Here is a 221,729-nt window from a genome sequence, read left to right on the forward strand (position 1 = left end):
CTCGCAAATCTGCAGGAACAGGTGTTGAAGAACCCTGGCATTGGAATTCGGGCTTTGTTCGTGGAGTTGCTAACTGTAGTCAAGCCCTGGATAACAAGGGTAGCCAATGGTAGGCCGTATGTATGGCAGCAGGATTCGGCCCCTTGCCACACCTCTGGGAAAAGTCAAAAATGGTTGTCTGAAAATTTCTACGACTTCACCAGTCCAAATGTTTGGCCTCCAAACTCCCCAGACCTTAACCCCATGGATTATTTTGTATGGGGCGCAGTTGAAAAAGACACCAATCGCACTTCCAGTAATACAAAAGCCCAGTTAATGGATAAAATTAAAACAGTTTTTGCGGCCCTTCCCAGGGAGACTGTAGCATCAGCTTGTTCGAGGTTCCGAAGCAGAATTGAAGCTGTGATCGATGCTAATGGTGGTTAATTTGAGTAAATCTTGTTGATAGTATTGTAATTAACTCTGCCTGTAATGTTTTTTTGTCAATTCATTAAATTTAATAGATACAAAGAAGATTTTCTTTTTCCTTACGAAACTGTCAAATTTATCCCGAACACCCTGTATATGTATACCAATGTTGTATTGTGTTATTAAAACAAGTTATTATGAAAATGTTGACTTTTATTTTCAATAAACTAAAAAAATGCTTACTTTGAGGGCCTCATAATGATGTTGCGCCTCAGACCTCCAAAAGTATAAATGCGGCCCTGGTATTTGTATAGCATTTGTATATCATTACGTATTTTACGTATATTACCTGATTACGTATATCATTTCGCATGATGTACTTACGTAATATATATACAGTATATAGTGCTGCCATAAATACTATTACAACATCTGCACACACCATTCTGGCTGCCCATAAAATTGTGCATGTCCAGTTCTGTTAGTGGCATTGTGCAGTGCACAGTCAACATGTGTTTATCAGTGCTGTAAATGATTTACTAATTGATTAAAGATTTATGCACTGTTCAAGTTGTAACAGTATTTATGGCTAGACTATGTATATATAGTTATAATAGCTCATACTTTAGTAAGCATTTAGATTGTAACAATAACATACCCAAGCTAGACCTGATCTTACTTCATACAATATACACTTGGTATATCATATCTGGAGACTGGTCTCCTACTCTTCTTTCCCTCTACTCTCTTACTTCTTACTCCTTTCCCTGCAGTGCTATTAGAGCAACTTGAGGGCAAGGGGGTGTTGAATTCAGGTCAAGAATTCAAAAAGCAGTTGAATTCAGGTCAAGGAGTGGTGGTTGACACTTGACAAAAACTTAACCATCGAAACCGAATGAACTCTAACCAACCTAAAGATACATGCCAGCTCAACTGTCGCCTGGTCAAACAAGGGTCGCGCCCACTATTAGGGAACCAAGATAGCGAAGGTGAAAAATATGCTATTGGAACAAAATATCACCTAATAGACAGGAAAAACATAACAAGCATATGAACATGGAATGTAAGAACTCTTCACTAGGAAGGAGCATTGGAAATACTACTGCATGAATTAGACAACTACCGATGGGAAGTGATTGGACTCTGCAAAACCAGATGGGCTGGAAAAGGAGAACTCCACCATGGACAGTACAAAATCTTAACTTCAGGCAGGGAGGACAACAAACATCAAGGAGTAGCACTTATATTAAAACCAAAGGCTCAAAACTCTCTATTGTCCTACAATCCTATCTCACCTAGGATAATTAAAGCAAGATTCAAAACATCAATCGGATCACTAACTATTATTCAAGTATACTCATCAACTTCGACATCATCAGAAGAAGGCATTGAGGAGTTCTATATAGATTTGTAAAAAGCAGTACAGTAGACATCAAGTCAAGATCTCCTAACCGTAATGGGGGGGGGGGGGGAATTAAACGCAAAAGTAGGCAAAGATTGGGATACCTGGCCAAGAATAATAATCGGAAAGTTCGGGTATGGAGAAAGCAATGAACGTGGCGAAAGACTGCTAAACTTCTGCTCAAATAATAGACTAATGATAACCAACACTCTCTTTAAACATCCAAAACCCCAAAGAAAATGGACATGGATATCACCAGACAGACAAACCAAGAATATGATAGACTATATTATTGTAAACCAAAGATGGAAATCAAGTATCCTAAATTGCAGATCCTTCTCTGCAGATTGTGGATCAGACCATAAGCTAGTATTAGCAAACCTAAGAATAAAGTTAAAATCTGGAAGTACTTTTAGAGTCAAAAGGAGACTGAATGTAAAAAAACTACAAGACAACAATATTCTAAGAAAATATTAACTAGAACTAGATAAAAACATGAACTACCAAAACAGAATATAAACATCGAAGAACATTGGTGCAAATTATAGGAAATAATATTAAATTCGGCAGAAAAAACAATTGGATCTCGAATGAAGTGATAAGGTTAGGCGATCAAAGGAAAAGCAACTAAACAGAACTATAACAGAAATGAATATAATAGATTAACCAGAGAAATTAGAAAACTAGTTAAAAGAGACAAGAATAACTGGTTAGAAGAAAAATCAAAATGGCAAAAAAGCTATCAAAAGAAAATAACCTTCATGGATTATATAAACAAATAGACCAAATTAGTAAGACATGGACAACAAAAATTATGATTAAAAACAAAGAGGGACAACTAATTGAAAATAAAACAAAAAGAATGGCCAGATGGGAAGAATACTTCAAAGATTTATATAATAAAAACAGCTCCCAGGTTATTACGATTCCAGCCACTGAAATGTAAGAGGAAACAAATATCTTTACCAAAGAAATAATAGCACACAGCATAGAAAAACTCAAAACTAGGAAAGCACCTGGCATTGATCAAATACATGCAGAATTCTTAAAAGAAGGAAAGGAACAACTTTTGGAACAATTAAAAACATTATTATAAAGGATCTACAAAAACGAAGCAGTGCCTACTAATTGGAGCAAATCAGTCATAACTCCTATATACAAAAAAAGGAGATAAAACAGAATGCAATAATTACAGAGGCATTAGCCTCCTCAGTATTCCAAGGTTTTTACGAAACTACTCCAAAAACAAATTAAGCCATATATAGACACTGGAGTACAACCAAAGTTGCTACATAAATTTCATAGACTTTCGTTAGGCATTTGATTCAATCCATAGAAGAGAACTATGGAAAACTATGGAAGAATTTGGAATTCCCAACAAAACCATAAGAATAATAAAGAATCTGTATGAGAAATCTGAAAGTGCAGTACGAATGGAGGACACCTTAACCAACTGGTTCCACACAGAGCGGAGTAAGACAGGGGTGCAATGTCACCAGACCTGTTCAATCTTACACTGGAAGAAGCAACCAATAAGGCCTTAAACAACAAAGACTCCAGAATCAAAATATATGGGAAAAATGTGACAAATTTAAAATTTACAGAAGACACTGCATTACTTGCAAGGACAGAAGAAAATCTACAGTGAATTCCTGATAAAATAAAGGAGTGTATAAAATCTGGATTAAACATAAATATAGACAAAACGAAAATTATGCAAATAGGAAAAAGAAGCACCAATCTGAAAATTTAAATTGATAGTAAGAATCTAGATCAGGTAGAAAACTTCACCTACCTTGGAGGAGTTATTGAGTACAATAGTGAAATTATAAAAGATATAAACAGACAAATCAGCCAAGCATCCCAAACTTTTGGACGACTTAATAAAATATGGAAGGCAAGAGACATCAAACAAGTAACAAAAATAAGAATCTATGAAACAATCGTCCTCCCAATACTCCTCTATGGAAGTGAATGCTGGAATCTCAAAAAGGCTGAAGAGAAAAAATTATTAGTTACTGAAATGGTTTGGCTAAGAAGATTACTTGGAGTATCTCTGCTGGATCGACTAAGAAACGAAGACATAAGGAAACGACTAAAACAAGAAATAACAATGATAGACAAAATCCAAGAAAGAAGATTGCGATGGTTTGGCCATGTGACCAGAATGGGAACAGAAAGACTACCATCTAAAGCCCTGAATACAACAATGGAAGGTAAAAGATCCAAAGGGTGGCCCAGAATTAGATGGATAGACAAAATAAAAGAGGACCTGAAAACCAAATCACAACAAGCGCCACCAAACTGGACAGAATTGTTCGGACTCTCCTGGGACAGATGGAAGTGGAAAGAGTTCATTCGGCCTCATCATCATCCACATAGATGATGGAAGAGAGAAGAAGTAATAACATTCCACTGTTATGCATCATCTATATGGATCAAAGTAACAAAAAAAAAAAATCTAATATTAAACTTGGAGTTATTAAACTCAATGTTTTTCTTATGCAAATAATGTCATACCCCTTAATAAATTCAGTATAAATGCAATACAAGTCTTTAGGACTTAACTAAACTGAATAACTGATACAACAATTGCAATTAAAAAGATAAACACTATGAAAATAGGCAAGATGACTGTAAACATCTCCTGCATTCTCAATGGAAAACATGGAGAATATGTAAAACATTTTGACTGTAACCAAATTAGCTAAAACACTCAATGATGTATGGAAGGCAGTAATCAAAGACTAGAAAAAAACTACAGATATCAGAGGTCTGAGAAAAATTAAGCGGAATGAACAAATGACAATAATAGAATAATTATATTAAAATGAAGATATTAGAAAACAACCTAACATTGTTAGCATTCAAGAATGTACAAAGAGCAACCTATGTAGAATGGGAAAGACAGTTATCGTACAAATGGTAATTTGTACCATGATACAAATTACCACTTGAATTTTACTTATTCTATAATGAAAGTAAGAAAACCCATATAATTCATGGCTGTTTATCTGAGTATCAGGTGAAAACTACTTATACTAAATTTTCTTTAAAATGGCACTGTTGCTATGGGTCTTACACCAATAGTTTTTACTAATTGTTTATAATGGGTGAATTCACTAACAGTGTTTAGTGAGAACTGCATGAACAAAATTTATTTTTATTGGTTATTTATGTTTTAAGTAATAAATATCTCTTTAATATATATATTAGTTTATTTTATAATTAGAAGAAACACAGGTATAAACCACAGTGAAAATTATTTAATTGTAAATATTTCATCCTAAGTATCTTAGGACATCATCAGTACAGTATTTAAACAAAATTAGGAATAACATACAGTTAGGGCGCATGATTACAATAGAATCTCATGAAAACGTGCATAACGTGTCAAAGTAGTACAAAAAAAAAAAAAAAAAAAAAAAAAAACATTAATTATTTAACACAATTTTGTATGATAATTTCCCATACTTTAGGAATAGTAAGAACGTCGTTGCGGTTTAGGTTTGGTCTGTGTAGTAGGGCTTCAGAACTTTCTTTGTATAAACGTTCATGTTTAAATAAAGATCTATGTAAAAGTTTAGCCTTTCCCAATGGATCCTATGGTTTGGATTTTCAATTCCGTGTTGAGAGAGGCCAGATTTCTGCGGTTTAAGAAGACGAATGTGGTCTTGATGTTCCGCGATGCGTTTTTGAACAGACCTACCTGTCTGTCCAAAGTAAGATAATTTGCATGAGCATGGAATCTCATAAACACCAGGTAACATCAAGGGTGAGAATTTGTCCTTAGGAGAAGGTAATAAGTTGTAAATTTGGTTGATAGGTTTGTAAGTAGTGGCAAAATTGTATTTCTTCATAATTTTAGAAAGACGTTCTGAGATGCCTTTAACGTAAGGTATGGGAATCCTATGCACTTCTTCCTGTCTGGTTTGATGTATGCAGAAGTGACTGATGATTTTTTGAGTTGTTTTGGGATTATATCCATTTAGGATGGCTGTATTTTTGATAACTTCTAATTCTTGGTTTAAAGATTCATCAAGTTACTTCACCTGGAAAGGTCAAATTTACAAGCAAGAGGAAGGAACAGCAATGGGATCTCCTTTATCACCAAACCTAGCAATTTGTTTCTAGAACACCTTGAGGAAAAAATATTCACTTTTGAACCCAAACCAAAAATTTGGCTAAGATATGTCGATGACGTATTTGCAGTCTGGAATCATCCCAAACCTGAATTACAACTGTTTCTAGATAAAATTAACCTTCTTCATCATCGCATCAACTTTACGTTAGAAAAAGAATCTCCACAGGGTATCTCTTTTTTGGATTTACACATCCAAAGAAAAGAAGACGGTTCCATCACCACTTCCGTCTTTCGCAAGCCTACATTCTCAGGTCGCTACATTTACAATTCTTCTGCTCATCATCCATCTCAGAAATCTGGCATTATTAAATCACTAGTTTCCAGAGCACACAAATTCTGCTCCTCTGTAGAATCTTTAAACCAGGAATTAGAAGTTATCAAATATACAGCCATCCTAAATGGATATAATCCCAAAACAACTCAAAAAATCATCAGTCACTTCTGCATACATCAAACCAGACAGGAAGAAGTGCATAGGATTCCCATACCTTACGTTAAAGGCATCTCAGAACGTCTTTCTAAAATTATGAAGAAATGCAATTTTGCCACTACTTACAAACCTATCAACCAAATTTACAACTTATTACCTTCTCCTAAGGACAAATTCTCACCCTTGATGTTACCTGGTGTTTATGAGATTCCATGCTCATGCAAATTATCTTACTTTGGACAGACAGGTAGGTCTGTTCAGAAACGCATCTCGGAACATCAAGACCACATTCGTCTTCTTAAACCGCAGAAATCTGGCCTCTCTCAACACGGAATTGAAAATCCAAACCATAGGATCCATTGGGAAAAGGCTGAACTTTTACATAGATCTTTATTTAAACATGAACGTTTATACAAAGAGAGTTCTGAAGCCCTACTACACAGACCAAACCTAAACCGCAACGACGTTCTTACTATTCCTAAAGTATGGGAAATTATCATACAAAATTGTGTTAAATAATTAATGTTTTTTTTTTTTTTTTTGTACTACTTTAACACGTTATGCATGTTTTCATGAGATTCTATTGTAATCATGTGCCCTAACTGTATGTTATTCCTAATTTTGTTTAAATACTGTACTGATGATGTCCTAAGATACTTAGGATGAAATATTTACAATTAAATAATTTTCACTGTGGTTTATACGTGTTTCTTCTAATTATGAACACACCACAGGTTTCGTTATTTAAAAAAGTTTATTTTATTTTTTTGCATGAAGTATGTAAGATTGCATGAATTTTTTTTTTTTTGCATGAAGTGGGATATATGCTCTAAAAGGATTCACAAATTCTATACCATTGCTAACTCACCCCATTTAAAATTTCCACCTAGCATGCAAAATTGCTGAAATTACTGAATGTTAATCTGAATGTAATACCACAAATAATGAATATGGAATTTATTTTATATATTATGCCAAGTGGCTATGGTCAAATTACTGCAGATCTGGTTAGCTGAGAAGATAGCACCTCTTCTCTCCAACCAGTAGGCTATGGGTAAGAATGCTACAGAGCAAAATATAATAGAATAGGATGACCACAGAATCCCTCTGTTTGAATGTTGTCAAACCACCTCCTTATTGGAGGCCTGAAGTGGCTTGAAAAAAGTTCCATGTTTGGTCTTTAGTGTAAGGTTTAGGATTATCTAAGCACATCCTACAATGCTCTTGGCCTACTTTATAGTATTAAACATAGTGATAGATTTACAAACTTTTGTGCAGAGATTCACAGATAAAAAAGATGATTACTTCTATCTCTATAGTCTAGTGTATCTATCATTGCATATGTTCTCTGACTTTTCACACTAATGAGTTACAGGCTGTATTAGTGATAACAAACTGATTACTTTCTAACTCCATACCTGAACCTTCACCGCTCAGTTGGTATAGACAAACCCTTTGGTTGAAAATACCCAGGTTCAAATTCCATCTACAATGTGAGGAACCTTTATTAGATCTTTACAATCAAATGGTAAGTTAGCCAATCTCATATGGAGGTAGAGAGTTTTTTCCCTTCTGAAAACTTGGGTTTCTCATCCCTCAGAACAAGCAAATTGATCCAATGACCACAGTACTACAGACATAAAATACTTATCCCTCGAGGGATGCAGCAAAGTAATTGCAAGCCAGCTGCATTAAATTTGTCTAGAGCTGCTAGCAGAGAACTTAAACTGTTGTGGATGAGAAATGGATGGCTGGATTTCGAATTTCACGTTTAAGAATGTTTTGGTTAAGTTTCCTTTCTAGTAGTTCAGTTAGTGCACGCAAGCAAGCACACACACGCGCGCACGCGCACACACACACACACACACACACACACACACACACACACACACACACACACACACACAGCCACTAATTAATACTTTTAGCAAATAAAATTTGCTATCTGTAACCTAATCATTCTTATAAGTGAATAAGAGTTTACCTATGAATGTTTATTTCTGTACAGAAATAAAGAGGGCCACAATAAAAAATAATTATAGCGTCTGTGAACAGAACAGTTTGTCCTGGAAATGAGGGCATAAAACATAATGCAGTCTGAGAAAAAGTTTATTACTTCTATTTTTCTAATTGCTAACTAGCCGACTGAATGCATAGCATATCTGCTCTCCAACAACAGGTCACGGGTATGAATTCAAATGAGGGCATGAATGCTTGTGAATATCTTGAGTTGGGAGATAAATTTCATCACCCAGTGTGAAACCTATATCTTGCAGGTCCACAGTAGAGTTCTTAGAAGTAGTCTACCCACAATACTAATATTCTACAGGTATACAATCTTTTGTGGGTGAGATTTGTATTAAAACCCAGTCATCTAGAGATAATCATTCTTAGAGAACAGCCTTATTTATATATCTTTATTAAGTTGAATATGTTAATATATATATGGCATATGAGAGATGTAGGCTCATTTCTCATAAGCTTGTACTGCTACATTGTTTATTATTGCATTATATGTAAGATTATGGTATGCAATACATTTGCAGAAGGAGAATTAATCAACTAAATAATATGCTTTTTTAATGAGCTAGCAAATTATGTAGTTAACACAAACTACAAACTGAGATCTAACATACATTATAAAAAATAAAAAAAAAATAATGCAGACCTGAGAGAACTTAAGTCCAGATTATGTAAAACAGATTATAATATATAGATACTAAATTAGAAAATAATGTGTACTTTGAATCTATAATATGAAGATAAATGGTGATATTAATAATTTAAGTTATAATAAGATAAGATAACATATACCAATACTCCATCAAGAAATCTGTGATCTTAGTATCAGCACAAAAAAAAAAAAAAAAAAAATAATAAATAATAATAATAAAAACAACTATCAAAGTTGAATTTAATAAGTCAAAAATATATGGTAGTTGTTACTAACAAGTACAAAATAACATTTCATGTAACGAAATGCCGTATTTTTATATTTGGCACTTGTTATGGGATGTCCTTTATTTAATTCTGGCTATAAAAGTGGGAAAATGTGTAGGCTTTTTGTATTCAAATTGTGATACTGAGAGAATACATGAATAATTACAACATGAATCAGTAATAAACAGCAAAACAAATGTTTTATATTTGCTATTTATACTGTTCATTATAAACAAGATATATAATAAATAGCAATTAAGAAGAAAGATGCTGAAATGAAGGGAAAGCTATAAATTAAACTAATAAAAACATATCTGGATTTTATTCAGTGAGTGCAACATCTATTTTCCAAGTATCATTTTTTAAAGATGTTACAATTACTATTTTATTATTATTTTTTTTTTACACCCAAGCTTTTACATTCATTTATATGAAATTGATAATTACACCTGTATTTATCTGATTATATTAGGTGGATTCATAATTGCAGCTACTTCTGATAAAAACAGTTAAACTTAACCTGTATTCTTTATCCAAACTTGATAGGTAAATTAATGTAAATTCAGGAAGAAGTTTTTGAATTTCTGGGGAAAATAAACAAGAATATGATATCTGGATGCATGTGCTCTCTCTCTCTCACACACATACATACCCACACACAGGAAAGGAAGGTAAAGTCTAATAAATTAATCTTCACAGATTCTTAACATGTGTACAATTTATTTAACTGGAGGTTTTATAACAACTGACAGAACTGATGTTCTAATGTCACCAGAAGAATAACTGAATAACTCCTTTATAGTTGTGAACATTGAATATAAAACTTGAAATCAAGTTACTAAAAAAAGGTTACTGTCACTAGCAAATAAGAAACTTTGTATAATCTTCATAAATTTGCAAATGGCAGTAAACTTTTAATAAACAAATATTTACTGAAAATTCTATTCATAAATGTAAGATACATAAACACTCAAACTACTAATATTAGATATTTTAAGAAGATACAAAAGAAAGAGAATATTACAAATAAGGTGAAAAGGTAATGTACAATAATACAGTACTTACATTATTATTAAGTGGCATCATTGCTTTACAGGCAGTAATTTACAATTTTGTGTTCAAGGCAGCATATATGCACCCAAAACACATTCCTGGCATACTGACAACAGATTTAAAACAATTTATTTAATAAATTTACAAATAATGAAAATTTGTCAGTTCAGGATGTTGATGATATGATTATATAAAACAGTGATAAATTTATACATGAAACGGATGATGATGATTAACAGTTCATGATATACAGGTTTTGGCAAGTTTACACATTTACTCATTCACACCTGTTTTGCACAAACCCCTCAAATATTGGGATTACTTTAGCATATTATCACAAACTACTCGAGGCAATGCACAGCTGAAAGCTGGGATGCTAAAATGAATCCCTGTTTAGCCTGCATGGTTTTATTAGAATGTCTCTTGTCATCGAGGTATTTGCAAGACTGTTTTGCAAAGAGGTAAAATTATGGTAATTTCTAGAAGCAGATATATCATTCCACAGAAGCCACTTCCTCTCTCCTTGGTTCAAATCTAGAATTACAATTATCATTGTGAGTGTCAAGTAATCTGGAGGAATCAATGGAATGACGTGCACATGTTACTACATCCATAGATAGATTTCGTGGGCTTTTCTCAATTGTATTAAGACTAGTCAAATTATCCACCCTCACAGATGATTGAAGTTCTGGTGCTATTATTCTTGCTGGCCCCCTGTCTTTTGGAGTATTTATTGAAGACATAGTACCATTTATAAAATCCTTAGTACATTCACCCTGTATTATATTCATGTTATTTTTATCACTTGATGATGGAAGACAGTTTTTTTCTGGACATAATGGATAGAGTACATTGTTCCCATGAAAACTGTGATTATCAGTGTCACTTTGGTGTATACAGTCTTGGTAACCTGATTCTAATAATGAATCTGTTTTTGAAGTATTAGTATGGGGACTGGATGATGGTGTGCGTTTCTTGCCTTCACCAAATATGAGAGAATGCATGCTTGGACTTGAAGAGCGATCCCGATGGGTTGGCGGATTTTCTTGTTCATCAAGAAATCTGTCCATATAATCCCTATAACATAAAAAGCAGCTTAACACTTAAAATGCATAAAAATGTTAAATTAAGACACCAGAAAATTTAATTATAACATTTGGATTCATAATTTACAGAAATCAATGTTCTTTTTTTATTATTACCAGAACAAAAATTATAACATCAATTTACAATCAAGCAATAAAAAAATTGAATTTCAAAGAAACTGGACTTAACATTTTATTACTTTTGCAATAATTCATATAATCTTAATATCCACCATTAATTTGTTACTGGTTTATTTTAAAATATGGTTACAAATGTGAGCTTTTTTTTTTTTAATTTCAAGTGATTAACCTAAATTTATACAAATGAAAAATGAAAAAAAGTTCATTTTTAAAAAAAAATCTTCATTGCTGCACAAACAGAATGTTAATGTGTGCACTTTTCTTGTCTTTAATATATACATAGGAGAATTTATACTTGAGCTTAAAGAGCCAAATGAACAGAAGTGAGATTCAAGAAAATTACAGCTGCTGAGGGTAAGACTAAGGCATGTGTGTGTGTGTGTGTGTGTGTGTGAGAGAGAGAGAGAGAGAGAGAGAGAGAATGGTAATGATAAAAGAATGCTAAATGTAGTTTCTTGGGTCACAAACCTAAATAGGACACCCATTAAAAGAAGTATGGAATCCATGAACCCTAGGGGATATTCTTAAGGGTCAAAGCTGTATAACTGAGAGGAGACCTCCACATAGCCTTTAAAAGAATGCAGAGAACTGACCAGGGCTTCTGACCAAATGTCCAATCCTCACCTTCTCGTGGTGCACCCTGTTGGGTATCTACCCGGATACTGAACGAACAAGGATCAGCTGGCAATTTGCGATTTAGCCGACCAAATTGTATTCTTATTGGCTTAAACCAAAACACAAAATGATAGTACAACATGACAAAATTTTATGCCGGCTAGGGCGTCGCCCGGTTAAACAACGCCCCAGTTGTTTTTGCCAGGGAACCAGGAAGAATAGCGAAAAGACAGCTACTGGAACAAATCTGAAAACACACCCCAACTCAAAATCACCAGAATTAAAGATCGGTACTATCAACTTAAGAAGCCTGAATGGCAAAGAAATGGAGCTAGCTGAGGAATTAGATAAGTACCAGATTGACATAATAGGGGTGACTGAAACGAAAAAGACAAAAACTGGTGGGATCTTTCTGAGCAATAAATACAAAATGTTATATTCAGGCAATGACAATCAAGGAAAAGAAGGAGTACCATAGTATTCAACACTAAATACGAGGCTTTTAAATACAATTCTTGAATGGCAAGCAGTCTCAAGTAGAGTGATATGGACAAATATCAGAATTGGAAACTGGACAATGAGACTTATTTGTGCCTATGATCCCACAGAAAGCTCTAAGGTAGAAGTGAAGAATTTTTTGCGGAGGCTCTAGAGAAGGCTACTGACACAATGAAAAAGGAAAAGTTGGTCCTTGTTGGTGATCTAAATAGCAGAGTAGGAAGTGATTGTCAGACAAACAAAAATATTTTGGAAAAATTTGGAGAAAAGAGCAAAGCTAATAATAATGGCAAATACCTGTTGGATTTCTGCTCAGGCCATGGACTGGTTATTACTAACACCATGTTCCAACATAAAAATGTGCACAAATTCACATGGAGAGAAGAGGCAAGGAATAAGAAAAGTCTCATTGACTATGTTATTGTTGATAGTGATGTGTTCTCCCTGATGCAGGACACCAGAGTGTACAGAGGATTTGAAATTGGGAGTGATCACTATTTAGTCTTGAGCAGGATAAACTTTAATGTAATGTTGAAAAGAAGAACATGTAAGAAAGTTTTAAAGCGAATAAAAGTTGAGCAGCTCTCAGATGTGAATTGCAGGCTAAAATACACAAAGATTATTGAAGAAAAAATGAAAGAGTTTGAGAACAGGAATCAAACCGTGGAGATTCAGTGGTAAACTCTGAAGAAAACATTGATTAATTCTGCCAGAGAGGCATGTGGTGAGGTTGTCTGTAAGGATAAAACAATCGGAACTCCCTGGTGGACACAGGAAGTTAAAGAGACAAATGCAAGAATGCTAAACACTGTGTAAAACTAGCTAAACAAAAGTCATGGGAGGACTTTGGGAAGAATATAGAAAATAAATATCAAGAAGGTGGCAAAATATTCTGGAGGTTGTTGAAGAAGCTTAGGAATGGAGGAAAGTGTGCTGTAAAAGGAGTTAGAGATGATAAAGATGACATGAAAACAGTAGAAAAAGATATCCTTGAAGTATGGAGTAATTACTTTGAAAAACTGCTAAATGAAACAAGCGGTGATGACAGCACAGTGGTAAAAAACACCAACCAGGCAAGCAGCCAGGAATACATATCCATACTTGAAGTAGAAAAAGCCATCAAAGGCTTGAAATGTGGAAAGGCAGCAAGAGTAGATGATATTCGACCAGAAATGCTTAAGTATGGTGGTATAAAAGTCTTACAGTGGCTGCGCTGCATAGTTCAGAAAGCGTGGACAGAGGGATGAATTCCCGATGATTGGAGTAGAGCTCTAATAATACCCATACATACAAAGGGAAATCAAACTGAATGTGAGAATTACAGAAGTATTTCCCTACTGAGTGTTCCTGATAAGATTTATGCTAGTATACTTGAGAAACAGTTGAGAAGAATTGTGAAAGAAAAACTTGGTGAAGAACAAGCTGGATTCAGGCCAAATAAAGGCTGTCAGAATCAGATCTTCACTTTACGACAAATAGTCGAGAAATCATGGGAATATAACAAAGATCTGTACTTAAGTTTTGTTGATCTGGAAAACACATATGATAAGGTGCCAAGAGAGAGAAGCTATTGAACACTACAGTTATATGGTGTCAATAGGCCATTATATCAAGCAATACTTAGTCCTTATTTGAGTTGTAAACCAGCAAATTGAAGGAAGTACAAGAAGATGGTTTAATGTTAAACCTGGTGTGAGACAAGAATGTACATTATCCCCTCTGTTATTCATTATCTATATGGATAATATTATGAAGGAACGTGGTATTAAACCTGATATCAAAATTGAAGATGTTAATGTCAGCTCTTTGTTTTATACAGATGATGTTATACTTCTAAATAAATTTGCTACAAGTCTGCAGGATTCCCTGACTAAATTGAATAACTGTTGAAATAGATATGGTATGAAGGTCAGCAATAAAAAGACAAACACAATGAAAATAGGCAGAATCGCAGGTTCTCCATTCACAACTGCATTGTGAATGGAGAACCTGTGGAACAAGTAAAACATTTCAGCTACTTAGGCAAGATGTTTAGTGAAGATGGCAAATTAAATATGGAAATAGACAACAGAATCAACAAAGCTGGTATGGTAGGAAGTCAACTGAATAAATTCATATGGAATAAGAAAGAAATTAGTCAGAACACTAAATTAGTTGTATACAAGACAGTGTTCAAACCAGTTTTAACTTATGGATCTGAGAGCTGGGTCAGAAGTCAAGCACTTAACCAAAGACTAGAGACTTCAGATATGAGAGTCCTGAGAAAGATTAGAGGCATGAACAGGTTGCACCAATGCCAATATCATATTATAAACAAGGATATTAGGAAAGAACTTGATATTTTCAGCATCCAGGAATGTGTTAGCAGAGGTAATCTCAGGTGGTATGGTCACTTAAACAGAATGGGCAAGGAAAGATTAGCAAAACAAGTTTTCTCCGCCAATTTGGCAGGAAAACGATCCAGAGGAAGACCAAGATATAGATGGATTGATACGGTACAAATGTCTTAGACGATAGAAATATAAGATCTGATAATGTTGGAGTCCTGACAAGTAACAGACTGATTTGTTGGAAAATTGTAGATGGAAAGTTAGTAATGATGTAAATTTTTCATGTAGTACTATCAACACTCCTTGTACACCCCTTGAGGGTACCTGGAAGAAATTTGATGATGATGATGACATACCAATGTCAGCATCATAAGAAATATACGTATTTTTTGATTATCAGAAATAGTAAGTTTTTGAAATGGTCAATTTGACTTGGTTCATAAAGAAAAATATAGTCATAGACAGAATGCATGATGGTATAGTGTATCTTTGGGAGGATATATATATATATATAAATATATGTTAAAGATACCAAGAAATATACTTGGTTTTAATCCTTTTCCCAAGTAAGCAAAACAAAGTTTTGCACGTCAAATATATATTCATGTCTGAGTTACTTGTATATAGATAGAAGCTAATGACTTCATATCACTTGCCTTAGTATGTATCCCACAATCAACAGCAGATCCCCTTTCAGGCATGTATAATGCAATGCATAATGGGAAGGCCACTACCCAGAACAGTTTCAACCTTTATTGAGGTCTCTTCAGTGGGAGCCAGACCCGGGAGAGATACCAAGGTTGAAGTAATGCAGAAATCATATATATCTCATATACAAGTAGACAAAAGTTGCTTGATCTTCTTAATAAAAATCTCTGGATGAGAGAACGCTGTAGAAAGTTTTTTTTATCTTGGGTGTAATATACATTAAAGATACCAAGAAATTTTATATACACTCGGGTCTCTTTTTATGCGATATGCCCACAGATATGAGACCTGTCAAGAGAAGGAGAACCCATTTCGATAATAGGGTAATCCAGCATTTCCCAAACTTTTTCTACAACAGAAACACTTCACGAATCCTGAAATTTTCATGGAACACCTTGGTTATTTTGTAATGCATTCATTAACAATTAATTGTTAATTTAGCTGATTTTTTATTATTAATTAATAATTTATCTTTAATCATTAATTAATAATTAATTAAATTTGCCCAATGGAGGAAAAAAAGCACCAAAGAAATTTCTTTTCTTGGGAAATGAAAATTGCAATTTTAGATTGCTTAGCAAAAGGAAAGGGATCTACGGTGATTGGCAAACATCTCAATTTAGGCGAATCTACTATAAGAGCAATTAAAAAGAATGAAGTCGCAATAAGAAAATCTGTCATTTCTAAGCGTCAAATTATCATCGTACTCAAGAAATGCTTTATTAGAAAACACAGAATGAGCGCTTGTAATTTGGATTGAAGAATTAACTCAAAGAAGAATTCCTATAAGTGGTTATTTAATTAAACAAAAAGCGCTTCGGTTTTTATGAAGAAATGAAGCAATTGGAGCCATCTACTTCCGCTTCCCAGGCTGATAAAGAATTTTGGGCTAGCAAAGGATGGTAAACTGGGTTTTTAAAAAGGAATGCGCTTCATAACGTGAAGATTACAGGCAAGGTTGCAGCAGCAGATGAAGAAGCAGCCAAAAATTTTCAAGAGAAGTTAGTCAAAATTATTGAAGATGGTGGATATTTTCCCGATCAAGTGTTTAATGCTGAAGAAACAGGATTGTTTTGGAAGAAAATGCCTAGTCAAATTTACATTGCAAAGTCTGAGGAAAAAGCAAGTGGGTTTAAAGCAAACAAAGATCGAGTAATGTTGTTACTTTGTAGCAATGCATCAGGAGACCAAATGTTGATACTCCTCCTAGTAAATCAATTTCTAAGACCACGTGTTCTAAAAGGCAAAGATCCAAAACAGCTGCCTGTACATTGGATGGCTAATACAAAGGCCTGGGTAACAACTGCTGTATTTACTGAATGGTTCAATAATTGCTTTGTACGAGAAGGGGAAACATACATGAAGCAAAAAGCTCTCGATTTTAAAGTTTTATTAATTGTTGACAATGCACCAAGTCATCCGCATTTAGAACATCCAAATGTGCAGGTAGTGTTTTTTCCACCCAATACAACAAGCATTATTCAGCCATTAGATCAAGGCATAATTGCTACTTTTACACACTTTTAAATTTATATTGGATAAACTAGAAAATGAATCATTAACAGTAACTGACGTTTGGAAAATTTTTTCTATTTTGGACTGCTTAAATCATTTTGCATCTGCTATCGCTGAAATAAGACCACAAATTTTAAATGCTTGCTGGAAAGCAGCTTGGCCTGGATGTATTGCAAACAGTGCAACCATGCAAACATCTACATTATCAGATGAAATCATTACATTGGCACATGAAATTGGAGGAGAAGGTTTTGATACATTTAACCAGAATGATGTAGCCGAATTGCTTGTGGATAATGCCTTAAGTGACGATGATATTATTGGATATCGATTAACTTTAGATATCGTCGAAGATCCATAAAACAATAGTGAAGCGGAAGAAAAACCTGTCCCCCCTCACTGCAAATATAATTCGAGAAGGTCTTGAACTGTGCAATAAATTGGAAAAACATTTTCTTGTTAATGACACAAATTCTGAACGAGCCTTTAAATTCCAACGTGAGCTGAAGAAATGTATGTCTGGATATCGCAAGCTGTATAAAAATTAGTGAAATCATCAACACCAAGTTTAATCACTGATTACATTGTCAGAAGAAAAAAAATCAGCACAGAACGAGGGTGAAGCTAATTCTGTTTGTGAAGAACCATTGCCTTTACCATACAGATCTGATGTGCTGACTATTGACTATCTCTTCTGGTGATGAAAGTGATTTTGCACTAGTTTGCAAACATTGCCGAATATTGTCTAATAGTGATGATAATTCTGATGATAACGTGTAAAAAAAAAATGTTACATTTTCAATAAAATTAAATGAATAAAGCTTTAAAACAAACTTAGGCATTCTTATTTTCCTGTCCTGAATTTTCATAAACTTTTTTTATGCGATTTTAGATTTATTTTAATTCACTGCTTCGGTTTTATGCAGTTTTAGAAAATTATGGAATGTATTCCTGATTTTTCAACGTAAGTTTAAGTGTGATTTTTTGCCTTTTTTGTGCGATTTTTTTATATATGTTGTTTTCTGTGGAACGTATCTACTGCATAAAAAGAGACTGGACTGTACTTGGTTTTAATCATTTTCCCAAGTAAGCAAAACAAAGTTTTGCATGTGAATATATATTCACGTTTGAGCTACTTGTATATAGATAGAGGCTAATGACTTCATATCACTTGCCTTAGTATGTATCCCATAATGCAAAGCACACATCGCCTTTGAGGTGTGTATAATGCAATGCGCATGCACATGCACACACACACACACACACAGAGAGAGAGAGAGAGCAAGAGGGATGGTGGTATTGCTGATGATAAAAGAAATCCAGCAGGATAGTTGAGGAAGACAGTGCATTTACGGCTGGTGTAAGACACACACTGGCCAACAGACCAAAATACCGTTGGCTTTTGCTATAGAATAGGGCACAAAAGAAAATGTAGATGGCATGCATCAGTTAATAACTTGATGAGCATAGCATGAGTAATTGTTATGGGAAGGCCTTCAAATATGGAGTCACAGACTGAAGGAGGAAAAGAACACATAGATGGAAGGCACAAAGGAAAATGTAGATAGCATACATCTGCTAATTAACTTGATGAGCATAGCATGAATAATTATTATGGGGAGCTTCAAATATGGGGGCACAGACTGAAAGAAAAGAAGAACACATAGGTGGAAGGAAATGGAATTTATTCAGCTACGTTTTTTTTTATATTCACTCACACCTATGAAACAACATATCAATGTCATGTGTGAGCAAGTGGTTAAAAAGAAAGAAGGAACCCACTGACATGTCTTTTGATCAACTGGAGGTTCATCATCATCAAATTCCTGATATATACCCTCAAGAATAGTGCTACATGAAAAATTTATATCATTACTAACTTCCTATCTACAATTTTCCTCCAAATCAGTCTGTAACCTGTCAAGACTCCAACATTACCAGATCTTATATTTCTATCTTCTAAGGCACTTTTTACTATATCAATCCACCTATATCTTAGTCTTCCTCGGGGTCTTTTTCCTGCCAACCTGGCAGAGAACACTTATTTTGCTAATCTTTCCTCTTCCATTCTCTTTAAGTAACTATACCAGCTGAGATTAGCTCTGCTAACACATTCTGGGACGCTGACGGTGGCAAGTTCTTTCCTAATAACCTAGATTTTTTTATAAGATATTGGCATTGACGCCATCTGTTCATGCCCCTAATCTTTCTCAGGACTCTCATATCTGAAGTCTCTAGTCTTTGGTTAAGTGCTTGACTTCTGACCCAGCTCTCAGATCCATAAGTTAAAACTGGTATGAACACTGTCTTGTATACAGCTAATTTAGTGTTTTTGCTAATTTCTCTCTTATTCCATATAAATTTATTTAGTTGACTGCCTACCATACTAGTTTTGTTGATTCTGATGTCTATTTCCATACTTAATTTACCATCTTCACTAAAAATCATGCCTAAGTAGCTGAAGTGTTTTACTTGTTCTATAGGTTCTCCATTCACAATGCAGTTGATATTTTCAATGTTTTTTACCTATTTTCATGGTCTTTGTCTTTTTAATGCTGACCGTCATACCATATCTACTACAACAGTTACTCAATTTAATCAGGGAATCTTGCAGACTTGTAGCGGATTTATTTAGAAGTATAACATCATCCACAAAAAGCAAAGAGCTGAGATTAACATCTCCAATTTTGATATCATGTTTAATACCACTTTCCTTCATAATGAGATTCATATAGATAATGAATAACAGATTAGAAAACGTACATCCTTGTCTGAGACCAGATTTAACATTGAACCATCTTCCTGTACTTCCTTCAATTCTAACTGCTGACTTACAACTCAAATAAAAACTAAGTATTGCTTGATATAATGTCCCATTAATACCATATAACTGTAAATTTTGAATACCTTCTTTCTTGGCACCTTTTCATCTGCCTTTTCCAGATCTACAAAACTTAAATACAGATCCTTGTTATATTCCCAAGATTTTTCAACTATCTGTCGTAAAGTGAAAATCTGATCCTAACAACCTCTATTTGGCATGAATCCAGCTTGTTCTTCACCAAGCTTCTCTTCCACAATCCTTCTCAACTGTTTCTCAAGTATACTTGCATATATCTTACCAGGAACACTCCGTAGAGAAATACCTCTGTAATTCTCACAATCAGTTTTATTTCCCTTTTTATATATGGGTACTATGAGAGCTCTACTCCAATCATCTGGAATTTGTTCCTCTGTCCAGGACTTCTCAACTATGTAGTTGAGAAGTCCTGCACTAAAAGACTTCTATAACCTCCATACTCGAACATTTCTGGTCGAGTATCATCTACTCCTGCTGCCTTTCCACTTTTCAGGCTTTTGATGGCTTTTTCTACTTCAAGTAAGGATACAAATTCATGACTACATGCTTGGTCAGTGTTTTTTGCCACTGTGCTGTCATCACTGCTTGTCCATTTAGTAATTTTTTGAAGTAATTACTCCAAGGTTATCTTTTTCTCCTGTTTTCATGTCACTTTTATTATCTTTAATTCCTTTTACAACACTCTTTCCACCATTTCTAAGCTGCTTCAACAACCACCAGAATATCTTGCCACTTTCTTGATATTTATTTTCTATGTTCTTACCAAAGTCCTCCCCATGACTATTGTTTAGCTGTGTTTAGCTTTCTTAGATTTGTCTCTGTATTCTCTAAGAGAACAAGCTGACTTATTTGGGAACTTTTGATATGCTTTCTTCTTTTCTTTCACTGCCTCTTTAACTTCCTGTGTCCACCATGGAGTTCTGATTTTTCTATCCTTGAAGACAACCTCATCACATGCCTCTCTGGCTGAATAAATCAGTGTTTTCTTCAGGGCTTGCCACTGAATCTCCAAGGTTTGGTTCCTGTTCTCAAGCTCTTTCATTTTTTCTTTAATCATGTTAGTCTACAGTTCACATCTTAGAGCTGCTCAACTTTTATTCACTATAAAATTTTCTTACATGTTATTCTTTTCAACACGAAATTCAATTTTATCCTGCTCAAGACTAAATAGTGATCACTTCCAATTTCAAATCCTTTGTACGCTCTGGTGTCCTGCACCAGGGAGAAAATATCACTATCAACATGGTCAATGAGACTTTTCTTATTCATTGCCTCTTCTCTCCATGTGAATTTCATATTTTTATGTTGGAACATTGTGTTAGTAATAACCAGTCCATGCTCTGAGCAGAAATCCAACAGGTAGTTGCCATTATTATTAGCTTTGCTTTTTTCTCCAAACTTTCCCGAAATATTTTTGTATGTGTGACAATCATTTCCTACTCTACTATTTAGATCCCCAACAGGGACCAGTTTTCCTTTTTCATTGTGTCAGTTGCTTTCTCTAGAGCCTCAAAAAATTCCTTCACTTCTACCTTAGTAAAAATTTCTGTGGGACCATACGACAAGTAAGTCTCGTATTTGCCCACATCACTCTACTTGAGACTGCCTGCCATTCAAGAAGATTAGTCTCATATTTAGTGTTGAATACTATGGCTACTCCTTCTTTTCCTTGATTGTCATTGTCTGAATATAACTTTTGTATTTATTGCTCAGAAAGAACTCACCAGTTTTTATCTTTTTTGTTTCAGTCACCCCTATTATGTCGATCTGGTACTTATCCAATTCCTCAGCTAGCTCCATTTCTTTGCCATTCAGGCTTCTTATGTTGATAGTACTGATCTTGAACTATTGTGATATGAGTTGGGGTGGGTTTTATGATTTGTTCCAGTGGTTGACTTTTTGCTGTTTGCCCTGGTTCCCTGGCGAAAACAACAGGGGCCTTATTTAACAGGGCGATGCCCCAGCTGGCATAAAATTCTGTCATGTTGTACTATCATTTTTTATTTTGGTTTAAGCCAATAAGAATATAATTTGGTCGGCTAAATCCCAAATTGCCAGCCCATCCTCATTCGTTCAGTATCTAGGTAGATACCCAACAGGGTGCACCACGAGAAATTAAGGATTGGACATTAGGTCAGAAGCTCTGATCGGTTCTCTGCATTCCTTTTAAAGGCTATGTGGAGGTCTCCTCTCAGTTATATAGCTTTGACTCTTAAGCACCCCCCCCCCCTCAACTTTAGGTTGCAGTATACAAATGGTAGAAAAATACTGTTTAAAAGAAGCGAGAAAGATGAAGAGGAGGATGAGAAGTTTGTTCAGAGTTTGAAACTGAATGGTGAAATGAGAGTTGCTCATGTGTTTACAAGCTTAAGGGGAAAGTGAAGGAATTGTAGCAACCAGTTCAGTAGAACAGTGCCATGAAAATACCTATAGAAAACAGAGAGAGAGAGAGAGAGAGAGAGAGAGAGAGAGAGAGAGAGAGAGAGAGAGAGAGAGAGAGAGAGAGAGATCATCTATGTGCCTGGAGAAAGTTTCTCTCTCTGTGTGTGTGTGTGTTCTGTGAGAGAGAGAGCATCCCAAAAGTCAGAAAAATATTCTAAGGTAGGCAAATTTGGAATTTATAGTTTTAGAAATAGTGAAGGTCAAGATGTACCATCCTGAACAGAAAAGGACACTTAAGTTCACTGGAGAATGAAAAGGCTGTGAGTGTTATGTGATGTGTTTATGCCAGGAATGGCTAGAGATAAAAGTTGGTACAGAATAATACCGTGATCGTACTATGAGAATAGAGTTCTCATAGTATCTGTCTATCAACACACACACACACACACCACACACACACACACGCAGTACATACATGCATGCATGCATGCATGCATGCATAAAGGAAATAAACCTGAATGTAAGAATCACAGAGAATTTTCTAAAACTAATGTGAGCATACCTGAGAAAAGGTTAAAAAAAACTGTAGAAATGGAACGTGAAGAACATGAACTGAAGTGCGCTCAAGCCAACTTAGGGACTGTAAGGATTAGATTTTCATTTCAACATATTCACACCAAGCATAACACAAATTGTATCATTCAGTATTTCCCTATGGGGATGGGATGTGACAAACTGTGTGTATCTTTGAGGCATGAGATGAATTGTTACATATGCTTTGCAGCAAAACCAAAGTTATGTTACAAGAGAAAACACTTTATTTAAGTTTTGTGGATCTGGAATAGGTACAAGGCACCAAGAGAAAAACTCTTCCAAACACTACAATTACATAGTGCAAGTGGAACATTATACAGAAAAATTACAAGCTTTATGCAAATAATGTTATACTCTTAAATAATCTTATACAACTCTACAGGATCCTTTAACTAAACTGAATAATTACTATAACAAATTTGGCATGAATATCAGCAATAAAAAGACAAAATTAAAACAGGCAGCAATATTGAAAACATCAGTTACATACTAAATGGAAAACCTATGAAACAAGTAAAACATTTCAGCTATTTAGGCAAAATTGTTACCTGCTTTTGGTTTGTCTTTTTATTGCTGATTTTCATGCCAAATTTGTAAGAGTTGTTATTCAATTGAGTGAATGAATAGGCAACAAAATAAACAAAGCTGGTATGGTGGAGAATCAAATGAATAAATTTTTATATGGAATAACAAAGAAATTAGTCAAAACACCAAACTGGTTGTATACAAGACAATGTTCAAAATTTTAACTTATGGATACAAGAGCTGGGTTACAAATAAAAGCTGGTCAAAGCTACAGAGCACTAGTCTTTGACAATTCTGAGAAAAATTAGGGGAGCAAACAGATGGCAGAATCATATTTAAAATGAAGGTCTCAGAAAGGAACTTACTGTTAGATTTCAAGAATATGTAAAGCTGGAGTCCTTACATGTAAGACTAATTTTGAACAAATATGTTGATGAGAAGTTAATAATAATGTAAACTTAATCATGTGGTGCTATCACAGTATCTTGTATATTCCTTGAGGACACGTCAGCAATGTGATGAGAATGATGATGTCCTGTTGAATAAAACTGGTGAATTGATAATTTTATGTTAGAACCAAAGCCCTTTGGTTGGAAAGACCTAGGTTCAAACCCTTATAAAGAACCATTATTAGGGCTTTTCAAGTAAAGATGAATTAGCAGGTTTTATATGAAGGTAGTGGGGTTCTTCCTCTCAGAAACTCAGGTGTTTCATCCTACACAACAGGCAAACCAGCCAGCCAGAAGAACAAATGTAATTTACAGACACAGCAAACAATGCAGCCAGCATTAAATGACCTATCATAATAAGGTTTATAAGAAGCCAAGTTACTTGGTATGACAGTCCAATGAGCTTAACATAATTTTTGTAATAAGTCAGTGACTCACTACAGTATCTAAATTAAGTGTCACTACTATGACCCTTAATAAATGAACTTCGAAAACAATATAAAACTAAAAATCTACACAAAAAAAAAAAAACTGTTCATATTCAAATTTTGTTAACAAGTGGACTCTCCAAGGTCAAAATAACTGGGTACAGCAGGCACACAGATTTAATTTTTTTTTCCAAGAGATTTTTTTAAAGAAAATCATTTTGTATGCTGCCAATTTGGAACACAGCATACCATCCCAGTGTACCTAGTTAGGAGTTAAATAATGAATTTAAAATATTTTATAAACAAAATTAAATTAAGCACATCGAGAAAAATAAACATACGTTGTCCCAGGATGCAATGCATATTTCTTTTTCTCTAGACGATTTTTACTAGCAAACACATCATGCCTCTCAGTTTTTTTCCAGAGATAATAAAACTGTACTAATTCTCCAACAGATCGTGTGCGTACCTATAAAGAGCAGAGTCAAACTAAAATAGCTAAAGAATTCTGGCTAATTTATTTATTTTTTTTATTAAATCAAACAATTAGTGTCACTCCAAACAAAAATTTCAGTAATCTATATTAAAATTTTTTTTAAACTTAAATAATGGATTTAATCTGTAATTATGTAACTGTTATGTCACATAACTTTCATATCGCATGAAACTACTGATTCTCCCCCCCCATGTTTATTTCATCAACTTTCATGCACCAGTGCTATCTGTTATTCAGCACGCCTTCAAATTCTGACCGTCGAATGGTATGTCAAGCATTTTCATTAGTATATTTAGGTTGTCATGAATTACATGTAATTCACAAGAAACACCCAGAACAGAAAACAAAACTAACAAGGAGAAACTTAAAAATCATTGGAAGCAAAATGAACATTTCTAACTTTCTTGACTCAGTAACAAGATCCTATCAGTTCTCTCATGCCACTAAGGTTATGAGTTAAAAATATCTATGCCTTGATTTGGTACTACTATAACTCTATATTTTGTATTATAGAGAAGTTAATAATGTTAATGTTGTGTTTCTGTATATCCAGAGGATGTCAATGAAGTACTGATGAAATAAGTCAGAAAAATAAATATAACTGATTAACTTTCATTTACTACTTAAAATAAGAAAAGCCAATAATAAGAGATAGTTGATAGAAGTTTTTTTCACTTGGCTATGCTACCAATTATATATTTGGTTTAATCCTTTATCCAAGCATAAGCAAACAAAGTTTGTACCTGAAATATTTTCTGAACTGGGACAACTCGTGGTGAGTATCACCACCTTTGGGTCAGGCTCCTACTGACGAGACCTCAATAAAGGTCGAAACCGGTCTTGGTAGTGACCCTTCCCTTAATGCATAGCGTTATACATGTCCACAAGGAGATGTGCTTTGCATTATGGGATACTAAGGCAAGTGATCAGAACTTATACCACCTTTACCACGAATTGCCCCAGTCCTGAAAATACTTCAGGTGCAAACTTCGTTTGCTTACAAGTGGATAAAGGATTAAACCAAATATATAATTGGCCAATAATAAGAGGATTTACATAACGTGGTATAGTAAAATTTATGTGATTCCCAGGTCTAGATACTATAATTAACTCTCAATAAAGCAAACACCATTACAGTAAACTCACTCACTATGATAAACTACAAAAAACGTCCTAGCCAAAGCTCCATAGCATCAATACTATTAGGAAATTCATATTCAAATACAGCCTACAGCAAATCCTCCACTACAAGAAACTATGACTTTTGTTTTTATGGGTTTACAACAGCAGGAGTGATGAGACTATATCTGGCCAGTGTCTAGGCTAAGGATAGCCACCATCATCAACATTTTGTTGATGATAGTTCTATAGTACTGTCATATCGTGTACGATACACTATGTGCATGTGCAGAGTAAAATTTACAGCATGTGTGAGTACGCATGCACACACACACACAATCCAATGCTCTATATTACACAGTGATCAGGTAGTAGTGTGAAGACTAAGAAAGAACTACTGCAATTGCATGCCAAGCAAATCCATCACCACATCAAAAGTCTTCTGTAGTCTGCATTAACAAAGTCAAAATCAAGGTGCAAATGATGACTGTATTTTTTGCAGTGCTATCAGAGTGAATTGAATAAAATTGTCTAGTGATAACATTAACTACAGTAAATGAGAAACCTGGTGTTAATGAACACTGTGAGATGTGAATTAAATAACTTACTCTGTTAAGTGTGTAATTCTGTCATTTCTTAATGTCAGCACTTGTATATGAAATATGGAAAGTTGTATCCTACCTCCCACCACCTGAATTATATCAAAATGTTTCATTCATTATCCTACTTTATTCTATTCCGTCTGTGCATTTTATATACATTTAACTCAGTAAGCATCTTTTTAATTACCTCAGATTTAACTCAGTAAGCATCTTTTTAATTACCTCTTTTAATTATTTACTTTTAAATGTAAATATTTTAGCATTTATTAATAATAACCAATTTACAGACTACCTAAATTCAGCTGGCAGGTCCAGTCATTATCAGATGGTGTCATTTGGATCATAAGCTTTTTGATGAAAGAGTATGATCCAAATATTAAAAAAAGAAAGGAAGGCTTAGAACCAAATAATGTAGCAGTTAATTAGCAAATATAAGTGGAATATGCTGGAGTTGCAAGTAAGTGATCAACTTAATCAATATGTGCTGGCTGTCTGCATAGAAATACCATCATCATCATCATGAAATTCCTGATATGTACTCACAGGGAGTGTGCACAGGATATTATGATACTACTACTACTACTACTACATAAAAGCATTACACCATTACTAACTTCCAATCAATAATTTTTTTCCAAATTAATATGTTATCTGTCAAGACTCCAACATTATCAAATCTTATATTTCTTTTTCTAAGGATCTTTTTTACTGTATCAATCCACCTACATCTTGGTCTTCCTCTGAGTCTTTTTCCTGCCAACCTGGCAAAGAACACTTGTTTTGCTAATCTTTCCTCTCCCATTCTGTTTAAGTGACCATACTATCTGAGATTAGCCCTGCTAACACATTCCTGAATACTAACAACAGTAAATTCTTTCCTAATATCCTCATTTTAAATATGAGACTGTCACTGATGAGAATCTGTTCACTCCACTAATCTTTTCAGAGCTTTCATATCTATGGTTTCCAGTCTTTGATCAATTGTTTTATTTTATTTAATTATATTTTTAAATAAACATAATTAAATAAATAGGTTAAAATTGGTTTGAACACTATCTTGTATACAGCTACTTCAGCATTTTGACTAATTTGTTTCTTATTCCATATAAATTTATTCAGCTAACTTCTTACCATACCAGCTTTACTAATTCTGTCATTTATTTCCATATTTAATTTGTCATCTTCATTAAAACTTGTGGCTAAATAGTTAAAACGTTTTACCTGTTCTATTGGTTCACCAATCGCAATGCAATTGATATTTTCAATGCTTCTCCTTTTTTGATTGACTTTGTCTTGTTATTGCTGACCTTCATACCAAATCTATTACAAAAGTTATTCAATTTAGTCAGGGAATCTTGCAGACTTGTACTGGATTTATTTATAAGTATAACATCATCCTCATAAAGTAAAGAGCTGAGATTAACATCTCCAATTTTGATATCAGGTTTAATACCACTTTCCTCCATAATGTGATCCATATAGATAATGAATAACAGCAGGGATAACGTGCACTCTTGTCTCACAAATGATTGAACATCAAACCATCTTCCTGTAATTCCTTTAATTCTAACAGCTGACTTACAACTCAAATATAGACTAAGTATTGCTTGATATAATGTCACATTCACACCATATAACCAGGGTGGCAGAAATCCACTCACCTACTTGCAATTGGCAAGTTATCAGAGATAAGAGGCAAGTGGAATTTCAGTTTCGTTTTGAATGTATTCAAAAACATATAATTTTCTTTGCCTAATTTACATATTTTATTTATTTTTTATTTTATTTCCAGCTCTCTGGAAATAAAACTTCTGTATCTAAAATCTTCAATTCTGGAAATAAAACTTCTGTATTTGAAATCTTCAATTACTCCCTTTTAAAAAAATCACAAAAACTTTAAATTTTAGTTGCCGGTTTTTCTCTAAAAAGTCATAATGTAAACCAGTCATCTTCACTTTCTTCTCTTTTTATCTCCTTTAAGGTTCATAACTTTATTTTTTCTTTCTATATGAAATATTAAAAAAAAAAAAAAGGTCATTTAAAACTCAAATTGCCATATCTTTTTGCTCCAAAAGCTGTCCTGTCATCATTGCCATAACATAACTGACAACTGAATTTTTTTTTTTTTTCACCTATATGAAAGACTAAATATCCACTATAAAGTTCCACTCCTTCCACTCATTTATTTCAAAGATACTTTTGGCTTTCATTTCAGTCATCAAGTGAGAAAAATGAGTTGCCATTATGTGTTATCATTACTGAGCTTTAATCTTGAATCTTAAAACTTGCACACTTCAAGGAAAACAAGTTTTTCATATCATGAATATATTTAATTTAAATTAGAGACATAATTTCCAATAAATAAATTTTATAATCAAATCAATGCATTCATTTAGTTCAACATTGACCTTTCACGTAATTATTGTTTTCGAATAATTTATATAAATTCACCCTTCATTATGAACAATAAATGAAAGAAAACACAAACTGAGTTGTGATGTATGCTTTAAACTCATATTAAAGGAAAGGATATTTCTGCATAATTATGTAGCAAGAATTGAAGAATGTATTACTTTGTTCTGCCATAATAACATTTAGTTTTTTAAAATATCAGCTACAACAATAAAAGGTACGTTGGTTGAGTAAAATTATTTTGTGGTTAGTAGCTTTAAGTTGTATTTCTGGAGCCCTGCATATATAACTAGCACTTCAAACAGCTTTAATCTTGGCATCTTGCCATATGCCTTTTCTAGATCTATAAAGTTTAAATACAGATCCTTGTTATATTCCCATGATTTCTCAACTGTTTGTCAAACTTATAGACAAGCCTCTATTTGGCATGAACCCAATTGTTCTTTAACAACCTTCCCTTCTACAATTTTTCATAGCCGTTTCTCAAGTATACTTGCATAAATCTTACCATGAAAATAGTCAGTAGAGAAATGCCTCTGTAATTCAGACATTCAGTTTGAATGCATCTTTCATCTCATTGTCATCAGCAAATTTTCTTCCTCGAAGGTCTTTCTTCAGTTTCTAGAAGAGGTAGCAGTCACTTGGTGATAAATCTGGGCTGTAGGGTGAGTACTCAATCTCCTGGAAGCCACAATCCTTCACAACAATAGTCGTATGGACTGGGGTATTGTCGTGAAGCAAGCAAACACCATAACTCAGCATTCCTCGTCTCTTCTCCTTTATGCTGTTATGCAGATTGTGTAGGAGTGAAGCATAATATTCTGCATTCAAGGTGGTATTCCTTTCCTTGAAGTCAATCAAGAGAATTCCCTGGCAATCCCAAAAGATTGTTGCCATGATCTTCTTGGTGGACTGAGTGACCTTGGCTTTTATCAGTGGTGCTTCACCTGGTTTGCAACACTCCATGGATCCCTTTTAGAAAGAAGATCACAATAAAGGATTGGTTTCATCTTCAGTATTTATTTATCTGGATGGAGTTTCCCCTCTTTTTCTCCCTCGTCCCTATTGGGGCGAGTTGAGCCCCCTCATGGGGGGTTAAGTATTTATGGCTGTAAATCTGTGTGTGTTCACGGGGCCGGTTTGCCTGCTTGCAGGATGAAAAACGCCAGATAAACTGACGAAAAAACCCTACTGCCCGCACCCAAGACCGGCTAACTTGGCTATGGCTGAGGAAGATCCTCAAATTCCTCACGTCTTCAACAGGAATCGAACCTGGGACACTCCTTCCCCAGTCATATGGTTGCGAAGTGCACAGCCACTAGGCTAACCATGCAGACTTCATCTCGAGTGACAATGGATTCCAGAACTTCTCTCTGATTCCCTTGGCAAAGCTCTGAAAACTTGTGAGAATAGGTCACATGATGCTCCTTCTGAATTAAAGAGAGAAGTCGGGGCACCCACTTGCACTGACCTTTGTCATGTGAAGCGTCTTGTGAATTATGCAAAAGACAGTTGTTAAAGTCCCAACTGTGCTGAGATTTCTTTGCACTTCAGCCGTCTGTCATTGAGCAGTTCCTCCTCAATAAGACAGACATTTTCCTCAGTCATCACTTCCACAGGCCGACCATCATGAGGATCACCTTCGATGCTCTGTTGCCAGGTGAAATTGTTTAGCATATTCCTTCACTTGGAATATGAAGGAGAAGTCTTATAAACACCATCCAATCGCTGTTTGATAGCACTTGGAGAAAGCCACTGTTTGGTGAAAAACTTGATCAAAGCACAGTACTCAATTTTTAACATTACAGCCATTTAGCATGCCATGTGTTAGTCAAATAAGTGCCTTCAACTGAATGATGCAGGTAGAGAGTTGAAACTGGTACACTAACCTCCCATTAAGTGGTGCTATCTGTCACACATGGCATTTTAAAATTGCTGTGAATTTTGTATGTCAGGCCGGAAACTTTTGGAGCCTACCTCATAGATGGGTACTATGAGAGTTCTACTCCGATCATCCAGAATTCAATCATCTGACCATGCCTTCTGAATTATGCTGTGCAGCAAGTGTAAAACACTTATACCTCCATTGAGCATTTCCTTTTTGTTCTATCCTTTTTGTTACGTAGAGCTTCTTCTCTCCAAGGCTCTCTGGACCACATACAACCTGTCTTCCTGTTTAGTTGCCCATGTCTCACTTCATAGGTAAACACTGAAATAATTCATGTATTAAAGAGCTTTCTTTTTAGCCATACAGGTAAATAACAGATAATCTTTATACAGTCAAAATGCTTTGTTTCCTTATGTGATTCTTCTACTTTCTTATATTTATCACACTTTTCCTTAAAACTAATTGACCAAGGTGAATATAGTCCTCCAGAATTTCTATTGTTCTCTGATAAAAGAACCAAAAATAAAGACAATCAGGAAATGCTAAATGACCTTGACAGAGAATGCAGGAAAAAAAGTGTTAAAGATTAATATAACTAAAACCAAACTGTTAATTTTAGTTCAATCTGATCTGAATTTGTCACCAGTTGGGTTTTAGTTATTGGGTGACAGAGGATCTCCTTGCCTCAACTTCTCTCCCAACATAAAATTCCTTACCCTGATGTTCTAACTGTATACTGGCTGCTGAGTTTTCATATACAATTTTTAATAATACGATATACTTTGCTAGGATGGCTTACTGTTTTTGGCTGTTTCTGACTGATATAGAGAATCAACGTCTTTTTAAAATCTACAAACCCTAAATATATACAGGAATATTATATTCATTTGCTTTTTCTATTCTTCTTCTTCTTAAGTAGCTTCTCCAATTTGGAGGTTAGCAATCCTGGTATGCCAGAGTGTCCAATCCTCTATCATTCTTTTGATCTCATAATAGCTCGTTACCCATTCATTTCTTTACATCATCAACCCAAGAAGTTCTTGGTCTACTAGGAGCTCTTTTCTATCTAATTTTCCTTCCAGTATTTTCAGAGATGTTTCCCTGTTAATCCTCTTAATATGTGTCCTGCCATCTTGCACCTCCTCTTTATAAGATCTTCCATGAATGCTCTTTGGGTTCCCATTAACTTCAATACTTCTTCATTAGATTTTTTCTTGTTCCAAGAAATCTTCAATGCTCTCCTACAGCACCACATCTCAAAGTCCTGAAATTTCTTGATTATGGATTTTGTATATGTCGATATCTCACATCCATAATTCAATGTGGACCATACAGAAGATTTTATTATTCTTATTTTAGTCTATTTATTTATTCCAATAGGTCATTAGTAATTTATTAATTCAGAATGCTTGTTTTGCCTCAGCTATTCTTGATTTTATTTCCATAACTGTTGTTCCATCTTCTGGAATCATTATGAATCCTGTTGATACTCTAAAATTTGTGTTTTGTTGTTTTTTCGCTTATTATCATATACTTAGTTTTATCTGTATTTAATACTAAGCCATAATTCTGACTTTTTTTTTTATTAGTATTCCAATCATATTTGGTAACTGATTTTGCTATGAACACCATATCATCAGCAAATCTAATATTATTAATTCTAATGCCATTACTTTCCTTTTCTATTATTTGGTTAATAGTGTAGATATGAGCTATTGAAGAGAAACATGATCTGAATCCTGCTTGTCCATATGGCTGTGAATTATCCAAAAACCTTGTGATCCTATTTAATATAATGGATAAAAACATTTCGTACAATTGTGATAGCAAACTGGTGAATAGACAAGGGTAGGACAGCAATTTGGGACTTAACTAATCAGTAACTATTCTATTTTGCCTGAAGCTACACATACATTATGACTGTGCAACATAATCAGATATAATGCCAACTGAAATATTGCCAGAATAACATCCCTGCTGTTTATATCAATGACCAAGGACAAACAGCAAAAGTCACCTACTGGAAAAGCCTCAATTCTGTTGAGGTTGTTCCAGTAGGTGTTTCTTAGACAGAAACACTATGATAACATAACCAGTATTGTACTAAAAAAGGCTAAAATAAGTTAATAATAGGTATAAGATGTAACTAATATAAGATCCTTGTAAATAATAAGATGATTTATTTGGGTATCATGAACTAGTAAAAAAGAAGAGGGAGCTAGCTACAGCATTCAGCATTAAACACAAAGATACATTTCTTGAAGGTTAATTTCAAGTACAGTGATTTAGGAAAATTTCAAAATGGAAAAGTGAATTGTGAGAGTTATTGTATCTATTGTTCCAACAAAGCTACAATAGATACCAACAGGGAAGAAACAGAATTTTTTAAGCCAGAGAGGGGAGACTGCTTGTGTAAAAAAAAAAAAAAAAGTTCTTGTTGGAGTCCTAAACAGCAGAGCAGGAAATGACTACAGACATACTGAAATGGTGCAAGAAAATTTTGGGGAAAAAAAAAGGGCAGAACCAACAAGAATAAATATTTGCTGGACTTCTGTTCAGAGCATGGACTAGTCATTATTATGTTCTAACACAAAACTATGCATAAGTTCAGAAGAGAACATGCAAAAAAAAAAAAAAGCATGCTTTTGCTGACATCTTTGGCCCGAGATACAAGAGTGTACGAGGAATTTGAAATTAGAAGTAGAAACAACCTAGTATTGAGCAGAATAAAAATCAGTTTTGTATTAAAAAGAAAAATGTATACAAAAATTTCAGAAAGAATCAATGCTGAACAATTCTCAGATGATTTGTAGCCTTAACTATACAAAAAAAGTGACAGCTTGAAACCAAGAAACAAACCTTTGGGGGTGAGTTGAAAAATCTGAACAACTTGCTTTCTTTAACTTAATGTTCAGAAACTTTCTATATGGTTTTTTCTTAAAAAAAAAAAAAAAAAGAAATCACATAAAAAGTTTCTGAACAGGTATGTATTTTTCTCTACGTATTTTTTACACTCTATACAATATATTTTTCTTAACGTACATTAGAGCTCTTATAGGAAAATGTAGGAAAGCTGTGTTATGTGTAAAAGTAGCTAAACAAAAGTCAAGAAGATAAAATATTTTGAACATGACTAAAAATATTTAGAAATAAAGAAGAGAGTACAAGAAAGGAATCAGATGTGACAAAGGTGATATGCCAAATTTAAGGATATTTAAGATATCTGAAGTAATCTGCTGATATTACTAGCTGAGAGGATAGTGTATCTAGTCTCAAATCAATAGCTACTGCAGGCACAGCTGTCATGATCATCAGCCAATAAATGTGTACCCTCAAGGAGTATATAGGATATTATGAGGGTACTACATGAAATGGTTACATCGCTACTACTAACTTCCTATCAATAATTTCCTTTAAAATTACTCTGTTACCTGTCAGGAGTCCAATATACAGATTTTAAATTTTAATTTTCTAAGCACTTCTTATTGATCAAACGGCAAGGACTCTTTGAAGGTATAATCTGTATACCATCTTTGAACCAGCTCGCAAGTTGTCGTCTTTCTTACTGCCTATCAAAGATACATTATCACCTCTATCCTTGCTTGGTGTTTATCAAATACCCTGTTCTTATCATCTTTGCTACCTCGACAGATTGGTCATTCTGCTATGAATAGAATCCAAGAACATCAAGATTATATAAGACTTCTGGAATCAGAAGGTTCAGGTCTTCCTTCTCATGCCATTGACACTAGACACATAGTTCACTAGAACCAAACCAAGATGCTGCACTACAGCAGGTTCAAATTTGATCATCTATTTTTTGAATTGTGTGAAAGTATTGCTTGATATAATGCCCCATTGACACCACATAATTGTAGAGTATTGAATAGCTTCTCTCTTCGCACCTTGTCATATGCCTTTTCCAAATCGACAAAACTTAAATAGAGATCTCTGTTATATTCCCATGCTTTCTCGACTATTTGTCGTAAAGTGAAGATCTGATCCTGACAGCCTCTATTTGGCCTGAATCCAGCTTGTTCTTCACCAAGCTTTCCTTCCACAATTCTTCTCAACCGTTTCTCAAGTATACTTGCATAGATCTTGCCAGGAACACTCAGTAGGGAAATAGCTTTCCAATATATCTCTATTGGAGAGCTCTACTCCAATCATCAGGAATTCGTAATTCATCCCTCTGTCCAGGCTTTCTGAACTATGCAGAGCAGCCACTGTAAGACTCTTATACCACCATACTTCAGCATTTCTGGTCGAATATCATCTACTCCTGCTACCTTTCCACATTTCAAGCCTTTGATGGCTTTTTCTATTTCAAGTATGGATATGTATTCCTGACTGCATGCCTGGTCAGTGTTTTTTACCACTGTGCTGTCGTCACTGCTTGTTTCATTTAGCAGTTTTTCAAAGTAATTACTCCATACTTCAAGGATATCTTTTTCTCCCATTTTCATGTCACCTTTATCATCTCTAACTCCTTTTACAGCACTCTTTCCTCCATTCCTAAGCTTCATCAACAACCTCCAGAATATTTTGCCACCTTCTTGATATTTATTTTCTATATTCTTGCCAAAGTCCACCATGACGTTTGTTTAGCTAGTTTTACACGGTGTTTAGCATTCTTGCATTTGTCTCTGTATTCTCTAAGAGCACAAGCTTACTTATTTGACAGGAACTTTTGATATGCTTTCTTCTTTTCCTTCACTGGCTCTTTAACTTCCTGTGTCCACCAGGGAGTTCTGATTTTTTTATCCTTGCAGACAACCTCACCACATGCCTCTCTGGCAGAATCAATCAATGTTTTCTTCAGAGTTTGCCACTGAATCTCCAAGGTTTGATTCCTGTTCTCAAACTCTTTCATTTTTTCTTCAATAATCTTTGTGTATTTTAGTCTACAGTTCACATCTGAGAGCTGCTCAACTTTTATTTGCTTTAAAACTTTCTTACATGTTATTCTTTTCAATATGAAACTCAATTTTATCCTGCTCAAGACTATATAGTGATCACTTCCAATTTCAAATCCTCTGTACACTCTGGTGTCCTGCACCAGGGAGAACACATCACTATCAACAATAACATAGTCAATGAGACTTTTCTTATTCCTTGCCTCTTCTCTTCATGTGAATTTGTGCACATTTTTATGTTGGAACATGGTGCTAGTAATAACCAGTCCATGTCCTGAGCAGAAATCCAACAGGTATTTGCCATTATTATTAGCTTTGCTCTTTTCTCCAAATTTTCCCAAAATATTTTTGTGTCTCACAATCATTTCCTACTCTGCTATTTAGATCCCCAACAAGGACCAACTTTTCCTTTTTCATTGTGTCAGTTGCTTTTTCTAAAGCATTAAAAAATTTCTCCACTTCTACCTTAGTAGAACCTTCTGTGGGACCATAGGCACAAATAAGTCTCATTGTCCAGTTCCCCATTCTTATATTTGCCCACATTACTCTACTTGAGACTGACTGCCATTCAAGAAGATTAGCCTCGTATTTAGTGTTGAATACTATGGTACTCCTTCTTTTCCTTGATTGTCATTGCCTGAATATAACATTTTGTATTTATTGCTCAGAAAGATCTCACCAGTTTTTGTCTTTTTTGTTTCAGTCACCCCTATTATGTCGATCTGGTACTTATCTAATTCCTCAGATAGCTCCATTTCTTTGCCATTCAGGCTTCTTACGTTGATAGTACCGATCTTTAACTCTGGTGATGTTGAGTTGGGATTTGTTTTCAGATTTGTTCCAGTAGCTGACTTTTCGCTGTTCGCCCTGGTTCCCTGGCGAAAACAACGGGGGCGTTGTTTAATCGAGCGACGCCCCAGCCGGCATGAAATTTTGTCATGTCGTACCATCATTTTTTATTTTGGTTTAACAAATAAGAATACAATTTGGTCAGCTAAATCCCAAATTGCCAGTCCATCCTCGTTCATTCAGTATCCAAGTAGATACCCAACAGGGTGCACCACGAGAAGGTGAGGATTGGACATTAGGTCAGAAGCCCTGGTCGGTTCTCCGCATTCCTTTAAAGGCTGTGTGGAGGTCTCATCTCAGTTATACAGCTTTGACTCTTAAACACCCCCGGCCATTTAATTGGCCATTACATCACTAATGTAATGGCCAATTAAAGACAAAAATAGATAACAAGACAAGCAAAGCTGGTATGGTGGGAAATGAAATGAATAAATTTATATGGAATAAGAGAGAAAGCCATCCCAAACAAATTAGCAGTAAAAAAACAGTATTTAAACTGTATTTCACCAATACAGCTGATCAGAGACTAGAGACTCCAGATATGAGAGATCTCAGGAAAATTAGGAGAATGAACAGATGGAATTAAAAAAAGAAGATATCAGAAAAGAACTCGATATAAGCAGATATAATATGGTATGGTATAGTATGCTCACTTAAACCAAGCAGAAAAGGTTAGCAAAACAGATGTTTTATATCCAAATGACAATTAAAAGACTCAGAGGAAGACCAGATCTAAGTGGAATGATGCAGTCATAGGCACCTTAGGTGAATGAAATGTATAATCTGACAATACTGGAGACCCAGAAAATAACCAATTACTTGGGATGAAAATTATTGATGGGGTGCTTAAGGGTCAAAGTTGTATCAGTATAACTGAGAGAAGACCCCCACATAGTCTATAAAGGAATGAGAAGAACCCGCTAGGGCTTCTGACCTAATGTCCAATCCTCACCTTTTTGTGGTGCACCCTGTTAGCTATCTACCTGGATATTGAACAAACGAGGACGGGCTGGCAATTTGGGATTTAGCTGACCAAATTGTATTCTTATTGGCTTAAACCACAAATAAAATGATGGTACAACAAGACAGAATTTCATGCTGGCTTGGGCGTCGCCTGGTAAAACAAGGCCTCGTTGTTTTCACCAGGGAACTAGGTGAAAACAACGGGACCTTGGTGAAAATAACAGAGAAAAGTCAGCTACTAGAACAAATCCTAAAACACACCTCAACTCAACATCACCAGAGTTCAGAATTGGATAAGTACCAGATAGACATACTAGGGGTGAATGAAACAAAAAAGACAAAAACTGGTAAGATCTTTCTGAGCAATAAATACAAAATGTTATATTCAGGAAATGACAATCAAGGAAAAGAAGGAGTAGCCATAGTATTCAACACAAAATACGAGGCTAATCTTGAATGGCAGGCAATATCAAGGAAAGTGATGCGGGCAAATATCATAATGGGAGAACGGAACAATAAGACTTATTTGTGCCTATGGTCCCACAGAAGGTTCTAAGGTAGAAGTGGAGGAATTTTTTGAGGCTTTTAGAGAAACAACTGACATAATGAAAAAAGAAAAGTTGGTCCTTGTGGGGAATCAAAATAGAAGAGTACGGAAATGTCAGAGATATAGAAATATTTTGGGAAACTTTGGAGAAAAGAGCACAGCTAATAATAATGGCAAATACTTATTGGATTTCTGCTCAGAACATGGACTGGTTATTACTAACACAATGTTCCAACATACAGATGTGTATAAATTCACATGGAGAGAAGAGACAAGGAATAAGAAAAGTCTCATTGACTAATTATTGTTGATAGTGATGTTTTCTCACTGGTGCAGGACAGGATTTGAAATTGGACGTGATCACCATTTAGTCTTCAGCAGGATAAAATTGAATTTCATATTCAAAAGAATAACATCTAAGAAAGTTTTAAAGCGAATAAAAGTTGAACAGCTCTCAGATGTGAACTGTAGACTAAAATACAAATATTACTCAAGAAAAAATAAAAGAGCTTGAGAACAGGAACCAAACCTTGGAGATTCAATGGCAAGCCCTGAAGAAAACACTGATTTATTCAGCCAGAGAGGCATGTGGTGAAGTAGTCTGCAAGGATAGACAAATCAGAACGCCATGGTGGACAGACACAGGAAGTTAAACAGTCAGTGAAGGAAACGAAGGAAGCATATCAAAAGTTCCTGGCAAATAAGTCAGCTTGTGCTCTTAGGATACAGAGACAAATGTAAGAAAGCTAAACACTAGTTTTACACTAACTAAACAAGTCATGAGAATACTTTGGTAAGAACATAGAAAATAAATATCAAGAAGCGGCAAAATATTCTGAAGGCTATTTGAAAAAGCTCAGAAATGAATGAAAGAGTGCTATAAAAGGAATTAGAGATGATAAAGGTGACATGAAAACGGGAGAAAAAAAAGATATCCTTGATGTATGGAGTAATTACTTTGAAAAGATTTCAAAATGAAACAATCAGTGACAGCACCATGATAAAAAATAATCAAAAGGCATGCAATCAGGAATACATATTCATACTTGAAGTAGAAAAAGCCATCAAAAGCTTGAAATATGGAAAGGCAGCTGGAGTAGATGATATTTGACCAGAAATGATCAAGTACGGAGGTAAAAAAATCTTAGTGGCTGCATTGCATAGTTCAGAAGGGCTGGAGAGAGGGACGAATTCCAGATGATTGGAGTAGAGCTCTCATAGTACCATATATAAAAAGGGAAATAAAACTGAATGTGAAAATTATAGAGGTATTTCCCTACTGAGTGTTTCTGGTAAGATTTATGCACGTATACTTGAGAAATGGTTGAGAAGGATTGTGGGAGGGAAGCTTGTTGAAGAACAAGCTGGATTCAGGATTTGATTTTCCCTTTACAAAAAATAGTTGAGAAATTGTGAGGATATAACAAAGATCTGTATTTAAGTTTTGTAGACCTGTAAAAGGCATATGACAAGGTGCCAAGAGAGATGCTATTCAAAACACTACAGTTATATGCTCTCAATGAGGCATTATATCAAGCAATACTTAGTCTTTATTTGAGTTGTAAGTCAGTAGTTAGAATTGAAGAAAGCACAGGAAGATGGTTTAATGCAAAATCTAGTGTCAGACAAGGATGTACATTATCCCCTCTGTTATTCATTACTATATGGATCACATTATGAAGGAAAGTGGTATTAAACCTGATATCAAAATTGGAGATGTTAATCTCAGCTCTTTACTTTATGAGGATGATTTTATACTTCTAAATAAATCTGGTACAAGTCTGCAAGATTCCCTGACTAAATTGAATAACTGTTGTAATAAATTTGGTATGAAAATCAGCAATAACAAGACAAACACAATGAAAATATGCAGAAGCATTGAAAATATCAACTGCATTGTGAATGGAGAACATATAAAACATTTCAGCCACTTAGACACAATTTTTAGTGAAGATGATAATTAAATATGGAAATAGACAACAGAATCAACAAAGTCAGTATGGGGGGAAGTCAACAGAATAAATTTATATGGAATAAGAGAGAAATTAGTCAAAGAACTAAATTAGTTGCATACAAGACAGTGTTCAAACCAACTTTAACTTATGGATCTGAGAGCTGGGTTAGAAATAAAACACTTAGAATAGAGACTATGGATATGAGAGTCCTCAGAAAGATTACAGGCATGAAAAGATGGCATCAATGGCAATATCATATTAAAAACGAGGATATTAGGAAAAGAATGGAACTTGACATTGTTAGCATTCAGAAATGTGTTAGCAGAATGGGAGAAGTAAGATTAGCAAAACAAGTGTTCTGTGCCAGGTTGGCAGGAAAAAGAACCAGAGGATGACCAAGATATAGATGGATTGATACAGTAAAAAGTGCCTTAGAAGACAGAAATATAAGATCTTGGTTAATTGTTGGAGTTTGACAGATAACAGATTGATTTGGAGAAAAAAAAATTTAAATGGGAATTTTAGTTAGTAATGATGTAAGTTCTTCATGTAGTACTATCAAAATATCCTGTACACCCCTTGAGGGTACATAACAGGAGGTTGATGATGATGAAAATTATTGATAGGAAGCTAGTGTATTAAGGTAATCTGAATTATGTAATACAGTGATAAAATTCTGTAACTCCCTTAAAAGGTAAAAAATATCAGGAAATGTTAATTATGCTTATAAAGAGAAATCACTGTTTTAAGAATTTTTTTTAGTCTTAAAATGATTGTTATTCTTCAAAACTCAATATCATACCTTATTTTGTTGTATCATATGGAAATCCTTGCCGTAAGTTCGTAGTCCATTTTCAAAGCTCCGACATTCATCTTCAGACCAGAGACTCATGGTATCTAATGGAGTATGACCAAAAGATATGATTTAATGCCTATATGTAACTTAATCCTGATGGAATTTGATTACATAATAAGAAGCTATGGTTAGTCTACCAAGTAGCAAAAAAAAAATTTCAAAATGTTTCAAAATCTGTAAGCAACGTACATGTGTTTCCTACAGTATAACATATGAAAATATGTAATCTTCCAAGAAATCTATGTATCTGAAAAGAATAACTGATAAAAAGTACAAAAATGTATGCATAAGAATGTTATTAAGTTACATCATTCTTATAATTATGTAAACATTATTATAATAACGGTTAAGGACTTTTATCTTCTAATATTTTAAAGTAATAACAAATCTTAACTTTATGGGATTAAAAAAAAAAAATTAAAAAGCCTGCTACCGCACATCAGTATCTAGCTGATGCTAATCTCTCTGAAACAGAATAAAATTTTCAGAGGTATGCAAAGAGATTCTGAGAGATACTAACAAAATTTCCATATATGCATCTGTGTTTTGAAAATCTACTATTAAAAATTTACCCAATCTGTTCAAGTATAAGTAATTAAAAGTATTTCAAATTTTAGATTTTATCATCATCATCATCATCAAATTCCTGACATGTACCCTCAAGGGGTGTACAGGATATAATAGTACTACATGAAAAATTTATATCATTACTAACTTCCTATCTACAATTTTCCTCCAAATTAGTCTGTTACTTGTCAAGACTCCAACATTATCAGATCTTATATTTCTATCGTCTAAGGCACTTTGTACTGTATCAATCCACCTATATCTTGGTCTTCCTCTGGGTCGTTTTCCTGCCAACCTGACAGAGAACACTTGTTTTGCTAATCTTTCGTCTCCCATTCTGTTTAAGTGAAAATACCACCTCAGATTAGCTATACTAACGCATTCCTGGATGCTGACAATGTCAAGTTCTTTCCTAATATCCTTATTTTTAATATGATATTGCCATCGATGCCATCTGTTCATGCCTCTAATCTTTCTCAGGACTCTCATATCTGCGGTTTCTAGTCTTTGGTCAAGTGTTTTACTTCTGACCCAGTTCTCAGATCTATAAGTTAAAACTGGTTGGAACACTGTCTTGTATACAGCTAATTTAGTGTTCTGACTAATTTCTCTTATTCCATATGAATTTATTCAACTGACTTCCTACCATACCAGCTTTGTTGATTTTGCTGTCTATTTCCATATTTAATTTACCATCTTCAGTAAAAATCGCGCCTAAGTAGCTGAAATGTTTTACTTGTTCCACAGGTTCTCCGTTCACAACACAGTTGACATTTTCAATGATTCTGCCTATTTTCATTGTCTTTGTCTTTTTATTGCTGACCTTAATACCATATCTATTACAACAGTTATTCAATTTAGTCAGGGAATCTTCAAAACTTGTAGCGGATTTATTTAGAAGTATAACATCGTCCGCATAAAGCAAACAACTGACATTAACATCTCCAATTCTGATATCATGTTTAATACCACTTTCCTTCATAATGTGATCCATATAGTAATGAATAACAGAGGGGATAATGTACATCCTTGTCTCACACTAGATTTAACATTAAACCATCTTCCTGTACTTCCTTCAATTTAACTGCTGACTTACAACTCAAATAAAGACTAAGTATTGCTTAATATAATGCCCCATTGATACCATATAATTGTAGCGTATTGAATAGCTTCTCTCTTGGCACCTTGTCATATGCCTTTTACAGATCGACAAAACTTAAATACAGATCTTTGTTATATTCCCATGCTTTCTCAACTGTTTGTCATAAAGTGAAGATCTGATCCTGACAGCATCTATTTGGCCTGAATCCAGCTTGTTCTTCACCAACTTTTCTCGACAATTCTTCTCAACCGTTTCTCAAGTATATTTGCATATATCTTACCAGGAACACCCAGTAGGGAAATACCTCTGTAATTCTCACATTCAGTTTTATTTCCCTTTTTATATATGGGTACTATGCGAGCTCTACTCCAATCATCGAGAATTCGTCCCTCTGTCCAGGCATTCTGAACTATGCAGTGCAGCCACTGTAAGACTTTTATACCATTAGCATTTCTGGTCGAATATCATCTACTCCTGTTGCTTTCTACATTTCAAGCCTTTGATGGCTTTTTCTACTTCAAGTATGGATATGTATTCCTGACTGTATGTCTGTTGAGTATTTCTTACCACTGTGCTCTCATTGCTTGTTTCATTTAGCAATTTTTCGAAGTAATTACTCCATACTTCAAGGATATCTTTTTTTTCTCCTGTTTTCATGTCACCTTTATCATCTCTAACTCCTTTTACAGCATTCTTTCCTCCATTTCTAAGCTTCTTCAACAACCTCCACAATATTTAATTTTTTAAATATTGTGGAGGTTGTTGAAGAAGCTTAGAAATGGAGGAAAGATATTTATTTATTTTACTTTGATATTTATTTTCTATGTTCTTGCAAAAGTCCTCCCATGACTTTTGTTTAGCTAGTTTTACACAGTGTTTCGCTTCCTTACATTTGGTTCTGTATTCTCTAAGAGCAAAAGCTGACTTATTTGCCAGGAACTTTTGATATGCTTTCTTCTTTTCCTTCACTGCCTCTTTAACTTTCAGTGTCCACCATGGAGTTCTGAGTTTTCTATCCTTGCAGACAACCTCACCACATGCCTTTCTGGATGAATCAATCAGGGTTTTCTTCAAGGCTTGCCACTGAATCTCCAAGGTTTGGTTCCTGTTCTCAAACTCTTTCATTTTTTCTTCAATAATCTTTGTGTATTTTAGTCTACAGTTCACATCCGAGAGCTGTTCAACTTTTATTTGCTTTAAGACTTTCTTACATGTTATTCTTTTCAATATGAAATTCAATTTTATCCTGCTCAAGACTAAATAGTGATTGCTTCCAATTTGAAATCCTCTGTACACTCTGGTGTCCTGCATCAGGGAGAAAACATCACTATCAACAATAACATAGTCAATGAGACTTTTCTTATTCCCTGCCTCTTCTCTCCATGTGAATTTGTGCACATTTTTATGTTGGAACATGGTGTTAGTAATAACCAGTCCATGTCCTGAGCAGAAATCCAACAAGTATTTGCCATTATTATTAGCTTTGCTCTTTTCTCCAAATTTTCCCCAAATATTTTTGTATGTCTGACAATCATTTCCTACTCTGCTATTTAGATCCTCAATAAGGACCAACTTTTCCTTTTTCATTGTGTCAGTTGCTTTTTCTAAAGCATCAAAAAATTCCTCCACGTCTACCTTAGTAGAATTTTCTGTGGGAACATAGGCACAAATAAGTGTCATTGTCCAATTCCCCATTTTGATATTTGCCCACATCACTCTACTTGAGACTGACTGCCATTCAAGAAGATTTAGCCTCGTATTTTGTGTTGAATACTATGGCTACTCCTTCTTTTCCTTGATTGTCATTTCCTGAATATAACATTTTGTATTTATTGCTCAGAAAGATCTCAGCAGTTTTTGTCTTTTTTGTTTTAGTCACTCTATTATGTCGATCTGGTACTTATCTAATTCTTCAGCTAGCTGTATTTCTTTGCCATTCAGGCTTCTTATGTCGATAGTACCGTTCTTTAACTCTGGTGATGTTGAGTTGGGGTGTGCTTTCAGATTTGTTCCAGTAGCTGACTTTTCGATGTTCGCCTTGGTTCCCTGGCGAAAAGAACGGGGGCCTTGTTTAACCGGGCGATGCCCCAGCCGGCATGAAATTTTGTCATGTTGTACCATCATTTTCTATATTGGTTTAAGTCAATGAGAATACAATTTGGTCGGCTAAATCCCAAGTTGCCAGCCCATTCTTGTTCGCTCAGTATCCAGGTAGATACCCAAAAGGGTGCACCACGAGAAGGTGAGGATTGGACATTAGGTCAGAAGCCCTGGTTGGTTCTCCGCATTCCTTTAAAGACTATGTGGAGATCTCCTCTCAGTTATACAGCTTTGACCCTTAAGCACCCCTTTATTATTATTATTATTATCATTATTATTATTATTATCAATATTTGACCTCTGTGGAGTCAGAGACTCACCGTGGAAGGTGAGTCTCTGACTCCACTATTGTACAATGCTCATACAACCATATCTTAAACTGATTCAATGTGCCCACATCCACAACATACTCAGACAATGCATTCCACTCATCAACCACTCTCCATGCAAAGAACCTGCTTCTCACTCCTTTGCTCACACCCTCCTTATACAGTTTCCAGCAATGACCTCTTGTTCTACTCCTCTCTCCCATTCTATGAAAAATCTCTTCCATGTCTATCTGATAACAACCCCTGGCTAGCTTATATCTCAATCATATCTCCCCTCCTCTTTCTCCCATTCACGAGGCTCTGCAACTTACATTCTCTCAATCTGTCCTCGTACTCCACATTCCAAAGACCATTGACTACCTTTGTGAATCTTCTCTGTACCCTTTCCAACATATCCTCATCACCATGAAAACCTGGTGACCAAATCTGTGCAGAATAATCCATATGAGGCCTGATCAAGCCCTTATACAATGGAATCTTAACCTTTCTATTCTGCATGTCAGGGTTCTCCGCATCATTGCTATTATTCGATGTGATGTCTTCACAACTTGTGCAATGTGGCCCCTGAATTTCAAGTCCTTGTTCACTATGACTCCTAGATCTCTATCTCCTCTACTTCTGTTAAAGTTTCCCCACCATGCATATACTTTGCATCCCATCGTTGCTTACCAAATCTCAAAATCTTACACTTGGCAACATTGAACTGTCAGTTCCACTTACTTGCCCATTCATGCAATCTATTCAAGTCCTCTTGTAAGGCATTAACATCAGCCCGACTGTGTATTGCTCTCCCCAGTTTTGCATAATCCGCAAATAGCTGGATAATACTAGTTAAACCCAACCCAATATCATTAACATACAAATTGAACAACAATGGCCCTAAAACTCACCCCTGCGGCACACCACTGGTGACCTTTCTCTTTTGAGATACTGCAACCCCATTTATAACTTTCTGATGCCTATCTGACAGCCAGTCACTGATCCAACACGGAAGTCTGTTATCCAATCCCATCTGTTTCAATTTATTTAAGAGCTTGTCAAGTGGCAGTCTATCAAACGCCTTTGCAAAATCCAAGTACACCACTGTATATGCATCTCTTCTGTCCAAGGTATTTGTCACCTTGTTATAGTACATAAGTAAGTTTGTGAAACATGATCTCCCCTTAGCAAACCCATGCTGATAACCACAGAGAATACTGCTGTTATCAACCCATTTCTGTATCCTACTTCTCACCAATCTCTCCAGGATCTTCACTACAACTTCAGATATATAGACCGGCCTATAATTTAAAGCTACAGCCTTATCACTGCCTTTATGCAGTGGAACAATTTTACCCTCCTTCCACTCCCTTGGAACCAGGGGAGGTTCCAAGGGAGTGGAAACAGGCATTCCAATGCTACTGCCAGTTCCCTGTAACATTCCCTTAAGATGTGTGGTAATATGTCATCAAATCCTATCGCCTTATTAACATCAAGGTTATTTATTTCCTCAAATATCTCCTGCTCACTCACAATTAAGCTATTCTCTCCTATGTCCTCTACACTTAAGTTCCTCATGATTCCACCCTGATCAGGATAAAACACACTTATAAATTGATCACTGAATAGCTCAACAATGTCTTCTGCAGCAGTTACCATTCTACCACTTTCATTCCCTTAATTTCATCTTCCCATGATCATTCTTCCTTCTACTTGCCACATATCTAAAAAGCTCTCTAGGGTTTTTCTTAGCCTGATTTGCCAATTTCTGCTCATACTCTACTTTTGTTTTCCTTACTAACTGAGTCACTCTCCTGGCTTGTTATTTAAATTCTTCATGTGACTGATTACCATTATTCATCTTGTACTTCCTCCAAAGTACTTTCTTTTTCCAGATTTCACGCTTAAGCTCTACATTCATCCATTTTACACCTACCTTATTCAGCCTTTTTGGCCTTTGGGATACATTCGTACATTGATGGTGTTGTGCACTCGTATTTCTTTGTAAGTTCCCATGCAACATTTATTTCCTTACTGCTCAACTCCTTGTTCCATGTTATAGATTGAAGTTGTCTCCTAAGCTTGTCATAATCACCAGCCTTATAATTCCACATATATCCTTCCTGCGCAAAAGCCTACATATGACTAGCCACAACACAGGTGATTACTTCATGATCACTTTCACCAACTGGAGGAAAATGTGAAACCCCTCTAACAATTACATCCTCTGATGAAATGATCAGATCTAGAACTCTTGATCCTCATGTGCCTTCTTTTACGTGCTGCCTGATAAAGTTATCTCTCAAGAACTTGAGAAATTCACTTTCCTTATTCCCAAATGCTATCTCTTCATTCCAATCTATACCACCATAATTAAAATCACCCATAATAATTACCCTTCCTTTGTTCACTAATCCAAGTTTTATACATTTCTTCATCACCACCTTCCACATTCCCAGGCCTATAGCAACATCCAACTACATATGTCTTCCTCTCAACCTCCACGTTACACCACACTGCTTCATAACCATTGCCACTATTTCCTCCTTCATGTCTACCTTATGTGGACTTAATTCCCCTGCTATCATCCGCAGCACTCCCCCTCCCTTCCTGCTCTTTCTATCCTCACGAAAAATACTGTACTACCCTTCCATTTCTATTCCCGTTACGATATCATCTTCATCCATGTTTCACTTATTCCAATGATTTAGGGGTGAATAAACTCAATCACTGAAACCATTTAATCCCCTTTATTTCTGATAATTCTGGCACTTGTAAACAAACACAAAAGTTCATTTTTAGGTCTATAGCCAGTCCTATCCAAGCCATATGTTGATTGTGATTTCCTCACTACACCTGCCAAATCACCTTTATCACTGCTTTTCAAATATACCTGCTCAGTCTCCACTTCTCCACCCACATTGAAATATATTCTACACACATTCACTCTCTCTATGCAAGATTTTTAAAGTCTCCTATCATAAATCCAAACTTCCAACTGCAAATAGCTTTTTTTTTTGTGGAGATATATGAAGGGTGATGTAAAGTCTGTGCTATCTCAATAATATAGATCTGTGATGACTGTTAATGAGAGCCATTAACCTTCTCCACAAATAGTAAGAAGGAAATGACAACATTAACAAATTCTACATCACATAATACTGTTAATACTGTTTCCTCTACTAAGAATACTAGGCAAACAGATTTGGGAATCCATAAGCATCAACATATTCCTTGCTAAGAGTCCAGTGTATTCCTGCCTGTTGATATTAGCAGACTCAAAAACTTTAAAATAAAATGAGACACCATTTTGTAGTTAAATGATAAGGCATTTCTATTTCTGTTAAACCTAGAGAAACATGAACAGCAGCTGCCCAATATTCTTCTGCAGTAAAACTGCACACTCATCAGACTTGTTATTCCTGGTCATCTTACAATCCATCTATCACCAGTTCTGCAAACAGCCTTCCCTGTAAAGTATTCCCCCAAAGGCTACAACTTTCAAATCTTGAAGAAGCATATTAACAGATTACTCTACTCATGACCCCTGGTCCACATACAGAATTTATTTGCTATAGGCTATATAGCTCCTCATGTGCGGGAGTGATATAAAAAAAATTGCAACTTTCAAAACTACAAAAAAAAAAAAACCCTGGTTGTAATTCAGCATTATTGTATATAAGTACTGAACCTCTTTATACCTCTGCTATGTACTGCATATTGATGACAACATATGGATTGATGTTAATTAATCAGTAACAAGTGTAATACTAGCACCAACTAAAATAATACCAAATTTATTATTTTATTTAGTAATATGAATGCAGATATGACAAACCTGCTGGATGAAGTGGTTGCATTCTTCTCCTGCGAAGTGCTTCTTCTACATTATGACCACACTGAAGTAAAAGATATAATGCCTGAAAGAAATAGTGTAGATTTAATAAGTCATAAAAATAAATGACAGACTGGCAAACTTAAACTTTTAAAAAGTTTTTGGTTCTAACATTTCCATAATCCCACTATATTGATTTTGAAAGTTTTCATTTTGTGTATGTGTGGGGGGGGGGGGGAGATTTTTCAAAAAATCAGTTAATTTTACATAATTTATAAGATGAATTTTACAAAAATTCATCATATAATTTTTGGCAGTAAATCATCTTCAAATATTCTTGATGAAACCTTTTCTCCTTATTGTTTGCTACCAGTTTTGTAATACCTAACTCTATGTTAAGCATGGTGATGACAATATTGTAATACTGATCCTAGTTATTTCATAAAATTCAAAAATGCCATCATTAAGTTCAATCCAGATTCATTTTCCCCACATTTTTCATTATTCTTTTGTTCTTCCAAAGTCAATTCCTTATGAAGCACCTAGAAAAAATCTGTTCTTTAAGTTTTTTTGTTGTTGCAAAAAACTTTTAGAACAGTTTTTTCTTTTATAAGCATCATATGTTGATGCTTATAAAAGAAATTTTTAAAATATTTAGCATACAGATTCTTGCAGCAATCTTAAGCTTAGTCTAAGGATTTTACAAACTGCATCATCAGATCTGGTTTTATATGAAGTGGAGGTAACAGGAAGAACACTTTTTCAGATTAACCAAACTTTCACAGTGAATGTTGCTGGAACTTAGTACTCTTAATAATTAGTACTTCTGAACCATCCAATGTTGATTTATATGCACTGTTGTTCCATTCACTCTCTCTCTCTCTCTCTCTCTCTCACACACACACACACACACACAAACCAACAAAAAACATAGAAACTTTGTATAATCCAGCTGCTGATTCAGACAAATATAGGTTTTTTAAGGCCTTCACAAACATCTAATCATGTTTATCATACTTGACCATATTCAACAGAAGTTAGAGTTTTGTAAATTTGCCGGCAAAGGTTGGTCGATTGGTAGAGCCTCTGCTACTAATGGCTCAGTTAAGTAAGTTTGAGTGCGGTTAGTAGTTGAAAGGGGCCCCATCGTTCGATGCTGTTGGCACACTCTCTCTCGATGACTCTTTGGACTGCCTGGAGGTGTCAAATAATAATAATAATAATTTTCTTCAAGTGAAATGAATGAACAAGGAAATATATGTGTAAAATGTGAAGGAGAGTATTAATTCCACCTATTAATAATGCTCTGTTTTTCCTTATCTTGTGAATTAAATGGCCCATGATACCATTATTTTAAGACTTCCATCCTGATCTATATAAATCAAGAAATTAAGACATATATTGTGGGGATTTCTGAATTGCTACTCAATTGTTGTTCCATCGTCATGATATAAATGAAGATGGAACATTAGGTCAGAAGCCCTGGTCATAAGAACATAAGCCATATACTACAGAGATTTCTGAATTGTTGCTCAAAGGGATGGCAATTATAATGTCAGAAGAGATCAAGTAGAGTAGGGAAAAAATGAATGGGACATGTTATTTCTTATCAAGGAAGACTTAGACCATTAGGAGTGCTTAAGGGTCAAAGCTGTATAACTGAGAGAAGCCATATAGCTTTTAAAAGAATGCAGAGAACCGACCAGGGCTTCTGACCTAATGTCCAATCCTCACCTTCTCATGGTGCACCCAGTTGGGTATCAACCTGGATATTGAATGAACCAGGATGGGCTGGCAATTCGGGATTTAGCCAACAAATTGTATTCTAATTGGCTTAAACCAAAATACAAAATAATGGTATAACATGACAAAATTTCATGCCGGCTGGGGCGTCGCCTGGTTAAACAAGGCCCCCGTTGTTTTCACCAGGGAACCAGAAAGAACAGCGAAAGTCAGCTACTGGAACAAATCTGAAAACACACCCCAACTCAACATCACCAGAATTAAAGATCGGTACTATCAACATAAGAAGCCTGAATGACAAAGAAATGGAGCTAGCTGAGGTATTAGATAAGTACCAGATCGACATAAATAGGGGTGACTGAAACAAAAAAGACAAAAACTGGTGAGATCTTTCTGAGCAATAAATACAAAATGTTATATTCAGGCAATGACAATCAAGGAAAAGGAGAAGTTGCCATAATATTCAACATTAAATACAAGGCTAATCTTCTTGAATGACAGGCAGTCCAAAGTAGAGTGATGTGGACAAATATCAGAATGGGGAACTCGACAATGAGACTTATTTGTGCCTATAGTTCTACTAAGGTAGAAGTGAAGGAATTTTTTGAGGCTTTAGAGAAAGCAACTGACACAATGAAAAAGGAAAAGTTGGTCCTTGTTGGGGATCTAAATAGCAGAGTAGGAAATGATTGTCAGATAAACAAAAATATTTTGGGAAAATTTGGAGAAAAGAACAAAGCTAATAATAATGGCAAATACCTGTTGGATTTCTGCTCAGGACATGGACTGGTTATTACTAACACCATGTTCTAACATAAAAATGTGCACAAATTCACATGGAGAGAAGAGGCAAGGAATAAGAAAAGTCTCATTGACTATGTTATTGTCGATAGTGATGTTTTCTCCCTGGTGAAATTGGAAGTGATCACTATTTAGTCTTGAGCAGGATAAAACTGAATTTCATACTGACAAGAATAACATGTAAGAAAGTTTTAAAGTGAATAAAAGTTGAGCAGCTCTCAGATGTGTACTGTAGACTAAAATACACAAAGATTATTGAAGAAAAATATGAAAGAGTTTGAGAACAGGAACCAAACCTTGGAGATTCAGTGGCAAGCCTTGAAGAAAACCCTGATTGATTCAGCCAAAGAGGCATGTAGTGAGGTTGTCTGCAAAGATAGAAAAATCAGAACTCCATGGTGCACACAGGAAGTTAAAGAGGCAGTGAAAGGAAAAGAAGAAAGCATATCAAAAGTTCCTGGCAAATAAGTCGTCAACTTGTGCTCTTAGAGAATACTGAGACAAATGTAAGAAAGCGAAACACTGTGTAAAACTAGCTAAACAAAAGTCATGCGAGGACTTTGGCAAGACCATGTAAGAAAGGTAAACACTAGTTTTACACTAACTAAGCAAGTCATGGGAATACTTTGGTAAGAACATAGAAAATAAATATCAAGAAGGTGGCTGAAAAAGTTTAGAGATGGAGGAAAGAGTGCTGTAAAAGAAGTCAGAGATGATAAAGGTGACATGAAAACAGGAGAAAAAGATATCCTGGGAGTATGGAGTAATTACTTCGAAAAATTGCTAAATGAAACAAGTAGTTGGAGTCTTGACGTGTAACAACTGATTTGGAGGAAAATTGTAGATAGGAAGTTGGTAATGATGTAAACTTTTCATGTAGTACTATCATATCCTGTACACCATTTGAGGGTAATGGCAGGAATTTGATGATGATGATGATGAAAAAAGATACACTTAGATTATTAGAATGATGATACATTGAATTCTGTTTCATAGTCCTGGAAAGGAGTATGTTATCACAGTAGAGGAAGTAGTGATAATAATAATATTATTATTTATGGGAGTAAATTAATGAAATTAATTAATGAAAAACAAAGTATTGTAGGATTATGACCAGGGCAGCTAATAATGCAATGGATAGTAAATTTTTGTGATAGTCATGTGAGCTTACTAGAGAAGATAGGATTTCAGATTCATAATATTATCAGAGGAATTAATAATAGACCATATTAATTACAGTCTCTATGTGATAGTGATCTTTTGTCTTTGGCAGGCATAAGACCACAGAGAATCAGAGAGTATCAGGGATGAAATTTTCAGAAAATTAACTTTAGGTGTATGGTTAAAGAATTAGTGCATATTAAATGTAAGATACAAGCTAAGGACAGCAAATAGATTTGATAAATCAGCTACTGGACACTACAACAAAATGGGCAACAATGAAGAGCATCTTGGAGTCAATATTTGAGTTTATTCCAAGAAGTAAATTTCATACTACAAGGAGGAGGGGGAGTATGAAAGTAATGTCTCCTATTTTTTTTTTTTACTTTAGACAGTCGATTTATCAGATCTATACTTAGCTTGCCTTTACCATGTATTTCTTTGAGAACTTGATCATTTGTCTAGCTACACTTTAGATTTACGGGGAACTGTTATGAAAGCAATGAGATCGGGCATTGTGTCATAGAGTAAAAAGACCTGAGTGTCTGACTGTGCTCATGCCAACAGCATCATCTCCATACACCTTTTTCAGATGAGTATGAATTTCCATCAGACTCACACCTTGCACAATAAGGAATTCATTTACTACTCTGCTTTGTACATGCAGTCCCACCACAGTGAATAGTGCTGTAATTGATTACATGAGCACAGCACTGCATGTACAAAGCAGAGTAGTAAATGAATTCCTTATTGTGCAAGGTGCGAATCTGATGGAAATTCATGCTCATCTGAAAAAGGTGTATGGAGATGACGCTGCTGGCATGAGCACAGTCTACTCTATGACACAATGCTCGATCTCATTGCTTTCATAACAGTTCCCCGTAAATCTAAAGTGTAGCTAGATAAATGATCAAGTTCTCAAAGAAATACATGGTAAAGGCAAGCTAAGTATAGATCTGATAAATCGACTATGAAGTATGAAGGATATAAGTAAAAATTAGTGTTAACTAAATTGTTAATTAAATACTACAAAGCAAACTTAGAATTACAGTTAACCAGGAAGGATGAGATTAACCAAAAAGAAAAAAATATATATATAGATATGTAACTAGGAGTTAAGGATAACAGAAATAAATTAAGCATAACCAGTTCCTCAGGACCAATTCTGAATCAAGCTGTGGTTGTTACAGAAGAATTCAATATGTATTTTGCAAGTGTATATATAAACACTGGTCAGTTAGAAGAAGAAATACTGCTCATGAGGAAAGATTTACTTGAAGAAACTGTGAACATCTTTAATGATTGGGTAATTTGCTCCACAGAACTTGCACCACCAAACTGGCCACTATCGTTCTTCTGCTTTTTTATAATCATGAAAGAGCATGAGCAGTCAATGGCCAACATTTGTACCCAGTTTGACTCTAAACATATTAAACCAACTTCTCATAATCTTCTTCCATTTCATCTACCTTTCTATCAATGGAAGAGTCTTCCCCCATACTGTTTTTCCCCAATGAATATTATTATTCTTATTATGGGCGACTCTATGGAGTCCTTAGACTCATCGAAGGAGACGCCCTAGGCATCATAACGAGCACTATTCAACATTTGCTCATTATCTATCATACTCTATCATACTTTGCTTTGAACTCATTCACAGTCAAGACACCCGCAACAGACTGGCAACCTATTCTACTCAATCACCACTCTCCTAGCATAAAATCTAGCTTGCTAGCTACACTCTTGCTCGGTTTCCAAGGATGGCCTCTAGTTCTCCTATCACCAGACCTGTTCTGAAAAATTATTCTCTCTCTATTAATTTTGTAAAAATCCTTCAGTAATTTGTATGTCTCAATCATATCACCCCTTTTCTGCCTGTCAACCAATTTCTGTAATCCACAAACTTAAACCTGTTCTCATAAGGTTCATTCCATAGGTCACTCACCTCTGAATCCTCTCCACCTCTTCCTCATTGCCAAGAAACTCAGGTGACCAGATCTGTATTGCAGTAGTGAAGATGGCCTCTTATCAAGGCTTAATAAAGAGGAATAATAACCTGCTTGTCTCTGCCCATCAAAGTATTCTTCAGTAACCAAGTAATCCTATGAGCTGCTTTAGCTACTTTTGTCATGCCCTCTAAACTAACTTCCTATCCACTAACACTCCCAAATCTCTGACTTCGTCAATTTCGTGGAGTACAATTCCATCAATGTGGTATACAGCTGGTAATCTTTTCACCCATTCTCCTTTGTCCAGACTCTCAGTCAATTCAAATAATCCCGCAAAATTTTAACATCATCTGTATTAACTATTGCTCTACCCAATTTTACATCATTGGCAAACAACTAAACAGTTCCTCTCAGATCTTTTCCTATATTATTAATGCACAAATTAAATAGTAGCAGTCCAAGAAAAGAGCCCTGTGGCATGCCACTAGTCACAGGCCTTCTTCTGGACACTACTCTCGAGTAAACTACACTCTGATATCTCTCCATCAACCACCCTCTTATCCACCTCACCACCCTACATCCATCCTCATGTGCTGCAGTTTACTGATTAGAATTCCACGTGGTACCCAGTCAAAGGCTTTTGCAAAATCCAGCAGTATCACTGTAAACTTTATCCAACTCAGCTGTCACTGTATTATAAAATGTAAGTTACTGAGGTATTATAAAATGTATTATAAAATGTAAGTTACCCATTCTTCATAAAACCATGCTGCCCCCCCCCTCCCCCATACAGTATCCTATTTTGGTCTGTCCATGCCTGTATTTGCTCTTGACCAACTTCTCCAGTATCTTGACAACAACTTCTGATATGCTGATCAGTCAATAATTTGCTACATCAGTCCTTTATGCAACGGATCTATTTTCCCCTCTTTTGACTCTTTTGCGACTAACCCATAGCCAAGACTTAGATTAAACGTGGTCCAAGGCACTGAAAATTCCCTAGCACCTTCACATAAAACTTGAGCTGGTATACCATCTAATTCCATAGCTGTATTCACATCAAGTTTCATAATATGTTATGCACCTCCATTTCATTTATCTCAGTACCCATAAGAGTCTTTGCCTCTCTGGTTACTCTTACCACTCACCTTCAATATCTCCACTCATAGATGATATACTCTTGCAAAGTGTTCACTTAGTAATTCGACTACTATTTTGACTGATTCTGTTACCTCCCTACCATCAGCATTCATTAAAATCATTCTGTCAATGACATATCAATAATCATTCTTCCTTTTATGTGAAACATATTGAAAGAACAGTTTGGGATTATCTTTGGCCTGCACTGCTAATTTCCTTTTATACTCTGCTTTTGCCTTTCTTCTTACTGCACTGGTTAACCCTTCTGGCCTGTGCTTGCAGGCACATGAGTACTGCTCATGTGCCAGCTGGCCACCTTTCTCCTAAATTCTCTCCACAATTGTTTCTTTTTTTTTGTATATCCACTTTAATGATGATATTCATCCATTTAACTCCCACATATAACCCATAGCTTTTTAAGAAACTTGTTAGTAGATTCCTTCTTTCTCTTTAACCACTTACCTTCACATGCCACTGTTGTATCATGGGTCTTCTGACCTCTCATGTGTGTGTGTGTGTGTGTGTGTGTGTGTGTCAATATATAAAAAAAAATTGATAAAGTAAGAAATGTGGATGATATATATCTATATACATACAGGGTGTTCGGGATAAATTTGACAGTTTCGTAAGGAAAAAGAAAATCTTCTTTGTATCTATTAAATTTAATGAATTGACAAAAAAACATTACAGGCAGAGTTAATTACAATACTATCAACAAGATTTACTCAAAATAACCACCATTAGCATCGATCACAGCTTCAATTCTGCTTCGGAACCTCGAACAAGCTGATGCTACAGTCTCCCTGGGAAGGGCCGCAAAAACTGTTTTAATTTTATCCATTAACTGGGCTTTTGTATTACTGGAAGTGCGATTGGTGTCTTTTTCAACTGCGCCCCATACAAAATAATCCATGGGGTTAAGGTCTGGGGAGTTTGGAGGCCAAACATTTGGACTGGTGAAGTCGTAGAAATTTTCAGACAACCATTTTTGACTTTTCCCAGAGGTGTGGCAAGGGGCCGAATCCTGCTGCCATACATACGGCCTACCATTGGCTACCCTTGTTATCCAGGGCTTGACTACAGTTAGCAACTCCACGAACAAAGCCCGAATTCCAATGCCAGGGTTCTTCAACACCTGTTCCTGCAGATTTGCGAGGAATTCTGCTGTACGAACGCAATCAGATCGTCTGCTAGGGATCTTTCTTCTTGCTACATCCTCGTAGTCACCATTGCAAGTCTCTAGTTCATGCCTGATTGTTTTTACTGTATTCAGGGAGCATTGGGCAGCAGTCGTAATATCCTTATTTTGATGGCGGGCACGAATCATCATGATACAAGTTATTCTCTTCCATGATTCAGGTGGGTTCCAGCTATCCATCCTTTCTGACATCTTGTATATGAATGAAGAAGGGTCCAAACTTTTAAATGAAGAGAAGTGTGTGTTAATACATGTAACTTACGGAAAAATATAATTAATTATAAATATGTCAAATTTATCCCGAACACCCTGTATAAACAGATATATGTCAGGTGATTAATACACTTTTGACCATCTTCAGTGTAAATGCTCAGACTGGGAAATGGTACCACCATCTGCATGGATATTCAAAAATAACTCATCACAAATTAAATAAATAAATAAATAAAAAGAGAGAGAAAATTATAGACTTGTTAGGTTGTAATCAAAAATTTAATTAGGAATCATATATATATATATATATATATATTCTTGACTATGATCACTAAATGAGCAAGGACACGGCATGGCACCATTTGTGACAAGCAGGCTTAATTTTTATGAGGAGGTCATGAAGAAAACAGTCAGGATCATCAAAGTAATTTCTGTGATATGATCTTTCTGGATTTGGGAAAGCCTCTAATAGCATCCCACGTAAGAACTTGATGATTAAAATGCACCAAGTAAGTACTGAAGAATACCTAGTGATGTGAGTAAGGAATCTAATTTAACAAAAATAACAGGAAAGTGTTTAGAGAGGTTTTCTAAGAGTCAGAAACAGCATACCCCTCCCACGGTTTGTAGTCAGGGGTCTTATATAATATATGACTGGCTTTACTGGAGGGCATAAAAGAGAGCAAATCTGGAATAAATATTCAAAGTTTTATTTTTTACTTTTAGAGTAGAAATTACATGGAATGACCTTCAGCAATAGTCGAAGCAGAAGGTAATGTTAAGAAAGAATCTGACGATTTAGTTCAAGGAGTTCTGAATAAATATACTTTATTTAGAGAATTTTCAAATGATGGTTTTCCAAAAGAAAAAAAATAATAATTTTTTTTTTTTTTGCTTAGAAACTGCATAGGTACTAATTTTTTTTTTAATGTAATAATAACATTTTTATTTATCATTTATCATCATACAGAGTATTTACATATATACAATAAAGCATACTATTACATTTTCTGTTCAGTACAAAATGTAGAGTGCAGTGATTTTTTTTTAATATAAATGTACATAATTTTTTTTTTCAATATCAATATCATAGCTTATTATTATATAGCCTATTTACATATACACAATTTCTTTTCGTTCTTTTTTTTTAATATCAGTATCTTCTTTATTGTTATACACCTTACTGACTGTTTTGTTACATAATCTGCAGTCTTTGATTATGAGGATTACGTTTAGATGAGGGAGGTGAATTAATCCCACCTACTTCGAAGCTTGGGTTAGCTTTTAAGAAGAGAGTGGGATTAGCCTTCACTATTTATGTTGTTGTTACTGTTTGTGTTACGGATGTAGGCATTGGATGCTGGTGATTTGTGATGTGTATATTGGTGTTAATGGTATATTAACTTTATTTGTATATTTTCCAGAGTTGGTGTTTAAATGTTCTGTAGTTATCTATGTGTTTTAAATTTCTTGGTAGGTTGTTGAGTTGCGTGGGTATCTGAAGGGTGTAGGGCGTAGGGATGTAGAGAGTTGTTGCAGGTCATGTTATACGATACGTGTCTCTGTTGTTTCGATAGGTGATGTTGAAGTAATTCCTTGTTAATATTATGTAGTGTTTCAGGTTTTTAATGCTCAGGATTCTGTGTGTCACCATGTGCTGGTCAGATATTGGTTGTTGAGTATAAGGTGTCCAAATCACTGTTGACACAATTTTCCTACCGTATCTGAGTAGGGATTACCATGAGATAGGAGTTTTACTATAATAATAAGAATAACAATAACAAAAATACGCATATGTCATAGTATGTTACATCATTCCAACTAGTTTCTGACTTATAATTTCTGACAAGGTGATTTATTGAAAACAAGTTTCAATAAATGAAATTCATCTATCAAGAGTCCTAGAATAACTTACAGATGGACAAAATAAACAGAATAAGTCTTTGCAGATTTTAAGAAATGCACTTATAAAGGGTGTGTGTGTGTGTGAGAGAGAGAGAGAGAGCTTAAAACAGAATGACAACACATGTAATTGACAAAATAATACAGTCATTTGCACAAATTGAAAAATGAAAGATTAGCAAAACAAATGCTTAAATCAAAAATAAAAAATTAAATTTAAAAAAAAAAAAAAACTTAGAGGGAGATCAAGGTATACAAGCGAGATCAAAAGGTAAGGGTAAGGGTTAAATAGATCAGACCCGAAAAGGGACAGATCACTCTGGAGGAAAGTTGTTGATCAGAAACTAGTTATGAAACATTGTGTTAGACATAGTTTTTTTTTTCTTTTTCAGAGGGTATTCAAAAAACTACACACATTTCTATGTTCTCTGATATACATATATGGTGCAAGTTCTTAGTAGATTTTCTTGAGTACAGGATTAAAAACCTGAGTTTCTGGATGAAGAACCCCCCCCCCCACACACACACCTCCCTCCTTGTCTATGCCAGAGTTCATCTAATTCGGGCATCACTTGAAGAAAAGCTTAGGAAAAGTTCCTACAGTCAATGACTAGATTCAAATTTAGAATGATCTTTTGACTGTACATGTCCATAAGTATACGTGCTTTGCATTATGGGATACCAAAGCAAGTGAAGTGAAGTCATTAGCTTCTATATATACGAGCTGCCCAGTCCTGAAGTTACTTCAGGTGCAAACTTTGTTTGCTTACACTAGGATAAAGGATTAAACCAAGTATAAAATTTCTTGGTATCTTTCATTTATTTTATCAGTTTTGATACCACTATCAACATCATAATCAAATCAACAAGTTTCCTTCAAATTAATTTGCTATTTGTCAGAACTTCAATACTGTCAGTTCATATATTTTAGTCATCTAAGGCATTTCTAACTGCATCAAATCACAAAGATATCAGGCTTCCTCCAGGGATTTTTTCCTGGTCCTAGTATCAAACAACAAATCTGTTAATTTTCTTTAACTGACTATGCTACCTAAGATCAGCAATTAGCTATGCTCACACATTCTTGAATGTTAAAAATGTGAAGTTGCTGCTTAATATCTTCACAGTTTTAGTATGATGCTGCCACTGACACCATCTGTTACCCCCCCCCCCCCATTTTTCTAAAATCTCGCATATATGCTGTGTGGTCTTTGATCAGTAGCTTTATTTCTAACCTATCTCTTAGTAAGGGAATACTGTGAGTAGACATATAAATACAAAATTAATGATGGAAAATCTCACGTAAAAAGATTTTTTTAATAGTGTAATTTTCGCCTGTGTGTCACAGGCATCTTCAGTACATGTTAAGCTCAAATTAAACAATAACTGACAATTCCAAAAAGTGCCACCTAAGTAGCTAGTGTAAGATAACTAAAAAGGTCAATAAAATTTCCTAACAAAAAAAAAAAAATAAAAAAACCATATATACAATAAAAAGTTAGGAAAGATTAGCTGATTTGTAAAGTACTATTTCCCATAAAGAAGATAGACATAAAAACCATCAGATCTGCTTAAGTTAGGAGAGTGGAGTAAAGTTTCACATGTTTCTTTATAAAGCCGTTCTATGAGGAACTGACTTTTGTGAGGGGCTCTTGTCTTTTTCCAATCAACTCTATGTCTGGTTAAGATGGCATGTTCTGCAAGTCCAGACTGTTCAGCTTTAAGGTACTGAATATAAGACTGGTGTTTTTCTAGTCGAATAGAGGCAGATCTTCCTGTTTGTCCGAAATAAGATAATCCACAAGAGCAATTAATCTGGTAGACACCTGGATAATTAAGATGTGGAAGCTTGTCCTTAGGAGAAGTGAGAAAATGTTTCTGACCGGTCGAAAGGCAACAAAAATATTCAGTGGTTTTAAAACTTTTGCTATACATTCACTAATGCCGTGTACATAAGGGATAGGAATGCACATTATTTCTTCTGCATTTGAAGAGGAAGACATTAAAACTTCTCAAAGCTCTTTTGATGAAAGAATTCTTGTATCCATTAGATAGAAAGGAAGAAGTAATATATTGCAGTTCTTTCTGTAAGAAATCGTCTGAAGATCAAAAGAGCTTTGAGTAGTTTTAATATGTCTTCCTCTTCAAATACAGAAGAAATAACGCTCATTCCTATTCCTTATGTACACGGCATTAGTGAACGTATAGCAAAAGTTTTAAAACCACTGAATATTTTTGTTGCCTTTCGACCGGTCAGAAAAATTTCCACCTTTCTCACTTCTCCTAAGGACAAGTTTCCACATCTTAATTATCCAGGTGTCTACCAGATTCCTTGCTCTTGTGGATTATCTTATTTCAGACAAACAGGAAGATCTGCCTCTATTCAACTAGAAGAACACCAGTCTTATATTCAGTACCTTAAAGCTGAACAGTCTGGACTTGCAGAACATGCCATCTTAACCAGACATAGAGTTGATTGGAAAAATACAAGAGTCCTTCACAAAAGTTGGTTCCTCATAGAATGGCTTTATAAAGAAACATGTGAAACTTGACTCCATTCTCCTAACTTAAACAGATCTGATGGTTTACTTCTATCCCCTTTATGGGAAATAGTACTTGACAAATCAGCTAAATCTTTCCTAACTTTTTATTGTATATATGTTACCGCTAAAGTGCGAAAACCGTTAATGTGCACATTACCTAGCTAATCTGCAGATTAACTGATTTGCTCCGTTAACGTGCGGAATCAAGAGTTTTCCGCATTTTACCTAGGTAATGTGCACATTAACGGCTTCCGTATCGTTAAAGTTCAAAAGTTTGTTTCTCTCATTTCCTTTCCCTACTCCTTCCCCCCTCTCCCTCCACTTTTAGTTTGGTTTTTTAATAAGTAGACATAATTTTATCATATGTATTTTTTCTTAATTGTAATAATATTTTAAACCGTTTGATTCCTTGTATTATATTAATTGATTGATGATTGATTCTATCAACTAATTTGTTGATTGTTTGATTGTATTAACTTGATTCTTTAGATATCAAAAAATAAAAAAATAACATTATCTTAATTTAAACATACAGAAACGTTGTTGTTGTTCCAGCAAAGATCTTATTTTCACTTTAACGAGTGCCTAGTAGGTAATGTGCAGATTACCTAGGTAATTTGAGAAATGAAACAATTTTCCGCACATTAACGAATCACCGTAGTTAATCTGCACAATACCTAGATAATCTGCAGAATAACTGATTTCTGCACTTTAGCGGTAACATATACACCTAAACCTCTTTTTATGCGAATTTTTTTTACGCGAATTGGGATATCAAAAATAATTTTTTTTACGCGATTTTTATTCACTTTTACGCGACCAACCTAAAGTCTAAGTTAGAAAAAAATCCGTGATTCAAGAAAATTCTGAGAATTTTGTAGAATTGCATTCTCGTTTCAATTAAGAAAATTCTGAGATTTTTTTTTTTTTTTGCATTCTCGTTTCAATTAAGAAAATTCTAAATTCTTACGAATTTCATTTATTGGGAATTCCCCGAATTACATAACTGACTGTGCATAAAAAAGCAGTTCTTAGCAGTTTGAATTTGGTATTTGAGTAGACAACACAGTTACTGCATTTTTTAAGTGAAATCAAAATAAAAATCACGTTATAAAATTAATAATTTTGCCAAGAAATAATAAATGGTAAGCTATATGTAGTTTTCAAACTTTAATTTCATTAACCGAAGATTTTAATCCAGCCCTCACATGATGTTGCCGATAAAAAAAAAAAAAAAAAAAAAAAAAAAAAAAAAAAAAAAAAGGAAAGCCGTTTCCTTGGATATAAAAATTCAAATTTTAGATCGTCTTCAAACTGGGGAAGGTGTGACGGCTGTGGGTAAGCATTTTGGAGTCCATGAATTTGTCATGCAATGCAGTGGATTTAACCACTGGAAGAGCTGCAAAAAAAGAAACAACTATGGAGGGAATTTAAAGAAATGGGTGACCTGCAGGCACACGAACGGTATAAAGTACAGGCCAGAAGGGTAACGAGTGTGGTAAAAACAGCAAAAGCCGATTATGAAAGGAAACTAGCTATGCAAGCAAAAGAGAATCCCAAACAGTTCTTTCAATATGCTGCAAGCAAGAAAAAAACTGTACATGGCAAAATGATTTTAAGGAATGACGATGGTAAAGAGTTCACTGAACCAGTCGATATAGTGGAGTTACTGAGCGCGCACTTTGCAAAAGTATATCATCCAGGTGGTGACGTTGAAAAAATGAAGGAACCATTAGTTTATATGGGAATTGTGATGAATGAAGTGGAGGTGAATAGTCTATTACAGAACCTTAATGTGAATACATCTGTGGGATTGGATGGTATACCGGCACGGGTCTTGCATGAAGCGGCTAATGAATTATCAGTGCCCTTGACCATGTTGTTTAATCTGAGTCTCAGGTCTGGCTTAGTCCCGAAGGCATGGAAAGAGGGGAAAATAGTTTCACTGCATAAATGAGGATCCAAGACTATGGTTGCAAATTACCGACCGATCAGCATATCAGGAGTCGTTGTCAAGGTCTTGGAGAAAGTAGTCAAGGGAAAAATACAGGAATGGATTGATGAAAATGAGATACTGTACAGAGGACAGCATGGCTTTGTGAAGGGTAGATCATGCCTCAGTAACTTGCTCAAGTTTTATAACAAGGTGACGGCTGAACTGGATAAGGGAAATGGGTTTACAGTGATACTGCTGGACCTGGCAAAGGCGTTTGACAGGATACCACATGGAATTCTAATCCGTAAACTACAACATATGGGAATGGATATAGGGTTGGTGAGATGGATAGCTGGGTGGTTGATGGAGAGATATCAAAGAGTAGTTTATTCAGGAGTAGAGTCCAAAAAACGGCCTGTGACTAGTAGTGTGCCACAGGGTTCTGTTCTTGGAACACTGCTGTTTAATCTGTTCATTAACGATATAGGGAAGGGTCTAAGTGGGACAGTTCATTTGTTCGCTGATGATGCAAAGTTGGGTAGGGCGATAGTGAATGCAGAAGATGTCAAAGTCTTGCAAGATGACTTAGATAGATTGGAGTTCTGGACTAAGGAGAATGGATGTCAATTTAATGTGACAAAATGTAAGGTTATGCATTTCGGAGTGAAAAGATTAGCAGCAGTATACCACATTGGTGGAACTGTACTCCAAGAGATTGATGAGGCCAGGGACTTGGGAGTGTTGGTGGATAGGGAGATGAAGTTTAGGGGGCACATTGCGAAAGTAGCTAAATCAGCTCATCAACTCACTTGGTTGTTGAAAAATACGTTGACGAGCAGAGAAAAACAAGTTATTGTACCTCTGTACCGAGCCTTGATAAGACCTCATCTCGATTACTGTGCCCAGATTTGGTCACCTCGGTTCCTTCTTGATGGGGAGGAGGTTGAGAGGATCCAGATGCGAGTGACTAAGATGATAGCAGGTCTATGGAATGAACCATATGAGAAGATTTGTGGGTTGCAGAAACTAGTTGATAGGCGGAAAAGGGGAGACATGATTGAGACATTCAAATTGCTAAAAGGATTCTATAGGATTAATTCAGATGATATTTTTGAGCTCAGGACTGATGGTGGGAGAACTAGGGGACACCCATGGAAGCTGGGCAAGAGCGTGGTTAGCAGGGGTGTTAGAGCTGGGTTCTTTACTTTTAGAGTGGTAAATGAGTGGAATAAGCTGCCAGAGTCTGTTGTGGGTGCTATGACAGTGAGCGAGTTCAAGGCAAGGTATGATAGATACTGTGAGAATGTTGAACAGCTGCGTGAACATGATGTTTAGGGCCTCCCTCGATGAGTCTAAGGACTCCTGGAGTAGCCCGTGGTAATAATAATAATAATAATAATAATAATAATGAATCAACTGTCAGATCTATAAAGAAAAATGAAGAGACTATTAGAATTGCGGTATGTTCTGGTACAAAATCGAATGTGAAATTATCATCATACACAAGAAATGTTGTTCTAGAAAAGGCCAAAAAAAGCTTTAGTGATGTGGAATGTACAAAAAAGAATGCCAGTTGACGGAAATTCCATCAAGCAATAAGTATTGAGATTTTATGAACAGATTAAAAAACTGCAGCCAGATACTTCATCTCAAATGAGGAAAAAATATGAATTTCATGCAAGCAATGGTTGGCTGGCTAAGTTTATTAAAAGACATGCTCTTCATAATATAAAAATTAAAGGTGAAATGGCTTCTGCTGATGAAACAGCTGCTAAAGCATTTCCACAAAAAAATGCTAAAATAATTGAAGATGGAGGTTACACTCGTGAACAAGTTTGAAATATGGATGAAACCGGCCTTTTCTGAAAAAAAAATGCCAAACAGAACTTACGTATCAAAAATGCAAAAAACTGTTGGTGGGTTCAAAGCAGCAAAGGATCGCATAACACTCCTATTTTGTTCGAATGCTTTAGGAGATCAGATGTTAAAACCACTGCTCATAAATCGATCATTAAGACCATGGCCAATGAAAGGCATAGATTTTCAAAAATTGCCAGTTCATTGGATGGCCAACAAAAAAGCTTGGATGACCATTGATATTTTCACTGAGTGGTTCCACAAACATTTTGTGCCAGAGGTTAGACGCTATTTGAACGACAAGGGTCTTGAATTTAAAGTGCTTTTGATTCTTGATAATGCACCCGGTCATCCTGCCATAGAAAACCCAAATGTGCAATTTTTTTTCTGCCGCCCAATACCACATCATTGCTACAACCTTTAGATCAGGGTATAATTGCAAATTTTAAAACATATTATGTCAGACAAACATTTCAGTAAATTTTGAGCAAGTTAAATGATGATGAAACACTATCAGTTATGGATGTGTGGAAAAAATTTTCAATTATGGATTGTATTGATCAGGTTCGATTATCATCATCTGAATTGAGACCAGAAACTATGAATGCATGCTGGAAAGCTATTTGGCCCGCATGTGTTAAAGAGAATGCTCCTGTTCCCTTCAATGATACTGCAGAATTCCCCAATATAATAAGTTTGGCATGTGAAATTGGTGGAGAAGGATTTGATGATCTTACTTCGGCAGATATCGAAGAATTGTTAATTGATAAACCTCTTAGCGAAGACGAAATAGTGCAGATTGTTTCTGAAACTCCTGAAAGCGAAGAAGTTAATGATAATGATCAAGATAATCCTACTTTTACTGCTGATATTATTAAAGGAGGTCTTAAACTGGCCAGTAATTTAGGCAATTATTTTGCCCGACATGATGATCCAAATGAAGAATGTGCTGGGAAGTTTTCACGTGAGCTTAAGTTGTTAATGTCTTCATACAGAGAATTATATCGCAACTTATCTAAAGCATTAACACAGCGATTAATAACTGAGTTCATGCCTAAAACAATGAAACAACCAGTGGTACTTTTGTTCAAGACATGACAAGAAGAATTCCACAAGTTGAGGTGGAAGTCGATGACGATAATACCATATCTAGTAGTTCTAGTGATATTACAGTCTCACAAAAACGAAAGCTTTTGCGTTTATTGTCAGAAACTGATAGCGAATAACATAATTTTTTCATAGAATAGTTAGCAAACAATTGAAATATGTTTTTTTAAAGTTATTAAAATTCTTTATATGTATGTGTGTTCTCCATGAAATGTAAATAAAAATCTTATGATCCTAACGAATTTAATGTTTGTTTTTTTCATTATTTTGCTTATATTTCAGGTTTGGAACCAATCTTCACTTTTTCTATGGCGTCAGTAGTTCTTTTTAGGTGAATTTTATTTACGCGTAATTTTTAGGAATGTATCTATCGCGTAAAAAGAGGTTTAGGTGTATAGTTTTTTTGTTAGGAAATTTTATTGACCTTTTTAGTTATCTTACACTAGCTACTTAGGTGGTGCTTTTTGGAATTGTCAGTTATTGTTTAATTTGAGCTTAACATGTACTGATGATGCCTGTGACACAAAGGCGAAAATTATACTATTAAAAAAATCTTTTTACATGAGATTTTCCGTCATTAATTTTGTATTTCTAACCTAAATCTCAGATCCATAAATTAAAACTGGTTAATTTTTGTCTTGTTCAACTAGCTCACCACCATATCAGCTCTGATTTCTCTATTGTGTATTTCTATTATATTTAATTTGCCAATTTTACTAAAACCTGTGCCAAAATATCTGAAATATTTTATTATTCTATAGGTACTCCACTGAGAATGCAGGTGATGTTTGCTATGTTCCAGTCTAATTTCAAAGTTTTTGCTTTTTTATTACTGATTTTCATAGCAAATTTGCAGTTATTCAGTCTAGTCAAAATATCTTGAAGACCTGCACTAGATTTATTTAGGAGTATGACATCATCAACCTAAAGTAAACTGATAAGTTGAATATTTCAAATTCTGATATCAGATTCCTGAATTATGCAATGCAGACAGACAATGTAAAATGTTCATACCTACATATTTGAGCATTCCTGGTCAAAAACCATTTACCTAAATACCTTTTCATATTTTGAGTTTTTGAAGGCCTTTTCGGCCTCATGTATTGTTAAGTAATCCTGGATGTATCCTCTTGAATATTTTCTATCTTTCATCATCATCATCATCATCATGCATATTAAGGATTTAGGTCTAGCATGGCCTGTTACGGCCATGCTATGCCGTTGAATCGTTTAAGAGGATGTCCTGGTTTTCTTTTTCCTAATGGCTTGTACCTTAAGGCTTGTTTTGGTAATCTTTCTGTTTTCATTCTTTGAACGTGTTCCATTCATTTATGTTTATATTTTTTAATTTCTTCTATTACTGGTTCTTGGTTTAATTCTTTCATAATTTCTTCGTTTCTTTTGTGATCAAATAGGGTATACTTTGCAGTTTTTCTCATAAACTTCATTTCTGCTATTATTAATCTTTGTTTGTCTTTTTGTTTTATTGTCCAGATTTCGCTTCCATACATTAAGACTGGTAGGGCTAATGTACTGTATACTTTTAGTCTGGTTTGTTTTTGAACTAGATTTGGTTTAAATATATAGTTATTTACACTGTTAGTTTTAAATATTTTGCAATTTTTAAGTTTATATCTTTTTCATTTTCATATGTGATCATATATCCCAGGTAGTTTTCTATCTTTCAAAATAATTATCCCAAACATCTAGGATACCTTAATTTCAGTTTTCATGTCATCTTTATCATCTGTGTTTCTTTTTATATCATCACCATCATCATCATCAAATTCCTGCATTGTACCCACCCCTCAAGGGATGTACAGGATATGATAGTACTACATGAAAAATTTACATCATTACTAACTTCCTATCTACAATTTTCCTCCAAACCAGTCTGTTACTTGTCAAGACTCCAACATTATCAGATCTTATATTTCTATCGTCTAAGGCACTTTGTACCATATCAATCCATATATATCTTGGTCCTCTGGGTCATTTTCCTGACCACCTGGCAGAGAAAACTTGTTTTGCTAATCTTTCCTTACCCATTCTATTTACCATACCACCTGAAATTAGCTCTGCTAACGCATTCCTGGATGCTAACAATGTCAAGTTCTTTCCTAATATCCTCGTTTATAATGTGATATTGGCATCGTGCAACCTTGTTCATGCCTCTAATCTTTCTCAGGACTCTCATATCTGAAGTCTCTAGTCTTTGGTTAAGTGCTTGACTTCTGACCCAGCTCTCAGATCCATAAGTTAAAACTGGTATGAACACTGTCTTGTATACAGCTACTTTAGTGTTCTGACTAATTTCTCTCTTATTCCATATGAATTTATTCAATTGACTTCCTACCATACCAGCTTTGTTGATTCTGTTATCTATTTCCATATATTTAATTTACCATCCTCACTAAAAATCGTGCCTAAGTACCTGAAATGTTTTACTTGTTCCACAGGTTCTCCATTCACAATGCAGCTGACATTTTAACGATTCTGCCTATTTTCATTGTCTTTCTCTTTTTATTGCTGACTTCATGCCATATCTATTACAACAGTTAATCAATTTAGTCAGGGAATCTTGGAGACTTGTTGGCAGATTTATTTAGAAGTATAACATCATCTGCATAAAGCAGAGGTGACATTAACATCTCCAATTTTGATAACAGGTTTAACAACATGATCCATATAGATAATGAATAACAGAGGGGATAATGTACAATCTTATCTCACACCAGATTTAACATTAAACCATCTTCCTGTACTTCCTTCAGTTCTAACTGCTGACTTACAACTCAAATAAAGACTAAGTATTGCTTGATATAATGCCCCATTGACACCATATAACTGCAGCGTATTGAATAGCTACTCTCTTGGCACCTTGTCATATGCCTTTTTCAGATACACAAAACTTAAATACAGATCTTTGTTATATTCCCATGATTTCTCGACTATTTGTAGTAAAGTAAAGATCTGATCATGACAGTCTTTATTTGGCCTGAATCCAGCTTGTTCTTCACCAAGCTTTTCTTCCACAATTCTTCTCAACTATTTCTCAAGTATACTAGCATAAATCTTACAAGGAACACTCAGTAGGGAAATTCCTCTGTAATTCTCACATTCAGTTTTATTTCCCTTTTTATATATGGGTACTATGAGAGCTCTACTCCAACAAGCCTTTGATGGCTTTTTCTACTTCAAGTATGGATATGTATTCCTGACTGTATGTCTGTTGAGTGTTTTTTACCATTGTGCTATCACTGCTTGTTTCATTTAGCAATTTTTCGAATGAATTACTCCATACTTCAAGGATATCTTTATCTAAAGTTTTCATGTCATCTTTATCATCTCAAATTCCTTTTAATACTCTTTCCCCCATTTCTGAGCTTCTTCAACAACCTCCAGAACATTTTGCCACCTTCTTGATATTTATTTTCTATGTTCTTGCCAAAGTCCTCCCATGACGTTGTTTAGCTAGTTTTACACAGCATTTAGTTTTCTTACATTTGTCTCTGTATTCTCTAAGAGCACAAGCTGACTTATTTGCCAGGAATTTTTGATATGCTTTCTTCTTTTCCTTCACTGCCTCTTTTACTTCCTGTGTCCACCATGGAGTTCTGATTTTTCTATCCTTGCAGACAACCTTACCACATGCCTCTTTGGGTGAATCAATCAGGGTTTTCTTCAATGTTTGCCACTGAATCTCGAAGGTTTGATTCCTGTTCTCAAACTGTTTCATTTTTTCTTCAATAATCTTTGTGTATATTTTTTTTATATACATAGCAGTAATCAGGTTTCTAAAAGCCAAGTTACTTATATGGCTATGACAGGCCATTTGAACATAAAAAGGAAGATGTGATTGTTTTTACAGTACTCCTACCTCTATTTCAAAGCATTTTCAATAGCTTCCAAAACATTTTGTCCTATTTGTGTTATTTCTCTTCTATAAAAGTGTTCCCATGACTTTGTTTTCCTACTTATAGCTTATCATAACATACATTTTTCTCTGTCTCTCAGGGCACATGCTGACTCATTGTGAGGATCTTTCAATACACTTATCCAACAATGCCTGTTTAAAATTCTTGAGTTCACCATGAGTTTTCTATCCCTGAACACATCCTCATCACATGCATGTCTTCTTGGCTGAATCAATCAATGTTTTCTTCAGAGTCTGCCACTGAGTCTCCAAGTCTGGTTAAAACTCTTTCGTTTTTTTTTTTCTTGAATAATATATGAGTCCCCAGTTTACCTCTGAAATCTGCTCAACTTTGATTCTTTTAAGAATATATTCTTCTTTTCATCTATATTCATTTTTATCCTACTCAAAATTAAATGGTTATCACTTCCTATTTCAAATCCGCTGTATACTGTGGTATTCTGAATAAGTGTGAAGATTCCACAATAAGACTCTTTTTATTTCTTGTGTCTTTTCTCCATGTGAATTTGTGCATACCTTTACATTGGAACATGATGTCTGTAATGAGTAGTTCTTATCCTCAACAGATATCTAGGAGGTATTTCTATATGACTGGTATTCGTTTCCTATGATGCTGTTTAGATCTCACAAGAACCAGCTTTTCCCTAATCTTTATGTCAGCTGCATTCTCTAATGACTCAAAACATTACTCCAATTTATATATCTCACTCTTAAACGCCTTGTTTTTATGTCTGCCCACATCGCTCTACTTGAAATTACTTGCCATTCATGCAGATTATCTTCATATCCATCCAGCTTCCATTTTCATGTTAGGCTCAATGGCCTGTTACAGCCAAGTAACTTGGCTCTTGGAGACCAGATGCTATTTATGATAGGGTGAGTAATCATATCTGCATTGTCTGTCTGTCTGTAAATTGTGGGTATTTTTCTGGCCAGTTTCCTGTTTTGCAGGATGATAAAAAATTGGCTATGAAAACAGTTAACTCACCTTTCACTGGAGCTGATAAGTAACAGAATAATTTGGAAGGTAAGCCAAAATTTAAATATCCTTAAAAAAAAAAAAAAAAAAAAAAAAAAAAAAAAAAAAAAAAAAGCGCCAGAGAAAGAAAACCATTGAAAACATAGTTTTCGATGATTTTGATGTAGACATTATAAGAAGAACTATTCACGAATTTTACATGGTCGAGAAAAGAGTGCCAACTGTTCGCCATCGCAACATAACTGGGGATATTGATATGTCGAAAACTATTGATATGAGATTAGTAATAATGTGTACTTAATCATGTAGTACTGTCATAATATCCTGTACATTCCATCAGGATACATATCAGGAAATTGCCAATTTAAACTAGACATTTGACCAGGATATGTTTCACTTAAAATGTCTTTATTCTTAACATATTCTTAAGCTGCATAAATTTAAAGAAAATACTGTCTTCCAATCCTACAAATTTTATATGATGATTTATCCCTTTGGTTGTTTCCGACCTAGGTGACTTTGTAGGCTTGCCCACAAAGTTTTCTTGGTGAGATTTTTTATTTACAGGGTAGTTCCTCATTGCTCTCCCCCCCCCCAATTTTATCTGGGCACAGGACTGGCATATGGCTGGGACGTATTCATGACTGTAATCCATGTGTGTTCATGGGAATTGTTTGCATGTTCTAGGGGATGGAAAACCTGAGTTTCCAGATGAAAAAACTCCTACCTCCATATGAGACTGGTTAACTCACTCTTCAATGATTAAGGTTCTTTTCTTTGCATCCTAGACAGGATTCAAACCCAGGTCTTTCCAACCAAAGGACATTGTTGATACCGACTAAGCTATGGAAGCTATAATATATTCATGTTTAATGTTGAATATTATTATAGCTACTCCTTCCTTACCTGCACTTTCTTGTAGTTGTTATTTAGAAGACTAATCTTTTTTTGTCTCTTTTGTTTCAGTAACACAAATTAAATTGATGTGGTATTTTTCTAATTCTTCAGTGATTAATGTAATGGAAATGCTGACATTGCATTTCAGCAATGAAATATCAAAATGGAAATCAGTAATTAATAAATAAAAATGGAAATAACTATATAGCTAATTAATAAAATTAATAAAAAATAAATTAAAAGGAGAAATCACTAATTAATTTAACTCATTTACAGACCTGTTCATCATCCCTGATATGACTTCCTACTGGAATAGCATTTATACCTTGAGCACAACCAGAATGTGGGTGTTGTGCTTGTCTTAAGTATTCTTCAACTATGAAGAGAGAGAGAGAATATACATATAACATATATCTTACAAAATTTCTTAACATTACAGTACTCAATTTTTAGATGACTTTCAGTTTTATAACTAAATTCAGCTATAATAACTAAAAACTTTATAAATGGAACTATAAAGCTTATGAAAATTGACTGAATTTGTCTTGATACCATATATTTTAATCAGAGGATAATCAGAGCCAAGGTCCTGCACTCTTATGAATGATTATTACTGAAGTAATAATGTGTGTGTGTGTGTGTGTGTGTGTGTGTGTGTGTGTGTGTGTGTGTGTGTGTGTGTGTGTGTGTGTGTGTGTGTGTGTGCACATGCACACGTGTGTTGTTTACTGTAATACTCATGAAGAAAAGCAGCAATCATCTGAAATGGCTAATCAAGAAAAGAATACCTTGAAGATTCTAAACTCATTCGGCACTAATATTACTTCAAGTCATGCAATCAAGTTGTAAAATGATTGCTGGTCTAAATAGATGGAAGAAGGGTTGATCACATCTCTGTTCTTCAACCAACAGGGTGTAGTATGAATCCCAATGTCACATGCTTAATGAATGATGAATAAAAGAATATTTTGAAGGAATGTTCTTAGCTCATCTAGAACTGGAAAAAAAAAAATCTTTCGATGAAACTGGACCTCATATTAGTGAACTATTTAAAGACATGCAAACATGTCTTTACTTGATGACCTGACTGACCAAGCAGATAACTTCTCTATTCTTCAAACAGTGGGCTGTAGGATTGAATCCCAGTATTATTGTGGGATCAAACACTGTGATTCCCATATGGATTGTTTATGAATGTCATCATGTGGTAGATGATTTTCAGTGACTGGCATAAAATCAACATTTTGCTTACTGGAGGCCTGATTGGTTTAGCTTAGAGAAGTAGATAAGGTGAAAAATAAAAAGCTAAATAAGTAAATAACAATGTACGTACAAGAAAATAAATTGTAAAAAATGGTGAACAACGTAGCATACACATATAAAAGACATTTGTGATCAGATGCATTAATTATTTGAAAAAATTTCAAAACTCCATGCAATTTGTCTGAGTCTGACAAGATATGCCTTAATTTCAGTCTTAATCCCAAGCAATTTATCTGCTAGAGCTTCCTACCACAATGATTGATGCTGACTAATTAGCTTCACTTTTATTAACTGTCTGTAGTCTGTATATGGAGAAACAGCATACAAGACAATCTAGCAGATGCATCTGCTATCTCATTTTAAATTATTCCAGTGGGGGCAGGAATTCAGCATGACTGAATATAAAAATTAAGGGTATTCAACTGATATAATATTGTAGAACATCACTGAGCACTAGATTTAGACTGCACATAAGAGAAGTGATATCCTATAAAGAATTCTGTGAGTATATAAATCACACATTTTTGATAGCTGTTTTCTTTTATGTAGAAGTGCAAGCTGTATAGTAATCAGCTCAGCAGTAGAGTTACTGCATTCAAGTGGAATCTAACAATGGTCAGAAAAACAGTGGCAGATCCAACAAACAACTCAGATTTCAAACCATCAGCATGGATAGGAAATCAGACTACTCCATTCTGTATGCATTAAATAGTTATAGGAATATTGATGGAGTAAGCAACTTCTTTACCTAGCACAGTAAAAAGCTGCATCATGGAGAAATCTCCCATGGGAGAAGGCTATCATTCAGTGCAGTGATGTCTACATTCATGGTGAGAGCTTGTACAATCTCTTTGACACGTATACAAAGGTAAAATGGCAATCATCTGACATGTGTAATATTGAACTTTCCAATGTAGGGTGCTGAGGCAAAGACCTTATCTTAGGGTGCAGATATTCAACCAAAATTGCTCAAATATGAAGATATAAATTGTGAAAGAGAAACTTGAAAAAGAACAGGCTAGGTCAGGCAAATAGAGGTTCTCAGGTCAGATTTTCACTTTAAGACAAATAGCTGAGAAATCATGGGAATATGACAAGGATCTGTGTTTAAATTTGTGGATCTCAAAAAGGCATGTGACTAGTTCAGTACCAAGAGGGAAAAAAACTGTTCAAACCACTACAAGTGCATGATGCAAAACATTATACAGAGCAATGCATAGTTTATATTCAAGTTGTAAGTCAGCAGTTAGAACTTAAGGAGATAAGAAGAGGGTTTGATGTAATTAAAGTGTAAGACAGGAATGAATATCTCCACTGTTACTGATCATCTATATGGATCAAATTATGAAAGAAAATGGCATTAAACCTAATATCAGCTGAAGACGTTAATCTCAGCTCTTTGCTTTATGCTGATGATGTTACACTCTTAAATAAGCCCAGTACAAGTCTTCAGGATTCATTAAATGAAATTCACTTTCACTTTCACTATGCGTTATTCCCACTTCCTATGCAGGTAACTGCTGTAAAAAATTTGGCATGAAAATGAAAGATAAAAAGAAAGAATATGAAAATAGGCAGGAACACTGAAGAGAGCTGCATCCTAAATGGGAAACCTATAGGCCAAGTAAAATCAACCATTTAAGTACAATTCTTAAGATGGAAAATTAAACAAGGAAATAGACAAAAGAATAAGTAATGCTGGTTATGGTGGGAGTCAACTGAATAAATTTATATGGAATAAAAAAAGAAATTGTCCAAACACATAGAAATATACACAACAGTGTCTGAAACAATTTTAATTTATGGATCTCATAATTAGGTTAGAAATAAAACACTTAATGAATGATTAGGACTGACCAAAGATATGAGAGCTCTAATAAAAATTATTGTAGTTAATAGATTGCATCAGTGGCAGAGTTATATGATAATTGAAAATATTAGGCAGGAACTTGATGTTATTAATATATAAACATACCTTCTTGATCTGTCAGTTTTGTAGGATCCCAAAGCAACCGGTCTTCATTTTCATAGGCTATAAAGTAAGTTAAAAAGAAATTAAATTATAATTAAGTACATCATAATAATTATGATAAACACAAAGATTTAATGTAAGACTTTTTTTTTTTTTTGCAACATACAGAATGTGACATGTTATCGTGAAAAAATATGGTAAAATAATATCAGCAATTAACAATTTGAATAATAAATAAGATAAAGCTTTTTTCCCATTAAAAAAAGTAATAAAATACATGTATTTTCCCTATTGAGCATTCCAGGCAAGATTTATGTAGGCATACTTCAGAAGAGAAACTAAGAAAAACAACTATGGAAGAGAAACTCAGAACAAACTGGGTTCAACCCAAATATAGGTTGTCAGGATTTTTCACTTAAACGCAATAGTTATGATATCATGGGAATATTATTATTATTATTATTATTATTATTATTATTATTATTATGTGACATCTCCAGGGAGTCCAAAGACTCATCGAGAGAGAGTGTGCCAACAGCATCGAACAATTGATCCCTTCCAACTACTAACTGCGTTCAAACTTGCTTAACTTTATGCATGAGCCATTAGTAGCAGAGGCTCTACCAATCGACCAACCTTTGCTGACTAGAGGAATGATATGTATTTAAGTTCTGTAGATCTGGAAAAGGCATAGCAGAAAAGTGTCAGGGTGAAAAAATGTTCAACACTTTACAATTATACAGTGTAAATAGGGCATTATATCAAGAAATACATAGTCTATATCTAAATTGTAAATCAACAGCTAGAATTGCATGATACAGGATAATGGTCTGATGTGTAATCAGTATAAGACAATGGTGCATGTTATTTTTACTATTTTTCATGTACATGGATTGCATTATAAAGGAAAATGGTATGAGTCCTAATATCAAAACTGAAAATGCCAACCTCAACTCTACTTTATGCAGATAATGCTATACTCAAATAAATTCAATACCAGTCAGCAAATTCAGTGACTAAAGATTTAGTGTTTGATGAAATATTGCCTAAGAAGACTGAAATGTAAGACCTAAGAAATAACAGAGTAACTCAGAAGAAAATTGTTGAAAGGATGCTAGAAATAATGTAAACTGAACTATCTAGTACTATTATAATATTGTATACATCCATTGAGGATGTATACAATATTAAGAAATAATGATAATTTTGTTGTAACTATTTTTGTTCAAAAATTTCTAGAACTTGATTTTCCAATTCAGTACTGTCCTGATAATGCTAGCTTAAGCTAATAAAATGTTGGCATGTATATATTTAGTTTTATCAATTAAAATTAAGTACAGTAAACCCTCGATTTAACGGACAAAATTTCCGGTCCGTATGTCACGTGAAAATTAACACCCTGTTAATTTTAAAATGCTTTTAACCAAGATTTCCTTATAATTAAATTAACAGGTTATTTTTTGTTATTAATTTCCTGTTATTTCTAACAAATTTTTGGCGAATAGGCCATCATATGTTGGAAAAACACTGACGTAAATGAGCATCTGCTCATAAAACATGTTCAGCGAATGATCAGGATGTGATCACACCAAACGCACTGTAATTGGTTCTTTTGTCACGTGGCGTGACTTTCTGCAGCAGTTTTATTACACACATTTTCGTAATTTTAGGCAGTTAATTATAAAAAACAGCAGAATTCAAAAGTTCAAAAAAAAAAACTTCATAGTTTTTTCAAAGCAGAATTACCTAAACCAAGTGCCTCAACATTGAACATTAACTTCACACTAACTTATCTAGACGGGTGAAAATTGTGCATAAAATAATTTTTTTGTTATTACAGTGCTAATATTGATAAAACTGCAATATAATGTTACAGATATATTTATTTTAAAAAATTCGCGATTTAACAGACACCCCTTAGCTTCTATTAATCAAATCGAGGGTTAATGTATTGTAAGTTTTCCTTATATTTTCTTAGAAACTTCAACATGAATACAGGCATACACCAGTCACACGACATGTTAGGGGTTACAGGCCACCATTGTATAGTGAATCACTTTAAAAAAACAAAACAAAAACATGTAGATGCCTATAATAGTTTAATAATGTTTCAGCAGTCATATATGTGTGCAGATATGCAAACAAAAATATTCAATTTTTAAAAATGAAAAAGTTATTCTGAATAGCTTGGCTTAAGGGAACATACCAATCAGTTTGGTCATCAATCTACACTGTTAAAAGTGTTTCCATTTTGCCAATAAGATTGTCACATTTATGGATAACTACAGTATTAACTAGTGTATCACTTTTCACTGCACTAAGAACTTTATCTTTGTTTTAAACAACTGTACCAACAGTAATGCAAGATATTGAGAATTTATTTTTCGCTTGGTTAGACTATAATAAGTTTAGTTTAATCCTTTATCCAAGTGTGAGCAAACAAAGTTTGCGCCTGAAAGTATCTTCAGGACTGGGATAAGGTAGTGCAACATCAGGCAACTCGTTGCAAAGGTGGAGAAAGCTCTAAGCTCTCATCACTCCTATCTCGGTATCTCCCATAATGCAAAGCACATCTCCTTGCGGATATGTGTAATGCTATGCATTAAGGCAAGGGCCACTACCCATACCGGTTTCGACCTTTATTGAGGTCTCGTCAGTGGGAGCCAGGCCCAGTAGTGGAGATAAAAAGGCAGAAGCAATGAGAGGTCATCCTAACCTATAGGAGTTGCCAAAGTGTGTCCAACCTTATTAATAAATTACTCTGGATTCAGAGAAAGACGATCACACTTGGATAAAGGATTAAACTAAACTTATTATAGTCTAACCAAGTGAAAAATAAACTCTCGACATCTTTCTCTGAATCCGGAGTAATTTATTAATAAGGTTGCACACCCTTTGGCAATTCCTATAGGTTAGGATGACCTCTCATTGCTTCTGCCTTTGTATCTCCACTACTGGGCCTGGCTCCCACTGACGAGACCTCAATAAAGGTCGAAACCGGTATGGGTAGTGGCCCTTGCCTTAATGCATAGCATTACACATATCCGCAAGGAGATGTGCTTTGCATTATGGGAGATACTGAGATAGGAGTGATGAGAGCTTAGATCTTTCTCCACCTTTGCAACGAGTAGCCGGGTGTTGCACTACCTAACCCCAGTCCTGAAGATACTTTCAGGTGCAAACTTTGTTTGCTCACACTTGGATAAAGGATTAAACTAAACTTATTATAATGCAAGATAAGTTTAGCCCATGGCCTATCTCAGTGTTTGATACACCATTGTCAATAAATTTAATAATTTCAATCTTAGTATGGAATGTATTTATAATTTATAATTTTTGTAACTTTATTTCATTATATTTCTTTTCAGAATTTTATTGCAAATATTTTCTTTTCTAGATACAGAATTTTTTTCTTATTTTACTGTTTTGTTTTTAATTACTAGTAACCAGTTTATGCATCTTAGTTTGAATTTTACCTGCGTTATCAACAACAATAAAATAAAATAATAGCTATAAACAGTTTATAATCACAGCAAAATGCCAAAACACAAAGAAAATGATGGGAGCAACAATGTCATAAACAAATAACAAAAACTGAGGTTGATTCACGAGAGCATCATGTCACTGTCATATGAGTAAATGCAATATCACCATAAAGCAAAGCATCGTAAGGCAGGGTATTACTGTACTACTGACAACTATGAAAATGTAGACGTGAAAATATTTTTAACATTAACTAGCAAATTTGTTTTCTGAGACATGTAATTTATTTAATTTTTTTATTTCACAAATAATCTAGCTGTTTAGGTTTAGCACTGCAGAATGCTGATATTCTTTTGAAATTTATAATTTTCAAAACTTTATTTCATTATATTTCTTTCAGAATTTTATCCTAAATACTTTCTTTTCTAGATACAGAATGTTTTTCTTATTTTACTGTGGTTTGTTTTTATTTAATTACTAGTAATAAAACTGATTTCATTTTTTACCCTGAATGTGCCTCACTTTTGTGTCTGCACACAAAATCATTCATGGGATTGTAAATAAAAGTATTATCTGTGTATTTTCTTTGTCTCTTGCTCAATCTCTTCATTAACTTATTATAATAATAATATCACAGATCCGAATCTGCATTATTAACTAAAAAGTTAATGAATCACTCAGGCATACTACTACTGTATATAATGACAACCAGGGAGAACAAATGGCTGAGACATAAAAGAGACAAACAAATAGGGTATCTTCTATTTAGTGATATTAGATAATTTAACCTTATAATTTTAATTTTTTAGTGGAGGCCAACTTTGAATAAATGAATAAATAAAAAGGAAAGGATTTTTATATTATACATAAACATTTCCTAAATGTATAATGAAATTGCATTATTTTTTGTAACTCAGAAATTTCTTTACTAATGTTACACAAGAAAAATCTTTGTATGGCTATGGTCTATTATAAAATGGGAATTTTAAAATTATCTTTATATTTCAAGGAAATGGAAAAGGAACTGATACTGCAGAGAAGATATGAAAGAAGAAATAAATACTTCTTTCTTAAGAACAGTAGCACACACACACACACTATCTTTTTGCTTTCAAAGAAAAATGGGTATGAGCAAATTAGATTTCTATGCTTACTGTTTAGACTAGAAGAAACTGTGATTTATAAGTTTCAAGTTTGTGTATTCTCATCAAATCCTGTATCTTGAAGAGAAGAAATCTTGTATGATGTTTATGTTCTTTAATTTTGTGTGTTAAGCTTGTGTGTTCCTTTTCTCTTTAGGAGATAAGTTTTTATTTATAATACAAAGTTACATAATGCTTGCAAAACATAAATATTGCACACACACACTGTTAAAGCAATACTATGAATTTATATTGATTAATTAATAAATTAGTAAATTTATATTAACTGTTTTTAAATAAAGATATTCTTTTTGAATTTTTTTAAATCTCTCGCCCGATCTATTAAGCTAATTTATTACAATAATATCCTGGATCTGAATCTGTGACATTAACTAAAAAGTTAATGAATCACTCAGGCATACCACTCTGGTATATAATGACAACCAAGGAGAGACACAGGATATATCACTGGAATGAACAAAGACATGTTAGCCAGCCACATCCATGATTTGTATGATAATAAACATCATAACAATACAAATCAAGAGTGCTACAAAACACTGACTGCATCTGGATTTTAACAATCATTTTAAAATATGATGCTGGTTAGTATAATTTTTATTTTTATTTTTATTTTTTGAGGTATAGCTATTTTTCATTAAATTTTACTGTTAAACATCTAAAAAGTTGGTAATTAAAAAAAATCGTGATTGTTATTAACAACTTTATAGTTTCAACAATTCTATGCTCTGATTTTAATAATTAAATATATGAAGTGAATTTAATTAAGAGAAAACAAATTTAACATTTCTATTAATTTAAAAAAAATTAGCAAAGCATTTTAATATCTATAAAATGTATAACGAAGCTTACCAGGTGCATCATCATATTTACAGAGTCCTTCAGGAATAACTGCTTGAAAATCTGATCCAACTTGTATGGTCTAAAACAAATAAAAGAAAAGAACAAATTAGACTTTAAAAAAAAATGGAAAGTAGTACAATGTAATTTAATAAGATATTAAATTTCATTATGTTTCATAATATATAATCGACAAGGATTCCGACAATTTTCTAGGAATGTTGCACCATAAAATCTTATCAGTCATAAGAGAGAGAGAGAGAAATACTCTTTTATTTCCAATATTCTGACTGTAACATAGATGGCATCTTCTGAGAATTAATAATATAGTATAAAACAGAAAGAAAAATGACATAATGATGCATGTGATGATGATTCTGAAAATAAGGAACACAATCACAGCACTGACTGCCTATCAGTTATCAACTTTATTAAAGTAATAAGTAGAAAATTTAAAAACAGTTTGTTTAAATTTTTGTTAATAATCTTCATAATATGTTCATTTTAAAAGACAGCTATAGTTTACAGATGTAAAACATTCTATTTGCTGATGCAATGATGATACATTTAAAAATAGCCCAAAGGATTTCACCATCCAAATGGCCACATAAAATATATCAAAATATATATCACATATCATTCATAAAATATATCAAAAATATACCCTTCATAACCATATTATTTCTAGAATATTCAAAGGTTATAGTGACTTTAATGGACACTTTGCATTTGCGTAATTAAGGACGTATATACATGCCAACACTGGTATGGTGTTTAATGTAGATAATAAGACAGTTTTGCTGTAAATTCTTTGATTATTAGGCTCTGTTTATACAGACTGAATACAAAAACAAATTACTAAGGAGATCCACTGCCTTTTAGACAAGTCCATGTAAAGAACAGTTTTAGCAGTTTCAGTAACAAAGAAAATACTTCCAGCAGATAGGTTGCTGTTTAAATGAATGAAAGTTCTTTTATAATAGAATACTTGCTTCTCTAATTAGGTCAATATATGCTGGGATACATGAAGTGTAAACAAATTCCATTGAGAAATGGCTTTTGTTTACACTTCTCACCTTTGTTGTCCTACCCCACTTCACCAATTTGTGAAGAGTGTGGTAAGGAGAAGCAAATAATATTAGCAGGGCATGGCACTGTTTTCTCAGAGTGAACATGTAAGGGACATGCTTTTTTTTTGCTAAGGTTTACATAATTAAACTGATGTCATTTTGCCGGCCTGGTTGGATGGGTGGTTAGTGTATCCGCTCTCTGGCCAAAAGGCTGTGGGTTCGAATCCTGCCGTTGTGATTGTCTATGAAAATACCAGTGGTGGGTGGTAGATGGCGCTGATGTAGTTTCAGTTAGTTGTAGTTGGTGGGTGGAGTGGTGGAGACAGAGAGCTGTTGAGTAGGTACCCTCTCCTGATGAGTCTGGACTCCCTGGAGGTATCAGGTAATAATAATAATAATAATAATAATATTTTATTCACCCATTAGGAACAATGATCTGTCATGGCATATTGAATGAACAAAGATGGGCTGGCAATTTGGGACCTAGCAGACCAAACAGTTCAACAAAGCACTTCTCCAATTTTTGTAAGGGGGGGGGGGGTTTCTTTCCTTTAACACAAGGCCATTAATATCTTACTTTTACTATCACATCTTCTATACATCTCACATTCATTTATTCACTGGCTAGGTTCCTGATTTTCAGGGCAAAAATCCTGAATTTCCATCAGGCGAGAACTTACTATCTTCATTTAAAATCAGCTAGCTCATCTTCAATTGAAAAATCCTTACTTTCTAATATTCTAAACGAAATTAAAATCTAGGTATTTTCAACATGGATTGCTTAAAAGGTCAAAGCAAAATAACTGGAAGGAAATCTCCACATAGCCTTCAAGGAATGTGGAGAAACTGACAAGGGCTTCTGATCCAATGTCCACTATTCTTGTGATGTGCCCATTATTAAGCATCCATCTGGATACTGAATGAACCAAGATGGGCTAGCAGTTTGGAACTTAGCAGACCAAACAATTTAACAAGGCTCTTCTGCAGTTTTTGTAATGAACCAGAGCAAAAATTTATCAGTTAGTGAAACAAAGTCTACCTTAGTAGAACTGAAGATGTGCACCATTACCAAAAGAAGTATCAAAGGAAAAGAAGTGAAACCAGAAATAAAAGAGAAGTACCATGTGGATATAATTGATGTTACCAAGAGACAAAGACTAAAATAATAAGATATATTATATATGAGTAACAGGGATCAGAGAAAGAAAGAAATAGTTACAGTATTCAATACTAAACACACAGATAAATTTCAGGAATGGGGAAAAATGGAAAAGTCTATTGTAAGACTTATTTGTGCCACAAAAGATCCTAATACTACTAAGGAAGCAGTAGAGTTTTTTTCTAGTCATTCAAGAGGGAAGGCAGCATAAAAGAAGAAGGGAAAAACTTAAGAAATGTTTTAGGAAAATTTGAAAGAAAGAGTACCTGCTAGGTTTCTGATTAGGACATGGACTAGTCATTACTAATACCATATTCCACATAAAAATATGCCCAGATTATTCATATGGAGAGAACTAAGAAATAAGAAGTCTCACTGAATATGTTATTATTATTATTGATAGATTATATCTTCACTGTAGTTACAGGACAGAAGAGTATATGTAAGGGATTTGAAACAGTTTTGAACAGAATAAAAATGAATACCATATTGAAAAGAAAAATATACACAAAATTTAAAAAAATAATCAAAATTGAATAGATTTCAGAAGTGAGTAAACTATATACAAATATACTCAAATACCATCAGACTCAAATATACAAACATTATTGGAGAAAAAATTAAAGAGTTTGAAAATCTCATTCATTTTCAAGGGAAAGAAAAGATGCTGTGAAAGGAAGACATTTGTTAGGAGATAAAAATTAGAACTTCATAATAGACTCAAAGATAAACATAAATTGTACAGAAAGTTAGTAGGTACCCAGATAAAATATCAGAGTACCTGCTATTTTATTTTATTTATAAAAGCTAAGCTATGTATAAAAGTATTTATATAGAAGTCATGAAAAGACTTTAGTAAGATACAAAAGATAGATATCTTGAAAGTGGCAAAATGTTCTGAAGGCTATTGAAGAATAAAAAATAAAACAACATGAAATAAAAAAGGCCTGGAAACTGGAGAAAGGAGTATAAAAGGAATTAGAGATTAAAAAGACATAAAAAATGAAGACAAAGATATTCCAGATGTTTGGAGTAATCAACTTCTTGAAAGATAGTTAAATGAGGCAATCTGTGATACAACAAAAGTAGATGATATTCAACCATAAATGTTCAAATACACTCTACTTCTCATTTCACGAACTTGTAGGGAGCAAAGAAATAGTGAATAGCTAGCTAAAGCGAATTTCGTATAGAACAGCGTAGAAGATTTAGCTTTTAGTTTATTTATTAAATCTAGTCATTAATTGCACCAATTATAAAAACAGGATGCAAGTGGTATCAGATTTCTATACTGAAATCTAAGCACACAAGTGATATCCTAGATATATGTATGATGCTATGATAATTCTCTACTATTTTTAAAATTCAATCTTAACTTCTTCAATAATTAAGTAAATTGAGTCTACATATATAAAAATAAAAAAGTTTAATAATACTAACATACATTAAAAGAAATACATAACACTTTGAACTTTAACCACAGTTTCTCGTCTTAAAGTCTAAAAAAAGAAAAATAATTCAAGATTCCCAACTTATTTCCTCTTCCTATACAAATATTGAAATACTTGAAATTACTTGACCTCCAAGGAAATAATAATCAAACACTTAAAAATCAATTTGCTTTATTTATTCTCCAAAACAGCCGTTAAATTGTTACTGTTTATTAGGGAGTTTTAATATCCAATAAATACTTCTCCTCCTATATGAGAAACTTCAATTATCAAGTGCCAAAGTTCCTTTAATATGTTTATAATGGGCAGTGTCTGCATGTATAGAAACTGCTAGTGGGAACTAGTATTGCCAACCTGGTTGGCTGAGCAGTTAGCCTGTCTGCTCTCCAGCCAAAAGGCTGCAGGTTTGAACCCCACCATAGGCATGGATGTTTTTGATTGTCTGTGAAAATACTAGTGGTGGTTGTGTGTGTGGGGGGGGGTAGACAGCATTGGTATTGATGATGATGGTAGTTGCAGTTCGTTGTAGTTGGCGGAGACGAACTGAGATGGCGGAGTTGTAGAGTAGGTGTCCTCCCTTGATGAGTTTTTGGACTGCTTGGAGGTGTCACGTAATAATAATAATGTATGCTGCTTTTGCATAAGGCAGTCTCATTTCACAGCTTATATGGCATGTTAGCTGCAACTTTTTTTTTTTGGTAGAATTTTATTTGTAAAATTAGCATTTGTGAAATGTCTTAATAATATCAAAAATCTGAAATGCAACACACACACACACACTTTATTTACTTTAGAAAATTTGCTTTACATAAATTGTGTGCTTCTGTACCCAATGATTGCATTATAATATAAACAGCTGTTATATGTATTTTTTGCAATGAAAATTTGAAAGAGGATGTTAGGACAAATGTGCTTAGAATTAGATACTATGTTTAATGCTACAATAATTCTGTTTTGCTTGCATGCATGTCTGTGGGAGGTGATGTGTTTTTCATTATGAAGTGAAGAAACTCATGCATATGAGGAGGAAATACTAGAGCTGTTGCAAAAACTGAATAAGAATTCTGCAATAGGAACTGATGGGATATCAGCATAGATGCTAAAAGAGTGTTCAGCTTAAATGGCTATTCCTTTGACCAGGCTATATAATTTTAGTCTTAGAACAGGGAAAATTCCACAGGAGTGGAAAGAATGTATGGTAATCCTAATGCACAAGGATGGTGCAAAGACCTATGTATTCTATTGACAAATCAGTATCTCAGGAGTGGTGGTGAAGATTTTGGAAGTTTTTTAGTTCACATATTCAGAAATGAGTTGATAAAGAATGTCTACTTTGCAATGAACAGTCTGAGTTTACTAAGGGAAGGTCATGTTTCAGGAACTTGCTCACATTCTATAATAATGTTACCGCTGAGTTAGATAAGGGGAATGGATACACCATAATACTTTTGGATTTTGTTAAGACTTTGGACAAAATACAGCATGGAAGACTGTTGCATAAATAGTAAATTATGGGATTGGATTATAAACTACTGGCATGGATAAGAGGATGACTGATTGACAGATATCAAAAACTGGTATATGGGAGATCTGAACCTGCAAGGTAGCCAATAGTGTGCCTCAAGGATCAATCCTTGGTCCATTGTTATTCAATCTGTATGTTAATGACATTGGGAAGGATTTGATATGTGACATACAGCTATTTGTTGATGATGCAAAGATAGGTAGGGTAATCAGGAGTGCTGCTTAATGCAGTACTTGCAGAATAATTTGAATAGGCTGGAAATGTGGGCATGGGAAAATGGATGTCAGTTCAATGTCAGTAAATGTAAAGTTGTGCATTTGCCATGATTAGATATCCAATGCCATATTTTATTGGTGGGATTATGCTAGAAGAAACCGATCAGGCTAGGAATCTTGGAATGTTAGTAGATAGCAAGTTGAAGTTCAGAGGCTACATAGCAAAGATTGCAAATACAACTCAAAAGATAATTGCAATGCTGAAATGAACTTTAACATGTAAAGATAAGGATGTCACTTTGCCTCTTTACAAAGCCTTGATAAGACCTCACTTGGACTATTGTGTGCAAGTCAGGTCTCCTGGTTTCTATGGTGATTCTGATACAGTGAAGAGAGTGTGGACAAAGGAGAGTGTCAAAAATGATATCAAGATTCCCTTTCCTTTAGTGTTACATGCTTCGACCAATGTTTTGATCGTATTAAGGTCATCATCTGGAGTATATACAGATATATATATATAGAGAGAGAGAGAGAGAGAGACAAGCTATATTACATTTCACAAAGTATGCTAGAGAGACAATGATTTGATCAATGGTTATTCCACTGGCCTGACCTCTAGTGAAAATAAAATAACTACATCAAAGCTATATTATATTTAAGACATCAGAAAAACATTCTTTTATACAGATAGTTTTATTACAGTAAAAATTATGTCCTAAGTTAGCATGACAATTGTTATATTAGATTTGAGATCCTGGATTACCTATGGTCCTATTTATAATTAACTTTTAAGGAGAAAGGTTAAGTAGGTAGAATATGTGCCTTACATATTCTTAGGATTTTTAGACCATCATTACTGTATAGATTAGGGTGGTTGATAAGAATTTCACAGCCCTCCTTAAATTTATGTTCATGTTTTGGTGTGATGTAAACAACAGGTGCTTTTCCAGTCAATTCTATGTAAAGTGTTCAGGGCATGATCAGAAAGGCCAGCTTTACCATAGTTATTATATTTAATGTGTTGTTTATGTTCCTTTTTTTCTGATAGGAATTGTGCATCCTGTTTCCCCTATAAAGGGCAAATTACAGGCACAATGAATATGATATACTCCAGGGTGAGCCAGTGGAGGGAGTGGATCCTTGGATGAGTTGAGTAAGTTCTTTAATTCTGCATGCAGTTTAAAGGTGGCTTTAAGGTTGTATTTCTGCAATATTCTGTTTAATTTATCTGATAACCCTTTAATGCATGGAATGGTTACAGTTTTATTGTAGTCTAGTTTATTTATGCTTTTAAGTGAGCTCCTGTGAAGAATTTTGTTGATAGTATTTTGGCTGTAGCCATTTTTTAGAAAGGTTGCTGATAACTTTTAATTCATCTTCAAGTGCTTGTTCATTGGAGCAAATCTTCAAAGTCTTGTTTTTTAGAGTATTAATGACACTTAGTTTTTGTGTTGGGTTGGTAGGAGTTTATGTGTATATATTGACTAGTATGTGTTGGTTGATTGATCATCTTTTTCCAGTGTGATGTCTTTGATTTTGTTTACAAAGTGTTGTGTGTTTTAATATAGGAGGTGAAATAACCTACCAACTCCTTGAGTGTCAACGTTCGTTTCTTGGCTAGGTGATAACTGAGGCTGTCTATACCTTTCAACTATTGGCCAGAGCAGTATGTCCTGTTTGGGAATCTTTGGTAAACCATAAATTCTCAGGGAATGAGAATAGTGCAGAAGTAATTTTTTTAATGTATCTTCAGGCCAAGTAGTGACTGATTTAAGTAGCTTTTCCGTTTTCTTTTTTATTCAATTGGTTGGGTCATAGTTAACAAGCTGATAGGTGCTGTTGTCCGAGGATTCATTTTTTCCAAATATGTTGTTCGATTTAAAATCACTGTGGCACTGTCTTTATCGGCTCTAGTAATTACAATGTTTGGCTTTAATTTTAGTGGTTTCACCATTGTCAATTCAGATTTCGTTAGGTTGCTAGTTATTGTTTTCATACAATTTAATAAAATGTTCGAGGTTTCCAAACGTATTTTATCTGCTATGGTGGTTGGGAGAAATCTCAAGCTTCTTTCAATATATAAATAAACATTTTAAATTTAAATTTCCTTAAATTATTTAGTAAAAAATTTTAAAAAATTTAAATTTAAATAGAATTTTTCATTTTATGGAGGGTGGGGAAAGGATGCAAGGGCATCTTTGGAAATTGAGAATGAATGTTGTCAAGAAGGGGATGAAATCTAGATTTTTCTCTCATAGAGTGGTGCATGATTGGAATGGATTGCCACTGAATGTTTTGTAAGTGGAGTGAATGAATTCAAAAACAGGTATGACAGCTGTTGCAAATAGTATGGCTTTCCTCAATGAGTTCCTGACTGCTTGGAGGTCTCTCTAGGCAGTCAGAAAATAATAATAATAGTTGCATGACACAATCTATATTTTAATTCAATTATTCTCAATAAATGCAGATTAAATAACAAATTCTGGAATTACAAAGTAATGTCAATAATTAGGAAAAGAATTTATAGAATTATATACATAATTTTTATGTGCCACAAAGCTCTCAGCTAACATTTACTATAATATCAAAACACTAAAAATTTGACAAAAGCTTAAGAACATGACCATGAGATCAAACCTTTAATCTCCATAAATATCACTTATCAACCTTTTAAGAGAATTAAAATTATCTCTATATTTTTATAATTAAAATTATAATTAAAGGTAATCAATATTACCTTTCTCCAATCATCATCAGGGGAATAATCATCATCTGTTCCAGTATCTGATGACTCACTAACCTGCGACACAGCTATTAAATGAAATATTCCTTAGTTCCAATTATATAATATTCTTTTCATTTATAAAGTTTTAGAGAGTAAAAAATTGTTATATAAATATTTGTAAAATATATAAGTTTATAAAGTTATAGTTTAAGAAGCAATTATTTAACCTTTTAAGACTTAGTACTATCAAAACAGTACAAACTTCTTATTTCACTATTAAAATAATGGATTTTTAATTCACCATTTATCCTACTGGAATCTGTTAGAACCTATGATTTCTAATTTAATCTCATTCAGGAATCAATAAAATTATCAAAAAAAAGAAAAAAGAAAAGAAAAAAAAGTGATTTTGTAGTTATTACCCAAACCAAAATCAAACAGTTAAGCAAAACAGAAATCTAAATATCAGCTGTCACTAATACATTATAACCAAAGCACACAAATGTATACCTGCTGGCTCTCTACTAAATAAATTCCTTTTCACTCAGCTAATAATGGCCTGCACTTAAAAAAATTTTATACAGATGCATTAGTCAAGCAAATATCTCAATAGTCTGAGGTCTGTCTGGGTGGAGTTCCATGGAAGCTCAATATATCAATAATTGGGCATTCAACCCCCAGACCTGATCAATTTATAAGCTTTTGTTAATACTACACTAATATTTACCATGTGTAACTACACCAATGTTGAAGCAAATATGTTGACTCATATACTGTATTAGTGTATTTATCAGTGTAGATATGATCATTTTCATACAAGTTTTCAGTTCCATATCTTTTAGTTTAGTACAGTACAGTACATTATTGTCTTGAGCCACATTCATAGGGAAAAAAAGGGGGAAAAAAAGATCAAAGAATTTCTCCCCTGCCATTATAAACAAATGTTGAGGTTCAATATTCCCTCTAATTTTTGACTGCTCATGTGTGCATGAAAAACATTTTGTGGGCATATTTTTCTGGTCTCGGACTTTTTTGTGTGCACTAATGTAATACTTGTTATATTAATGTTGCCCTTTTTTTTTTTTAATCTAACTATAACCTGTAAAATAGCAGGGAAAAATTAATTTGCTTAAATCTGTATTAGTTAGAAAGATCCATTACCATTTGCATGGGTTCAAGCAACTGTATTATCTACACAGCAGACAATCTAAATAAATACTCCTCTGCAACTTGCTGATGACAGCATTAGTTTGCTCACATGGCATAGGCTAAAAGTAACTAATTTGCATATTAAGTTGGAAGGGATTAATGTAATATTGGAGTGAATGCACTGAAGAAATTACTAAATAAAGTAAAAGCAGGTTTTCTGAAATTCTGAATGAAACAAAGGGCCATTTGATGCAGTGAAAAACTGAGGAAACAATAAAAAAAAAAAAAAAAAAAAAAAAAAAAAAAAAAAAAAAAGGGGGGGGGGTAAATGTTTTTCTGAATCGTCTTCTTCCTAACATGGATTTTAGGCCGAGTAGCCTGTTCCGGTCTCGTGACATCTTTTTCTCGGTCTTCTGATTCTTCTTTTTCCACTTATTTCACATTTGTATAATATTTTCAGTAGCTGCTGTGGTCCATTCGATTTAAATGTTCTATCAGTTTTTGTTTATACTGTCTTACGTAGTAATTAATTCATTTTATATTCAGGGATTGTAAAATTTCTTCATTTGTTTTATGGTCCCACTTGGTATATCCAGCTGTTTTTCTAAGAAATTTCATTTCTGCTGTTTGAATTCATTTTTCATCATTCCTTTTTATGGTCCATGTTTTGCTTCCATATAGTAGGTTGGTTTTTACAAGACATTATATAATCTAATTCTAGTGTGATTTATTCTTGTAGATAGACTTATACGTTGGCGATACATAACTGTTAATTTTAAGGAACGATAACGTATACTATTATATTAATTAAATAACTTTAATTAATATTTCGGTAATGTTACATTACCATCTTCAGGAAACATAAAAATTAATGAAATGTGCATGCAGGCACTAATACTGAACAAATATGGCTGAAGACAACAACTGAAGTCAGTCCTAAAGGGTGCCACCTAATAGGCCAAATTGGGTATTAACTTGGCTGTTCGGCTGATGTTCTAAGAATGCAAGCCTCCCATATTTCGGGCAGTCTCATGCATCCAAATTTATTGAGGTTTGGGGAGTTTCTTAATGCTGAGGCTGATTCTAAGAATAATCTCTCATATTTAAATTTGCTGCGGTGTAGTAAGGAGGCTTTCTTCCAAAGATGGTAATGTAACATTACCGAAATATAGGAAGTATTAATTCAAGTTATTTAATTAATATAATAGTATATGTTGTCTTTCCTTAAAATTAACAATCTAGTGTGTATTTGTACCAGGGATGGCTTAAATATATTATTTATTATGACATTTACTTTGTCAAAGTTTAATATTTTAGTATCTATGTCTTTTTCTTCTTTGTATGATAAATCACATCCCACGTATTTGAAAGTATTTACTTCTTCTAATATTTTATTAGAACAATTATTATATCACTATTTTACTTCTTATCAGGTTTTCTTTCTCCTTTGAATGCCATTATTTTTGGTTTTTCTTTAGATATTGTCATATTATATTGTTATGAGATATAATTTAATGATCTTTGTTTCTGATGTAGCTAATACTATTTGATCATCTGCAAAAAATAGTGTATCTATCTTCATTTGTGAGGTTATTTGTATACCAAATGGTTATACTGTTTCCAGATTATATATATATAATTTCATTTATATATATATATATATATATATATATATATATATATATATATATATATATATATATATATATATATACACCCTCTGTCCAAAAAGAAACCGAACTTTTCAAAAATAGAAAAAAATAGTGTGCCATCTGTTATATCTTTTTGTTATCAAAAGCGGCAACCTTCATTAGTGTTGTGTCAACTGTTTATGACATTTGTTTCATTAGAAGCCGAGTTATAATGCCAAGGGTGACAGTGTGTTTTGACGAACAGTTGAAAAATGAGTTTCAAACAGAGAGCTGCAATTGACTTTTGTGTTAAACTTGGTAAATGTTTTACCGAAACGCATCAAATGCTTCAAAAAGCATACAGTGATGTATTTATCACTGTATGCTTTTTTCCTCTTCTGGTGGTGGTCTCCTCTCAGCATTCTGGTGCTTTATATCATACTGAAGTTTATGAGTGGTTTAAGCGATTTCAAAGTGGTCGTGAGACGCTTGAGGATGACAAAAAACCATCCAAAAATTGGACTAAGCAAAGTTAACATCCAAAAAGTGCGCGATTTTATCAAAGAAATCCTTAAATCGTCCGTGAGATTGATTGAAGATGAATTGGGGATTCCAAAATCAACTGTGCACAACATTTTGACCGAGAGTTTGGGCCTTCATAAATTGAATTCGCTATTTGTTCCCCACAAGTTGACAGACAACCAAAAAATGTGTTGGATTGAATACTGCAAGGACCTCGTTAAAACCACTCATAAGGACTAGGACTCAAACTTCCTTGAAACGACTGTTACTGGTAATGAAACTGGTGTTTTGAGTATGAGCCCAAAACAAAGTGCCAGAATGCTGAGCAGAGACCACCAGAAGAGGAGCAGCTAAAAAAAAGTCACTTGGAGAAGTCAAAAGTAAAGCCAATGCTGATTTGTTTCTATGATTCCAAGGGCATTATCCACAAAGAATTCGTTCCGCCTGGCCAAATGATGAATGGTGAGTTTTATCTTGAAGTTTTGAAGCGATTGATAGCGAGAATTATTAGCGTATGGTATGAGTATCGTGATGTAGGCAGCTGGTCACTTTTGCACGATAATGCACCATCTCATCGTTCGAACATTGTGAGACAGTTTTTGAGCAAAAATCAAGTGTGTGTTGGATCACTCATAGTATTCACTTGATTTAGCACCCTGTGACTTCTTTCACTTCCCCAACTTCATTTGCTGATGAAAGGAAAGCGATACGACACCACTGAAAATGTTCAAGTGGCAGTAACCACAACCCTCAACAGTATCACAAAAACCGATATAAAAAACTCATTTAACGAATTAACTGACCATGCCAAACACTGTATCAAAGCTGAGGGAGAGTATATTGATTGAAATAAATTATTTGAATAATTATAATTGGCCTGTTTTATTTTCTATCAAAGTTCGGTTTCTTTTTGGAAAGAGAATATATATTGAAAAGAAGAGGTGAGAGGGTACATCCTTGCCATACTCCTCTTGATATATCTTTCCATTCTGAGATGTATTCTAATTTAACTATTTTATTTCCTGTATATATTTCTTGAATGGATTGTAAAACTTGGTTTGGTATATTTAAATCGGTTAATATTAGAAACAATTTTTGACTACTAATTTTATCAAAGGCTTTTTCATAATCAATAAACGCCATGTGTGTTTCTTTTAGAAATTCTCTTCTCTTTTCTATTAATAATTTTAGAGTAAAAATTGGATCTATGCAGGATCGGCCTTTTCAGAAACTGTTTTGTTCTTCTAGTAATTTTGTCGTCTACAATACTGTTTAGCTTCTCTTTTAATATTCCTGCATATATTTTATATCCTGTATTTAGCAGACTAATTCCCCTATAGTTATTGCAATCGTCATTATTTCCTTTTTTATAGATTACATTTATTTATAGATTATAGATTTGGAAAAAAGCACTGGTTATCCAGTGCTTTTGCAATTGCACTATTTCTGCTTCTATTGTTTTGAAATTTAGCCATTTCTGGTAACTGTACTTTTTTGTTTTTATTATATTTTCTATTTCATTGTTCAAGTTTCATAGTCCTCTTTTTCTAATCTTGGTGCTTTACTCCTAAGCTTTCTGAAAGTTTATTTTTCACTTGGTTAGACTATAATAAATTTAGTTTAATTCTTTATCCAAGTGTGAGAACAACAAAGTTTGAGCCTGAAAATATCTTCAGGACTGAGGTAAGGTAGTACAAGTAAGGCAACTTGTAGCAAAGGTGGACCAAGCTATCATCACTCCTATCTCAGTATCTCCCATAATGCAAAACACATCTCCTTGCAGATATATATAATGTTATGCATTAAGGAAAGGGCCACTACCCAAACACTGAATAAATATGGCAGTACTACTTTACCCCAGTCCTGAAAATATTTTCAGGCGCCAACTTTGTTTGCTCACACTTGGATAAAGGATTAAACTAAATTTATTATATCCTAAGCTTTCTGTTGCTGCAATATCAAAAATGCACATACTGAAAAACAAACCACACCTTCATGTGTGGTTTCTGTTTTTAAGTTTGTGCATTTTTGATATTGTTGTCTAACATGTGGATCCTGTAATTAAGAAATTTTGTAACTTGGTTGATAAGAATTTTCAATTTTATGTAATTTTAGCCACGTTGGTTTAAATTAAATTTTTGCTTATACCAAATAATGATCAGAGTTTAATCCAAAGCCTCAATATGCTCTTATGTCAAAAATTCATCATCGTCATCAAATTCCTGCAATATACCCTCAAGGGATGTACAGGATAAGATAGTACTACATGAAAAATTTATTTACATCATTACTAACTTCCTATCTACAATTTTCCTCCAAATCAGTCTGTTACTTGTCAAGACTCCAACATTATCAGATCTTATATTTCTATCATCTAATGCACTTTGTACCATATCAATCCACCTATATCTTGGTCTTCCTCTGGGTCGTTTTCCTGCCAACCTAGCAGAGAACACTTGTTTTGCTAATCTTTCCTTGCCCATTCTGTTTAAGTGACCATATCAACCGAGATTAGCTCTGCAAACGCATTCCTGCACGTCAAGTTTTTCCTAATATCCTCGTTTTTAATATGACATTGCAACTGATGCCATCTGTTTGTGCCCATTATCTTTCTCGGGATTCTCATATCTGCTATCTGCAGTCTCTAGACTTTGCCAAGGGCATTTTTCAAGTGTTTTACTTCTGACCCAGCTCTCAGATCCATAAGTTAAAACTGGTTTGAACACTGTCCTGTACACAGCTAATTTAGTGTTCCAACTAATTTCTCTATTATTCCATATGAATTTATTCAATTGGCTTCCTACCATACCAGCTTTGTTGATTCTGTTGTCCTTATTTCCATATTTAATTTACCATCTTCACTAAAAATTGTGATTAAGTAGCTGAAATGTTTCATTTGTCCCACAGGTTCAATATTCACATGCAGCTGACATTTTCAAAGATTCTGACTATTGTCTTTGTCTTGTTAATGCTGACCATCATACCATATCTATTACAACAATTATTCAATTTAGTCAGGGAATCTTGCAGACTTGTAGCAGATTTATTTAGAAGTAAAATCATCCGCATAAAGTAAAGAGCTGAGATTACATCTCCAATTTTGATATCTAATACCACTTTCCTTCATAATGTGATCCATATAGATAAAGAATAACAGAGGGGATAATGTACATCCTTGTCTCACACCAGATTTAACATTAAACCATCTTCCTGTACTTCCTTCAGTTCTAACTGTTGACTTACAAATCAAATAAAGACCAAGTATTGCTTGATATAATGCCCCATTACACCATATAACTGTAGCATTTTGAATAGCTTCTCTTTTGGCACCTTATCATATGCCTTTTCCACATCTACAAAACTTAAATACAAATCTTTGTTATATTCCCATGATTTCTCAACTATTTGTCATAAAGTGAAGATATGATCCTGACAGCCTCTATTTGGCGTGAATCCAGTTTGTTCTTCACCAAGCTTTTCTTCCACAATTCTTTATAACTGTTTCTCAAGTATACTTGCATAAATCTTACCAAGAACACTCAGTAGAGAAATACCTCTATAATTCTCACATTTAGTTTTATTTCCCTTTTTATATATGGGTACTATGAGAGCTCTCTACTCCAATCATCAGGAATATCATCAGGAATAATCATCAGGAACAATCATAGTTCAGATAGCCTGGACATCGTCCCTCTGTCCAGGCTTTCTGAACTATGCAGTGCAGCCACTGTAAGACTTTTAACCTCCATACTTCAGCATTTTTGGTCGAATATCATCTACTCCTGCTGCCTTTCCACATTTCAAGCCTTTGATGGCTTTTTCTACTTCAAGTATGGATATATATTCCTGACTGTATGCCTGGTCAGTGTTTTTTCACTGTGCTGTCATCACTGCTTGTTTCATTTAGCAGTTTTTCAAAGTAATTACTCCATACTTCAAGGATATCTTTTTCTTCCATTTTCATGTCACCTTTTTCATCTCTAACTCCTTTTACAGCACTCTTTCCTCCATTACTAAGCTTCTTCAACAACCTCCAGAATATCTTGCCACCTTCTTGACATTTATTTTCTATGTTCTTACCAAAGTCTTCCCATGACTTATGTTTAGCTAGTTTTACACAGTGTTTAGCCTTCTTACATTTGCATCTGAATTCTCTAAGAGCACAAGCTGACTTATTTGCCAGGAACTTTTGATATGCTTTCTTCTTTTCCTTCACTGCCTCTTTAACTTTCTGTGTCCACCATGGAGTTCTGATTTTTCTATCCTTACAGACGACCTCACCACATGCCTTTCTGGCTGAATCAGTCATGGTTTTCTTCAAGGCTGGCCATTGAATCTCCAAGGGTTGGTTCTTGTTCTCAAACTCTTTAATTTTTTCTTCAATAATCTTTGTGTATTTTAATCTACAGTTCACATTATCACAAATTATAAATTAACAGAGTTCATGTCTAAAATTAACTCTGCTAATTTAAAATTTGCGATAATGTAGTCAATTACTGATTTGCATCCTCTGGCTGACTAAGTATATTTATGTATTTCATTGCGTTTAAACACTGACTTCATCATTTTCATATTATTGTAAATGACAAAATCTTGCGGTCTGTGACCATTTTGATAATGTGTATCTTCGCGAAATTTACCTATGTTTGTTTTGTATTTTTTGTTTGCTATTCTGGCATTTTAATCTCCTGCTAGTAGTAAATAGTTTTGTTTGTTTCATCTATGGTATTCTGTAATTGTTTATAAAATATATTACTGTCTTCTTGGAAGTCTTTTTCCACTTGGTTAGATTATAATAAATTTAGTTTAATCCTTTACCCAAGTGTAAGTAAACATAGTTTGTGCCTGAAGTATCTTCAGGACTGAGGCAACTTGTGGTAAAGGTGGACTAAGCTCTCCCTTAATGCATAGCATTATACATATCCACAAGGAGATGTGCTTTGCATTATGGGAGATATTAAGACAAGTAGCAATGAGAGCTTGGTTCACCTTTACCACGAGTTGCCACAGTCCTGAAGATACTTCAGGTGCAAACTTTGTTTGCTTACACTTGGGTAAAGGATTAAACTAAATTTATTATAGTCTAACCAAGTGGAAAAAAACTTCCAACATCTTGCTCTAAATCCAGAGTAATTTAATAATAAGGTGAGACACATTTTGGCAACTCGTATAGGTAAATATGACTTCTCCATTGTTTCCAACTTAGTATCACCACCTCTGGGTCTGGCTCCCACTGATGAGACCTCAATAAAGGTCGAAGCTGGTCTGGGTAGCGGCCCTTCCCTTAATGCATAGCATTATACATGTCTGTAAGGAGATGTGCTTTGCATTATGGGAGATACTGAGACAAGTAGTGATGAGAGCTTGGTCGACCTTTATAATGAGTTGCCTCAAGTCTGGAAGATACCTCAGGCGCAAACTTTGTTTGCCTACACTTGGGTAAATTATTAAACTAAATTTATTACTGTCTTTTCTTTTCCCTCTTCTGGTGCATATGCACCAATTATTGTCCTGAGTCTAATTTCTATTAGTCTTTCGTTCAAATAGTTATAATATACAATATTGTTCTAACTGTTTTTTTTAAATCAATCTAAGGAAATTATACATTTGAGGGAAATAAAAAATATAAATAAATAAATAAAAAATTTGTAATACTTCTTTAACTTTAATATCTACTATTAATCAAATTGTGCACATTACATTATTTGGTATACAAAATAAGCAAATTAGCACTTTGCATAGTCTTGAAACTCTGGGTTTCAAGACTACACAAGGTGATAAATAAGTAAACACACACACACACACACACACACACACACACAAAATTAATAAAAAAAATCCTTAGCCCACCCATGGTACTAATGCACTATAGGTTTTCAAACCTTTCATGGGTGGGAACTACATTTAAAAAAAAATGAATAAAACTGACAATTAAAACTGAATCTCCTCTTCTGATTTTTTTTTATTCATGTACTAAAAATTCTCACATATTACAGGTGAGCAGATGACAGCTTTTTTTTTTCATGCCTGCAAATGACAGTTAAAAGCAACTAAAGAAATTTGTATTTTAAAAGCAGCATACAGAATTTTTTCTTGAAAAAAAAAAAAAAATGTCAGTCCATAAATTAACACATACAGGATGATTACAATTACAAGCAGGAATCACTTAAGAATCAAAGCCAAATAACAGAGAGGAGACCTCTACATCACCTTTTAAGGAATGCAGAGAAATGATTTGGGCTTCTCACCTAATGTACAGTCCTCACCTTCATGTGGCATGTCCCATAAGTAGGCATCCACCGGATACTGAACAAACGAGGATAGGCTGATAATTTGGGACTTAGCTGACCAAATTTTACCCTCTATTGGCTTAAATTACAAATACACATGATGGAACAACATGATGGGATTTCATGCCAACTGTGGTGTCACCTGGTTAAACAAAGCCTCTGTGTTTTCATCAGAGAACCAGGGCAAACAGTGAAAAGACAGCTACTGGAACAGGCTCTGATTCAACATCTAGTAGAAGATAAATAAACCCAATGTCAGAAGAACTGAAGTCAAGAACCGAAATTGGAAGAACTGGAAAAATACAAAGTGGACATAAGAGGCATTACTGAGACAAAGAAGACAAAAACAGGTGAGAGCTTACTAAATAATAAGTATATGATGTCAGATTCCGGCAATAAGATCAAGGAAAGGATAGAGTGATATCATTCAATACCAAACATGAAGATAAACTTCTTGACTGGAAAGCAGTTTTAAGTGGAATTATGTAGGTAAACTTCAAAATGGGGAACTCAACAATCAAACTGATTTGTGCCTATAATGCAATAGAAGGTTCTACCAAGGATAATAAAATTAGTTTAATCCTTTATCCAAGTGTGAGCAAACAAAGTTTGCACCTGAAAGTATCTTCAGGACTGGGGTAAGGTGGTACAACACCAGGGAAACTCCTTGCAAAGGTAGAGCAAGCTACCAACACTCCTATCTCAGTATCTCCATAATGCAAAACACATTTCCTTGCAGATATGTCTAATGTTATGCATTAAGGGAAGGGCCACTACCCAGACTAGTTTCAACCTTTATTGAGGTCTCAATAACTTGGATAAAGGATTAAACTAAATTTATTATACTCTAACCAAGTGAAAAATAAACTTTCAACATCTTTCTCTAAATCCAGAGTAATTTATTAAAAAAAGGGTGGCACACCATTTAGCAACTCCTATAGGCTGAGATGACCTGCTAATGCTTCTGCCTGGTATCTCCACTTGAACCTGGCTCCCACTGAAGAGACCTCAATAAAGGTTGAAACTAGTCTGGGTAGTGGCCCTTCCCTTAATGCATAACATTAGACATATCCGCAAGGAAATGTGTTTTGCATTATGGAGATACTGAGATAGGAGTGTTGGTAGCTTGCACCACCTTTGCAAGGAGTTGCCCTGGTGTTGTACCACCTTACCCCAGTCCTGAAGATACTTTCAGGTGCAAACTTTGTTTGCTCACACTTGGATAAAGGATTAAACTAAATTTATTATACTCTAACCAAGTGAAAAATAAACTTTAAACGTTCTACCAAGGAAGAAATAAGGGAATTTTTTGAGTTGAGAAAGCAGCTGACACAATGATTTTTCATCGTGTCAGTTGGTCCTTGTTAGAGAGCTATGGCAAAATATTCTGGAGGCTACTGAAAATGATTACCAGACATATAGAAATGTTTTGAGAAAATTTAGAGAAAAGAGTAAGGCTAATAATAATGGAAAGTGCCTACTGGATTTCTGTTCAGCACATGACTAGTTATTACTAATATCATGTTCCACCATAAAAATGTGTGCACAAATTCACATGGAGAGAAAATGCAAGAAATAAGAAAAGTCTCGTTCACTATGTTATAGTTGATAGCAGAGTTTTCCCACTGGTTCAGAACACAAGAGTATACAGAAGATTTGAAATAGAAGCGATCACTATTTAGTTTTCAGGATAAAATTAAATTTCACCTTTGAAAGTTTTGAGTAGCTTTCAAAGGTGAACTGTAGACTGGAACAAACATCGTTCAAGAAAAAATAAAAGAATTCAAAAACAATGACTGATTCAGCCAGAGAGATATTTGGTTCTCAGGAAGTTAAAGAGGCAGTAAAGGAAAAGAAGAAAGCATATTGAAAGTGCCTGGCAAATAAGTCAGTTTGTTGTGTTCTTAGAGAATACAGAGAAAAATCTAAGAAAGTGAAGCACTGTGTCAAACTATCTAAACAAAAGTCATGGGAAGACTGGTAAGAACACAGAAAATAAATATCAGAAAAGTGGCAAAATATTCTGGATGCTGAAAGAGTACTGTAAAAGGAAGCAGAGATAATAATGGTAATGTGAAAACTGAAGATAAAGATATTCTAAATGTCTGGAGTAATTATTTTGAAAGATTGCTAAATTGAAACAAGCAGTATCAGCACAGTGGTAGAAAATTTCCAAAAGAAATGCAGTCCGGAATACATACTTGAAGTAGAAAAAAAAGTCATAAAAAAATGAAACGTGGAAAGCAGCTGGAATAAATGAAATTAGACCAGAAATGCCCAAATATGGAGGTATAAAAGTTTCATAGTGGCTGCAGAGCATAATAATTCGGATGCCATGGTCAGAGGGTTGAATTCTAGATGACTGGAGTAGAGCATTCATAGCACCCATTTATAAAAAAGGGAAATAAAATTGAATGTGAGAATTATAGAGGTTTTTCTCTACTAAGATTACTACTGTAAGATTTATGCAAGTATACTTGAGAAACAGCTATGAAAAATTGTGGAAGGGGAGCTTGGTGAAGAACAAGCTGGATTCAACCAAACAGAGGTTTATCAGGATCAGATTTTCATTTTGAGACAAATAATTGAGAAATCTTGGGAATATAACAAGGATTTGTACTATCATATCCTGTACACTCCTTGAGGGTATATAATCAGGAATTTGATGATGATGATGATTGTATTTAAGTTTGGCACATTTGGAAAAGGCATATGACAGGGTGCCAAGAGGAAAGCTCTTCAAAATGCTAGAGTTATATGATGTAAATGAGACATTATATTGAGCAATTCATAGTCTGTTTAAGCTCAGTGGTTAGAATTGAAGGAGGTACAGGCAGATGGTTTCAGGTAAAATCAGGTCTGTGACAAGAGTGCACATTTTCTTCACTGTTATTCATTATCTGCATGGATCACATTATGAAGGAAAGTGGGATCAAAGCTGATAACAAAATTGGTGATGCTAAACTTTTTCTACTTTATCCAAATAATGTTATAGTTCTGAATAAATCCAGTACAAGTCTACAAGATTTCCTGATTAAATTGAATACTGTTGTAACAAATTTGGTAAGAAAATCAGCAATAAAAAGTAAAAGATAATGAAAATAGGCAGAAACATTGAAAACATCGACTGTGTCCTGAATGATGAACCTATAGAACAAGTAAAAGCCATTTTAGGCAGAATTTTTAGTAAAGATGGTAAATTAAATATAGAAACAGACAACAGATTTAGTAATGCTGGTATGGTAGGAAGTCAGCAGAATAAATTAAAATTTATATTATAGAATAAGAAAGAAATTAGTCAAAACATTAAATTAACTGTATACAAGATAGTGTTTAAACCAATTTTAACTTATGGATCTGAGATAGAAATAAAACACTTGATCATAGACTGCAATCGTCTGATCTGAGAGCTCTGAGAAAGATTAATGGAGTAAACTGCTGGCATCAATGGCAGTATCACATGAAAATTGAGGATATTAGGAAAGAACTTGCCATTATTAGCATTCAGGAATGTGTTAGTAGAACTAAGGTGTATGGTCACTTAAACAGAATGGGAGAGAGAGATGAAAGATTAGCAAAACAAGTGTTCTTTGCCTGAATGGCAGGAAAAATACCCAGAGGAAGAAGACCAAGATGTAAACAGAGTGATACAGTAAAAAGTGCTTTAAAAGACAGAAATATAAGATCTGATAACCTGATAATCTTGATAGATAACAGATTAATTTGAAGGAAATTGTTGATCAGAAGTAATGGTGTAACTTTTTCATACTAGTACTATCATAATTATCCTGTACACTCCCTGAGATTACATATCAGGAATTTGATGACAACAATTATGATGATTATAATTACAAGCAATAGCATATAATGAATTCAAACGAATAACAGTTTTTTTTATTAATTCTTTATATCATTTCCATATCAAAAAGATTATAAAATCTGTAATACATTTAAATAAAAAATGATGAACTTTGTCTTCTCTGCATCCTCAGGATGAGGCATAAAGAAGAGAAGAGAAATCCACTGCCTATTTTTATTATATAAGTCATTATATTTATTTTATTATTTATTATTAGAGTCATTATATGATGTCTTGGTCCTTAAATAATACAAGTCAATGGACAGCTGAATATGGAACTGTACAACTGAATTAAAGTGAGTAAGATGGTGAGGCAATGAGCATCTGAACTAAATGGGTGCAGCATATCCTGACTCAAGAATTGGGTATTGTTAAAAGTGCCCATAAGTGGGTTGCTACATTTCTTGACACCAGAACAAAAGCATATTCAATGTCAAATTTTGAATTAGTTGGAACATTTTACAAAGAATCCATCTGCTTTTCTGAGGTGATTTGTGACTACTGATGAGACCTAGATCCACAACCATAAACCAAAGATGAAATAACAATCAAAACAAAGGAAACATCCCGAATCTCCACATTTGAAGAAGGCAAAGGTAGTTCCATCAGAAAGCCATGGCATTAGTCTTCTGGGATTCCAAAGGGATAATTATCTCCCAAAGAGCCAAACTATAAACAGAGAATATTAAGCTAGTCTTCTACAATTACACAAAAAAATTTAGGAGAAAGAAGCCAATAATTACCAAGAAAAAAGGTGTTTTCACTACAAAAGTGCACTAGCTCACACATCCACAATCACAGTGGCCAAAATTTACAAACTTGAAATGCAAAGATGGCATAGCCGTGTTGCAGTTCCATTAGTCTCAGAAGAAATTATGTTGAAAAAGAAAAATGAATTCAAACTAATCCATAGTTTGTATCTAAGCCAGGCCACAAACTTTTCAAACATTCCCTTCATAGCTATGATTTCTCTGAGAATACAGAGCATTTGTTTTAATTATTTAATGGTATTCACTCACAAGATCAGAAGAACAAAATAAATATGATAATTCATTAAGGTGTTCATATTTTGCTGGATTTCAAAGCAGCTATCTCAGTATACAAAATCCTTATTACAGAACACAAGATATGAAAAGCTTTAAACTATTTTAACTCCAGTCTTAGAGAACACAAAGATAGGATATTAGTTTTTGTCTATTACATGCTTTTCAGGTAATGCCTTATATTATGCCCAAATCTATAACAAATGCAAAATTTTCATGATGATAAAATTAAACATTTTTAAAAATAAATGTTGTGACTGGTTCCTTACATCTTAATAATGGCCTTGTGCCTTGCTGGCTATCTTCAACTATTGGAGACTCCTCTCGTTCATCATTCTGCTGAGATAATATATGTTTGTCAACAGGTTCATTTATTTGTATGGTATTATTGATTCTTGATGGCTGTTTTACTACATTACAGCCTGGTTCAGCAGCACCATAACCATACATTGCTAATAACTCTTCAATTGGTATTTCTCCCTCCTGAATAAAAAATAAATGAAACATACAATTAAAAGTATATACAAGTATATATCTCTAAATATTACACTCATATATATGCAAATGTTTAATATATACATTGGATCCTCGACCTACGTCGTCCTCGACATGCGTCATTTCGACTTTACGGCGGTAATCCCATAAATAATTAAAAAAATAAATTTCGACTTGAAGCAGCGATGTAAAATTCAAACATCGCAAGCGAACTTGTTTGTGAGCGCAGCAGAAGAATACGCCATTATGCGCCGTTTGTTTGGGAGAGATGGCATCTCTTGGGTCCCAGCATACACTCTTTGGGTACCGCATGCTTTGTTTACATCCAGTCTCACTTTTGTGTTTGTGTTTTTTTGTGATTTTTTACCCTTCAATATGGCTCCCAAACGTAAGGCAGATTCTTACGATGGCAGTGTGTTGAAGAAAAGGAAAGCCATTACATTAGAAGTGAAATTAGACGTTATTAAAAGGGCAAAAAAGGGAGAAATACCAATGAACATCAGCCGTGCATTGAACTTAAGTTGTACCACAGTCGGGACTATTATCAAGGATAAAGTTCGCATCCTTGAACACATGAAAGGATTGGCACCCATGAAATCGATGATTACGAAAAAATGTAGTAGGCTCATGATTGAGATGGAAAGGATTCTTGTTATTTGGCTGGAAGACAAGCATCAACGCTGTATCCCAATTAGCCTCATGTTAATTCAAGAAAAGGCGAAAAGATTGTTTTATGTTTGTTTTTTTATTACAGTTTCATTTTTGTCATTTTTCTGTACTATACAGTAATTATGTTCTCCCTTTCATTTTCCTATGGCCTAGTTCTGTTTCTTGATATATACGTATGACTTTAGGGTGTTTTAGGTTAGGTAAGTAATGCAGGCTATGGTAATTCCGACTTGCATCAAAAATCGCCTTACGTCAGTCTGTAGGAATGGATCTCTGACATAACTCAAGGACCCCCTGTATATATAAACATTAAAAAGGCTCATTGAATTTTGAAAAATAAATATAAAATCTAAAATAGCAAATCAAATCAGCTAACACCTTTTATTCTCTTATAGGGAGTAGGTGAAGTCTTTTTTAACCCTATCTAGTTTTTAAGGACTGAGTGGGCAGTTCAATCTCCACTGGCAGCCAATCAGACATAGCTGACCCAAGACTATCACTTTTTTTTTTTATTCGTGTGGGGCTCCCCCATTCCTTGACCACCTGCTTAGGACTGGTTGAGCCCTAAAAATGACTTATCTCCCAGGAAGCACTTTAGGATAGCTGAATGTAATCATACTTCCATGCAATGCAGCAGAAGGATTAAGTACTATATTCCTATAACTGTAGCCTGTGTGTTTAGGGGGGCCAGTTTGCCTGCTTGTGGGATGAAAAACCGCAGAACCCTGGGGCGGGGGCGGGGGGGGGACCAGTTGTCCATGCCCAAGACCCGCTAACTTGGCTATAGCTGAGAAAGATCCTTAAGCTCCTCACATCATCGATAGGAATTGAACCTAGGACACTCCTCCTAGAGGCACATGGTTGCAAAGCGCATAGCCACTAGGCTAACCATGCAGACCAAGACTATCACTAAATTATAAGCAGCAAGCAATGAAGAGACTGGCAAACAAGTGCTGTCATCTCTTGATACCTAACTCTAACATGATATGTTCTTATCTGAAATAGTGTGGGTTCTAGGGTCGATTTTCTTGAGTTTCCACGATGAAAAACCCCGCTTACCCATTCCACAGATTGACTAACTTGGGAACCGGTCAAAGAAAGGCTATTGTTAAAGAGTTTTGAAATTGTAGTTTTCAGAATGAAAAAATACTGCCAAGACCTATTTTCTATGAGTTTTCTTTTGAAAAATTCATGTTTTTTATTTTATTTTATTTTTTTTTGAGATCACTACTTATGACTATAGAAATGTCGCTATTAAAGACTGCAATAATGCATGGAATTCTCACTACCTTCATTTGTGTGGCATAGTGAAAAGCAGTTATTTTTCACTGAAACTGACTAAATATACATTTTAAAATGAGAGCTCTAACTGGTCAGACATTTCAGATATTTACAATGATTTTTTCCTCTCTGTTTAAGGAAAAAAATAACTTGAATATTTTTATATTTTCCAGAAATAGTAGAATATAACATATGTACTTTTTATCCCAGAGGGTATCGGTTACTAGACTTGAGCTTAACCTATCCTTAGGTGGTCTAGCACAGAGGATGCAAGGGGTACTTCCACTGAATTATACAGGCATTTAAAATAGCAATAAATAAATATATCATGATTATTGTTGCTAAATGGGCATCTTGATGGGGTACAGTCCAAAGATTATATCATGATAAGTCTCCTTAATTCACAAAGCAAGTTTCATAACCTCTCAAACTCATTCATTGAAGAAGCATTGATCATGACAGATGATACTTCTTCAGTGAAAAACTTCAGGAAAAAAATAACTTGAATATTTTTATATTTTCCAGAAATAGTAGAATATACCTTTACTGACCATACTTTTGCTAAGCTTCTAGGAATGACACCTTTTTCTCTTTCCATATGCCATATACTGAAAAATCTTCCCTGCATCTATAACTATAATATCCCCTTTCCTCTAGTAAGCATGTTTCTATTGTATTTCCTTTCCTTTCATCTGGTAAGAAGCTTTGCTCATAATCAGCATTCGGCTAGCCTAATATTGTCGTGGTTACACACATTTGGAGCCTTTCCACTGTCTCATCAACTCAAAAAGACAGGAACCCCCCATCTGAGCACAATAGTCCAAGTATGGTCATATCAAGGCTTTATAAAGAAAAAATAATTTCTTTGTTGCTATAAGTTAGTTTTTCCCCCTCCACAGTACAGTTATCTGCAGTGGTGTCCTCACCACCTTAGCAATGTGACCCTTGAACTTCAACTCTCTGTTCCACACATCTAGATTAGCTTCCTCAACTATTTATAGTGAAATTTCCATTAATATAATATTCAGTCTAATATGTCTATTTAATCCAAAATGCATACTTTTTTATATGGCATTTAAACCAATACTCATCATGTTTGCTTGTGTTTATCAGCATGTTCAAGTCATTCTAATGAGATTCCATATCTTATTAGAAGATCCAGAAGTATTTATCATGCTTCCTCTGACTGGTATCAACAGCATGCTCATTCATGCACAGACCATCCCCAATAACAGATGAACAACACTGTTCCAGGGATAGAACCCTGGTACACCACAAGTAGTTTTAAACTCTCAAATGCTTCCACTTATATAACTTTTGATAAATCTCCATCTTATTCCAACTTCATATTCCAACTATGTTTCTGATGTTCTATCAAATGCTTTTGTAAAATTCAATAATATCATGGCATATCCTTAGTCAAACTCAACTGTCACTTACTCATAAAATGTCAGTAAGCTTACACAAGGCTCCACTTACAAAAAGTATGTTTTCCTCAAACAGTCATAGCCCATCCACCCATTGATGAATATGGATCCTAAGCAACATTTCCAGCCATTAATCATCACTCTAGAGATATAAGTGGTCTGCAATTTGCTACATTTTGTGCTAACACCAGCTTGGTACAATACGTCAACAGCTGTCTTTCATTAAGAAAACTTGTAAGGACCACAGGAATAGTATGTTATAGTGAATTGTTTTCAACAGTAAATTTTCTTTAGAATAACAATGTATCTATGACATGCATCGGACTCTTCAGTAGTTTGCTATAGTGAATGAGTTTGTTATAACAATGTTTGCAACAGTGAAAATCAACTGCATCTTGCTTTCCCATCACTTCCTAGAGACCACACAAACATTAAACGTTCAGAGGAACAACCAGGTCAACAGCGCAACACTAATTCTCTAGCAGATGCACAAGCATGCTGATAGACAAGATGAAAGGAGTTGGGTGCTTGTGATTAACTCATATGGTGCTCAAGGTATAAATAATGCTAATAATATGTATTATTCATCTTTTATTTTTCTTCCTTTCTCTGTATATGCCTATTGGTCTGTTCCAGTCTCACATTATAAGGGTCTTCCTCTATTTCCTCTTCCTTTCTGGTTTATAGTTTAGTAATCTTTTTGGTAGTCTATTCTGATGATATTCTATTCACGTGCTGATCCATTTGTTTCTATTATTATCTATTGTTTACAAAGCTGGTTCTTGCTGTAATCATAGTCATATTTTTTTAAAATCTAGTTGTGTAACTTGCTGTCCTTAACATAATTTCATTTCTGCTAATATTATTAATATTATTCTTTGCTTGTCTATTTTTCATTAGCTATGTTTTATTTTACTTCTGTATAGCAGGTTTAGCTAATTTTAAGTTTTGGATCTGTTTCTTTTATGTAGTTTATAATACAGCCAAGTTAATTAAAATTATTAACTTGATCGATTTGTTTGTTTTGCATCTTATTTATTTTTAAGTTGCTAATATTTTGCTTGATTTTAAACAGTAGCAAAACTTATTTTTTATTTTTATCATAATTTTTTAATGTGAATCTCACCCACAAAAGGCTGTTAGCCTATAGTACAACATTAGTACCAAGAATGGGCTAAGGGTTAATTAATTAAGAAACACTGTTTATTGGAGATAGTTTGATTATGATCTGAAAATATACTTCTAGTCTTTAATAACAGGTTTTATACCAAATGAAGAAATTGGTTTAAACCCAAGCATTCATAAAACATCCATACCCACAGCCTGTTGGTTGAAGAACACATATGCTAACAAGATTGGTATTCTGTATATTTGTTACAGAGTATTCAATCAGGTAGTTGCAGAAACAATTGAAATTGTTACCCTTTAGAACCAGATGAAAGGAAGTAATTCAGAGTAGTTAAAGGTAGTTTTAAAATGAATGTCTCTCATATCTTTGCTAAATTACTGCAGAAATAACTCTGGTTAGGGGAAGTGCTTCATAGCTCCATGCTGGTTCTGAAAACAATCTCAAAGACTTGTAGTGACATCCATGCAGCATGGTGATTACCTTCCATTAATCCTACGTGACTGGGTATCCAAAGCATGGTGTGCCAATCCTGACTTGCCACAATGATGACAGCAAATACAGTTTTCAATTAGCAATCCATTTTTGTCCAAAATGGATTACTAGTTAAAGCCTGATATTTGTATGCTTGAATAACTGTTCATTGGACTGCCAGTATAGAGACTACATATTTGGTAACAAGAACTAGTTTTATTAAAATAATAACACCCAACTAATTTCATGTCATTGGACTTACTTAGTCTCATATGGGGTTAATAATAAAGATTTATTGTTACATAGACCATATATTTATAACGTACTTAAGCTCTTACAAATTGCCTACCAGTTTCGCTAGTAACTGACCAGCTTTCTCAAGGCTTGCATAGTACAAAAAGGAGGTAAATGCAAAAAAAGGTTTCAAAATACAAAGAACCGTTAGTACCTGTTAGGTAGCTAGGGTGACACGTTCACGTGACATAACTACTCAGCATCATGAACATGTGTTACATGCAAACGATATGATTATTTGCGTACTGTAGCTCTGTTGAACTGAGGGAGTTAATTAGATTTTTCCAGATATCTTTCAGAATGGCCCCTTGATTTCTGTTTAGGTTACTTCCCGTACGTAGTACAACTGCCGCTTCTTTAAATACTCGATGTCTGTAATCCTCGTCTACATAGGGCATGGAGCTGTTATCCCAGTCTATAGTGTGGTTCGAAGTTGAAAAGTGATGTGCCAATCCTGAGGTGATCGTTCTGTTGTGATTAACATCGCCTACATGTTCTTTCTGTCTTATTTCCAGGCTTCTTGAAGTCTGTCCAATGTAGGAAAGACCGCACGTGCATGGAATATTATACACACCTGGATATTTATAAAATGGCACACTGTCTTTAGGAGATCTTAGGACTTGTCTTATGCTATTTGTTGGTTTAAATACAACCCTGATGTTATGTGTCTTTAACAATCTTGCAATTTTTGTGGAAGTTGAACCTATAAAGGGGATGACTGCTGTTGAGATTTGCTGGGCGACTGTTCTTTCTTGTTGGTTATCTTTGTATAGAAATTTCTTGATGATGGGTCTAGGATAACCATTTTGTGATAGAGTTGTAGCTATTTGAGACAGTTCTGTTTGAACTTCTTCCTCGTCAGAGATAAATTTTCTAGCTCGATTTCTTAGCATGTGGATGATGCTGTGTTTCTGTGACCTATGATGGTTAGAAGAGTAATGTAGATATCTTCCAGTGTCCGTTGGTTTTTTGTAAATCGACAGTTTGATACTGTTTCCTTATCTTTTTACTAGTAAGTCCAAGAAGTGTAGCTGTTCGTTATTTTCTACTTCTAGAGTAAATTTTATTTTATTGTGGAGTGCATTGATTCTGTTAACAAACATATGTAGGCTTTCTAAGTTGTCTTTCCATATGATGAAGATGTCATCCACATATCTCCACCATATAGAAGGTTTCTGGTGAATATTTCATCTTCAAATTTCTCCATGAAAAGGTCTGCACATGGTGGCGACAGAGGGCTGCCCATGGCTAGGCCTTCTAATTGTTTGTATATCTTGCTGTTAACTTTGAAAAAATTTGATTGTAGGCAATGCTCGAACATCTTTGTGATATCTGCAGGAAAGAGATCTTTGATAATGTTCATTACTTCTTCTATTGGCACATTCGTGAACAAGGACTCTACATCTAGGCTGGCCATTATGTCCGTTTGTGTAATTTTTATATTTTTTAGTTTGTCCACAAAGTGTTGAGAATTTTTTAAGTAGGACTCTGTTTGTCTAATTTTTCCTTTAAGTAAATTCGCTAGGTGCTTAGCCAATAGGTACGTTGGGGAGGACCTGCCATCCACAATCGGACGAAGTGGCACTTCTTCTTTATGCACTTTAGGCGCCCCATACAGTCTAGGAGTGATGGGTTGTGAGGATTTAAGTTTTCGTTTTAGTTCTTCAGGCCAAGTATTCATGTTACGGATCAGGAAGTTTGTCTCATTGTGGTTCTTCATTGTAGGATCTCTGGTGAGGATTTTGTACGTGGAACTGTCAGATAGTAAGTTGTTTAACTTCTTAATGTAGTATTTTCAGTTAAGGATAACGGTGGCATTCCCCTTGTCTGCTTTCATAATTATTATTTCTTTGTTCTTCCTTAAGTCCCCAATAGCTTTCCTATCATATGGAATGGTATTCAGTTGTGTTTGTTTTGCTGTTGCTAGGATGATAGTGCTTTTGAATCTAATGTCATTGGCTACACCTTGTGGTAGTGGGTAGAGACTTTTTTCAATTCCACACATAAAGTCCATTTTTGGGATGTAATTAGGAGTGATAGAAAAGTTAAAACCTTTTTTTAGAATCTCCAATTCATGTTTCGAAAGACAGTAATTCAACAGGTTGAAGATCACTTTGTTAACTGGGAGGCCATTGTGTGTCTGGTATTTTTTCTTGTGAATACATTAGACTAAAAAATCTTAGTCATTAGATTAAAACATATATTCAATTAAGCCAAAGCACATAAGATTTATAAACAAATATAGAAAGCTCTGTTGAAAGAAAGAATTTGCAGCAACAAGATTAGAACATTCAAAATTTAATCATGATACATTCTCCTTGCACTGGAAGTAGCAATGTTGTTGTTAGCAGAATTATAGATCATTACAGACAGACTGACATCCAACAAGTCATATCATTTTTCAATATAAAACATAATAATAATAATTTAAATAAGAATTTTAACTACCCTACAACATGAAAAAGAAAAACTTACAAGATATCTAAGACCACATGAAGGTCATACATAATCAATCTCTCTTCCCACTTTATCTCATATAGAAAAGAAACTTTTATCTAAAAGGTTTCAACTTCACTTTAACTCCCAGTAATATTCCAACAGTAGACATCATAGTAAACACAGAAAAGGGATTATGCCAACTTCCAGGAAATGAATGTCTCTCATATCTTTGCTAAATTACAAGACATCTAAGACCTGCACTGATATGATTTGAATTCAAACTGCTTGGCTGCTGCTTAGAGCTAAATGACTACCTAAAAATATCCACAAATCAGAATTAAGAGCTCTTAATGACCCATGACAATGCAAAAAACATCATAATGATCAGAGCAGACAAAAGCAATGCAACAATAGTCATGAACTCAGAAAATGAACAGCCTACTAAAAGATAACAGCACCTATACAGAATAGGATCCCACATAGCATACACACAACAAAATCAATGACCTTATTAAAAAAGGTTAGTGAACCAGCCAGAAAAATTGAAGAAATGCTTAACATCAATATAACCTGTAGTCTCAAGAATTTTTGGAGTTCCGAAAATTCATAAACCAGAAGTTCCCCTTATGTCTCATCATGGATCTCGAAAATCTCCCACTTCCAACTTATCAAAATATCTTTCTATTCTGTAATTCTAAACATAGGAAAAACAGAATTACATGAAGAATGGTTTATAATTTGTTGAGAGGTCAACCTTCAGATATCCTGGCAAGTTTAGATGTTAGCAATTCATCAATGTCCCTAGGGATGACATGCTAGATAGTCTAACTGACACAGGCTATTCGGTCTAAACAGACTGGCCTCCAATAAACAGTTCATTATACCAAATGATGAAATTCATTTACCATCTAAACATTCATCCATATTCACAGCCTGTTGGATGTAGAACACATATGCTAACCAAAAATTCTTCAAAAAAATTATTTTTCAGGAATTTTTTCCTGATGAACAGCCTAACTCAGTTAGGCTATTTCGGTCATGATATGAAAAACATATCCTTCAACTTCAAGGATAAATATTGGGAACAGACACAAGGCCTTTCTATAGGTTCCCTCTATTGCCAAGTCCTAGTAATCTATTTATAGAAAACATTAAGAAGGTTACTGAAAAATATCATAACCTCAAAACATGGCTGCAATATGTTGACAGCATATTCATCAATTGGTTGGGAATGAGTGAAGAATTAGAGCATTTCAAAATTTATCTTAAACAACTCACACCCAAACATAAAATTCACTCTAGAACTTGAGAACCACAGAAAATTATCCTTCTCTTCCAGAAATTATCCTAGAAGTATCTGGGGAAAAAAAAAAAACTTCTCAGTATACAGAAAACCAACCAACAGTGAGAGATTCCCACATGGTGCTTCACATCAGCATTCATTACAGAAGATACAGTCCGTGCGGTTAGCCTAGTAGCTTTGCGCTTTGCAACCATATGCCTGGGGAAGGAGTGTCCTAGGTTCAATTCTGTTGACGAGGTGAGGAGCTCAAGGATCTTCCTCAGCCGTAGCCAAGTTAGTTGGTCTTGGGCGTGGACAGCAGGGTTTTTTCTGGGGGTTTTCATCCCGCAAACAGGCAAACCAGCCGCGTGAACACACACGGATTACAGTCAGGAAAACTGACCCAGCCTTAGGCCTGATTCGTCAGCTATGCCAGTCCCGAGCCCGGATAAAATTTGTGGGGACTAAGATGTGCCATACCTTCCCGTAAAAGGGACTCATGGCTATTGTATCTCCATATGAAACTAACTAACTAACAGAAGATACACATGATAAAAACATTAAGAAATAGCGTCTACGTCTCCAGTACCACAAACACGCACGCACGCACGCGCGCACACACACACACACACACACACACACACACACACACACACACACACACACACACACACACACACACACACACACACACACATTACCTTTAACATACTCTCACCCTTAATGGGTGCAAACTCAGGATGATTAACAAAATCTTAGACACAAATCCTACAATTCCTTCAAACAAGCAAGAGCTTAGAAATACAATCACAATACCTACAACAAGAATGAGACAGACTAAATCATGGCAATGTTATGTAATTATGAATGCTGAAGTGCTTCTATTCCAATGTACAAGATTTCTAGATTTTTGCATCCACTGAAGTCCTCATATCTACCTATGAAAAAAAAATAACCTGAAATATATAAAATTCACTGCTCTTGTAACATGTACTATGTAGACTGGACATCAGAGAAATCTATTTAACAGAACATGAAGAGGAGAGGCAATGTGATAGAAACATACTACAGGGGAAATGTTGCAGCTCATGACAAGTGGGAAGGAAGAACTTGGGGTCATTCCTGGAAGCTGAGTAAGTGCAGTGAGGAAGTATGTGAAGTCCAGGTTCTTTTCATGATGTGTAGTGAGTGAATGGAATAAGCTGCCAGTGAACATTATGAGTGCATATTTGGTGAATGTTTTTAAGAGACAATGTGTGTGTGTGTGTGTGTGAGAGGTACCAAAAAATTAACTTTCCAGGGCTCCTCGACAAGTCCCTGACTCCTGGAGGGAGAGGCTGAAAAGTTCTGATAAACACCCAGAACAAAAATGATATTAAATCAACTGATATAACCAACCACAAGAAAGAAACATCTTAAAACTCTTTAACCCCCATGTTTCATCAAATTGTAATAATTTGTTTTTTCTTTTAGAATATATAAGACATATCAGACAAGTCAATTCCTTCATGGTTTTATTATCACAACTTTACAGCACACCCTTGTATAATAATATATCATGTAAACAAACAATTACAGAGGACTTGCTTCGATACATATGCCATATAATTTGAAATATATTTATGAATAGCTGATGTTTGCATTGAATTCATACAAATCAAATTCAACCTCTCATAGACATTTCTAAAAAAAAAATGCTTATTTCTTTTATATCTGATAATAGTTAAGAATAAAGATTATCAAAGAGATTATAAACACAGGATTTTTTTTTTTTTAGTGTGTATTTAGGATTCTGAATTATTTATTATGAATTATGAACCTGCATTTTAACTAAAAAAAATATTGGATAACTTTATAAACTGGAACAAGTTTTATTTTTTTCCTAAACCACTTGGAAGAAATTGTTTTTGCACATGGCAGAAATACATGCACATATATAAGTTTGGTGAGCAATCTGTGCTTCTACATCCTTATCCGATTCCATCTATGTATACTAGAAATGAAAATTTTAAATTTCTATATTCAGTTCCAAAATAATTCTATTCTGAAATGTTTTCTCTAATTATTATTATCATTACACCCTCAATGGAGTTGGCAGACTCATCATGGGAAATTCATTCTACTGACAACATATTTATCATACTGAATCTTAAAATCTTTAATACTCCCTGTGTATCAACATATTCCGGTAATGTGTTCCATTCACTCACAATTCTCCATGTAAAAAATTTACTTCTCGCATTCCTCTTCACCATACTCTTACATAACTTCCAGGGATGGCCTCTGGTTCTTCCCCTCTTGCCTTCTACTTTTTTTATAATCCCCTCTAGATTAATCTGATAAAATCCTCTCACTAACTTAAATGTCTCTATTATACCACCTTGTTTTCTCCTATCCACCAAACTCTGTAATCCACATTCCTTCAACTGCTCTCTATACCTAACATTCCAGAATACTGATATTGTCTTTAGTCACTCATTTTGGATCCTCTCCAATGTTTCCACATCACAATGAAAACCAGGTGAACATATATGTATATGTGATCTGACCAGTACTTGATACAGTGGCACAACCACCTCCTTATCCCTACATGCTAATGTACTTTTGATCATAGCAGCACTATGATGTGCAGTCTTTGCAACAATATGCCCTCTAAACTTCTCAACCATTAATCTCAAATCTTATCCGCTTCTTGCCTACTATATTGATGGCCATCAATATAGTATGCAGCATTATATTTCTCCACTCCCAAATGCAACACCTTACACTTATTAAAACTACAACCCCACTCCTTTGTCCAAGTCAAGTCTATTTAGATCTTCCTGAAGGAAATTAACATTAGCAGTGCTACTTATAATTCTCCCTAACTTCCTCATCAGCAAACAACTCCCCAGTCAGTCCATATGATATATCATTTACAAACAAGTTAAAAAGCAGAAGCCCAGAAACAGAACCCTGAAGCATGCCACTGGGTTATCCTCTTTTTTGAAACACTGCTCCATAATACATAACTTCCTAATATCATTCAGAGAGAGAGAGGCAATCTCCAATCCATCCAATCATTATACTATACATTCCAAACCGCTGTATCCAACTTATCATGTGGTAATCTATCAAATGCTTTTGCAAAATCCAAGAATATCGCTGTATGTGATTCTCCCTTAACTCATTACTTTATCACAAAATGCAAGTAAATTGCTAAAATAAGACTCACCTTTTACAAATCCATGCTGACCATCATAAAAAATACTATGTCCATCAGCCCAATCCTGTATTCTATTCTTAATCAATTACTCCAATATTTGAAATTTTGTATGCCAATATATCTATTCTTTGCACGAAAAACCATGCTAAAATACGATGGCTATTTTAGCATGGTTTCAGAAGAGTCATGAAAGAATTCTGAATATTCCAAACAACTTGCAAATGAAACTCATTTGCATTAAGCTAATATCAATTAAATTTGAGTTAACTGATATTAACTAATTCAAGTTTCAAAAATTAAAAATCTGAAATTCAAATGAGGTGGAAATATTTCAACTTATGCAAGATGTTTTAAAGTTAAATCAAACAAAAATTTTATAAAAAAATTCCATCATCTGGAATCAAGATAGCATCACCGGCTAAATTAAACTCTGTGTGCAATATATTTTTTTGCCAATGTGAAATTGTGAACATTTAATAGCAACTCAAAATGATATCTCCCTTTCTGTACTTTGAGGAAATTAAGGATATAAAATTAGCATAATTATGGTGGTACAATGGATAAAATATTACTACAGTGTTACTACAGTTGAAATAATTATCTCAAAAATTGTTAAACATGGCCAGCACCAAACAATAGTTTTGACACCTGTTATGTAGAGGTAGTGATTACAGCGCATAATTCAGAAGTCATGGGCAGAATATCTAATTCCAAATGAAGGGGGCAGAGATCTTAATGTGAAAATTACAGAGGAATTCCTCTTAGTGTCCAAGGCAAAATTTATGCAATCATATACATCATCATCAAATTCCTGCCATGTACCCTCAAAGGAGTGTACAGGATATGATAGTACTACATGAAAAATTTACATCATTACTAACTTCCTATCTACAATTTTCCTCCAGATCAGTCTGTTACTTCAAGACTCCAATATTATCAGATATTATATTTCTGTCGTCTAAGGCACTTTTGTACCATATCAATCCACCTATATCTTAGTCTTCCTCTGGGTCGTTTTCCTGCCAACCTGGCAGAGAACACTTGTTTAGCTAATCTTTCGTCTCCCATTCTGTTTAAATGACCATACCACCTGAGATTAGCTCTGCTAACGCATTCCTGAATGCTGACAATGTCAAGTTCTTTCCTAATATCCTCGTTTTTAATCTGATATTGCCATCGATGCCATCTGTTCATACCTCTAATCCTTCTCAGGATTCTCATATCTGCGGTCTCTAGTCTTTGGTCAAGTGTTTTACTTCTGACCCAGCTCTAAGATCCATAAGTTAAAACTGGTTTGAACACTGTTTTGTATAGAGCTAATTTAGTGTCACGACTAATTTCTCTTTTATTCCATATGAATTTATTCAATTGACTTCCTACCATACCAACTTTGTTGATTCTGCTGTCTATTTCCATATTTAATTTACCATCTTCAGTAAAAATCGCGCCTAAGTAGCTGAAATGTTTTACTTGCTCCACAGGTTCCCCATTCACAACACAGTTGACATTGTCAACAATTCTATCAATTTTCATTGTCTTTGTTTTTTTATTGCTGACCTTCATTCCATATCTATTACAACAGTTATTGAATTTAGTCAGGGAATCTTGCAGACTTGTAGCAGATTTATTGATAAGTATAACATCGTCCGCATAAAGCAAAGAGCTGAAATTAACATCTCCAATTTTGATATCTAATACCACTTTCCTTCATAATGTGATCTATATAGATAATGAATAACAGAGGGGATAATGTACATCCTTGTCTCACACCAGATTTAACATTAAACCATCTTCCTGTACTTCCTTCAATTCTAACTGCTGACTTACAAATCAAATAAAGACCAAGTATTGCTTGATATAATGACCAATTGACATCATATAACTGTAGCATTTTGAATAGATTCTCTTTTGGCACCTTGTCATATGCCTTTTCACATCTACAAAACTTAAATACAAATCTTTGTTATATTCCCATGATTTCTCAACTATTTGTCGTAAAGTGAAGATATGATCCTGACAGCCTCTATTTGGCCTGAATCCAGTTTGTTCTTCACCAAGCTTTTCTTCCACAATTCTTCATAACTGTTTCTCAAGTATACGTGCATAAATCTTACCAAGAACACTCAGTAGAGAAATACCTCTATAATTCTCACATTTAGTTTTATTTCCCTTTTTATATATGGGTACTATGAGAGCTCTCTACTCCAATCATCAGGAATATCATCAGGAATAATCATCAGGAACAATCATAGTTCAGATAGCCTGGACATCGTCCCTCTGTCCAGGCTTTCTGAACTATGCAGTGCAGCCACTGTAAGACTTTTAACCTCCATACTTCAGCATTTTTGGTCGAATATCATCTACTCCTGCTGCCTTTCCAGCCTTTGATGGCTTTTTCTACTTCAAGTATGGATATGTATTCCTGACTGTATGCCTCTTGAGTGTTTTTTACCACTGTGCTATCAATGCTTGTTTCATTTAGAATTACTCCATATTTCAAGGATATCTTTTTCTCCTGTTCCATGTCATCTTTATCATCTCTAACTCCTTTTACAGCACTCTTTCCTACATTTCTAAGCTTCTTCAACAACCTCCAGAATATTTTGCCGCTTTCTTGTTATTTATTTTCTATGTTCTTACCAAAGTCCTCCCATGACTTTTGTTTAGCTAGTTTTACACAGTGTTTTGCTTTCTTACATTTGTCTCTGTATTCTCTAAGGACACAAGCTGACTTATTTGCCAGGAAAAGAAGAAATCATTATATGATTTCTTCTTTTCCTTCACTGCCTCTTTAAATTCCTGTGTCCACCATGGAGTTCTGATTTTTCTATTCTTGCAGACAACCTCACCAAATGCCTCTCTGGCTGAATCAATCAATGTTTTCTTCAAGGCTTGCCACTGAATCTCCAAGGTTTGGTTCCTGTTCTCAAACTCTCATTTTTTCTTCAATAATATTTGTGTATTTTAGTCTACAGTTCACATCTGAGAGCTGCTCAACTTTTATTCGCTTTAAAACTTTCTTACATGTTATTCTTTTCAATAGGAAATTCAATTTCATCCTGCTCAAGACTAAATAGTGATCACTTCCAATTTCAAATCCTCATAGAGATCTCACCAGTTTTTGTCTTTTTTGTTTCAGTCACCCCTATTATGACGATCTGGTATTTATCTAATTCCTCAGCTAGCTTCATTTCTTTGCCATTCAGGCTTCTTATGTTGATAATACCAATCTTTAAATTCTGGTAATGTTGAGTTGGGTTTTTTTTTCAGATTTGTTCCAGTAGTTGACTTTTCGCTGTTCACCCTGGTGAAAACAATGGGGGCCTTGTTTAACCAGGCAACGCCCCAGCTGGCATGAAATTTTGTCATGTTGTACCATCATTTTGTATTTTGGTTTAAGCCAATAAGAATATAATTTGGTCGGCTAAATCCCAAATTGCCAGCTCATCTTCGTTCATTCAGTATCCAGGTAGATACCCAACAGGGTGCACCACGAGAAGGTGAGGATTGGACATTAGGTCAAAAGCCCTGGTCGGTTCTCCGCATTCCTTTAAAGGCTATCTCCTCTCAGTTATACAGCTTTGACCCTTAAGCACCCCACAATCATATACATAGAAATTAATAAATGTCATCAAAGATATAATTCATGCAAAAAAAAAAAAAAGAAAGAAAAAAAGTTCAAAATAGGAATTGTAAAGATTATGTTTTACTTCATTTACTTAAAGAAAATGGCCATAAAATCGAGTTTAAATTATGATGATCTTATAAATGGCATGTGTTAAGATATCAAGGTAAAAACACTTAAATATGCTGTATTTGGAACTACACATAATGTGAAATACAGCTTATATTTAATTTAAAGTCTGTAGTCAGAATTAAAGATATAAAAGAAAGCCTATGATATTAATGTACTGGGGAACTGTACATTATCTTCTGATATTTATTATCTATACAGACAACAGACATGATGACAAAATTTGGCATTAATTTTGTTTATCTTGTTGAAGTAGAGAATATTACTCAGTTTCTTTACTCTATATGGGTGATAAAAATGTTTTATAGAAATTTGATATAAATTTAATCTTCAAGAATGATTAACCAAATTAAATACCTTACCATAAAATATTTTGTATGAAAATCAACAATAAACAAGATGAAAACAGAAATTATCAACTGAATACCCCACAGTGGAGTGAAAGCCAAGCAATGTATTTTAGCTACTTAAATAATTTTTAAATAAACAAAACATGAACACAGAATTAACAGGAAGGATAAGCAAGACTGGTGTGATAAGGGAACCTTGTCAAATATAGTTATATAAGCCAAGTGAGATCTCAGCCCAAACACTGCATAAGCACTATCCAAAGCAATTTTAATGTCTTGATCAAAGGACTAATTTAGACATCTTTTCAACAAAGACCAGATTACACACAATTTTCATGACAAAGACTGATATGAGAGTGCTAAGGAAAATTAGGGCAGAAAACAGCCATCAGTGGCAAAACTATATTAAAAATAAAGCATTGGTGTGAGTTGTTTTGGACTACACCCAAAGCAATTATGGCTATGAGACCAATATAATATGTCTGTTAATTGCATATGTTCTAATTCTTCTGGTCAGTCTGCCTATTTTGCAAAGTGATCCAATTTTTCAAGAGAAGAAAATCCAGCCATCTCCACATGAAACAGAATTAAATGAGAGTTAGCTCACCTTCAGCTGAGAGGCCTCAAACAGGACTCAAATGCAGGTATTTATATTTCCAACCAAACAGCATTGTCAATATACCAATTAACTTAAAAATGGAGACACCCAAAGAACTCCAAATTATTAATATGAAAAAATGCATAAGCAGAACTAACTTAATGTTGATAGTCATACAGTATAAAGGGAGATGAAAGATTAGCAGAAATCCCCAAAACAAGACCAAAACTAATGGGTTAATAAAGATGAACTGCTGAGAAAACATATTTTTAAACTGATCACATCAGAAAACCTAACAAATAACAGAGCAATTTGGAAACTGCTGTTGATCAAAAACAAGTATTTAAATGTTGTGTATGGTTACCATAATATCTTGCATATTCCTTGTAAGTATCTTCCAGGAAAAGACTAAGATATGAAGAACCTTTTATAAGAATTTTCACTGAAAGCGAGATACCAATTTTGTATGAAGATAGCAGGGTTCCCTCCTCTGTAAACTTTCAAGTCAGTACACATAACATACTGGTCTATAGCTTTCTCAACATATTCCAACCAATCTCAGGAAATGGTGACTGAAATTAATATTAATGTTTCCTTTGCATGAAGTAGTCCTCCAGTCTCAAATCTATAGAAAACAGTGAAAGTATATATAAGGTTCAGTTCTTAAATAGTCGTTTAAAGCATGACAAGCCATTCATCAGACATACAGACTGTTGAAAATAAGGCTACCATAAAAATATATGCTACTACAAGATAGCTGATATAAAATACATGGGAAGGTGGTTAGTTTAAATTCAAAATTTGATAACGTAAAAACTGAAAATGATTTACATTTTCTTGGTTATTCGAATAAGCTTAATAATAACTATTAGAAATTAATATGTAGCCATGTAAGTTACTTCAGAGGGTTCTAAATGAAAAGTGCACTTCTTCTTTTTTTTTTTTTTTGCTCATCATCATCATCATCATCATCATCAAATTCATGATATATATACCCTCAAGGGGTGTACAGGATATAATAGTACTATGTGACAAATTGCATCATCACTAACTTCCTATCTACAATTTTCCTCCAAATCAGTCTGTTATCTGTCAAGACTACAACATTATCAGATCTTATATTTCTATCTTCTATGGCACTTTTTACTATATCAATCCACATATATCTTGGTCTTCCTCTGGATCTTTTTTCTACCAACCTGGAAGAAAACACTTGTTTTGATAATCTTACCTCTCCCATTCTGTTTAAGTGACCATACCGCCTGAGATTAGCTCTGCTAACACATTCCTGGATGCTGACAATGTCAAGTTCTTTCCTAATATCCTCATTTTTAATATGATATTGCCATTGATGCCATTATTTTTTTAAGGACTTTCATATCTGCAGTCTCTAGTCTTTGGGCAAGTGCTTTACTTCTGACCCAGCTCTCAGATCGATAAGTTAAAATTGGCTTGAATATACTGTCTTGTATATAGCTAATTTAGTGTTTTGGCTAATTTCTCTCTTATTCCATATAAATTTATTCAATCGACTTCCTAAAATACCAGCTTTGTTGATTCTGTTGTCTATTTCCATATTTAATTTACCATCTTCACTAAAAATTGTGCCTAAGTAGCTGAAATGTTCTATAGGTTCTCCATTTCCATTCACAATGCAGTTGATATTTTCAATGTTTCTGCCTATTTTCATTGTCTTTGTCATTTTAATGCTTATCTTAATACCATATCTATTAAAACAGTTATTCACTTTAGTCAGGGAATCTTGCAAACTTGTAGCAGACTTATTTAGAAGTATAACATCTGCATAAAGCAAAGAGCTGAGATTAACATCTCCAATTTTGATATCAGGTTTAATATAACTTTCCTTCATAATGTGATCCATATAGATAATCAGAGGGAATAATGTACATCCTTGTCTGACACCAGATTTAACATTAAATCACCTTCCTGTACCTCCTTCAATTCTCACTGCTCACTTACAACTCAAATAAAGACTAAGTATTGCTTGATATAATGCTCATTGACACTATATAACTGTAGCGTTTTAAACAGCTTCTCTCTTGGCACCTTGTCATATGCCTTTTCCAGATCTACAAAACTTAAATACAGATCTTTGTTATATTCCCATGATTTCTCAACTATTTGTTGTAAAGTGAAAATCTGATCCTGACAGCATCTATTTTTTGGCCTGAATCCAGCTTGATCTTCACCAAGCTTCTCTTCCACAATTCTTCTCAACTGTTTCTCAAGTACTTGCATAAATCTTACCAGGAACACTCAGTAGAGAAATACCTCTGTAATTCTCAGATTCAGTTTTATTTCCCTTTTTATATATGGGTACTATGAGAGCTCTACTCCAATCATCTGGAATTCATCCCTCTGTCCAGGCCTTCTGAACTATGCAGTGCAGCCACTATAAAACTTACACCTCCATACTTGAGCATTTCCCATCGAATATCATCTACTCCTGCTGCCTTTCCAAAGTTCAGGCTTTTGATGACTTTTTCTACTTCAAGTATGGATATGTATTCCTGTCTGCATGCCTGGTCAGTGTTTTTTTTACAACCGTGCTGTCATCACTGCTCGTTTCATTTAGCAATTTTTCGATGTCTTCAAGGATATCTTTTCCTCCTGTTTTCATGTCACCCTTATCTCTAATTCCTTTTACAACACTCTTTCCTCCATTTCTGAGATTCTTCAACAACCTCCAGAATATCTTGCCATCTTCTTCATATTTATTTTCTATGTTCTTACCAAAATCCTCCCATGACTTTTGTTTAGCGTTTTACACAGCGTTTAACTTTCTTACATTTATCTTTGTATTCTCTAAGAGCACAAGCTGACTTATTGGCTAAGAACTTTTGATATGATTTCTTCTTTTCTTTCACTGCCTCTTTAACTTCCTGTGTCCACCATGGAGTTCTGATCACTCTATCCTTGCAGATAACCTCACCACATGCCTCTCTGGCTAATCAATAATTGTTTTCTTCAATGCTTGCCACTGAATCTCCAAGGTTTGGTTCCTGTTCTCAAACTCTTTCATTTTTCTTTAATAGTATTTGTGTATTTTAGCCTATAGTTCACATCTGAGAGCTGCTCAACTTTTATTCGCTTTAAAACTTTTTTACATGTTCTTCTTTTCAATTTTGAGCAGGTTTCAATTTTATCCTGCTCAAGACTAAATGGTAATCACTTCCAATTTCAAATCCTCTGGGGAGAAAACATCACTATCAACAATAACATAGTCAATGAGACTTTTCTTATTCCTTGCCTCTTCTCTCCATGTGAATTTGTGCACATTTTTATGTTGGAACATGGTGTTAGTAAAAATCAGTCCATGTTCTGAGTAGAAATCCAACAGGTATTTGCCATTATTATTAGCTTTGCTGTTTTCTCCAAATTTTCCCAAAACATTTTTGTATGTCTGACAATAATTTCCTACTATGCTATTTAGATCCCCAACAAGGACCAACTTTTCTTATTACATTGTGTATGTTGCTTTTTTTAAAGCCTCAAAAAATTCCTCCACTTCTTTCTTTTGTGGGACCATAAGCACAAATAAGTCTAACTGTCCAGTTCCCCATTCTCATATTTGCCCACAGTGATACTTGAGACTGCCTACCATTCAAGAAGATTGACTTCGTATTTAGTGTTAAATACTATGGCTACTCCTTCTTTTTGTTGATTGACATTGCCTGAATATAACATTTTGTATTTATTGCTCAGAAATATCTCACCAGTTTTTGTCTTTTTTGTTTCAGTCACCTCTGTTATGTCGATCTGGTACTTATCCAATTCCTTAGCTAGCTCCATTTCTTTGCCATTTAAACTTCTTATGTTGATAGTACCAATCTTGAACTCTGGTGATGCTGAGTTGGGGTGGGTTTTAGGATTTGTTCCAGTAGCTGACTTTTCGCTGTTTGCCCTTGTTCCCTGGCGAAAACAACAAGGGCCTTGTTTAACTGGCCAATGCCGCAGTGGGCATAAAATGATGGTACAACGTGACATTTTGTCATGTTGTACCATCATTTTATGTTTTGGTTTAAGCCAATAAGAATACAATTTGGTCGGCTAAATCCCAAATTGTCAGCCCATCCTCATTTGTTCAGTATCCAGGTAGATACCTAACAGGGTGCACCATGAGAAGGTGAGGATTGGACATTAGGTCAAAAGCCCTGATTGGTTCTCTACATTTCTTTAAAAGCTATGTGGAGGACTCCTTATGTTATGTATTTATTTATTCAAAATCAGTCATCACTAAAAAAAAAAAATTGCTTTATAAATAAAATGCATAGTCATTTTAAAAAATACCAAAATAAAGCAACACAAATACCATTCTGTAATTAAATTCTTTGCATACTTATGTGCATACAACTTAAAAGGTTAGTTTAATGAAGTTCACCTGCAAAAATAAAAATGAAGAAAAAGTCTTGAGGACATAGTATCCATGAATTTACCAAGTAGAATATTTAGTCTGCACATCTACAATAGTAAAATGAAAGAATGAAACAAATGACAAAGATAATATCCTTATAGCAGATAAAATTAAATACGGCTAACTCCACTACAGCAAACTTGCAGGGAAGGAAACAAAGAAACAGTTCATGAAAGAGCAAGCTTTGTTACAGTGAATTTTCTTTAGAATAAAATAATGTTATGGGATTTTACCAATACTTTTCAATAGTCTGTTGGAGTGAGTTTACTATAATAGTGTTTGCTATGGTGAGAGCTAACTGTATATCATTAAATAGTAAAGATAAATAATTCAATATAGATTTCAAATAGGTAATATTTTACCCTCTGAAGATCATCAAGTTCATTTGATACACTTTCTGCACTTTCTAATGCTTCTTCTTCTTCAAGGGTGTGCTCATCATCAAAATCATTCACCAACATTTCTGCAGTAGGGTCAAAATCTTGATCACTATCTGTATAAAGAAGATAAAAACAATAAAGACACTAACTGTTCTGGTAAAGATTTAAAAAAAAAAAAAAAAATGTCATCCTTCAGTTTTATTTTATAGAAGTGCATATTTTCTGTACATAGTATGCCTTGGGAATGTCTGTATCATAGGACAAACAAAGAATGACAAATTTTATATGCATATTTATTATTGAAAATCATTTTCAGCTGTTGTCATTGAGAAGTGGTTTCACTAAGGATCTGTATTAGGACTATTATCAGGTAGGGTTATTTCTCATAGCAAGATTTTTGTTGTTTCCACAATTCATGCTGGAGAAATGACCGTAATATATGCAGGCAACAAATAAGAATTAATTATACTACCCTTGTGCTATTTCTACTTCACAAACAATTCTGCTTATCTTTTATTTCTCATACTACTTTAAATTAGCTCTGCATACAAACCTCTTGAATATTAATTAAGTCAAACTGTCACTTCTAATATCTTCATTTTTAATATTATTATTACAGTAATCTCCATGAAATCAACAGACTCATCATGAAAGTCCACTCAACACATATCTATCATACTGAACTTTGAAATTATTTACACTCCCTGCATTCACAATGCACACTTTGGCAATGTGAACATTGTGAACAACAACTCTCCATGTAAAAAATCTTCTCCTCAAACCAATCTTCACTATGTCTTTATACAATTACCAAGGATATCCTCTCATTCTTTCCATCTCAACATCCACTCTTTTTATAATTCCTTCTCTATTAATCTGGTAGAATCTCTTAACCAACTTGAAGGTTGCTATCACATCTCCTCTATTCCTCCTATCCACCAACTCTGTAATCCAGATTTCCTCAACTGCTCTGCATAATCAACACTCCATAGTCCCGATATTACTTTGGTCATTAGTCTTTGGACTCTCTCTCTCTCTACCACCTCTTTATTATTATTACACCTCCAGGGAGTCCAAACACTCATCTAGGGAGGGCACCTGCTCTACAATTGTCACCACTGACCGCAACTACACCAATGCCATCTACAGCCAACCACCACTATTTCCAAAGACAATCGCAAACATCCATGCCCACTGTGGGATTCGAACCCGCAGCCCTTTGGCTGAAGAGCAGATACGTTAACCACTCGGACAGCCAGGCTGGCAATTTTCTTTGGACTCTCTTTAGTGTTTCCATATTACAATGAAAACTAGGCAATCAAATTTGAGTACAATAGTCCATGTGTGGTCTGACCAATGCCTTATATAAAGGCACCACCACCACCTCTTTATCCTTACATGTCGATGTACTTTTTTATCATAGCAGCAATAATGTGTAGTCTTTGCAACACTTGCAATGTGCCCAACTTGAGTCCACTGTCCACCATCCCTCCAAGATTCCAAATCTCATCAGATAGGTTTGCAATTAACACAATCTTCACATATTTCTATTTTTCTTGAAATCATTCATAGCCATACTCTTTGATCAATTTCTAATTGAACTCTCAGATCTCTCTAATAAAACTGAACTTTTTTTCCCAAACTGAACTTTGTGAAAGCCAATTTACTTTGCTGTAACAGACCACTGCATGACAACCGAATGAAAGATCATGAGATAGTAATACTCCTTGATAATGTTGGAGTCTTGACAGATAACAGAATGATTTGGAGGAAAATTGTAGATAGGAATTAATTAAATTAAGGAGATATTAGATCCCACATTGTTTTTTAAGTAGATAGGAAGTTAGTAATGATGAAAATTTTCCATGTAGTACTATTATATCCTGTACATCTCTTTTTACTTACCTACTGCATTTCTATACCTAAACAAGATGAATATTTCATCTCTCAATGTGCAAAATTTGGTTACATTGAGAGATGAAATATTCATCTTTCAGTTATAAATGAATTTTTCCACCTCATATAATGGATTTTCTATAAATCTCAATTGTCAAAACAATATGCAAGAGAATTCTAAAATTAGCACATATATTTAAAAAAGATTTTCCCAAATTCAAAAGCATAGTTTATGTTAGTTTTGATTATAAAATCTATTTGAAACTTAAAAATTCCCGTTCTTCAAAAATGAATAGAAGTTACTGCTTAAATCTAATACACATATTATCTAACACACATATCGTAAATTACTGTATTCGAAAATCATAAAAAAGATTTTCCCAAATTCAAAAGCATAGTTTATGTTAGTTTTGATTATAAAATCTATTTGAAAGTTAAAAACTCCTGTTCTTCAAAAATGAATAGAAGTTACTGCTTAAATCTAATACAGTGATTTACATATTTGGATCATTATTACCAGTTTGTACTACAAATGATCATCTTTCCAGTTGGTTACCTGATAACTGACTGACAGCTAGCAAATCTTGAAAAAAAATTTCAGTTTATTAGATCTACAAAACCTAAGTTGTTAGCCAAATCATAATTCAATTCACAGAAACATGGCTTGGAAGAAGTAATCCTACAAAATATTGGAATGGATTGATGGACTACTTTTGAACATTTGGAATGCTGCTTTACCTTCAAGTCAGTCTAAAAGTGAAAATACAGATGATTACCACAAAGAGCACAACTCTCACAATGAGAATTAACTGAGAATTAAGCACATGACTATCTTTAGATAATTTCAGTTCGTTTTTGTTCAGTTAGAAAAATATTGGTGTTTAAATACGTAGTTATTATTTTATTCTTTGTTCCACTTGGTTTTTCTTCTACTCATTGATATGACTGCTATTAAATGACTATGAAAATTTAAATATGGAAATAAATTTAGTTTAGTCTGAATCATTTCATGGACTTCGACATAACAAAAGTTTTGACCTAAAAGACATTGTTTTTATGGTTTCAAAGTATATAGCAATGCTACATACAGCTGTCTGCTACATAAATCTGTTATATATATCTTGCTTGCTGCAGTGCTATTAAATCTAATTTTACTAGCAATGAACTTGGCTGTTATTAAACTCACATGCTGTTAGGAAAACTAATCTGCTTTTCTGAAATAAATTATATTCTTGTTTAATCCTTTATCCATGTATAAGCTAACATGTGAAAGTTTACATATGACATACCTTCACTACTAGGCTACTTGTATATACTACTTGTAATTCTGACAAGGAAAAAGAATTTCCTTGTCAGAATTAGGTTTTCTGCAGAAAAGATTTACAAAACTATATTAGAAAAGATGAAGAAAAACTCTCTAAGATTAGGGTAGGACCTTTATATATGTGCGTGTGTGTGTGTGTGTGTGTGTGTCTATATATATATATATATATATATATATATATAGACATCATTCTTTGCCTATGTAATTTATTCACATTTTATAAGGTGGCAGCAGAATTGGATAAAGGAAATGGCTACATTATGATACTGCTGGACTTGGCATTTGATCAGAATGCCACATGGAAAATTATTATATAAGTAGGATCAAATGGGAATGGATATGAGGTTGGTGCCATGGATAAGGATAAGGTGGCTGATAGACATAAGAGGTGAAGTGGAACCAAAGCAAATGAGGGTGACTAGTGAAATGCCCCAGGGCTCTGTACTAGAACCACTACTCTTTAATTGTACATTAATGATATAGCAGAAGATTTGGGAGGGGGGGGGGGGGGGGAGATATTCAGTTGTTTGCTGATGATGCAAAACTGAGGAGGGCAGTAGTTTATAAAGATGATATAGATATCGTTAACTTAAATAAATTGGCAGTGTGGGCAGAGTATAATGGTTATCAATTTAATGTTGTAAAATGTAAGGAAATGCACTTTGGGATGAAAGGGTTACACACTTCATATCATATTATGCTGCTATAGACCAGGAGATGGAAAAGGTAATAGAGATAGTATGCATCGGCAAATAGGATCAATGAGTGGAGGTCAGGTAATTATTATGTAATTATTGATACATAATAATAAAGATATCCCTACATCTTGTTCTTTGGCAACCTTTGTTTCTTTTGGTGTCCATTCAGTACTTAATCATGTAGCCAGCCTGGCTGGCCGAGTGGTTAGCATATCCGCTCCCCAACCAAAAGGCTGCAGGTTCGAATCCTGCCATAGGCAGGAATGTTTGTGATTGTCTGCGGAAATACTAGGTGGTGGTCGGCGGTAGATGGCGTTGGTGGAGTTGAGGTCAGTTGGTGGATTGAGTGGAGACAGAGTTGTAAAGCATGTACGAGGGCTGTTCAATAAGTAATAAGACTAATTTTACTGTCGCGAAACCACTCATCACAATATTAATTTCTGTGGAATAAAAAAATGTTGCTGTCTGTATTAACAAAAGAGGTTGATAGATAGCGTATATGGGCTGATGTGCCAGAGTGTCACGTGACTAAACGCAAGCTTGTTTCGGCATGCCTACGAGCCGCGACCAGTCATCGAAATGGAAGCGTCCTGGGAATAGCGTTATGCAATTAAATTTTGTGTGTGTTTGCAAAAATCGGCATCAGACACTTTTAACATGATACGCGAAGCTTTCCACGATGAAGCAATGTTGAGGGCAAGTGTTTTTCGCTGGCATAAATCTTTTAAGGAAGGAAGGCAAAATGTGGAAGATCTTGAACGTGAGGGAAGACCTTCAACGTTCATCGCAGAGACAATGATCAACACAGCAGCGATTATCATCAAGGAGGATCGCAGAATTACAGTACGCCAGCTGCATGTTGTCCTGAATATTTCTGTGGGAAGTGTTCACTCAATCATGGCTGAATATTTGGGACTGAAACGTGTTTGCGCTCGATGGATTCCCAAACTCTTGACACCGGAGCAAATGCAGCATCGAGTGGATGTGTGCACAGAATGGAAAGAAAGATTGGAACAAGAAGGCGACAACTTCTTAAAACGCATCATTACAGCGGTGAAGCTTCATTGTATCACTATGACCTTATAATGAACCAACAAAGCAGTGAATGGAAGCATCTGTCTTCGCCTACCCCCAAGAAAGCAAAAACTGTAAAATCAGCTGGTAAAGTTATGACCATAATGTTTTTTTGATTATGACGGCATTGTTTACAAACACGCTGTAGAACCCGGGAATACAGTAAACGGCTCATACTATGCGGATGTTTTACGGACAATGGTACAGCACGTCAAAAGGAAGCATCCATTGCTGAAGAATGGCTTCTTATTGCACCACGATAATGCAAGGCCACATATTGCTGGTTGTGCAGTGGACGTTTTGCAGAAGAACAACATAGATATCCTACCACACCCTCCATACAGTCCTGATCTCGCACCTTGCGATTTCTGGCTGTTTCCTCAGCTCAAGAAACCACTAAGAGGCCACCATTTCGAAAGCAACAAAGCATGTGTAAAAGCTGTGGAGGCGTGCGTGTGTGTCCTAAAGAGCCTTGGAGAGAAGAAAAACACTGAAATAATGTACATATTAAATAGCTTTTTTTTTTTAAGCATACAAGCAAATCACCAAACAGATAACCTTTTAGTTTCCTTGTGCAATTCTTCTACTTTCTTTATTTTCTTTTTCTTTATCTAATTTCTTTATCTTGTTTTTCCTTAAAACTAATTAACTGATCTGGATAAATACTGTCCTCTGCAATTTCAATTTTTAGTTCAATTTGATCTGAATTTGTCATCAGTTTTGTTTTAGTTATATTAATCTTTAAGCCTTTTTTACCTGATTTCTTTATCTATGAGTAATCTTGTTACGAGTCAGTTTATATACCTATTGATGTATAGTTCACTGTATGTAGAGGTCATTTAGTAGATCGGTCAAAATATGTGTATACAGATTAATCAGACTGAAAATCAGATTAAAAATTAATCAGATTGGTCAAAATGTGTGTACAGGAAAATCAATATAGAGTCCTCGCTAACAACATATTATCAGAGCCATTCAACATCTCCACGGGTTTAAAACAAAGAGACGCGATATCGTCTATACTCTTCAACATAGCTTTAGAAAAAATAATTTGAGAAACAATGAAAAGTACTGTATCATGCTCTGCATCATTCCAGACTATATTCATATTATAGGAGAAAGTGCAGATGATATAACTGAAACGTTTGTAAACCTTAAAACCTCTACCGAAAACATAGGTCTCGATATTAACCAAAATAAAACAGAATATTTAAAAGTATCTAGAGATAATGATCTCAATACGCCATCAGCTATTCAATTTGCTGACATGATATTGAAAAACTCAATACAATTTAAATATCTAGGCTCTATAATAACTAAAAACAATAACATCCAAACAGAAATAAAGATGAGAATCCAAGCAGGTAATAAATCATATTTCTCATTTCAGCACCTCCTCTCATCTAAAAATCTGTCATATGAATCTAAAATAAATACCAACAGAATGCTAATTAGGCCAGTCGTATTATATGGTGCAGATACATGGAATATAACAAAAACTGATGAAGATCAATTACAATGCTTCGAAAACAAAATCTTAAGAAAAATATTTGGTCCGGTGACAAATGAATGGAGAAGGCGAATAAATAAGAACTGTATGAACTTTATAAGAAGCCACTAATAATAAATGAAATCAGAGCTGGTCACACGAGATGGTTAGGTCACCTGGAAAGAATGGAGGATAACAGGCTAGTGAGGAGAACCTTTTCACATCACCCAAATGGAAGATGTCCTAGAGGAAGACCCTGCAGAAGATGGATGGACAACATCGAAATGGAGTGCAAAACTGGAAAGAGTTGGTTAAGGATAGGAAAAAATGGAGAACTGTGGTGCTTGCAGCTAAGAACCTTAAGGGTTCGTGAAGCTTGAGAAGAAAAAGAAGAGGTCATTTAGCATTTCCAGAGCTGCTTCTTTATTTTTTGCTAAAAGAACAATGTCATCTGCAAAATATAAGTGATGGAGATTTTTCCATTGATGTTAATTAAGTAGTTTTCCCAAAGACATTCTTAAAGACCTCTTAATTATTAGTTAAAGCTTAATATTAAAAATACAGCAAATTCTTTTCAAGAATAAGGAAGGTATAAAAGTAAACCTATTAAAAAACATTATAAGGTCAGTCATATATAAAACTTTAATATCATTATGAGGAAAAACAACTTACCTGCACTGGATTCACTGGCACTTGGCTAAAAAAATAAAAGAGGGAAGGCAAGTCAGGAGAACAAAAATAATAATAAAGATTATGCAATGACATTTAATTTTTATGAGAATGAATAAAATATGTCTGTAATAAATAATGATGGAACATTATTTATTACAGACATTTCTCTAAAAGAAACTTTCTCTAAAAAAAAGGATTATTTATTACAGACATATTTCATTTGAAAATAATCTATTTCATTTAAAATATTCTATGAAAATTAAGATTTTCATAGAATATTTTATGAATAATGCCTTTTATAAATAATGGTTAACTGAATCTTATGTTAATCTCATTCTATAGTAATGTAATATTTATTTATCAAATCATTATGTAGTATTAAAATATTCTTAAAATTCTTAAAAATTACAGATAGTTGATTAATGAAACGTTAGTCAGAATCACTCACAGTGCAGCATTTCTAGTAATCATAAAAATAAGTGGCATGGAGAGTACAAGAATTTGGAGAAGGAAGAATTTCTTGGTAGAAACTTGTTTTAATTTTAAAATAATTATGAAAAATATACATATGTATCTCAAAATATAGCAATTTATAAAGAATCAAAAATAGTTTGGAGATTTTGCATCAGACTGTGTAACAAAGTGAATTCTAAATGAGAACTCATAAATAAAAACAAATATGATAATCAACTGAAAGAATCATTAAAAAAACAAAAAAATGTTTTTGCACCCTCTCATCTCCTGATCATATGTCTATTTTCCTAACATGCACATGCCCTATGAGCCATCAGCCTCAGTACTATATTATAACATTAAATAGTACAGAGGGAAGCACTTACTGTTGTTATTAAGATCCCAAATTATAGGATATTGATTATAATGAAATACTTCATTTTATAGTCCACCTATACAAATACCTCAGATGCAATCATGAGGAACAGTCCACTGATACTGTCATTAATTAATGAATTATGTATTCTGAGCTCTGCTATTTATTAACAATCACAGCCATAACAGTTATAAACTTAGCATGTTAATTAGCATCATCAGTGAACTAAGTATTACATTATGAGGAGAACCTGCTCCACACAAAATATGGAAAATTTTCAAGCCGGCCATGTTGACTAGGGCAGATGATTTTCAACACTTGTGAAACTACCACACTGCTTAAGGCCTAAAGTCACTTGAAATTATCATGATATAGGATATCTCCAAGGAGTCAAAAGACTCATTGCAGCATATTCACACAATACTTATCATACCCCTCATTAGATTCATTCGTCTACACTCACAACTTTTGGCAATCTAAACCACTCATTCACCACTCTCAAAGCAAAAAATCTAGTCCACACATCCTTACTAACCACACTCTTACACGACTCCAAGAGATGACACTTTATTCTCTCCCCACTCATCATGCACTGAAATTTTTTTGTGTGTGTCAATCCCTTGGGCAACTTGTGTCTTTCATGTTCCCTCTCATGTTCCATAGACTTGCTTGGTCTGTGGAATGTTCAAATCCTCTTCTTGCCAATTTATTAAATCATCCTGTGGATATCTCCATCACCTTTATAAACTATTGTCCTCTCTGTCTATTTTTGCATCATTGTGTACAGTGGTGAGCTATGGAAATTTTAACAAAGGGCTCGCATTGTCAAGCAAAAAAAAAAAAAAAAAAAGCCTAATGATAATTCCTGTAGGATATCAATCATTAATGCTAGATCTTTTAAAAATTCCAAATAAAAAGCCCTTATATTTATCGTTAGATGCAAAATGCTTGCATAACACTGGGTAATTTCTCCACAAAGCAAGAGCCGTTCATAAAGCAAGCTGCCCATCGTGGTCCAAACACACGGCCAATCTTTAAAATTTCGATACCAGGGTCTTTTGCAATCGTATTTAATTCTCGTTGATTTTTTGGTGATTGTTGATAAAAAGCACATAATTTATCCATAAATATTTCAAAATGATTTATTTCTTTAATGTTTTTTATCAAATCATCTAATGCTAAGTGTAAATGATGAGCGCAATGCCAAATCACAACGTTGGGAAATTTTTGTAGAAGTTTGATTGCAACACCTGATTTGTTTCCTAACGTTACACTAGCTCCATCAGAACAAAATGCAATGAAATGATTTTTTATATAGTTATCAGAAAATCCATATGAATTTAAAGTAGCAATTATAGTAGCATGTATACATTCCAAGGTGGTATTTTCTAGTTCTACAAGATTATTAAACAAGAACAAGGGGCTCGCAAATTTGAGAAAAATTTAACAAAGGGCTCGCACGAGTCCCTTATAACTCACCACTGATTGTATATCTATGAATTCAGCTCTCGAGACAATGGTTAACTGTATTGTATTAATGTTCCACAGGCTTACAACTTTTTTGTGGAGAGAATTGTAATAAAAAAATTGATGTAATTAGAAACCTAATTGTAATATATTACATAATTACATGGTAATTGTAATATATATATTACAATCAGGTATCTAATTACGTTAGTTATATAAGGCACAAGAAAATATTGCAAAAAGGAGAGAAAAACATTTATTTATACATATTACATCTCATTAAAATAAAAAAGGTATGTATTCAAACACCCGAATGTTCAACAACTTTATTCACAATATTAAAAAAGTCTGAAAATCACTCAAACTTTAGAAATGCACGTGTGAAATTAATAATAATCACTAAACAGAAACAAATAAATATGAAATTATATATTGAATATTGTGGTAATTCAATAATTCACAGCTAACATTCACTTATTGTAAATGTATCAACATTCATTTCCAGGTGAACTATTTTGGGCAGTTTAGTTAGAATGTCACATACGTATAATCAAATAATGTTGTTGTTTTTTTTCTAAAAAAATAAATAAATCCCAAACTTGCCAATTTCTCTAATTCAAACTACAGAAGGTTATCAACAGTTGATAGATATGGATACATTCTCATATGTAACGTAGAGTGACAGATTTTTATATACTGATTCCATACTGGGTAGTATAGAAATTAGCTACTGTGAGATTTTTTTAATTATTCTAGTTATACATCTACAGAAATAAACATTCAGAAGTATATTCTAGAAGAAAAGTTAGAACATAAAAAAAATTTTAAAAATCATCATCCATTCCTTTATGTATTAAATGGGAAATGATGAATTTTTATATTTTGTTTCAGCACTAAGAAACTGGATATTACTGGACTGTTCAGTTATTCCAAAAAATAAAAAAAAAATAAATAATAATAATAATAAAAATAAATTATGTGTCTGTGAAGGGGAAAGCATAATGAGTAATTGAATTTCTTGGAATCTGTTCTCCATCTCTCCAAAACGTTTTTCTTGGATAGCTAAATATAGTATAATTTAAAAAATGCCATATTTTTCATGCTAGTTAAACAGATATAAACATATGTAAAGAAAACGCATGTTATGGTTCATAGATTTTGAGAAAACAGGAGAGATACAATTAAGGCTAGAAGACAGTGGTATCTAGGGCATTTGAGTTTTTTCTGACCTCTTGATGCTAAAGAATTAAGAACACCCAATATACTTTGTTGTTCTTAATATATATATATATATACTTTATTGTTCTTAATATATATATATATACTTTATTGTTCTTAATATATATATATATATATATATATATATATATATATATATATATATATATATATATATATATATATATATATATATATATGTTCAATAATTTTAATAACTTAATCCCTGAGATAATTAAGAATAAAAGTTTAATACGGGCACAACTAGTTTCGTTGGTAAGCCAACTTCCTCAGGTGTCAAAGTACAAAGATATATACAAAAAAAAACCGACAGAAACGTTACACACCACAACAACAGAGCTATCAAAAAAAAACTACAGCTGAGTTCAAACTGGAGTACGCGCTTCAGTTCTAGCTACATTTATACGCGTGTGTGACCTCGCGAGAACACCAACACTAAACAGCAGGGCTATGTGAATCTGGCAAATTGTAGCTAAGGTTGTTATTCATGTGGGCAGAATAACTTAATCTCAGGGATTAAGTCATTAAAATTATTGAACATGTTCATAAACCGAGTCAATCTGTATACAAATAAATAAACATATATATATATATATATATACACACGAGGGTGGTCTGAAAAGTTCTCGGTCTCGACCATAGATGACAACACTATTGACAAGATTTTTTTTTTTCTAAGTTGGTACATCTGTCATAAGCATCCATGTAAAATTATAAGTCATTCTATCAAGTAGTTTGTTTTATACAGCTGTCTGAAGCAAAAGTGTTGTCTGCATCCCTTGAAATGCATAAAATTGAGTATCGTGCGGTTATAAAATTCTTTGTAAAAGGTTTAATGCCAAAAGAAATTCATTCAAAGTTCATAAAAGTTTATGGACACTCTTCTCCTTCATTTTCGACATTTAAGAAATGGCCTGCCGAGTTTAAACATGGCCACACCAGCCTTGAAGGTGATCCACGTGAAGGACATTCAAAAAGCGTAATAACGCCAGAAATCATTGATCGAGTGCACGATATGGTGTTGGATGACCAGCGAGTCAAAGTGCGTGAAATTGCTGAGACTATAGGCATTTCAAACAAATGTGTAGGATATATTTTGCATGAAGAATTGCAGATGAAAAAGCTTTGCGCAAGAAGGGTGCCATGCTTGCTCACAGCAAATAAAAAATGGACTTGCATGAAAATCTCTGAACAGTGCTTGGAGTGTTTTAACAAGAATAAAACTGATTTTGTGCATTGATTTATCACTATGGATGAGACTTGGATTCATCATTACACACTAGAATCCAAACAGCAGTCAAAACAGTGGACAGAAGCTGGCTGTTCAGCGCCAAAGAAGAACAAAGTCTGTTCCATCAGCAGGAAAGGTCATGGCATCGGTGTTTGGGATGCTAAAGAAATTATGTTTATTATCTTGAAAAGGATAAAACAATAACCGGGGAATATTATTCTGATCTTTTAATCAGACTAGACAAAAAAATTTGTGAGAAAAGACCTGCTTTGCAGAAGAAAAAAATCATCTTTCATTAGGACAATGCACCTACCTACAAAGGTGTTTTAGGAATGGGAAAATTAAGGGATCTGTACTATAAATTGTTGGAACATTCACCCTATTCCCCAGATTTGGCTCCCTCTGACTTCTATCTGTACCCCAAAACTAAAACTCTTCCTCGCTGGTCAACGTTTTTGTTTGAATCAAATATGATTGCAGCTGTAGAGGGGTATTTTACAGATCTTACTGAGAACCACTACAGGAATAGAATAATGGCACTGGAATAAATGTATTAATCTTAAGGGAGATTATGTTGAAAAATAAAAATAATTTTGAAATTATAAATTCGTTTTTTCATTGTTAGGCTAAGAACTTTTCAGACCACCCTAGTATGTGTGTGTGTGTGTGTGTGTGTGTGTGTGTGTGTGTGTGTGTGTGTGTGTGTGTGTGTGTGTGTGTGTGTGTGTGTGTGTATATATATATATATATATATATACACACACACACACACACACACACACTATATATTGTGACTAGTATTGACTCGGCTTGTAGACATATTATTATTATTATTATTCCTGATACCTCCAAGGAGTCTGAAGACTCATCGCGGGAGGACATCTTCAAGTGTCTCTACACCTTACCTCTACTACGAATCAACGCCATCTACCGCCCACCTCCAACACCACTATCAATATTTAAAAATTAATAATTATACTGACTAAGAACACCGAGAAAGGTAAGAAAACTTTAGTTTAACATGACTAGTTTCGTCGGAATGCCGACTTCTTCAGGTGTGTAAATAATAACAAAAAACTGAAAAAATAGCAAGGTAAAAAACATGGTCTTCTCAAATTAACAAAATAGGAATGGCAACAGTCATATTTGAACTGGTGTCTATATGGCAGGACTAGCGTGAGTTGTGAGTGGCAACTGATTCGAGAGCGGCAGAACTCAATCACTGCGCTGTGGGCATCTAGAGGAGCTACAAACCTTCCTAGATCATTTAAACAATCAACACCAGAACATCAAATTCACGTCCGAACTAGAGATGAACAGTGTCCTCGCTTTTTTTGGACTTGAAGATCACTAGAATGCCTGATTGTCTTAAATTTTTGATTTTTCAAAAAACTACTCACACAGATAGTTGCATGCCTCTTCTCATCACTTCCCTCCACAGAAGTTTGGTATTATTTCCACTCTAGTCCATTGAGCAAGATCTCTTATTTCAGTAGAAAAAAACCTTCAACCAGAACTCAACCATCTGAAAAGCACATTCTTACTTAAACAACGGCTATTCTTCTCTAAGCATCACTAAACATCTACATCCACGTATCCAACCTCGACAAGAAGATAACTCCAATCCTATTACTCACATCCGATTGCCGTTCATAAGCTCTCTATCTCCAAAACTGGCCAAAATAATGAAGAAATTCAACATTAAAACCTACTTCACCACTCTACCAAAGCTTCGTTTTTTTTGAGTCAACTCAAACCAAAACACAACCAGCTTCAGTTTCCAGGAGTTTATAAAGTCGTCTGCAACTGTGGTAAACCTTATTATGGACAGATTGATAAGTCTATTTCACTACATCTTGAGGAACACCAGCGTGACATCTCTTACAAAAGAACCCATGCAAGCGCACTCTCCAGTCATGTTCTTTTCTCCGCTAACTCTAATCTAGAAGAGCTTCAACACCAGATAGACTGGAATCTTACTCCAATATCTATAAATGTGGTGATGAACTTGAGAGATATATCGTAGAATCAAAAGAGATAGTTCTGGACCCATCACACATAAACAACAATTTAAGCTACAGTTTGCCTGATACCCACAGTGCAGTGATTGAGTTCTGGTGCTCTCGAATCAGTTGTGGCAACTGATTCGAGAATCTCACAACTCACGCTAGTCCTGCCATGCAGACACCAGTTCAAATATGACTGTTGCCATTCCTATTTTGTTAATTTGAGAAGTCCATGTTTTTTACCTTGTTATTTTTCCAGTTTTTTTGTTATTATTTATACACCTGAAGAAGTCGTCGTTCCGACAAAAATGTCGTGTTATATTAAAGTTTTTTTTACCTTTCACGGTGTTCTTAGTCGGTATAATTATTAATTTTTAAATATATACTATATATATACATATATTAGGGTTACCAAGTAATTTTATAAGCTTGGTTATTTAACTCCTAATCCCAAGTAAGCAAACAGTTAAGTTTGCACCTGAAACATAGTCAAGTCTAAAGATGGTACAACACCAGGGAAACTCATTGTAAAGGTGGATAAAGCTCTGATCACTATTCTTAGTATTTCCCATATGTAAAGCACATCTCACTAGAGGATGTATACTGCAATACATTATGGGTGGGGTCACTACTCAGACTGGTTTAAACCTTTGAGGTCTCCTCAGTGAGTAGCTAGACCCTAAATACCAAGGTTTTAGTAATACAGAGCCTTATCAACTTTACCTATACAAGTTGCTACAAGGTGTTTTTATTTTTAATAAGAATCTCTGGAGGAAATAGATGTAATTAATTTTTTAACTTGGGGATACTGTATATTAGGGTTACCAAGTAATTTTATAAGCTTGGTTATTTATATATATATATATATATATATATATATATATATAAATAACTGTTGAATGGTAATGTTAAAACTAGGAATTATGTATTTAATTCTCCACTACATAATATAACTATCAAAAATAGAATGCATAATTTAAAACATTATTCAAAAACAACATAATTACTATTGCTGAGATTTCTTACTTTATTACTTTTTCAGATACTCAGTTTTTTGTGGTTTCATTTAACAAAGAAAATTCAGTTCTCTAACATGACATCATTTCAAATAAAGTCTCTAGATTTAAAAATGCAGATCTTACAATTTATTTTTTTTTTTAACCTAGGTGATTTCCACATACAAGATTAAAGAACTGGCAAAGATTTTCTTGGAAGTAAGTTCTCAAACTAAAAGAAGTCTGCCCACCCTTCTTTATCGGGAAAAAAAAATCATTCTAAGACAAAGATCTTATTGATACTGCAATCACATTTATACAAGTTTTTCCTGTTTTTTATCCAGATGAATCACCATATCATATAAAATATGATCAGATGATCTGATCCTCTCTACACATTTTTATCCCCACAAAGAATCCCTCACTCTCTTCTCTTCATTACTGGATATTAATTTTTCTGTATCATATCTTTCTCTTTAAACTTATTACTCATATACATGCAATTCATGTCTTTAGATTACTGATTCATGCATAATCCATTCCACCTTCAGTAATTTAATGCACATCTAATTATTGAAACACTCCCATTGTATATCCTGAAAACAACTGATTCCTCACCCTCTACATTTGGTGGCAATGGAAAATACTGGACTATGGGTAGGCTAAGATTAGATAATCCAGAAACCGTGCTTCAGATGCTAAACATAGAACATTTTTAAGCTGCTTCATGCCTCCAATAGGCAAGATGGTGGTTTCCACAGGGTAATGAGAAGTTTATTTACCACATGAAGACATTCACAAAACATCCATGCCCATGGTTGGATTTGAACCCACAGCCTGCTGGTTGGAGAGAGAGAGAGAGAGAGAGAGAGCAGATATACTGACCACTATGCCAACCAGTCTTATGGTAAAATTTTATAATGACTGTATGGCCTCAAATGGTGAACAGACGTTTCACCTTGTAAAATAAACAGAAACTAGTAGAAAGCACTGAAAGTGTGTGATTTCTTTTGTCTCTTTCTTTCAGCTAATGCCTATGCTGTTCCTATATAGGGAGTAGGCAGGGCCGTTTACCCTATCTAACTTTTGGAGACTGAGTGAGCAGTTCAATCTCCACTGGTAGCCAATCAGAGAGATAGCTGGCCCAAGGCTATCACTGATTCATCAGTACGCAATGAAGAAGAAAGCAGCAAGCTAGTGCCGCCATCTCGTGGTTCCTAACCCTAACACTCGTATTTAATGTCTGAAAATAGTGTGGGTTCTATGGTCGATTTTCTTGATTTTTCTCCCGAAAACCCGAGTTTCCAGGAGAAAAAACCCGCTCGCCCGTGCTAGAGATCGACTAACTCGGGAACCGGCTGAAAAAAGGCTTAGAAAAATTTCCTCTAGTCGGCGACTAGATTTGAACCACCAAATCCTTTCTTCGTGCGGTCAAGCGCTGTAGAGTGCAAATACCACTTCTACTGAGCTACACAGGCTCTTCTTGTCTCTTTCTCCTATTTCTAATTAGCATTTAACAACTGAAATGAAGACGTAACTATGAATGCCCATACATATTTTTAAAAAAAAGTTGTTCTTATCAATAAAATTCCTTATAAAGAGGGCTAATTATAAACTGGTTAATTTCTGGTTTGTAAACCAAAACTGTTTATTATCCTCTCTCCATTGTTTTTCTCGTGTTCCCAATTTCTAATCCATTATTTTAAAAAAAAAAAATTTTCACAAAGTCAGAGGACTGAAATCAAGCTATATAGATACAATTGTAGTTCTTTGTAGAAAATAGATCCAATTTTTTTTTTTTTTTGTCATTTTTGTCTAATGGATTATAAAACTGGCATTAAAAGTAAATAGGAAAAAAAATGATAATTCAACTTTAACTACATAAAAAATTATTTTGGAAGAACAAGAAGCCATTAAATGGAAATTATATGAATATGGTGAAAAAGGTGAATTACAAGTAGAATGGAAAGTGATGGAATGCATTGTCAGAGGATGCTGTGAATAAAGAATGCATGAATGAGTTTAACATATAATGTGACAAATATGACATGGTGAATGGATGCACTGATGGAAGACATTGTGAATGAGAAAAGTTTAAGATAAAATATGACAGGAAAAAAATTTTAAACTATTATAATTTACAACTGAATTAAAATATGTGGTCGAATGGAATTTATAGTCATGAGTTTATTAGTCCCGGATGTCTGTTAATGTAATAATAATCTAAAGCTTTTATTATTATTATAACAAACCACCACAGAATCAAAAGATTCACTGTGCGAGGTCTCAATCAGCAAGATATATCTATCATATTAAACCTTAAACTCATTCACAAAACATTCCCCTCACCTATCACTCTGCATGTAGAAAATGTACTCCTCATTCCCCTCCTTCCCACACCTTCACAGATGGTCTCTCCTTCTCACCTTCCACTCACGTATAATCCCCTCTGTATTCATCTGGTAAAAATCTCAACTCTCACTTAAATATCTCTATGATATCAACTCTTTTCTGCCAATCCACTAAACTCTGCAATTTACAATCTATCAATCTCTTCATAAACCAACATTCCAGAGTCCAAATGTTTGCCTTAGTTACTTGTTTCTGGACCCATTTGCGTTTCTATATCACAATGGAAACCAGGTGACCAATGAACAGAATAATCAATATGTGATCTGACCAATGCTTGTATATTATCATATTTAAACTGTATACTATATCATATTTCAACTGTGGACTATCTGCATATTCTGCAAAGTCCTTATAAGCCATCAATCTTAAAGGAATATTTTGAACATGTAGAACTTTTTCAAACACTGACTAATTTGCTTCCCTCCCCTTTTTTTTTTCAAATATCTTTTTAAATGTTATTAATATAACAAAAATTTAGAGAAGTAGATTATATCTGCATAATTTGCATAGTTTTATTTTTCTTCCCAAAGTAAGAAAAAAAAACATTAATTCCTAATAATAAAGATTTTTATTCATAATTCTTACTATAATATGAGGCCAACAGTTCAAATAATTCCTAAAAAAGGTTTAGTAAGCAAACACCACCTGTCCATGAAAAACAAGAACTACTGGAAAAGAGTTTTAGTTATACAACTAACCACTGATGATTGCAATTTTGCTTTCTTGTGTTACTTAATCATCTTCTTATAACACATATAACCCTTAACTTTAATTACTGGAAAACTTTATGCCATGATCCATGAAAACACTATGGCAATAATATAGGAATGCCTATAATATAAGTAATAACATACATATATATATATATATAATATATATGTGTATTTTCCCTCAACTTTGTGGGGCAGTATATGCTACAAACCAGAGATGATTATGAGCAAGTTGGTTTCCCATTAGGAATATATATATATACTAGTGGGGATCCCCCCCCCCCGAGTTCCGGACTGGTAGGCCGGTTCTCCTTGAATTCTGATGACTCGAATTTTGAAGACTTGAAAGGGGGTTCGAAAGATTTCAAATACAAGTCTTTGTACTGCTAACCTTAAATATAAACTGTGTGCGCGTGCATATATATGTGTGTGTTCTTTTTTGTTAAAATATATATTATTAAAATCTGAACCTGACTTGCACTTAATAGTGAGAATTTTAAATTTAATTGGAAGTAAAAGAAAGAATAAATATGAAGCTAGCTTTTTTTTATCCCCTTTTTTTAATAATAAAATATTCCTAATTCATCATCACAGTTTTGATTTGGATAAGGCAGTACTCTCCCCCACCTCCAGCTAAAACATTTTAAAGTGTATATAAGTTACTTAAAGAATATAAACTAGTATACAATTACTGAAGAGAATCATTCACATAAAAAGCATTTCATGACAATATATTTTCTTATCATCCATCACTGATGTCTCAGCATTCTAATCCAATGATAATCAAAACCTGCTATTTATAATTTGCTGCAAATGTCACAAAATTTGTAAATTAAACTAGTTCATTGTGAAATATTGCTAGCACATTTGGAATTTTTAATATACAAGTTTGGAATCTTTACCATTTTAGTAAATATTCTAAACGGTCAAATGTCATCAAAATCAGTCAAGAGAGAGACTTGATGCATACCAGAGATGGATAAAATTTTTCATTATATGTACTATAATAATAAAAAATAAATGATGATGAGAGTGAGAAGAACAAAGCTCGAAAAGAAATATTTACATATGGTTAATTTTTTTGTGTGATTAGAAGGGAAAAAAAAAAAACTTCCCAAGACTTCTATGTGACTATTAGAAGTAAAGTGCTTTAAGATTACAGGAGCCTGGTGTATGATGGAAGATGAATTACCATTGTGTGCTTACTATGTATTATTCTTTGCAGCACATAAGTCCCAAATAATGTTCCTATTCCAGTTTGCTTCTCTTCAGGCTGAATGCATCACCCAATTACTTGTTATTGATTATGAACCATAAAACAAATTTTAGATTCCTAGAAACAAATAAATGGAAAAACATCTCTTGAAAAATACAAGAATGCTCAAAATGTATCGAATCAGGATTATAAAGACAACATATTGTGTATTACTTTACTACATACAAATCTCCATGGAATTGAAAGACTCACTGTGGGTGGTTCACACTAACGTTATTTAAACAATATTGATCGTACATCTTAATCAGTCAGAGCACTCAACCACCTCTGACAATCTATTCCAGTCATTCAGCACTCTATGCAAAAAATATAGTCTTCATGTTTTTACTAACTATACTTATATACAACTTTCGAGGGTGATCCCCTTGTTTCTCCTTACTAGTCAAGTATTGAAAATATTTCTTCTCTAATAATTTTGTAAAATTTCTTTAGTGACTTATTTTTGTCACATCCCCTCTTTTCCACCTGTCAACTAAATTTTGCATCTCCCACACACCATCAATCTATCCTTGAGCATTTCGCAGCCCTGTTTGTAAGATAAAACTACTTACTGAGTTATTAAACAAAAACTATTGTCTAATTTTAATTATTAATATTTCTATTAATGTTTCAAAGCATTTCTCAAGGAAGATTAAAATTAAAGCTCTGCTCTAGAGACCAAATATAATACTTTTCAAACTACTGCAATAATAATATAATTAATTCAAGCCTCCATACAACAATGCTCTTTGGTTGAAGAGGCCTGGGTGTGAATCCTAACTAGGATGAAAGAACCTTTTAACAAAAGATGAGTTATTCAGGGGGTAGGAGTCAGTTTCTTCCTGGAAACTCAGATAATGCTAGAATAATACAATTAACAGACCTAATACACGGACCTTGCAGCCTTAGTTGCTTCAGCCATAATGCAAAACTCTATAATCAATACAAAATCTTACATTACTACTACTGTATCCCTCCATAGTCTCAACACACATTACTAGAGGTCTACTTCCTTCAATAAATCCCTTAGATCTTTCTCCTCGAAATCAATTCACTCTAACTGCATACCATTATCCACGTAATCCACTCCCTTACTTATCATTCTTCATGCAAAGATGGCCATTTTTGTTATTATTACCTGACACCTCCAGGAGTCAAAGACTCATCAAGGGAGAGCACCTACTCTAGAACTCTCCGTCTCCACCAACTACAATGAACCACATCTATACGAATGCCATCTACTGCACACCACCACCACTGGTATTTTCACAGACAATCAAGAATATCCATGCCCATGGTGGGATTCAAACATGCAGCCTTTTGTCTGAAGAGCAGATACACTAACCATTCGGCCAACCAGGCCGGCCTTTTCTTCTTCTCTTTTCTTCCTTTCTCCTCCACTCTGTGAATAACCTGTATATCTATATCTATATGGTAAAACTTCTCTAACTCATGGTTACGTCTTAACAGCACAGCATATGACAACCACATAAAGCGGAAACTCATCCCCAGATATGTCCTAATATTTTTTCTTCCTGTCCACTGAATTTTATAAATCACATTCACCCATTATAGCTAAATTCAACTCCTAATATTGATATCATTTTGGTTATTCATCTATAGGCAACGTCTGATATTTACTAATCCCTTCCTCCCCCCCCAAAAAAAACAAATATATATATATATATATATATATATATATATGCAAATGTTAATATAGATCACTGCTTTGCAGAACACCCAGACTTCATAGATCTTGCTTCAAATCTCATCTCACTGGCGCTTTATCTGCACTTTTGTGGTTGTTAGATAAAGCAATGACAAGGTATCATGGCAATCAAGATTTTTCTTCCTGCAAACCAGCCTAAGAGAGCACTACTGAATGATAAAATCCAAATGTGACTGTCAATTCTAAGTGACTCACCAGAAACATTATTACCAGTTCTCATTCCTGTCACTGCTATAAACACTATGTAAGTTTTCAAATATTGCCCTGATGAACATAGTAAATTCCTGACCACTTCAAAGAACCAGATATATTTCCATTAAAAAATATTCTCTAAAGTTAGCAGCATAAAGAGAGTTTGGGAAATTTAACATTCACTAATGAGGAGTCTTTTGACTCCATGGAAGTCTATTGATAATTAAAATAAATTAAATCAGGGAAGGAAACACCTATAATATTAAATTAAATATGAATTAGTGAGAAGAAATCTGCAATTAAAAAGCATGAAAATTAATTCCCATATATTTCAGGAAGTTTTTTTTTTTTTAATGCGACTCCCACCACAGATGGGTGTAAATCTACAGTAAATCAGTATGAGCAGGGTTTTTGTATTTTGATTTTTAACCATCTAGAAACTTGCACTAGAGACCAAACATGGAACTTGCAGCCTATTCAGACCTCCAAATAAGCAGGATGGTTGTCTTAACATAGGTTATGAAATTTTCTCCCACAAACATCCTTGCCTGTAGTATATATATATATATAGGTTTGGGTATAATTATTTTTAAAAAATGCAACGAGAAAGTATATGGAAACTAATCTCATGCTTTCTAATCGTATTATTTTACGATTACGCATGTTTTATTGATGTTCCTTTCTCTGGGTCGAATAAAAATAAATAATATCCAGGATTTGGGATGTATGCAGTTTTTGTTAAAATCATGTGTAAGCACGTTATGACCGCTGAGGTGCATCAATTCATCCTACTGCTGGATTACACTGCTCTTAAGAAAATTTCTCAAAATCCTTAACACTTAACGTGAACATTAAGGACCACAGTTCCTATAGTTAGAACTATCCTGCATTCAAAATAATAATAAAAATCACGTGTCGTGTATTTTTGAATTTATCAGATGATGAAAGTATATAATTTTCAAAGGGGAGAAAAGGCGAAAATGAAAGTAATAACAAGACACTTAATGAAAACATTCAATACAAGTTCCAAAAATATTTTATTCACTGAAGTGGAGCCTAAACTCCTGTTATAAAATCAGATTGGTAATCAATTTCAGGGTCTCAGAATAACTCTAAGAAAAAATAATTTTTAGAACATATAAACACAAATTTTAAATTCAACATATACTAAATGTCAAGTGACATTCAAGGACACCGAATACGAAACGAAATACACTATTCACATACTCCGCAGTAATATACAATATCGTTTTAGGCTTAGCAGAACAACGAAATTATTCATAATAGTCCTTCAACGCAGTATTCTTGCAAAACCTTTATATTCAGATTTTGACAGAAAAAAAATCTGTTGCTCTACTACGATCCTAAAAGCTGGTACTTGCTCTACAAATAACGAGTAAGAAAATAAAATTATACCAGCCTCTGCGAATATAAATGTATGTAAAACCTACCTCGGCCATATTTAAGGGGTGAAATACTTTGGTTTCCGTTGTAGGGAGCTAAAATATTAAAAACTCTTATGAGAAAAATCTAAAATCAGCCATTTAATAGCCCACAAATACATGTTACTGGGTGTATGCACAGAAAAAAAACCCATGCCAAAGAAAGATAGCTTTGATTTTTGTTTAATGATGATCGTAATGTTTAGAAATTGCATAAAATATTTAATTACACACAGTGAAATTTAAAATTCACATATATAATATCTTTCTTCTTAGCAAAAGAGCTAGAGAGGCACTGTTAGGTCACAAACCAGTAAATGAACGAATCATAGTAGCAAGAATTCAAGCAAAACCATTTAATATATCAATAGTCCAGATATATGTACCGACATCTCGCAGCCTACATGAAGATAATGACTTATTCTGCGAAGATCTGACAGATAGAATAGAAACATTACCAAAGCAAGATGTACTAATTATTGAAAGAGTTTGCAATACCAAAGTCGGAATAGATAATGATGGTTGGGAAAGTGTCATGGAAAAATATGGTTTTGGAGAAAAAATGAAACGAGGGGAAAAAATGTTAGAATTTGCAATGGACGATGAGATGGTGATCTGTAACACAAGACTCTGGCAAAAGCAGTGTAGAAAATGGACGTGACGATCAAATGATGAGAAACCAAGAACATGGTCGATATGATTACGACTAAAAGAAGATGGATAACATTAGTACAGCAATGTCGAACTTTTCAAGGAGCGGATATAGACTCGGATCATAGTTTAGTGATTGCAAACATCAGGATGAAATTAAAAAGAAAATATAAACCCATTCATCAGAAACGAAGAGACACAGCAAGAAATAAGTGAAGCACAAATAGGAAGAAGGTATAGAACAGTGTTAGAAGAGAAACTTAATAGTGTGGACAAAGAATAAAATTCAAATCTAAGAGTAAAAGGAGTAATGAAGGCGATAAAATATGCAGTTTAAGAAACAGTACCAGAAGAGGAAAAGATCAAGAAGTGGATTAGACAAGAAACACTGAAGTTAGTACAGGAGAAGAGAATGTTGAAGATAAGATGGGAATATCAGAACAAATAGAGGAGCGATATAGAAGAAAGTGTAATGAGATGAAAAAAGCAGTTGGAATGGATAAGATGAAATGGTTAGAAGCCCAATGCAATAATATAGAACCGCACTATGAAAAGCATAAAACTAGGAAGGTGTACAAAATGATCAGAACCATTAATAGCAGGTGGCAACCAAAACAAACCAAAATTAAAGATGAAAAAGGCAAAATATTGACGAAAAAAAATAAAATTGTACAGCGGTGTACAAGATACTATAGTGAGTTATATGAAGAAAAATTAGATTTAGATAGCGACCTGGTAACGAGTATGAGGTAAACATGTTAAGAGGAGAGGTAGAAAAAGCAATAGGGCGGGTAAAATTCAACAAACGTCCTGGTAATGATAACATCACTGGAGAAATGATTAAATATGGTGGCGAAAGTATGGTTACAGAAATACACCAACTATGTAATATGGCATGGAAAGAAGGAAAATGCCAGAGGAGTGGGTGAAATCAATATTAGTAACTTTATACAAAAAATGAAATAAGCTAGAATGTAAAAATTATAGAGCAATTCCTTTGACGAGTCACCTTGGTAAGATGACGATATTGACAGGAAGATTGCGAACACAATTGGAAGCATACCTTGCAGACGAGCAAGCAGAATTTAGGAAAGACAGAACTACAATTCAACAGATTATGACAATACGGTTAATAGCAGAGAAAGCTAGGAGGAAAAAAAAAAACATATATACTTGCTTTGTTAATTTTTCAGAAAGCATTTGACAGTATCGACCAGAAAGTGACATTAGCAGTTCCATAGGATTCCAGCACTGATAGAATCCTATGGAATTGATAGAAAATTAATAGTTATATTAAAAGATGTTTATAAGAATGCAGTTGCAGCAGTTAGAATAGGTGATGATTTGGGAAAATGGTTTAGAACAAGCAGAGGTACTAGGCAGGGAGACTCAATATCAGCAAACATTTTGATCGCACATTTAGAAAGCGCAATGGATAAAATGAAGGAAGATGCAAAAGGATTATCAATACATGGCATGAAAATTAACAATCTGAGATTTGCAGATGATACTGTTATTATTGAAGAAGACAAAAGAGAACTACAAAAACATTAAAACTGTTAAAAGACGAAGGGAAAAATTTAGGACTTAGATAAGAAAATCACAATGGTATTTGGTGAGAAAAACATCAAACAAAAGATACAAGTGGATGGAATTGATATAGAAAATGTAAAATAATTAACATATTTGGAAAGTAAAATGACATATGATTTGGAGTGTAAAAAAGAAATAAAGATCAGGATTGCAAAGGGAAGAACAAATCTGAAGGCCATGGATAACATCTGGAAAAGTCGTGATCAGCCTGCAAACAAAACTAAGAGTGCTGGAAACATCATCTTTAGTGGTGTACTCTATGGATCTGAAACATGAGTAATAAATAAGGAATAAAAAAAATAATTTTGGCATTTGAAAGAACTTGTTACAGGAAGCTTCTAAATAGGATGGGTACAGAAAATCACAAATGAAGAGCTCTAATGGAAGATACCCACAGAGAATCTAATGAAGAAGATTATAAAATGGAAGTTGCAATTATTTGGACACATCTGCAGAATTCGTGAGAACCGGAAGATAAAGACATTATTGTTTGATATTATGCACCAGAAGAGGTAGGCCATACAGAGAATTGATAGACGACATAAATGACTGGTGTGGAATGGATGTTCAGAAACTGCTACAAAGAAAGGCGAAAGAAGATAGTGAAGTAGGCATCGGACACCAACGGGCAGTGAGCTCATGGTTTGTGATGATGATGATATAATATCACGATTATCATTCCTATTTGGAGATATATATATATACCACAAAAAAAGAGTCTGACTTCATGAGTACTTTTTGAATTTAACTGAGAGTTTCCCGCTCTTATCGTTCACTAAGTATTATGATGGATGGCACACTATCTGTTCAGAATTTCCTATCTTTTTAAAGTACTTTCATCCATAGTCTTGCTTTTATATATACATAATATTATATACAAAACACAGAGGATGAACATTTCATCTACCCAGTTCTCTGCAACAATTTTAATCGCATAATATTACCCCTCTCCAGAACTGCGACCTCCATTATTTGAAGGGGAATAAAGCATCAATAGGTTGCTTCTTTTTCCTTAACTACTTCTTCACATGTAACAACGTGTGCTAGAACTTCTCCCAACATCTCTTCTTTTGAATATATGCAACATGCAGATTCATGACATCTTCCTTACTTTTTCTCCATGATTTTGGTGTAGTATGTAACCATATTTATTATGACGAATTCTTCTCGGCTGAGAGTAACAGGTAATGAATATTACATCCGTAAAAGTGTGTATTCACTGGATGAAGAAATGAACGACCAAAGATAGGACACCGTGCGTTTTTGTATGAAACAAAAACGCACGGTGTCCTATTTCTTTCATATTTCTAAATATTTCTTTCAGTTGGGAAATATGAAAAATACCAATATCCGTGTGTCCTGTTTTTCATAGCAAATTCATCGGTATTGCAATAAGTGAATTCGCGAATGGTGTTGAAAATATAGAATAACAAATAAAAATTTCGAATGCACTTTAAGTTTCTAACTTAAAGGGTATAAATTTAAAGTACATATCTTTGTAAAACACTTTATCATTGCCAAATATACACTATCAGGCTGTTTACTGGAGAATAACATGCATAATTATACTATGCCTCGTTCCTACAGCAATAGGCTGATCAAATTTCCTTGAGACAAAAACGGGACATTGAATGGCAAAAACTGGATGTGAATTATGTAGTATTCTGTATTCATGAAAACGTAAGAGAAAAATACAGACAAAAATAAAGATACGAAATGTTTTATTACATAAACATATTAAGCTTACCATTATTCTTCAGTCACAAAACCCATAATAAAAATTTATGTAGACGTAGAGGGGCGGGGACTATCATCCACAACGATCGTACCATGAAAATTTCTCCGATGAAGTGATCTGAGGCAGCAAATTTCGGTCTTTAAACGTTGACTTTATCATAAAACTTCTCACACTCCAGGACATAATTTTGTCTTACAACTAGCATGGACTTCATTGACGCAACGCTTAATCTAGATTTGTCCATTGATCACATACTGTTCATGTCAGAAAATATTCTCTCAACAGGTGCTGTACCTCCTGGAAAACAAAGAATAACTTCTACAATATTACAAAAGTCTTGAAAGCCTAGGCGGTTTTCGCTCATTTCAGAATAAAATCTGTCCCCATCTATCAGATACAGGAATGATTTCTTTATTCCATCTATGCAACTGCCCCATAATTATATGTAAGGCAGTTTTATGAGGATTCACTGATTGAATACATCAGTTTTTTCTGATGTATTCAATACAGGACAGCCTGATGGAGGAACTCATCACATACACAGTAAGTGATGAGTTCCTCCTTCAGGCTGTCCTGTATTTTTTTTCCATTCAGGTGTTTTCCTTAGTAGCACATACTATAACTTCTCAGTCTTTCATAAACTGCACTTCCACTTGTTGACATATTCTAAGCTGATTTTGTAGAAATTCTCAACTACCTCAAAAACTCTCATTAATTTCTCTTGAATCTACTAACATTTTCAGTTGTTTTTTTGACTTTAGTAGTTACTAACACTTCACTTTTTCTGGACTTTAAATTGTGTACAAGATCTTTAACATTCGTGGCTATTCCTGTAGCTGAAATATTTTTCGATTAAGCTAATGTATGTTCGGAACGTAGACACTTGATGTCTTGCAAATGACAACAATTTCAAACAGAGATCTTCAGACAATTTTCGCAACATATAAGCGTGCATTTTTCTTGAGAAAGAAAATAAGAACGAAGCCTATCAAACATGGTTAAAATTCTGTCAATGGTGGACCCAAGAACAAAAATCTTGTATTTCTATGTTCTAACAATTTAGCATAATTGGTTCCTGCCAAGTCACAAACGTTTTTCAGTTCTTCAACTCTGACAGTGTATATATTGAGGTATCTGTATACTTTTACTGTAAAACGTTCAACATAAATTGGTAAACAGTCGACAGCACACTGGTGACAATTGTGTATAATGTGTGCCCCACAACCAATACTGATGATCTGCTTCTTCAGTACAGTTTCAAGCTTTTGCCTCACATTATTTTTGCCAAGTCTTTTGCAACCACCAAAATTAGTGTTCATGCTATCTGCACAAAAAGCAACATTTTTTTATAAGGCAAATTTGTTGCTTAATTCCTTCAATATAACACAGTGTAGGTCTGAAATTTTTCACCAGGTTTTTTTTTATTATTATTATTTCGGGCGACTCCAGGAGTCCTTAGACTCATCGAGGGAGGCCCTAAACTTCATGTCCACACAACTATGCGATTACATTCTCACAGTATCTATCATACCTTGCCTTGAACTCGTTCACCGTCATAGCACCCACAACAGACTCTGGCAGCTTATTCCACTCATTTACCACTCTAAAAGTAAAGAACCCAGCTCTAACACCCCTGCTAACCACACTCTTGCCCAGCTTCCATAGGTGTCCCCTAGTTCTCCCACCACCGGTCCTGATCTCAAAAATATCCTCTGAATTAATCCTATAGAATCCCTTTAGCAATTTGAATGTCTCAATCATATCTCCCCTTTTCTGCCTATCAACTAGTTTCTGTAACCCACAAATCTTCAACCTGTTCTCATAAGGTTGATTCCATAGACCTGCTATCATCTTGGTCACTCCCCTCTGGATCCTCTCCACCTACTCTGCATCAAGAAGAAACCTAGGTGACCAAATCTGGGCACAGTAGTCGAATGAGGTCTTATCAAGGCTCGGTACAGAGGTTAAAGTAACTTGCTTGGCTCTGCTCGTCAAGGTATTTTTCAACAACCAAGTGAGTTGATGAACTGATTTAGCTGCTTTTGCAATGTTCCCCCTAAACTTCATCTCCCTATCCACCAACACTCCCAAGTCCCTGGCCTCATCAATCTCTTGGAGTACAGTTCCACCAATGTGGTATACTGCTGCTAATCTTTTCACCCCATAATGCATAACCTTACATTTTGTCACATTAAATTGACATCCATTCTCCTTAGCCCAGAACTCCAATCTATCTAAGTCATCCTGCAAGACTTTGACATCTTCTGCATTCACTATTGCCCTACCCAACTTTGCATCATCAGCGAACAAATGAATTGTTCCACTTAGATCCTTCCCTATATCGTTAATGAACAGATTAAACAGCAGTGGTCCAAGAACAGAACCCTGCGGCACACCACTAGTCACAGGCCGTCTTTTGGACTCTACTCCTGAATAAACTACTCTTTGATATCTCTCCATCAACCACCCAGCTATCCATCTCACCAACGCTATATCCATTCCCATGTGTTGTAGTTTACGGATTAGTATTCCATGTGGTATCCTGTCAAATGCCTTTGCCAGGTCCAGCAGTATTACTGTAAACCCATTTCCCTTATCCAGTTCAGCCGTCACCTTGTTATAAAACTTCAGCAAGTTACTGAAGCATGATCTACCCTTCACAAAGCCATGCTGTCCCCTGTACAGTATCTCATTTTCTTCAATCCATTCCTGTATTTTTTCCTTGACTACTTTCTCCAAGACCTTGACAACGACTCCTGGTATGCTGATCGGTCGGTAATTTGCAACCGTAGCCTTGGATCCTCCTTTATGCAGTGAAACTATTTTCCCCTCTTTCCACACCTTCGGGACTAAACCAGACCTGAGACTCAGATTAAACAACATCGTCAAAGGCACTGATAATTCCTTAGCCGCTTCACGCAAGACCCGTGCCGATATACCATCCAATCCCACAGATGTGTTCACATTAAGGTTCTGTAATAGACTAGTCACCTCCACTTCATTCATCACTATTCCCGTATAAACTAATGGTTCCTTCATTTTTTCAATGTCACCACCTGGATGATATGCTTTTGCAAAGTGCGCGCTTAGTAACTCCACTATATCGACTGATTCAGTGACCTCCTTACCATCGTCATTCCTTAAAATCATTTTGCCATGTACAGTTTTTTTCTTGCTTGCAGCATATTGAAAGAACTGTTTGGGATTCTCTTTTGCTTGCATAGCTAGTTTCCTTTCATAATTCGCTTTTGCTTTTTTTACCACACTCGTTACCTTTCTGGCCTGCACTTTATACTGTTCGTGTGCCTGCAGGTCACCCCTTTCTTTAAATTCCCTCCACAGTTGTTTCTTTTTTTGCAGCTCAAGCTTAATGGTGTTATTCATCCATTTAACCCCTACTTGTTTTACTATTCGGACCCTAGGTATACAATCAGCCATAACCTACTGCAAATGCTCCTTGACGACCTCCCATGCTCTATCAACATCCAGCGCTTGCAGTTGTACATGCCATGGCACTGATCCAAGCAATCTCCTAAGCTTGTCATACTTGCCAGCATGGTAATTCCACATATACCCTGTCTTAATCGAAAATTCCACACCTTTAGCCACCTCCCACCACCTTATGATCACTCTCACCAATAGGTGGCAACATGGTCATATTCATTACAGTCAAATTCTGAGATGCTATTACTATGTCAAGCACTCTCACACCCCTAGTATTTTCAATTACATGCTGTCTCAGATAGTTATCCCTTAATAATTGAATAAAATTCATTTCCTTCCTCACACGTGTCCTCTTCTCATTCCAATCAATGTTACCATAGCTGAAATCCCCCATAATAATTACCCTCCTTCCACCCATTTCATCAATTTCTTTATGCATACTATCTCCACCATCTATTCCATCACCTGGTCTATAGCAGCACCCAACTGTATATTTTATTCTGCCAGTCTCAATCTCACACCAAATAGCATCAAATGAGCTCCTTTCACTAGCCTGCGATACAACTTCAATTCTCCTTGGCTGCAGTTCATCAGCTATCATCAATAATACCCTTCTCCCCATTTTATTCTCTCTGTCTCTCCTAAACCCACTATAACCTACACATTCTATCCCACTAACTATATCATCTTCCGTCAGCCATGTTTCACTAATGCCAATAACCTGTGGCCAGGAAGAGCCAATCAAGGCCAAAAATTCTTCCTTCTTGTTGTTAATACTCCTGGCATTAGTATACATGAAATGCAGTGATCCCTTAGTCCCACCCCTATATTGATGCGTTATTCTAAATGACCCATTCCCATTTTTTGTCCTTAGTGCTGGCTCGGGTATGTTATATACATTCTTACACGCATCTGTCTCACTGATGTCTGCATATTCATTCCCCCCCCCCCCTTCTTGGTAGTTCTAGTTTCCCTGGTTTTGCACATCCATTTTCACTTCATCCAGCAACACTCTTTCCAGTCTCCGCACACCAAGTCCATTCAAATGCAGGCCATCATCTTGTATAAGTCCTTTCGCCCTTCAAACTTATTCCACACGTCCACGAATTCCACACCACACCGTCTGCATAACCTGCGCATATTGTCATTTGCGATTATGGCCCTCCTTCTAAACTCCTCTCTGTCATACCGCGGCAACAGACTAACCATTCTATCTCTATCACTCTTTTCTTTCGCTACCTTTAGCAATACTTTCAAGTCCTCTCTCATAAAAAATTTATCACCTTTCAATTCATTCGTACCCGCCACAATTATTAATTCTTTCACCCTCTGTTTTTACACTCTAATACTCTCACTTACATCCTTAAATTTCGCACCCGGTGGTAAGTACGATTTAGTTACACTCCCATATATCACCCCTCTTAATAACGAGTCACCATACAACACTCTTTCCTTCATTTCAGAAACTCTCCAATTCTTACGCTGTTTATTTACGTTAGTCGAATCACTCTGGAAAGAGTTTTGCAGGCACTCTAATTGCCGCTGCGCATTTTGTATCACTGCGCGCAACCTAGCGATTTCACTTCCAACAAATAATTCCTCATTATTTTTATCATTTAAACCATTTTCTCTCTCTGTATGGTTGCTTTCACTCTTTCTTAGATCACCGCTCTCATTGCCATCTTGTACATCGCAATTCCCTATCAAGCCACTATTTTCACTCACATTCTGGCAATTCTGGCTTTCTTCAACCATAACTATCTTACAACCTGACACATACTTCAACTCCTCACTTTGCTTACACTTTCTGCACATTCTTATTTCACATTCAGGTAAGGAAATAAAGTCTATAAATTTGTCAAAAATTACCGCACAATGATTGGGAAAAGTTTGATGTATTTTTGATTGATACATCTAAACTGAATGTAATGCTTTTTTTTATCATAACCATTGATATTTTTAAATTCCAATATTTCCTTCAAAACTCCTCTGTTACCAACTTTGTACTAAAATTACAGAAGGCATATATATATATATATATGTGTGTGTGTGTGTGTGTGCAATGCTTTTTTGTTTTATTTAAATCGTCTATTACTTCGCCTAGTGTGTGAAATGTTTGTGAGCTAATTGCTCGCCCTGGGCGGGCTTAGAGGTTAAATGTCAGATTTTGTATTTGAAGCAGTCTGGCATCGTAATTTGTAGCTTCTTGAACCAGTTCATTGAGGTGTGCAGATGCTTTTTTGAAGAACTCTGTTGCTATAGTTTGCAGAAAAATGTATATGTAGGGGATATCTGTGTCTCGATGGAGCTGCACAGTTCTAATGAACCATGAGGTGTTTATGATCATACGAAGGTACTTAATCTGTACTCGTTGTAATTTGAGAATGTTAGTATCAGTGGTATGACTCCATGCTGGAGAAGCATAAGTGAATATAGGGTGGACCATCAGTTTTTAGATAAGCAGTTTGATTCTGGTGTTTAGTTTACTGTTCCTGTTGATTAGAGGATAGAGTTCACAAATGGCTTTTGATGCATTTTCACAGTGAGCCTTGATATGAGAGTTGAAAGTTAGCCTTCTGTCTAGTAGTACACCAAGGTATTTGACTTCTGTTTTCCAGGGGATTTTTGTGTTGAATAGGAGGATGTCCTCTTTGGGAAGCATCGGTCTTGTGGTGAATAATATGGCTATGTTCTTCTGGGGGTTTACTTGTAGTCTCCATTTGGAGAACCCCCTCTCAATCTGTAGTATGTTTTCTTGTAGTTTTTTGATGACTGTGTGTGGTTTTAGAGATCTGGTTAACACTGCTGTATCATCTCTGTAGAGGGCCGGGATGGATGACAATGGATTGTGTGGGATATCAATGTATAGAAAAACAGAAAACAGAATCGGAGCTAGTAATGATCCTTGTGGGACTCCATCCGTGAGACGTTTCTGGGCTGATACTGCGCCTTTGATCTTGATTTGCATATGCCTATCGGAAAGGTATGATTTGATTAGTTGTACCATTTTCATTGGTATTCCAGCTGAGATCATTTTATGTAGCAGTCCAAAATGCCAGATTTTATCAAATGCACTGGCTATGTCAATTTTATTCTTTATTTATTCCTTACTCTTTATTTATTAAATGGCTTTATTCCCTTATAGGGAGTAAGCGAGGCTTTTATACCCTATTTAGCTTTTGGAGACTGAGTGGGGCAGTTCAATCTCCACCAGTAACCGATCGGAGATAGCTGGCTCATGTCTATCACTAATTATAGCAGCCACCGATGAAGAGGTTGGCAAACAAGTGCTGCCATCTCTTGTTACCTAACAAGATATGTTACTGTCTGAAATAATGTGGGTACTACGGTCGATTTTCTTCAGTTATAGGTTATGAATAATAATTTATGATTTTTCGATATTAAATTATATTTATAGTTTTTATTAAAAACGAAACAAAACTGGCATTTTTAATAAAATGACAGGACGGCCAGGCAATATGAAAAAAAATGGTACTGGTACCGTCCCACTCAAAACGGTACGTATGGTCAGCCTGTAGAGCATTTTATTTTTCTTATTCCTACCCCCTCTTTTACCTTGTGGTGTCGAAGATTTTCTATTCACTTAACCGCGATACTAGCTTGAGGATAAGGTGATTAGCCCTATGCCTGTAGAAGCAGGTGTTCAAGGATGAAAATCTTCATTTTCCGGGTGAAGAAAACCCAACCCCGTATGAGACCAGCTAACTCACCTTTAGTCAAAAGAGAATAGATAAAGGTTCCTCACGTCTTCGACGGGAATCGAACCCAGTTTTTTCCGACCAAATGGCTTCATCTATCTCACTGAGTTACGAAGGCTTCTGGGGGCCCTGCCTAATTGTTTGGGTCATTAAATTGGTCCTAATTTTTCGAGGCCCCAGCTAGAACCTTGTGCACTTGTGGATATGTATGATCCCACATAATCCTTCTGAATTCATACTGAAGATGCCCTTGATGCCCAGGCAGAAATTTTATGAAATTATAATTGTAATGTAAATTTTCCGTTGTATATAATTTTTATTTATTTATATATACATTTTTCGTTAATGCCTTTATTCTTGTAGGGAGTTAGGGATAAGACGAAGCCGTTTTATCTCTAATTCTGGGAAACTGAGGGGATGGGATAGTTCAGTCCATCAGACTCCAAAATTTAGATTAGGGCTAAAGCAGCCTCATCTACTATATGAAGGGAATAAAATCTGTCATCGGATTTTTTAAATATTTATTTTTAAGTATACTTTCTTTCAAATAGTTGACATAGTTTTAATTTAATTTTTAGTAACCAATCAACAATATATTATCTGTAGTAGTAATGTAATTAATCAAAAAAAAAAAATTAGCTAACGCCTTTTTATTCCCGTATACGGGAGTAGGCGAGGCCATTTAGCCCTATCTAACTTTTGGAGACTGAGTGGGCAGTTCAATCTCCACTGGTACCAATCGGAGATAGATGGCCCAAGGCTATCACTAATTAAGCGGTACTCAGTGAAGAGAGACGGCTCAAATGTGCCGCCATCTCGTGGTCCCTAACTTTAACACAATATATTTAATGTCTGAAAATAATGTGGGTTCTACGGTCGATTTTCTTGAGTTTACGGGACGAAAAACCCGAGTTTCCGGGAGGAAAAACCCGCTTGCCTGTGCCAGAGATCGACTAACTCGGGAACCGGTCGAAAAAAGGCTTAGCAAAATTTCCTCTAGTCGGCGACTAGATTTGAACCACCAAACCCTTTCTTCATGCGGTCAAGCGCTGTAGAGTGCAAACGCCACTTCTACTGAGCTACGTAATGCAATTAAGGTTAAAAAAATTCCTGAGTGAGTTAAAATTTAAAAAAAAATCAGATTCCTTATGATTCATATCTTAGAGTTTTCATTCTTTCTTATTGCTGAACAAAAGTTCAATATGGAATCTACCGGCATCGTGAATTAACAGCGCATGCGCCTTGATCATTTATCGTCCCATCAGACCTTTGCTGGTTTTTTGTTAGTAAAACTTGAATAATAAGTGAAGTGTTCACTTTATCTCAGACGCCGTACATTAAAATCACGTATGCTGGATTAAAAATCATATTTATCCAAACTAACTGCAGATAATCTTCAAAAGATTGGTTTGCTGTTATAAGAAAACCATAACTAACTGAAGGTGAGTTACCAGTCTCATACGATATTAATGAGATTTCTGACTTCGGAAATTTGAGTTTTTCGTCCTGCAACCAGACAAATCGGTCAGTATAACACACGCATTTTACAGACAAAATATATTACAACCAATAGTAACATACTAATTTCATAACATGGGACCGAATGCATGTGAACATTCTGACAATATTATGATGCCCATGATAAATCATAGATTTTTATTATATGACAATCACCCACGAAAGGTTGTAAAGCCACAGTAAACGGATAAGAATTTTTTTAATTCTATTAATTCGATATTTCTTTGTATTTTATTCCAGAACCTCTGCTCTGGAATAAAATACAAATAAAATACAGAAAAAGATATTGATCATGGCATGCAGTGAACGACACCTGACAGGAAGTCGGAAATCTAACCATATAGGACAGAAGAGAGAGAGACAATAAGTTGGAAAGTTCTTGAGAAGGCCTCAGTGTCAGACATGATCAATGGCATTTCTGTAAATCTCCTCATGGTGTGCCCAAAGGTGAATAAATTAGATCAGGGAGGAGATTTGCTGCAGAAGAAAAATGGAAGAATTCATATTGATAATCGCTAATTGTCGGATGGTTTCAGTTCTTGCAGAAATTGAATATTTATAATCTTCTCCATCACTTTTAACAGTATTGATATGTAGGATGTGTAGACAGTATGATGATTTCTTTGATGGCAGATGATCGATTTTTAGAGACAAGCTGGATAAATGCTTCGCTGCTGTAGAGTAGATGCCAAATAAGACAACTTATGCAGGCAATACAGAATGGGTTTTAATTCTTGAGCACAAGTCTTGAGCAAAACTGGAGGGATACGATCTGGAGCAGGAACCATATTAATATCAAGATAAATAAGAATTTCTCTCTCTCTCTCTCTCTAATGTCATGCTAGCGAATGATCAAAGGAAGCATGCTGTTAGCAGCTTATAGTATTGTAGGAGGTGATCTGACTCGAACGTCTATACTGACGTTCGGAGATTTGTTGCCAAGTGTTCTGCCTTGTCTTTGAGTTTTACCATGGAGATATCAAGATGAGATGAAGAGAAGTGGAAATAAGAAATAGCAGAAGTAAATCCAACAACCTTAGCTAGGAACCACAAGACATGACTGCAGTTTGGGAAGCAAGATTGCATTTGGCTTTTACGAAGTATGAACCACATATTGTAACGGCGAGCTGTAGCTTCTCTGCAGTCAAATGGGAAAGACGCCCACAAGACATTTGGTTTGAAATGCACGTTCGATTCTAATCTGATGTGCAGTATCGATGTTATTAATTTTTAAAGATATTCCAATAGAAGATTTAAAGAAATCTTGTTTCTTCCGCATGAAATCTGAAACTTATTTCTTCAAATTGGTGGGAGAACATACAGTTGACAGGCACGTGATTTTATTTTCTGAAATTGGGTTGAGTGTATTGTATAATGGCGATTTCCACCTCGATGATTTCTGCAATGTCATGATTTAATTAATAAAAATAACCATAATAAATAAATTAATTAATCTTCTAACGCCTTTTAATTTCCCAAAGAGAGTAGGTGAGTCTGGTTTAGCCCTTACTAACATTTGAACGATGACAGACAATATCACACAACTCAAAAAAGACAATCTACCTGCGATCAACAAAAACTATCGACATAAAGTCAACAACAAACTATGTATTTTCCACCTGTAACAAAACAAGAACAGAAAGAAGCACTCTTACAACTAAAACTAAAATCACTCCAGGAATAGACAAAATAAGACACACAGACATTTTACCACACTTTGAACAAATAAAAATCCAATACGGTTAAGACTCGTGAACATAATATTCGACACTGGCATTATTCCACAACAACCAAAACCTGCAATAATTACTCCAATTTACAAATTGGAGTAATTTACAAATTGGTAAAATTTACAATTCCAATTTACAAATTGGTAAAAGAAACGATACTCCAGACTAATAGTTACCCTATCAGTCATTTCAAAAATTCTAGAAAATATAACACACACACACACACACACACACACACACACACACACACACACACACACACACACACACACACACACACACACACACACACACACACACACACACACACACACACACACACACACACACACACACACACACACACACACACACACACACACACACACACACACACACACCAGACTACAGAACAATTTACAGAAGTACAACACCATCTCAAAAAACCAATACGGCTCTCAGAAAACAAAAAGCACCATCACAATATTAGAAGACATCGCTGACGCAGTAAACAAAGCTCTCGACAAAAACAAGTACACCGTCCTTATACTGCTTGACTTAATTGACACACTTGAACATAACATAACATACTACTCACCAAACTATGCTCAAAAGGTATAAGAAGAACACTGCATACATGGTTCAGGAACTACCTCTCACACAGAACACAAGTAACAAAAATAGGTACATATCACAGCCGGGGTATACATATAAAACACGATGTCCCTCAAAGCACCATATTATCACCCACTCTGTTCAACATATACATTAACGATGTTCATAACATGGTCATAAGGAGTCAAATATTTCAGTACACAGATGACACCGCACTACTAGCAATCCACACAGCAACAGGACTCTCTCCAAAGCACAACAAGACCTAAATGAAATCACAGCATACTTCTACCAAAACGCAATTGTAATCAACGGCACCAGAACACAGATATTGACAATACACAACCCAAAAATCATGAGCCCCGCACCACTATCGATACACTGTCACACATACCGCTGCATTAACAACAAAAAACCTGCCAATGTCCCGAAGTCAAACCGATAACACATGCAAAATACCTTGGTTCCTACATAGATTTCCATCTTTAATGGACAAAACATATAGAATACCTACATACCAAACTCCGGATCATCGCAGCAAAACTCTTCCAAGTTTAAGACATTATTCCACCCAACATAAAAAAACTCCTATATCACGGTATCTGCGAATCCCTACTCAGATACACTATAACAGTCTATGCAAACACATCAAACAACCATCTAGCAAAATTAGACACATTACACAGGAAGATTGTGTCAACAGTGATTTGGACACCTCATACGCAACAACCAATATCTGACCATCACATGGCGATACACAGAATCCTGAGCATTAAAAGTCTGAAGCACTACATAACATTAATAAGGAATTACATCAAGATCACCTATCGAAACAACAGAGACACATATCGTATAACACAACCTACAACAACTCTTTACATCCCTACACCCTTCAACAACTTATACGGTTCTTTTGTGAGATCACATCAGATACTCACGCTACTCAACAACCTACCAATTAATTTAAAACACATAGACAACTACAGATCATTAAAACACGAATTCTGAAAAATATACCAATAAAGTTAATATACCATTAACACTAATATACATCACAAATCACCAGCATCCAATGCCTACATCCCGTACATAAACAGTAACAACAACATGAATAGTCAAGGCTAATCCAACTCTCTTCATAAAAGCTAACCCAAGCTTCGAAGTAGGTGGGATTAATCTGCCTCAATCATCTACACGTAATCCTCATAATCAAAGACTACAAATTATATTACAAAACAGTCAGTACGGTGTATAATAATAATGAAGATACAGATATTAAAAAAAGTATATGAATTGGTATCCAAATAGAGCCTGTGTAGCTCAGTGGATGTGGCGTTTGCACACCACAGTTTTTGGCCGCACGAAGGAAGACCTGGTTTCGAGTCTAGTCGTCGACTAGAGGAAATTTTTCTAAGCCTTTTTTCGATTCTCGAGTTAGTCGATCTCTGGCATGTGCAAGCGGGTTTTTTCTCCCAGAAACTCGGGCTTTTCGTCTCTTAAACTCAAGGAAATCGACCGTAGCTCCCACATTATTTCAGAGATTAAATACGAGTGTTAGGGTTAGGGACCACGAGATGGCGACACCTGTAGAGCGGTCTCTCTTCACTGCGTACCGCTTAATTAGTGATAGCCTTCGGTCAGCTATCTCTGATTGGATACCAGTGGAGATTGAACTGCCTACTCAGTCTCCAAAAAGTTAGATAGGTCTAAAAACGGCCTCACCTACTCCCTGTATCCCTGTATATACGGAAATAAAAAGGCGTTAGCTGATTTTTTAAAAAAAGTTTTTAGAAAAAAAAATACTGAAAAGAAATGATGTGCCTTAAACAGTGTATAGTATAATGTACAGATCATCAAGTGTAATATGCACTAATTGTAAATATGTAAATACTCTTTACGATGAAAATGGAAAAATTGTTATTTTATACATAATGTGTAAGCGTGCAAAACAAATGTCTGTAATAATCATATGTATGTAATTTATTTGAGATATTATCATATTACTATTAATATCCATTATTCGAAAATCCGTGCAATTTTCATTGTTAATATTCGAAGAACACGTGTTGTAAATATATATGCAAAAAAGTATGATTATCAAAATTTTAGTTGAAATGAAATGTAGAAAATGAATCACATACAGTATGCAACACTCAGTGTTGAATTTTGTAAAAATTACAAGCGGGAATGTCATTAAAGACGATTATTGTAATTGTGTAAAAAAGATTTCAGAAATCAATGTAATTTTTTCAATCTTTAAATTTTGCAATTTCTGTAATTTATAATGTAATTATTATATGTATGCAAACAAAACGAAGTGTTAAAAATTATTATTATTAGTAGTAGTAGTAGTAGTATTACGGGTAACAAGGAGTCCTTAGACTCATCGAAGGAGGCCCTGAACATCACATGAAGAACAATTATTTGGCATTCGCACAATATCTATCTGACTGTGCTTTGAACTCACACACTCATGGCACCCACAACAGACTCTGGCAGCTTATTCCACTCATTCACTTTGGCGTGATGAGATTTACAGTAGCATATTATATTAGTGGAGTTATGCTATTAGAAACTCATGAGGCTAGGGATCTTGGCGTAATGGTAGATAGTAATTTGATGTTCAAAGGTCATATAGCAAACGTTGCAAATACAACTCAGGAGTTAATTGCGATGTTGAAGCGAACTTTCAGTAAGGATAAGAAAGTAATTTTGCCTCTTTATAAGGCCTTGATAAGGCCACACCTGGATTATTGTGCACGGATTTGGTGTCTCAGGTTCCAATGAGATAAAGAAACTGTGGAAAGCTTATAAAGAAGAGTTACAAAGATTATACCAGGATTATGACATATTGTAAGTGTGTGGATTACACATTCTGGTTAACAGGAGAAAGAGGGATGATATGATAGAGTTCTATAAACTTTTGAATGATTGTTATAGGACATGGTCTGATGAAATTATTCGTTGTATAGATGGTGGGGAGAGAACACGGGGGGGGGCGTCCATGGAAGTTAAATTTGTTCACAATCAAGAAAGGGGTAAGAGCTAGGTTTTTCTCTCACAGAGCAGTGAGTGAGTGGAATAGTATGATTTTAGGGGCAGTGAGTGCATCTAGTGTGAATGAATTTAAAGAAAGTTATGACAGCTGGTTTGAATGATTTATAGCTTCCCTCGATTAGTAACTGACCTCCCTGGTGGTCTCAAATGATGGTCGTAATGATGATAATGATAATAATAATAATAATTTTTATTATTACTATTATTATCAAAATCCGCACTTCTAAAATCCAGGAGTGTGGATCCTAAAATCACGACAAATATTTGGAGTTAGTAAAAATGTTTTTCTGGCTGCTGCTGTGAAATCATGGAAAACAACTTTAATAGTGAATAATGAACGACTCGCAGATATTAGCATTAAATGTACTGGAATTTTTCAAGGTGATTCCTTGTCGCCATTGCTCTTCAACCTTTCTTTGATACCTTTGTCTATGGTTCTGACGAAAACAAAACTTGGATGCGAAATTCCTAAACGTAATATTAAAATTTCCCATCTGTTGTATATGGATGACTTGAAGTTATAATTGGACCAGCAAATAAACTCTTTACTGAACACAGTTCGTATTCTCAGTCAGGACATCAAAATGGAATTTGGTTTAGATAAATGTGCAATTTTCTCTATTAAACGAGGAAACATTAATGACACTAGAAATTTTAATTTTGATTAAGAGAAATATATAAAACCAATTTCACTTCAAGAACACTATAAATACCTAGGAATATTAGATGCCAGTGATATTCTCCACTCGAAAGTTAAACAACAGAAAGCATCACAATCCACCAAAAGAGTCAGAAATATTCTTAAAACAAAACTAAATGGATTAAACACAATTAGAGCAATGAATTCTTGGGCTATACCAGTGATCCGATACACAGCTGGCATAATAGATTGGATAAAAAAAGGCCTGGACAAACTAAACCGCAAAACTAGAAAACTAATGTCTATGCATCATGCATTACATCCACGAAGTGATGTTGACCGGTTGTACCTACCGAGGAGAATAGGTGGACGGGGTCTGCTGCAAGTAAGACAGACTGTAGAAGAAGAAGAAATTAGTTTAAGAAGTTACATCAACAATAGCTCTGAGCCAATGTTTCAAGCAATTACACAAGAGGGCCTTCTTAAAGCAACAGGAAACAAATCCGATTACAAAAAGGAACAACAAAATAACCGATATGTGCGTTGGAAAAATAAACCCTTGCATAAAAAAATAAACCCTTGCATATGACCAATTTCTTCGAGATACTGAGGACAAAATTGACGTGATCAAGACGTGGCAATGGCTACAATACGGATACATTAAACTTAAAAAAAAAGAAGGATTTATTCTAGCTGCTCAAGAACAGGCATTACAAACTGATGCAATCAAAGCAAAAATTTTGAACATCAATAATAACAGCAAATGCAGATTATGCGATTAGAAAGATGAGACAGTAGAACATCTAATCAGTGCCTGCAGCAAGATAGCTCCAACTGACTGTAAATACCGTTATGGTCAAGTGGCCAAAATAATTCATTGGCATGTGTGAAAAAAATATGGCTTTCCTACTTTTGTTGGAAACTTTTCTGGGACTTTCGAATAGAAACCTGTTTGGCATTTGGAATACAATAGTTCTGACATCACAATTAGCGAACGTCGACAGGTTTGGATTATTGATATCGCAGTAACCAGTGATAGCAACATTAACAACAAAGAAGTGGAAAAAATTAATAAATATCGAGATCTGGCAATCGAAGTTGACAGGCTGTGGCTTAAACACACTAAAGTTATCCCAGTAGTTATCGGTGACCTTCGTGCAACTTCAAAAAAGCTATCCAAATATTTACAGCAATTAAACATCAACGAAGTCACTCCATATGACCTACAAAAAAAAAAAAAACAGTATTATTTGGAACAGTCCATATTTAACGAAGCTATCTGACGGACTATTCTTAGATTTTTGGGTAGAATCAGTATTGTTCTGTATCACCAGTCTAATTGTCGTTTAAATGATATCTTGTTTTGTCTGTGTATCAGTTATGTGAATAAAAAAACTAAAATAAATAATAATAATAATGATGACAACAACAACAACAAATCAGCTAACGCCTTTTATTCCCTTATAAAGAGTAGGAGAGGGCGTTTTGGCCTTGTCTAACGTTTAGAGTGGACAGTTCAAGCTCCACCGGTAGCCAGTCAGAGACAGCTGGCCCAAACCTCTCTCCCATTACAAGCGGCAACCAATGATGAGACTAGTAAACAAGTGTTCCATTCTCGTCGTCCATAATCCTAGCATGATACTGTCAGAAATAGGGTGAGTTCTACGGTCAATTTTCTTGAGTTTACGGGAAGAAAAACCCTAGTTTTTGGGAGGAAAAAAAACTTTTGCTTACCCATACCATAGATCGAATGCCTCGGAAACTGGCTGAAGAAATGCTTAGAAAAAGTTCCTCTAGTAGGCGACCAAACATGAACGTTAATCTTCAGGCAGCCTAATGCAGAGGATGAAAACTTTACTTCCACTGAGCTACTTTATTTTATTTTTATTTTTATTTTATTTTATTTTATTTTTATTTTTTATATATTTTTAGATTTACTTTTATTTTATTATATAAAAAATATAAATAAAAAACCATCTAACGCCTTTTATTTCCTTTTAGAGAGTGGCCGAGGCCTTTCAATCCTATCTACTTTTTGGAGACAGAGTGACCAATCAGAGATAGCTGATCCAAGATTATCCCTAATTGTAAACGGCAACTGATGACGAGACTGGAAAACCAATGCTGCCATCTCTTAGTACCTAACCCTAACACGGTATAGTTTTGTCTGAAATAATATAGGTTGTATGGTTAATTTTCTTGAGTTCAGGACGAAAAACCCGAGTTTCTTGGAAGAAAAGAAACTGCTTGCCTATGCCAGAAATCGATTAATTCGATAACCAGTCGAAGAAAGGCTTAGAATAAGTTTCTCCAGTCGGCGACTAGACTTGAACTTGAGGCTATCTTCGAGCGGCTTTGCATGCTAGATGCAGGCATCACTTCTACTCAGCCACACGGGCCTTATTTCTTAAAAATAAATAAATAATAAGTAACAATAAGCTAATACATTTTATTCCCTTATAGGAAGTATGCAAGGCCTTTAAACTCTATCTAGCTTTAGGAGACTGAGTGGGCAGTTCTATCTCCACCGGTAGCCAATCAGAGAAAGCTGGTCCACGTCTGTTACTGATTATAGGCGGCCACCTACGAAGAGACCAGCAAACAAGTGCTGCCATCTCTTGGTACCTAACCCAAACAGGATACGTTACTGTCTGAAATAATGTGGGTTCTATCGTCGCTTTTATTGAGTTTACAGGACAAAAAATCCTAGTTTTCGGGAGTAAAAAGCTTCTTGCTCATGCCAGAGATCGATTAATTTGGGAACCGGTGGAAGAAAGGTTCAAAAAAAAGTTCCTCCGGTTAGCGACTAGACTTGAATTATAAATCTAACTTCATGCGGTCTAACTGGGTTGCTTAATGGCCAAAGACAAATAACTGGAAGGAAACCTTCCAGTTATTTAGTAGGTTTCCAAATAACTTCACCTTTAAGGAATGCAGAGAACCGATTAAGACTTCTGTCCTACTGTGAAATCCTTACCTTCAGGCCCGGCTGGTGGCGTGTGCGAAGTGTGCAATATACACAGAAAGAAAAGGCGCTTAAAAGATATCAAAAAATATGAGATAAGAGTTTAAACGAACAACGAATGGCACATATAATTATGAATGTACGTCGTCTTCCGTTCGGGCCCATTCAGATCTTCCAGGAAACGAACAAATAAATTCGAAATTGTATCCTGGACCCGATTATATCACTGTAATTTTTTATTAAAATTTACGAAAAAATGCCTAAAATAGTTCTTTATTTTTTGATGTATCATAAATCAACTTATGATTAATTGTTAAGTTCCGTATCGTAATTTTAATCGGATCGGATGCATGTGGTTCGGCCCTAAAAGTCGACTTAATACTGATAACTCATTCTTCTCGACATTCGAGCCTGTTATATTAGCGGGCTGTTAGGGCTGCGTCAGCGACACAAAACAATCGGCGAACTCTCGAGTCCAATGCGAAACATTCTTATAAAATTCTCTTATCTATTTTTGTTGAATCTTCAAAATTAATTTATTTATTAATGCAAAATTAATGTAAAGAATATTTGAATAAATCTCTTAACTTTATATTACTTTTTTATTTATTTTGAAAAATTATATAATTTGGAAAAATTTGTATAAGCAGGACTAATCCGTAGGTAACATTATACTGTAAAGCGGTTTTCATTTGTTTTTCATTTCTTGTTCGTTTTATTCAAACTTTATTAAAAAAAAAAAAAAAACTTTTTGGAAAGGCGCCGAACATTAATCGCCCACACGAGAAAAATACTATGCGCCGGTCCTGCTTACCTTCATATGGTGCATCCAGTTAGCTGGTATCCCTTTAATAAAGAATGAAGAAGGATAAGTCAGAAATCTGGATCTTAGCTGACCAAATTAAACTCTCTGTTGGTATGAACTAGAAAGAAACATGACAAGATTTCATGCTAGCTGGGCCATGACCTGGTTAAAGAAGGCCCCTGCTGTTTTGATCAGGAAACTAGGATAAACAGTGAAAATTCAGCTACTGGAACAAACAGGCAGCTTAACATCTAGAAGAAGATTAAACCCAACGTTTAATGTTCATCTAGATGTTGAGTAAAAGAAGAACTGAAGATAGCAATCATCAATATTAATGGCAAGAAAAAATCGAACTTGCAGAAGAATTTGAAACGTTCCACCTGGACATAATTTGCATCACAGAAACAAAGAAGAAAAGGTGAGATCTTTCTAACTAATAAGTATAGGATGTTATTTTTAGGCAATAATGATTAAGGAAAGGAAGGAGTAGCAATAGCATTCAACACCAAACATGAAGATAACCTTCTTGATTGGAAAGCAGTTTCGAGTAGAGTCATGTGGGCAAACTTCAAAATGAATATGGACAATGAAACTTATTTGTACCTATGGTCTCATGCAAGGTTCTTCCAAGGAAGAAGTGGAGAAATTTTTTGTCATTAGAACAAAGAGCTGACATAAAGAAAATAAGGAAAACGGTCCTTGTTGGAGATCTAAACAGCAGAGTAGGATGTGATTTCCACCAGATATACAGGGACATATTTGGAAAAATCTGAAGAGAAAGGTAGGGCCAATAATATTGCTATCTGCTGGAATTCTCAAGATACTGACTAGGTATGACCGAAATTACAATATAAAGATGTTCGCTTGGAAGGAAGTCACAATAAATACAAAAGTCGTATTGCCTATGTCATTGTTGATAGTTCATCCTAGTTCAGGCCACAAGAGCGTACAGAGGATTTGAAATTGGAAGTGATCATGTTATCTTACTTAGTTTTAAGTAGGAAATGAATATCACATGGAAAGAACATTCTGTAGGAAATTTTAATAAGAATTCAAATTGAGTAGCTTTTAAGTATAAACTGTAGACCTTGCTGAAAAAATGTTACTCAAGAAAAAATTAACAATTGGAAAACAAGGTCCAAACCTTTGAATCTCAGTGGCATGCTCTACAGAAACATTAGCTGATTCAGCTATGGAAACATTTAGTGAAGTAGTCTGCAAGAATAGAAAAAATAAGCGCACCATGGTGGACACAAGGAAGTTAAATTAAAGAAGCAGTCCTGGAAAGGAAGAAAACGTAATGAAAGTTCCTAACAAATAAGGCCTCCGACTTATTTGCTAGGAACACAGAATGCAGAGGAAAATGAAACAGAGTTAAAGTATGGGTAAGAGTAGGGCAACAAAAGTCATGGGAAGACTGGTAGGAATATGGAAAGTAAATATCAGGAGGTGGCAACATGTTCTAGAGGCAATTGAAAAAAATTGAGCAAAGATGAAGATGAACTCTATCATTTCTGATCAAAGAAATCAGAAATGATAGAGATGACCCAAATTAGAGTAATTACATTGAAAAACTGTTAGACCAAAGAAGCAGTGACAGAACAGTAATAGAAATTTTTCAAGAGAAATGCAAACAGGTGAGCGCTTGTGTAACTCAGTGTAAGTGACGTGTAGTCGCTGGCTAGAGGAACTTTTACTAAGCTTTTTTCGACCGGTCTCTCGCACTGACAAGCAGGTTTTTCGTCTGTTAAACTAAAACAAAATCGACGACCCTAGATCCCACACTTATTTTCAGACACTAAAACATACTGTTAGGTTTAGCGACCACGAGATGGTGGCACTTGTCAGCCGCATATCTTCATTGGCGCCACGTATAATTAGTGATAGTCTTGGGCCAGCTCTAGTTGATTGGCTGCTGGTGGAGATTGAACTGTTCCTTCAGTCTCCAAAAGTTAGATAGGACTAAAACGGCCTCGCCCACTACCTATAGGGAATAAAAGGTGTTAGCTGATTTGTTTGTGCAAATAGGACAATACATGAGGTAGAAAAAGTCATCAAAACTTGAAATATGGAAAAGCACTGGAATAGATGACATTCCAAAAAAAATGATCAAATATAGAGGTATAAATGTCTTCCAGTGGCCATAATACATAATTTAGGGGAGAGGGCCGATCTGTAGGTCAAATTCAAGAAGATTAGTTTATAATTCTTACAGTTCCAATCTGAATATAGACGATACCAGCTGAATATGGGAATTAGAGAGGAATATCTCTACAAAGTGTTCCTGGTAAAATTTATGCAAGCAAAATTAAAAAGAGGATGAGAAAAATTGTCGAAGAAAAACATGAAATAGAGATAAAAAGCTTGGTTCAGCCCAAATAAAGATTGGCAACATCAGATTTCTCACTTGACAAGAAATAGTTGAGAAATCATGAAAATATGACAAGGATCTGTACTTAAGTTTTGTAGATCCGTAAATGACATATGACAAGGTGCCTTGGAAAAACTTTCCAAAGACTAGAATTATATGGTGCAAACAGAATATTACACAGAGCAATCGTTATTAAGTTATAAGTTAGAGTAATCAAGTATAGCCACTGCAAAACATTTATTCCTTGATGTATGATGTAAAAATCAAGGGTAAGAGAAGATGTACATTCTCTCCACTCTTATTCATCATCTATACGGATTGCATTACGAAAGAAAGAATGTGGCAGTAAACCAGATATTAGAATCGGAGATATCGAACTCGTTGCTTTATGCAGAAGATGTACCCCTAAACACATCCACAACAAGTCTCCTAGAATCTCTAACTAAACTGATTTGGCATGCAAATCAGCAATAAAAAGATTAAAATCTTTTTATTGCTAAAAATATATCTATTGCTAAATTTCGATATTTTATTGCTAAAATTTCGATATTTTATTTCGATATTCTGTCCATTTCGATATTTTATTGCTAAAATATCGAAATGGACAGAAACAGAAAACTTCAACTATATTCTCAATGGAGAACAAAAATATTTCGGCTATTTAAACACAGTTTTCGTGGCGATGACAAATACCATTTGGAAGTAGACAACAGGTCAAATAAAGCTGTTATGGTGCAAACTGACAACAACTGACAACATTACTGACATAACGGGTGAAGCAAAAGTTTTTCATATTCCCGGCTATCTTGGGAGAAGCTGTGAGTTGAGAAAGTTTATGAGCTAATTGCTCGCCCTGAGTGGGCTAGGAGATTAATCCTCAGTGTTGGGGGTTTAGGATGGCTTTAGGTCTTTTGTGCTTAGAATAGTCCATTGCGTCATAATCAGCAGCCAGTTGGATCAGTCTGTTAGGGTGCTCAGTTGCTTTTGAGAAGAATTTGATTACTATAGTCTGCATGAAAGTATAAATATAGGGGAGATTTGTGTCCCGATGTAGCTGGACAGTTCGAATGAACCATGGGGCGCCCAGGATCATTCTGAGACATTTGTTCTGGATGCGTTGTAATTTGATAATATTCGAGTTTGAAGTATGACTCCAGGCCGGTGAAGCGTAGGTGAGTATTGGACGAACCATCAGTTTGTATATGAGAAGTTTGATTCTGGTGCTCAGCTTACTGTTTCTGTTTATTAGCGTGTAGAGCTGGGCTATGGCTTTTGATGTGTTGGCACAAAGATTGCTGATATGTGAACCGAAGGTCAGTTTTCTGTCTACTATTACCAAGATATTTGATCTCCGTTTTCCACTGAATTTTACTGTCGAAAAGTAGAATATCTTCTTTAGGAAGCAGTAATCTTCTTGAAAATAGGACGGCTACGCTCTTCAGGGAATTCACTAGAGTCGCCGTTTGGCGAAATATTGTTCAATTTGCAGTAGGTTTTCTTGATGGCTAGGTGAGGCTTTAAAGATCTGGCCAATATCGCTGTGTCATCAGCGTAAAGAGCTTTAATTGAAGATAATGGGTTGTGTGGTATATCATATAAGTATAAGGAGAATAGGATTGGTGCTAGTAAGGACCCTTGTGGAACTCCAGCCAAGATGTGTTTTTGTGTCAAGTCTACTCCACACAGCCTTACTTGCATGCGCCTATAGTAGAGGTATGCCTTTATAAGTTGAATGATTCCGATTGGTACACCAGATGATATTAGTTTGTATAGCAAACCATAATTCCAAACCTTGTCAAATGCACTGGCTAAGTCAAGGAAAACAGCTCCAGTGCATTGACGCCAGTTAAAACCTGTGATGATATGTTCTACTAATCTGTGTATTTGTTGCGTGGTGCTATGTAACTGTCGGAAGCCAAACTGCTCCTCAAGCAGGATATTTAATCGGAGTACTGAATCTTGAAACCTAGTAAGAATTACCTTCTCGGCGATTTTGCCAAGATTAGAGATGAGAATTACAGACTGATTGGTCTGTAATTTTGAGGCAAACTGGGATATTTTCCAGGTTTATGAATTGGTATTATGTACGCCAGTTTCCAGTAGGAAGGGAAATATTTGTAGTGAAGGATGGAGTTGATTATATTTGTTAGATGAACAATAGCTTTACGTGGTAGAAGTTTTATAACTTTGCTGGAGATACCATCGGGTCCAGGAGCCTTTTTATTCTTGAATTTCTGAATAATAGCATATATTTCAGCAGGTGAGGTGGGTGCAATTTGAGTGGAATGTGTGAGAGCTGAATTGAGCGAATATCTGACGTTACGGTGGATCTTGTATATATGACTAATATCGAGGTTTGCATTGTTTTACATTGCAGGTTTGCATTGTTTTACAAGATGATTTGTTATTGCTTCAGCTTTATCAGCATCAATGTGGATGACACCTGAATCTGTTTGAAGAGGGGGGGAAGAGGTTTACTTCTGTTTTTAATCTTTCGGATAAGATTCCATATGGAGTGGTTATCAGTAGAGATGGAGGTTAGTTTTTCTTCCCAGAGTTGAGTTCTATGTGCTGCGAGGGCATCTCTCACTGCAGAGTTGAACCTGTTCAAGATCTGTTTGTCTTGCGGCGCCCTGGAGTTGTGGTATCTTTTTCTAGCCTTATTTTTTTCTCTAATCAGATTCATGATATCTTCAGGCAAGTGGTTGGATTTGCAGGAAGTTGCAGGGGTAGTAACTGCTGCACAGGCTGCTGTTATGGTGGCAAGCCAGTGGAATACATTTATATGGAATAAGAGAAAAATTAGCCAAAATGTCAAACTAGCAGCATTAAGGACGCTGCTTGAACCAGTTTTAAGTTATCAGAGACTAGAAACCACAGATATGAGAATTCTTAGAAAAACTAGAGGACTGACAAGATGGTATCAAAGGCAGAATCATATTAAAAACGTAAAAATTATGAAGGAACTTCAAACTGTTTACATTCAGGAAAGTGTGAGGTAAGATGTCACTTAAACAGAATGGGAGAAGTTAATATTGTAATGCTAAAAGTAATAGACTAATTTGGAGGAAAATTGTTCATAGGAGACTGAACATAGTAACCTGAACAACCTTTGAGGGTACAAGAAATTGGCGATGATGATGGTGAGGTTGATATTTTTCTCAAAAGATTAGTCAAGTGCTACATTGTTTCGCAATGATTCATCCAGATTACAATTATTAATGTTGTAATTTGCATAACTGAGGCAATTGATGCAAATATATAATTCATGTGTTATTAACAATCATCACAGAATTGATTCAGTTAGTAAATACTCATACTAATAGTATATAGTAATAATTTACAGGTGTTACATGCTGGAGTTTACAAAATAAAATTTTATGTATTTTTGACGAATATACATTTTTTTAAACAAAATTTATTATCATGTAGAGGATTTGCATGCTTACGATTTAAGCATTGCAATTTCTGATCAGTTCAGTTCAAAAAATTCAATGCAAGTGCTAAGTGATTCATTATTTTCATAACTAAATATAGTATGAATTTTACTAAAAACAACAACAACAGTAACTTCATGTAGAAAAAAGAAGCAAGCAAAGACATTTTGAGTGGGTGTAATCGCACCGACTTTGCATCTGGGGATAATGTTTACATGCAGAGAGTGGGATTAATATACACTTTGTGGTTATGATTTATGTAGTGTGTGTGTTGATGTGATTTTAGCGTTCGCATTTTAGCGTTTATGTGTTTTAAAATTGTTGACAGCTTAGTAAGTAGCGAGATCTTTCATACATGCACTATATGAGTTGTAGTGGCTAATTAGGAAACAGTTCTAGAGTCGTATTATGCGATATGTGTATCTGTTTTTACGATAACTGTTACTGAAGTAATTGTTTAGTAATTATACGCAGTGTTTCAGTTTTTGATGCTCTGGTCATGAGGGGTTTGGTTATTGGTTAATGTATATTAAGCCTCCAAAGTGCCGAGGAAGCATTTCTTCTGTGTAAATTTTCTAATTTGGCTAGTTGGCTATTTGCAATGTTTGCGTAAACTGTTAAATCATATACGAGTACAAATCCGATGATATCTTAATTCTTTTATGTTCGTTGGAATCACGTCTTTTGCTTGGAGGAGCTCTGCAGCAGTGATGTGGAGTTTGGTATGCAAGTATACCATATATTATGACTATTTAAGGTGGCAGGCTATGTAAAGGCAAAAATATTTATCATATATTACTGTTATGATCTAAAATCATAACCGTAAGGAAGTCGCAGATGTGTTTGTTGTTGTTGTTGTTGTTGTTGTTGTTGATGATGATGATGATGCTGTGCTGTTATTAATGCAGTGTATAAAGAACTTTGTAACACGAATGGTAAAAGGGTACATGAACTTCTGTTTATTATAACTGAATGTTGACATTTCGTTTAGTTTTTGTTCTGAATTGTTAGTAATGTATCGTTTGTGTATTCGTATACCTGCCTTCATGTGGCCAAATTATAAAAGTCATCAATGTGTATGTTAAACAGAATACGTGATAATACAGTGCCTTCAGGAATTCTGTTTGAGAGACAATTCCTGAACCAGCTATAAAGTGTTTCCCTTATTCCAACTGAGTACAATTTGGTCAGCAGTATGCAATGGTCAAGTGTGTCAAAAGGGTTGGTATAAATCAGGAAGTGCTGTATAAGGTTAGCGAATTGATTTATAGTGAGAGATTTGTTTATGTTAGTAATATCTTCTAATAATACAACAGTACATTTTATACTGTTAATAATAATAATACAACTTAATTAATACAGTTATGAACAAATTTATTAACAAGTTATTAACAAATTTATTAACAAGTTATTAACAAATTAACAAATTAATACAAAATTAATACAATTTCTAATAATACATCAGTACATTTTGTACTCCCCCCCTCCAAAAATCAGTTGCTGTTTTCAACCCCTTTCACCCTTTCCCACCTCATATAAATATATAAAAAACGCTCCGGCCCATCCCTTATAATATATATGTATATATATGTTATTCAAAAAAAAAAAAAAACCGGATTTTTTCCATTTGTTATTTCAATTCTCCCACTTGCCAACCCCCCCCCCCCCCCACACACACACAGTAGTTTGGACAACGCGAAAGAAGAAGAGCCACAACACCCAGAAAAAGGTACGTGCAAATTTCTTGTCCTCTATGCAACATATACTTATTGATAAAATACATCTACAATACCCTAAGAATCCGTGAGAAAAGAGCCAGTGGCATTTAAACTGGGGCACTCCTAAACAGAAGCAGGCAAATAGCCGTAAATATAATAGTACATATTGTTTTCTAGAAACCGTACTGGTTTCTTGAGATGATATATTTCTGTAAATAGTTTTGAAGTCTTGTAGAGTACTTTTTTAAGAATTTTGGAGATGATTAATAGGTTACCAATGACTTATAGTTTAGCCCTGTGCCAACAGTTAGGTGCAAAACGACCTACCAGTCGAAAAAAAGTTCCTTTAGATTTTAGAGGAACCTTTTTCGACCGGTTCTCGAGTTATGCAATCTCTGGCACTGCAAGAGAGAGGTCTCTCCATAAAACCTGAGTTTTTAATCCCGGAGCTCAACTGTAGTATCTACTGTAGAATCCACACTCTGATAATAACATATCGGGTCAGGGGTAGGGAATACGAGATAGCTGTAGATGTATGCAGTACTTTCTTCACTAGACGCGTTTAAAAATCATTGGTAGTTTGGGCCAGCTATCTGATTGGATAAGGATGCAGGATGACTGTACTCAGTCTCCAAAATATTCACACAGGGCTAAAAAACCTCGCTTACTCCATCTGAAGAATAAAATACGTTAGTAGTTTTTTTCAGGTGGGTGGTCATCGTCCAAGCTATCAGTGAATCTTAGCTTTTCGGGAGAGAGAGAGAGAGAGAGAGAGAAAATATGACAGACAACTGCCACCATCGATCGCATAACCCTAAGCCTTAACACTCGTATTACAGTTTGTAATAGCGTGATTTCTATGGTACATTTTTGTGCTGTGGGATTAAAAATTTGGAGTTCACGAAATTTTAATACCCCAAAGAGTGACTAATTCGGAAACTGGTTTTTCTAAGAAAGGCTTAGAAAAAGTTCCGCTAGTCTGCGACTAGAACCAAATTATCATAGTCTTTCTTCCGGCGGCGTCGAGCTCACTTTTGCAGCAATCAATATGAAAGTGAGACTCCACAGCTCAGTCCGTTTCGACATAACCCTTTGGTTGGAAAAACCGCGGTTTGAATCTCGTTTATGATGCGAGGAACAATTATCACGACTTTTCAATTAAAGGTGAGTTATCTAGTCTCACACAAAGGAGGTATTTGTTGTTTCTACCGGAAACTTGGGTATTCATCCTTCAAATCAAGCAACGAAGTCAAGTCAAGCAAATGACCAGTGAAACATACACTGCCCTGCTAGAAGTATCCGGACACCACTTGTCTTTCAGGAATTCTTACATGATGGATGCAGTCAATAACATTTTGGGCGACTCTTTGCAGCAAATATCGCTGCAACATGTGGAAGGCTGTCTACAAGTTCTGACACTGTTCTCGTGGGATACGTTGCCATTCAGCCTTCAAACGCTTCAACAATTGATGGTGGCAGTCTTGCACAGGCTTATGCAGCGCTCCACAATACCCTACATCAGCTCAATCGGGTTCAAATTGGTACTCTGGGAAGGCCAAGGCAACAGGTTAATGCCAACCTCTGTGAACCACTTTTGTGTTGTATGGGCAGCATGGCATGGCGCATTGTCCTGCTGGAAGAAACAATCGGTTACATTCCCATAGAATCCGCCATCGCTCCAGAAAAGGCCAGCAAACTCCTGATACCTAGAGACATTGAGTCTCGTGTCCATACCACATATGCACCCCACATCTGAAAAACAGAGGCTAATACATTATATTTAGGGGGTGTCCGTATAGTTTTGGCAGGGCAGTGTATATCTACAGACAAAATAATTACCCTGAAAGGGATTTAGCAGAGGAATGGCAAGGCGGCTGCATTGAATTGTTTCAATGCAGCCGCCTTGAACTCACTCCGAATTGATAATTGATAACCTTCTTTATGAACCTTAGGAAAACTGTATATTTGCTGGACAATGATATAGTGATTATTTCAAATGTAATTTCTCCATTCATCAATCTGTCACTACAAGAAATTCTTCAATTCTTAGGGGTCTATTTCCCTGAGGATATTGTTATTTAAATTCCCATAAACGCAGGCCATTTCAAGCAAAAAATAAGTTTTACTAGCAAAACTGAAGGAACTCTATGGGTATTCGTATTTCACCAGCTTTGGCTGGTGGGATAGAACTGGTTTAAGGAACATCTGGAAAGTCAACTTTTTGTTGACTTTCCAGATGTTCCAAATACACTATTGTTGTTCACTATTGAAGGTTAATCGAACAAGTCCCTTTAATAATCCCAATTTGTACACGCAATATTCAAAAGACTTTTTTATTAGTCGATAAATTTTAACGCGGAACAACAACAAAGAGCTGTTTCACGTTGAACAAACAGTTATAAATAAAACAAATAAAAAAAAAATATTTTATACAAGAATGCAAAATCGTATGACTGTGTCAGGGACAAAATATTTTGTCTCTGAAAAGGATTTAACTCAAAGTGAACAAAGGTGCTTATAACTTTGTTCTTGGTGAACAAAATGAAATGTAATATTTAGGATCTGTGATGTGAAATGTGTTGTTTAAGCCAAACGATAAAAGTTATGCATTATGGATAATGATAACAAAATAAAGGATCTCCAAAACATATAAAGCATGAATGGTTCTGGGTTCAGAGGATTGTTTTAAGTGTATTTCACTCACGAGAGTTGTAAATTTAAGGTACACTGAGGCAGCTAAAATCCAAATATTCAGAAAACTGTTTCAAGCAGCTTTTGTGATAATATAGAGTGTAGTATTTTATATGCAGTATCTTGTTTTCATGAATGAATAATCGTAGAAAAATGATGGAGTGAGAACAATGTAGTTTCACTGCAATGTAAATGTGTTATGCCGTGGAACTATTACAAATGAAAAAAAAAACATTACACTTGTATCTCGCTAATCCGAACCTCTTTAGTTCGAACCCACAGTAATCCGAACTGCGGTTTGAAAGAAAGAAAAAAATTATTACGTATTATTATTATTTTGTGCACTATTATTTTTATTTAATAATTATTATTTTAACTATTATTATTTATTTTATTATTATTACAGTACAGTATTTCTTTCATACTATCGATAGTACGATGATATTGTAAGCCTATTTTAATTTATTGTGTGTGTTCACGTTTGCTTTTTTATACTGTACAGTAAGTATTGTATTGTCGGCATGAATCACAGAATTTGAAATCAAAAAAAGCAGAAATTATAAATATGACGCTACAGAATGAATTAGAAGATGATGATGACGATAAAGAACTCGAAGAAAAAAAAAGAAAGAAAGAGCTAAAGAATAATCTCATAATGCTATTAACATGATGTCTTCCATACTAACACATGTTCATACACACCCACCTTTCCTATTGTCGGCTTAAATAAAAATTAAATTAAATTCAGATAAAAAATGAAATGCCGATTATCCATAATCAGCATTAGTGTAGATATCTAGTATATCATCCATATTGAGAGGATAGTAAGAATAGCGAGAAGATAGTAAGAATATCGTGAGGATGATTAGATAGTAAAAGAGAGTAAAAAGATAGTAAAAGAAAATAAAAAGATAGTAAAAGAGAGTAAAAAGATAGTAAAAGAAAATAAAAAGATAGTAAAAGAGAGTAAAAAGATAGTAAAAGAAAATAAAAAGATAGTAAAAGAGAGTAAAAAGATAGTAAAAGAAAATAAAAAGATAGTAAAAGAGAGTAAAAAGATAGTGAAAGAGAGGATAGTAAATCCATGTCGAGAGGATAGTGAGTCTCCGTTTTCTCTTCTGGATTTCTGTGTTGTGTGCAATAAAATAATCTGAACTATTTTTCATGATGAGCAAACACTTTCAAGATCTTTTCTATTTATTGTTTTTTTTTTTAAATTATTTCTTGATTTCTCTATCGAGCTGTTCGTTGAACTCTGGAACTGTCATGTTCTTTCCAGAGAATGAACTATCGGAGAAATATAATTTCGAAGGTAAAAGTGAAAAGGTTTTCTTTGATGAACTCTGAAAGGAAGTATTGGTCTCCTCCTTCTAAACGTTCATTTATAATTTAGTGAATCCACGAAGATTATTGCAATAAATGCTTTTCACATATGTCAAGAGGATATAGAGATTTTCTTTCTTTTTTTAAAATGGATGGAAGTTACATCAAAAAATTAGATATTTGAAAGTTCTTGTTTTTCATATTAGCTGGATAGCTTATTTAAAAGAGTTAATAAAATCCAAATGTATGCACTTCAGTGAATGTAATACGGAGGCACTCTGTATCCAAGTCCCTAAACAAGAACACATTTTTCTAATTGGAGTCACTGTGACCTTGAATTTCTCCTATCATAAACATATTACACCTAGGGGTTAGAATGAGAAGTATTCCTACACGACTTTATAATTATTATATCAAGTTTAAGACGAAATGACAAATGAATATCAAGTCATCTGTCTTGGGTTTTATTGCTGTTCACACTTGTTCATTTTTTTTTGTCTTACTTCAAAATTGGACTTGTTTCGTCACCACACTGTTATCATTGATTCGACTAGAAAGAGAATCCCTGAAAATTAACTTTGCTGTATTTTTTCCCTCATTATAATTATTACGCATGTGCACTAATTACTCTGCTAAACATTTTCCACAGAGGACTATGACCGAAATTATCCAATTGGATTCGCATATAAATTTTTACCACTGTTGTCATAACCTTTCGAGTTATTGTTATGGAATTAAAAAAAAAATAGATGGTAGCGTGAGTTATGCGATGCTATATTAGTGGTTCGAATAAATAAAATAAAAACAGAAAGAATGAAAGGTTGTAAGTTTAATCCATTGGGGGCATATTAGTCAAGTACCGATTTTAACATTTTCGTTTCTGGAAGTGATCCGAAGGACTCGCGTTCAGGCCTAGTAATCCTGAACATTTTTATGATAAGTCTCGAGTGTTTATAAATATATCAACGTTCTTAGTAAGCAACTATTAAACTTCGCCTTTATATTTGTCCCGGAAGAGTGTGTTGTTTCCTAATATGCATGTCAAAGAACATATTAATTATAAAATGGCTTCGTAATTGTTTAATTAACAGTAATAAACAAATATGCGTTGATGAATATTAATAATTACCTATATTTCAATACAATAAGCACTTGATTTATATCATATAATTTTATAATGCGAGCATATTATTACTTACTCGAGACTCGAACTTTTCTCTTGGTCTACTGGTTGTAATACTCTTAGTGACGAACCAAATGAATGCATTGTAAAACATTATACGATAACACTCAGAAATAGGTCAAAAAAGAGTTCATATTTCGACAATTTTGCTTATATTATATCATGATTCCCATACATCTACATCCCATACATTCTACGTATTCTCATTTTTACAAACGCATTTCATTATCAACAGGAAGTTGCTAGAAATATTTCGACATTTATTCTTATTGTTTCCGTTTCTCGCATATGTCCCAATGTTACAAGCAGTGAAGTCATTCATCCAAAAAAAATGGATATTTTTGGACGAATTCCATTTGTGATAGAGAAATGAAGCGATGAGGAAATACGATTTGCGTAATCAAGTAATAATCCTAACTAGAGTGACAGCGTTATTCCACGTGATATAGTGATGACCGGAAATGTTGAAAGATTCGTCCTAGTAATTGTATTGTGAGTTTGATGTGTGTATGCTAGTTAGGTCGACACTCTATAATAACACGTCTCTATTTCAGTTAGGAAAATCAATTTATTTTATAAAATATTTAAACATTTTAAATGTACACCTTAACTTTTTCTTTAAATTTCCAGTGTTAAATAAAATTGTTTTAAAATAATTCATGTCCTTTTTTTAGCATCTATTTATTACGAGTGTTATAAATGTAGTATTAAAACGAATATGATCTTCATTCTCTTCTGTAACAGAACGTACTCCATGAATATAAGTGATCATACCTTGTTTGGAGATCCCTGAGGTTTGACATTTTACATATTAACTGCTCCACAGCTAATTCAACATCAAATATGGTAGCCGATATCATACGCCATCTTATTATATAACTCACATCGCGGATGGCGTTGTCTCTGTGGTTGTTGTTGTGCAGTTAGTGTACAAAATGACAGACCCCAGTGACCTCCAAAAAGGTATGATCACTGCAGTGCAGCTTGCAGGAGCTACCGTAACCAAAATGGAAGAAATCATAGATGTATCATGAGCCACAGTATTGAAGATTATGACAAGGTATGGTAACGCACAAGGCGTTGTCTCCAATCAATTCTCCAATGTTCGATGACATTTTCCGCCTGCAACATCACTAGCGCAGTTGGAACATATTCTGCAGGAAGAATGGTCCAAAATTCCATTAGCTTACGTACATGACTTGTATCGGTCTATTCCACGTCGAATTCATTGTATTCTAGCAGCCCGAGGTAGGCCTACAGTTTATTAATAAAAATTCTCCAAAAATGTGTAGGTGTTTCCATTATTTTGATTATCTCCTGTACTTATTGTAAAGAATGATGAAGAAGCATTATATTTTTGCAGTGCGCATGTCAGGGTATCTATCTGCGCAATTAGAGAAAGAGCTATCCTTTAATAGTGCAATAGTTCAATACTGTAAGCAGGACCGGCGGAAGCAGGAATGCGATGCATGCGGGAGCCGCTACGATGGGGGCGCCGCTGCCAGGGAACGGTTCATAAGTTAATTTTTAAGAAACAAAATTTTTATCATAAAAACAAAAAATTCTTAGAATGATCAATATTAAAATAAATGAGGCCGTATACACTGAATAAAAATTTTAAAAAAAAATGTATATTGCCGCCTCTTTGATCAGCCGGCTGTTTACAATTTTGCAGCTAGAGCAGGCTAAATGCTTGCCTGCAGATGCGTACTACTGAGATGCGTACCAGTCATATGGTACGCATCTCAGTAGGCTACTGATAGTAGCGCAGTGCGGGCTATTATTTCGTCTCTGTGTCGTGTTGTGTAATAATTTCTTGTGGGTATAAAATAGAAATGGAATCAAAAATTTTAAAAAAAGTTATCCGGTGCACAAAATCATAAGCGTCACGCTGCGAAAGAAGCAGATATTAAGAAACAAACTGGGGCTCTTAATAAATTTGTTAAAATATTAAAATATTCTGATGCAGATTGTAACCCACTCGATACATCAGAAATCAGAGTTGAAGAACCGTGCACATCATCCAGTTTGCATGAAGGTACTATTGCAACTATTGAACAAGATAATTGAACATGATTTAAGTGAAAAATAGTTAGGATTTAGTCAACTACAACAAGATTTAGTTGTAGTTGACCACGAAACTAACACATTGTTACTCTCTGTGAATTTAGAAGATCCAGGTGAATGGGGAAATATTGATGAAAAATTACGAGTTGTTTTAATTGAAATGGGGCCTGTTCAAAATAAAAATATAATATATCCCAGAGATACATATGGTCGTAAATTTGGCGACACGTATTATAATAGAAAAATGGAAAACGGGAGCTCGTGCCAAGAACATGGCTCATTTATTCCGAAACTTTAAATTCTGTTTTTTTGCTTTTGTTGCAAACTTGTCGCACCTACTGAATCAACTGAATCACCCACTCAGTCTTGTAGAAGGTTATAACGATTGGAGAAATGTAAGTACAACTTTACATAGACATGAGACTAGTTTAACTCACATGAAAAATTTCTTAAAATGGAAGGAACTTGATAAAAATTTAAAAAAACAAAACTACTATTGATTTCCAGACTCAAAGCATGTATGAAATGGAAATTGTTTTAGAACGCTTGATTGAAATTATAAAATTCCTTGGTAGCCAAACTTTAGCTTTTCGCGGATCATCTGATAAATTATATGAAAGAAATAACGGCAATTTTTTAAAATTAGTCGAACTGTTTGGAAAGTTTGATCCCGTTATGGAAAATCATGTTGAAATGGCCCTACAAAGAAACAATAGGGTACACTATTTGAGTAAAGACAGTCAAAATGAAATATTGAAAACTTTAAGCAACGCAATCAGGGATACAATTTTATTATCAATTCTGAAATCTAAATATTATTCCATAATTTTAGACTGCACACCTGATGCAAATAAAACAGAACAAATGACCATTATTATTCGCTTTGTTTCCTGTGACAATGGAATTGTCAACATCAGGGAAAAACCTTTTAGGTTTTGCAGATATATCAGATTCGAACGGATGGTTTATGTGCAACAATAATGGAACAACTGGAAAAATGGAACATTCCCATTGAAGACATGCGAGGTCAAGGGCAAATATGGGCTCCAAAATTTGCTTTTGAACAAAAATCCTCTAGCTTTTTACGTGCCATGTGCTGCTCATACTCTAAATTTAATCATTAATGATGCAGCTAAAGTGAATGCAGATGCAATTAGTTTCTTTGCAATTATTCAAGAAATATACAATTCTTTTAATTCTCTTACAAACGTTGGGCAATCCTTTTAAAGTTCGTAAAAAAAAATTAACATTGAAACAGCCATCAGAAACGCGATGGGATAGTAAAATTAATGCAATCCTCCCTCTCCGATATCAGTTAGGAGAAATTTATGATGCACTTTTTGAAATTTTAAATAATGAAAATTTTAATAAAGAAACTCAACATGAAGCACAAACATTATGTGCTAAAATAAAGAACTACAAATTCATTTGCTCTCTTATAACTTGGTATGATTTACTTAACAGAATAAACCCTGTGAGTAAAATGCTTCAAGACAAAAATATGAACATTACACTTGCTTTAGAATCTATCGAAAACTTAAAAATATTCTTACAAGAGTATCGATCAGATACAAATTTTAAAGAAGTTCTAAAAACGGCAAAATAACTGAGTGAAGAGGTGGATGGAGAACAAGAATTTAAAACTGGTAGGGAAGTTCGACGACGAAAGAAGACACGATAATTTGACTACGAGCATCATGACGAAACGCCACAATCACCAGAAGATAAATTTAGAGTGAATGTGTTTTATACACTTCTAGACGTTGCAATGTGTTCGTTAATAGAACGTTTTGAACAACTAAAAGATATGATTGATAATTTCGATTTCTTGTATAGATTACTACAAATTAATAACGAAGATTTACGAAACATTTGTGACGATTTAGAGATTTTCTTGAAGGACTGCGACAATAAAAACGTAAATGCAATAGAACTATATGAAGTTATGTGCTTTCCGGGATATTTTCAGATGGATAATTTAAATATTCAAAAGCCCTTTCGATATTCTTAATTTTATTGTGTCCAATAATTTATCTTTCTCTAACTTTTCAATTGCTTTAAGAATACTATTAACCTTACCTGTTAGTGTAGCGAGCGGTGAACGTTCCTTTTCCAAGTTGAAATTGATTAAAACCTACTTAAGAACAAGTATGTCCCAGAAAAGGCTTGTTAGGTTGACGTTAATAGCTATTGAAAATGATATATGTGCGGAATTAAACGTTAAGACCGTTATTTCTAATTTTGTGAATATGAAATCAAAAACCTTGAAATTTTAATAAAAAAATATTCAAGTATATTTATGTAATTTAATTTATTTTCTGTTATTCTGTAAAGATATTATTTTTTGAATACTTATATTAAATGTTCTAATTATTTCTGAATTCTTTTATTTTTTTTTCTCATCTATCTTGAGTTTCTTTTAATTTCCTAAGCGCCTCCGTAGCGCAATTGGAAGAACGACGGTATATTGCGCCGTTCGATTGGAATAGGCCTAAGTTCGAGTTCGATTCTCGTCGCGACGGGAGGAATCTTTATCTGGACGATTTCAATCGAAGGTGAGTTAGCCGATCTCATACGGAGGTAGCAGGGTTTTTTCTCCCGGAAACTCGGGTTTTTCATCCTGCATACAGACAAATCGGCCATTCAGAACACACGCAATTTACAGACAAAAAATACTAGTTGTTGTGGTGGTGGAGGTGGGTGGTAGATGGCGTTGATGGAGATGATTCGTAGTAGAGGTTCGGTGTAGTGGTTGAGACAGTTGTAAGTGTTCTCCCGCGATGAGTCTTCGGACTCCTTGGAGGTGTCAGGAATAATAATAATAATAGTTTCCACTTATAAAAATTATTTTATATATATAATACTTTAGTAACTTGTAAATTTAACTTTAATTAAAATTCGTTTTAATTTTGTTAGCGATTCGGGTCGGTGAGAAGGCTATAATCCCTGTATCATTATATTCAATGATTAAAGTGAAGTGGCTTTATCAAAATTTGCTTTAACTTATAAGAATTTTTTTAATATTCGGGTTTTTAACGATTATCCGGCCTAGTCAACAACACTCCCGGTTCGTTACATTTAGCGAACCAACGTGTGGCTGTTCTGTCAAAATTTATTTAAGAAATTTCAAATAATTTAAATTTTTATTATCGTAAAAGAACCCCACACTCCCGGATCGTTACAGGGGCGCTTAGATAGAAATTGCATGCGGTCGTCAAAGCCCCTAGCGCCGGCTCTGACTGTAAGCGAGTGTACGTTTTTAAACTAATTAGTGAATATAGTCTAATTTTGTATTTAATATATTATTCAAAAATGACCCTTTTATAGTAGCAAAAATTCAAACTTTATTAAAGAAACGCAAGTTATGCAACCTAAAACGAGCAAACATCTCGTAAGCAACAAGCATGTTAACAACGGTTCTCACCAGATGTCAGCATTTTCACTACAAAAATGTAATGCTCATTGACAAGAAAGCAATCCTATATTGCGAACACTAATTAACTACATCTCCATGGAGAAGCGATATCAGCTATAAAATCAATTTATTCCTCGCTATTATTAACGCAGTATTTTCTAGCTGACAAACATTTGCGCATGACTGAAAGCATAGGTGCCGCTAGCTATTTTTAAAATACAAATCAAAACTAATCTAAAAATGAGTGCAGCCATAAAAGTGTTCATTGAATCTAGTCCATTGGCTTCTACATTATTTGGATTATATTAAACTTTCACTAGAAACGAAGATCTACAAGTGAAAAATATGAAATAATGTTGAGCGATATAAAAATATTCGGAATAAATATTTGTTTGTTCTGTTTAAAAGATGTGAATTCATAGCAGCAACGCTTTCGTTAAAAAGATTAAGTAGTTCAAGTGTCAGTAGAAAAAAAAAAGCTGCATTGGAATCGGACAGCAGTCATCCGAATTATAAATAATATATCCTCCTAAAGTTATTTGGAGACGGATGTGCGTACCACACATAAACATACACCCACAAAGTGGGTTGTGTAAATACGATCACAGGGAAGGAATACCAACTATATGCTGATATTTCCAGAACCCTTTGAGAGTCACCTGATCTGATTTAGAAAGAAAATTCTTTCTTAATGGTGTTCGCGCATACACTTACACACGGAAAGATTTAAAGTCTTTATCCGAAAGTGGTTTCCATTTTTTCCCTAAAATCATGGAGACTTCGTCTTCGGTTGCTTCGTAAGAGCGAGACGATCTCTGTAGCCATCTGTAGAAGTCATCATCCCAATCTGGATTCTTTGGCCAGTCGCACCTTTTGATGACGGCATTTTTTCTTATGATTAAGCGGTGAATGTTCGGGGCGTAATGGGCTAGCAGAAGAACTGTTGAGGTGGAGATTCGTTCCCGCACTACTAAAGTTTGGAGATTCGGACATGAGCGGCAAATGAGGACCTGAAAGAGAAAATTTATAGAATACAATAGAGTGAAAGCATATTTATTTAATGTACTACATAAAGTGCTCACTGATAATGAAATACACAAATGAATATGAAGCTGAACAAGAATCGGACATTTAAATCAGTGAATATAAAAACCAGCGCCTTGAGTATTTCCAAACCAGTAATTTTTGGCAAAATCTTTAATATACAAGAAATAATTCAAAATGACTACGAGCTTAGGGACTTTCTCTCCTCCAACATTATTCGAGTTTTGAAAATAAATAAGTAAAAATAAAACAACTGTACACGAAATGTAGCCTTCTAGACAGAGAAATATTTTCTGGACTATGTAAGGAAAACAGACACCTTAATTATGAAGTGCTGTTTTTGGTTTATTCGTTTTCAATATTGTTAAAGAACGCTTCTCATAATGGGTGGATTCTGGTGAAAGTTTCCCCTTTGGATTCTCAGTGTTAGTATAAATCAGAAATATTTTAATACCACAGTTAAGCAAATAAAGTACGAAATTTTATGTATAATGAAGAAAAGAACAACTGAGAGTGTTAAAGTTATGTACATATACAGTATGTATACATTATGAAGAATACAAGACCCACTTTTGCATGATGTTAAAGGATTATTGACATATTTTACAAACCTATACAGTTTCAGATTCCCAAGAATTTCACTGGAGACACACATTGACCAATGCACATCAACAGCAGTCAACACAGATAAATGACAACGAAAGCAAATAATATAACTCTTCCTGTATGCACTGAACGCAGTTAAACTTCGCAGATAAATACTATTAATAGCAACACTAAAATGACATGAGAGAGAGAGAGAGAGAGAGAGAGAGAGAGAGAGAGAGAGAGAGAGAGAGAGAGAGAGTGAGAGAGAGAGAGAGCATTCTTCCATGCTGTGACAGCTTTATTCATGCTGCACATCCATTAACTATTCTCTGATTAAAAGAACCTTGTAAACAATTCGCGTAGAATGTCTCCTTGCATTAATTCTATTAACAAGCTAATTATGCTAGTTTTGTTCAGCGACATCATTGCATTATTTCGCAATGAAATTTTATGTTCCTATCCAGTGGTTGCTCGTGGCTTGAAATCGTGGGGGTGCTGCAACTTTCGAAATATGCATACACACTGTAAGTACAATTTATGCGTGTTTGGATAAAATATCAAAATTATGGTAAAAATTAAAAAAAAAATTAAACATGAAAAAATATTATTGATTATCGATAAAATTATACAGTTTGGTATAATTCAAAATTACTTAAAAATAAAATCCATTATCATAACCCCAATGTCCTGAAATAAAACTATAACAAATGCTTTGTCTTTAATTGTAATGTCCAAATATTTAAAGAGACAGAGTAAACACGATAAGCACTACGAACACTCTACTACTGGCGCAAACCGCATATAAACAACAGCGGAACTGCGCGACGGACAGTGTCGCATTACGCTAATAGCTCGCATCGCACTATGACGTGCATATGCTTGAGGGCGCAGCAATGTGACACTGTGGTAAACACAGTGCTGCTAGTTCCCTCCTAAGTACTACAAGATGGATTTTTATTATTTTTTATACAAAATAAGATAATTGTGCAGGATTGTTAATGATAAAATTAAATATTACAAGCAAATATAAATAAATTAATAAATATATTTATATATCGAGAAAAATTGGGGGTGCTGCAGTTCCGCAGTGCCTATGCACGAGCTGCCCCTGTTCCCATCGCTTCTGTAGGCCAGTTACTAATAACTCACACTTCACATTTTTACACGTCAAATGTGAAAAAGATCCTCGCAGAAATATGCAGTCATCAGTGTTTTCAACCACCCGGATCTTGCGTTGATAATCACAAAGCCATTGGCATAGAACTCCAGTACTTCATAGCATTACGCGCGTTTAAATGAAAACTCAATTTTGAAGTGAAATAGGCAGATTTAATTCAGTTTTAACAAAAACGGTGGGGGGGATGCCATACTACTGGAAGTAAAAATATACTCTTCATATGCTAGAAAGTTCAAATAAAATTGTTCATCGATCTTTTAAAAAAATTAAAAACCGATCGTTTCAAAATTATGTGACAAAAATTCAGGGATGTGTTCTGGGGTTCTTTTTCAGTTTTTTTTTTTTAATATTTTAAAAAAATTCGAACATCTATTACTCAACAGTTTCGTATTGAACGTGTGTTTATGTGCAGTTTTTGCTCTGAAATATTTTTAATCGAATGAAAACAGCCCAGCTAGAATTATTTGAATCGAAAAGCGTATACATTTTAACACGTCATTTTGAAATAAGCTATTCATATACTGCAGCAAATGGTAAACGTAAGTGCAAGTTTTCGAGATATTAGCTTTGGAGAAAGGTTTATATAAGTATATAAATATTATATTCTAGAATAGCAGACGTGTCTTTTTCTCAAACACAAACATTGCACTTTTTAATGAACTTAGTGCAATATCAACTGAAGGAGTTCTGAGTTCAGGTTTGGATTACAGTTGAATATAAGACAACCAACCAGAATAAATGCTTTCCTACTGAAAGAAATGCATTGCGATAATTATGGGGGCATTGCCCTGAGTTTTATGACCACTACACCAAGAAAAAAACAATTCAAGGGAGAGGGAGAGAAAGACAAATGTAAAGAATAACAGACTTGTAAAACTCACACTTTCACTTGGTAAATGATGTTTATTAATCGTGCAACTCATATTATATGTTAAAGCAACAGTTATGGGTCAAAAAAAGGGTCCGAAATCATTCAATCAATTCAAACCAACGATGTTTTAACATTGTGAGATCTCATTTTCTCATGACACACACACACACACACACACACACACACACACACACACACACACACACACACACACACACACACACACACACACACACACACACACACACACACACACACACACACGACACACACAAAGTATGCATATGAGTATCTCTGTTATATGCTTAATATAGCATGCAATGAATAATGTGACATCCTCTCTCTCTCTCTCTCTCTCTGTCTAATGAAATAAATTTGGTTATCACGGAATTGTCCTGATGCTTTTTAAGAAATGCTTAATAAAAATTTTGTATTAATTTGGGAGTTCTCACCGGCAGTATTCACTTCCCAAACACTATTTATGTGATTTATTCGAATGTATTTAATGAGCCTAAAATAAGAAACGGTATGATGATTCGAGTGATCCATAGATGTTGATTTACATTTTTGTATTTATATATAAGCAGAAGCTGATATAATCAGATAATAACTATGCTTGTTCCTTAGATGATACCAAAAGGGACGAATTTTTTAAAATTTTATTTAAGAAGGAATAACAGTCAGCCTTCGTAGCAAAGTCAGTATAGACGAAGCCATGTGGTCGGAAAGACCTGGGTTCGCCCGTCCAAGGTATGAGGAACCTCTCCTTCGACTAAAGGTGAATTAGCCGGTCTCATACGGAGCTAGGGGTTTTGTCACCCGAAACTCGGATTTGTCGTCCTCGGAATAGGCAAACCGGCCGGTGAACACACGCATCTACAGACATAGGACACACTGGGAAGCGTAGGACCACCTTATCCTCGAAACTTTCGCGGTTGTAAAGTCCACAGCTAAAGAATCTCAAAGGTTCATAAAAAGCTTAAGGCATGACAAGGAAGGACAGTACCAGTTTATACAATTAGATTCTATCTATAATATAAAAATTCAACAAAAAATCAGAGATGCACATGTCATTACGTGGGATAATGCTGCATGGCTAATAAATAGCAAGGTTTTTTTCCAAGGAGATCTCTTTATGCTTTTTGTATAATCCGGTGATAAAAAAAAGGGTTTCAGAGGCTATGTCTTCCACCGGAACTCTTTTAGAAGATATAATAGCGAAATACATTACAATAATGGTGATTAACATTAAGATCAGATGTTACTTACCAAAGCAGAATCGGCCCTTTCTTGAAAAGACTTGGATGTGTAAAATCGGGGTAGACCCAGGAATGCGTAAGTTTCCAAGTAGCTATGATAAAGACTAGCAGCCATCAAAGCTGAATGAGTAGTTATCTGACTGTATGGGGAATCATAGACGATAGATCTCACAGGTGCGCCCTCTTGCCATACTACCTACAGGAAAACGATAGTTATAAATATAAATGCAATACATTTAAACAGTCAAATTTATATTAATAGAATTCAATTGCTTTAATGTGATTACTTTCATTGGCATCTACATTTAATCAATAGCTAATCATGGTGATTTCTTATATTATTATTATTATTACGTCACGCCTCCAAGTCACAGATTTATCGAGGGAGGGCACCTCTACGTCTCCATCACTTAATCCACCAACTAGCAAACCGCAACCACCATCATCATCTACAGTGTAGATGATGATGTGGCGTAGAACGAAGTTAAGATACTCGTACATTTCAACAGGTGTGATAGCATCAAACATATAGCTTTCGTCTGTATGCATACTTAGATGAGATTATCTAACAACGAAAATAACTGGTAGTTATATGGTCATTTAAAGTCCAACACTTCTACAACCTATCAAAGCAGTCTGTTTGTGGGGAAACTACATGAAATTCCTGACACTTTCATAGTAAAATGCAAAATATAATTATATATGTGCATTTAATCATATGGCGAAAATAATTAGATTTCATTAATATAAAGCCAAATTTAATTTCTTTGACTTCCAAATTTATAAAGTCACTGAATAATATAGATCTTCAAGGCCATCTTTTTTTTTTCTTCCTTTCTTCGTCAACAAAAAGCGATTCAAATTGTCAACAAGTTTGTTAACTAGCAAAAGAAACTGGTGCTTTGTTCAAATGATAGCCATGCTTTTTAGATTTTTTGCTAATAAATATTAAGCGCATCATAATTAACAATAATTTTATTAGGAAAGAGAAAGAAAGAGAAAGAGAGAAAGAGTTCAGAAAAATATTGATTCTTTGGTTAGTCTAAATACATCAGTTTCAGTCATATTCTGTGTAAAATTTTATTATATAATAAACATCGATTGTACCGATTTTGGCGATCCACATAGGATCTTAGCTATATCACGTACATTTCGATAGATGTCATGAAAAATTTAGAAAATTTATGTAGCTTATGATTTCTCATCTATCTTATTTTTTCCGGATTCTGCTATTTTTTTCTGGTTATATTATATTCATTCATCAGCTATGTAACCAATGTCGGTTTCTCACATATGAGGTAAGATAGTTGGTCTCATTCTGATGTGTCAGGGTTTATAATCCCGAAAAACAGTCAATCCAATTAGAGCAGACAAGGTTAACGAACAGAATACTCCGATCTCAAGATTTCATTGCGTCAGCCATAATTCCGAAACAACAACAGCTCAACCTGCCCAAATCACTCCTTTTATTGGAATGTTCTGGGTTAAAATTCCATCTGGGACATACCTTTATAACAGTTTCATAACTTCAAGTGAATTGTTCACTTCATATGGAAATAGCAAGATTTTTAGCGCTAAACACTGGACTTTTGTTCTGTCACTGGTGAGACAAAGCAGGATAAAGAAAACCCACAATTCACAGATCCACTCGACTCATAACTTAATTGATTTGGTGTGTAATCTAAACATGTAACCAGGCTCTGATGACTGTTGTACCTGGGAAAAATCTTTCTTTGTATTATTTCCTAAAATGCATCAGCTTGAAGTATGCAAATCCGTTGTTAATGAGTTTTTGTTTTATAGTTTGTAAATATAGTTTTTATATACAAGTGTAGGTCTCTGTGAACTTTCGTAGCTCAGTCAGTATAGACGACGCCCTTTGATGGACAAGTAGATATGACGATAAGTCCCTGTGTAATCCTACGTAAATGTCATTTGCATCTATTCAACCATTTCTGCCAGAAAACTTCCGGAAAAATAACCGCTAAAGGTTCAATTCTAGTGTAGGTCAATTCTAGTTCGATTCTCTTCCTTTAAAAATGCTGATAGTAGAAAGGTAACAAAAGCAAACCAAATAGTTGAATTACCGAAGGAGCGTTTTGCAGGGCTTGTTCCAGAGTTAGCCGATCTTTGTCATAGGGTTTTAATCGCACATCTAAAAACGACATTAAAGTTCACATTACACGTATTACAAACAACAATACGACAAGGTTTAGGGTCACAAGATGACGGTATTTCTGAAAAGCCTTTAATCAATGATAATATGGGCTCACTATCAGTGAAGGCTTGAAGGATGAAGACTAGCTTCCTACGTGTCTTCAAAAAAAAAAAAAAAAGAAAAGAAAAGAAAACGCTAGGAGGATTAAAGGCGCTAAACACGCGCCTTTTGATAGAATAAAATGCGTTAAATGAAGATGATTTTATATTCCAAACCAGAGGTTCCAGAGCCCCAAGAAAATTGATGTCATATGTGGATTGGAATTAAAAACAAGGAAATTGTTAATTCTTTTTTGCAAAGCTAGAGACAACAAGCAGTCTTTGAGGAAATACTTCATAGGGAAAGCTGCAGAACACAATTAGATGGAATGAAGTACTGTATGAGGAGTAGAAGGTTCGGTGGGTTAGCAGTTGAATAAATAGCCGTTGGACAGCTGCTGATCATATCCATGCGACTTTAGCAATAAGCTTATACCGAAATGCTTGTTGACAGTTCAGATATAAAGCTTTCATGGAATTATCTGTAGAAAAGGCACAAAGCAGAAATAGATGACCAATGAAACTGTGATACTGGCTATTTTTTGAAGACGAATCGTCGACGATTAGCCAAAATGATGGCTTTAGAACAGCACCGAAAACGTTTCTGATATGCCACCACAAATGTGAGGATAGTAGTCTAAGGTTGAACCTATTTGGAATTTCTACAGAGTTAGTAGATTAACACACTAAATCTACCCATCATTATCAAATTCCTGATATGTATCCTTGGGTGTGGGGGGGATCAAGATATTACTATAGTATTACATGAACCGTTACCAACTTCCTATTGCCAGCTTTTCTCGAAATCAATCTATTATCTGTAAGGACTCGAGATATTTTTGTCTTACGAAAGGAGGAATGCTAACAGGCAGGGAAGGAAATGGAATTTATACTGCTGAGAGATAATTACCTGAGGCAACATGTAATCCTGTAGTGCTGTCATGGTAACCTGAACCCCTATTAGAGGTACATATCATGAAATTGATGATGATGATAATGAACATGTCATGGAGGGGGGGACACGAAGTTCAAGAGTGCTGGATCTGATCATTACATCAGAGAACAAAACACTAATCAATTTAACTACGCTGCCTCCGCTTGGAGAAAGTGATCATATAGTCTTTAACTGGCAGATTGCCAGACATGCAAAATTTTATATTAAGAATCGGTATAAATGAACTTATAGAGCAGGTGATTATGATCAGACAGCTTTCAGCAGAGCAATGGTATAAGAATTTGGAGGGGAGAGATATTTTTGTGCATAGGAGGTGGTCAAGGGTGTTTGAAGAAAGCAGTATCTGAATGTTTACTTAGAGTCAGAAGGATAAATCAGATAGAAGCTACATGGATGAGCAGCTTCATTAAGCAGGAGTTACACAAAAAGAAAGGGATTATAAAGAAAAAGATGATCAACATATCCATGAGCAGTATAAGGCGTAGGCAAGAAGGATGATTGGTATGGTAAGGAAGGCCAAAGCTAATTATGAGAGAAAGCTAGATGATGAGGCCAAAAGAAACCTTAAGGAGTTCTTTCGCTATGTGGCAAGTAAAAGGAGAAATTACTTTAAAAAATGCTGATGGTAGAAAGGTAACAGAAACAAACCAAATAGTTGAATTACTGAAGGAGAATTTTGCAGGAAGATACCATCTAGGTGGTGACACTGCAATGTGATATATAACATTCACTGATAGGGGAATAGAGGTTGAATAAATTGAGTTGCTTAAAATATTGCAGAACCTCAATACAAACAGAGCCATGAGATTAGATAGTATATTGGCCTGCGTATTGCGAAAATGCGTAAGGGAATAATCAACTCCTTTGACCCAGTGTTTAACTTAAGTCTCAGTAGAGGGAGGCGCTAATGGAGTGGAAAGAGGGGAAAATGGTCCCATTGCATAAATGAGGTTCTAAGAAAGAAGTAGCAAATTATAGGTCAATCAACATCTCAGAAGTGCTGGTAAGGTATTCGAAAAATTGGTGAAAGACAGAATTCAGGACTGGGTGAATAGGAATATGATACTTTATAAGGGAAAACATGATTTTGTGAAGGCAGAGGTCTTCCCTAAGTAATTTGCTTACTTTTTAGTCAGGTGACAATGGAGTTGGATAAGGGAAATGGCTACATCGTGATACTGCTAGACTTCGCAAAAGTATTTAAACAGATTCCGCACAGAACTTGATTGCATAAATTGGAGCAAATGGGGATGGATGTGAATCTAGTGATTTGAATTAGAGGGTGCCGATGGCAGATATCAAAGTGGTTTGTGGAGGAGTTGAATATAGAAGAAAACAAGTGACCAGTAATTGGCCACTTGCTTTCAGTAATTGGTCCTCTGTTGTTTAATTTGTATATCAGTGATATATAGGAAATGATTCGACATGACATATTCAGTTATTTGCTGACTATGCTAAATTGGGAAGAGCAATGGTAAAGAAGGTGATGCAGAGATCTTGCTGGAAGACTTAAACAAACTAGTAGTATGGACAATGGTAAATGGCTGCCAGTTTAACTTGACCAAATGTAAAGTGATGCACTTTGGGAAGATATCAGAAGCTGTATACTACATTGATGGAACTGAAATGCAGGAAACTGAGGCCAGAGACTTGAGTTTGATTGTGGATAAGGAGTTGAAATTTATAGGGCATATTACGAAAGTAACCAAATCAGCACACCAGATTAAGTGGTTGCTGAAGAATACTACCAAACAGGGATAGATAGTTATTGTTTCACTATATAAGGGATTAATTAGGCCACAACTGGATTACTGCGCATAGGAAGCATTCCATAGATCTGCCACAATCTTTATCACTCGCCTCCAGATCCTCTCCAGAGGCGAGTGGATAAGATTGTCGCAAGTCTGTGGAATGCTTCCTATGAGAATAGATTGACAGATTGTAGGCTTCAAAAATTAACTGACAGACGGAAAAGAGGTGACACGATGGAATCATTTAAGTTATTAAAGGGGCTTTATAGGATTGAGATTGAAGGGTGGTGAATGAGTGAAATGGGTTGCCAGACGAGGTTGCGAGTGCTTCATCAGAATGAGTTTAAGAAGTGTGAGAGGTATTGTGTGAATGATGCTAGTGTATGAATAAGTGGATCTTCCACAATGAGTCTTCCGACTCCATAGAGATACCTGTATAATAATATTTATTATTATAATTATATTTCAGTTTTCTAAGACATTTTTACTGTATCAATTCACCAAGATCCAGGCGAATCGATACAGTGTCTTCCTCTAGGTCTTTTTCCTGCCATCCTGACAAAAGTACTTGTTTTGATAACCTTTCCAGTTCCCATTCTGCTTAAGTGACCATTATATCACTTTAGATTAGCTGTGTTCACGCATCCTAGAATGCTAACAATATTAAAGGTACTTCCAGTATTTTCATTTTAATATGGTTCTGTAATTAATGCGATCTGTTAACTTCCCATTTTACTCAAAGCTTGATATCTGTGGTCTTTAGTCTTTGCTCAAGTGTTTTATTTCTAATCCAGCTCTCCGATCTATAAGTTAAAATTGGTTTGAATACTGTCTTGTATACAATCTAGTTTAGTGTTTTGGCTAATTTATTTCTCTTATTCCATATAAATTTATTGAAATGGCTCCTCCACCATATACCAGCTTTGCTTATTCTGTTGCTTATGTATTTTTGTTGACTTTTGGCATTTTTTTACTTCGAAAATTAAAAAAAAGAAATGAAAATAGGAAATTTGTACTTCATGAAATAAAACCTACAGTACAATCATTTTTGTTTTAATATAATCACAATTACAAAATTATAATACTGAAGATCTAAAAAGATATGTTTTTTTGTATAATGATGGAATGGCGCCGATGTAAATGTGTCTCCCCAAGAATGAACTTTCTTTGCTAGTGCTTACAGTCGGCCCTGCGTAGAGTATTTGTTAATAATTTGGATAATATATTCCACCAGGGGGTAGAGTATCGTAGATGATAAACTACCCCCTGGTGGAACATTTAAGCACATCGTTAACGCAAAAAAAAGAAAGCATAACGACATATCCAATGTAATCAAAAACTAAAAATGTTATTAGATAAAAATAAATAAATATCGATTGCAAAATGTTTCCGGAGTGCATTGTAGATTTGTTATCTTAAAGATTCAGTGTTTTAAAATCTTAAAATCTTAAATCTTAAAGATTCAGTGTTTTAAGATCCATTGTACTATGTTATAACAAATTAGGACTGACAATGCAGCATTGTCAGCATGGATGGTGGAATAATAATGATCGGTTATTTTGTAACTGTTTTAAAGTTACGTTCCATCTTTATACAAATAAGTAATTTATTCTTTCTTATTACATTGGTTATAATCATTGCTCCTTTGATCTCAATGATTCGTTCGCCTACGAATTCATAGTTTTTATTTTAAAAAAAAGTTTATCTAAAATATGGTTTGAACTGCATGTACTATCTGAAAATTTATCCGAAATACTGTTTCCTTAAACAAGCTCTGACATTTTATTAGTTAACTGTGACATTTATTTTATGTAAATACTAATTTGAAGAGATTATTATTTTTTATTATTAATATTTTTTGTTGGAAGTTTTCGATTTTTTTTAAGACAGAGAAATCCAGGATCTCACGTAAACGTACTTGATGTGCTTGATCAGCATATGAATAATTGTTTATCCATATGCTGATCAACAATCATTCATGAATGCGAGGTACCATGAAAATAGTGTAATATATGTATCACTGGGGATGGGCCAGTTCGTTTCATCACCCTCTTTTCCGCAAATTAAATATATATATATATATATTTTTTTTTTTTAAACACCGATATCTATACAGAATATATGATTTCAATTACGGCTAAAAATAAAGTATATCAAAGTCGATTTGTGAAGCCTAAAATAAAGTTACTCTTCGTAAAATGAATGTAGGCAGTACCCGCTTTTATTACTCTCAAGCCAGATAATTCTCGTACTTTTAAATTAAAAAAAAATTAAGAAATAAAAAAAAACTTTTTTAATTTTTATGGCAACAAAATGCAATATAAAAGCGAATAGTTAAGATTTTCATTGTATTTAATATGCCGCAAAAATTTTTGTGACAGAGGAGTAGAAAACTGAAGAATTACTTAAAAATGGTGAGTCTCCGGACGCCATAGATATACCGTTTAATAACAATAATCATTATTATTATTCGAGTACATTTATTTATTTATTCAGGTTAGTAATTTTTGCTTACTGTAAATTAGGAACAAACTACCCGCATATTACAGAACATGAGGGTAGGAATAACTATCGTATTCCACCAAATATTAGTATTATGAAATCTAATGCCATTTACTTGACAGGTTATTAAGTATAATACGTGTGTTTTAAAAATATTTTATTTTGTTTAATCTGACATATGTGAGAAGTAGGCAATTAAAGGGCATTCCATATTACAAAATGTTTGCATCCTGACTTATATTGAGCGGGTAATATTTTTTGAAAATCAAGATTTATTTTAAAGAAAAAAAAATCAGCTTACGTTGGTTTTAACTTTTCCTTCTACCATAAGGTGAACTTTCAAATGAGAAGACTGGCGTTTACATTCCTTCCACGCCTTCGAAGACACTGGCGATGCTTGCTCCGTGTGTTTTGTTTGTAAAATATTCAAATCCTTGATGTTTGTAAAACCCAAGAGAATGACCACGTCGTCACTAAGTTGCTGAGGAGAGATCGTAAGAATTTTCAGATTGAGAAAGACTCCAGCATGAAGTATCGGATACGGATCTTTGGTGCAATTTATAAGTCTTAAAGTTCTGAGGGTCTCGCAGCAGTTCTGAACAACGTCATCTAGAAGGAACATAGCCTCGTACGTATCCAAGAGTAGGTCTTCTAAGGAAAGATGCTTTAGACCCTTGAGGTTGCCCATCATACGTTTCAAAGCTTGTAATAGTTTTCCACCAGTGCCAAAAATAACTTCATCAGTTGCATTGGCTGACGCACAATCACAGGCGAATGTAAAATCCAACGAAAGAATATTACGAAGAGACCGACTATGGAAGTTCTCACAGAAATAGGAAATGATTGTCATGAACTCGTACAGATTGAAGAAACTAGCCATCGGTTGAATGACCAAGCGTCGGATATTGCGTCCTATGCGATGGAGGCATATTTGAGTCCGATGGTGGTCTAGGATGTGTTGATAGCCTGTGTAATAGTTGAACTTCCGTCTGGTTAAGGTACGATCTTCTAAGATGAAGGTGCGCCACACCCTAGGGGAATAAAAGGTTTTGTGCCAATTATGGCATACCTGAGACGCACTATAACGATCACTAATAGATAATCGAGCGAATACGTCTTCGAGAAGGATATCTGGTAAGCAAGACCACATGCTGAGAAAGTCCTTTCTATTTTAGATATAAGGAAGCTAATAATTGCTCAAGAAATTCTGTGTTCCAACTGCACTCTGTCAACTTTAGTCATCTTAAAGGCTTGGTGCTCAGAGAAACGTCTGAAACGCAAATGGAAAGTATAAATTAAAAAAAAAAATATGTACCAAAATACTAAAAACAAAAAATGTTATAAATATTACAATATGGGTTCATATTAGGTTTTAAAAATTAGCTGAAATAGAATTCTTCCTATCTTAAAAACTTTATCGAAGAATATTCAAACTCTAGATTTTGAAAACAGTGAACTTAGGATTGTAATGAGTGCCGAATTGAAGATGCTCGTTCAGGTTGTTTAGAGAGCTGAAGTTGTCCAAATTATGGCTTTTACTGTATAATAGCATTGCCCTACTTATTTGGAGACTAGAAGTAGCTCATAGGTATTATTTTTGAAGTGCTTTTCTAATTTGAAGTAATTATACACAGGACTTGATAAATTATGCAAAATCCTACTCGCCACGCAAAAAAAAAAAAAAAAAAAAAAAAGACCCTCCCAAGATTCCATTTTTTACTGATATATTCCAATAAGTCAATAGGAGTTTCGCACCCAAGTCTGCAGCTACTCCCCAACTAGCAAAATGTTCTCGCCACAGATGAGTGGGAAAACGTATTTCTCCGAGCCCTGATACAATTATTCTATTAATTTTAGAATAATATTCCAAAATGAAGACGGTGCGTCTCTGTATATTTTTTCCCCTATTTATAGGGACCATTACATGATTGATTGCTAAACCAAACCTAGAAATCTAGCACTGCTATTCAAATACTTTTGACTAATTAGTAATTTTGATTTCATTTTTGGACTTGATTTCTCGTTATTACATTACGTTATTAGTTTATTAGCTGTAGACTTCTTTTGGAATTCCCCGACCACAGGAGATTTATGAATAAATGTGTCTCGTACACCGCCAACCTAATTGGTTGAGTAGATAGCGTTTTCTCTCTCTCTCTCTCTCTCTCTCACCCATAGGTAGTAGGTTCGAATCCCCTAATACAGGGAGAGATGTTTGTAAATATATTTTCGGAAACTGAATTTCATTACCTAGTATGAGGCCACCACCCCGTTTATGGAGAGAGGAGGGGGGGGGGGGGGGGGTGCTGAAGTGGATCGAGAAAGTTCGATGTTTGGTCCCTGGAACAGGGTTTCCAAATTCCGTAAAAAAGTGACTTAGAAAATGGAAAAAATAATAAAAAAAGAAAAAAACGTACTCCACCCATAGTACTAATGTACTTTACTCGGGACAGAGGCACTTAAAATATCTGATTATTATTATTTTTACTTAAACCCCAATTCCTCATATGTTTCTGTTTTATGTTTCTTTTTCCCCAAAACAAACCTGAAATCGAAATCATTTTTTTGACATTCGACCACTAGCGTTAAAAACAGAGAATTCTTACTGTTATACTATTTTATTTCATGTGCTTTTTTTTTTTTTTTTTTTTTTGTACCGCAGTAAGTACTTTCTATGCGCTTGTAACAAAGTGTAGATGTCAGTTCTCTCCTGGGAAGGATATGAACATTAAAGAGCATAAAGTTCCATAGTAATCACCTACACTACTTTCTCCAAGAGAAAAATATTAGGGGAAATAAAGCAAGAAACAACAATTACGTAACCTGAATGGACGGCTAGCTTAATGGCGGCTCTATGGATAAAAACATTTGTGTGATTACTCGTTCCTCTCCTCCCCACTCCTTCCATACATACAAAAAAAAAAAAAAAGCTTTTACTGCCTCTTATCTCTTCCTCTTGTGCTGATAATTTCAAGATCGTTAGACAATATATTAACTCTACACACGAGAGGGTTTCAAAACCTACAGCACATTAATACTTTGTGGCAAAACAGTGAAAAGACACCCTTGAGAGGGGAAAAAAAAAACTTCATAAACATTTCGTTTTCATTCTCTATCTCTCTTTCGGATAAAGGGGAAATAAGCAACTGATCAGGAAGCGAGTAAAAAAAAAAGTAGGATATCCTCAAGTACTTCGTGATCTCTTGATAGCAACCTCCGTTAAACGTGTATCGATATTCAAAAAGATCAGCATAACCCATAAAGATGAAGCTAACTAATATAAACGTAAACGAAATATTTTAGATTTCAAAATCTATTCTGACTTCCCTTCATTTATCTTACCTAGACAAAGATTCATTTAGCATAGTTTGATAAGTACCTACCTGCCTATAACCCCCATTTAACGAGTGAAGTTTACACGCTGACATAAGTACACAAAGAATAGATTATTTTTAATGTGTGTTTTACTATGACGTAAAGAAAGTGTCGCTCACACAAGCTTATGAAGTACATTAAGTTATATTCTACTGCTACAAACAGATCACAGCCAAGAAAAAATATCAAGAAAATAAATAAACAAAAGTTCCTACCTAAAAACGTTCTCTCGATATTTCTACAGTGAGTTGTAGAGGTCAGGGAACCATGTTTCTATGTATACACGAAACCAAGGCCGTAACCCCGTTTTAGGTCTGCGTTCATTTACGGCGTTGTGTTTATTTGCGGTGTTCACATAAACAATCCTCTGCCTACTACTACTGTATACTTATTTCTGCTCTACTTAATTTTTAGAAACTCATCTTATTAGTAAGCGCTGTCATTAACCTGCCATCCCCCACACTAAGCCAAGACACTAAAAAAAAAAAAAAAAAAGTGGGAGGGACAAAGTGGGCTAAATATCCACATTTCTGTTTCGTATATTCACTTCATGTGCCATATTAAGTTGTGTTTAAAAGAAAATTGAATATTCTAGCTGTGTAGATATATTTATACTTCTTACTACTGGTGAAATAAATAAAGAAATACACATCTGTCAACTAGATAAGATCAACATTTATAAAACGTCAACAAAGAAAGACACTTATTTAATAAGGGCGTTGCACAGTTCTGTCAAAAAAGAAGTTCAAGTTCTCTTCGGTTTGACAGAAGTTAGAAAGACTGCTGCCTTACATATCCATTCATTAGCCGATCCGGAGTTTTTTTAAGAGTGATCGATATGGCTGGAGACGGGAGTTATTATGCAAAATGAAAAATTCCGCCACTTTAATTAAACTAGAGAACTCGCATTTAGCTAAAAATTTCCTTATGAAGATTGCGACCTGGATTCAAACCCACCATTGGGTTTGAATCCTGGCTAGTGGAGGATATGAAGGTGTATGGCAATTTTTAACAGTAGATGGAGGCGAACTGAAAGTCCCAAAAACATTGCATACCATTTAAGGATGACCACTTATCTTCAGTCTGTCAATGCAAAAATTAATAATAATAATAATAATAATAATAATAATAATAATAATAATAATAATCCTTACCTGCAGTTCTATTTAATACATTGCTGGGATTAATATTTATAATGTAATGAAGCTACTTAGTTCAATTCAATATTGTAATTTATTGATCTTTTCTGTGTCCTGTCTGAATTTTAAAAGTTACGGGACTATCCACATTGCATCATCACCGATGTCCGCGCGGATAGCCTAGTGGTTTTGCGCTTCGCAACCATATACCTGGGGAAGGAGTGTCCTAGGTTCGATTCCCGTCGCCGACGTGAGGAGCTTAAGGATCTTCCTCCGCCAAGTTAGCCGGACGTGGACAGCAGGGTTTTTTACCCCCAGTTTATCTGGGATTTTTCATCCCGCAAACCGGCCCCCTGAACACACTGATCTACAGCCATAAATACTTAACCCCCCCATGAGGGGGCTCAACTCGTCCCTATTGGGACCAGTTTAGTCCTCCCTTTTCTCCCAATAGGGAGAAAAGGGAGGAAACTCCATATGAATAAATAAATCACTGGTTTATTTATTCATATCTATCGTTCCATTTAAAACCAAACTGTTACCCTGGACTAGGACATTATCTTAACGATCTCCCTCTTCATCTTTCAGTAGGAAAAAAATTCTACATTAGGAGAACAATTATTTATGATGATGATGATAGAGATTTGCCGTCTTCATCATCACAGGTAATCTTGTAGAACGATAACCCATCCCTCTGAATTAGCATGTCTTTCTAAGAGGACGCAAGTATAATTTAAAACAAAAATTCATTCCCTACGTCAGTTCAAAATCTTCTGATAACATAGTGAATGGGGTTAAGTTAATCTATCGTAGTGTGTGAGTGGAGGGAGGAGATTAAAGCAAACCCTGAAGGCGCCCACCGTCTCTGCTGACAATATCCAAATGGTATAACACCCAGATAGTACTCATTATTACTATTACTTTTCTAGGGCTGATTATCCACGCGCAGACTGCGACCATTAGTGAGGAGAGATGATATCTTTTTGAACTGTGTTATCATTTCTCTTTTGTGTTCTTCCCCTGCATAACCTTGAGAATATTGACAGCATTCCACTGATGAAACGTTGGTAATTGTAAATTTAATCAGTTCTTAAAATTTTCTATACTCGTTTGTAGGTGTAATTAAGGTTTAGTTTATCAAAAAAAAAAAAAGAAAAGAAAAAGAAAAAGAAAGAAAGAAAAAGAAAAAAGGCCAACATAAAAGAGATAAAAATTATAGAAAAAATCAAGTCTTCAAGTCTCTAAAATAGCAGATTGTTTGCTGACGCTTTAGTTGCGCAATATTTCAAAGAAGGTAATGAAGGGATCAACGCACATTTCGTCAAAAGTTGAATGACCTCAATAGTCAGACTGCTGTCTCAGTAATTTTCTCATTAGCGTTTAAAACCCAATGTGACGAAGTTAACAAGAAAATTACTGAATCAATAGCAATTATATTTGTAGCTGTTTCTTTCCGGCTGTCATAACTAGTTCTCGTATATTACAAAAGCTGATAAAAATCATAAGAAAAATAAATAAATAAAACGAACAATGAAATTATAAATCTACAGTAAAAAATAAAACGAGTTATTATTATGTGACGCCTCCATGGAGTCCAAGGACTCATCGAGGGAGAGTGTGCCAACAGCATCGAATTACTAACCCTTCAAACTACTAACTGCGCTCAAACTGACTTAACTTTCTGCGTGAAGCAACCATTGTTTAACATTTTAAAAATAATAAAATTATATAACGGGCATTTCCTTATATGTTAAATTTTAACTTCATGGAGTATTCTGGTTATTATAACAATTTAGAAATATTTACAACATTTACAGCGAAATATCTATAAGAATTATTTTTAATATTTTTAAAGATACATTTCAAAGCTATATTCGTTAAAATAAACGTTAAAACAAACGTTAAACTAAAGTGAACGAGATCAAAGACAGGATTTATTTATTTTATTTACGAATAAATAAAATTCACAAATTTTTATTTATACTTATTTCATTTAATCAATTATTTAATTATATAATTTATTATATAATAATAAATAAGTTATTATATAAATTATTTAATTATATAATTTATAAAAAAAAATCTTTTTTTTTTTTTAACCGCTTAACAGGATGCGTAATTAACAGGAAGTGAAATATACCAGGATTTGAAGTGAAGTATATCAGGATTTGTTGCTAATTTCTCAGTGAATACCTCAGAAGATAAACGTTTGACTGCTATAATAGTTTGTAATTGCTAATATAATCCGGAAGGCGAAATAAAATAAAAATCGGGAAGAATAATAAGTCTTGTTTCGGAGATCATTCCCAAAATCGAGGGGGTATGGTCACCTTAGATTAACGTCTGTCAATCGATTATAATTATGGTCTCGTTCACGCGCTATCATTATTCAATACAAAAGTTCATTAAAAGAATACAAATGTTCTCTCTCTCTCTCTCTCTCTCTCTCTCTCTCTCTCTCTCTCTCTCTCTCACACACACACACACGCACACACACACACATGCCATTAATATTTGTGTTATCGTCAATAATTTTGTTCTGTTCTGCCCTACACGTATGATTATTTCGATAATAAAAGCACATCAGATAGTGAATCAGATAAACAATTATCGAAACGAAGGCATAAAATTATTTACAGTATTATCCGGAGGAAAAAAAAAGTATTTTAATTATTTCGAAGACAATTTTCGCCTTCTATTTCCGTTAATATTTTGAAGGTCGTACAGCATCTTAGAGACGGGAGGAAGTAGCCCACAACTCCACTCACTGTCGTCTACAAGACGCATAAAGACTACAATAAGTACTCCGGAGATATTTTAAGCATCGGAGAAGGCAAGATCGCTGTTGAGCGTGCCCAATTGTGTAGCACACGCGCGCGCGCGCGCGCACACACACACAAAGAAAGAAAGAACTGTTTAATAACGAACTATATTTCAGCCTTTCGGAAAGAGGGTATTGTTGGAGGCCCTTTAAAATCTGAATGGAAGTAGCGAAGTGGAAAAAACGCTCGTTAGGAGAATGTCAAACTTAGCCTGTTAGCAATGGCCACGAAGGAATTAATTAATCAGGTACGCATCTCGAATATAGTTAGACTTCCGGTTTTTTATTTACTGCTCCGTGACCAGAGTCACCCTCAAGCAAAGTAATTATTAATTTGGATTAAGTCCACGGACTATGGAGAATACAACGTGCGTAGTGCTACCCCCGTCTTTTCATTCATTTTAAAAGTGCGGACGGACAAAAAATAACGTGTGGATTTTGATACTAGGAAGATGGGGAAGGGTGTAGGGGAAACTATACACCACTTACTACTACACACACTATGACACTTGCCTGCGACATGAGATGACGGTTTATGACGTCTACAACCGAAGAACACCACCACAAGTAAGCTTCCTTGTGTAATATTCGGAACGTAGTAGCGGTTCGTGACTAAATTAGAAACGACTTCTCATTGCTGGCTCAGCTTGTGGCGTTGCTTGCAGCACATGTCTGAGCGTCACGGGAATATGCGCAATGTCAATCTTCCGTACGAACGTTCGCCACAAAGTGGACGATGTGAAGATGCTGAATGAATGCAAACTTTTCTATTCTTATTATTTTTTAAAGTATGACTTCAGATGAGATGAAGTCCTTTAAGCTGCATTAGGCTTAGGCGAAGAGCTAAGTACGGTTTGACAAACAATGGATTTTTTTTTTCCGTATTCACGATGATGATGACACTGGTGAAAAAGAGGAAGCTTCGTATACGGCTTGTGTAACTTTTCTTTCTGGTTTTGCACTAAGCTACAAGTGTGGCTTCTGGCGCGCCAATGTTGCTTTGTTTAGCATAATCCTTAATTTATCCAAGACACGATGAGGAAAAGAAAGTGAGGATATGGCTGCTGACTACTCTGTTTATATCAGTGCAGATGTTTTTTTTTTTTGTTTTTTCTCTCCCAGCAGTCAGCTAATAGCATCATATTTAAAACATAGTTGTGGTAGAAAGCCCTTTCACTAGACTTATGAGTATTCCTCTATTATTACTATATTCAATTCAATTCTTATTCTATTCATTTTTATTCTATTCTAATGCCATCTCAGAACCATTCAGTTCGATACACTATATCTTGAAGAAAGCGAAGCGTTTAACTTTCTCCCCCCCCCGCAACTAATTGACTTAGTTAATCTCAATTAGTTATTCTGTTATAGTTGGGTTGAGCTATTGCTGCTTGTAGCAACTATTAGAGATTATGTGTAATAATGAAGACAAGAACTTAAAATTCCATTTCAGATCCTTCGAACACACACACACACACACACACACACACACACACACACACACACACACACACACACACACACACACACACACACACACACACACACACACACACACACACACACACACACACAGAGAGAGAGAGAGAGAGAGATCAGAAGAAAGAGAAGCATCACATGCCATTTACACGTAGCACATGTCATCCACTTCTAATGTTAAGTAAATGATTTTGGAAATCTTTCACCATGGAAATCAACCATTAAATATGTGCACGTTATTTTGTTATTTTAAATGGTGATTAGCTGACTTCCGATAAGCCAGATTGTCGTTTTCAAATTTTACACTATCGGGCAAAATTATATTCTTCGTGTGTAAGAGAGCGTTTTCTTATCAGTTCGATGAACTCATTGAAAATCAGTTTCTCTTTCTCTCTTTTTAACGGAAAGATTATTTTTAATCACCGTACGATTTCGGTATGCATGTCAATGAAAGTCACGAAATACTTTCGCCAACTGATAAGTCCAATATCGTAAAACAAGGTCCTCAGGTTAATACAAAAGTTAAGATATGAGGTTTTTTTTTTTTTTTTGATACGTTCAGGTCATTCGCCATTAAAATATTAATTATTCCATGTGCTTAATGGAATAGAAGGGCGCGGAATTCATAATTACGTTTGGAAAAAGTCACAGCTGTCATTATTAAGCATATTATAAATGATTTTTCTATCACGCAATGGCAGAGTAGCGTTCATCGGACACAGTAAACAAATCAATATATTGTACTTGATTAATAAAATGCAGAGTAATAATTAAATCGGTTAAGGACTGCCGACAGTTATGTTTTGGGCAACTGTCGCTTCATTACAAAAAAATGAAAAATTACGAAAAATCTGTGATTCGAGTGTCTCCATTTTTAAGACAGCAAAAAAATGGAGATGAAAAATATTAATATTCGGGTTAAGGATTAATCACCTAACAGAGAATACTGAATTCAACGACCTGCCATAGGCAGAAGACCTCATATTTTTCGCAAAAGGCTAGAGTTTGAATAATTAGTAAATGTTAAATGATTGACGAATTACGGACAAAGCAACTACGGCTATTAATCCACCATATTATGTTTATTATGCGTCCTTCTTCTAACCGGTTTGTCAGTTTTGCAGATAAATAACGAGAGATTAAGTGAAGAAAAATCCGTATGCCTTCGTGTCAGATCGGCCAATTCACTTTCAATTGAAAATTTCATTAACGGTTCTTCTGAATAACATCGATAGCTTACCCTTGATGAATTGTTAAAGGATAGAGACTGGCTGCCCATCTGTCTTCAGAAAGTTAGCTTGGATTGAAGAAACTCTTCTTACTCCTTTTGGGGAATAAAGGTTTAAGAGGATTTATTTTTATTTTCATAAATCTAAAACGCACATTCCGGCATATGTCGGGTTATTTAATTCTGCTGATAAATTCTTAAACGGAATTGAACTTAAATTTTAGTTCTACGAACCTTTCAATATTTTTTCAACTACACACACACCCACACACACACCACACCACTGAAATGATGCTCTGAAGCAAACGTTGACCGATGTATTTCATCCATATGGACATCTGGTGGTATTTTCGTTAAGTATTAATCCTAATTTATAATAAGTCTTAAATGTACTACTACATATTTTCTTTATCATATAAAGCAGCTATTAATTTAGAATGTCTGTGTTCTATAGATAAAGGTAAATCATTATGATCATATGTAATTTCTTTTTGGACAGTAATTTTATTTTTATTTTTATTTTATTTTATTTTTTTTTATTTATTTTTTATTTTTATTCTCACCTTACTCTTTTTTCACTCATCAATAATATATCAAGATGTTTTATTTATTGTAATTCCATTTTTGTAAATATTTGCATCTCGTGACAAACCAGAGATAATAAATACTGTGGATGATCGAATTTATAATTTTGTAAATAAAAAGCTGTAAAATTTTCAAATACAGTACGATTTAATCAGTTAACCCTTTCTGTCCTAGTGATTCCAATTGGAATCACTAACTGTCTTGGCTTTCGTAGCCCGTGGCGAATGATTCCAATTGGTATCGTACGTCGTAGTTCCATTTCTTTAATATAATAACAGGTATGTATTATACGTATAAATCTTACCAACATCGGTTTTTATGACTTAGTAGAATAATATGCATATATTGGATTATAGAGTATAAGCTCAGAAGTTGAATATTTGCTACCAGAATATAATGATTCCATATGGAATCTGTCGGTCAGAATTCCTATCCTGAAATGTATTTTTCATCAAAATACTTGATACTCTTGCTTTTTTTAGACCTAAAGACAAAATAAATAGAAAGAAAAATTGTTTTCACTTGGAAAAAAAAAATCAAGTCAGAAAGGGTTAATAACTGTGCATCAGGTTTTATATATAGATTGGAATATTCTAAATTTTTGATATTAAATTCTTTTCGAAGCTTTTTTTTGGCATGTTTATAATCTTTATCTTTGATATCACGTTCACTTAGAATAGTACATTTATCTTTAGAAGGTTCTATTGTTTCATTGCATTTTTCAAATCGCTCATGTATTCATAAGTTATAATACTAAATCCATCCTTATTTAGTACATCGTTCTTCTTCTTCTTCTTCATGTAGCTTCCTCAGTGAGAGGGTGCAACACCATGTCCTTCCAGTTCTCTCTGTTGGTGGCTTTCCTTTTTGTTTCTGCATAGCCATGTGATCCTGTCCATGAGCTTATATCTTCAAGCCATGTCCTTCGTTTTTTGCCTCTTGATCCTTTTCCCATAATTTTTCTTTCTAAAACTGTTAGTATCCTCTGTCCTGCTGAACCTTTCAGTACATGTCCACCCAATCTCATCTTTCTCTGGACCATTTCCTGTAATAAAGATCTCTGTGTTCTCATGTCTCATTCTCTGTACGACATATGCATTTGTCACATGTTCTGTCCATGAGATTTTCAGAGCTCTCCTATAGCACCACATTTCAAAGGCCATTATCTGTTGCCTTTCTCTCTTCTTGAATATCCAGGTCTCACTTCCATATATGAAAATTGGCCACACTAATGTTCTTATCATTCTTTTCTTTGTCTCGATACTCGCAGAACTTCTGAGCAGATCTTTATTTTTCCAGAAGGCATCTTTAGCTATGGCTGTTCTTATTTTTATTTCTTTATCTTGCTTTCCATCTGCAGAAAAGTAGGCACCTAAATATTTGTATTCTGTTGTATTTTGAATTTTCATATTGTTTATGAATATTTTTGGCTCGGATCTGTTTTCTTTTGAGATGTTCATAAATTTGGTCTTTTTTGCATTAATATCTAATCCGAACTCTTTACCTTCCTCAGTTAGTAGCTGCAGTAATTTTATTAATTTGTTTCCATTTTCTGCTATTAGAATGGTATCATCAGCATATCTAAGATTGTTGTATTTTATACCATTGATACTAATTCCTGTTTTTTGTTTTTCAATCTTTTTCATCACTGTCTCACTATAGATATTAAATAGATTTGATGAAAGGATACAACCTTGTCTAACTCCTCTTTTTATTTTCACTATAGAAGCCTCAGAGTTAAACAGCTGCATTTTCTGTTTGGCGTAAATCATTTTTACAATTTTAAGTACATGATCTTCAATGTCTAATTTATCTAATTATTGAACATTTTATTATGTTTTACCCGGTGAAAGGCCTTCTGAAGGTCTATGAAGCATATGTAAATATTCCTATTTATTCCAAGTGATCTTTCTATTAGTATTTTTAGTTGCAGGATAGCATTAATGGTTCCCATTCCTCTTCTGAAGCCTTTCTGTTGTTCACTCAATTCACCGATTAAGGCTCTTTCAATTTGTTTGTTAACAGTGGTTAAAATAATTTTAGATGCATGGGATATTAGGCTCACAATTCTGTAATCTTTGCAATTTTGTGCATTATTTTTCCATCTATCTGCATACCAATTGGAATTGGTATGCAGATAGATGTTGTAAAAACTTCAGGTAATTCTATTGTTTTGTAGATGTCCTGAACAGTGGCGCACCTAGAGGGGGGAGCAAGTGGCCCTGGCTCCCCCAAAGAAAAAATTTAAAACTAGAAAAATTTGCAAAAATCTTTTCGTAATTAAAATTCATTTTTTTAATTTATGTTGTGTCGTGTCTTCTATTTCTATCCTACTTATGAATTAGCGATCACTGCAGATGCTTAGTCATAGGTCGTATGCGATGCGTACTTTGTATTCTCAAATCGTCTTCTCAACTCGCCCCCTACCCCCCAAGATTAAATCCTGAGTGCGCTACTGGTCTTGAATGGATTCCACTAAATAGTTGTTATTGCCAGTCAAAGCTTTCATCAGCTCAGCCGGGATATATTATCGCACCCAGGGATTTTATTATTAGGAAGATTCTTAATCACGTGTTCTATCACCTTTCTTGTCGGTATGGTACCTGTTGTTACGTTTATCTTAAGGTGTCGTGAATCGATCGTTACTTTGCCGAAATGAAGCCATTTTGGCTCGTTTTTCAATAATTACAATTACGCGTGACCCTAAGGTTCTCATAATTGTTATGAGAACCAAAAATTTTAAACAGCTGTTTAAAATTGTTGGTTCTTAAAAGCACTAATAAAATGTAAAACCTAAAAGCACTAATAAAAAGACAAATACATTTTAGAAAAATCCACTATTTCACCTATCTTCCTTTTAATCCTTTATTTTTCACCTTTTTAAATAATAAGTTCTTTATAATCTTTCGTTACAATATTTTAGGTTGTAAGAAAAGCTAATAAATTCATGGTTACATAAAATATCCGCTAATGCGTTTTTTATTCCTAAAAGGTAGGCGAGGCATTTCGCCCTAAATTTTCGAGACTTGTGGACAGCCAGACTCTAACCTTTGCCAATCACGGAAAGTTGCCCCAAGATTATCAGTGATTTCAGTTAGCATCTGAGGTGAAGAGTATAGAAGAAAACTGCCACCATCTCTTGTTCCTTAACAGTAGCACCATATATTGTTTTTTGAAATAGTATCAGTTCTACGGTAGATTTTCTTGAGTTTACGGAACGAAAAACTGAAAAACAAAACAAAACAAACAAACAACAAAAAAAAACTACTTCCCCGTGCCAGAGATTAGCTAACTCACTACATGATCGAAGAAAGGGTCAGAAACAGTTCCAGTCGGCAAGTAGAATCGGCAACTCACAACGGTTGTTCTGTCATATGTGCATATTAACATGTGGCATTCCATGACAAGAAATGCCCAACTTAGAATCTTCATCATTTTTTTTTTTTTACTCTGGATAACAATTTCCTTGCATCATTCTGTTGCATTCATCTTCTGTCTCTCTATCGTTATTCAAATTCTGATAATCACACGAAAAAAAAATCAGCCTTTTAATACTTTATAGTAGGCGAGGCCGTTTTAGCCTATCACACTTTTTGGAGACTGAGTGACCAGTTCAATATCCAGTGGCAGCCAATCCGAGATGGATGGCCAAAGGTTATCATTAATTTAAGCGGCTCGCAGTGAAGAGACGGCTCACCAAGTGCCTCATTTCATGGTCCTTAACACAACATATTTTAATGTCTGAAATAGTGTGGGATCTACAGTCGAATTTACAGAGCGAAAAACTCGAGTTGCAGGGAGAAAAAACCACTTGCCCGTGTCAGAGATCGACTAACTCCGGAACCCATAAAAAAAAAAAAAAAAAAAAAAAAAAGCTTAAAATATTCCTCTACTCGGCGACTTCATTGATCTCAGCGAATAAAACTTACGAGGCTTTTTCTTTGGGCAGTTTAACGCTAAGGAGTGCAAACACCACTTCCATTGAGCTAGTACCTCCGAAAAAGTAAAGTTATCTTCCTTAGGGACTTCAATGTATATGAAAAACTCATTAATTTTCCCTTCCTAATTCGCTTGATCAAGCTGAAGTAAACCGAGTTACCAAATGCAAATTGGTCACTCGCCCTTAGGAAAATTGGATAATCCTCTGAATGCTCCCAATGTTGCTTGATCTTTCCTAATGACTCCTTACAATTTTCTTTTTCTTTCTTTCTTTCTTTTTTTTTTTTTGTGAAATGTTCTTCGTACCACTGTATCCCTCAATCTTATGACCATTGGCACAACGAAACATTAAAAAAAAAAAAAAAAAAAAAAACAGCTAAGTGCAGGAAACTTGCTTCTTGCTCAAATGACAGTTACTTTTGACTTTCTCTCCAACGTCAGTGGATGCAATATTTCATTTCCATGCTCCCACATCAGCAAAGATTGAACTACTAGGGCTAAACAGCCTCGCTTACTCCCTATAAGGCAATAAAAAAGGCGTTAGCGGATTATTATTATTATTATTATTTTTTTTGTTTGTTTGTTTCCGCAGGTTGGGCCTGCTGTTCGAGTAAGTTCATCTCTCCATCTGATTTTCTGTCTACCTCTATTTGTTTACAGCCCAAAAGAATTTTAAAGTGAAAAGAAAGAATGCACGCGGAATAATAAATTTACTGAATGCAGAGGGTATCTTAGTATCAGGAGCAGATGAGCTGGTTCAGTTCATGAGTGCTCACTTCCCCAATATCTATGGTGTACGCAAAATAGCGCACAGTACTACCATTACATCGCATGAAGAGTTAGCGATACGTGAGAAGCAGGTTCTATCACTGTTTCATAACATGGATAAGAATTCGGAAATTAGAACGTTATCCACACGTGCTAAAGAAATGTTCAGTCGAACTGGCTAGATCCTTTACCTGTTTGTATAATTTGAGTCTTAGCTGAGGAGAGATCCCACAAGATTTGAATATATGATAACCCCAATTTTACATGCGATGGTGCAAAGACTGATGTGTCTAACTATTGACCCACCAATATCTCTGGAATAATTGTAAAGATTTTAGAGAAGTTGGTAAGAACTAGCATTCAGAAATGGGTTGAGACAAACAAGATATAATTTGTAAGAAACGGCACAGATTTATTAAAGAGAGGTCATGTCTAATCAATTTGCTCATATTTTATAATAATGCTATGACTGAATTGGATAAAGGGAATAGATACACTATGATAATGTTTGCCTTGCCAAGGCATTTGACAGGATACCCCATGAAAAGCTGTTGCATGAACTAGAGAATATGGAATTGGAATATAAACTATTAGCTTGGATGTGTGGGTGGCCTACAGACAGGTATCAGAAAGCAGTAACAGTAGTTGTTGTTGTTAGCCTGTAGAATCCCTCTGCTGGGAAAAGGCCTCCCCATGTTACTCCATTCGGCTCTATTTTGGGCTGTTCTCAACCAGGTTGGGCCTGCTGTTCGAGTAAGTTCATCTCTCCATCTGATCTTCTGTCTACCTCTACTTCTCTTTCCCTCTCCAGGTATCCAGTAGGTGGTGTGTTTATCCCATGTATCAGAAAGTGGTATATTGGGGACACGAATCTGCCAATTTAAGGTGATTCTGTGCCTCATGAATGAGTCTTTGACCTATTGTTGTTTAATCTACTGTATATGTTAACGATATTGGAAAGGGGCTAACATGAGATTTCGAATTGTTTGTTGATGATGCAAAGATAGGCCGGGCAATCAAAGATGCTATTGATATATAACATTTACAAAGTGATTTGAATAGGCTGTAAGTGTGGGAAAACAATTATGGTACGAATTCAATGTTAGTAGGTGTAAAGTTATGCACTTAGGCATGATGCAATATCCTTCATGGATATTGCATCTGGATTATGCTGGATAGAAAGTTGAAATTCATAGGTCACATAACAAAAATTGTAAATATAATTCAGAGGATAATAGCGATCTAACAGGAGGTTGTTAAATTGTTTGCTAATAATACAAAGATAGGCAGGGCAATCATCGATATTACTGATATCCAGCGCTTACTGAAAGATTTGAATAAGCTAGAGCAGTGGACATGTGATAATAACAGTCTATTCAATGTTAATAAGTGTAAAGTTATGATGATGCATGATGAGATTCCTAAAGACACATTGTGTTGGCAGGATTGTGCTACAAGAAACTGATGAGGCTATGGATCTTGGAGTTGTGGTAGAAAAAAAATTGAACTTCGAAAGTGACATAATAAAAATTGCAAATATAACTCGGAGGATAATTGCGATGTTGAAATGAACACTGAAATGTAAGGATAAAGAAGTCATTTTGCACCTTTACAAGGTCTTGATACTATTGCACCTGGACTACTATACACAGATTTGATTCCCTGGATTCCAAAGGGTTAAATAATATATGGAAATACTGCATAAAAGAGTTGCATAGATGATATCGCGATTATGGAATACAAATTACGACGACAGATTTCAGAGTATATGGACTGTAGACATTGGTAGACAGAAGAAAGAGAGGTGATAAGATAGAAGTCTATTAACTTTTGAGAGGCGTTATAGGATATAAAAAAATATCAGCTAACGCCTTTTTATTCCCTTATAGGGTGTTGGCGAGGTATTTAAATCCTATCTAGCTTTAGGACACTTCAATCGCCACCGGTAGCCAATCAGAGATAGCTGGCCCATGTCCATCACTAATTATAGGCAGCCAACGATGAAGTGACCAGCAAACAAGTGCTGCTATCTCTTGATACCTGGCCCTAACAGGATACTGTCTGAAGTAATGTGTTTTCTACGGTTGATTTTCTTGGTTTTTTCAAGCAGGTTTTTTCTCCCAGAAACTCGGGAATGAAAAACCCGAGTTTCTGGGAGAAAAAACCTGCTTGCCCGTGTCAGAGATCGATTAACTCGGGAACCGGTCGAAGAAAGGCTTAGAAAAAGTTCCTCCAGTCGGCGACTAGACCCGAATTTTAAGTCTATCTTCGTGCGGCTTAGTGCAGAAGATGCAAGCACTACTTCCACTGAGCTACACAGGCCTACGTTATAGGATATTGGTTAATAAAATTTTTCATTCCATGGAAGATGGGGGGGGGAGGACAAGGAAGATATGGTTGCGAAGCTCACAGCCACTAGGTTAACTGCGCGGACATAGAAGCTAATGACTTCACATCACTTGCCTAAGTATCCCATAATGCGAAGCATGTATCCTTACAGACATGTATAATGCTATACAATATACATGCATATAACTAACGATGATTTTAGAAGCCAGGAAATGTGGCACAAAAATTAAGTCATCTCTTCATCGAAAATCTAACATGGGAACACTCAGTCGCGAAATCTTTTGACCATTGTTTTATGTTCTGTGGTGAATGGAGAGTTCAGCATTGAAATTTTCTGATATGCAAGATTAAAATTCAGAATTTCTGCACATAAAAATGCTACTTTTCCTTGTCAACATATCAACTAACTCGAGAACTTAAAAAAAGGCCTAGAAAAGTTTTAGCCTGTGACTAGAATCGAACATAACTTTCTTCTCACAGATTTTTAATATGCTTCTATAGTCTTAGTATCACCTGTTCACTCCTCCCTCCACCACCACCAGATATCTCATGTATCTGGACTCCAATTTTTCATCAACAGTTTTATTTCTCATGAACTTTCCGTTATTGCCTTTCATTCTCCTATAAGGAGTAGGCGAGACCACTTTAGTCTTATCTAACTTTTTGGAGAGTTAGGGAGAAGTTCAGTCTCTATCGGTAACCAATTAACCAATCAGACATAGCTGGTCAAGACTATCACTAATTATCAAGGCATCCAGTAAAGTGGCTGCTGACAAGTGTCGCCATCTTGTGGTCCATAATCCTAGCACTATATTTATTGTTTAAAATAGTGTGGGTTTTACAGTCGATTTTCTTGAGTTTACGGGACGAAACCCCAGTTTCCAGGAGATAAAACCCGCTTGCCCATACCAGAGATTGACTAACATATTACGGAAACCGGTCGAAGAAAGGCTTGTGCCAATAGTCGGCATTTAGAATAACCTAGGTCTTTCTTCGGATGACCTAGCACTATGGAGTACGAATACCACTTCTACTGAGCTACACTGGCTCACATTATGGACTTTAAGATCCACAGTTTGGTTGAACACCCTCTGATTGCAAGGTTTTTTTTTTTTTCAGTTGTTCAATTTAATTACATCTAAAGAGGTGATGAGTTTAAGAGCACAACGTTAACATAAAGTAAAGAACCGAGTTCAGTAACTCCGTTTTTGGCATTAGACCTAATTACACTGAACTAGGTTCTTTATTTTATTTTGACATTATGCTCTCGAACTTATCACATAGCCTAACACCTGCACCTGATCGAAATCAAACTATCTCTCGTATATCCTTGAATTCTAACTTCTGGCTTGTATACAACGAAAGCATATGTTATATACACTTTCCACTCAAAATATGATCACCATCCTCATCGTTCACTTCCTCTCTCTCTCTCTCTCTCTTGCTGCTGAAACTGCCAGTGGCATAGACTAAGACATTTGAATGTTACAGCAGGTAAGCTGTCCTATGTCATATGGATTACTTCTCATACGTCTGCAGGGATTGTAAAATCTGATTTCTATCCATATATATACAGGGTGGCCATAAAATAACTTTCCCTCTTTGGAGGCATCTATAGCTAAAACCAATAAACGGAATGAGACCAAATTTTATTTTGAGACTCTTGAAGGCATGGGGAGATGATTTCCGCAAAAAAAAAAAAAAAAAAAAAAAAAAAAAAAAAAGATTTAGTATCAAAAGTCGCCTACAGGGGAAATTTTAGCTCTGGCGGAGCCGAAAGCAGTCAAATATTTGCAGTAAACGCAGGTGAAAAAAATTATGCAAATTTTACTGTGCATACGTGACAGCAGCACCACCAATTCCACTTAAAAAGGGATTGAGAACGTTCAGGCAGTTATTCGAATGACTAATGAATCATGGTCAATGAATATCAAGACTAAGATTCTTAGAAAATATCCACATACCACAATGCTGGTGTGTTCTGCCTATATTTGCTAGACATTGATATCTTAGTGATTAATTTCTTTAGGCATCCTTACATTCATAGGTCATATCTGCTAACGCAATCCAGCTGAAAGAGCGAATTTTCTTTCCCGTTTTTGATGGTCAAATGACATGCATCTCTCAATGCAAGTCAAGACAATTTTCATGATTAAGCATAAAGAGTGATACCTTGATTATGTGCCCACTTCAGAGCGCCTATATGAGGGTATATTTTATCTGTTGTCTGACAATATCATTTGTCATCTAATTAAATTCCATCATCAGCCATTCCAGATTTATGCGCCGCATACACAAGGTGGATAATGTGCAATCATCACTGTTCTGCCCAGTATCCTTCTACTCTTGGATCAACTTAACTCGGCACTT

General features: G+C 34.7%; 2 protein-coding genes across 2 annotated transcripts; both read right to left on the reverse strand.

The window, feature by feature from the left end:
- Positions 1 to 9,618: 9,618 nt before the first annotated feature.
- LOC150100759 (mesoderm induction early response protein 1-like) lies at positions 9,619 to 148,632 on the reverse strand. Its single transcript, XM_090401885.1, has 12 exons — positions 148,624 to 148,632; positions 133,108 to 133,132; positions 125,937 to 126,067; positions 104,015 to 104,228; positions 89,264 to 89,337; positions 81,119 to 81,188; positions 75,624 to 75,680; positions 72,664 to 72,761; positions 49,026 to 49,107; positions 41,057 to 41,151; positions 24,849 to 24,976; positions 9,619 to 11,454 (listed from the first exon to the last, which is right to left on the reverse strand). Exons 1-12 carry the CDS (start codon positions 148,630 to 148,632, stop codon positions 10,872 to 10,874), a joined length of 1,566 nt encoding a protein of 521 aa, XP_090258011.1. The 3' UTR covers positions 9,619 to 10,871.
- A 40,545-nt stretch (positions 148,633 to 189,177) lies between these two features.
- On the reverse strand, positions 189,178 to 209,664 carry LOC150100760 (uncharacterized). Its single transcript, XM_090401569.1, has 4 exons — positions 209,525 to 209,664; positions 201,978 to 202,946; positions 194,223 to 194,408; positions 189,178 to 190,283 (listed from the first exon to the last, which is right to left on the reverse strand). Exons 2-4 carry the CDS (start codon positions 202,824 to 202,826, stop codon positions 189,984 to 189,986), a joined length of 1,335 nt encoding a protein of 444 aa, XP_090257695.1. The 5' UTR covers positions 202,827 to 202,946; positions 209,525 to 209,664; the 3' UTR covers positions 189,178 to 189,983.
- Between the last annotated feature and the right edge of the window lie 12,065 nt (positions 209,665 to 221,729).

The sequence above is a fragment of the Typopeltis vanoorti genome, chromosome 12 (assembly GCF_054136105.1).
Source record: "Typopeltis vanoorti isolate ZY-2024b chromosome 12, IOZ_Tvanoo_1.0, whole genome shotgun sequence".
NCBI classification, from domain to species: Eukaryota; Metazoa; Arthropoda; class Arachnida; order Uropygi; family Thelyphonidae; genus Typopeltis; species Typopeltis vanoorti.

Bases quoted from the DNA above. Each gene is read 5' to 3' on its own strand.
- LOC150100760 (XM_090401569.1), bottom strand. From the start codon at position 202,826: ATGTGGTCTTGCTTACCAGATATCCTTCTCGAAGACGTATTCGCTCGA. The intron at 194,409-201,977 runs GTAAGCTGATTT...GTTTTCCTGTAG, and splicing joins AAGGAAAAGTTAAAACCAAC to GTAGTATGGCAAGAGGGCGC. The intron at 190,284-194,222 runs GTAAGTAACATC...TTTCTCTTTCAG, and splicing joins AAAGGGCCGATTCTGCTTTG to GTCCTCATTTGCCGCTCATG.
- LOC150100759 (XM_090401885.1), bottom strand. The intron at 126,068-133,107 runs GTAAGTTGTTTT...TTCTTTATACAG, and splicing joins TGCCAGTGAATCCAGTGCAG to ATAGTGATCAAGATTTTGAC. The intron at 41,152-49,025 runs GTTTGTCATATC...ATACTCCATTAG, and splicing joins GCAACCACTTCATCCAGCAG to ATACCATGAGTCTCTGGTCT.